General features: G+C 48.1%; 10 protein-coding genes across 16 annotated transcripts; 7 read left to right on the top strand and 3 right to left on the bottom strand.

Moving 5' to 3' along the window:
- The first annotated feature begins 15,150 nt into the window (after nt 1-15,150).
- Nucleotides 15,151-66,729, top strand: ATP2A3 (ATPase sarcoplasmic/endoplasmic reticulum Ca2+ transporting 3). Of its 3 annotated transcripts, XM_014888009.2 has the most exons (22): nt 15,151-15,340; nt 34,925-34,942; nt 35,367-35,449; nt 36,620-36,724; nt 37,454-37,592; nt 40,230-40,310; nt 40,703-40,788; nt 42,129-42,593; nt 49,633-49,721; nt 52,150-52,252; nt 52,464-52,595; nt 53,377-53,502; nt 54,533-54,751; nt 55,177-55,512; nt 55,599-55,819; nt 56,537-56,739; nt 56,849-56,934; nt 57,568-57,701; nt 58,133-58,250; nt 58,885-59,002; nt 60,844-60,916; nt 64,964-65,188. In XM_014888009.2, exons 1-22 carry the CDS (start codon nt 15,223-15,225, stop codon nt 65,037-65,039), a joined length of 3,129 nt encoding a protein of 1,042 aa, XP_014743495.1. In that variant the 5' UTR covers nt 15,151-15,222; the 3' UTR covers nt 65,040-65,188. The 3 variants fall into 3 exon arrangements, with proteins under 3 accessions (XP_014743495.1, XP_088033208.1, XP_014743496.1); XM_088177082.1 differs by lacking the exon at nt 60,844-60,916 and having other exon boundaries at nt 15,152-15,340; nt 58,885-59,011; nt 64,964-65,480; XM_014888010.2 differs by lacking the exon at nt 60,844-60,916 and having other exon boundaries at nt 15,153-15,340; nt 64,964-66,729.
- An 8,250-nt stretch (nt 66,730-74,979) lies between these two features.
- Nucleotides 74,980-86,622, top strand: P2RX1 (purinergic receptor P2X 1). Of its 2 annotated transcripts, none has more exons than XM_014888028.2 (13): nt 74,980-75,215; nt 78,451-78,598; nt 79,000-79,071; nt 79,520-79,589; nt 80,102-80,198; nt 80,441-80,521; nt 81,701-81,842; nt 82,942-83,072; nt 83,686-83,776; nt 84,440-84,505; nt 85,123-85,215; nt 85,734-85,781; nt 86,101-86,622. In XM_014888028.2, exons 1-12 carry the CDS (start codon nt 75,079-75,081, stop codon nt 85,776-85,778), a joined length of 1,173 nt encoding a protein of 390 aa, XP_014743514.1. In that variant the 5' UTR covers nt 74,980-75,078; the 3' UTR covers nt 85,779-85,781; nt 86,101-86,622. The 2 variants fall into 2 exon arrangements, with proteins under 2 accessions (XP_014743514.1, XP_088033209.1); XM_088177083.1 differs by having other exon boundaries at nt 86,098-86,222.
- A 6,534-nt stretch (nt 86,623-93,156) lies between these two features.
- CAMKK1 (calcium/calmodulin dependent protein kinase kinase 1) lies at nt 93,157-187,647 on the top strand. 3 transcript variants are annotated; one of them, XM_088177080.1, is made up of 16 exons: nt 93,157-93,203; nt 132,713-133,231; nt 141,561-141,608; nt 143,183-143,236; nt 150,289-150,340; nt 150,907-151,040; nt 151,627-151,663; nt 153,873-153,894; nt 155,796-155,884; nt 166,949-167,148; nt 167,793-167,846; nt 168,737-168,810; nt 172,995-173,082; nt 174,279-174,407; nt 175,416-175,519; nt 183,024-187,647. In XM_088177080.1, the coding sequence occupies exons 2-16, from the start codon at nt 132,791-132,793 to the stop codon at nt 183,094-183,096; spliced, it is 1,599 nt and encodes a 532-aa protein (XP_088033206.1). In that variant the 5' UTR covers nt 93,157-93,203; nt 132,713-132,790; the 3' UTR covers nt 183,097-187,647. The 3 variants fall into 3 exon arrangements, with proteins under 3 accessions (XP_088033206.1, XP_014743493.2, XP_088033207.1); XM_014888007.2 differs by having other exon boundaries at nt 93,164-93,295; XM_088177081.1 differs by lacking the exon at nt 93,157-93,203 and adding an exon at nt 97,076-97,217.
- A 5,893-nt stretch (nt 187,648-193,540) lies between these two features.
- On the bottom strand, nt 193,541-195,362 carry MIS12 (MIS12 kinetochore complex component). Its single transcript, XM_014888018.2, has one exon. The coding sequence runs from the start codon at nt 195,147-195,149 to the stop codon at nt 194,517-194,519; it is 633 nt and encodes a 210-aa protein (XP_014743504.1). The 5' UTR covers nt 195,150-195,362; the 3' UTR covers nt 193,541-194,516.
- Nucleotides 195,363-195,670: 308 nt separating this feature from the next.
- DERL2 (derlin 2) lies at nt 195,671-199,909 on the top strand. Its single transcript, XM_014888016.2, has 7 exons — nt 195,671-195,796; nt 196,173-196,238; nt 196,496-196,569; nt 196,966-197,059; nt 197,502-197,697; nt 198,207-198,297; nt 199,038-199,909. Exons 1-7 carry the CDS (start codon nt 195,704-195,706, stop codon nt 199,141-199,143), a joined length of 720 nt encoding a protein of 239 aa, XP_014743502.1. The 5' UTR covers nt 195,671-195,703; the 3' UTR covers nt 199,144-199,909.
- Nucleotides 199,910-200,961: 1,052 nt separating this feature from the next.
- DHX33 (DEAH-box helicase 33) lies at nt 200,962-210,801 on the top strand. 2 transcript variants are annotated; one of them, XM_014888014.2, is made up of 12 exons: nt 200,962-201,229; nt 202,445-202,605; nt 204,086-204,313; nt 204,967-205,137; nt 205,643-205,828; nt 206,498-206,609; nt 206,992-207,151; nt 207,524-207,612; nt 207,916-208,043; nt 208,587-208,790; nt 209,537-209,623; nt 210,299-210,801. In XM_014888014.2, exons 1-12 carry the CDS (start codon nt 201,055-201,057, stop codon nt 210,605-210,607), a joined length of 2,010 nt encoding a protein of 669 aa, XP_014743500.2. In that variant the 5' UTR covers nt 200,962-201,054; the 3' UTR covers nt 210,608-210,801. The 2 variants fall into 2 exon arrangements, with proteins under 2 accessions (XP_014743500.2, XP_088033205.1); XM_088177079.1 differs by lacking the exon at nt 210,299-210,801 and adding an exon at nt 210,163-210,189 and having other exon boundaries at nt 200,964-201,229.
- A 1,902-nt stretch (nt 210,802-212,703) lies between these two features.
- C1QBP (complement C1q binding protein) lies at nt 212,704-216,966 on the top strand. The gene is made up of 6 exons (XM_014887996.2): nt 212,704-212,968; nt 213,482-213,632; nt 214,033-214,120; nt 214,720-214,815; nt 215,455-215,577; nt 216,534-216,966. Exons 1-6 carry the CDS (start codon nt 212,734-212,736, stop codon nt 216,681-216,683), a joined length of 843 nt encoding a protein of 280 aa, XP_014743482.1. The 5' UTR covers nt 212,704-212,733; the 3' UTR covers nt 216,684-216,966.
- A 268-nt stretch (nt 216,967-217,234) lies between these two features.
- RPAIN (RPA interacting protein) lies at nt 217,235-220,672 on the bottom strand. Its single transcript, XM_014888017.2, has 7 exons — nt 220,560-220,672; nt 219,949-220,128; nt 219,391-219,454; nt 218,719-218,833; nt 218,405-218,468; nt 218,169-218,303; nt 217,235-217,449 (listed from the first exon to the last, which is right to left on the bottom strand). The coding sequence occupies exons 1-7, from the start codon at nt 220,635-220,637 to the stop codon at nt 217,420-217,422; spliced, it is 666 nt and encodes a 221-aa protein (XP_014743503.2). The 5' UTR covers nt 220,638-220,672; the 3' UTR covers nt 217,235-217,419.
- A 64-nt stretch (nt 220,673-220,736) lies between these two features.
- On the top strand, nt 220,737-230,521 carry NUP88 (nucleoporin 88). Its single transcript, XM_014888025.2, has 17 exons — nt 220,737-220,987; nt 221,463-221,632; nt 222,209-222,334; nt 222,556-222,642; nt 223,314-223,490; nt 224,462-224,645; nt 225,052-225,202; nt 225,816-225,914; nt 226,036-226,126; nt 226,470-226,571; nt 227,465-227,623; nt 228,050-228,175; nt 228,711-228,776; nt 228,990-229,070; nt 229,395-229,521; nt 229,855-229,973; nt 230,298-230,521. The coding sequence occupies exons 1-17, from the start codon at nt 220,754-220,756 to the stop codon at nt 230,359-230,361; spliced, it is 2,163 nt and encodes a 720-aa protein (XP_014743511.2). The 5' UTR covers nt 220,737-220,753; the 3' UTR covers nt 230,362-230,521.
- Nucleotides 230,522-230,716: 195 nt separating this feature from the next.
- RABEP1 (rabaptin, RAB GTPase binding effector protein 1) lies at nt 230,717-277,537 on the bottom strand. Its single transcript, XM_014888005.2, has 18 exons — nt 277,389-277,537; nt 259,541-259,669; nt 257,426-257,629; nt 256,036-256,196; nt 250,610-250,723; nt 249,142-249,277; nt 248,219-248,397; nt 247,117-247,242; nt 244,537-245,004; nt 242,802-242,906; nt 241,989-242,105; nt 240,660-240,758; nt 239,115-239,255; nt 238,288-238,477; nt 237,945-238,000; nt 237,418-237,516; nt 236,495-236,611; nt 230,717-234,555 (listed from the first exon to the last, which is right to left on the bottom strand). Exons 1-18 carry the CDS (start codon nt 277,420-277,422, stop codon nt 234,454-234,456), a joined length of 2,577 nt encoding a protein of 858 aa, XP_014743491.1. The 5' UTR covers nt 277,423-277,537; the 3' UTR covers nt 230,717-234,453.
- Nucleotides 277,538-279,160: the final 1,623 nt, after the last annotated feature.

Below are 279,160 nucleotides of genomic sequence, written 5' to 3'. Positions count from 1 at the left end.
CTCTTTCTTCCAGCTCTTTTCCTTGCAGAGAGCCTGAAGTTTCCAAGCACACTTGTCACTCTGTGTGTGAAAGGAAAGCTGGCAGCTCTCCAGCCTATTGTCACGGCCCCTTATGAAACTCAAGGATTTCAGCTGCATTTCCTCCCTGCTGACCGCCAATGTTTTTGGGTTTCTTCATGCACTTGCAGGGTACAAAACACCAAAAAGGCACCAGGCACCTCAGCCCAAGGTGCCTCCAGCTCTTGTAGGGATGCATTGCCTGTGGGAGGGTATTTTAATGAAGATAAATTACTCCCAGCACAATTTATTTAGTAAATTCCCTGTTGTTCTGTTCATGAGTTGTCAGCCAAAGTTTGCTGAGGGGCTCGAGCTGATGCTTGGTTTCTGAAGGCTTTGCAGCACCTTGGGCTGCATCAATCTATCCTGGGACTCCGAGCATCCCATTCCATTCACAGGGCTGGGATTTATGGCAAGAACGTGTCCACGAGGGGGTTGAGTGATGTAAGAGTCAAGTCAGGTCAGAAATGTTTATTTTCAGTCCGTGCTGGTTGCAGGACACGCTGCCACCCTTGGCTGCTGCCAGCTGGACCCTGCGGGCTGTACCCGGAGCAGGAGGGAGCAGCCCTGCCGTGTTTCTGTGGAACACAAGTGCACCCTTGGCCAGCAGCCACCCAGCAACAGCACGAGGGTGTTGGGCTTCCTCAAGCTGCCTGGCCATGGAGATAAGCAGCAGAGCAGGAAGTGTCTCACTCCACGCTGGGATGGAGCAGCTTTGCCTTGGGCTGGGAGCTCAGGGGCAGCACCTGAGTCCCCCAGCAGTGGTGGGGATATCCCCGGGGGTTTGTTTCGTGCTTTCCTGTGAGGTCTCCTGCTGGGAACGGTCCCAGTGTGGATTAGAGGGTGCAGGAGGCAGCAGGAGGTGGGGCAGCACCTGCCAACATCCCCATCCTGCAGCCACGGAACCACCCTAGCTGTGACCCTGCAGGTGGCACAAGCGTTGTGGCACAAGCACCCCAGGCTCGGGTCCAACTCACCCCAGAAAGGCAAATTGGAGGTGAAAAGGGGGAATGAGTTCACAGTGGAAGAGGAGAGATTTAAATTGGATATTAGGAATAAACTCTTCCCTGTGAGGGTGACGAGGCCCCAGCACAGGCTGGCCAGAGCAGCTGAGGCTGCCCCTGGAAGTGTCCAAGGCCAGGTTGGATGGGACTTGGAGAAACCTGAGATAGTGGAAGGTGTCCCTGCACTTGGAAGGGAGAGTTGGAATGAGATGATGTTTAGGGTGCATTCCAACCCAAACCATTCCATGACTGTATGAAGCCTCCCCCTTTCCCAGGGGAATGCAGCACAGCTCTGACCAGACACAGGAACAAGAACACCTCCATATGCTCCACATCCACAGCATCTCTGTAAGAGCCAATCTGGCTGAGGAAAGGGAGCTTTTTGCATGCTGTGCACAAGAATTCAGGGATCTGCTAAATGTGGGGCATAGAAAACCCCTCTGCCCCAGTGATAATGCCACAGCAGGATGCTGCACCCTGCCCTGAGCCTGTGCTGGGAGCTGCATCCAGCACAGCCACTGAGCTTTGTGGTGGGCTGTGCTTTGCCAACAGCAATTAGCAAACACCCTGCCCATGGTACATAAGGAGGATTCCAATCTGGCTCCAGAAAATCAAATCGACCCAAAGTTATCTTCACAGAGCAAGCCTGGAAATGCAGGAAGAATTCCTGCACCTTCTGCCAGCAGCCTGTGCCCTCCTCCATGCTGGGGATAATTGCTCCATCCACCAGCAGGCTGCTCCTGGCAGTGCCTGCTTGGGACACACTGTTCCAGGGACCGGCTGCTTCCCTGGGGCTGTGAGTGCTGGCACAGCCCCCAGGTCTTTGCTGCCTGCTGTCTCCTGGGGTTTACCTTGGGAGCAGGGCAGGCAGGGAGTGGGGCTGCCCCAGTCTTTGGGGTTGGAGGCTGCTGGAGGGTTTGCAAAAACAGCAGCTCTTGCTCAGAGACCCTGATATTTTATAGAATCCTAGAATCCCAGGCTGGAAGGAACCTTAAGGATCATCTGCTCCAACCTTTCTTGGCAAAAGCACAGTCTAGACGAGATGGCCCAGCACCACATCCAGTCAAATGTTAAGAGTCCAGCGCTGGGGAAACCACCACTTCCCCGGGGAAATTATTCCAATGGCTGATTGTTCTCATTGTGAAAAATTTTCCTCTTGTATCCAACTGGAATCTCCCCAGGAATAACTTGTACCCAGTGCAGGGTGTGATTTTTTCCTAAAGGGTTCTTGCACACAAGCTTTTCCTGGAGGGAGGAAAAAAAATAATCAGAGTAAAAAGAAAATAATTGGAGTAATAAAATGGGGGTGCACATAGGGCTGATCCTCAGCAAACCCAGCATGTCCTCCAACAGCAGCTCTGTATCCTCTATTTTTTTTTTTTTTCAGATGCAGTGAATACAGAAGAGAGCAATGGTTTGGCTCAGCACAGCCAGAGTGATTCCAGTTGTCCCTCGAGGAGAGGGACCTGACCCAACCAGTCACCAGCAGATCGTTTAGGAGCTTTATTTCTTTATTGGTGATTAATAGCAGTGTTTCATTTCTAATGGAAGGAAATAGGGAGGAAATGGTTTCTTGCTTTCATTTGTCAGGGATTTGTTTAAAAGGGCGCTCGCATTCCCTGGAAATAGGTCAGGGCTGTGTATTTCCAGGGATGAGGAGCTGGTCAGGCTGAGGCTGGATGTCAGATGTTTGGATGATGGAGGATCCCAGGCTTTCCTGTGTGGGGCTGTTCCCCTCTCCTGCCCCATCCCTGTCCCTCAGCCCCCTGCCAGGGACACCCTGTGTCCTTCTGCTGGGAAGTTCCCAGCTGAAGCAGCCTCTGCTTGCACAGAAGATCAGCAGTTAACTGGGTGGAAATTAATTCTCCTGGCATGTCATGAGCTCTGTAAGGAGGGTGCATCAGCCCTGGGAGCTGTGCCTCCCTGAGGGGTTTTGAAGTAGATAGTCACAGAATCACAGATTTATGTGGGTTGGAAAAGCCCTCTGGGATCAGAGTCCCACTGTTCCCCCAGCACTGCCCAGGCCACCAGTAACCCATGTCTCCAAGAGCCACATCTACAAGTCTTTTAAGCCCCTCCAGGGCTGATGAGTCCACCACTGCCCTGGGCAGCCTGTACCAGGGCTGGACAACCCTTTGGGTGAAAATATTTTCCCTAATATCCAACTTAAACGTCCCCTGGCACAATTAGAGTTTTCTCTTGTCCTGTCCCTCGTTCCCTGGGAGCAGAGCCTGATCTCCACCTGTCCCCTCCTGCCAGGGAGCTGTGGGCACTGAGAAGGTCCCTCCTGAACCTCCTTTTCTCCCTCAATTGTTCCTCATCAGACTTGTTCTTCAGACTCTTCCCCAGCTCCACTGCCCTTCTTGGGCACACAAATGCATTGGGCACAGAGCTTTCAAAAGAAAAATCTCAGTTTTGACTGGAGTGAATGTATTGCCCACAACTGCCCGTGAAAAACAGGGACTAGGAGGCACCACTGGGCCAGCCCCATGGGCAGAAGATGGCAAAGCCACTGTCCCATGTCCTTGCTGCTGCCAGGGCAGACAAGCTGAGATGGAGCCTCTGCCACTGGAAGATCTGTCTTGTGCCATGACTCGTGTGTCAGCCCCATGGGGGGATGCAGTGGGAAGGTGTAGAAGGGTTTAACAGGGCTTTACCCCTCATTGCTGCCCTGGCATTGTGCTCAGTGTGAGTTTCAGAGGTAAATAAGGACGTCTGGAATTCATAAATGCCAATTTCTGACAGTTTGTGCATTGAGGTTGAGATATTTCCATGAGTGCAGAGCTCAGGGCTGAGCAAACCCAGGGCCCTGGGGCACTTGAGGTGACTCTTGCCACCATCCCAAGCCCCACAGAGGACACACTTTGACATCCTGGAGCCCTACACGAGCCAAACATGCTATTGATAATCCGAGCCATTAAAAAAATTCATCTGTGCACTGAAAGGACTCAGCCTTTGGAAAACTTCCTCACCTTCCTCTTCAGCTGAAATAACACCATTCCTGGTGGAGCCCTGCTGTGGGCTCTCAGCCTGGCCAGGCAGTCAGAGCCCGAAAATCCTAGCAACAATGACATTGTTTGCTATATTTGCATCACTGAAGCCCGAGCAGCAGCGATGACACACCGTGGAGCTGGCATTGATGCCATCTGCAGAGAGCCGCCTCCACACCGGCTCCAAATCAAATCAAATCTTCTGAACTGTTTGCTTTGTGCTTCCCCAGGGCCAATATTCAGGTGCTCGTGGTGGGCACCACAGTGCCAGGAGCCCGGGGTGGCCCCAGACAGGGAGATGCTCTTGGCATCTCTCTGAGTGTGGCTGCAGAGATGTCACAGCTCGTCCCTCTCCTTGGCACACGTTGTGTGGCACTCACAGGCTCCTTCCAGACATCTCACCCTCCCCAGGAGCACTTCCAGCAGCAAATGTTCTTGTGATTTTTTTCTTATTTGATTTGATTTTTTTAAAAAAATCTTTTTATCCCAAGCTGTTTCTGCTGTAGGAGACAAGGGCTCGGCTCTGCTCCCTCTTCAGAGAGATGCAGCTGGGTGCAGCTTGAAAACCCTCCAAGTCTTTATGCACCTCGGGATTCTTGTGTTTTAAATGTCAATTTGGTTCTGTATTTTACTTAAAGTGCACTTGGGGACTCATGAGCTTGTGTGATCAGGTTGGCTGAGGGCAGAGAGCTTCTGGCTTCACAGGGAAGCTGGAAAACAGGCACGTGTCATTTCACAGGGTGGGAGGAAGGAAGCCAAGTCCCACACTTGCATCCCACCAGTACCAGGAGATGCCCTGCGTGGTTCTTCCTCCAGAGCTGTGAATTTAGACCTTAAACAAAAATTCAACCAAACCTTGTTTTTAAAGAAATGCTGGATTCTAAATATATGCATCCTGGGGTTTACATATGGAGAGCACTTGCTGCATGTCTACAGCTTGAAACTTGGAGTGTAAAAATAGCATTAAAGCCAAGACTGGTGTGAGAGACTCCAGGAGAAGAGGCAGGCACAGCACATGCCAGCTCACATTGTCCCCAGCAGGGGACATGGTGCAGCCCTGAAATGCTGTGGGGGCTGCAGGTGCCATGAGGATCCTGCACTGGGGGCTGTGGACAAGGGACAGAAACAACAAAAACCCAGCAGTGAGACAGGAGGGTGGGGTCAGCTCTGTTTAATGGCCGGGGTCGTGCTCGGTCGCTGCAGCACCACTGGCACAGGGTGAGCCTGGAAGCTGCTGACTGCTCCCTGCTGCCCAGGAGGGAACCTGGGCCAGCCAAGGGAGGATTTCCCTACCTCTAGTAGGGCTGCTTGTGCTTAGTGCCTGATGAAGACTTGCAGATACTAAAAATGATCCATATAGAGCAAAACCATGAGTAGGCAGCCCTATAAAAAGCCAGCCCCAAATGAGCCCATTTTCCCTTCATAGTGTCTGTTCTCATTCCCCAGTGCAGGAGCAAGGCTGGTCATACTCACTGGGCTGCTTTTCCTGCCATTCCTCTTCACAACTTTGTCCAGGAATAAGAGAAGTGGCTTTGGGAGATGAATGATCCCAAGGTGCTCATCTTTTCCTGCTTGAGCCGTGGGGTTTATTTTCCTGAACCTGCTGAGCCCAGCACAGCCATGGGTTTATAGGAAACATTTCCCACTGGAATTAGAGGCCATCCCATAGCACCAGCACTCTGGCTTAGTGGCATTCTAAACTCCATGGTGTTTGGCTTTCCCACTCCACCACATCCTGGGCCCAGCCCCAGATCAGCTCAGCATCCTCAGTCCCCCCATATTTGGGGTTGAGCAGAAGCAACAGCACCCAGGGTGATGGAGAAGGTGTTTGTAGCAACCCATCCTGAACTGGACAGGCTGTGAACCACCCCCACAGCTGAGCAGCCCAGGTAACATCCAGAACAGCTATGGTGAGAAGGAGAGGACAGGACAAGGATTATGGGAATGACTGGGCGTGACCATGCAAATAGAGACTACACAACAAGTCTGTGACTGGCTGGAAGCTTTCTAGAACATTCCCTCATAGTCTATATAAGCATGTGCTCAACTCCATCTCAGGGTCTTCTAAAGGAGCTGCACAGACCTGTGAGCATCAGACTTTATTTCTTAGAGGTAGCTGTGAGCAGGTGTTTTGGGTTATGTTTTATGTTTCTTGTGTGCCCTCTTTTATTTCTCTTTATATTAAAGCTTTCCGTTTCCAGCCCTTTATTCGTTCCCATCCCTCCATTACTTTTTTAGGCTCTTCACCAGCACCATCCCGGGGCTGGGGTGGGCTGGGCCAGTTCAGGTGTTGTTGGTGTTTCTGCCACATGGGCTGAGTGTGGGAGAAAGCCCCTGGCTCTGTGTGCATTGGCAGTGGCCACTCAGCCCCGTGAGCCCCAGGCTGTGTCCCCAGTGTTCACCAGGGGACATTTGCTGCCCTCCTGGCGAGGGAGCCGGGAGAAGCCTCCGTGTCCCTGCCAGGGCTGAGTCACCCTGGTCGTGAGGAAAGGAGTGTGTGTGTGTGTGTGTGTGGAGTGGGAATTAAGACAGTCAATCATGCTTTCAGCAAGCCTGAAATCATGTGTGATATTTTTATTTCCAGATTCCCGGCTCTGATTTTTGTGGGAAGGTTGTTCCTGCGGTGACGTGAGTGAATCCTGGCTCCATCCCATCCCATCCCATCCCATCCCATCCCATCCCATCCCATCCCATCCCATCCCACCCCAGAGCTCCCCTCATCCCTGCCCCACATGCTGAGGTCAAATTTCAGCCATGAATTTGTTTTTCAGCCCTTTGATCACCCAGGGGGAGGTGGGCACATCTCCTCCTTGGCTGCCAGCTCTGCCCTTTCACCTGTGCACACCTCAGAGGCCCCTTGGAGCCTCCTGCCATGGCAGGGAATGGTGTGCAAGTGAGAACTCTCTTCTGGGAAAACCTGGGAATAGAAGGAGCCTGCTGGGATGGAGCAGCCATAGGAGCCTCTGCAAAGGACAGCAAAGGAGCTGTGCCTTTATAACAAAACAAATAAAAGCAAGTAATGAATGGTCCTCGTTTTCAGGATGAGATGTGGCATTTCCCCCTGGAGAAGCTATGGCTGCCCCATCCCTGGAAGTGCCCATGGCCAGGTTTGATGGGTTTGGAGCACATTGGTTTAGTGGAAGGTGTCCCTGCCCATGGCAGGGGATTGGAATTAGATGGTCTCCAAGGTCCCTTCTAACTCAAACCATTCCATGATTCTCTCATCTCGGGAATGTGTTTTCTCCCAAAGCCTCAGTCCCTGGAGCAACGTAAAGAGGAGAATTGCAGAAGGTTGGTTTTCCTGGGTTGGTTTCTTTATTTTTTGCTTACTTGGTCCCTGGTTTCTGGCCACAGGCACACCCTGAACCTGCTTGGCCCAAGCCCAGCAAGAACAACTCAAGCAACTTGATTTGGAGGGATGCTCATGAACGATGCTTGGACCCGGGAAACCATCACCAATTCTTCAAGCTGGAAGGAAAAAATGGTGGGAAAAAAGCTTTACATCTCCCATAAAAGCCTTGGTGTGAACAGCAGTCAGGGATTCCAGGCTCAGAATCCAAACCAAAACTGAGCAATCACACCCATTTTTTTTCTTTGTGGAGCCAAAAGCTGTTTCTGTCAGGCTATATACTTTCTCTCTGATTAATATAAGAGATTTATTTTTTTTTTCAGAGAAGAGAAATGGAGAAGCTGACAGCAGCATGTGAAGTATTTGGCAAAGGGTGTCTTTTATGTTGTGTGTAGGTAGCACTCAATATATTTGCAAGCTATAAATAGCCCTATACTTACACACCTCCCTCCACATATTGTTTCCACTTCTTCTGCAGACTACCTGCAAAACACAAACACCCTCTGAAGCTGTAAATACAGGATTACACTGACTGGCAGCCTGTTCTCCAAACTTTTGATACAAAACACCTTTGTGTTTTCTGGGGAATGGAGCAGGGATGTGGCCCATGCATTTTGGGGTATCAGTGCACTGGAAGAATAAGGTGTCCTGGAGCTGTAGCAGCGTGTTGGATAATTCATGGCAAGTTTTTGGATGGTTGAGAAAGTTTCTTGGTGTGGGTGTCAAATTGGGCTGGTGGTGACTTGGCTTCTCCTTTCAAGATGAAAAATTTTGGTAAAAAAGAGCTACAATAAATAAAACATTTTGGTTTGGTCCCTCCAACCCAAACAGTCCTATGATTTTTATCATTTGGGATTCCTCCCCTTCTTATATAGAGCTAAATCTTTAAAGGGAAGAATTCCCTTTTTTTTTTCCTTAAGAAGTGCTGGAACAAGATCCTGGGAGTTATGGAAATAAAAATGCTGCTGCTGTCTTTTATTTTTCCCTGCTTTTTCCAGTTTGATTTCTCAGTCAAACCCGTCCTCTTTACACCCAGCTGCGTTTTTTTGGCTACAAACGCATCCGTACAGTCACTGCCGTGTTTCCCCAATTCTGCTCCTGAACCATCCATCCTAACACTGCACAGGAATGTGCTGGGCTGCCTTTTTTGTCTCTCGAGGGCTTCCCTGCCTCGAAGCTGAGGGTTTGTGGAGGTTTATCTGGTTTCCCTTTGTTCAGCACTCACTAAGGAGAAAGAGGAAGGAAAGGCGCTGCTGCTGCTCCGTTAAAAATAGCAGGGCTGGGGCTCCCAGCCTGCCTGAAGGTCACTTCCCTCAGCCCCACTGCTGCAGACATGTCACCAATGACACTTTTTGGCACATTTCTGATGGTTCAGAGGCAGCAAAGAGCCGGGAGGAGGACAGGATGCTCATTGCCCAGCTCGGCTCCAGGCTGTGCATGGAGTTTATTTTCCATCCTAGTGACACATCCAGGGTTCCCTGGATGTGATGGCCCTGCTGGGATCTCTGCAGCTGGAGAGATGAAGCTGGAACATCCTGACTCCCTTTCTCTCATGCTGGCTAGTGCATGGGACCTGGCCCCCAGTGGCTTTTAATTTTTATTTTTAATATTTAAAATTGTTTTCAAATTACTTTAATTTTTTTATTTTTAAACCCTTGTTATTTTAATGTTTCCTTTAAAATGTTTTAAACTTTTCTTTTTAAATTAAGTATTTTCAAATTTTACTTTATTATTATTTTGCCGTGCAGGTCAGCCACTGGCTGAGATCAGGGCAGCCTCAGGTGACCCTGGTGACTTTCAGGGGAACAGGAGACTTGCAGGGCAGGGGACAAGCTCCATTCCTGTCCTCAGCGTGGCTCGGTGTGGGCAGCCAATCTCCTAGGAAACAGCAGGAAGGATTCATGCAGCCAGAAACCCCCCGTTTCCCCTTTTCCCATTCTTCAATCTTAGAAAGAAATTACCTGGTGAAGCCCCAGCTCATTATCCCATGCAGGGTGTGGGGTCCTGACGCTCCCTTGGATTCCAAAGCTCCTTGCTGGGATGAGCTCCCAGCTGGCAGCCCCAGGGCACCCTCCCTCCATGGGGCAGGGTGAGGAGGATGAGGATGGTTTGCATCCCTGTTTACATCCCCACACCCTGTGGGCATTTTTGGCTTCAAAGCCTCTGTGACGTTTGTCCCCCGACAGGGGACACGGGCAGAGGGGACAGTCCCCGGTGCTGTGATATCCTGCAATTCCTGCTCGCCAGAGGAGGGCAAAGTGCTGAGGATATGAAAGAGAGAGGCAAACCCTGGTGATGCTGGTCCAGGGCCAGGCAAGTCTCCAGCCCTCACCCTGCCCTTGGTGAACATCACATCTCCATGGAGAGCAGGAATCATTCCTTCTGCCTGGTGCAAACCAGACCTTTTTCCATTTCTGGCTTCTGCTTTTGCTGGAAGGAAACATGGAGTGAGTGAAATTTTGCCCACAGGGAGAGGGCTGAATTAACCACATCAAACCAACCCCAGGGTTGTGAGGGACCCTTGGTCCTGCCTGGGAGCCTCCTGTTGTGTTATTTGTTTTCTCTGTTTCCTAAACTCCAGCAAATCCCAGAAATGACACACCACAAAGGCACTTTTTTTTTCCAGGAGGCATTTTGCATCAGGGAAAAACCCACTTGAGCGTCAGAGTGAGTGTTGTGGTGTTCCCCCTTTAATGGATATTAATGTATTTTCCTGTCTTTGAAAGGAATTGGAATACAGTTAAAAAAAAATAATAATGGGCCAATATCGGTCTGGATTCATAAACAGAGGCTCCCAAGTGTGCTGCTGGGGGAAAATGCCAGGCAGTTTGGAAACACCACAGGATCCAAGCTCAAATGTAGTTTGGGGAGCCATTCCAGGCATTGCACCTGGGAAAGCCCCACTTCCAGCTGAATTGTGGACAAGGCCATGGCAGAAAACTTAAAAACATGTGCTTAAGAGCTGCAAAGTGTGACACTTTAGTGAATCCTAATTTTCAGATCCCATTTGCAGTGGGATCAGAGCTGGAAAACAGGGTGGCTGCCCTGTGCAGCCATGGCCTCCCACAGAAAATCCTTGTCCTGACAGGCTGGATGTGACATCCTGCCTGCCTCAGAATCCTGTGCTGGCCAGCTGTTCCCAGATGTCCATCTCTGCCACCCATGGCCTGAGCTGGGCTCAGCAGAGCTGGGACTGCTGCAAATCCACCCCATCCCTGCATCCTGGTGGGATTTACTGCAGGCCTGGTGCTTCTCTGCCACCTTCAGTGGCCACATTGGTGCTCCAAGAAGCCAAATCCCGCTGTAACCACACTCCCACAACTCCCACACCACCTCAGGGTGCACAGAGCAGCACGGGATGCACAGCCAAGGGAATATATTTCCAGGAAGGTTGGGAACACCAGAGCTCCAGCTCTGAGCACCGTGGTGGTGAGGATTGATGTTTGAGCCCTCAGGGAGCAGGACTGACCCCCAGCTGCTGCAAGTCCTGGCCAGGGGATTAGAAATAAACCCCTAAGCCTGGCTCTGAAAGGTCGGCTGGTGTATAACATTTAGAAAAGCCTCAAACTGTTATTTCAAGGAGTATTATTATTTTTTTTCTCCATAGGAAAAGCAAATATCTAAGCAGCTGTGGAAAAAAAAAGCTGTTCCTGACTGTCCCTTGTGGATGGGGATTTGCTGTCTGTGAACTGGGGTATGCAGTGAGAAGAAGCCTGGAGCAGAATGGCAAATGGCAGTGGCACTGCCATCCCTAATTAATTAATAGCCCTGTGTGTGACAGCCCTGGGGCCAGGGGAGGTGTTGGAGCAGGACATGGGGCAGCTGCACATCACCTGGGTTGATTTAGGAAGGTGAGAGCTGTTGACAGAAGAGATTCACACCTCCTGCTGCTCTGATTGGGGCGGCTCCAGCAGCGGCTCCAGCATCCCACTGCCCTCACCCCCAGCCAGGGAGAGGAGCAGGGCAGATCCACAGCTTCTGGGACAATTACTCCTGATTTCCGTATGTAGAAGCAAGATTAAAATCAAAACTGCCTGCAGACTTCCATGCCGTGTACAGCGCTCAGTCTGCCCGGGCTGGGTCCTGCTCTTCCTGCCACACTGCAGCCACGACAAAAAAAAAAAAACAAAACCGAATAAATTCCTCAGTAGTCTGGGAGGTGTTAAATCCATTCCTTTCTTCTTTTTATGGCTCTCTTAAGTGTGTCTACCTCCAAAAGCTTTTACTATGGGGGAAGCCAAGATAAATAAGGAGGTTTGCCCTTTGTTTCAGGGTACAGAAGGGAATCCCCCACACTCAGGGGCTGCCAGGGATGGAGTCCAGCTCCCTCCACAGCCCGGGATGTCTGTGGACCCTTTGATTGCAATACTGAGTGTGTTTTCAGTCCATTTTCCCTCACTGACTAATTTACAGCTTCCAGTCACTAATGGTTTTCATGGATTGCTTAATTATAGTTGGGGTGGATGGTGCTGCCTTGTTACCAGGGCTGCCAGATGTTCCCTTTGTAAGTCTCACCTCAATTGCTCCCAACCTTGTCAAACTTTAACCTTTGCAGCTGGGACAGCATCTTTGTGCTCTTTTCCAGGACAAGGATTGGCATCATCTGATGAAACTGGGAGAAGCAGGAACAGCAGCCTGCACCTGGCTTATGGTAGGGACTCGTGTGAGCTGGGACACTGCTGGTGTGGGAAAACTGAAAAAAGGGTCAGGAGACACTGGGGAGAGCAATGAGGGTCTCCAGGTGGTACATGACAGTCACACAGCTTGAGCTTTCTGTGTCTTGTCTCTATTCTCAACCTGCACAACGAGCATTAAACCAGACCTTCCCCTTCCCGTGTGCAGTTTGTGGTGTAGGGCTTTGAATCAGTCACGCCCAGGAGGACACCAAGAGCCCTCTTTCCAGAGGCCTTGCTCTAAGGGCAGCATGTTTGCCCTGAAATAGGCTAACAGGGCCTGGCAGCTGCCTGGCATGAGCTCCCACCAGGCTCACAAGGCTGGGGGACGAGGGGTCCCATCCCATCCCCACCAGAGCCACTGCTTTCAGAGCAGCCCCCAAGTTTTGGGGATGATCTGTTGAATCAGGCCCTCTGTGCCCCTGGCCAAGAGCACAGTATGTGTTAATGTTTTCACATCACATCAATTCTTCCCAGGCACCGGATGGAAATCTCTGTAATGAGGACAGGCTGAGGGAGCTGGGCCCCTTCAGCCTCGAGAAGAGATGACTGAGAGGGGATCTCATCCATGTCTGTCAGTATCTGAAGGGGGGATGTCAAGAAGATGAACCAGGCTCTTCCAAGAAATAGGACAATAGAGGCAATGAAAAGAAATTGCTGTCCAGGAAGTTCTACCTCAACATGAGGAACATAAGAACTCAACATGAGGAAGAACTTCTTTCATTTACATTGACCAAGCACTGAACTATCTGCCCAGAGAGGGTGTGGAGTCTCCCTCACTGGAGACATTCCAGAACCCTCTGGACACCCTTTGTGCCATGTGCTCTGGGATGACCCTGCTGGAGTAGGAAGGTTGGATCAGGTGAGTTACTGTGGTCTTTTCCAGCCTGATTCCTCCTGGGATTCTGTTTGATTTCTGAACCACTCAGCCCCACGAGCTCTGGGGAAGACTGTGGCCAAGGGCAGCACCACTGCCTGGGGGGCTCAGCAGCAGAAACAGCATTTTTCCTCCCAAAACACTCATGAGAGACAGATGAATACAACGACAGAGCTTGAAGCAAGGGCGGCCCACAGGGCTGGGAGCTGTGCTTCTTGCAGGACGACCTGTGACATGCCAGGTGAGCTCTGGAGCACCCTCTGCCTCCCACACCTCAGCTGTGGTGAACTGAAAAAATGAGTTTATCAAACTTGAAAACTGAACCTTCAGGACCTCCACTCCAGTGGAAGCTGCAAAACATCTTATATAAATGAATTTACATAGAAATAAATAAGCCAGAGCTCCTCCCTGAGATGTCTGCTGTCACTTCCTCACACTGGCCGTGCCTCTGGCTCTGCCTTGGGTACATTTCTGCAGAAGCTGGGTTTGTCACCCTCTCAGCTGGAGAGCAGTGCCAGTCACCACCAACTACAGGCTTCTTCCAGCAACAAGTGGGAAAACTGGAAGTACCTGAAAAGTCAGAAGTTGGTGCTCACATGAGGAGAGTCAGTGGGAGCAGGTTTGAGCTGGGTCATGGAAAAGCTGCTGGGGTGAGGGAGCCGAGTCAGGTGCACTGTGTTGAAAAGTCCCACAGATGAGGTGGTGGTGGTGGTGGTTACCCTTAGCTGGATTGTACAGTGGATTTTGGGGGCAACCCTCCTTTTCCAGACCAGAGTAGCTTGTCATAGTGCTGCTGGTCTCTGCTGCATGGGGGAGCTGCTAAAGCCAGTCATTTTGCTGCTGGAAGAAGTCATTTAATAGCCCATTGCAAAGAGTGATGCAAAGCCCTTGTGTGGTGTAGCTGGAGCTCTGGCCCGTCCAGAGCCAGGCAGGAAGAGGACAGGGAACCTGGCTGAACAGGGGAGTCAGATGGGTCGAGGCCAGTCCTGCTGTCTAAATCCTTGCTAACACATAAGTGCCTCCAGGATAAGCCCATCCCTCAAATATGGATGCTCTGCCTTCTGCATGGGGACGAGGAGCACTGGGGAGTGTGAAGTGGGATGTCCCAGGATGTCTGGGACATACACAATGAGGCTGGTGCTCAGATTTTGTCACATAGGAGGTCCCTTGGATCCTTTCTCTGTCTCCCTGCAGTGACAATTTGCATCTCACATTTCCAAAGACAAAGGCAGCCCAGCACAACTGCCTCTCTCTGCATGCAGTGCATTGATGGGAACAGTGGCAGGCAGGGATTGGTAATTCCAGGGCTCCTGCTGCTATCATACAGTCATAATCCTGATCCCACCAAGGTCAGTGGATATGGAACTGGTGTTCTTCCAGCAGAGTAGGAGTGGGGCTGGGGCATCCTCAGCTTCCAGTGGAAGTGGGGTGCTGGAGGGGACCCAGAGAGCATCACTCTTAGGCAGCCCCCTTCGACCCCACAGCTGAGCTGCACCCATGCAGTATTCCCACCTCCTTCTATTGCTCCTGATATTTTTAATATTATTTTTGTGATGGAAACTTTAGTTCTGCTCTTAACTGCTTAAGACACAGCTATTTCCTCTGGACTGTTTCCACTGCCCACAAACCTGCCCACTTCTCAGTCTGGAAATCTGCCAAAACACCGACAGCCTGAGAGAGCTGGGCTCTTCAGCCTGGGGAAGAGAAGGCTCCAGGAAGAGCTTGGAGCCTCATCCAGTGCCTAAAGCAGCTCCAAGAGAGCTGGAGAGGGACTTTGGACAAGGGCCTGGAGCAACAGAACAAGGGGAATGGCTTTAAGATGAAGGAAGAGAGGTTTAGAACAGATTTGAGGAAGGAATTGTTCCCTGGGAGGGTGGGAAGGGGCTGGCACAGGGTGCCCAGAGCAGCTGTGGCTGCCCCGTCCCTGGCAGTGTCCAAAGCCAGGCTGGACGGGGCTTGGAGCAGCCTGGGATAGTGGAAGGTGTCCCTGCCATGGCAGGGATGGAATGGGATGAGCTTTAAGGTCCCTCCCAACCCTCGCCACGGTCCGCCCGGGGGCAGCGGGGACGGTTCGGCACCTCGGGGGTCCCCGCGGTACCGAGGGGGCGGCGCTGGGCCCCGGGGGAGGCGGGAGCGGAGCGGGGCGGTACCGGGGGCGGTACCGGGGGCGGTGCCGGTACCGGGGGGCGGGCGGAGAGGTGCCGAGGCATCGCCGTGCGAACGGCGCCCCGTGTGCCTCCTGCGCCCCCGGCCAGCAGCCCCGGGCCGGGGCATGGAGGCGGCGCACAGCATCCCCGTGCTCGACGTGCTCCGCCGCTTCGGGGTCAGCGAGAGCTGCGGGCTCAGCCCCGAGCAGGTCCGCCGCAACCGGGACAAGTACGGCCCCAATGGTCAGTGTGCGGGGCGACGGCACCGCCGTGGGATGCGGGGTGGGATAGGATGGGATGGGGCAGCGATAACGGGACACCGAGCATCCCTGCCGGGATCGGGGTGTGCAGCCGGGCTGTCCCCGCCGGCTCCGGGAAGGTCCGGGGTGCTGCCCTGGGTCCCCCCGGAGCATCCTCCCGGCCCCGGCTGTGCGGAGGATCGGTGGGGATGTGCCGCGGGACACCTGTTGATTAAGACAGTATTTATTTGCTTTAATTAAAGGCTAATTACAGCGGGTACGGGCGGCCAGGAACGTTGGCAATTAGCGGGGTGTTAATTGCGCTGGCGGAGTGACAGAAAGCGGGGAGGGACAGCCGTATCTCGTTACCAGGAAGGAAAGAGGGGAAGGGCTCGTTGGCTGTGGGTGACCGAGGGAAGCCCCAAAACAGCCGTGAGAGGTGTCCTGGGGGATCTCACTCGCCCCTATCGAGCTGTGCTGCTGTGGGAGAGGGAGGGGTGGTGGGGACACTGTCCGTGTGCCAGCCCCGCCGGCTGTCCCGGTGTCCCTGTGTCACACTGGCCCGGGGGACCCTCTGCGAGCAGCCGGGCATCTTCACGGGAGCGAGAAGGGGAATTTTTAAACGTGTGTTTTGAAAGTGTTCAGTGTGCCCAGGAGGGGCTGGCGGGGGTGTCTGGACCTACCCAGGTGATTTTAGGGTGGCTTTGTTCAGGCTGTGACCCAGGTCGGAAACAGGAAGGTTTAGGGTGGTTTGCTCCAGTGCTTTGGAATAGTGAGTCCCTTCTCAAACTTCTGCAAGGAGATAAGTGTGTAAACTCTCTCCTGGGTTCGAGCTTGTTGCATCTGCTTTTTGCTTGATCTTCGTGGATGAGGCTAAGGAAAGCCTGAGCAGAAGCTGGCAGGGTTGCTGTGCGCATTTCTGTTTGTTGGGAGGGCTGCGTTAGGTGGGATCAGAGGGCTGTGACTCCTCCAGCCCTGTGAGCAGCTGTCCTGTGCTGAGCTGTGCTCAGGGCCCCCCATCCCAGCAGTGCTCCCTGTCCCAGGCAGCCTCAGCTCCGTTCCCTGAGCCAGGATGGGCACGGCTGCACTTGGGAGCTCTTGCCACAGAGCACCTGCACAGGCTGCAAGCCATGGAGCATCACATCTGCTCCTGTTAGGCCTGATTTTGGAGAAGGGCAGCTGGGGACCCTGGCAGTCTGGTTAACGGGGAGGAACCTCTCTGCTTTGGGGGCTGAAGGCAAAATACATCCTTAATGCAAAATACACCCTTATCGTACAGGTCAGGTGGTTGGTCTGATTTCAGGGTACAGTTGCAGCCAGTTTCTGTGCCATGCCCTGGCCCTGCAGGAGCATGTGGCTGAAGGGTGGTCTGTGCTGGGGTGTCACTGATGGGCATCACCTGTGTGGGGCTCCTGGTGGCTTTGTCCCTCTGTTTGCCCAAGTGAATCACCATCACTGAGTCAGGCGTGTTGGCTGCTCAGTGCTACCGAGCTCTGCCTTGAAAAAGGGAGCACAAAGCTGTGACGTAGGTGCAGAGCAAAGGGTTAGTGGTGGCAATTAGTTTGCCTTTAATTTTTTTTTTCTTTCTGCTTCCTGCTCTTGCAAGCAGTGGCTCTGTACTCTCCTCGCTTGGCAGTTTTGTTTCCCATGCACCCCAGCATTGGGTTTCTCACAGGCTGTTGGTTCACAAGAGCTGCTGGCTTTGGGCTGTCCTGTGCCTTTCACCTTCTGCAGCTCCTGTGCTGCACAGCTCGCAGCAATGTGCCTGAATGCTGAGAGCAGTGATGTGGGCAGGGCAACCCTCAGTGAAACGTGGTTGAAGGTTTTTAAGTATTCTGAATTTCTGCAATTTAGTATTTATATTTTCCTCATGGCGCAGCTGAGACAGAGACAGTTTAGAACAGCTTAAAACCGTGCAGATAGGGACCTGTGTGGTTTCCTCGGTTTAAAACCTTGATTTTAAGCAAAAAGTAGGGTTTTTTCCAGCATGGTGAGAACTTGCAGGTTGTGTTGTGGCAGCAGGCACCAACCTCCTTGGCTGTGCTGGGATACCCTTGGCTGTCCTGTTCGGGAGAGCTGCTTGGGATGAGGATGCCACAAGGGAGCAGCTTGGGACAACGAGCTGGGCTTGGAGATGGGCTGTATCAAATTGCATTTCAGTTTAGGTTTAATTTAAACTCTGGCAGCAGAAGTGTGGGGCAGTTTGGTGACTCGTTTGAGCTCGCACAGAAGGGGAAGAAAAATCTTGTGTGGCTCGAAGTGCAGAGCAGGCCTTAAGCTCCAGCTACTTTCATTTTCGCACCCTCCTGTCTCACATTCATTCATTTCCTTCTAATCTTGAACTCCAAACTGCCAGTGTGGTCGTGAATCACAATCTAAAATACATCATCTTTCTGAAAAACTGCCTCCTGACATGCTTCATGGAGCTGCTGGCTGCTGCTTTTTTATTGCATTTAAAAAAATACAAGCTGCAACGAGCTCTGACGTTAAGTGAGAAGCAGCCGTCATTGGTGTGACTGATATAAAATTATTTTATTTTTTGGGGGCGGTATTCTTTTGGAGCTTAAAATTATTTTTTTCAGATCCAGTGCTCACAAACACATTTGCAGGAGGAAACAGAGAGCAATACTGATTATTTGGTATCTCCAGTTCGTGGCTGGGGAGCCAAGCAGTGTGGTACAGATTACTGGAGTGGAAGAAGATATTTCTCCATTAGGAAGAGCTTGTTCTTGTTTAAGCTCTGTCATCAGTGCTGTCAGCATGGCCTTTCATTTGCCAAGGAAACTGGAGAAGCCGCAGAACATTTAGGTCTCACCATGGCAATTCTGAATCTCCCAAGTCAATTTTAATTAATAAATGCTTTGGATGTCTCACATGTGCCTGGCAGGTGTTTCCCTATACCTCATCCCATCCACCAGCTCCAAGCTCCACAGGTTGCTTTTAGTCCACAAAACTTAAAAAAACAAACAAACAAAAATAACCAAATGCACATCTGTTATTTTATAACAGACTGAGCAGGAGGGTAAGGGCATGCAAAAATTTTCCTTCCTAAATGTAAAACCAGGGACACAATTTCCGTCAAAATGATTTGAGTTTTGCTAAGGAACGGCAGATGTAAACAGGAGTTGCTTCGTGGACAGACAAGTGATTTTTTTTTGTTGTTTTAAATATAGCTCTGATTTCTCTCTTCTAAATGGATTTCTGAGTGTAAATGAGCATACATTTCAGGCAGGATATTGCTGGCATTAATGCGTATGCATAATTTTATTTGCTCCATCGGTAACCTAAATGGGCTGTGAATGTCAGCAGAGTCAAACTCGAGGCTTCAGCATAGGGGTGTTTATCTCATCTCGTGTTTCATCTCCTCTGACTCTGAAGCAGAAGCCCTGCTGTGGTTGGAAACTCAGCTGGGCAGGGCCATCGTGCCCATCCTCCCTCCCTGGGGGCTCACCCATCCTCTTCTTTACCTGCCCTGCTCTGGGGTGACCCCACCACGATGCTCTGCAGATCCCATGCCTTGCTGAAGGTGCAGTGTAGCTGTGCCCAAGTATTACTCAAACCAGCTTCAGCACCGGCTCAGCTCAAAGCCCACCAGCAAATCTTCTTGTTTTGTCCCCACACACCTCCCTGTGTCTCTGTAAGCCTCATCCAGGATCCCCAAATCTTTGTGTTTGTTTTCCCATGTGCGTGCTGAGCCTGCCTGGGCGGGAGGAGGAGACATCCCCAAGCCCAAACCCAGCCTGGGCTGTGCTGCTCCTCTCCTCAAACCCACCAGGGCTCATCCTCAAGGAGCTGGCAGGGGCTCTGAGCCCCTGTTTTTGCTAGGAACAGCACCCATGTACGATTTATTTCCATCCTTTTCCCAGGGTGTGTGTGTACATGCCTCTGTGTCTGTGCGTACTCCGCCTGCAGAGCGGGGCTTGACGCTGAATTAGCTGCTGGTGGTTGCTAACGAGCCAAGGTTATGCTCCAGCTCTCTCCTGACAATAATAAAAACAACCAAAAAAAGAAGAAATAAAATTTCTATTTCACGCTGAAATATTTGAGGTGGCAGTAAGGAGAGGAAAAGCAACATTTTCTGACTCATCAAACTCTGCGCTCTGTTCCTCTGTGCATCGCCCACCTTTTCCACCCCCGAAACACACGCTTAACAGTCTGATTCATAAACATGCTACGGGTTGTGGGGCTTTTTTTTTTTTCTCCTCCTCCAAATCCTTTCCCTGAGGAGACATGCTGAGGCATTCAAACCTTGCGAGTGCCTTCAAATTTGGGGAGAGACTACACGAAGTTTTTGTAATTGGCAAGGAAACTTTGGGGCTTTCATCTCTGCGCCATCCTCTGAGGTTACCTGCATTCACACCTACCTTTAAAAAACACTGTGAATCAAGAGCAGTGTTCAGAAAAACTGACATCTGCTATCTAAATGCTGCAGGAACCAGGAAAGGAAGATTTGCAGGGCAAGAAGACACAGAAACTCAGCTGTGGGGGAAGGGGCTGTGCCTGCAGGTCTTGTGTTTACCCCTGGGGTTGGTCTGCCTTGTGGCACAAGTGTTATTTCATGAATATTTTTATTTCATTGCTGGTTTTAAAGCTGAGGGTGATAGAGCTGGTGCTACAAAACTCTGATTTAAGAGGAGCTGCATGCACTGTGGATGCCCAGATGCTGGCTTGGGATGTGCTGCTTCCACAGTAAGGGGCTGGAACGGGTCCTCCAAAAACACCATTAGCAGCAAAATACCCCCCTTCTCCCAGGGTAATCCTTTTCCCCGGTAATTCAGGTGTCTCGTTTGAAGTCCCTACTCCAGCCAAGCATTTATGGCCGTCCTAGAGTCATGCATGCCATCCCTATGTAGTCACACCTCTGCTCTTTGCCCTTTCAGCACCATTGATCTTTCTGCATGTTTTAAGCCTTTTCTTATCTCCAGATCTGATTTGGATCTGGGTCATCTCCTCCCAGGGTAAATCCCTGAAAAATCTTATTGATATTTATGTTGCAAGTAAGCTTTCCTTTTTAAAGCTTCCCTCAAACCCATTTTTCTTGAGTAAAAAGCATCACTCCATGCCTGGTGTTGCTGTTGCTTTCTTCTTCCCAAGGAGAATTTTAATTTTTGAGAAGCATCCAAGTTGCTGCCTTTTCACTCTGTGTTTGATCCGTTCCTGCAGAAGGGATGGTGTGAGAACAGGAGGCTCCTGCCCGTGGGTTGGGTCTGTCCTGGCACAGCCACAGCCCAGGTGATGCCTCTGGCATGGACCCCATGGCACATCCCTGACGAGGGCCAGGGCTGCAAATGCTGGCACAGAGCAGGGCTGAGCAGACTTGAAGTGACTTAAAGCAGATGGTTGTTGTTTCTGCTGGGACAGCTGGCCTGGGCAGCACTCAGGACCATGGCTGGTCTGCATCAGGGATCTGAACTGGCCATCAAAGGGCATCAGAAACCTCACAGGGCTGCTGGTGGCCTCGAGGTGCTTCTATTTTCATAGTCTTGAAAAATGAGGTGGTTTAATGCTTTTTTGTGTGCTCAGACCTCTGCAGGAGCCAGCTTTGATTCTTCTCCCACACACAGTGCTTACAGTGTTGGGATGCTGATACCCCTCCAAAATATTGTTGGGGGTTTTTTTTAGGGCTATTTTTTTAAGCTATGATCCAGATGTTGAGTGTTCGCGTCCTGTGCCTTTTTCCCAGCTGGTGCTGCCTAATCCTGGGGAAGGGGCTCCTCCCTGTGAGGCATTGCTGAGGCTGGACCAGCCTCAAAACCCTTCTCTTGGTCCATGGAGCTCACCTGGAGGGCCAGTGGATGCTTCATCCCTGTTAATTTTTTCAAGGCTGTTGAAAGAAGGACTGAGAAGTTAAGAGCAGCACCTGGGCTGTATTCCATGGGGGATCAGAGCAGTAAAAGCAGAATAACAAACTTCTTTGGGCAGGGAATGCTGGACTTGCAGCTGCTGACATTGCACAAGGATGCTCTAGAGTTCCTACTTGTTACTTTTGATGGGAGAAGCCCATCAGGGCACTTTGGCAGTGCTCCCTGCCCAGTCCCTTGCTTCTCTCTGCTGATCATGGGCAGTGGAGCTGCAGAGATGAGGCTGTTTGCTCCTGGGCTGGCTCTTCTGTGGGATGTGGGTCAGTGCAGTAATGGGCTGGAAGAGTGTTCCAGAGGGGAGGCACTGGGAGTGGGATGTGGACCAGCAGCTGAGCAGGGTGATGTTTTCTGGCACTGCTGGCACTCGTGGTCTCAGTTACAGGGTGGAAATACTAAGGCAAGTCATGATTATCAGAAGAGTGTTGGGTTTTTCTGCTTGCTTTTTTATCTTTTCTTTGTTTTTTTCCCCTTTTCACCTCCCTTTTTCCCCTTCCCCTGGTTCTCATGTAGCACACGTGGGTGACCTCCCATGGCATCTCAGATGGGGTGAAGGCAATGCAGGCAGCCCCTCAGTGGGAGCACCTTGGGCAGGAGAAACAGTTGATGCTGAGGGCACTGGGATGGGTGGAAGGGATGGATGGATGGAGGAGAAGGGGCCTGTGGCTGCTCTGGGTGAGTGGGTGGCAGCAGGACAGAGCTGGCTGGGGGTTCAGTCCAACCCAGTGCAATATTAATGCACAGAAAGCTCAGAAAGCACCAAACCCTCAGCCCGTTTATTATTCTGCACCTGATAATTTTTTTTTTTGTGCTGTTGTTACTCATGATCTTTTTTTGTATTTCAGTGCTGGTAGCATTGGAAGTAGAATAACCTATATTATTATAACAATAACCTATATTTTAATAAAATCCCTGGCTGCTCAGTGGAGCTGCTCTTGGTACCAGTTACCTCGCTGGAAAACAGGTAGCAGAGATCTGGGCTGGAAGTGTAGAAATGTTGAAAAAACTGGAGCCAAAAAGCAGTAGAGAAAATTGTGGTTACTCCAGTGTTTCCATGACGTGAGCACGCACCGGAGGCTCCTCCGTGGGCGTTAACCCCTGGCAGGCAGGGCTGCAGCAGCTGCTGCTCCCCTGCATCCCTGCACTGCCTGTGAGGACAGAGCTGCTCAGGGGGCTCCCTGTTCCCGTCAGGATTAATGTGATGGCTCCTCTCTCTCCACGCTGTGGCTCTCTGGGTGACTGAGCCAGTCCTCTCCTCAAAGAAGGGTCACATCTCAGTCCAGTGTTGCTCTTTTGAAGAGATGCTGGATTAATCCTTGCCAGCGATTAACCTCGTGTCTATAACAAGCATTTGCTGGTTTGCTCTGGGAGCCTCCCAGTTTTTGAGGTTTGGCTGCTCATTATCACTCTATAAAAACCTTTTCTCTTTCTCACCCGCAGAGGTGGCAAGTCTGTGGTCAGGCTGTGGTTTGGTGGTGATCCCATCTGCCCGTGTGCTGCCTGGTCCAACACATCCCTGGACATTCAGGACATGTGGTGGCATCAGTCTGTGACCTGTGATGGCTGAAATCTGAAATGTTGTACCTCTTGTTAAAGTCTAGGTCTGTAGTAGTCCTAAACCTAAGTGTCACTGCTCTGATCATCAGAATCCTCCTAAAATTTAAATGCTCAGAAATCTGCTGGATGTGCTGATGCAGCTCCTGGCTTTGTACCCTCTGGTCCTACACGACCCCATTTGAGATGATATACACACACTTATATATCCCATTTGAGATTTTATATGTATGTCCCATTTCAGATTATACATAAGTGCTCCATTTGAGAGTAACATGTCCAATCTTGAGATTTATATATATATATACACATTTACATATCTCGTGTTTTTCATTTGAGATTGTGTATGTATGTCCCATTTGGGATTATACATAAGTGCTCCATTTGAGAGTAACATATGTCCAATCTGAGATTTTTATATATATACATACACACACATATATATATCCCATTTGGGATTTTATATACGTATACAATTTCCCATTTGAGATTGTATATATATATATATGTGTGTGTGTCTTATTTGATAACCAACTAATATAACATTAACACACATAACACATATAGATTATATAGATGTAGATGGATATAGATGTAGATATAGATATATAGATATATAAACATTTCCCCCCACGCTAACATGTGCAAGTCAGTGTTGTGGGACAGCTTCGAGCAGAAGAGCCGTTTTTGGAGGGACAGTGGAAAGCTGTTTGTCCTGTGGGGAGTGGCAGGTCCGTGCTGGAGGTGGCGGCTCTCGAGGACGAGTGGCAGGGCGGTCCCTGGTCGGAGGTGCGATGTTTTGGGGAGGAAATCCGCTCCTTGCTCTTGCGTGTCCCCTGTGCCCCTGGGTTCCTGCCCGAGGTATTTTTGCCTCGGGTGTTTCCTGCTATTTAAGCGCTCCGTGTGTTTTGAAGCCAGGCGGGGGGAGGGATGTGAATTCCTCCGGCTGTGCCGGGGATGCTCCCGTGTGTCCCCAAAGCCACCAGCTGGGAAAGCTGTCCCTTGTGCTGGGACCGGTCCCGCAGCTGCTCCTCGGGTGATGAATAGCCAAAACGCACTTTTTTTTCCCCTTGTTTTTTTAATTATTTTTTTTCCCCTTGTCTGTCTGGATAAAGCCCCTGGAGCGCTTGCAGAGCCGTGCTCAGAGCAAATGCACGGCTCCGGCTTTTTTTGTGTTAGATATGTGCTTTATTATACAGGAGAGCTTCTTGGTTTGGTTTTGTTTGTTTGTTTTAGGGTTTTTTTTAAAGTTTTTTTTTTTTTTTTTTTTTTTAAGATATTTCTTCTGGTTTGGAAGCAGCTTTCCTTGCATCGGTTGGTGATAAAAAAATAAAAATCAGTTGTGTTTTCTTTGGGAAGGCTGTGTGGGTGGGGGAGATTCTCTCTTCTGCTTCCTTTGCCACGGGCGAGTGAAAGCTCGAAGATCCTCGAGGGGGAACGAGCCGAGCGCTGGCCCCGGGCTCTCTGTCAGTGGCCACATCCCCAGGGATTTGCCCCATGAAACTCCGGCTCGGCTGGAGTTTGGCAGCAGGACCCGCCTGTTCCCGGGAGAGCAGCCGGGGTCGGGATAACCCTGCCTTTACCTGCCTGTTTGCACTTTCCTTTTTCCATTCTGCAGCCTCCCGAGTCAACAGAAGGGCTAAATTAAGGAATATGTGGGGAGTGAGTGGAAAAGTAAAAATGAGAAAGGCTGGCTCAGCAGCACAGGGCGGGACAGGGGAAGTGATGGAGCTCTGCTCCAGGCACAGAGGGTTCCCCTCGCCTCAGCTTTGGGGTTTCCTTTGGGGTTTTGCAGTTTTCCTGGGCTTTTCCATGCTTTGAGAGCCAGGGATGTTCTCTGCTCCCCTCCAGAGGGGACTCTGCAGTCACCCAGGAGAAGGGGCTGCTCTGCAGTGCTGGCTCAGGCCCCTTCTGGGGTTCCTCTTCTGTTTATAAAGCCTAATTCAAATTATTCTTCCCTTTTTCACACAAATATATTTAGATATCCCTTTGCATAGATATACATATATAAGAGTTTATCCTTATGTGTGTTGGTATCATGTATGCATACATGCATGTATAATATTTCATCTTTATAGTCATGCACACAGATATTACGTATATTTGGAAGGAGATTATGAAAAAACCCTAGAAGGGACTCATATTTCCAGGGATCTCCGAGTTTCTCATTCCAGGAAAGGAACTCCTTCAGCTACACAGAAATGTGTGATCCTCAGAGAGTTCATCCATGAAAAGCTTTAATTGTCCAACTTGCCCCTTTTTCCCATCCAGAAAAACAGATCTTTTCTATCCTACAGAAATTTTTTTCTTCTGATATAATCCAAACTAGACTTCATTTTCCATGAAAACCCATCCAAGAGGATTGCTGAAAATAGACTGTTCTCTGAGAACAGATACCAGAAAAAGCAAAGGGAGGGCTGGGGGCAGGTCATCTGGGGCAAGGAGTTCTGCAAAATAAATTAATGATTGATAATCTCACTTTGAGTTAAAAGCAGCTCATTAGCACCGTGTGGGTTGAGGGATGCATCACTCTGAAGATACACTGGATGTTTTTTATCATCCTGATTTTATTTATCATGGGAGATGGGTTGGGATGGGGTGCCACGTTCAAACTTCGATATTCCCCACAGGTTTGCCATGACAGAAGCATTTCCTCCAGAAAACAAACAAATGGAAAAAATGCTCCAAGCCAACTCCCTCCAGACCACAGCACACTGAGGCTGGAGTTGAATCCATTCAGCCCCGAGCTTGGGGCAGGGAATGTTTCCACCCCAGTGTTCACAGTCTGGGCTTTCATGATCCATAAATTCAGAGTTTGTGCCCTGGGGCTTGGCTGCAGGCAGCAGCAGGATTGACTAAAACACATGGATGAAAACGTATGGATTAAAACACATGGATGAAAACATAGCAATTAAAACAAACAGCTTTTGGAAGGGTCAGGGCGAGCAGGTTCCTCTTCTTGGCAGGGAAGGGGAAAAGATGCAGTTTGGATTTAAAAGCAATATCCTGTAGTTCTTCTTGGCTTTTTTTTCCTTTTTAAAATTAATGCTGCCGGTTCTGGGCTTTGTTTCAGTAACTTTAGTTATATTTGTAATGTAATTTGTTATTTCTGTTTCTTACTTACTTTAATTTTTTTGTTTGTTTATTTTCCAAGACATACAAATGTGATATCCTTAATGGTTGCTTACAGCCTCGTGGAAGTTGCTTTGTCTCAGTGTAAAGGGATTTTGGAGCTGGTTCTTGGGGAGGCAGTTTTGCTGTCCCCCCACTGAGCACAGCAGCTTTTGCTGAGTTCTGAGCAGCATCTCTCCTCCATATCAAATACATCCCTTTGGAAAAATGCATCCTAGTCTCATTTTCTTACCTGGAGTCTTTTCAGCTCAAATGTTTTTAGGAAAAACAGTATTTTTCTTAAATCCTTGGGGATTTTCAGAAAAAAAGTCCCAAGCATGGTCCCACCTTGTTCTTTCCCAATTCTTGCAGAATTCAGGTGAAAGGCTCAGCCCAGTTTTGGTTCCTCCCCGGGGTGTTTGAATCTTCCTGGGGCTGGGCACTCTGTGAGCTGACCTGGGGCATCACTGGGGCTCCTGGCACTGCCATCTCTGCAGCTCCTGACTGTGCTTGGTTTCCTAAACTGCTGCCCAGCACTGCCAGGAAAATGTTATTAAGTTTTCTCACTGGGTGTTGGAGTCACTGCAGTGTGCCTGGAGGGGTAGAGATCCCCCCCTGCACTGTCCCCTGGCCTGGCTGGGGCTTTTTGGTCACTCTGCTGGGTCTGGGGCATCTCAGGGATGTGGGGAGCAGCCAAGGGCAGGAGGCTGCAGCAGAGCCCAAAACAATGAGAAAACATTACTGGCCAAAAATTCCCAATTTACTTAACACTTAGCTGAAAAAATAGGTTTAGGGTGATAAAGGAGGAAATAAAATGATATTTCTAGGGTAGAAGAAGAGAATATATTGAAGTTGCAGCATGTCCCTTGGTTGGGGTTGTGGTAATTTTGGCAGAAGGCTCCCAGATGAGGCAGAGTCACTCCCTTGCCTTTCCCTGCAGTTATGGAAAGGGTCTGCTTGAAGCAGAGGTAGGAAGAAGCCAAAAATACCCAACACGACCCCAAAACTAAAAAAAAATCCACCAAACCTTTAGCTTTATTTTCTTCAAGCTCCTGTAGTGGTTGTGGGGTTTTTGGTTTGTTTTCTTCTTTTTCCAGAACCGTTACTATTTAAATGCAGATTTTGAGCTTTTCCACTCGGGAGCCGGAGCTGGAAATTCTTTCCACTGCGTTGGTGCAGGAGGGAACAAACCGCTGCTTTTAGTTTGCTCAAATAATCCATCCCTGGCTGGAGCCACGGGTTTCCTCCTTCCCTCCCACTCCCAGAGCGATCCCAGGATCTGCTGTGGGTGCTGATGGGAACAGGGCTGAGGGGACATCGCTTGGAGTCCCATTTCCCTGAGGTTTTTCCTTTAAATTTCTCCAAGATTTTATTCTTGCAAACGCCACGTGGGCACTGGAGCAGCAAGCCCAAGTGGCAGCTTCATTTTTGAGAGCAAAATGGGCAAAATCTTCTGTCCTTATTTTTCTGGCATTAAGGAAAGGAGGTGGGATATTGGCAGGGAACCAGTTTGCTTTTCAGTGTGGCATGGGAGGAGGATGCTCAGGGCTGGGCAGAGTTTATGGCCCTGTGCCAAGACCCCCTGAACTGCAGTGAAGGGAAGCTTGTGCTGCCCAACATTTTGAGGATTTCCTAGAATAAAGGGAAGTTTAAAATGAGATGGGTGAGGCTTTCCTTATTTATTTTACACGGCTTCTTGGACCATTGGTGTGATGCCACACTCCCTCCATTCCTGTTTCCCTCTCTCTGGACACTGGGGCATGGTGGTCGTGGCTTTTCCTTCAGGAATGTCACATCTGATTTTCTGGGGAGAAGGAGACAGTGTTGGACTGGGTTTGCTTGGTACTTTGCTGCTGTTGGGGGGCACATCCAGGAAAATTGCATTTCCTGGTCCCCGACCTGCTGAGATCAGCTCAGCTGGCCAAAAAAAGAAACAAATGAGCCTTTCAGCTTTCCTCCTCCCACTGCAACAGTGAGGGTGTTCTCCACCGGGACCCCATCACTGTCCTGGGGGGATCAGTGCTGCTGGGCTGGGTTCAGAACCTGTGAGTTTGGAAGAGCAGTGGGAGGGGAGGGTGAGCAGCTGGCCTGGAGCTCTCTTTGCCCCTGGAAGCCTTTTTTTGTTGCCATTTTTTAAAAGTTTTTTGCCTGCCATTGACAGTGTCCAGGTGCCAGTGAGGAAAACGGTTGGATCATTTTCCCCTAAAGCGTTGCCTGGAAAACAGCAAGGATGTTTCTGGCCCTTAAACCTCTGCTATTCATCCTCATGTGCTACTCACCCACCCCGGGCTGCTGCCATCCCCAGCTGGCCTGGATTTGCTCATTTTTGGGGCGGTGGATCCCCCAGCCAGAAGAGTTCTGGGCTTTTGCAAAGTGCAGGGCACAGCTGGAGCAGGCATGAACGCTGGGGAATTACAGGAACAGCAAACCAGTGGTGTTTGCCGTGGGAGGGGGGGTTGTATCTCGTTTATTTTATCTTTCTGATGCCTTTTGAAGCAGCCCCGAATGAGTGGCTGTTTCTGGTGTAAGTAAACCTCACCTGGCACACAGGAAAAAGCAGCTGTGAGGCGATAGGCAAATAAGGAGCTAGGGCTGGAGGGCCTCCCCACCCACAGCACACCCAGAGCCACCACTGCCTTCTCTCTGGAGGGGAGGGCACAGGAGGAAAGCAGCCTGGCTTTGGGAGCAGTCCTTGGGGTGGTGGAGGGCAGGGGAAGGGCTGAACCCTCTGGGACCAGCTTGTGGCACAAAGCAGAGCTTGGCTGTGGCCACATGGCACAAGGATGGGGATGGATGCCCCATCCCTGGAAGTGTTCAAGCCAGCTTGGGCAGGGCTTGGAGCAAGCTGGGATAGTGGAAAGTATCCCTGCCCAAAGCAGGGGCTTGGAACGGGGTGATCCAACCCAAACCATTCTGTGATTGTGTGCTGCCAGTGCTGTGCCTGCAGCCATGAGCTGGTTTGTAATGCAGGGTTATTGCCTGTGTTCCTGGGCACAGCTGGAAATGCTGGTGCTGCAGGGCTCACACACTCTCCCTGCAGCTGTGCCCACCCTGGGCTGTGATTTCCATGTGTGGGTGGTTGGGGTCAGTGACTCCCCTGCCCAGGGGTGCCCTGGGACAGCCCCAGCCACGCTGGGTCTCAGATGGCTGCTCGGCTGCTGGGGTTTAACGTATGGGGCTTTTCTGGCAAAGGCTCAGTGAGCTTTGGGATGTGTTTGTCCCCATCTTGGTGCAGGAGCGTGTGGTGGCTGTGGGGATGTGAGTCTGGCTCCAGCTCCAGCCCCTTTAACTGCACCCTGAGGTGCCACTGTCCCCAGCAGAGCCACCTCCTGCCCTGGCACATGCAGGGGTGCAGGGCTGGCCCCAGGGATGCAGGGTGCTCCTGGAGCTGTGCAAAAAGGAAAGTCGTGTGGGTGAGTTGAAATCACACACAGCCAGGCACTTGGATCACTGTGCTTTGTCCTCTGGGAGCATCAGGGAGCATTAGCACCATTAGGCTTTGAGTGTTTGTCATCCCAGATAGCCTAAAACACCCGGGCACACAGCTCACTAACGCTGGGTTTCACACTTCTCACCTGGAGGATGAGGAGCAGCCCCACACTCCATCCTCGGGTGGGATTTATGGGCTGAGTGTGTGTCAGAGCACCCTGGCAAAGCCTGTCCTGGTCGTGCAGCCCAGCAGTTTTGGATTTTGGGGGTGGTGTGGTGTGCTGTGCTGGCTGTCAGCAGGGATGAGGCAGAGCAGACATCCCTGCAGGATGGGATCCCAGATATCCCTGCAGGATGGGATCCCAGATATCCCTGCAGGATGGGATCCCAGACATCCCTGCAGGATGGGATCCCAGATATCCCTGCAGGATGGGATCCCAGATATCCCTGCAGGATGGGATCCCAGACATCCCTGCAGGATGGGATCCCAGACATCCCTGCAGGATGGGATCCCAGACATCCCTGCAGGATGGGATCCCAGATACCCCTGCAGGATGGGATCCCAGATACCCCTGCAGGATGGGATCCCAGATATCCCTGCAGGATGGGATCCTTCCCATGCAGCCGGCCCTGGGAAAGGCAGCCAGTTAAAATAACAATTTATCCTGCCTGCTGTCTTGTGGGATGGTGGAAGGATCCCAGAGCAGCCCTGCCTGGGTTCCTGCTTTATGTCACAGGACAGGAGCTGCTCTCCCAGCTGGGGTTGTTTTAAGGTTTTCTCACCCTTTTCACTGCTATTTTACTGCCTGTCAGCAGAGTCCAAAGGAATTGGATGCATTCCTTATTTCGTGCTTCCATTTCCCCTTCCCTGCACATGGGAATAAAGGCAGGGGGGGAAAAAGTGATTACAACATAGAAATATAGCTTGACTTAAGTTATTTGGAGCAGCAAGTTGGGCCTGGGTGTGATGCTCATCATTATTCTCCCAGAGAGCATCATGCTCTTCCCACATCATTTGGGGGCAGAATTGTTTCCCATGAGAGAAATCTGATTTTTATCCAAGGGAAGCTCCTGAAATGGTGAAGGAAAATGGAATTTCAGTGTTCACCCTGCAGGATGTTTGCTGTTGTGGGTTGCACTCTGGACTTGAATGTGCCTTGCCACGTGCAGTCCTGTGAGAATGTCACCTTGTGCCTCCCTTTTCCTAAAGCAGAGTGGGATGCAGTACCTCAGTGCAGGATGGGCAAACACCAGCTGCTGTAGGGATGTGCTGCAGGGATTTTTGCTCCTGCTACAGCAGGAGAAGCTCAAACATTTCCTTGAAGCTCCCCACCAGCAGCCTGTCGCAGTTGGTGTTTGCTTTGGCCAGGGAAGCGGGGCTGGGTGTCCCTGGGGACACGGAGGCTGTCACAGAGCCCCGGGGCAGCCGCCTGTGCTCCTGGGTGGCACCGATGTTTATTTACCTTTTCATCACCTGATTGCCGTGCCCTGCCGTGCTGCAGGCGCCAGCCCGTGGGCTGCCAGCCCTGTTTGAGTTGGCAGGAGCTGGAGATCAACTCCTGCTAAAATAGCCCGACGCCAGCCCCACGTCTGCCCAGGGTGCCAGGGCTCCCTGCAGACCTCAGAGCATCTTGTATGGATATTTTACAACCTGGTGTGGGCCAGTGTCACCACATGATGTGATGGCACACACGGAGAGATGTCGTGATGTGACAAGCTCAGAGCAAACGCTCAGCAGTCCCTGGAGCTGTGGATGTGTCCCTGCAAGGCAAAGCCCTCTGAGGTGGTGGGACTGGGGGTACCCTAATCCAGAGGGGACAGTGCTCTTTTGCTGGTGGGAACGGCCCTGTGACATCCAGGCTCCCATCACCCCTTGGCATATCTCCATTTTCTTGGCTCTGCTCTCCAAAGCTGTGATGCAGAAGAACTGCAGATGTATCCACAAGCTGCAGGTCCTGTGATGGGGCTGCTCAGCTGGGGAAGCTGGATATTTATGGGGCGTGTGGGTGATCCATTTTGGGATTCCCTGAGCCACCATTGCCACTTTCCCCTCTTGATGGTGTCCCTGCAGTTGTGTTCTGGCTGTATCAGGGAGCTCGTGCCTAGAGCTGGATTTCTGTGCTGAGCCACCATCCAAAGCAAGGGGCTGCTCAGGTGTCAGCCAGGAGTTTCCATTTCAGCCTCTGTGCACTCACCTGTCCCAAGGCAGTGACAGATTTGGGATTTTGCTGGTTCCCTGCAGGGTGGGACATGGCAGCACTGCTGGTGCCATGGGGCTGACTCACACAGAACTTGGGGCTTGGTAAAAGTAAACCCTCTTATTTCTAGTGACACTTTGGATGTGACAGGAAGAAGCTCCAGCCCCAAACCTTCCTGTTTTCCAGTGTGTTTTTATATCAGTTCACACCCAAAGATGTGAGCTTATTGTGACTTTCTGCCCTTTTTCTCTGGGTGTTTGGTTGCTGAGCTGCCACACGAAGAGTGGTGGAAGGAGTCAGTGATAGCAGGGAGCTGCCTGGTTGTCACTGTACTCAGAACTGGGGTTTGGGAGGTGCCTGCAGCAGCATTGCTGGGTTTGAGGTTTGGTGACAGTGATGGCAGTGTGTCACTGTGCCACCGCAGGGTTGCAGCTGCCTGCCCCAGGGCACGTGTTTCCTGAGCTCACAGAAACCCTGCTTTAATCAAGATCTCATGCAAAGCCCGGCTCTGTGAACGGCAGTCCTCATGCAAACACAGTGTGGGAGAAGCACTGAGAGCACTGGGGTGTTTCAGGTGGCTGCTCAGGGTGGAAAGTCACCCCAGGGCACCACGGCTGAGCCAAGAGCTGTGGGACCCCCGGCTGCCTCCCCCAGGCACCTGCCTGCCCTTCGCCCTCTTACCTTGCACGACTGCACCCTTAAAAGTGGAGTCTGGATGGAAATAGCAGCAGCAGATCTCTTCTACTTTTAATTTTGGAGGCTCTCTGGGCTGGGGAGAGGAAGCTGGGGGTGGAGAGGAGCTGGCTGTGAGAGGACAGGAGCCACTTTGCTCTGACACGCTCTGTAGAGTCACTTGAAACACTGAAGGTGCTCCAAGATTAATTTTTTTTTTACTATAAAAATAATTATAGGCATGATGTACTGGTCTGTGTCTCACAGTGGCAGGGGATCAGAGTAACCTGACCCAGGGGGGATGTGGGTTTGAAACAACTCACAGTGGGTGTGTGTGTGAGGACTGAGGACCTGGTACAGTTTGAAGCATGAACACATTGTTGTTTTCACTGGTTGGTTTAGTGAAGGTAGGTTTGGTTTGGGTTTTTTTTCATTCCTCTGAATGAAAATAGGTGATGGAAAACAGACAAGCAGGTTTTGCTTCCTGCTCTCACTTAGGGCTCCACAGTGGGGGTGTTTGGAGACAGCCACAGTGGTGGGGCATCAGTGCCTGCCTCAGGCTGATTCCTCCTGGCCTCATCTGGTCCCTTATGCCCTCCCAGAAACACAGGGAACTGCAGGAACATCTTGTTTTATCATGGAATTTTTAAGGGTGGAGAAGACCTCTAAGTTCATTGAGTCTAACCCTGTTAGAGCTGCCACCTGTTCCTTGTCAAGTACACAGAGAGATCTGGGGAGAGGAGAAGGCTCTGGGAGACCTTAGAGCCCTTCCAGTGCCCAAAGGGGATACAAGAGAGCTGGAGAGGGGCTTTGGAAAAGGGATGGAGTGACAGGACAAGGGGAATGGCTTCCCACTGACAGAGAGTATGATTAGATGGGACATTGGGAAGGAATTCTTCCCTGTGAGGATGAGGAGGGCCTGGCACAGGTTACCCTGAAAAACTGTGGCTGCCCCATCTCTGGAAGTGTCCCAAGGCTAGGCTGGATGGGGCTTGGAGCAACCTGGGATAGTGGAAGGTGTCCCAGCCCATGGCAGGGATGGAACAAGATGAGATTTAACTTCCATTCCAACCTAAAGCACTGGGGGATTCTGATGGGTGCAAAGGGAGACAAGCACCCGTGAGCCACCAGCATCAGGGGGTCACTCCTGTGTCACTGGCTGGGTTTTTGGGGTCCCTTTGGGATCCCTGAGACTGCTTCTGCACGTTCCCCAGCCTTGCCCAGATGGAATTTTGGCTCGTGGGGAGCTCTCAGACCAGCAGGATAAAGAAACTGGGATATACAGAAAGGCACAAATCCATGGTTTATTCTATGAAGGCATCCTATCTACCTATACCCATGGCTATTGTTTTACAGGGGTTTTTATATCTTTTGAGGGTTTTACAGTTTGCACCAATTACCAAGGGAATTCTACATTCTAACCAATCCCTGAGGGATTTTACATTCAAAGCTGGCCTATGGATACTGAAAGAAAATGAGCCACTAATATTGAAGGAAGCTGGATTCCTTTTGTATTTGTCATTTCACAGCCATTTCTTATCTCTAAGCTATGGTTTTCCAAGGAGCTTGTTCTGAGGATGCAGGGAGACTTTCTTCTTTATTTTCTGCTCCCTCCACACTCCTGAGCCCTCCCTGGCTGCAGCACCTTACAGCAGGGCCAGCACAGCTCTTGCTGCCCAGGGGCAGGAGGATTCCCTTGGAGGGCACCAGGGTTTGTGCACTGATGCCTTTTCGGGGCTACCTAAAAACAGAGGCCAGACAAAATTAAGGGAATAAAAAGTGGTTCTATTTATTGAAGGGTCTTCAGGTACATTCAGGGCAGACGAAACCCCCCAGGGGCTACACCCAAAATGGATGACAGGTCACAAGTTTTCATGCTTTTATAAATTTGGTCCATTTGCAATTGGGGTTAATCTTCCAATTGCAGCTTCAGGTAATGAAGTCATTTACCCCAAATTTGCTCCTCCACTTCACTTTTGTTTACATCTCTCAGGGCCTGACACAGTGAGGTGTCCTTGATTCCAGGCCTGGAGAGGAATTGTTGTGTCTGACCAAAATGGGAAAGCAGTGACTAACACTCTGTATGGAGTTTAGAGTTATACACTAAAGAATTTCAGGATTACAAATATATGGAAAATATAAAAGCTAAAATTTTAAGGCATCACATTGTGCAGTGGTCATGGGACCCATTGGTGCATGTGAAGGTCATGGTCACCTCCTGGGGATGTGGGAATCTTGGGCAGTCTGGGAATCTGGGAGCAGCGTGGATGGAGGCTCTGCACCCACTGGGTGGGTTCAGGACAGCTTGGAGCAGCTGAGCATCAGCTTTGGATTTGTTTCTTAGAGCATTGCAGGCTGTAAAGTACAACAGATTAATAGGAAATATGGTCTGAAAGTTACAGTCCCCAGTAGGGCTGTATTGGGTTTCTGGCAGGGCATTTTATGGGATGGTTGGACTTCTGTGCCTTGGATTTGGAGAGGGCAGCTCCTGAGGAGTATTTTGTTAGGCAGGCTGAGTGCTGGAGCCACTTGCAGCAGGGAAATGATGTTTCCAGGGCTGCTTACTTGGTGTTGGGCTGAGAAGTTTGAGGACAGGCCACCTTGTTGTGGGAATTTGTGCAGAAAAATTTGCATTTTGGGGTACTGAATGAACTGCTATGCATAAGGGAAAGGATTGCTAGTCCAGGTCCAAATCACTGATTATCTTTTTATTTTTATCGTTTTTTGCTGTATTGTGCTCCTTGGGCTGTTGATGAAAACCCACAGAGCTCCCTGCAGAAGAAGGTAAGTCATGGGCTGGAGGTGGCAGTCCATGCCTTGAGTCTGGGTGGAGTGTGCTGGGGACAAGGAAGAGAGAATCTCTGGGGTCTTTTAATCTTGGTTTTAATCTCAGAGAAAGCTGGACTGACAGTAGAGCTTCCCCTGTGATGGTGAGGCTGCCCCTGTGAATAGAAACACAGAGGATTTGGTTTTGGTAGTTAAAAACAGGAAGTAAAACCAGGGCAGTGCCAGAAATGGAAGCATTTCATTTTAGAGAGAACCCCCCTCTGCAATGCCACATCCTCACCAATGCCCATGGCCAAGGGGCACCAGAGCAGCCCTGAAGGAAGCAGGGATGCAGTTCTCTGGGTGTTGGGGCTCAGTGGGACCTGTCTCCTGGGGATTTTCTGGAGCACTGACTGTGCTTGGCTTCATGTTTTCCCACCAGGAAAGTCCCTCTGGGAGCTGGTGCTGGAGCAGTTTGAAGATCTCCTCGTCCGCATCCTTTTGATGGCAGCTTTTCTGTCCTTTGTAAGTACCCAGAGCTTGGGGTGGCACCTTCTGGGGCACACAGGGCCTCAGGTGACATCCAAAGAGGAAAGGAGAGCAGGTGTGTGTGGGAGATGCAGCAGCAGAGCAGTGGTTTCTAGGGCATAGAGGCAATATCACTGCATCTGCTCAGAGATGGGACTGGAGGATTTTTCAGTAATGCTGATCCATCCAAAAGTGATCTCAGACAACTCCCTGGGCTGCCTTCCCCTTTACACAGGGCTTTTCCAGGCTGGTGATTTGAGCCTGGTTTGCAGTGCCCCAGTACTGAACTGCCAGTTCAGTTTTGCCCACAATCTACCTTGGGAACAGCTCTGCATGAGGAGATGTTTCCCATCAAGGTGCTGGAGAATGATTGATTTTTTGGAGTGTAAGTCAGTGTGTTTGGCAGTAGGATGGCAAAGCTGAGACTCCTGTCCCTTCCTTTCAGATGTAGCTCATGGGTAGATACAGGGCAAGGCTGGTTCCCTGTGGGGTTTAATACATTCCCAAAACAACATGCAGTGAAGTGAATGCAGGTAAAGCAGGTGTGAAGCCCTGTGCCAGAGGTCAGGTCCTTGTGCCAGTGCCTCTGTGACAGAACAGAGAGGTGTTGCTGTGTTGACACAGTGCAGGTCGATGAACAGTTAAATGGAGTGGAAATATTTGTGTGTGTGCTTCATTTGTACTATGGTATAAGGCCTTTGTGGGGTGGAGAGGGAGCTCAGGGTGGTAGAAGCCACAAGGTCAGTCCTTGCTCTGTAGAGCTGCTCTTACTGCACTGATTATTTGTGGACCTTCTGCCCAGGAGGGGCTGCAGTGCTGCCTGGTCTCTCCAGTTATCAGATCATGGCCATGGTCTCCCCATGGGTGCACTAAACACAAAGAGAGAGATTTTTCTGGTGCAAACACTCATTCAGGCATTGCATGGCTATTTGCTCCAGCCCTATTTATTCAGTGCATTGGCTCATCCCAGCAGAGGACTGGAGGCTCCAGCAGTGGGATATGGAAATTCCACTTTTTGACCAAGCCATGTGGGTCTGGCCACCTCCAGGCTGTTTCTTCTCCAGCAAATAACCACCTGTGGTTTGGCTCTTGTTTCCATCATTCATCTTAAAATGTTGCTGCTCTTGTTTGAACCACATCGTGCTCCTTCTTTTCTTTTGCCACCAGATCCTGGCCTGGTTTGAAGAAGGAGAGGAGACCACGACAGCTTTTGTGGAGCCCGTTGTCATTATAATGATCCTGATTGCCAATGCTGTGGTGGGTGTGTGGCAGGTAAGGCACAGCCTGCCCTTGGGGTCTCTGCTCCACAGGGCTGAGATCCTTCATCTAAAGGTCTGCTTGCTTCATGCCCTTGGAAACTCATTTTTCAAAGGTTAATTTTCATGTTGGCTGTGCTTCCCCGTGCCCCTGCACATATGCTCAGTCGCTGGCTGCCTCTTGGCTCGATTTTTCAGGCTTTCTTTGGCAATTCTTGCACGTTGGAGCTTATCTTGCAGTTGTCCAGGCAAAAACTGCTTGTGTCCTGGCCAGGGCCAAATGCATTTTCCAAGGGAAGGTCTTTGCTCTGCCCACCAGAAAGCCACAGTGGCTACTGCCCCTCACCTCACTGTGTCCCTGCTGGGGGGTGAGCAAACACTTCAGCCAGTGATGCTCCTCTTTTGCATCTATTCATTATAAAGCCATTTATTTATCTGCAGCTTCATCTGAGGTGAAGTTGCTGAATGGGGAGAAATACAATTGGTTGGGATCCACTGCTTCCCAAACCAAGAATGAGATGATCAGCCCCAAAGGTCCAGGCAATGTCCAGGATCTGGTGTGGTTTAAACCAGCAGGAATCATTTTGCAGAGGCTGAAGAAGTCGTGGTGCTTGTCCCATCCATGGTGTAAACGGATTCCAAAGCCAGGGCTGGGGTTTGGGTTTTCCTCTCTTTGCAGTGGGTGGGGAAGGAAGCTGCTGGCAGCAGCAGCAGCAGCAGCAGCTCTGCTCCTCTCTGCTTGCAGGAGAGAAATGCTGAGAGTGCCATCGAGGCCCTGAAGGAGTACGAGCCGGAGATGGGGAAGGTGATCCGAGCCGACCGCAGCGGGGTGCAGCGCATCCGCGCCCGCGACATCGTCCCCGGGGACATCGTCGAGGTGGCAGGTAGGGTGTGGGGTGGGGTGGGATGGGATGGGATGGGATGGGATGGGATGGGGACGTGCTGCTGCCCAGGGGGCTCCCCCAGAGCTGAGGCTCTTCAGCCTGCCTGAGCATCAGGCGGTAGAGAACAGCAGAAAAGAGAAAAAAAATTATCAATTTCTGATGCGGGTTTTGTGTTTTGAGAGTTTCCCATTTTTCTGGAAGAACTAGGAGAACTTTCGATTTTCCACCAAGATTCCCTGTTTCTGGAAGTGGCTCTCCCATGCACATGCCCAGGCCAGGCGTGGGTGAAGGGCCAGTGCTGGGTGCTGCTGCAGCAGCCTGGGTGGGAAGGTTTCCTTGGGAGCAGGGCTGGCTGTCCGGGCACGGTGAGAGGCAGGGGGGATGAGCTGCAGGCTGCTTTTGCCTCTGGGTGGGTTGTACCCCCCAGCCCTTCTGTTGGAGCTGTGCATTACCAGAGCGTGCCTGGGGCTGTGCTGCCTGCCCCAGCAGAGCTGAGGAGGATGCATTCCAATTATTCCGTCTTGTTTGTTCCTAAAATGATGTTGTAAAGCCCCAGAGCCACAAAACTAATCCTCTCCTTTCCTCCTCGTGGCCCTGCTGCTGGAAACATGCTGCAATCCCTCCCGTGCCCAGCCAGCTTGCTGTTATTTATGCTCCTAGTTGGACTTCAGCAGGAAGATGAATACAAAAATAATGGAGGGAGGATCAAGCCAGCCGGATCCTCAGCTGGGTGAGCTGGCAGCACTCCCAAACCAGCTCTGACAATGCAGTCCAGCTGCTGACCTGGCCTTTAATTAAATTAATGAATTATTAACAAAATTCTGCCGTCTTTCCCTAAATCAAGTCCATACTGCCTGCCCATCAGCAGCCCAATATTACTTTTTAATGGCACCATCAGCATTGCAACTAGAATGGAAAGAGCTGAGCTCTCTGGAGGGGTTTTGCAAATTATTAGCAAATTGTGGGTTTAGGAGGTTATGGAAAGTGGTGAGGGTGCTGTCAGGTGCCTGGTAGGAAAGCACACCAGGAGGAAAAGCTTTGAACCTGCCGTGCACATCCAGGTGATGCCCTGGATGTGTGACAACACAGGCAGGAGGGACTGGCTGCTGTTTGCATGTGCAAATGCCATAAATTTGGCAGCAGGGAGCAGGAAACCTGTTACACTGAAACAAGGAGGGGGGTGGCTGGAAGTTGGCAGGCTGCTTAAACCCAGCTGGGTTTTGCCCTTTTGTGACAAGGCCATGGAGGTGAGTCCTGGTGCAGGCAGAGCATCTCTCTGGGAGCTCCACTGGGTGCTGTGAGCCCTGTGGTGCTCGGGCAGTGCCAGTGGGCACAGCCAGGCAGTGTCCTCCTGTTTTCAGCTCTTTCTCTTGGGAGATTTGTGGTGCTGGGGGCCACATGGCACCTGTTCAGTACCTGGCTAATGGCCAGGCCAGCTCTGTTCTGTGCCATGGGATATTAAGGCACTGTGCACCCTGGAGCAGGTGCCACCCCTGTGGCACCAGGGCTCTTTGTCCCTGGATGTTGCAAGAGTCCTCCTCTGCAGGATTAGCTCATGTTTGCAAGTCCTCCTGCCTTTCCCGGGGGAAGAGGAGCTCTTTGCTCCCTCTAAGATGCTCCAGCCCCCTTGAACAGATGCAGAGTCTGAGTCTGTGCATGAAGTGGAGGATTTGGGGAGGTCTGTGCTGGCACCCCCCAGCTCAGTGTCCCCCAGCTAGGTGTGACAGGAGGAGCAGGGCAGGTGTGGCTGGGTGGCAGATGTTGCTGCTGCATCCTGGAGCGTTGGGATGTGCAGCTGGAATAAGTGGCTGGGTTGTGGAGCAGTGCCAGCCCCCTCCTGCTGTGCTGGGGGGGTTTACGAGCCCTGGGAGGAAGCACTCGTTAAAGTCTGGGATTGGAGAGCATCGTTAGCAGCCAAGCCCGCAGTGTTGTGTAAGGGATGTGAGGGGCTGGCAGCCAGGGCTCCCTCAGCCTCAGTATTTCCACAGTGCTGGAGTTGTGTCCTGCCGATAAGGGAGCAGGAGGAAGAGCCAGCAGGAAGAAACCCAGAGGGAAAAGCAGCTTTAAATGGTTCTTTTTTGTTTTTTTTAAGGAAGCACTAGTGCCTTGGAGGGTGGTGTTGGGTGGCTGGCAGTGGATGGGGCAGCTTTCACCTGTGCCCACTGTGCCATGCCAGGAGAACCAGGGATGGGTGTTTGTCTTGGACACAGATTTTCCACATTTAACAGCTTCCAGTCAGCCCAGAGAAACCTGAAACAGGGTTAAGACCACATTAGGAAGCTCAGATTGCTTCAACATGGGGATGTCCTGGTTTTTGCAGGATAAAGGAGAGACAGGGACATGGTGGGGAAGGGGATGCAGCACAGCAGGCAGGGCACCACCAGGGTTTGGCTGGGGGCTGACTTGTAAATTATAGACAGACAAAATTAAGCTTTAACAAAGCTTTAAATGCAGAAATGGGGTATCCCAGTGCAGGATCCTTTGCCAGGGGCTGGACCCTTCATTGCTCCAGGCTGGGTGCTGCTGTGCACTTGCACATGGTTGGTGTCAGTTTGGGGTTTGCTGACCCCATTCCCATTGGGGTGTTGGGTGCTGCCAGTGCCTCCTGACAGAGCTGCTCTGCTCCTGTCCTTGCAGTTGGTGACAAGGTGCCAGCAGACATCCGGATCATCGAAATCCGCTCCACCACCCTGCGGGTCGACCAGTCCATCCTCACAGGTGTGTGGGGCTCTCCTGGAGCAGAGGCTGCTCCCTTCTGCTGTCTTCCTGGAGGCAGAGTTTGGAACTGATGCTGGGCTAAGTGCTTTGCTGGGGTGGGAAAGGGTGGGAGAGCAAGATTTAGATGATGCTTGGACCTTCCCAGGTCCTCAAAGTCACAGAGTAGGTGAGATGTGTCTGGTGCTTGGGTGTTCTTCCTGCAGAACACAAAGCCTGGGGTTTTCCTGTGTGACATGTGGGGTTTGACATCCCCGTGGTGGATGTTTGGATAGTTTGGTGGCACAGTGCTGCTCTAGAGCACTGTGGGGTGTGTGATGCAGGCTTGGAGCAGGGATAAGCTGAGGCTGGAGAGGGAACATGGGTGATCCATCTCTCCCCTCTTGTCTTGGCAGGGGAGTCTGTGTCGGTGATCAAACATGCTGACCCCATCCCTGATCCCCGGGCTGTCAACCAGGACAAGAAGAACATGCTTTTCTCTGTAAGTCCCTTACATCTGTCTCCACCTCTCCTGTGGTTTTCCAAAGTGCAGAGACTGGTGGATGTGGGAGATCTCTGAGCAGAGAAAGGGAGTGCATGCATAAGACCTGAATCCATAAAAAGAGCCCCAAATCCATAAAAATAAGAACCTGCTTCATTTGGATTTCATTTAGGTTGTGGCACATAAGGCTTTTAAATACCTTGGGCAATGTCAGAGCACTTTTTTTTCCGTCAAGTAAGATGCATTATGGATGGGGAAGAGGTTTGTAGTTGAGCCTGGAGCTGTTGCAAATTTGGGTCTTCTCCTTTCTCATATTCTTCTCAGGCAGAAGTCAAGTTCTCGAGGGGTTACAACTCTCAGGAAGGGTTCTCCTACTCCTTAGGGTGGGTTTATATAAAAACCCAAAATGTCCCATTTTCCTTTTGACCAAGAGCTCACGTTCTCCTGTCACAATGAGGAACCCATTTCTCTGCTCAAACCAAGAGGTTTCATGTTGCAATAATTATGTCATAATTATGTCAAGACAGACACTGGCATCACCACCAGTCCTTTATTAGCAAACTTCTCATGCCTTTTTATAATGTACTTCTTTCTGATAACTCTGACTCCTTCCCTCATAGGCAGCTTCAAACAGCCCTGACTGGCTAAACCCCAACCTGTCCCTTACCCAGCCACCTGGGCCTGTCTGTCCCTCACACAGCATCTTGTTACCTCATCTGTCCCTTGCACCACCACATGTCCCTTCCTCCTCACAGCACAGCCAGCAGCCTCCATCCCAAACTGCAGCAAACTCTGGTACTGCCACTTGTGGCCAGCTAGCCCACTTTTATAGCAGCCAAACTCATCGGGCGGGCACGGATGTTTCCACTCCTCAGTAATCAGTACAGGAATAATTCATCAGGAGAGATTGCCTTCTGCACTATCCTTTCAACCTGTCTTTCCCCAGTTTCATCCTCATAGCTGTGGTTACTGCGCTGCAAAGAGAGAGAAAGGACAGCAACTCACACGGACTTCTTTAGGGAAAAAAGGTTAATTTTATTGTACAGACAGCCCAGATTTGAAGTGTGTTATGTGCAGCTAGGACAGGACAGTAGTTCATTGGGCAATTGGGAAAAACATCAGGTGTTAATCTTTATGATGAATTCCACTCTGTTTGTCACCATGTTCTCACCCTGGGAGACTCCTCCCTAACTGAAGCTGCAGTCAGCTTGTCAGCCTGGGAATGGAGCTGAGAGTCAGGAGAAATCCAGGCCTGAAAAGAATTTCCAAGCTGTAATTCCCCAGCTCTCTAAATGTGTGTGTCCACACATACCCACTGTGCTCCTCTCCTCCCCTCCCAGGGCACCAACATTGCAGCCGGCAAGGCCGTGGGGATCGTCATTGCGACGGGGGTGTTCACCGAGATCGGGAAGATCCGCAACCAGATGGTGGAGACGGAGCCTGAGAAGACGCCGCTGCAGCAGAAGCTGGACGAGTTCAGCCAGCAGCTGTCCAAAGTCATCTTCCTGGTGTGCATCGCCGTGTGGCTCATCAACATCAGCCACTTCAGCGACCCCGTGCACGGCGGCTCCTGGTTCCGGGGGGCCATTTACTATTTCAAGATCTCGGTGGCGCTGGCGGTGGCCGCCATCCCCGAGGGCTTGCCGGCCGTCATCACCACGTGCCTGGCGCTGGGCACTCGCCGCATGGCCAGGAAGAACGCCATCGTCAGGAGCCTGCCCTCGGTGGAGACGCTGGGCTGCACCTCGGTCATCTGCTCCGACAAGACCGGCACCCTCACCACCAACCAGATGTCCGTGTGCCGGGTGAGAGCTGGGCTGGGCCCGGGATGCCTGCAGTGAAATGAGGGGAGGGGGCTCCGGGCAGCTCTTTAAAATGCTCTTTGTTGTATCCAAATGATACGGCAATCCACGGGTTGTGGGTGGCAAGAGCCCAGCCTGTCAGCCACAGCTTCTCTAGGTCTGGTTGCAATGCATTATAAAGTTTTCATTACAGAGCAGCTTAATACATGACAACCAATCAATACTTTTACTTATTACTATAGCCTGTCATAACTACTAACATTACCATATTCGTTATTAACTATTTTCCAATCACAAAATGTTAGTATGTTACAGTTAAGCTAGAAGTTGTTTTTTAGTTTTCTTGCAGTTGAAAATTCTGAGATCTTTTCTCTACTTGCAATATTGGATTTCTTGTTTGCCTGTGAAAATCTTTTTGCTTGGTAAAAATATCTTTTTTTTTGAGGTGGGTTTATCCTTTGCTCTAAGTCATAAAATCCCCTTCCAACTCACTGTCTCTTTGCCTTCTAGTTACCCAGTAGGACTGGCTTAGCAATTCTTTTTTTCTCTATCAAAACTTGCTATAATTTCTATTCCTTCTTCAGATTCTACATTCAGAGATCTTTCTGTTATACATACATATCTGTGAGACCTTCCTGTCAAATCCTTATCCTTCCCAACACTAGAGAGGCAGGAACAGAGGCTAGACAGAGTTAAGAGGAATAAAGTGATTATTTATTAAGGGGTCTTCAAAGGCCACACCCTGGCAGTGCCACAGTCATGGCCATGCCTGGATGGCTCCAAGATGGAAGCAAAAGAGAATTTGGTCACGAGATCTCACATTTTTATAGGTTTTAGTCCATTTGTATGCAGGAGTCAACTGTCCCATTAATAGCCTCAAATTATGAAGTTTCATCCTCATTGCTTGCTTGCCTGCCCTCCTCACGTTGTTTGTGCTTAGGGCCTGAAGTTTGAAGAGATTGTCCTTGAGTCCCCAGCTGGAATGGGACTGTTCTGTCTTCAGCACCTGTGAAAAGATCCTAGGAACCCTTAATATAAAACTAAAAGCTGCACACCCAAGCAGAACAGAAAAACTTAAGGCATCACAGGTGATGTGCTTGAGAGCACCCCATGCTGTGGTGATGGGATCTGTATCCTCACCAGAGTTGTGCTGGGTTAGGAATGTGGGGGTGAGCAGGGAGGAGGGTTTATAGGAAGCCCGAGGTTCCCCTGGCCAGGGTCAGTAAGGATCAGGGCTTCTCTTGGCTTGGGTACAATTAAAAAACTCACTTTTATCAGCACTCCGTTGGGGAGGTGCTGTGTTGCAATCTCCTTTCAGGGGTCAATTTCCAGGGAATGTTTCTTCCTGCTGGGATGTGACATTGAAACAGCTCCTGGAGATGCCAATGCAATCAGCCTCTCCTCTCCTCTCCTCTCCTCTCCTCTCCTCTCCTCTCCTCTCCTCTCCTCTCCTCTCCTCTCCTCTCCTCTCCTCTCCTCTCCTCTCCTCTCCTCTCCTCTCCTCTCCTCTCCTCTCCTCTCCTCTCCTCTCCTCTCCTCTCCTCTCCTCTCCTCTCCTCTCCTCTCCTCTCCTCTTGTCTTTAACCAGTGAGAAATCCTGGACCATGCAGAATTACAAAGCCTGGACCCGTGAAAAGCATTTCTGATGGGGGGAGCCCTGGGGTGGTTTGGTGAAGAGTTTGAAGGCTCCTCATCTACCAGAGAGTTTTGCTCCCACACGACTGGCCATGTGGAGAGGTGACTTGTTAGGAAAGCCTGGAAAACCATCCGAGTACTTCTCAGTTTTCCCATTAATCCATGAGTGTCAGGAAAGCTTTTTACATGGCTTTGGCATGTTGTTTTTATAGGAGAACCTTGGAAAATGTGTTGCTGTGGGAAAAAAAGGACCTGGCCAACATCCCTCCTCTCTGACACGCAGATAGTGTGGTGGGAAGCTGGGACAGTGCTGCAAACTGGCCATGGGCTTTGGCCACTGGTTAGCTCAGCACAAACTGCAGATGAATGGAAATGTCTGGTATTCCTGCCCTGTGAGTGATACACAACAAGACAGGGCTGGAGCAAAGTAGGGACCAAGCTGGCCGTGTCTCACAGGAGGAGGTTCCCACCAGCCCCGTGTTCAGAGCCAGGGATGCAGTGAAGTAAGGACAGGGAGACTCCAGTGGGGTCTCCTGAGCTCTGCCCACTGCAGGAGGAGAAGGAGGAGTGACTGTGCCTTCCCAAAGCACTTCCTACCAGAGGCTGTGCTCTTTGAGCTTGGAGGGAAGTGCCACCATCCCCTGCAGTGTGGCACAGCCAGGAGAGTCAGGGTGGGAATGCTGAGCAGGGAGAGGGGCAGAGTGGGGCACTGGCATACAAGGGTTTTGACATCGATTGTTATTTGCAGAATGAACTCAGCAACTTTGCACAAAAAAAAAAAAAAAAAAAGGCAGCAGTTAAAAAGTCAAAGTATCCTCCAGCCCATCTCCCCATAAGCCCATTCCAATATTTGTTTATTCACTTGGCTGGATCCTGGCTGCCAGGGCACAATGCTGGCAGGAGGGCTGGCCCCGGGAGGCACAGGCAGGGCTGTTAATGTTTAATGGACAGGGATTCCCCTGCTGACGTGGCCAGGACGGGGCTGCCCTGGGAGGGGCAGGTGGGTAAATATTTGTGTATTTGTGCTGGGCAGCCCTTGGCATGTCCGGGACACTTTGTGTGCCAAACAGAGCTCAGCCATGGGGGTGAACAGCCAGAATACCCTGTCAATAACCTGGGAAAATGTATTAATTGAGTGTGATTTTATTAACTTGCCCATTAATTGGGTGAGTGCAGCTGCAGGGCTTGCTGCTGAGTGGGCCCTGCTCAGTGTCTCACTGCTGGCATCGGGTCTGTCAGCTGTGAAGTGACTCTTGAGAGGCTTCAGGTGTGGTTTCAAACCCTCACTGGGTTTCAAGAGCTGTGCCATGTCTCTGGGTCCCTCCCAGTGCTGGGTGCTGTTTGAGCCAGCTCAGCAGGACACACGTGGGCCCCAGGTGGGCAGCAGGGCTGGATCTGTGCCCCCCAAAATGAGCCCCCCAAAATGAGCCACCCAAAATGAGGTGCTTCGTGCTTTGTCCACCCAGGGTGGCTCAGACTTTGGTGCTTTTGCTCTGACCTCAAGTCCATTCAAGTTTGCAGTTAGAAAGCCACAAACCCACTCAGTAAGTCAGAGTAAACCTGTGGTTTGTGTCACTGTGTGGCCAACTGGGGGTCTCTGAGGTCACCATGTCCCCCAGCCCAGGGCATGGAGGAGCCAGGAACATCCTTCTCCCAGCCATTAAATAACCATGGAGCAGGGGGAACCTGGCAGGCTGAGAAGGGGCATAGGAGCATCACAGCTCTCTCTGCTCTCACATCTTTAAATCATTCTCCTAAAACTTGCAGCACCCTTTTATGCATCCGACTTAATTTTCCAGGAAGGTGGCATTTGAAAATCAGGACCCAAAGTGGAGATGTGAGCTCAGGGGGTTGGGGGGGAAAGATGCTGGCCCCCCATGTCTGGGAGGAGGTGATTTGTGATGTTTGGCTGTCTCTGAGATGGTTGCTGGTGTTTTGGGGAACAAGGGCAGAAAGGGGTTTATTTTCCACAAAGCTTGTAGCAGAGCCTGGATGTGCAAACTCCCATCCCTGGTGCAGCTGCCCAGGAGCTGTGCAGGCACTGTTTGCTTTGCAGTCTCCAGGGCACTGTGCCTTGGCTCAGCACTGCTCTCTGTCCAAACCTGTCAATAATTACGGGGAGACCTGGCTGGGGGTCCCCAGGGACTGTGCCAGTTGCCAGTGGGTGCCTGTTGGCTGGAGCTGCTTCCAGTGCAGGAGGAAAATGATGCTGATCCATGGGTTGATTGATGGAATAGTGACTGATGATTACAGCTCTTAGAGCTCCAGACAGAGCTCCTGCCTTGTCTGCCTCTCAGTGAGTAATTCTTTTAAAGACACTACAGAACATACAGAGTAGTGGAGATCAATCCTTCACACCTGCCTTCTCCACAAGCCCACAGCTGCTGCTCCAGGGATGGTGTGGGGTGTGTGGTGATCCACGAGTGCCCTTTGCTTTCTGCAAACACACAGAGCAGCATCCAGCTGTGTGATACAGCACTGGGGCTGGGCAGGATCCATGGGACAGGAGAGTAAAAGTGATGCTGGAGCACTTTGGGAGAAGGGTGCACTCTTTGTGAGAATGTAGTTACATTTTTCTTCCAGCCTCTCTGTTGCATTAAAACCCCAATTCACTGTCGTGACTTTAAAAGGTTCAGGGCAGGGAGAAGCCCTGGGATGCTGCTGGATGCTGGAGCTGCTGTTCACTGTGCAGTACAAGAGGTTGGGCAGCCCCTCTGTGAGCCTGGCTTGTCAGCAGCTCCCAGCTGAGCTGCAGCATTCCCACTTCCTTCTATTGCTCCTAATATAATTTATATTATTTTTGTGATGGAAACTTTAGTTCTGCTCTTAACTGCTTAAGACACAGCTATTTCCTCTGGACTGTTTCCACTGCCCACAAACCTGCCCACTTCTCAGTCTGGAAATCTGCCAAAACACCGACAGCCTGAGAGAGCTGGGCTCTTCAGCCTGGGGAAGAGAAGGCTCCAGGAAGAGCTTGGAGCCTCATCCAGTGCCTAAAGCAGCTCCAAGAGAGCTGGAGAGGGACTTTGGACAAGGGCCTGGAGCAACAGAACAAGGGGAATGGCTTTAAGATGAAGGAGGGGAGATTTAGATCAGATTTGAGGAAGGAATTGTTCCCTGGGAGGGTGGGCAGGCCCTGGCACAGGGTGCCCAGAGCAGCTGTGGCTGCCCCTGGATCCCCGAAAGTGTCCAAAGCCAGGCTGGACAGGCATTGGAACAACCTGGGACAGTGGAATCTGTCCTTGGCCATGGAAGGGAGTGGGATGAGATGAGCTTTAAGGTCCCTTCCAACCCAAACTGTTCTGTGATATTCTGATCACACCAAAATCCTGCAAACACCTCTGCAGGGCCCTGGCTGCCCCCATGCTCAGCCAGGCACACAAGCTGGGAGCAGCAGGAAATTTGATATAACCTCTGGTTGCTGTGGGTTATGTAGCACCTTTTTTTTAAAAGGCATGGAAAAATAAGAGAGCTTGGAATGCTTTTTTTTTTTTATTTCCCTTTTCCCTTTTTTAATAAGAAAGACGCTATTGTGAAAGTAATCATTGTTTTGTAGCCATGAGCATTTGAAAACAAACAAGCCCATATCAGGCAAACCCATCAGTGGCTGGGGTGGGTGCTTTCAGCTTTTCTAATAAATGAGTCTGGTTGTTGTTTCAGGAGCCCATTTTCTGAAGAGGCCAGGAGATTTTGGCTCTCTGGAAGGCTAATGGCATTGGATGTCTCAAAAAAAGATGATGGGTGCTTAGGCTTCAAAGGTTCCTTTTGATGTTGTCTCAGACTGGGGGCCTCACTGCAGGTTCTGGTTCTGTCATCTCGGGGGGGGGGGGGGTGTTACCAAAGGAAATAGGATGTGGTTTTGCTTTCTTTATTTTATTGAGTTTACACCTACTGCCAGAGGATCCCAGTGCCTCCAGAGGACCTGGGGCACCTCTTCTGCAGCCTTTCAGCTCCTTATTTTCTTCAAAACCTTTCAGGGGCGCTGATGGGCCCTGGGAGAGGAGCTAAGGGCATTAGCCCAATAAACAGGATATCTGCAAATAGCTGGGGAGCCATGGCGAGGTTGTTTTGGGCTCAGAATTACTCACACAGGAGATGAATGCTTTGAACCTGCTCCTTTGATTTGCCTAAACCTGCAAAATAGGGAGGTGAGGAAACCCCCTGGGGTGTCCTGGTGCTGAACATGCTGGGAATGTGCTCCCCTGAACATGCCCTTCATTGCTTGCCTTGGCCCTCAGCTCGTACCTGGGGACACCTCCTGTGTGGGGGAGGCTGCACTGACGAGATGTTCTTATATTATTAGCAATAATTAATAATAATAGCAAATTAACCTCTGTTTGTTGCCAGAGGAAACGTGGAAGGCAGAGAAGTGGGTGGTAACCAGAGCTGTTGCATCTCTGGTGCTGAGTGATGCCTGCTGATTTCTGCAGCATCTGTTGCTTCCCTCTCCTGGGGAGCAACTCAAATAACCAGAAGAAAATAAACAGAGAAAAAAAACAATTATTTTGAGACAGGTTGGAGTGGGACAGTTTTCCCTGCACCTGCTTTCTGGGGGCACTCAGCAAGTTCGTGGAGCTGAGGAGAGCAGCACTTCTCTGCAGCCAAATTAAATCCTGGCTTCTCCCTGCAGCAAGGGAAATGCATTTGCCAAAACAGTTTTATTTATTTATTTACTTACTTTCTTGTTTATTATGTTGCTTTTTGGCTTCAGTGTGGGTCATAAATAACAAGAAGCAGAAATGAGATTTCTGAACTGTGTCCTTGGCTGGGGCCAGGCCCTGCTCTTGTTCCCAGGGATGCTGCCCTCAAAGGTGGGCTGTGCTGAGAGGGATCATGGGGGAAATGGCAGAGCCTGGGAAGAGGGGAATTTTAATTTTATTTCAGACTTTGAGGGATTTGTCTCATTATAGCAGCAAAAGAGAAACGAGAAGTATTTTGAAAGGCAAAAATCACTAAAATAGAATGTGGGGGACTTCTGTGGCTCACTGAGGTTTTATTAGTGAGCTGAGCTGTGATCCCAGTAAGGCACAAGGCTGGTGGCTGGCAAGGGGTGGCCGGGGCAGCTGCTCAGATCCTGCCCTGCAGAGGCTTCCCAGGGCAGGAGTGGAAACCTTGACCCAGCTCCTTCTCTGCTCCAAGAAAAACACAGGCACCTTCTTAGGAGCAGGCTGGGCTTCTCTCCTGTCCCAGGGAAGGAAAGAGCTGGAGGAGGCAAACATGAGAAGGGCAGAGGAGAGCTGGGAGGATTTGGGGACAGCCAGGAGCAGTGGCTGACCAGGGATGGGCCTGAGCCTGGTGCCAGGGCTGTGGCTGGGACAGTACCAGCTGGTGGGTGTCCAGGCTGGGCACGAGGGTTGGACCAAAAATCTGCTGCCTAATGCTGTGTTTCCACCTCTCCTCCTGGCAGATGTTCATCATGGAGAAGGTGGAGGACACTCAGTGCAGCCTGCACGAGTTCAGCATCACTGGCTCCACCTATGCCCCCGAGGGACAGATGTGAGTGAGGGTCCCCTCTGCAGGGACACAGGGTGGCCTGGGCTGGGGAAGATGGGAGGGGGGGGTTCATGGCCATGGGTAGGGGTGCCCATGAGAAAGGAGGGTTTTCTGTGGTGGTTTGCAGTCCTGCCATGGGGATACCTGCTGGGCACTGTCTTTTGGGCACACTGGGCTTGCAGTGGTGGGTGACTGTGCTGTGCTGTGCTGTTCATGGGGACCAGGGCAGTTGTCTCAGTCCCTCACATCCACCTCCTGCCCCAGGATTTGGGTGGTTCTCAGCCTGGCTCTGCCTCCCCACTGCTCAGCAAAAAGGGCTTCCACACACTTGGCTCTCCCTTTGTCAGCAATCCCAATAAAACAAGCTCACCTGTGAACCAGAGAAGATGACAAATGTAGGAAAGGTGATGAGCAGGGCTTTTTGCAGTAGGTGATGACTCTCCATATTCCTGGAGCCTGCAGTTTGGGTATTGACTGGTGACTGCTGCCCCTGCCCCGAGCAGAATGCAGAGTGGGCAGCTTGTCTAGGAGCCACCAGCAATGGCCAAGGGACCTGGCAAACAGCTGAAACCCCACAAGGAAAGTGCTCCCCGAGCCCTGTGTCCACAGCAGGGATGGCTCCCGTGGCTGCTGTGCCCAGGGCACGATCCTGCTCATGGCAAAGTGTGTCTCAGGGCAGACGTGGGCTTTGCAGAGCTGCAGCCCAGCACAGGGAGTGGAAGCTGGGGGCTTTTTCCTGGGGTTTTCTGCTGCTGTATTTATTTATTCCTGTTCCTTTGGAAGAAGGTGGTGGCCCTGAGTGTGGCAAAGTCTGGGAAGAAGGCAGATGAGGGGCTCAGCTGGTGGTGGAAGCACTCTCTGCTCCCCTTTGCTTTGCTCAGTGATCCCAGACACATTTGTCACCAAGGTCCCTTCTGCTCATCCATGGAGCAGCTGTAATTCATCTCACCCACAGACTTAATTTCATGAATATTTATGGAGCCAATTTGATCCTTGGCTAGGAATCTCCATTAAAAACTGAGCCAAGTCATAAGCTGGTATCAATCAGTGCATTTCAGTTAAAATTGAGGAGGACAGGGGGGCTGAACTTGTGCCTGCCAACCTCTGAAGCTCAGAGTCCCCTATCCTCTGGGGACTGCTTTTAGGGCCACTGTGTTGGTCTGCCACAATTTGTGTTGAGTTTTGCTTGAGCCCTGTGCCTGTACTGGATATTGAGAGGGGTGTGTGGGTTTGCTGAGGTGTCACAGAGAGAACTCCCCTTACCCCAGGGCTGGTGGGACTGAAATGCTTGTTTGCTTTAACCTGGCCATGGCAGGGGGATATTTCATGCTGGACCCTGGGTTTGTTCATGTTTCTCCCAGCACATGGCTCTCACCTGGTCCATGCAGGGACTGCTGAGATGGGGCTGTAACCTGCCATCCCTTCCCACCAATATCCGGGGGATCACATGCTGCAAAAGCCATGCTTGGTGTGTCCACAGCTCCCTCCTCCCTTCCTGTGAGCCCAGGGCCAGCATGTCTGGGCAGGAGCAGTGGATCTCCCTTCCCACTCACAGCCCAGTGTGGCTTCATCTCCCTCAGCAAACAGATTTTTCAGATTTTCTTGGCTGCTCCGTGTTTTCCGCTCCCGAGCTGTAACAAGGGCTCCAAAATGTTCTTTCCATTGGGAACCAACAGTGGAATAAGCTGATCCTAGTAAATGCCTGACAAATTATTTTTCCAGCCAGCAGATGACCGGCTGGGTTTATACAGCTCTAACCTGCAGTTACCTCTGCTGGAACCAGGATAATTTTTTATTTCCTTCAAAACCACTGCTACCATTCCTGCCACCAGGCGAGGAGAAGCATCTGGCTTGCCTGGAGTGCTCAGGGCTTCTCCTTTCCACTGCTATTTAGGAAGCAAAGATCACAGTTCACCACTTGCTTGGAAGCAGTCACAGCAGTGCAGCTGTTAAAGCTCTCTGCTGCTCCTAAATGCTCCCTTGGGTTCCCTATGGAGTGTGAAACAGCATCACAGGGAGGAGAAGGGACTTGCTGTTGGTTCCACATCTCCTGTGGATTCCAAGCAAATGGAAACCCCTGAGGAGGTGGATGTTAACATGAATTTCTTTGCCCCTTTTCTGGTCCATCACCTTCATCATCAGCAGCCTGGAAGCAGCCCTTGCTTGCTCTTTTGAACTTCTCTGCAGCCCCCCTTATTCTGGGCCACTTCCAGAATTTATTTGCCTCCTGTGATATTTTATTTGCAATTTAGTCCTGCCCCATTTAATAAAGTACAATTGCCAGCACTGGTGCTTTAACTGGGCTTTTGCTTTTGCTTCCACTTTTACAAGAGTGCTACATAGGCTATACATGCCCCTAGAAGGGATCTTTAGGCTGAGCTAGCTGTATTGGAGGTGTGAGCTGGTGTTGGGGTTGTTTTTTGTGCCGCAGCCTGAAGGACGAGCAGCCGGTGCAGTGCGGGCAGTACGACGGGCTGGTGGAGCTGGCCACCATCTGTGCCCTCTGCAATGACTCCTCGCTGGACTACAATGAGGTGTGGGGGCACCAGGGCCAGGGTGGGATGGGGAGGATGCTCTTGCTGTGCTTCAGAGCAAAGCCAGTAGAGTTTGTCCCTTGGGATCCCCTTCCCTGGCTTCAGCTCATCCCAAGGGGATGCTCTGGTGTGGTGGGTGACAGCATCCTGGGTGGCTGCAGCACATCCAGGATGTGATCTAAAGCTTAAGCTCTTTTGTTCTGCCCTCTAGTCCAAAAAAGTCTATGAGAAGGTGGGGGAAGCCACTGAAACAGCCCTGACGTGCCTGGTGGAGAAGATGAACGTTTTCAACACAGATCTCAGCAAACTCTCCAAGGTGGAGAGAGCCAATGCCTGCAATTCAGTGAGTGGGGAGAAGCCCCTGTGGGCTGCAGCACTGGGGGATGGGAGGGAGAGGAGGGGTTTAGGATGTCTGATATTTGGGCAATAAACACTTGCAGTGATCTAAGGGACTCATTTGGCACAAGGATGTGATTTCCAGGCTCTCATGGTGAGCTCTTTTTGGAGCAATGGTCCTTGAGGACCAACCTACATGGGGCTTTGGAGCAGGTGATTCCTGAGGCTCCAACTCAGTCCAGTCCCTGCTCAGTCAGGAGAGACCCTCTGAGTGATAGCCCAAGCTCTGGCTGCAGATGAGGAAGTTTGGAGTTATCTTTAGGTGCCCAGTTTGCACTGAGCAGCCCCCCTCCAGCATGAACCAAACCCTATTCCCCAGAGCTCTGCCTGCCCCAGTGACACTTACTCCTTGGAAACATCTATTTTTGACATGAAAATATCTTATGCTGGCTATTCCCCTACTCCAGCGTCTCCCTGTCCTCCTGGGTGAAAATACACTTTATTTTGGGTCTGTATTTCCTCCACTTTAGATCTTAAAATGTCTTTACTTGCTCAAAGGGCTCTCTGTTCCAGCATTTGTTCCCTGGATAGGTCTGTGCAGGTTGTAATTAATCTCCTGACTCCTTTTGCATATGGAAAGCTTGTAAGCTTTTAGCCCTGTCCCGTGCTCCCTGGCTCCTGTGGCTGCCTTTCTCCTCCCATCCCAGGACTCAGCAGGGTTGCCAGGCAAGGCAGAGAGCACGAGTGTCCCTGGCATGTCCTGGCTCAGCCCAGTGCTGTTCCTGCAGGTGATCAAGCAGCTGATGAGGAAGGAATGCACCCTCGAGTTCTCCCGGGACCGCAAGTCCATGTCTGTGTACTGCACTCCCACCGGGGCTGGCAACAACTCTGCTGGCAGCAAGATGTTTGTCAAGGTAGGGACAGAGCACCTGCAGGCTCCACACCCCCTGCACACCCAGCAGCGTTTGGCTGTGCTGCACAGGGCAGTGATGATGCTCTGCAGTTCCTCTCTCACTCTACCTGCCTGGGGATCCAGGTAGGCTGGTGGGGTCAGGGAGGAAGTGAGGCTTTGTCATGTTGATTAGGGAAAAAAGGGAGGGAGATGATTTAGAGGGAGGAAAAGGTGCCGAGTGTGCTGATGCTGGGGCAGGGGAGAGCTGCCCTCGTGCAAAATTTGGGCACTTGCCTCTATTAAAGGCTTGGACCCTCCAGATGCCAGTAATGCCCAAAGGATGATGTCCAGTTTTCCACTGTAACCATAAATAAAATAGTGTTTCATAGGGCATTTTCTTCCCAAGAGAAGAGATGCGGTGGAATTTCTCCCCGCTGACTCTGAGAAGATTTGGATATTGTTGTTCCCACTGGGACATTATCTGGGTAGGTGAACTCTGCCCTCCAGGTCAGGCTGGGACCCTCTGAAGCCTCTGGATCTGTGGCCCTGGGTGAGCTTTTTAAGAGGTGCAATAGAAGGATTGCAAGCTTTATATAAAAGAGTAATGTCAGGGTTCTTTGTAAGGTCAGAAGGGCTGGGGTGAGAGGCTGGGATGCTAAGGGACATGTTTTCCTGAATTGCAAAGGCATCACAAGCATCCACTGAGTATCCCACATTTTTTTTCTGCACAGATTTACAGCCCTCATTCCCTGCAGGTCGGAGCAGGGCTGTGTGGGGCAGGAGTATCTCGGTGTAGGTTTTGCAGGAGTCAGCTGGCTCTGCAGCAGATGCTGCTCTTGCTGACCTGGTGCGGGTTGGTGCTCCGGGCTGTGCTCGGTCAGAGGCTGCCATCTAGTGCCCCGAGCCACAGGGCCGGCATGTGTGCTGGAATTTGGAGGAGATTTCCTCTGCCTTTGCCCAAGCTTGGCACCTTCCCGCCCTCTGGCGCTGTGTGTGGTGCAGGAGCATCCTCCGGCTGCGCTGCAGCCCCTGAGCTCTGCTCTCCTCCGCAGGGTGCCCCGGAAAGCGTCATCGAGCGCTGCACCCACGTCCGTGTGGGCACTGCCAAGGTGCCACTGACAGCCCCGGTGAGGGACAAGATCCTGGGCAGGATCCGGGACTGGGGCATGGGCATTGACACCCTGCGCTGCCTGGCGCTGGCCACCCACGACTCGCCTGCCCGCAGGGACACCATGCAGCTGCACGACTCGGCCGCCTTCGTCCACTACGAGGTACGGACTGCAGCTTGGACAGGAGCTTTCCTCCTTATTCCCGAAGTGTTCCCGTATCCTCCCAGCTGGCCCAGCATGTTTTCCCTGTGGTTTCTCTGTGGGCAGTGTAATGGCTGAAGGATAACAAGTCCCTTCTCACTGAGCGTGTTTTCCTGTGGAGTGACTGCTGAGAGGGCCTTGGAGACCATTGTGAGGGATGGGGAGGAGGGGAGCAAAGAGAAAACGTGTGAGGAAGAGCAGAGGGGATGGGAGTGTCCCGTTGGATTGGGGCTGTAGAGTGCATCCATGGGGGGGTTGGTGGAAACCTCTTGAAAGCTTCTTCCCATGGGAAATCCCTGTGAAGGCCAGGCTGGTTTCACAGCAGGAGGGAAGTGGATGCATCCCAAGGGGTTAATGTGGGTCTGGGATATGTTCCTCCCACCCAGAACAACCTGACCTTTGTGGGCTGTGTGGGGATGCTGGACCCTCCCCGCAAAGAGGTCACGTCCTCCATCGAGATGTGCCGCAAGGCCGGCATCCGCGTCATCATGATCACGGGTGACAACAAGGGCACGGCCGTGGCCATCTGCCGCCGCATCGGCATCTTCTCAGAGAGCGAGGACGTGTCTGGCAAGGCCTACACGGGCCGGGAGTTCGATGAGCTGTCCCCCGAGGAGCAGCGCCAGGCGTGCCGGGACGCTCGCTGCTTCGCCCGCGTCGAGCCGGCGCACAAGTCCCGCATCGTCGAGTACCTGCAGTCCTTCAATGAGATCACGGCCATGGTGAGCCCTGGGGACATCTGTCACCCCGCTGTGCCCTCCTCCCCGCCCTGCTCCATCCCTTCACACTGAAGCACGGCTTTGTGCAGACAGGTGACGGTGTCAATGACGCTCCGGCGCTGAAGAAGGCAGAGATCGGCATCGCCATGGGGTCGGGCACGGCTGTTGCCAAGTCAGCTGCTGAGATGGTGCTCTCTGATGACAACTTCTCCACCATCGTGTCGGCCGTGGAGGAGGGCAGAGCCATCTACAACAACATGAAGCAGTTCATCCGCTATCTCATCTCCTCCAACGTCGGGGAGGTCGTTTGGTGAGAGCCTCCCACACCAAACCATGCTGCAGGAGCAGCAGTGGGGGGACACATCCCCTGGGACAGGTGACCTGCAGTCAGCAGCATGTAGTGCCCGTACTGGTAATCCCAGGCACCATGTCTCAGTCCTCAAGGGCAGGGAGAATTTTTTTGTTGTTGTTGTTTTTTGTTTTTTGTTTTTTGTTTTTGTTTTTGTTTTTTTTTGTTTTGCAATCCTGCCACCCTGCAGGACCTGGTACAAACTGTTGACTGTTTTGTCAAAGTGTTGCCTATTTAAACCCATACAAGTGCCTGATCTGGTTGCAGATATTTGTGCACAGGCTGTTGTCACCCAGTCACAGCTATCCCTGCCCCTGCCCATCCTTCTCAGTCCTCAGCAACATCAGCACAACTTTGGGATCTTTTGGGCTACCTTTACCCTTGTATTTCAGCATGAGTGTTTATGCTGGGAATGGGAACTTTTGTGGCCATGGGGACATCAACAGTTGGGTTACAACTGAAAAACAAATTTTAATAGCAACAGAAACAAATTTCAGCTGCAAAATTCAGTGCTGGGGTTCAGGTTCCTTATTAGGGGCTGTGGGTTCATCTGCAGGACTTTGGCTGAATATTCAGTTTGGGGCTTTGGATCCAGATGCTCTCTCCCTCTTCCATGACACAGAACCTTGGCTCACAGAGTTTGTTTAATTTTGTATCTCCTGGTTTTTTTCCCTGCAGTATCTTCCTGACAGCCATCCTGGGCTTGCCCGAGGCTCTCATCCCTGTGCAGCTGCTGTGGGTGAACCTGGTGACCGATGGGCTGCCGGCCACCGCGCTGGGCTTCAACCCCCCCGACCTGGACATCATGGACAAGCAGCCCCGCAACCCCAAGGAGCCCCTCATCAGTGGCTGGCTCTTATTCCGCTACCTGGCTGTTGGAGGTGGGTGCTGCTGGGGCAGTGGGCTCTGCTGGGATGTGCCCGGGGTGTCCTGGGGCAGGACCCTCTCTGGCTGCTGGGGTAAGGGTTTTTCTCTCTCTTTCTCTCACAGTGTACGTGGGCCTGGCCACCGTGGGCGCAGCGACCTGGTGGTTCCTGTACGACGCCGAGGGACCGCAGGTCTCCTTCCATCAGCTGGTGAGTCAGGAGCAGGCTGGCAGCTGGAGCAGATGGGTGAGGGTGCATTCATGTGTTGGGGGGTCTTTCATCTACCTTTCCTCTGTGTTAGTTGTAGCATTCCCAAATTCCAAGTGGAGAAGACAGTAATTTAAAACAGAAGCGAATTCTCTCTCTCAGGCTGTTTCCAGCCTTGCTTCTGCCAGCCACCTACATGTTAGTGAAAGTTTCAGATTCAGAAAGATTCAGAGAAGCTGAAAGCAGCTTCTGTGCCTCATCCCATATTGGAAGGGATCTGTTCTCAGGTTACAGTAGTGTAGCTAATGTGAAAACTGCAGGGTAGGGGGAAAGCAGTTACTATCACATCCCAATGGCATGTGCAATGCACGATGGATTTCTGATGGAGATGTGTGTGCTCAAACTCCTTCCTAACTGCACCTGAGAGCCTCAAAGCCACTGTCCAGCCATGTCCCTAAGGCCCAACCCCAAGAGAAGCTGGATCCTTGTGGGCAGTTTATTGGTTGCTCTAAACTGTGGAATATTTAACAGCAACCCAGTTCATCACATGCCCCCCAACCAGTCGACTCTTCCTCCTCTCTCCTGCCTTTCCTGCTGCTCTGCCATGTATTTACCAGCAGTTTCCTGTGCTGACAGAGGAACTTCATGAGGTGTACTGAGGACAACCCCATCTTCGAAGGAATTGACTGTGAGATCTTCGAGTCGCGATACCCCACGACGATGGCTCTGTCTGTGCTGGTGACAATCGAAATGTGCAATGCTCTCAACAGGTGTGGTGGCCACAGGGCTGCTCTCTTTGCTCTGTGCATGGCTGATTTTGTGCAGGGTCTCTTTGAGTGTCTGTGGGTGGGCTGAGGGCTTTGCTTTGGCTCAGCAGAGCCGTTCAGAGCATCCTCACAGGGGATCACTGGGTTTTCCATGGATAAACTCCTCCAAGGCAGTGTGCTGTGGCTGAGAGCAGTGAAGGAGGGACTGGATCTGCATTCATTAATGATTTGGTCATTAAGGATCAGCCCTAATCCATGTATTGCTGGTTGTATTGGGCATCCACATCCAGTTTGCAGTAAAGCCTGAAATGAGCAGCCTGGAAAAGAAAAGATATAGTATATGGTGGCCTTGCATGTTGGAGGGAAATTAAATTCCCAGCATGGACAGATGCAGGGAGGTTTCTGGGGCTAACGTTGTCCCCTCGCTTTCACAGTGTCTCTGAGAACCAGTCCCTGCTGCGGATGCCACCGTGGCTCAACATCTGGCTGCTGGGGGCCATCATCATGTCCATGGCTCTGCACTTCCTCATCCTCTATGTCAAGCCCATGCCTGTGAGTGCCCTCTGTCACCTCTCTGTGCCTTCTGTGGACAAGGACATCCCTGGAGCAATCTTTGGGTCAGGAAACCTCTGGGATGGTTGTTCCCAGCAGCTGTCCTCAGGACCAGGTCCCATGACTCAACCAAGCATGGAGGATAGGAGTCATTCTGCCCCATGAGCCAGGAGACAGAAGCTCTCCCTATGGGCAATGCAAAGGCTCTAGATATCTTCAGAAGGTGCTTTGGCCCTTTAGGAGTTGTCTCCTTCCTTTGCAAGGTTGGGAATGCCTTGGTTGATGCCCACAGGTGCTTAAGATGAAGTGTGTTTCTGTACCCAGGAGGTTACATTGTCCCTTGTCACCTGCTAAATACCTGTGAGCACATAAACACACAGTCCTACCTTGTGCCTCACTTTCCCCATTTGCAGGAGAGGTGAAGAACAGATTTTTTTACTCATCTTGGCCAAGAGCCACCTTGGATCATGACAGACCTTGAAGGAATCCTCCTGTTTGGGCTGTCTGGATCCTCCCTCTTTATACCTGGAATGAGCCTCTCTCCGCCTTTGCCATACAGCAATGTGATCCTTAAAACATCAAAATATCCCACCTGCTTTCCCTACTAACATGTGCAATCCTTTCCACCCTGCAGCTCATCTTCCAGGTGACCCCCCTGAGCTGGCCACAGTGGGTGGTTGTGATGAAGATCTCCCTGCCCGTGATCCTGCTGGATGAAGGACTCAAGTACCTTTCCCGCAACCACCTGGATGGTGAGCATGGTCTGTACCACCCTGGCTTAGGGTGGCTCCATTTTTGGAGCACTTTGCTTGGGGTTCTGGTGGCTTTGTGGACCCCCTCACTCGCCTCCTCTGCTCCTGTGATGTCTGCACCTGCATGTTCACCCACCTTTGCTCTGCAAAGGAGCTTTTTCTCCTACCCCCTTCCTTCCTGGTGCCACGCCTGGCAGGGCAGTTGGTAATTCCATCTGCTTGAAATGCTTCCTTTGGAGTTGGAGCATTAGATAAATCTGCCACAGGTTATTAATTCAACTCCTCTCGAACCTCCAGGAAGAATCCCTTTGCTTATGAAGCTAAACAAATCAAACACTGATTTGGAACAGGCTATGCTAAGATCAATTGAGAGCTGAACACCTTATAAAGTGGTTTTAATGGGTTGCCCTTGGCCAGCACCTCTCAGGATGCAGCCCTTGGCACGACCAGAGAAGAAGCAGCTCCTGTGACACTGGAGCAGCAGTTCCCCTGTGCTCCTGGGCTCCATGCTGTAAATCACAGCATGTCTTTGGGCAGCCCTCCAAAGAGATGATATCATCTTTTCTTTCATGTCTTGCAAAAGAAGTTGCTGTGGGGGATATCTCAGAATTAATCCCATGGGTTTTCCCAGCAGTGGCTGCAGGCCCAGGGCTGCTGAGCAGGGCTGTGCCTGCCACAGGGGTGGCCCCTGTCCAGAAAACAGGATTTATTCATTTTTTGGGGTGAGCTTGCCCTGACAGTGGTAGCAGGGAGAAGAAGGGCAGGAAAGGCTCTGTCCTTGCTCAGGGAAGCTCTGGGGGCAGATGGACAATCTGAATGTGAGGACTGGATGTCCTTCCACACCATCACCTTGCTCAAACCATCTTTTCACCCCTTAGGCAACCTGTGTCATAGCAAACCCTTCTTTTTTCCTTCACCCTGTAATAACAGCCCGAAAAATCGGTGCAAAGCCACTGTTGCTTTTCTGGGCTGAAGGCAGGTCTGGTCAGCCCTGTCAAGGAGGGCTTTAGGGCATTGTAACAGCTGTGTTTGGTTTCTCATGGAGCAGAGCTTTGCAAGTACCTGGAAATTTGGGATGGGAAAGTATTGCAGGCAGGAAATGATCACAGTCAGGTCTCCTCCCCATCAATGTGTCCTGGTGTGCAGGTGATGCTCATGTCAGCAATTGCTCAGAGAAACAGGTGCAGGGCCCCTGTTTTTACAAACCAGCTAGAAATTGTTTCTATCTTGTTTTTACTGAATTGTTTCATCTCTCATCAGACACCCAGGTCTGTTTTATCCCACGATTACGAGCCTGTAGCAACAATTCTACAGCACAGCACTGGGCTGGGGTGTAGGAGAGCTGCTTAATGTTGCATCCCATGCATGCCCTCGTCTTCACTTCACCACCTGTGGTCTGGGGCTGAGTCTGTCTTTCTCCCACACTTTGTATTTCCCTATAAAATCTCAGCACTGTTGGAGGAAGGGCTTTTCTTTGGCTCTGCCTGCATAGCTCCAAGCACAGCGAGGTCTCTGGTAGGCACACAGTCCTGTCAAGTGCCATCACAGCAGATCATTTTCTCCTCCCATGGCACTCCCAATGTTTCAGATCCTCTGAGCTTCCCTCACCTGCACAGTCACGATGCTGCTGATGCTCATGGGTTGCTCTGTCTTGTGGATCCAGGGTTTCCCATGCAGCTCTTCTATCATGGCTGTGAGGCAAAATCACCACGCTTAAATCATCAGACTTGAAAGAAGTAATTGAAACTTTCATCTCCCTGATTCCTTTGGCCTTTCAAAAGCAAAGGAAAAAAACCTCCAAAAGCCACTTTTATATGTGGTCTTGTGATTTTTTTTACCAGGCATTCTCAGGACAGTAAGACCCAAGTGGAGTGGAGAGCACGAGTTGAATACCTGCAAGACTCCAGAGCAAGGGTTGGCTTCCTTACATGTCTCATCCCTGAGTGCTGTATCCCTGTACAGAGTCTTGCTCATGTGGGGGATCTGCTTGGAATGTGTCTGGGTGAACATGGCTTAGATAGAGAACAGAGATACAATAATAGAGCCAAGGGGCTCTACCCAGACAGGATCTCCTTTCCCACAGTGTTTTGCTTCAAAATAAGGCCTAACAAGGCTGTGAAGTAGCTGTTTGATGGCAGTTTTGGCCAGGGGCCAGGCTAGCACTTGGTCTTTGCAAGGCAGTGCTTGGGGATGGTCTCCAGCATGGGACCTTCCAAGGGATGGCCAAGGGTGTTCAGCTGAGGAGTGCAAATGTATAGCTGTGAGTTCTGCTGATACAGGTTTTGCATGGAAAAGTTTCTCCTTTAATGAGATTTAGGTAAGTTGTATTTCCATTACACTGGATTTTCCTTGTCCTTGAAGTGGCAGAAAGCTGAGACTCTTCAGTTCTCACTGTGGTCTCAGTGCTTTACATTCCTCTCCCCATCACTCTGCTTACATCCAGCCTTTCATCTCACATGCTTTGCATATCTGGCTGCCTTCATTCCTCTCTGGCTCCTCTGAGGTTTCTTCTGTCTCAGTTTTGGGCAGTGATGTGAATGTGAGAGAATGTGCATGGCTGAGGTTGGCTTTGTGTGAGCTGCAGATGTTCTGGTCAGGAACATGGAGATGTTCTCAGGGGTCTGTCACACACTGGCAGGCTCACAAGGGCTTACCACCCCCAGCAGGGATCTCTTGCTGTAGTATCTTTAATTTTCTCCATGCTCTATGCATTTCAAGTGTTTGTTTTCTCTGAATCCTGTGGCATGCAGGGGGAAGGTTTCCAGGCATCTGTGCCAAGGCCTCTTTGTCTCTTTTCTGGGTGGTTCTCGAGAAGCACCAAATCTAGGGAGGACACTGAGATAATCCCAGTGCTCATGTTCCTCTGTGCACCACCAGCCCACTGCTGAGGCCACCCTGCTGCACTGTCCCTGGACCTGCTCATGTTCACCATCTCAGAGCAAACCCCTCACAGGTGTTGGAGTTGCTGCTGTGGTTGTTCTCAGCACGTTCAGCATCACGTCCTGTCTGGGTGCTGAACATCACCATTTCTCACTGTGCTGTGGAAAAAGCAGGGTTAAAATCGCAAAGCAGGTGTTTTCTACATGCCTGTCCTGACAGCAGCAGGGCTGCTGAAAATGAGGAGTTTGGATGCACAGGAATTGACTTGGTGTCTTTTGAGGCAGATTAGCATTTAAGCAGCTGTTTGTCCTTGTGCCCAGTGAGGACAGCAGCCCCCGGGGTCATTTTGCAGGAGGCACAAGGTGGTGGCCACCCCACCCTGTTCCTGTCCCCACTGGGTCCCTGTTTCCTGTCCCACGGGCAGCACAGTGCCCTGCAGTTTCCTACCACTGCAGCTGATGTGCAGGTGAGGTTGGGTGAGCATCACAAAAAAGGGAGCTTTGGCCACTTCTCTGCAAAGGTGGCATCAGCTTTAGGCTTCAGCATCCTCCCAGAGGAGAGTGCCTGGCAGAGGTGGCAGTGCAGTGACAGGTGCATCACACTCCCTGCCAGGTGCACGTGGAACTCTGCACCTGAGACAGCCCAAAATTTACAGGGACCGAAATCTCCATGTCCCATCATAAAAAAACTCTGCACATACAGCAAAAAGGGGCTGTTCACCCTCCATTTCCCCCATGCACCTGGCTATGAAGGAACCCCCCAGACTCCCCCAGGAGCACAGGAGCTGCTGCAGCTGCCCGTGTTCCTGCAGAGGAGGCAGGCATCCCTCCCTGGCAGGGCAGAGCTGGGAGCGAGTGCCTGCGGCCCTGGCCTGCCCTTGTAGGGAAATCTGTGCGTGGAGCTACCTTGGCTGGGTGCTGGCAGAGGAATGTGTCCCCATGGGCCAAGTATTCCCTTGAGCTGTGGGATGCTCTGCAGGAGAGCAGTGCTGCACCTTCCAGTGCTGGAATCTCCACACGGGATTTTACAGCTCTGCTGCCTTGCTCTTTGTTGTTCTTTTCCCCCTCTCTCCCTTTTTTTTCATACGTGTCCATGTGTCATGATTTAGAAATGGAAGAGCAGAGAGAAGCTGCCCTGGTATTGCAAAGGGATGGGGGGACAATTTCCCTTTTGGTTTTCTCCTGGAGTCCAGAGTCTGGGTTGAAGTTCAGGGTGCCCTGGTGTGATGGGGTAATGTTCATTTTTCTGAGCTACAAGGGCTGCAGCATTTCCCTTGGTGAAGGAAGTGATCTGGGCTGGCAGTGGGAGCTGCATCCCTCCAGCAGCACCTTTTACAGGAACCTGTTGAGGAAAGTCAAAAGCAGTAAGGAAAACCCTCCCCAAAAGCTTCAGGTGTCCTTGGAGGAGCTAAGCTGACATTGTTCAGTTGCTGGTTTGGAAGTGCTGAAGGGCTGTGACACCCCTGGTGTGAGGCAGCATCCAGAGGGAATTGACCATCCCATCATCCCTGCAAACATGTCCTGCATCCCCCCTGCTCACCAGTGTGAGGGAAGGACAGATGGACACTGGCATGCAGGGACCTGCATATGTGGGAGCTGGACCTTTGGCTGGTTGCAGGGCTCATGGGAACACCTGACTCACTCCATGCCAGGATTGTGTTACTGTAGGGACCTGAGAGCAACTTTTTGAAGAGCATCCACTGTGATTAAACAGTGCAGCCATGTCCCCTTCCTGTCCCTGCCTGCCACATGCCATGGCATCCTCCTGTCTGTTCACACAACCATGGGGTGATGTGCTTAGGGGAAGTGCCATGGCTGGCAAATTACCACTGGTGTGTCACCCAGTGGGGAGTGTTCAGCTGCTGGAGGAGAGGGAAGAGATGCTGCTGCAGTGGGGAGGAGATTAATTTTGATTATTGCAGTGATATTTAATACAGTGCAGTTGCCAGCATCCTTGCATTACACGAGAGCTCGCAGTGTCATCCAGAGGGATGCTGCCATCACAGCAAACCATTCTATCCCAGGACACAGGGCTGGGCTCTGCAGCCAGCACTGGAAAAAAAAATTGGCAGAAGTTGCAAAAAAGCCTTTTCCCTCTCTCTTGCCTGTTATTTATTAATTCCCCTGAAAGCTTGTCGGCACCAGGGCTGGCAGCAGGCACAGAGCCTCGCTGGTAACCCCGGGCAGGACCCTTATTTATCAAGAGCACAGGAACAGCAGTCCCCAGTGAGATGTATTTCGTGATGTGTACAGTGATGAAAGATAGAGAAATACAGTCAAAAGATTCATGATAAGGGATTTTTCTAACTCTCCTTAGCAAGTGCTGCTTCTCAGTGGGTTTTTTTTAAGGAAAAAAATCTGTTCTGGGCAGACCAAGCTACCCCAGGCTGGAGGGCAGATGCTGCCTCAGGGGTCAGGGACACTTCTATCAACTCCTTGAAAATGGGGGATCTAGTTGCTGTAAGTCAAGTTCTGGCAGGGATTTTGAGGCTGCTCACATGGAGTTTAAGCTGGATACCATCACTTTCCTAGAGGCCATGTGTTGCCTGTTACCTTCCATGTCCACCCCCATCCATCTGGAGGGAGGGAGAAGGCAGGAGGGCAGCCCTGGACAGTGGCTGTGATGAGTAGGTTGGTCCTTGCTCACTGTTTTGGAGGTGTTTATGGGTGTAGGTACATGGGTAGTGTGTGAAGTGGTGTCAGCCCAGGGAGCAGTATCCCTGTCTGGCTGCAGCAGGGCTGGGGCTCTGGGGTGGGTGGGAGATGCAGTGAGCCTCCTCCTCTCTGAGCCACTGCTTTTCCCTCATATTTCCTCATCAGGAGCAGTCAGGATGGATCCTGCCTATTCACCTTCCCACATGGCTCCATCTCACCCCTTTTCCTAACTCTTGCAGAGACCTTCCTCACCCAAGGTCCAGCATCCTCCTCCTCACGCAGCCTGAGCTGCCACAGCTGCAGTCGGGCCAGCTCAGTACAGACAGGATCAGCCCAGCAGCAGCCACTTGGTAACAAAAACACGGAGCTGGTTTGCTTTTGAGCCCTCACCAATACTTTTCCTTCTCATTCCTGCCTTTCCTTTCAGGAGAAGAGGACAAGAAATGAACGACACGAGGGCGACACTCCGAGCTAGAGGATCCCTAACTTGTAACTCGGACTGAAGTCTTGCATGCTGAGCACCGCCAAAGCCAGCAGGACATGCATGTGTCCGACTACCAGACAAATGCGGGTGAATCGTCGACAAGAAAAAAAATACTGATTTTGTTCTGTTCTGTAGCTTTCTTTTTCCTGTACATATGAGTGCAATTACTGGACAGCTGGCGCAGAGTTTGGGGATGGAGCTGTGTGGATCTGAATCATTGTACCGTGGTTCCTTGGGATTTGTTCTTGCCAAATTTGAGACTCTCTTTCCGATTTTTACCCTGGCTGAGTGAGCACAAGCAAGGTGGCCTTCATGAGAGATTAAGGCAGGAAGTTGGGATTTGAGGCCACGTCCTGCAGTGGGATGGGATGCACAAGGCAGGAAGGGCTAGGAAGGGCTTGGCAGTGAGTGAGGGCAGGGAGAGAGGAGAGGGGGCTGTGTGTTTGGGTTGTTGAGCCTTGATGATGTCCACAGTGTTGCTGCTGCTGTGCTCTGCTCCAGTGGCTGCAGCAGCTGGGCATAGCTTTAAAGTGTGCCCAACATTGGTGTGAATCTTATGGATGTGTGTTTATACATCAAGGTCAGGTGCATGTGGTAGAAGGTGAAGTTCTCCCTATTTATCACTGTTTGATCCCTGCATTATGGAAAGCCCAGCACCTTCTCAGGCTCATCCAGCACCAAAGCACAATGAAGTCTTGTCTGTTCTCCAGCTGGCATCTTGCTAGATCCCATCTGCACTATATAAGGCAGTCCTCCTTGTAGGGGCAGCCATGTAAAGGAAAGCGAGGGGATGCCCACCTTGCATCCCTCATGTCCACCACTCCTTCCAGGTCACACTTTGTTTCCTCAGTGAACTTTTAACTCTTTCCCTAGCAGGTGTAGAGCTGAAGTGTTCAGGAGCACATCCATGACTTCATGTGCTCTGCTCTGGAGAACATCACTGACTTGCACAGGGCATCCTTGCCAAGGGATCAAGATGGGAATGAATGTATGCTTGTACATAACGTGGTCTTTCTCCATGAGTGGTGTTTGTTGTGGCATCCCTTTTTGTAAGGCACCAGCTTTATCTTGCCCTCTGGGGATTTTTACCCAGAAGGAGTGAGACAGTCTTCAGTGAGGGTTTGTAGATCAGGAGTGGATTTTGGGATCCATTAAATTTATCTCTTTCCATTGAGCTGTGTCAGCTGAGAAGCTGATAGTGGTTGGTTTCTTCTCCAGCTCTCCAAATCCTCCCTCCTGTTTTCCTCACAGTCCTCTAGGATCCATCCTGATGATATTTAGTTAGCCAGAGCCTGTATCTTTCCTTTCTCTTACATTCCAGCAACAGCACTAGAGCCAGGGTCTGGGATAGCATTTGCTCCTTTGCTGTTGGGTTTTCTCTTCTACTTTTTGCCTCTTAAAAGCTTCCAGTGTTTTTCTGTATCATCTGGGCAAGAGTATCTCTCCTTCCATACAATAGGTGCCAAATATCATGCTTCCTTTCTTTTCTCCATCACCAGCATTGAAGATGAGCAGAGCCCCCAGACCAATGGGAATGTACAGAATTGTTATACTACTGAGCTGATTTATTGTACAGAAAACCTTGCATGAAATGTTGTTACTGTATTTAATATATAATGTATTCAAGGAATTTTAATATGGAGCTCTTTAAAAAGATCTTTATAGATACTCTGTGGTTAGAAGATTGTTGCTGATTTTTTTAAATCTTATTATACTTGGTCTTGAAGAAGTTTTATTTTTCAAATGTGTTCTGTCTAAATGATTTAATCAGTTGATCCCACGGGATAACTAATTCCTCTTCAAAGATTTTCACCATGGATGAGGCCCACCCTGGTGTAGAGGACCAGGACATGACCCAGGTACTGTATAAGCCTTTCAAAATAAGGCTTCAGTAAGACCAACGCTGTAGACATGTGATTTGCCCTTCCTCAAAAGGGTGGATTTCACCTTATTTTAGTACAGGTCACAGAACTAAAGAATTGTTGAAGTTGGGAAAGACATCCAAGATGATTGAGTCCATCTCCATTGCTCTGTGCAGAAAACAACCAGTGGGAATTTAGTCCAGTTCCAGCTCAGTGTAATCGGAGGAAGCAGCTTCTTTGTTTCTGTGAGGCTTAAAACCAGTCTGGGAGAAGCTGGGCTGGGTTCAGAGTATCCCAGCCCTGCATGGAGGGTCCAGCAGGGCCTTCAGCTGCCCAATGGCATCTCCCTGGCACCTGGTGGCCTTAGTCCCTTGTGCCTACAGGAACCTGCTTGGTCCATCCACCACCTGAGTTACACTGTTTTCCCCTGGACTCAATGTCTGGTGGAGGATTATTAATTTAACCCAAATATGTGTGGTGTGGAGAAGTTTCTTGTGTAAAAGCCCAGGCAGTGTCAGTCTGTCCATGCAATCATTGGGTCACAATTGTGAGTTACCAAACCCTGATCCATCCTAGGCAAGAAACCAGAGCTGTGTCCCAGCTTGTTCTTTCCAGCAGCAGCAAATTGCATTTTATTTCTATTGTGAGCCTTCAGATCTATCTAGAAAATAGCCCAGGTAATCTGCACTAGAGCTGCCTGGAGCAGGTGGCCCCCTTGCTAGGAGGGACCATTTTGACACGTTCCCATTTCTCCTTTTGCATGCTTGACCACATATCTTGTCTCTCCTGCCATCCTTTAATTACTTGGAGTACAGGTTTCACTCCATCCTTTTGATTACGGGGGCTTATACTTCAAACATCTTAATGAGGTAGAAAAATATCCATAGATGTAAGTATTTTTACCTTTATTCTTCAGTGAAAGGTCAGGATAAATAACAGAGTAGTTATTTATTGCACGTGTGCCAGCAGCAGCATGCTGGGAGCTTTTACAGGCTGGAACATGTTCTTATGTAAACTTGGAGATCCCAGAGCCAAGACCATCACTTTGGGATAGGCTCTTGTGTCTTACCAAGACATGTGACTGTGCAATACAAGGGAGATGGACACTGGGTGGATGTTTTGTCCTAAAGCTTTTTTTTAAAAAGCAGCTTAGGGGCAAACCTCTGGGATCCTTGCTTTTCTTGGCAACAGAGGTTAGGAATTATTTCCTTTTTAGTTTTATTTTGATGGTGCTGCCTGGCATATTCTAAGTCTATAAATAAAACTCAGGTCTTTCCAGCAAGACCTTAGCATTGGTGGGCTGCTGTGACAGATCCTCCACAAGATGCAGGGCGTAGGACGTGCTGGATGGCAGCATGGGATTATCCATGAGCACTTTATACTCCTTCCTCAGGGGCCAAACACCATGCTGGGGTACAGCCAAGGTGGGAGGGGAAGCTCCTGTGTTCCTGGGGTAAACACCAGTGGGATCAGCTGTGGAAAGTCCTTGTACTGTTTTGGGATATTGTGTCATTGTGACCAGTTGCTGGCTGAGCTCTTCCCCCTGTGGTGTGTGATCCCATGGGGAGGCAGGTTGGAAAAAGAAAAAGAGCAGAGTGCTGCATCCTGCGTTTTATTTGTGTTGTGTGGCACAGGTCTGGATGAGGTTTGTGTTTGTGTGTTTGGGGTTTTGGCACTGTGAACATTCTGTGTGTGTGTGTTTCTGGTGATGCTCTGCTCAGCCAAGGCTGGATGGCTCCACCAGGCACTGGAGAAGGCAGGAGGGCAGGAGGAGGGACAGGCTCTATGGAGGGGCTGGGGGACTTCACTCTGTAGGAGCATCAAATCTGGAGTTGAGTGGGAGTTTCTGCTCACGGTGTGGAAGGCAGAAGGAGGAACAGGAGGAAAAGTCAGCATTAATTTTTGGACCTTCTTTTGTACATCAGGTTGATAATACTGCTTTCCAGTCAGGGTTCTGCTCCAGCAAAACTCATTGAATAATGGTTTGAGCTGTGCAGGGGTCCTAGCTGGGAGATGTTCACGAGGCTCAGTGACCTTGGCATTTCATCACTCCTGAAACTCAAACACACCAGAGTCCCCACTACCAACTCCTAAAACTTACTGTGATTTTTGGACCATACCTGGCATGGCCATCACTTTGTATAAATGATGCCAGAGATTCAGTCCCATCTGGGCTCTTTCTCCTCCCACTTCTGCAGTGGCATTTTCTGTCAGGGGAGACAGCCTGACACTCAGGTTTTTGGTACCAACCAAGGAGAGGGCTTTGCCCCATGCAGATCTTGTGTGGCACAGCTGGGGTTAGGATTTGCAGGGCTGCAGTGAAGAGGAGACACAGGGTAAACTCTGCTCCCTGGACCTGTTCTTGTGGTGCCATTCAGCTTTTGGTGTGAGTGGGGCATTAAATGAGCCAAAATCTGTGTGTGCCTGGAGTGATGGGCATTTGGGACCAAGAGGAGGGCGACCACTGAACTGCCAGTGGTACCCTCAGTGGCTTCAGCCTGGGAATATGCTGATTTTTTTTATATGAGATGCCTGAACAGCAAAATATAGAAATCTCTGAGATTGTGCTTCATAGCAAATGGTAAATTGTTATATCTTGGGGGGTGGGATGGTTGTTATCTGAGGGGTAGAACTGAAAGAAATGAGGTTTCCTATTTTATTATATGAGAGATATTTTTCCACTAAATTACCACTTCCTAAACCGTGTCCTTTGTCTGACTGTAAATAGCCAGGTGTGCCGGGAAGACGTGGGAAGGCTCCTTGTGGTCACATCCATACAATCCACTCTGTTCACACAATATTGGGCTGATTTGTTTTATACTTAGAAAATTACAGAAATAAAAGCAATTTTACTGGATGACTCTGGAAGGTTTTCTGTCTATTTTGTTGTTATTGTTTTACCTTTGTTTTGGGTTTTTTTTTTTTGTCTTTCTTGTCCCATTTGTGGCTGATTTGGGGGACATTTGGGAGCCCATGGAGCCATATGGGAGTGCCTGAGGACATTCTTCAGCCGTAAAAGGAGTTGTGCTCACCAGATCAGGATTTCTTGTGGGTTTTCAGAGGAGCCAAACTAGAAATGGAGCTGAGCTTGTGCCTGGCATGGGATGACAAAGGCAAAATGAGTGGAGTGGCATAATACGACTGTTGGGAATTTTTAAATTCACTCTTGGGGCACGAGAATACAAATAACAGTGCTAATTTTGACTGTATCCAGAATAGTCATCACCTTATCTCCCCCAGCTGGGAGAGGAGGTTTAAATAAGTCCTGCAATAACCTCCACAAGAAATAATTGTGAAATAAATAATAATTAAATAACTTGGCCTCCTCTTGGGGGATGGCATAGGGCTTGGGGCCATGCGTTTCCATCTCTGCATCACCCGGAGCTCTGCCCATGGTCATATTTGAAGCAGAAAATCCTGATCCAGCTGCAGGTCCTGTTTTGGAGCAAATCTGTGTTCATGGCAACATCTACCCTTGGTGCTTTTTTGCTGGGATATGGCCCTGTATATTCCTTCCCAATGCTGTGAGCAGGACAAAGGTGGTGCACAAGGTAAACCAAAAGCTTTGTAACCCATGGGGGGTTACAGAGAGGGACATGGGGTAGCCTGGCACATGCTGGTTTTGGGAAAGGGCCATTGCTTGGCCTCCTCTTTGCTGGTGCAGACTAATGTCAGAGCAGGAGGAGCACCAATGTCATGGCTGGAGTGGAGGTGACCCTCAAGCCAGCCCAGCATACCAAAAATGCTGTCTCACGACACAGTGATGAAGGCAGAACCACCCCAAATTCCCCACCTGATGTTGTGTCAGTCCCTGGACACCTGGTACCATCACCTGGGGCTGTGCTTGTCTTTTGAAGGCATGATTCAGGAAACAGGTGTTACCCTACCAAAAAGGGTCCCCGTATCCCATGGCACAGGTCCAGCCCCCACATTGGATGTGCATCCACATTTCTGGAGGCCACAATGGCCACAGGGCCACTGACACCTTTTGGTACCCCCAGCACCTCAGGTTCATGTGTGCTTTGGCATCAGCTAGAAAGTATTTCCAGGGAGATGTGTTGTCACAGCAACTGGGGACGGAAATGCCACTTCTGAGGGGTGAGTACCACCAAAAACATCATGTGCCAGGGCGTTGCAGCACGGGACAAGTACAGAGCCAAGCCAGCCCTGCTGGGAAGGAGCGAAGAGAGGTCAAGGACAAGTTAAAATTGGAAAGAAAACTGAACATGCTGTTTTGTAGGGCCTTGTTTGCTCCCATCTGCCAATTTTTTTTTCCACCCTCCCCATTGCCAGTGGTGCAGTGTAAGCACCTCCTGCAACTGGTGAGGGCAAGGGGGCTGTGGCAGCCAAAATTACTGGGAAAAGCCAGCAGCTCTCAGGGGCTCTTCTTGGCAACCTTGACCACAGAGGTCCCCTCTGCACCCACCATCATATTTTAAATCTTGCCTCTGTGTTACTCCTCCCCGTCCATAGATCTGCAGCGTGCCGCGCATTTTTGTGCTGAAATTCAGAGCTCGGTGCTGGACGCTGCCAAGCATGAGTCTGGGTTGTGTAATGAGCTTCATCTATTATTTTTATATTTTCTTTTCCCCCCATCAGTGTCTGAGAGCCTGGAAATACCTGGTAGCTTTTGTGCCTTCCATAGGGGTGCTTCCTTGGGTGTGGGTGGGCTTGAGCCCCATGCAGAGGTTTTCAGAACCCTCTTTGTGCTCCAGCAGTTCCTGCCCCAGCTCAAAGCAAGGATGAACTTGCATTTCCAAATGTTTTCCTTAAAAATACAGATTTTTCATTTTTCACTTAGCCCCAAGCACAAGCTGATAATGTTCAATGGGCAGGGGGAAGGAGTTCCTTTCACAGCCATGGATGGACTCCTGTGCTAACCCTGCATAACACTGCCAGGGATACCCTTGGAGGGTCACCAGCCCTCAATGCCCTTGGCATCTGGCCCAGCTGGAGCTGGAGATGCTGGATAAGGCCAAAGCCTGGCACTGGGGACCAGTCAATGGCAGCTGACCCAGGAGAGTGTTTGGGAAATCTGGCCCTAGGTCTTTGCAATCTCAGACACAAACACAGGAGCTTTAGAGCCTCATTTGCTGTTTTGCTTCCATTTTCCCCTCGTGTGGGCAGTAGAGCTAGATGGGCTCATTTTCCTTATTTCTCCCTGGTTTTAGAGTCTTAGAATCACAGAATGGTTTGGGTTGGAAGAGGCCTTACAGATCATCTCATTCAAGCCCCCTCCCATGGTCAGGGACACCTTCCACTAGACCAGGTTGCCCAAGGTCTCATCCAACCTGGCCTCAAACACTTCCAGCTCTACTCTCTGTGTCTCTGTGTTGTCCCATTTGGTCCTTTCTTTCCATGCTGCTCAAGTCAAGTCCATTTCAGCAGTTTCTGTGTCCTTGGCAAGCCCATCCTCAGTGCCCAGGACTTCTGCAGATGAACTCAAGCTGCCACTGCCCATCCAGCAGCACCCACAGCTCATCACTCCGGGCAGAGCACTCCCAGTGCCTCCTGCCTCCTCTGCTTGGAAGTGGCCAAGAGATACAAAAGTTTTTCAGAGGAGATGTCTGTGAGTGTATTGACAGCACCATACCAGCTGGTGCCTGTGAGAACCCAAGATAAAACCATCCCTAAAGTCCCAGCTACATGTGGGTATTGGTGCACAGGGTCGTGGGACACCCCTCAGGTAGGCTGATAAAAACCTCTTCTTCTTAAATCTATTTTTATTTTTCAATTGGGTGTCACAGTAATGCAGTTATTATCACAGCAAACAGACATCCCAACCTGGCCTCAGGACAGCCCAGTTCCTGCACCACAGCTGGAAGCATCACAGCCCCTTGATCTCAGCATCTCTGGCCAGTGACTGTCCTGTGTGGGCAGGTGAGCAGCCCAAGCTGGGCACTGTCCCTCGATAACCACCTGGCAGGGGCAGGGAGGGGTGTTGGCAGCCACCCAGCGCCACCATGGCACCACTGCAGGGCCACACAGGTGAGCAGTGCCTGTGCAAACTGACTACAGTGCAAACTGACTACATTCCCTGTGATAAAGTAATTTAAGGAGTGGCAATCCCAGGGATGGCCTGGGTGTGGTAGAGGTGTGAGCCTACAAGTGTTTAGGCTCTGTTTTTTTCAAACATTTGGATGCTGTGGCCATGCTGGGTGCTGGTATCAGCCCAGGAAAAGATTCAGGTTCTGTTGGTGCTCCAGGCTGGGGTCTTCTGCTCTCCACATCACTTCAGACAGGCTCCAGCCCCACTCACCAGCTGCAACATGGCTACAAGAGATTACAAAATGGCAGATGCATATTATCCCCCAATGGAAAGTATTTTAGCTAAATCCATGCTATAACCACTTTATTAACTCCAAGTACCAGAGGGGAGGTTAGAAGTGACTCTTTTACAAGTCATTTTGCTGTTAAATTTAGCTGTCCTATTTTCATTATCCCCATGGCCTTGGCAAGGTTGAGCAGCCTTCCCTAAAAGGCCTCGTTTCATACAGTAAGTTATTTGCTTCTCTCCTGACAGATATCTAAGCTTATAAGGTTTGTCTGCTCCACTCAATAGCAGTATCAGCCTTCAATCTGTATGATTAACATCAGCATTTTGTATTTGCTTTTGGCTCTTTGTCTGACAGCTTTCCATGTTGCTGAGGACTGGGGCATTGGGATTGCATCACGTCACTTGCAACGTGGGTTCATCTAATTTTGATTCCCAGGCTTCATGGCACACCCAAAAGATTCAGATACAAGATTCAGTTGCTTTTTCCCCAGTTTTCCTTATTGCCCAGCAAAGATAATTTATTTGTTCCACTTATTTCACAGTTGTCATGTCTTTAATATATTGAGTCGAAAGGTTAATGTGACAGTGAGCAATCGGCAAGTGAACTTGAGAGGCGCTGATGCTAAAAGAAATATTCCTGAAAGGAAAGATTTATCCCAGCAGGTGAAGATATTCCATGCTTCCAAAACTATTTCATCCTGCAGAGAGGGCCTTTATCCCAGCCTTGGTGGCTCAAAGTGTCTCCTTTGAAGCCAAGGGAGGCAGCAGATAAAACTGGGGCTCATGGAGCCTGTCCCTGCCTGGAGTGCTGAAGCAGCTGGGAGCTGGGATTTCCAGGGAAAACATCCTGTCTTTCCCCCAGAAACACAACCCCAGTGCTCCCTGCCCAGGGTCAGTGCTCCCCAGCACAGATTCACCCCTGCAGGACTGTGCCCTGGAGCTGCCCAGTGGGATGCACTAAGGGCACAGGGTCCCCCCTTCACAGCCTCTGTGTTTTCCCCAGCAATGAGCCTTCAAAGCTCCCCATTGCTGCTCTTGGCCCCCAAATTTCAGCCTGGCACTTTCAAATCCAGTTGCTTTCCCAGTGATATTTGTTTAAAGTGGTGTCTGCACCACCCTGCTGAGCATCACTCGCCGTGACCCCGGCTCGCCTGGCCCTGCTCACTGCCGGGTCATTCAGGAAATGCTGGAAATGCTTCCAAATGCACCCAGCCCAGCCCAGTGCAAGTGCTGGGAAGGAGCCAAGCCCCAGCTGTCTGGGCTCACCACGGGAAGGGGCCAAGCTGGGCGCCCTTCTGCTCCGTGGGTCAGCTCTGAATTGCTGAGCTGGGCTTTCTGCTGCTCCCCCTTCTCTTTCCCGACCCTTTTTCTGAGACATCAGAGTAGGACATGGGCTCAGGACACACAGCCTGAGGTGGCTGCTGTGCTAGGAAAGATGATACCCCAATCCTAATTCCTAGAATCCCTCACAATCTCTTCCATCCCACTGCTGCCCCCAGGAATGCCTCGTGGTCTCTGCTCATTCCGAGCACCTGCAGCCTCTCTGTCCCCAGGGAAGGCTCCAGCCGGCCGAGGGACCATCGCTCACGGGCAGATGGCTTCGTGCTGGTGGCATGAGGGCTTGGCAGCAGGGTGGCCCTGCACCCTCCCACACCCTGTCCCACCCCCAGACCATGTAGGGCACCCGCTGCTCCCAGCCCAGAGCTTATAGGAAGAGGAAGCCTCATCCCTGCGCAGAGGAGGAAACCCGACAGCCCAGATGTGCACAGAGCCACGCCGATAGCACTCTTATTTTCTTTTTTTCTTTTTTTTTTTTTTTTTTTCTCTGCAAACAGAGGAGCTGCCGGAGCGGCGGCGGGCACGGCCCGAGCCAGGCGCAGTGAAGAGCCGGGAAGCTGCGGCACAGCCCTGGCGCAGCCATGGGGCAGAAGTGCATGGACAAGGTGTCCGCCTTCCTCTTCGAGTATGACACCCCTCGGATGGTGCTGGTGAGGAACAAGAAGGTGGGACTGACCTTCCGGCTGATCCAGCTCATCGTCCTGGCGTACATCATCGGGTAAGGCTCCTCAGCACCTGCCTTCCCTAAAATTAATGCTTTGCCACTGAGTTAAAAAGCAATGGAGAGAGAGGGGCTTCTATATCCCCTGTATCCCAGTGCAGGGGGGTTATTGCTAATGGCTTCACATCCTTCTGGTTGTGGCTGCTCCTGTGCAGCCCAGTGTCCCACCATGGCTCTTTTAGATGGCTCCTTAGTCCCCATATCCTCCCCAGAAGTTCTGTATGTGTGGGCTCGAGGCTCATCCCTGCCCAGCCCTGCTCCGCACACCGGGGCCCCGTCTTCTCACTGAAGAGAATCCAAATCCTGCTCCAGCTGCTGGACGGTGGCCTGAGAATATGTTGTTATTTTTATTTTCATTTATATTAAATAAGAGGCATCTGAGGCCAGTGCAGTGATTTGTGAGACCCAAGCGGCTCAAGACAGGGCCATAAATCTCCCTGTTCACCGCTCTGACGCTGCGGCCGAGACGCAGTTTGGCTCCAAAATTCCTGGTTTTATTTGCTTCTGGGAGGCAGCTCCAAAAACCAAGCAGTGCAAGGGCAACTGCTTAAAAAAGGCAGTGAGTGGAGCAGGCGGGATCAGAGCAGGGTGAGGATGTGTGTCCTCACGTGCCCTGGGGCTGCTGCTCCTGCACAGTTACTCAGTCCCGGTCCCCTCCGTGTGGGATGATGCTATGGGATGTGATGGTTAATAAGCCTCTGCTGTGGGCTCAGCCCTAGAGGGAGACCAGCACCTTTTCATCAGGAAGGGCCCCAGGACAGGATGTTTGAAAGGAAAGGGGGTGTCTGGCCATGAATTGGAAAACCTGGGAATTTTTGGTGTGCATTGTCTCATGCAAAGGAAAGGCAGCGCCTCCCAGGTCTCAGTGCAAGCAAGTTGCTGTGGGAAGCAGAGGTGCCCATCTCTCCTTTTAGCACAGACTCCCGGGAAAGGGTAAAAACCTTCCCAGGGGCTCAGTGTGGGACGTCAATGTTGGTCCCGTCCTGCTCATCAGCACTTTGGCTCCCAGGGGTAATCCTCATGCAAAACTGGTCTCAAGGATGCTTTGTTGCAGAGTTTTGCACCGGTGTTACTGGGAGCAGCTTTGTTTTTCCTAAGGACCGGGCCTGTGAAGTCCCAGGGCTCCAGTCCTAAATGTGACTAGGGGCAGTTGCTTCTGTGGATGGGGAACTGGCACAGATGGTTGTGCAGAGCAGCTAAGGAAACGTGGCTTAAGCAACTTGGCTAAACTAAGACAGGCAACCAGGACGGAGCAGGAAGAGAACCAGCCAGGGGGTGACAGCCAGTGGCAGAGAGGAGGAATTTGGCATGAAGCTGCTGTAATTCCCAAGTTTTTTCTGGTTTGTTGGGATCAGGCTCCTCTAGCAAGGGGTTGCCTATGATTGCAGCTGCCCACAGCCCCACCAGCCCCTGGCATTCCCTCACTGCTGACAGCACTGCCCCCAGTTCCCTTCCCACAGCACTGCCCCCAGTTTGCTGCCCTCACCAAGCCACAATGCCTGAGATTTTCTGTCCTTTGAAAGCAAATTTGGCAGCCAAATGCGTGTTTATTTATTATTCTTCCAGCTCATGGAAATGTGTGCCAATGCATGACTCTGCTAGAAGGACATGGGTAGTGCCATCAGTGCACACGAGTGGTCTCACCCCCTGTGAGAGCCCGTGTCACCCCTGGGGAGCAGTTCTTTCCTGTGATAGCTGTGATAAGGTGGTGTCGCTGTTGGCCAGGCACTCTCTGGGTTTCACTTTCTGAAATCTTGCATGCAAGGAGCTGCGGGCTGAGCCACAGGATGAGGCCAGCAAGGGAAGAGGGCTCTGCCACATCAGGGAGTGACACCAGTGGACTTTTACAACCTGGGCAGGACTTGCTGCAGCATTTACAGCCTCATGGGAAATGGTTTTCTTTGTCATGACCTTGGCTTTGTGGCAGGGGAGGTGGGGTTGCCCCACCCTGTGTGCCCATAGTCAGCTCTTCCAGAGGGGGACAAAATCAGCAGCAGAATCTGTGCTGGAGGCTGATCTAGGGAAACTTTCTGCCCCTGGTGCTGCCCAGTTCATAACCTCCTGCCGCCCTGAGGGCATCAGGGAAGATGCCCACTGTGACCACTGTAACCCAGTATGGTCTTCTGCCTTAGAGGAGGATTTTGGAGCTGAATGTCCCAGCTGGGGTGGCAGCAGTGCTGAATTTTTGCTCCCATGCCCAGGCACTGGAGCAGATGCCATCCCTGAGGTTCTCTTACCCTTAGTCCCAGGATGATGATGTGACTGTAAGCCAAAACGCTCTCTCTCTGAGAAGTCCCCACAAGGTCCAGCACCAAATAGAAAACCTCCAGACAGCACCTGGGGTTCCCCATTTTCCTCTCTGCCCATCAGCCAGGTGTCAGAGGTGAGGTTGACACACCAGGCTGGTGTTATGGGCTGTCCCATGGGTAGCTTGCTGTCTCTATCTCAGCCAGCAGGACCAATGCCTGTGGCAGTGGGGACAAAATCCAGATCGCTCCTTTTTTAGTGCCGAGAATGCGCCGCGCCGCCGGGAGCACTACCCGAAATGGTTGCTTGCCCATGTTTATCATCTCCCTGAGTCAGAGTTAATCCAGCGGCAGCTTGTTTATGCTGTAGGTTAAATAGTGTCAGGAGCCTTCCCTAATGACTGTGTGATGGGCTGGGAAAGGCAGGCAGAGCCCTGTTCTGGCCACAGCAGGGTCCCTAACCCTGCTCCTGCAGCGCTCTTGCATGCAGGGCCATGGCTCCACATTCCCTTTGCTGGATGGGGAGCAGTGGCTCTGGATGTGAGTCGTGTCCAGATTCATCTCTGTGTTGGCTTTGGGGGCACTGAGTTTTGGGGAGTTCCTCTGCAGTGGATTGGGAGATCAGGAGTGTCCGGGTAGGTCATTGAGAACAGCAAGCTGCTAACCTGCTATAGGCTTTAACCCCAAATGTCTAATGGCTATTGTGCTCCACCTGCCTTCACACACCCTCAGCCACAAAACGTGTCCCAGTCCCCAAAACACACCATCCTGACATGAAAGTCGGGTCCTGCAGCTACCACATGCCTCAGGCAAAGGGTAGGAAAATTCAGCAATATGTCCCTTATCTAGAGAGAAGAAACTTGGCAAATGATTCCCTAGGTGAGACTTGGTAGAAAAAGCCCCAGTCCACAGGTCTGTGCTGAGAATTGGGCCCCAATGGAGGAGTGCTGGTGGCCATGCTCACCCTGCCACCTTTCCCTGTCCAGGTGGGTGTTCCTCTACGAGAAGGGCTACCAGTCCCAGGACAGCATCGTCAGCTCGGTCTCAGTGAAGTTGAAAGGGCTGACACTGACCAATGAGAGTGTCCTGGGTCCTCACATCTGGGATGTGGTGGACTATGTTTTTCCACCCCAGGTAAGGAGTTGGGTGGGTGGGTTAGGGATTTGCTTTTGTCCCCGTGGCTGCTTTTCCTCATGTGCTGGGGGGCAGATGGGTCCTCAGCATAGGCTTTCCATGGGGCTAACCATGACAGGGTGTCCCTATGGTGGAAAGGGGGTTGCTCCTGTCACAAGCCTCTGCCCAGGCTCTCCCTGGGGAGCTTTTGGTACTTGGGATCCACTGTGGCTGAGGAGGCACATTTGAGGCTGCCTCCAAAAGGATCAAGGTTCCTCCAGTGCCTCTGGAGCATCTCAGGCAGCAAGTGGGGTTCTCCACTGTCCCTGGGGCTGGTGGCACTGCAGGCCCACACCCAGGGAAAGGCTCCTCATAGAGCAGACCCTGTGCTGGCTGTGAGCTCGTTGGCTGTGTCTTCACAGGGGGACAACTCGTTTGTGGTGATGACCAACTTCATTGTCACTCCTGGACAGAAGCAAGGAACCTGCCCAGAGGTAAATGCATCAGCTTCATTCAGTGGGCTCAGCTTCTATAATTCAGGGAGATTGTGGTAGTATCACTGGGGAAAGACTTTTTCTGACTTTGGGAGGTTTAGTAAAAGACAGAGCTTGACCCATTATTATTCCTGACTCCTGTGTGCTATGTGAAGACTTTTATTCTGCAGTAAAACAGGCAGCATCCATTTAAGTTTCCTTCCCTTTGAGACGATCAAGCAGAGCAGACTTGAGGCTTAAATGAAAGCATCTGCCTGGAGTGAATAAATCGCTCCCTTTTTCCTGCTTTATCTGGACAGCCTTGGTTGGGAAGCAGTGTATGGACAAGGCTCTGACTGCAGTAGAGCAGTGTATCCCTCAAGAAAAATGCTATCTGGTGAGGCAGGGGGGACAGAGGGATTGAAGCTGCAGGGTGGAATGCTAAGAGGTGGCTGCTTTCTCCAAACAGCTGCCAGATGCCGGGCTGTGCACACGGGACAGCGACTGCAGCAAAGGCAAATACAGCCGTCAGGGACAAGGTATGGCACACGGCCCCAGGGCAGCAGCCCTGCTGTTCTGGTGAGACACCGAGAAAAGCTGCCTGGCTGGGCTGTCACCTGGCTGGGGGACCTGCTTTGGACAGGCTTTAGGAAAAGCCTCTAACATGCTGGTTGAAGTTCCCATCTGAGCTGGTCCAGTTCTGCTCTTTTGAAAGATACCTGAGCTGCAAACAGCTTAGCCAACAAAAGGTTAATCAGGACTAAGCCATTTCCCCCCAGCTGTTGTCCTCTTATCAGCTCAGAATTTTCCTTGGTGTGTTTTAACAAGAAAAATCCCCAGCTGCTCCCCTGTACAGCATTGTGAGAGAAGCCACTGCCCTGAGCTGAGAGGCCACAATTAATTTCCTGTTGTAGAAAGGTGCCAAAGCCCTGAGCATTTTGTGTCTTGAATGCCCTTGCCAGAGCTGAAGCCCCAACCAGATCCCATCCATCTCAGCGTGAGGCTGAGATTTCCCAGGATCCAGGGGTGTGAGCAGCTGTCTCCCCCACAGGGCTCATGACTGGCAAGTGTGTACACTTCAACAGCACTGTGAAGACCTGTGAGATCTTTGGCTGGTGCCCTGTTGAGGTTGATTACCACGTTCCCAGGTAAGCAATGATGTTGTTGCCTTCTTTCCCACCCCAGCTGTACTTGGTGTGGGGCAGACCAAGTTGGGGCTCTATGGTTTGTGGCCAGGACAGCCTGCTTTATGAAAGACCAGAAAGGGAAGGGATGAGACCACCAGTTTTCTGGGTCTGCTTGTCTCAGTTTGGATGAATTTCCACCAAATGGGGCTTTCTCTAGAGCCTGGAGAGCCAAGTGATGGACACGTGTCTACTTGTGTTTTCAGCCCTGCCCTGCTGTCAGAAGCGGAGAAGTTCACCTTGTTCATCAAGAACAGTATCACCTTCCCCAAGTTCAAGGTGTCCAGGTAAGGAGAGGTTTGGGGGATGGCTCCTGGTTGGTTCCTTCAGCTGTGTCCCTCAGAGTAAACCATGGGTTTAGCTGGATGGATGTAACTGGGTGCTTGGTATAGAGGATTGCATACTTCATCAGCCATCCCAGGGCTACTCTAACTGCTGCACTGAGACATTTCCCTCCCAAATATGTCCCACCTCAGCTGGTAGCTGTAGTTACTGGAAAGATTTCTGGAATTAACCTCTCCTGAGTTACCCTCACAAGCATATGAAAATATAGTTTCTCTGATTCTTTATTTTTCTTCTCTGAAGACAAAATTAAAATACCACATGGCCAGGATAAGCTTGGTGCCCCAGAGTCCCCCTTAACATCACAGATCCCACCTGTTTCAGCTAAGCATGGGTTGGCCCCTTCCTGGCAGCACTGGAGGAAATGCTGCTGGCTGAAGGCACACTCGTAAGAGGATTTGTGATGGCACTGACCATATATCTGATTTGGAACAAATTAACAGAAGCTATTCGTGCTGAGGACAGCAGATTCTTCTGTCTAAGCTGATCTTATCCCCATGCTGCAGCCAAGGTGAAATGTCCTGGCAGCCAGCATACTTGGCAAAGTCCTGGGCTGACCTCACAGTGCACCCCAAGAGGTGGCTGGGAGAGGGGATCCCCCCCAGCTGCAAGGAGAGGTGCCCTAAGCGAAGGCAGGCTGAAAAGGACACACAGAGGGAGCAGGTTCTGGCAGTGAGGGTGGCCAGGCTGTGGCAAGGGCTGTGCCAAACCCAGCTGGGCTCTGGGGAAACTTCCTGCCTTTAATCACTGCTGACAATTAACTGCAGAGCGTCAGCGATGGGATCAGGTTGAGCAAGATACAAGTCTTAAAAACCATAGGCTTCACAGACAGGATGTTTTCAGGCAAAAGAGCAGAGTGGGATGGAAGGCAAGATTTCCTTTTAACCCTTGCTGTAGGAGATGGCAAACTCCAGCTAAATGTAAAAGGTGTGGCATACACTCACTATCCATGAGGTGTCCCAGATAAGAATTGTTGGTGCTCGAGCATTGCCTAGCAGAGCCCATGGACAAGCTGGCATGTGAATGGGAGAATGACATGGACTGGGGAAGGGACTTGCAGAGGTTCTTTCCCCCCCAAATTATTGTGTTACTGAGAATCTTTCTCACTCTCTTTTCATTCACAGGCGCAACTTGGTTGAGAGTGTTACCAAGCAGTACCTGAGGAAATGCACCTACCACAAAGTCACTGATTCCTTATGTCCCGTGTTTGAACTGGGATACATAGTGAAGGAATCGGGTCAGAATTTTACCTTCCTGGCTGTTAAGGTACTTCAGTTTCAAACAATGTTCCTTGCTGTTGATGGGAGAGGGACACTGGCAGTGCAATCATCCCCAGCTCTCGAGATGATTTTCTGTTTTCTCAAGAATTCTTGAGAAAACAAAAGTGTCAGAATTATCTCATAAAGATTATGAATCTCCTTGGACATGGCCTAATATTTACGTTTTTCTTGGAAACTCTTGAGAAGATTTGACCCACTGGCAGTAAATCCCAGGGTTCAGCTTGTTTTAATTTGAGCAGTGAATAACTAGATCTGTGTGGCCAAATCCCATCTGACTGAGCTAGGAAATCCCAGCTGGATGGTCAAATATTGGTCATTACACAGTGCTAACTGCAGTCTTTCCCCAGGCTCCAAAATGCAGCTTTGCCTAACAGTCCTCAGGCTGGTGTGTGGGAGTATCTGCTATCTCTGCTCTGCAAAACCTTGTGATAACCTTGCCAGACATTGAATAAAATCAGAGGCTCGCATATATGAACATATATTGCATGGATTGGGTCAGGTAGCCCAGAGAAGCTATGGCTCCCCCATTCCTGGAGAAAACTGGTCTAGTGGAAGGTGTCCCTGCCCGTGGCAGGGTTTGGAACAAGATGGTCTTTATGGTCCCTTCCAACCCAAACCATTCTAAGATTCTATATATTAAAGGTGCAAAAATGCAAGCTTCTGGGGCACAGCTATTTACAACCTGGAGTGAGCTCAGGAAGGAGGAGGGACTGCTGCATTTCCTCAGCAATCTCTTGGGTGTAATCAGTCAAGGGAAGGCTGTCCCGTGAGGACCACAAAGGATCTGTGGTGAGCACTGTTGCTCAGGACCATGCCTTGGGCACAGGAGTCTCATCAAGAACAACGAGGCATGAATTTATTTGTGTATCCAGCATTCAGGGCAGAAAGAGCCTCTGCAAGGGGTTATGTACAGGCCACAAAGCCAAGGCTGCTCAGAAAGGCTGAGGCAGCAGTGAGGTCCATGCATCTGGAGAGCCAGGGCACCTCATGGCATCCAGACAGGACATGTATGAGGAGGGAAAGCATTTCTCTGTGTGGGCCAGGTCCAAGGAGGGGCAACCTCATGACTCCTCTCTTGGCTGCAGGGTGGAGTGGTGGGCATCACCATCGACTGGAACTGTGACCTGGACTGGCCCCTGAGGCACTGCAAACCCATTTACCAGTTCCATGGCCTCTACAATGATGACAGTAACGTTTCACCAGGGTTCAACTTCAGGTAAGGAAATACCTGTTAATTCTCCAAGCCTAATTCAGAGATGACAGTACTCAGGTTCCCACTCAAGGGATGGTAAAAGGCCAGAGACTGTCCTTCAAAATACTCACTACCTTTGCAGGGCCAGACAGCAGTACCAGTGCTCTTTTAAATGGCATGAGAAAAGTGGTAATACACCCCTTGGATTCAAAATGGCCCCATTTCCTTTCCATCTCCTCCCGTTTGCAGGCTCTCCTGCTTGGCTGAACTTTTGGGAAGCCCCTTGAAAGACTGGAGATGGTGTGGGATCATCTCACATGTTCTCATAGTCTTTATCCTCTGCTCTGTGTGACACTGTCACTAGTGCTTCACCAATATCTGCTGCACACAGAACTTGGGGACATCAGATCAAACAGCATGAGCAGGAGCTGGAACTCCAACCTGCAGGCAGGAAAACTGAGGCACAGAGAGGAGAGGTGCCAACAGCACAGCTCTTTCAGAGGGTTTAAGGAGAAGGTCAGGAGCAGGTCTGTGATAGCACATTCCCAGATCTTTGTCCAAGATGCTGATGCTATAGGGTTGTAGGGGCTGTTAGGCACCCTGGAAGGCCATTAATAGTCACCATCCAATTGCACAGATATGCCAAATACTACAGAGAAGATGGGATGGAAAAGAGGACACTCTACAAGGTGTTTGGGATCCGGCTCGACATTTTGGTGAATGGCAAGGTAAGGGTGGATCCTCTGGATCCATGGGACACAGTGCCATATCCTTGAGGAGGTAACAGCTCTGTAACACAGAACCAGGGTCCTGTGGGATCACGAAAACTAGAGTGAATGCTTTCCTTGGGTGCTGGCCCACTCACAGGTACCCTTGGGAAATACTGGGGAAGGGAAGAGAGGAGGAAAACGTTTTATAGGTCACGTCTTTCAGCTGCGGCTTGATCAGTGGTTTTGTCTAAAAAAACTTTGTGATGGGAGTGGGAGAGACCTGTGGAAGCTCAAAACCTTTTACTGATATTTCCATAAGCTGAGCATTTGCATTTTTCTATTTTCTCTTTTTCTTCCCACTGGGAGAGAAGTCTTTCCTTATTGTGTTCCCATGGAGAATATTCAAACTGTACACTTTTGTTTGGTTGCTTGGTTTTGGTTGAGCTTTTTATATTAAAAATACAGGAAGAAAAGTGAGTTCAATTTATTTCAGCCTAGAATTAACCTACAATATTTTTCTATTTGACCAGCTCTTTCCCAGCTCCTGTTTCCCTGTGTGCTGTGGCTGTGGTTTGGGTTGCTGTGAGACACTTTTGCCGAGCCCCACCTACAGCTAGAGCACCCTTTTTTTTCCCCTGGGCTGACTGTAACTTAGCACCTATTTTCTCTGACTTTATCCAGGCAGGCAAATTTGACATCATCCCGACCATGACCACAATTGGCTCTGGAATTGGTATTTTTGGAGTGGTAAGTTCAGATATTTCCAGCCTCTATATGGAGACTCTCAAATTATTCTTCTTGCCTGTGACATCCGTGGGAAGTGTCCTTGAGCTGTGGTGAAATACTGGCTACTGCTCAGGGAATCAGAGGATGGGCAAAAAGGAGAAAGGAGGTGCTTTCCTGCCTAGATAGCTCAGGAAAATAGATTCCTGCTGGTCTCTGGCTGATGTGAATACTACTTTGCTGATGAAGGGAGGGCTGGGTCTCTTGGTATCCTGATAGTTTCAAATTAGGCATTGAGGGAGGGTGTGCAGGTGATTGACAGTATTTTATGCAGGACAGAAACCCAGCATCCAACTTGGTTATGGTCGTTAAAGACTTGGGCACAGCTCAAAGGATGTTGTGCTCTGCACTTACCTAAAGTGGAGACACTTCATTTCTGTTGACTTAAATCACCCACTATTGAACACAGCACACTTCACTTCTGTCCTAAAAGGACATTTGGAGACTTCAGCAACTGCTATGTTGTGAGATGAAGCAGAAGTGACCCAAAATTGTGGGACAAACTGAGAAAAACTGGAAGTACACAGTGCTCCAGGTGAGCTTGGAGGGCAACTCCAAACCTAACTGCACTTTGATTTAAGGCCTCTGTCCTCTGCGACCTGCTCCTGCTGCACTTTCTCCACGGACGAGACTATTACAAGCAGAAGAAATTCAAATATGCCGAACCGGAGCCTGTAAGTAACAGCGAGTGCCTGCCCTGCAGAGGCTCTTGCGGGGGTGTGTGTGGATGTGTGCATGAGTAATGACCCTGTAACACAAACATCCACGCTGAGGGGCAACCAGGCGCCTTCCTGAGCCCTTGGGACTCTTGGAGACTGGGATCCATGAATCTTCTCTCCAAAATTACTGAGATGTTGTGTATGACTCATTGTTAATAACTAATTTTATTCTCTCCCTTTAACCCCAGATATTCCAATATCTGGTAACACTTGTGTTGCTTTAAGGGAAGCAGGGGCAGATCTGTGCTTTAGCAAGCTAGAAAATGTCTCTTTTTTCTGCTCTTTGAGAACATCTCCATGACCATGGAATGTTTCATGGCCTTTAAAAGGACACAAAAACCAGTTTCCCTCAAATTTATCAAAATATGTGTATACACTGGGGGTTAGGAGTTGCTGCCCAGTCACATTTTCCCTGGCACTAGAAAGGAGCAGGTCTGTAAAAGAATCCTTGTTTTCTCTCATTTAACTCCCAGTCGAAGTCACATAAGAAGGAAAAGGAGCCAGACAACACACAGTAAAAGGTGAGTGGTGTTTCCCCAGCCCTGCTAGCATACATCTGGCAGGGAGGAGGTCTGTAGGTCTTGGGGCTATCCCAAGGCCTGTGGGAAGGTGGGAGAGTTTCAGAGAAGGCAGCAGGGCTCCAGGGGGGCTTGGAGGAGATCTGAGCTGTGGGCTGTAGTGTCTAACGTGGGGTCAGCATTTCCCAGCATAAGCAATTGCATGGGGCAGCAGCAGATGCAGGGTGTGGGACTGACATCACATCTTCGATGGCAGCATCTCTTGAAGAAGGGCACTGGGGGGCAAGACACCAGAAATCACTGTGCACCTCTCTCTCAGCAGAGTCCACACTGACTGACAAACCTGCACCCCTCTTCCTCCTCCTCTTCTCTTAAAACTCGGCCTCCATCCCATCACGTCCCTGGGCCAGCCCCAGGACCAGCAGAAGCAGCGTCCAGCACCAGCCCATGGGAGGGTGGTGCCCTGCAGCCAGGGCAGGGCCTGGCTGGCCCAGCACACGGCCTCTGGTGGGACACACCATGATGCTGTGGATGGATAAAACTGAACTTGGGGCCCTCTGCCAGCCCTGCTGCAGGGCACTGGCTCTGCTGCCTTTGCAGGCCCTTCAGAAGGGCTCGCACTGGCCCCTGCCTGGTGTGCCAGGGCTGTGCCAGATCCCTTGCACAGAGAGCACAGCTGCCTCTTCTGCCCCAGAAGCACCGTTGGACAGTTCCAAATTGAGAAGGGGAGGGAAGGAGAGCTGGCAGGAACCATGCCCAGCCCCTCTGCCTGGGAGAAAAATGGTTATTTTGTAAGGATGTATTTTATTAAAAAAAAAAATAAACCTTTAGTTTTTTTACTACATTCCCTTGTGGTTCCCATGCTTGCCGTAGAGCACGGTGTTTGCAGTGGTTTCTGGAGGGTTTATGATGATTCCTTCAGAAACTGCCCTCCCATGCAGGGCCCCTGGGCCTCCTGCCATGAGCAGGGGCTGTTATCAGAGTTGTCACTTGGGTTTCCTCCTCAGACAGGCTGGCTGGCAGGGAGCACTGGCACACTGCCGGCCATGGGGATCCACTGTCCTGTGCCAGCTCTGCCTCCACTGCCCACACTGGTCAGTGTTAGCTGGTCAGAAAGACTTTCTCAGCAGCAGCCTCACAAACACCTCTTTGCACCTAGGAACTGACCTTCCCCTCTGTGTAGAAGATTTGCATACTCATCACGTGCAGCTGCACATCACGGGCTGTGCTCAAACCTCACATCCCTGCGAGCAGCCCCTGCCTTGTGCTGCTGGCCGTGTTCCACTCTCCAGGACACATCAGCACTGACTTTCTGCATAGTCCCTCTCTGAATGTCTTTTTTTACCTCCCCGGGGAAAATTTTGCTTTGGTTACTTTGAAAGTGGATCCTACCAGCCATGGAAAAGTCGGTGGAGAAACTCTAGGGCTGTAATACTGCCAGAGCCTGCAGGAGCACTGCTCTGGGCTCTCAGGGACACAACAATGTGTGCCATAAACACATGCAGGTGATATTTGGTCATAAGCTCAACAGACATTTCGAGCCATACCTTCAAGCCGTATGTTCCCCACGGGGAGATTATTTGCCCTCAGCTTTCACAGGCAGGGTGGGTTTTGTAAGGTTATCTTTACAAAAGGTTTCACCCTTTCCTGCTGTGTCAGAGGTGCCAGGTGCTTACCCTTAGGATGCAGAGAGGGGAAGGGAAAGCTTGCTGGTCTCTGGAGGACTCGGTGCCTGTTCACTGGGGGCTGGGGGATCCAGCCCCGGGCGCTCTCCTGCAGCATCCATGGAGTCCCAAGCAGATCCCATGTGGTGTCACGGTGCAGGTCCCCAGCAAGCTGCCACCAGCAGAGGGGACTGCGAGACCATTTCACGGAGACCGGGGAAAATCCAGTTTCCAGAGACAGTGAAGCCAGTGTTCAGGTAACCTTTCGCAGCCACTTACAGCGGGTCAATCTCCGGTCAAAACTTAAAATAACAAACGCAAGGCTGCAGGTAGAGCTGCGGGATGTTTCTGCCTGCTTAATCTTTCAAGCTGCTTGTAATGCAAAGTCTCTATTCTTTCCTAGGAAGAATTAAAAGGCAGAATATGAAATCAGGAAAAATGCAACTTTTAAATGATCTCCTCTAGTTGTTATTCTAAACTTCTGAGCTTGGATCCCTAAAAGTCCCAAGGCTGCTTTAAAGGTCATGAAAGGATTTATTTTCATCTCTTTAACTTGTTTTCTTTAAATGCACAATCTTTGGGGATCCTTTTCTTTGCTTTTCATTCATAACTTCTGCAACCAGTAGAATGAGATATTGCAATTTTAATTCTTTCCCCTAAACAAGCTCCTCCTCAAAACCAGGGGAAGGGGACCACACATCACTCCCAGGTGGGCGCCAAAAAAGGATGATGGCTGTCTGGAGGAAACTGAGCAAGTGTCAGATTTTAACATAGACTGATCCCTTCTGCTGTGTGAAAAGGCAGGGAAAGCCCATGGCACTTGTTTCAGGCCTTCTTTTCCACAAAGGCTGGAGCTGGTGCTCAGGGATTGGAGACCAAGCAGGAAGGGCTGCTCTGTTCAGCCCCATAAGGAGCCTTCCTTGACACACATCAATGCTCTGCTTCAGTACTGCAGCCCCCAGCCCCCTTCCAGTGCCTTCCAGTTTGTCAAAACTCACACAAAGCTACTGAATGCAGGATAGGACACAACAGTTAAAAGCTCGAGCCTCACAAATGGAAATGCTGGCAGGTTAAGACACCTGGTGTTGCAAGTCCCAGTGGGGAAGTGTGGGTGACCAGCAGGATCATATTCCTGTCCTCTTGATTTGACCTGATCTTGTTCTAAGGATCAGGGGAGAATTTACTGTTGTTAGAAGAATTTCTTTGCATTGTGGCCAGAAAACAGCTGCATTTGAAGCAATTATGATGTGGTCAGTGTGTCCTGATGCTCTCTGACCTCTGAGCAGCAAGATGAAGTGTTAGAGAATCCCAGAGGGATTTGGTCATCGTGCCAAGACCCCTTCAGTGAAGTGTGCTGTGTTGCTTTCCATTCATGCTGTGGCCAGTTGAGGGTTAGGTTCTTTGTGGGGTTTTTTTAACTCCTTGTTTGATTGCATTTTGGTTTTTACACAGTGATTAACTAGTAGAAAAATACTAATGGAAAAGGAACTTTCAGCAATTCAAACATTGTCCCAGAAAACACACGAGAAAGGATGTATATTATCCATCTAATCCCTAACCTTTACAATCAGCAGTAACAAGCCCTTGTATGTGATGGTGTCAGTGCTCCAATCGTCTAACAGAGGACTCTTGCCTTGATCGTGGGTGTTAGATAACAAAAGCAAGCAGTGAGTGCACTGTGACTATTCTCATTTTAGAGAAATGGAAACCAATATACAAGCAAATAATTTTTGAGCATGGATTTAAATGTAGTGAGAATTTTCTGCTTCTGACCAGCTTTTGTTGTCTGTAAAGGCTACTAGGTTGGACCTTGTACAGATACATCTTTTCAGTCACTCAGGCAGGGTTATTTTGAAAAAAAAAAAGTAGCACAGATATTCCAGAAGAGCAATTACAGGAAAACTTATTTGGCAATAATTATGCTGGTTAGTGATTCTGCAGAGATGAGGAATTATATTTCGATCTCTGCAGAGCTGGCAACATTTAATCATTATGTTTGTGCTCAATTCCCAGCACAATGAGGCCCTGATTTCCACCTGGTGCTTCCAGACACTGTAACAAGGCAAATTAAAATGAGTAACACTCAAGAAGTAGATAACTCCTTTCCTGTGCAACCTCTCCTATCTTTAAGCCCACTCATTCTTTCTCTGGCACAGAAGACTCCCTGCTATTTTTAACCCAGTCTTCCTCCTAGGACATTCTTGGATTTTTCCCTAAAATAGCACCTGCCTTTCTGATCACCCTCTTTCCCTTTCTCTTTTGTTGTGGGAGCATGTTTTCATTTGGATAAATCCTCTGGCTGACACACAGTGAAGGACTGGCAGGAGCATACATATCCTCCCAGCTCTGAAGGATGCTTTTATTCCCTTCTGTCTCACAGCTGGGCATTCTCAGGCCAGACTGTGCTGGGTGGCAAAAGGAGCTTCTTGGCCATCTGAGCATTTGACATCTGCAGCTCAGCCTGTGGCCACTCTCCTGGGGACAGTGCAGTTGTTACAGCCCATTTTCACTGCTGCCAGCCCTGGATTAATTATGCCACACTATAATCTTTGGCTGTCTTTGGCGAAGTGCTCTCTCCTTCTGTTATTTGTTTCTAATTGCTTTATTGCCTTCTTTTTGAAAGCGTAAAATTCAAAAGTGTCCAAATGGGTTCTGAATATAGCAACAGCCTGGTCACCTGATGGGCTCTTCAGCAGGGGTGAATCAGGATTGCTCCAGTTAACAGTGCTCTGCCTACCAGTACCAAGCACAGGCTCTGCTCAGCTTTATGGCACCACTGAGAGATTTCCTAAAAAAAATAAAATAATGGCTTTAAATCTTTTTTTAATCTAAATGTACTAGTGACATGCCTGGGGAAATGTAAGCTCTCCCCCTCATGACTGTAACTCAAGGACAGGTTAAATAAACACATTCCCAGTCCTTGCACCCAAAAAAAGTGCAAATCAGTTACTAACCAACCACACTCAATCATTATTGAACAGAAATATCAAAGTCTTATTTTAACATTGTTATAGCCATTGTGGTCTAAGCATCACAGAGACATTTTCTGTGACTCTCTTTCCACTGGCCACAACTGCTCTGCAGTGTAATCACCTGTGTATGTTTAAAAGGGAAGCTGAGGCACATTATTTGTTTTGGGTTTTTTGTTTTCTGGAAGAAACAGCATGTTCTGACTGAGCTGAGCCAACCAGGTTATTTCATTAAGTCAAGTGCTTGCAGTCTTTGCCAGAGTTGATAGTTTCAAATATTGATACTGGTGCTAAACTGTGCTTCAGCCATCATTGGTGATTTAAACTTCCTGATGCTAAAGGAGGCAGATCTTTGGAGAACAAATACAGCACTTTCTAAATAGCCAGCATCTCATAAACATCTCAAAGCCAAATGAATCAGTCCAAATGACTGCTGAAACTCTTGCAAAACCTCCTCAGCACTAATTAATGCAATAGGAGCAGGAGGCTGAAAGGTTCACTCATTGCCCAGGAGAAGCTGAGTTGGTGCTGCATGAGCAAGGCCCTGCTTGACTGAATTGAAAGCCTCTCTGAAACAGGTCAGCGCTTTGGTTTACATGTTATGGTTTTTCAGAGCATCTCTCATGCCCTGGAGCCACAGGAGCACAATCCCTCACAGGCACAGGCACATTCCTGGGTCGTGGGCACATACTCCCAGGCAGCCAAGAAGGAGTTTGCTGAGGCTTTCTCTCAGGGCTGGGGAAGGTTTTGCTTTTGCTCACAGGCTTGTCTTATTTTTCCTGAGAGTCCACCATGGCAAGCACACAGCCCAGGAGCTCAGGCTGCTGCCTTGAGGTGATGTCTAATCAGTGTCATTAGCTAATATCCAGAGCTGCTGGAAGACAACAGCAGCTTTGGAAGCACACATTCGAGGAGATTGAGCTCTCTGCTTTGCTGTTAAAATCATAGAATCATTTTGGGTTGGAAAAGACTTCTGAGATCATAATCTCAAACCAAACCTAACACTGCCACTAAACCATGTCCCTAAATGCCACATCTATATGTCTTTGGCTCTGCCATCCTCTCACTGGTTATCATGCTGCTGTTCACCTGCCCCAAGAGCCCTTCACTGCCCCAGGGCTTCCTGTTCATGGAAGATCTCTGCTGGGTTTTCTCTGTGATGAGCTGAAAACACAACTCCTTGTAGCTTTCTAACAGGGATTGTTTCACTGAATGTAGCAACTCTTTAATAGTCAAGATATGAACCACATAACATTTCAATTCCAAGTGGTTTTGACTGAAAATTGCCGAAGAGAATGCACAAATATTTTAGATGGAAGTGAAAGGGTATTAGCCCTGGATGAACCCGTTCATCTGTAGAGAGTTGCTCAGCTGCCTGTGACCAGCCAGGGTGACAAAGCACATTTCTGCAGGAAAAGTAAGACTTGGATGCACATAGCAAAAAGCAGCAGGCTATGGCTGACTATAATAAACATACCCACAGAATGAGTAAATGAAAAAAATCATGGTCTTTGCTAGGCTTATGACTTTGCTGTTTTAATGAATAGTGGCTCTTAATTACATTTTGATACTTCTCTCAACACAGTGACAACAGAGGAAGCTTTGTTGAGATGAAAAAGTTGGTAGTAAACCACAAGACGCATTATTAACATGTTATTTCGCGTTATAAAACCCATGGTAAGGAATTAATTTGTTTCCAAAGCAGAAGATTATTTGAGACTCACTGGAAGCCGGCACAGGCATTTCTATCTGCTTGTTGTCACAGCAGGAAGGAGCAGCAGTCTGCAGTGGGTTGAGTCAGGATGTGGATTTAATCCATTTAGCTCTCTGGCTAAATCCAAGATTCCTGGCGGGGACCCTGACTGTGAGTGGAGTCACAGCAGAGCCCAGTGAGTTCTGCCACGAGTCACTTGTCACAAAATCAACATCTTCATGAATCTCACTGCAAACGCTTCACTGCTGGGTGCAGTGGGAACCCCTCGACCCAGGGCTACAGTCCACTACGAGTAAAGAAGGTGAAAAAGAGTGGGAGGGAAAAATAAAGCCAAAATATAGTCAAACCAAAGAGGGCATGCTTGTAGGAATTACTTGAAGAACAGCAGTGGGATTAGTTGGTGTGCAGCATTTCGAATCATTGCTGCAAGACTTGAAGAGTGTATATGGTGAGGGTTGGGTGTTATTGCTCTAGAGACAGCCAGGCTGAGGGGACACCCCTGTGACAGGACCCGGGGCTCCTCATGCTGTGTCCTCAGTTCGGGCCGGCGGGGCCTCCACTCCCGCCGTGCCACTGCCACCTTCCCTGATCATATATATTAGGGGGTATTTAGGGAGAAATTCTTCGCAGAAAGGATGATTAGGCATTGGAACCAGCTGCCCAGGGAGATGGGAGAGTCATTTTTCCCTGGACGCTGCTCTCAGCGTTCTATTCTGTCACAGGCCGGACTCGACGACCTCAGAGGTCTTTCCCAACTTACCTGATTCTGCAATCAGCAAAAAGCCCCATGTTTTCACCCCAAAGCCCGCACCTCAGATGCGCTTCTGGCTGGACACCACACGCCACAGAAAAAAATATATTTTTTTTAATTTTTAAAAATTTTGTTTTGGCCTCCTCGCCCCCTGCCACCCCTCGACGTCCCCTCACGGCCACACGCGCGCGCGCCCCGGGAGGCGCGGCCGCCTCCAGCCAATGGGCGGCGCGGGCGCGCGCGGGCGGGGCGGGGCCGGGCGGGGCGAACGGAGGCGCCGCGGGGCGGGGGGGACCCGGCGGGAGCCGGCGGCAGCGCCGAGCGCAGGTGAGCGGCAGCCGGAGCCACGGCCACCCCCGAGAATGGATCCCCCCACACGGCGTCCGCTGCGCTGAGAGCCCCTCGGCAGACGGCGACAGGTGGGGGGACAGGCTGTGGGGACAGACTGTGGGGACAGTCCGCCGGCAGCGTCCCGGCGGCGGAGGGGACGCGGGTGGGATCCGGGATCCGGGTGGTCGGTGCGGGTTGGACGCGGGCAGTGCCGCATCCCCCGAGCGGCGGGAGCCGCCGCCGCGCCGCGGCCGGGGATGCGCCCGGCAGCTGCAGCTCTGGAGGTGATGATTTGACCGAGCTCAAAAATAAATGGGGGAAAAAAAATTCCTTCTGCAAGCTGGGATTTTGAACAGCTTGACCATCGTGCCGGGCATCTCTCGCATTTTTCTCGAGGGGTCAGAGAAGAAGGTAAGAAGTGCGGTGAGCTCCGTGCAGGTTTGTCACGGTTTCCTGACGCTCCTTGCTGCCCTTGGGAACAGCCTGGGCTCCTCAAAGTTTGGGTTTTCCCGTGGTTCGGTGCCGTGGCCGGAGCTGTCCTGCCCTGGCCGTGTGTCGGAGCGCGCCCCTGGCAGCCAGGCTGGCATGAGAGGGGCTGAGCTTCCTCTGTGCTTACCTTGGCTCTGAGGGACAATAACCTGCAGCTCCCAATGGCCTGTGTGCTGTGAACAAGGAAAACTGCTGATCCTGCAAAGACAGCACTTTCTTCAGGTGCTCTCGTGAAGGTAGAATTACCATTATGTTGTAGCTGAAACTTAATGGAAAAGGTTTTGTTTAATAGGAAACTGTTGCTTTTCTGTTTACAGTAATCTGCAATTCCACATTAAGCTTCCCATCATGTCTTAACTTCCTCTCTGTAAGGCATCCCTGGCAGATGTTCAGTTTGTTCTGGAGTTTGACATGGGATGGCTTTGAAGTGTTGCTTTTGAAACTGGAAAAGGCAAGCAGACAACTGCTATCTCAGCTGCTTGAAGAGAAAAACCAAATCCAGTGTGCTGGGGCCGTGCTCCATCACATCCTGTGCATGGTTTGCTATGTGAGCCCTGTGCTTGGGCTGGGATGCCTGGTAAATGGGATTTTACTCCAGGCAGAGCAATAAATTTGCTTTCCTGGGCTTGCTCCCTTGGCTTTTGCCTGCAGAAGGTCAGATCTTAGCAATCAGGAGCGTAAGCACCAGGCTCTTATCATTCCAGCAAGGAGTTCAGGCATGTCATGGTTTGATATGGTCTGAAGGCTGGGCTTTAAGTCACAGTAGGTGCCAGGCCACCGGGTCCCAGCAGATTTCTTTCCTTGAGGGAAGCTGTGTTGGCTGGCATGAAGTGCCTTCTGTCTGGAGCTGTCTCCAGCTGTTTCTCCTTGAGTTTGGCATGGCTCTTGTGAGTTGGAGTAGGGTTTGTGTGAGTGCTCCCAGGACAGCTCCTGGCTCAGAGAAGGTGGGCAGAGCTGCCCGTCCAGGGGCTTCTCCTTCCAGGGGATCTCCCCTGTCCTGGTGTTGTCTCAGGGAGCAGTGAGCTTCCCCATCACTCCACACAGCCAGAACGTGCTGAACTTGTGCCATGGCTTTCCAAGCCTGTGCTGCTGCTTTGTGCTCTCTGATTAATGTGTTCATTAAGCCCTAAATGTCTTTGCCTGATACAATTAATTGTCCTTGCACTAGCTAGGCTTTCAAGACCCAGCTTTCCTTTTGCTGGGAAGGGGTTCTGGGATTTCCCTTCCCCTATTGGGCTCTCGTGGGGTGGCTGCAGTAGCAATGTCCTCAGCCTGCAGCAGAGGGGATGTCTGGAAGGATGGTGTCACACTGTTCTCTTTGCTGGAGCAAGAAGCACTCTTTAGGCAGTGGTCACAACAAAAACTTGTGTGGTTTAGACCTTGGCTGGGTGTGAAGAGGTGGCACTGTGCTGTGTCACTGTCCTTTGGCCAAGGCTCTGCATTTCTTTTTGCTGATATTTGTTCCCTGAAGTTACTGAAGGATGTATTAACCCTGTATTTGTGCTACTTTCTGATGAACTTTGGAAAGAACAGTTCTGTCTGAAAGCCAAATCTTCTCTTCAATGTCAATGCTGACCTTAGAAGAGCCTTTATAGGGTCACTGCTACCTAGGGACAGGGGAAGGAGAAACTTCTTTTGTAAGAGGCTTTAGGAAAAGGCTGAGGTTGCTGGATGGCTTCTAGCAGGTTGGCTTTGGTCTCCAGAGGAGGTTTCTGCCTGGCCAAGGGGCAGAGAGGATAAATCCAGGCACACCAAGCTAGTGGAGAAGGGATGTGTGTTGGTGAAGAGCTCGGTGTGAGGATTTTGTCAGTGCTGGAGCTGTGGAAGGCAGTTTGGTAGGATCTGAAATCAGTATGTGCAATTAGTCTGCCTTGGGAAGATGCCTGGAGAGAGGATGCCCTTCATGCCCCAAAGCACAGGTGGATGGTGGGCAGGGGCACTGTGGTTGGGTCTGTTCAGCTGCTCAAAGCCCTGACAAATGCTGGGTGTAGGGGAGGCAGGTTCTGCCGACATGGGAGATCTCCCCTGGTTCAGGGCTCTGTGGGGTTGGGAGTTAACAACACAAGCAGGTGAAAGGTGGGAGGGAAATGGTTTGTGTGAAGCCAGCAGCAGAGCCCAGCTTTGGGCAGCATCAGGCTATAGAAGGAGCTGTCCTGAGTGAGGAGGAGGAGGATGGGGAAGCAGGATTTTTGAGTGAGTTTTTACCTCTAACTTGGGGTGGGGAGAGACTTCTGCACAACTTCTTGCAGATGCTTTCTGCTGCTCAGCCCTGCCACTGCTGCAGCTTGGCAGGTGGAGAGGGAGGCTCAGGAAGCTGAGCCATCCCTTTGCTGACAAAGAGCAAGAAAACAAGTTACCCCTTCATCTTTGGGATGAAAGCAAGGCCTGAGCTGTCAGCGTAAAAGCCAAGAGCAGGGTTGGTATGAGGTAAAATGTTATTGATGTCATAGGCTTGTGTCTTAAACTGTGGCAAAACAGACTCCTCTGAGGACAGCCAGGTATTCAGTAATCCTTGTGAAAATTCTTATGACTTTGTCTTCATGGTTGCTTCTCTGATTTTCAGGGGTTTTATCCTTTTTTTTTTTTTTGGGGGGGGGGGAATGTAGCACAGGATATCACTTGCTTTAAGAAGTGCATGGAGGAAGGTGACCCAGTCACCAAAAATACGTGGTTGAAAAAGGAACCTGTGTGGCTGGCTGTGGGAATGATTGAACTGTGCAAAGCAGTTGTTGACATGGTGCAATAATCGAGGCAGGTCTGAAGACTGGTTAGGGATATTTGTGATGGGTAAGGTATCAGGTACAGCTGCTAAATGAATGATACCAAAAAATGCCATTTGGTCGAGCATGTTGTTTTCATTAAGATGTTGGTTAAGCTTAGCATGGTTGGAGAAAAGTGTCTGAAACCTTCTGAAGAGAACAGATCCTAATAACTGATAAATTGGAGAAGGATACTAATCTGAAAGATGGTATGGTGGGAAGGAGCTACAGCGATTTTCATCCATATGTGGGAGGGTGGCTGTTGATTTGTGCTGGTGGGTGAGGTGTGAGTACATGTGTTCCAGCCCTTCAGAGACAGGGATGTTTCTCAGGCTTGTGTATTTGGGCACAGGTGGTGACTTTATAGATTGAGTCCTTCATCACAGAAAAAGATTTTATAGAGTGCGTCATTGATGCTGAGGTGCAGTCAAGGACTGCAGAACTTGCAGTTCTAACTTGCTTAGGAATTTGCAGCCTGGATTTGTTGGTCACTTTTTCTACTGGTTTAAGTTTTTAGAAAGATTTTCATGTTTCATTGCACTCTTCAGTTTTATTATATATTATATATATTCATACATATTTTATATATTAGATATTCACAAAGCTGCTGGTTTAGGGAGTAAACCTGGCCAAGTATGAGCCCTTGTATTTTATTTCTTGGTGGCACCCGGTGCATGAGCTGAGTCATGCTTTGTGCATAAGGTGTGGTTTGCTGAGGACTTGTTTCTTTTGGGTTGCTGCCCTGGGAAGGCATTATTTTTGGGTAAGTACTGCTGAAATAGTTATAGTTCTTTTTGCTAGAATCCGTGTGGGATTAATTTAGGCTGCTTGTGTGTGGGGTGATTTCAGTGTTTCTGCAGAGTGAGGCTGTGAAATGTTGTGATTAATTCTTCAGTATTGTTCAGAGAATTGATAGTGGAGTTGTTATCTAGTTAACAGTGACTGCTCTAATTATTCTGGTGTGAGTGTAAACAGCAAGGCTGTGATGTGCTGGAGCAGCACTTGAATATGTGTCTTTTTGAGATACAGACACGCTTCTCCTTTTTCCCGTTCTGTGCTGTAGTATGCACAGCAGCCATGTGTGTGCCATGGAAGTCCAGTGGCAACTGCTTCCCTGGGGGCAGTGGAGCCAAATTCATGGCCTCACTTTTTTTGCTGCCTTCTGCAATTCCCTGTCTCCAGTGGTTTCCACTCCCTCACAGCAGTATGAGTGAGGACTGTGTCCCGTTCTTTTTAGAGCTGGGATGTTGGTGGGAGTCATTGCTGCAGAGCAGAGATGGGGCAGAGGGGCCTGCATTGAGCACAGAGCTCTGTGCCAAGGTGGAAGAGAGCAGATCCCTGAAGCCTGCAGTTCCTGTGCAATATCCCATTAATATTTTTGGGGTGTGCTGATTGTTTTTGTCAGCCAAGTGACACTGTGATTTTGTGACCTTGTGAGGACAGAGCATTAAAGTGCTGGGGAAACCCAGGCTAAATAACACTTTCTGAGGATGTGTAAGTGTTGTATTTGTGACTGATTGGGAATTGAGGTGAGAGTGTGAATCAGTGGTACCAAGGGATGTGAGATCACCCTGCCCTGGTGACCTGGACTGTAGTGCCTGTGTGTGACAGCTCAGTGCTGTGCTGGAGCAGAGCTCCCAGTCAGGTGCTGCTGTTCTCCTCCTCCTTAGCTGTGCCTCTGCTGCAGAGATGGGGCACAGTCTTGTCTTGCAGTCTTGTGAGTGCAGCAGAGCTTGGACCTCCCACTCTGGAGTTTGTCTTGATTTTGCTTTGCTTTTGTAGAGTGCATTTATTAACTCAAAGACTGTTTTGCTGTCGTGAGACTTTATCGTAGGTGCCTGTCTCTTCCCCTCTCCTGCTCCCAGCAGTAGTTCAGATTTCCATCTGAACAGAAGTGAGTCTTAAACCCCCAAAAGAGCTGAGGGTGGATTTGCTGTACACAAATAACATGGGCACAGCCCTCTGAAGCCCACGTTGGAGGCTGTCACATCTACAGTAGACAAAGCTGAAGGAATTGGGCAGCAGCAGCAAAAAAAGAGCCAGCACGTCTTTGCAGAGCAGTGTGTGCATGTGTGTACCTACCTGAGGCTGGCTCTAATTATCACAGCTCCCCTGCTGTCCTGCTGCTGTGTCCAGCTCTGTCCGAGTTACTCCCAACTCCCTCCTGCCTTTGTGCTTGCTCACCGTGGTACTGCAACACGCAGGCATTGCCAGAGCTTTTCTCCTGCCCCTGCACCTCCTCCTGCGCTGGATGCTGCTGGTGGCCTTGGTCTGCTCTGCTGCTCTAACACGGCCTCTCAGAGAGAATTTGGGGTGATCAAAGAGACCCCTGCCTAGAAGAGGGTCTGTGGCTGTTGCTTCATGCTAGGTGTCTGCTACCAGACCCTCCCTCTCCTCGTTCCAGCCCAGCCCGTGGAGTCTTGACTGTTTGTGGACAAGAAGCTGAAAGATGTGTGAGCTGCCTCCTCATTAGGAGCCTGGCAAGGATGTGATCTGAGGATGAACCACGGCTCCACTGGGGAAGGAGGCTTCCTGCAGAGTGTGAGAAGTGATTGATGGCAGCATGAAAGGAAAAGGATGAATTTGCCTCTCAATGAGTTGAGTGCTGCCCTGTATTCTGTTGCTTCAGAGCTTCCTCCCCTGTCTTTTGTCAGTGCAGAAAAACTGGGAGGGAAGGAGAGAGGATACTGGTGATGTATAGAAGGTGGTAACTCTATGACAAAGAAATCAAGGTACTTGAAAGGCAGGAGGACCTGGTGCAGTGTTCCTATAACAAATTATTACAGTATACCTGTGGAAGCCTTCCACTTAAATGAGTCAAGTCTTAATTTTGACACTTCCTAACACCTGGTTTTGGAAATGCTCTCTGGGTGGTGCTGTTCTGGGATATTACTTTTGCTGGAACCAAGGGTTGGGTCTGCTTGCTAATGGTATGCCTGCTGCAAGTGGCAGTGTGGGGACAGGAAATGCATCTGCTGACCTCTCACTGATGAGGTGCTTTGATGCTGAGGTCTGGATTGACCTCACTGTAGCTGTCAGGCAGCTTGACTGACAAAGGTTAATGATATCTGAGGTTGGCAGGCAGAGTGTAAAACAGATCTGAGGTGAGTCTTAGCCCTTCTGTGTCAGCACCTCATCCCCAGGCTGAAAGATGGGGCTGGAAAAGTGAAAGATGTCCAAGTGCAGATTGTTGGGCCAATCCTTGCTGAGTGCAGGGGCAACAGAAACATTTCCTCTCAGGGCTGGGGTGTGAGGTTACTGCACGAGCAGGGTATGATTTGTTTTAACAGTGGGAACAAGGTCATCTGGCTCAGCTTGTCCTGTGGTAGTACTGAGCATGAATTTCAGTGTTCTCAGCTGTGTCATTAATGTGCACTTCCAGGTTAGAGAGATCAGGCATCTCTTCCAGGGTGCTTCCATGCTGATCAGGCTTCTGCTTTGTCCTTTCTCATGCAGCTTGATGTGAGCAGTGCTTGTAATTTGCCTCGAAGAATGGTGAAAAGGTATGCTTTATTCATAGCAATTGCTGGGAGTCCATTCCTTAATGCCAGATAGATTGATTTAAGTCTGAATGCAGAATGGAACTGGTATTTTTGGTTAATTTTCAGAGTTTGCTGTTTCCAAGGAGCTGAAAAGTGTCTGTGCTCCACCTGAATGCCACTGGATCTATCTTCCATGCAGAATGATTATTACAGATGCAAGAGGACAATATGAGATTGTCCCACCTGTGGGAACTAATTCTTCTGTGGCTCATCTGCTCAGCCATCAAAGAAATGAAAGAGCAAAACCAATACAGCTTTCCTTGTGCTCATCCAACCCTCTGCCTGCTTGCCTTATTGTTTATTGTGTTAAGAGCACAAACTTCACAGCAGGCACCAGCATTTTCTCTGTGCAGCATCAGGCCCAGGTGATAACAGTGTCTGAAGTGCCACAGTAAAGGAAAATAAACCTCCAGGTCTGAGTCAAAAAAAGGCAGATACTCCGGGGATGCACAGAGCGTTCTGTCATCTAAAGAGATGTCTTCTATTTGAGTCCAAAAGCAGCATGTTCCCCAGTATCCCGGGGAAGCCCCCTCCCCTCATTCCCAGGGAGCTTTCCCTGCTTGCTCCAGGCAGTGGGTGCACCAAACTCCTGCTAATGCCTTGGCTGCAATGCCAAGGTATTTCTGAGGTTTTGCTGTGAGCTGGATAAAACCACCTGGATTCATTGAGGATGTGTTGTGGTTACTGCAAAGTGCTGAGAGTCTCATTCCACTAAGGCCTTGTGGAGGAAATGAAACCCAGAGTCTTTAATATTCCATGCTCTTTAGGTATGAATAAATTTTTCCTTGCCCTGAAACCTTCTCCTGCTGTGAAATCCATTTCAATCTCTTTGTCTAAGACAATCAATCTCCTTCCTTTCCTCTCTCCTCCCATGCCCCAGCTTTTATTAACCTAGAAATGTGCTGACATTTCACCATCAGACTGGTTAGGGAAGTCTGCAGAGTATTTTTGCAAGTTGTCAGTGTAGCTGCCTACAAAAGAAGGGGAAGATGGCTCAGAGTTGCTCATCTCCTGAGGAATTTGGTTTTCCTAGCTGATGGCTTTCTGCAAAAGTGTCTGACAGCCCTGTCCATGTCCTTGTCTATCTGTTCCCCTCAAAAGGAAGGGCTTGGTCTTGGGGAATCAATGGAGGAAGAACATCATTGTGTTATAATACATTCATTTTGGCACTGCTCCTTCCTGTAGCAAATCCCTGTCCCACCGTGCATGTGAACTGACTTGAGCTTCTCTGGAGCTGTCCCTTCCTCTGCTATGTCCTGTGGATCACTCAGTGCTTCTGCAATAGTTCTGTTTTCTTGGCAAGAAGCCTGTGCCTCTCACTGACCCCCTCCTGCTCCACTTCCCAGGAGGCTGAGCTATCCAACACAGGAGTTGTTTAGTTTGGATGTGGAATTTCTGCAGTAACCTGGATTGGTGGCAGGTGTGAGCCTGAGTGAAGCCTCTGGAGCAGGTACAGGTGAGGAGGGCTCTCCTGGGGCAGGTACAGGTCACTGCACTGTTTGGGATGGACTGAGCTGAAGCTTGTTTGGACCTGACAGTCAATGCCTTGAAGCAAAGTCATCCCAGCCACTCCTTGTTTGCTGACATTGAGAAACACCATTTCCAGCAGCAACCTGGCTATTCCAAATTCCTTGACCTCCTCTGAACCTCTCTGCAGCCCTGGCATCTCCCAAGCTGAGCAGTGCTGGTAGTTGGAAAGTTTGAGCCAAATAACATCACCTCTCCTGATGTCTTCCAACCTAACAGTGCCTGGTTCTTCCTGCCCTGCACAGCCCCATCCCCTGGCTAGACAGTCCTGTGGAGATTCACCAGAGACAAAGGATTTGGGGGATCTGCTGAGCAGCTCCTGGAGGCAGGCAGGAAGCCAAGAGCTGGAGCACAGGCTGCTGAAATGGAGGGAGGTGGGAAAGCCTGTCCAGGAGGGACTCTGAAGGTTCTCAGTGTTAAGTCTGAACAGCCACAGCATCACTCAGTTGGGAACCTGACCTGCAAAACCTGGAGCCTTAAAGGATGTGACAGGGAGAGGAACAAAACACCCCTCTGTTGTGTCTCTATGGCCTTGGGAATCCACATCCTCCATTCCTTGCTCCTGTGCACAGCTGGGAATGCTGTTGGATGTCACTGGGACCAGCTGGAGCTAGTCAAGGGCTCAGTGTGACCCAGCAAACCAGTTCCTTTACTTTGGAAGCTGCAATGGGAACACCTCCTAGGCACTGGGGAGGGTGCTGCTGATGCTGATGAAAGCAGATTCCTTAATTAATAACTAGCAGATGGAATAATGCAGCTGCTCCTTCATGTGAGAAGCTGGAAGCCTTTGGGTTCCCCACACCTATCCCAGGTGCTGGGAAGCAGCTGTTCCTTCCATGGTGCCAGGCAGGTCCTACATCCAGTTCTGCAGTGTGTTAAACCAAACATGCTCTGGTGATTGGGCTGGGCAGAGTCTCCTGTCAAATTATTTGTTCTGGCTACAATTTTGTCTGCTTTGGAAACTTCTCATTTTTTAGCCTTTCGAGACCACCTCCCAGAGAACATGGGAATTGTAAGTATTTAGATATATAATAATGATGTAATTAAAATCTTTAATTTTATTTTTCTTGTTTGAGTGTAATTCCTTTGATTTAAAGGGTGGTAGTAGCTAATTGGATTCTGGGCCATACTTGCACAGGCAGCCGGGGGGAGGGACTGGGACTGCAAATGAGTCTAGCCAGGAAATTGCACATTTAAATATAGTTCTTGGTAGGGTCAGCAAAACACCCAAGGGACAAATTAAGAGTGAAATTTCTGCTGTAATGTGTTCATTTAGCTGCAGACATAATCTTAAGGAAAACAAGGAAGCTTGGGAGAAAGGGGAGCAAAAAGGGTAGATGTCCCTTCTGTTGTGCATTTGTGTGCTGCTGCAGGTCTCTCCTAGGCAAATGCATCCCTCTCCTGGCTCTGGGCTGTGTGGTACATTGGCTGATCCCAAGAAGAAACCACTGAAGGCATTTTTGGGTTTGTGGGTGTAGTGGTTTCACTGGAGGATGGAAATCTGTAGTTCACATAATGCTGTGGGGCTGCTCCTGCTGTTCCCAGCTTGGGCACAGATCACCTGGATCACACAGTTCATTGGGGGGAAGGGAGATGGGACCAGCCACTCAGGAATGTCACTGGAGTCTGTGGCAGGAGATGGATTCAGCCTGGAAAAAAAATAATTCAGGGAGTTGATGCACTGGGATTGTCCCTTTGGAAATCTGCAGCCTTGTGTTGTTCCTGTTGGGACCTGTGAGCCTTTCACAGATGGACAAGGTCATTGTCCCTGCTGGGGACATGTGTGAGGAGTAAGCAGCCAAAGTCCAGGATGCAGAACATGGAGCACATCTGGAGTAACCCCTGGCTGGGAGCCAGCACTGCTCTCAAGTCTGACTAACATTAATTTTCCAGCCCTGCTTATTTCTTGATTTGGGCATAGCTCAGGCCATGTGCAGCAGGGCTCAGCTACTCCTTGGTGGCACTTAGGGAACAGTCAGAGTTGGTCCTTGGCAATTGTCATTTCCCTTGAAGGCTGAGTTAAAGAAACGTTGCTGGTGATGGGAGATGCAGAAGAGCAGCTTGTTTTGTGTTTCCCAGGACCTCAGACCCAGCTCTTGGTGCTCCCTCTTTCATTTTAACTGTGTCCCCAGGGGAAGGCCACATGTTCAGGGAGGGAGGCAGAGCTTGTCAGGAACGAAGCCTGATCCCACATCCTTCCCCTGTCTGGAGGGCTGCAGAGCTGTTCACTCCAGCTGAATAAGACTCCCCAAAAGCTGGGGATCATCCCACCTCACCTGCAGTGTATCAGCTGGAGGGAGAGCTGCCTGACAGGTCTGCAGGTGTGACCAACTGCATTGTGCATCACTTGTTTTGTGATCACTTGTATTCTAATTAAATTGTTATTAATTATTTTCTCTTCTTTTTATATCCTATTGAACTGTTTTTATCTCAACTCTCAAATTTTACATTTTGTTTCCCTTTGGTTCCCTCTCCCATTCCTGGAGAGGGATCTGTGAGCAAGCAGGTGTATGGTGTTCACCTGTCTGCCAAGTTAAACTACAACATTTAAGCTCTATTTTTGAAGTCTGCTTTGATACTAAGCCCTTTGAGCCAAAGCTTGCCTTTCTTAAAGCATTAAGCACAGTGGGGCAGTGAGCTCTCTATTAATTGATGTTGTTGCCAGGCTATTGAAAAGTTGTAATGATGTGGCCAAATTTTCAAGTGTGGTCTAGGCTTTCTGCCTGGATGTCAAAAAGGGAAAGCTAATTACAGTGTGAACCAAGGAGAACAGGCTGGCTGGAAGGAAATGTCATTAAGGTTCTCCTCAGGTGCCAGGTCAGCCCATGTCAAATCACAGCTGTCTCAACTTCTAAATTTCTTCCTCCTTCCGTTAAATTACTACCAAGTGATTTCTTGCAAGTGTAACCACCTTTTATAACAAAAGAGTGAAAACTGGCTGTTTTATTTAAATACAAGCAATGGAGGCTGGGCTGGGATTGCAGAAGCAAGGAGAAGAGGTCATTTTCTTCCCTGGCTCTGCAGTGCTGTCCAGAGTGCCTGTGCTGGCTCCCTGCTGCCCCTGGCTTGCAGTCATGGGCCAGTGGGGTCGTGTGTGGTTTATCCTCTCTGACACCACGTGGAATTGGTGTTGGGATGCCTAAACTCCCCTGTGTGTGTGGCAGGTGTGGAAGCACAAACAGTGAAGCACAAACAGTGCTTCCTGCACAGTGCTTGTCATGCTCAATTCCCTGCAGTGTTGTGGAGACTGAAAAAAATAGCTCCAGGTTGGTTGTAGACAAATTCAGAGATCTGTCAGGGCTCCCTGAGTGACTGCTTGAGGCCAGGAGGTGCTGTCAGGAGGCCAAACTCTAAACTTTTCCTCATTATCATAACTATTTTTAAGCTCTCCTCCCAAAATCCACTGCTGGCCACTGTTAGAGACAGAAATCAGGGCAGGGTGGATACATGGCTTGACTCAGTATGGCTTTTCCTATAAATGATCTGCTGGCTTGTCTTCTAGAAGCTCTTGACCTCCATCTCAAACCTGGTGCTGGTTCAGGTAGGAACAGTTCCATAATGCACATGTGAGGAAAGTTTCATCTCTTGCAGCTCCCTCTCAACATGGGAGCTCTTGGTGTCAGCTCGGGCCAGGTAGGACTAGAACCGTATAAATCAGAGCTTTCTGTAAAAAAATAAATTTATTTAATGTGTTTTCCTTCTGAAATGAGACTCTGTGAAAGACAAGCTGGATACCTGCTGTGTGTCTGTTGGTCCTGTCTCTCACTCTGCAATCCATCAGCTTCTGGAGCTTTTGTCCTCCTGGACTCAAGTGTCTTGCAGTGGTTAGGGCTGCAAGGATTTGTTACAAATTTTCAAGGAAATGGATGTCCAGGAAGAGGGGGAAGATGCTATGGTGAGGGAAAAGTGAGTGGCTGCAGTCATTACTTCTGCTCACACCAGGACAAGGCAGCTTATGCTGCTTCTCTCACCTTCAGTGTCTTTCCTGCCACCATTCTGGTGCCACTCTTTCCTTTTTCCTGCCCTTAATGCTTGGTCCTGGAGAATCCTTGTCCTGTGACCACTTCTGAGGGTCAGCAGGGACTGCTCTGATTCAGGGCTGGGCTGCTGGGAGAGCACTGCTGGCCAAAATTTGGGTTATTTGGAGAAGCAATGGACAGTGATGGTGGGGTGTGTAGCCTCAGAGCTACTGCATGTTCTGTGTGGTGGAGCAGAGAACTTGGGGACACTTTGGAGGTCCAGGATGCAGGTAGGTTACTGACCACAAATTCTACAGAAACCTGAACCCTAAGAGAGCTTAGAACCCTTCACTTCACTGCCAGCAATGCTCACTTGGCTCACTCACACAATGCCATGTGGCCAAGCCATCACTACACTGATAGAGGTGGTGTCTCTTCTCATCCTCTAGGATGGTCCTCCTTGGGCTGCAATCCAAGCCTTTCTCAGACTCTTTTTCCCTTTAAAAGTTCATGTGGGAGGTCCCACAGGAGACAGAATTTGTAGTTCTCTCTTTAATACTTCATCATCCTCCTGCAGTGTTGAGGGTGTTCCTCCTTCCCCAGAGGGAGGAAGATGCTGTTTTCAGGTCAGGGTGAGCTGAAAAGTGTCAGATCAAGGCACAGATTTATCTCCATGTCTTAGATCACAGACCATTGAAGGAGTTGGTGGGATGTTTGCATATGGGTAAGGAGTGGGCAAATGCAGTCCAGCTTGAGTGCTGGCTAATAAAGAGCCTAGTACAAAAAATAAGATTCTCAGAGGAGATTTAATAACTGGGGAGAATAATTGTAAAGTACTTCAGAATATTAACCAAAGGCTGAATGCATCCAATTAGCTTAATGAAGCTGGGTGGTTGGGTTCTTTTTTAATCAAACAGATGGGCAAAACATTATGCACAAAAAATGAGATCTGAATACAATGAACACATTTAATTAACAAATAAAAGAGAAAGTTTGTTTTTCAACTTGAGAAGTGAAAGCTTCTACTGCCCCAAAGACTCAAAAAAGAGCCTTAAATGTCATTTGTGTCTTGAAAGTCTCAGATACTTACTGTTATTATTTGCTTGTTTGAGGTTGAGGGGGTCAGTCTGGGGCTGGCTGCACCTGCAGGCAGGTGAGTGGGTGCTGGGGACAGCAATGCATCACCAACCCCACTGTGCTGCAGAGCCACAGAGCAATCCCTGCCTGCTGGGGTGGGCTGTCCCCAAGGGCAGGCTCAGAACCAGTAACTCAACCTCTGCTCAACACTCTGTTCCAAAATGTTTTCCCTGCATGTCAGTGATCACCTCTGTTGTGCAGAAGGAGAAATCCAGGACTCCTGGGTTAATCAGGGTGTGAGGTCAGTGTCCTTGGCGTTCAGACCTGTGGAGTGTTTCCCTGATGGGCCGTGCTTGTGCCATCGTGTGTGGAGTTGCTGCAGCCACCCAGCTGTGATGCTGTGGCCCCAGTCAGGGAGATCAATTCCCAGCTGGCCCAGTGCAGACACAGCTCCTCTGCTGTGTGTCTGACCAGTTTTACTGGGCCATGGAAACCTGGTGCAAATCAATGCCTTCCCTCTCCAGACAGGAGCCTGCTCTCCATACAGACCGTGAGTGCTTATGTAAGTGTGAAATACAGAGCTGTAATATCAGTCTTGCCAAGGCTGGGAGTGTTTGCTCTAGCCTAATAAGCTGAACAAGCCATTTTGATATTAAGCCTATAATAATAACACCTTGTAGCTAAAGATTGTGTTTTTCCCCATTGGTGGATTACTCAGCCCTTTTCTTTTGAGGCAGTGTTTAACAAAAGCAGAGACTTTCCCAGACTATGTTTAATTAAACACAGCTCGGAGATCTCTTCATTTCAGTGCTGTGATGATGTTGCTCTGCAGTCTCATCTCCAGGGCAGTTGGAAATGGAATTTGTGATCTGGGCTGGGCAGATCACTGTCTCCTGCCCAGAGGTACCTGTCCAGATGTGCCCAGTGGTGTAGAAGTCCCAGAGGGGCTCACATTTGTGGAGGCCCACAGGCTCCAGCTGCTTTTGAAGCTGAGCAGGGGCTTGGTCTGAGCTGTGTAGCCCATGCAAGTGGCAGCTCAGCCAACATGCTCTACACTACAACCAAGATTTGGGGTCCTAATTTCTACCTGCTTCCATTTTTGGTTGCTGATGTAGCTATGGGAGCATTCTGAGTGCAGTGGCCTGGTTATCAACAATTACATACAAAGTGAAGGCTGTAATTCGAAGGCTCCTCATTTCTGCCTTAGGAGTTACCCATGAGCAGATGGTGATATGCTCTGGTTTTGCTTATTCTTGCAGATTATTTGCCAGATAATTTTTCTGACTAATCCTTTGGCCTATAGACTGTTTATAAACCTGGAGTCAGGTTTCGGGTAAAAACACTTGTGTTTGCAAATTTTAAAATCTGTTCCTGTGCTGGCTTGCTGATGTCACTGTGAGCAGGAGACTGTTCTGTCAGTGGCAGATGCCCCCTGCACCATGGGAGAGAGGCAGCTCCTAAAGAGGAACCTCCTTCCCAGTGACAGGATGGGAAGAATGATGTTCATGCCTTGTTTGTGGCTTATTTTATTTTAAAGCATGATATGGCTGAAGTCTTAACCCCAGCATCAGTGCTGTCAGACATACTGACCTCCCCTGAGGTCACATTGCTGTTTCAGGTGGCATGGTAAGGAGGCACTTCTGCTGCCACAGAGTTTGTGTCCTGTGCAGGTGCTGCTGTGGAACCTGTGCACAGCAGAAATTGGGAGATTTGTCTGTCTATGGCTGGGCAGGACACTGCTGTCAGTAGTGGTGGGAACACTGCAGCCACTGGCACAGCTCTCCCTGAAAACTGCTGAAAGGCTGTGGTGATACTATTATTATTGTTATTGTTATTATTATTGTTATTATTATTGTTGTTGTTGTTGCTGTTATTATTACCCCCTCATCTCTTACCACCTCTACCTTTTCAAAAGTCAGTCCTTTGGATGTCTCTGGAGAGCTGGCACTGGTAACTGCCTGACTGATTTATTCTGGTGTTTTAACATTTACTGGATTTACATAACAGCCAAACAATCTGTTTCAGGAGTTTAATATAAACCCAGCTCTAGTGAGTCACATCCATGATAGCAATAATGCAAAGAGAGGCAGCTGGGGGAGTGAGGGGGTGACTTTTTCTGGGTTTCTGCATGAGAATATATTTCAGGAATGGCTGCCTGAAATATCTCTGACACCTCCTAGCTGAGTGATGCTGCCAGTTCTCATCTGCCATCAGGGATTTGTTCTTAAACTTGGAAAGAGCAGGGGTGCATCACATCACATCAGTGCTCCCAGCTGGGTCTGGTGGCTTTTCCAGAGCTCCCCAGGCACTGCTGTGTGTCCCTGGAACTCCACAGCCCCTCTTTGTGTAAAATACCTCTACATGTATGTGCGTGCTTGAAGGAGGGAGTGTAGCTATGGGAGCAGCAAGATGAGGCCTGTAGAGATTTCCTGTTTGCTTTTTGAATTCAAAGCCATGCAGCATTCGTTTGTGCCAGACTTTGTGGGCCTGGTCCCCAAGATGTGCAGATGAGCACAGCTGCAAGTGGGGTACAGATGTGTGCCAGCATTTCCACCCGGGCTGTGGGGATCCATGTGCACGTTCTGGGGACAGAGTTTGAGCTCAGCTGGGTGAGAGGTGGCCCTGTGCCCCTGGGCAGTCACAGCAAAATGTTGGAGCTGTTGGGGACTCCCTGCAAAGAGTCCTTCCCAGTCCCTTCAGGGCTCTGGGCCTCTTCCTTGGGGACAGCAGGAGTGAGAGCCATCAGGACAATTAACAGCAGGGTTTTCCCAAAGCATGGTGTGTAACCTGTTGCCTCAGGTCCTTTCCAGGCAGTGTAACTTTGGGATTCCCTCCGTTGTGTCCTACAGCTGTATGGGCACAGCAAATCTCTGGAGCAGATGTGCCATGGGCAGCCTGTCCCCTCTGCTCCAGAGGCTTTGTCACCTCTCTACTGATGGGGTTGGAATGTGGTCAGGGAAAGTGGGTCTCCAGCTTGAGTTCTCACTTTTGGAAGCCCCCAGCAAGATGCAGCTGGGTTGGAACAGCCTGGTTTGTGCTGCTGCCTGCATTCGAGGTCGGCTGTTCAGCTAAGAGAGAGCTTCTCCTCCTGCAGCTTATTTGAATTCTTGTCTTCAGAATGGAAAATAAATGCTGGCTGATGAGATCTATTACAGCACTAATTTTAGAGCATGCCAAACAGTAGGAAATTGTTTTCAATCTTCACTCTCATTTCTCCTTTATTTCACCCCTCCATTTGTGAAAATTGCCGTTGTCATTCTTCTAAGTGCCCGGTGATGTCCTGCTCACTGATATCTTCAGGCATTCTCCTTCCAGCCCTGTTTTCTGATACTTCTTTGTTCACCCACTTGACATTGCTGTTAGAAGCTCTCTCCAGCGTTCAGGCAGCATTGTTGGCACGATGCAGGCACTGAGTGCTCAGCCAGCTGGTGTGAGATGCCAGCAGAGCCCCCTTCGAGGCAGCACCACAGTGGAATTTCTTATCCTTGTGCACCCAGGGCTTTGTAAGTCTTTCCAGCCCCACCCCAGCCTGCTTTCTCGATGAGCAAGAGGGAAAATATGAGTTTTCCTCAGTTGTGGTGAAGAGTTTAAAAGAAGCAGCCCCAAAGCTTTAGTGTGTGTCCTTGGCACTAATGAATACCTGAGCCATTGCTCAAGAGGTTGGAGCAAGCTGCAAGTTAAGAATCAAAATGCTTGATCAATGCTGCAGGCAACAGTGATGTGCAGTCTGGATTTTTAGGACATGATTCCTCTCCATAGATAGAAGGTCTCACTGGTTTGAGAAGAGCTTGGATGCCAAACTGGTAGTCTGCTCTGAAACCTTCTGGGTGACTGCAGGCACCAGTCCCTCCCTGAGCCCTGCTCCTGGTTTGCAGTGTTTAGCAGAGCCTCACTGAGCTCCAGATTAAAGCTGGTGCCACAAGTCCGATTGTTTCACCTTGTGGACTTTTCTGAGTCTCTCTGGGTACATTTCATGGTTTTGGCAGCCATGTGCCCCTGACAGCAGCTGCTGTGACCATCAGCACAGCTTTGGTGCCTGCCCTGGAGGGCTTTGAAAATCTTTTTTCTCCTGGTCCCACCTCCCTCACCCCTCCTGCTCCTTCACCCTCCTGTCATCCCTTGGCTGGCAGCCGACAGTGGCTTTATCCCTCAAAGAGAGCTGTCTCTTGCCCTGGCTTCTTGCACTGGAGAGGGGTAAAAACCTCCCTATTCCTACCAATTCCCATTCCATTCCTTTCCTGGGTGCTCTCCAAGCCCTGCGGCTGCTCAAGGTGTCAGTGCCCAGGAATTCAGCTGGGGAATGTCTTCATAGTCTGCCTTTGTGAACATGGCTGAGATAAACCCTTTACTGAACTAAATGTGGTAACAGCTAATCCCTTGGAGACAGTCACCTGGGCCCTGCACCGTGAAAAGAGGCTTTGCTGCTCTGATTAACTGCACTGGCAAGAACATTGACTCGTGGTTCTTTTTGGAAATGAAAAGCACCTCTCCAGGACAGTTGAAGGGATTAGGTACCAGATGGAATATGAAGGTAGGTTTTGTGCACCTCCCTGATAAATTTGTAGCTTAAAAGTCTGGTGAGCCCTGGTGGGATGGGTGATTATGGCTGAGTGTCCCTGGGCTGTGGTGGAGAGGAGTGTGGGATGCAGGAGTTTCCCTGGGAGGATGATGGTGGTGAGTGAGCAGCTCTCGGTCCTGGCTGCCCATGCTGGGGTGTCCTCAGGGCTCTGGGGCTCACTGTCATAAATTAAGCCCTGTCACACACACCAACGCTCCTCAAAGGGCTGAAGCTCATTTAAACTTTGCTAAGGTTTAAATGACACTGACCTTTTCCAGCCACTTAAGGCAAATGCCAAAGGCTGTGGAGAGCATTCCAGCTGTTTTCACAACCCTGGTTTCCATTTTTGGGGGGAGATCTGCATTAATTTCTTGATTATTGCTTTTTAACACAACACTTTGTTTCAAAAGCCTGAACTAGAAATTCCTTCTACATGAAAAGCAAAGATCCTGTACTTCAGTGAAGGTTTCTTGGGCTGTGTTTTTGAGGTCAGGATTTTATCTCGGTGCTGATTTCTGAGAGGGTGAATGGGCCAGCTGTGCCCTGGCAGGAGTGCAGCCTGACCAGTGAGCATCACATGTGACACTTGCTGAAGAGAGCTGTAGACCAACATCCCAATTGACTGAATGGATTAAAACAAGTGTATAAACTTTGTCCATAAAACAAGGTAAGACTGAGAAAAGTTTAAATACTTGTATTAAGTATTCTTTGTTCAAAGCAAATTTGAATGCTCAAACTACTTCCAAAATTCTGTTGCATTTCAACCTGTCTTCTACAGAATTTTCTATTTTAAGTAAACAGCGCAGAGTTAGCTCAGAATGGAAAAGATACAAGTGTCACTGTTCAAAGTGTGCTTTATTGGTTAGATATTTATGGGAGACATTCAGGAAATGAATGAGTAAACACTTGAAAGTATATGTATTATTTATTATTGTAGCTGATTAATTACCACTTGAAACCTTTTGGTTGGTGTTCTGTCTCTCTGTAGTCTTCACCAAGCAGTGCTTCAGCAGAGTCTAATGTGGCATTTGTCCCAGTTAAATGTTTCAGGAGATGCAAGTGCTGCAGTTGATTTGTGGACAGTGGGAGTTTGAGCAGTGGAAGGTGACTTCAGCAGGGGAGGTGAGTGAGATGTGGGTCTGGGAGGTGATGGCTCAGTCCTCCCAGCCCCAGCATGCTCTCTTGCTGGCCCCAGTTCATGGAGCAGCAGCAAGGTGGGGTTAACGTGTCTGACTCTGTCTGTGGAGTGATGACAGTCAGGAGCTTAAACTCGGCTCCCGAGCATTGTGCTGCCAGCAGGGATTCCTACAGTGCTTCTACTGCTCCTCCACACTGGAATAGAGAAGTGCATGGAAAAACAAAGTGGCTCTTACCTGCCCCAGCCATGCAGTGGCTCTGAATCCATGGGCACACTCCAGCAGCCTGCTGGCTCCACATGCTCCCTGGGCCCACTGTTAGATGTTACTGTGTGAGACCAACATCTTTATTCCTGCCCAGCTTCCTGAGCTGGGCCTGGAAAACCTCTTGGATTCATGTGAAGCCTGGTTGAGAGCAAAGCACAGGCCCTATCCAGCACTGCTTCCTGAAGCAGTACATGCCCTTAGGCATTTGCTTAGCTTTAACAAGACTTAAGCATATGAAGCATGTGTTGAGATACTTACTTGGTTCTAATCTGCACATCTTGAAAAACAGTGTGATAAAATCACAGTGGAAGGGGTGGCAGGACTCCCTCTGCCTTCAGCAAAGGAGATGTCATGCTCAGTTGCAATGGGACAATCCCCTCTCCCTTGCTGTCACTGTTGTAACCAGAGACCCTTTCCTCTGGCACTGGCCATCCCTGCAGGAATATGCTCATTTAACCCTTCTACAAAAAAAGTTTGCAGAATGCTGCAATCAGAAAAGTTCCTTCATCAAATGACTCCTCTGTGGGAGAGGAGTGAGTGGGCCTGGAGAGGAATGGAAGAGTCATAAGAGAGATGTATGAAAATGCTTTTTATGGAATGAATAATTTTTGTTCCGGAGGCGGCAGCGTCGTATTTAATTCTAATTTGGGGATTTTTGGGGAGCGTGTGACTGACGCCCAACGAGGGGTGCAGGCTGGTGTTTCTCAGCAGGCTGTCATTCATTCCCCTGCTCCATTTACCTGTCAGCTCTCCTGTGGAAACTTCTCACTCTGGAAGCCATGAACCCATTTCCCACAGCACATCCCTGCAGCCTCTCCCACGGGGAGCCGGTGGCCCACGAGGGGCCACTCCAGTCCCTGCAGCTCTAGGAACCACTCTGCACTTGTGCTGGGGCTTGTTTCTCTTTGCTGCCCTGGTGAGCAGGAGCCTTCCTGCCCCAAATCCATCTGGGCTGTGCCTGGCCTTCCCAGCCCTGAGCTGGATGTGCTCCATCCTCTCCAGGCTCGCTCCAGCCAACACAATGTGATTTTCCTGACTGTGCACATGCTCATCCCTGGCTCCCCTCTGTCCCTGTCATGGTTTCATCTCCCTGGGAAAGGTCTGGCTCTTGCTGTACCTGGGTTGGGTCCCTGCCCTGCATAGCATCGTGCCCAGACTCCCCTGGATCAGGAAAGGTGCTGCTGGCACCGGGGCTCTGTTTTCTTCCATACTGCTAGTCCTACCCATATAAAAAGGGCCATTAAGAGTTTTGTTTTGCTGCAGTGTAAACTTCAGCCAACTCCTTCCTCTTGTCCTGTCCCCTTAATTAGGAGTGTGTATGTTAAATGCTGTGAGCCTGAGCAGAGTCTCATTGCAAAGTAAACAGGAGTGTGGGACTTAGGCAGGTCTTTTGTTACTGCTGTACAGGGCTTATGCTAATAACAGCTGCAGAGATTGAACCCAATCCCTCATGAGCTTTCCAAGAGCCTGATTAATCTGTTTAACAATGGATCTGGGTTTTTGTTTTGATCTTTTCCATAGGAGTTAAATTTTTGTTCCTTTCAGAGTAGCTGTGGATCGTGTAAGCACAGCAGTATTTTTTTCCTAATTGGCTTCAGGTTTATCTCTAGCTATTATGTTTAAGGGCTTACAAGGTGCACCCATCACCATAGCATCAAAATTCTTCTTATGCCAAAAACACTTGATAAAAACATACATACATGTGCACACATCTTTTTTGGTCTGTTGGAAAGTGCAAAGACATTCTGATGGAGGATCAAGTTTTTGCATGATTGTATTCTTCAGACAGTCGTCTTTGCAAATCATGCTTTTCTGCTCATGCTGGCTCTGGTCCATGTGCCATTGGAGGAAGAAATCTTTCCCATGAGCTTTGGGCCAGCCTCTGTACAAGCAGAATTTTGCATTGATATTGTTGATGGCTCATACTGGGTGATGGCACTGGTGCTGTACACAGACAGGCTTGGTGACAGACCTTGACTCAAACTTATTGTCTAAAAGTCAAGATATAGCAAAGGGAGGAGAGATGGGTGGGGAAGCAGGGGAAAGAGCACAAATTTTTAGCTAGACAAGTCTCCCCTGGGCAGACCACAAATGCTCTGGCCTGCTTTGACTTACTGAAAAATACAGCAGCAGGATGGAGAAGCAGAACATTTAAAGTGAACATGCAGATGTTGAAGGTAACAGGATTTAAAGATTGCATGGCACAAAATACAAAAAATGTATTTATAGCAGAAGCTTCCTCCTCTCTTGATTCTACCTCTTCTTGAATGCACTCAGTGATTGCTTTTCACGTGTGAATGCTTGTAAAAATGGAGCTCCCCAAACAGATGTGAAATGTTTATATGAGTTAATGACTTCTGAGAGCTCTGGTTGTTTAAAAGAGAGTGGCAATGAAGTTGCCTTGGCTGCAGTCAGTGCCCCTCCATGGAGCAGATCCAGTGCAGCAGTGGGACAGGATGGAGGTGGCTGCACACACATCCATCCTTGGGGAGCTCTCTCATTATTGACTCCATTAATGTGTTTATGGTGGGGTGGGAAGGAGCCTTCCCAGGGACTGAGAGATCTGTGTAACCTCTCTGGGACTTGTGCAGAGTGAAACCCTTAGCTTGAAATGAAGGGCTTGTAATTGATGTCAAATGATGACATTTATAAAGTGTTTTTCCCTGGGTATTTTCCTGCTGCTTCTTTGCTTCCCTCTGAACTGAGTGGTCAGGAATGAGCTGTGGCATTGTGTTGCTGGTTACCTTGGGGTCAGTCCTGCCTTGTCTATGGGCTGGATGCAACAGCTCAGGGGAAGGGTTTGCAGAGGTGACACCATCCTTAGGCCTCTGTAGAGAACTCAAGAGAAAGGGATTAAGGAAAACAGTAAGCTCCTTTCTACCTGCTTCTCTCTTCCCCCAAGGTACAGCTATATGCTCAAAGGGTCTCTCTGTCCTCGAATTCCCTTGTCACCAGTTCCAGAGGATTAAATTCAAAGTGCCATGGCACCATGCTGGTCTGCAATCCTCCAGCAGCCAGGGAGTGATGGCCAGGGGAGCTGGAGGAGGTCAGTGAAGTCTTGCTGCCCTGTCAAGTGCTTGGGAGAGTGGCTGGACAGAGGCAGACACATGGAGTGGTAATCCCAGCAGGGAGCAGACAGAAGTCATGAGGCTACAAGCACAGCAGAAGAGGTGGTAATTCTATTTTGAAGAATGCCTTTAGCATGAGAGAGAGGGGATGTGTTTGCCTCAGTGTGAAGTGGGTTTGTGTTGCTGTGCACTCCTCTTGCAGGCTGTTGGGTTTTCCTCCCTCCTGGAGACTGTTGGTGCATCCAATTCAGTCACCATGGAGAGCAATGGGTGATGGTGTGCTGGTGGGATTGCAGCTCTTCCCTTTATCCTGTGTGCACAGATGTTTGGGAGGGTGTTTGTGAGTGCATGTGCCATCCTGGGAGCAGCTGGGCTGTGTCACAGCTGAGCTGTCAGTCCCAGGACCTCCATCCAAACCCTCTGGGGGTGAGTGTCAGCCCACTGCAGCTTCAGAGGTGTTTGCTGTAATGGTGCTGAAAACCAACTTATCCTGTGTTAATCTTGTACCTGCACCTGCAGGCAGCTGTAAGGAGCCTTTGTGGAGATTTTCAGCCTTTTCATCCTCCTTCATCAGTGCTGGCAGCTGCTGCTTTGTGGTAACATCAAACTTTTTCTGGGCTGTTGCTTTGTGTATAAGCATCTTCATCCTCAGACCAGCCTGTTGTGTTTTCTTCCATTCAGCTTCCAGAGGTGGGTTGTCTTCCCTTTTAGTAGATTATTTTGTGGTGAACTTGAAGTTCTTGGAAGGAAGTGGGATGTAGAAAGGTGGTCAGGAGCCATGGGCAGACATGGTCTAATGTTTTTGGGCAAGATCACTGGCCACACCAGCACAGCAGCTGTGAAGCCAAGGCTGACTGTGTTTATGGAATTAAATCCTGTTATTTGACTTCAGTTTGTGAGAGGTTGAGTTGTGGTCACTGGATTTAGAGCAAAGGGATGAAAAGTTTTCCTCAATGCCAAAGGGAATAATGAAGGCAGAGCCTTGGCTCCACAGAGGAAGCAGGTGGGTGGTGGCAACTGTTAATATATAGTCCAGCAGAGGTGAATTGCAAATTCATCCCCTGGTGGGAAATCTGTGTTCTTTCACCCTTGTTTATGTAAAGGCAGATGCTCACAGGGTTGGCCATTGAGGTGAAAACCTGGCTGTGTTCTCCTGTGAGTCTGTGTAAAGATTCAGAAAACCTAAAGCTGTGGGAATGCAGTATCAAGACACTGGTCATAGTGTGATGCCAGTGGAATGGTGCAGAACAACCTAAATTAGTGCTTTGAAGTTATTCCACTTACAAGTGTACTTTTTGTGCTGTGCTGGTGGAACACAGAGAAATGAGCAGTCCTGAAGGAAGGCTGTGCAGTGAGCTGTAAAACAGACTCATCATTTCAGGGAGTGCCCGGGCTGTTTGCTGGCTGCATCACTGCTGCTGTGCCCGGGGCTGAGGTGTCAGGGGCCTTCCAGGGACACACCAGACCTGCTCACTGAGGATTTTAGGAAGAGGGCAGGAGAACATCAGCCACAGAACATCAGATCTCCTGTTGGATCTTCAGCTAGCATTACAAAGGCATCAAGGTAACTTGGGGTCTGTTAAGATGAATTCTTGGGAATGTTCTCCCTGGCACAGTTCCCTGCCTGTGAACATATCCCACAGGATGTTTGTGAAGATGAGCAATTTTGCTTTGTGAGGTGTTCATATTCCTCCAAAATGGAGAGATCTTTAAGCCTTATTAATGGTTTGACTTAATGCTTTTGTAGCTTCTTATGAGAGCTTTTGGGAGGGTAATTGGAGGCTGTTGAAAGCGTTTGGCTGCAGTCCTGGCACTGCCTGCACAGAGCCCTGCTGGCATCCTGCTGCCAGGAGCAGGGCTTGTGTTTGCCTTTGTACAAGTGGCAGGTGCCAGTACAGCTTAACTCAAGTGTTGGCTGAGGCTGGAGGCATCTCCAAAGCTGACCTTCAGAGCTCTGTATAATGCAGGCTTGCCATGAGGTTTTGCTCTGCTGTTTCAGCACAGGGTTTCCTGGCAGTGCTCTGTCTATAACATAGCAGGATAAGATAAACTGCAATTAGCCTGGTGTTGGAAACAAGAGCTTCTTCCTGGCCTTGGAGTGCTACTGCATTAATGTATGAAATGGATAAATGATTTAGGTAATGAAATGACTTGGATATGGTCGTGGATTGAACAAGATTTCCAGAGCCAATGTGCTTACTCATCAGATGAGTCATGTCTTAGTCACTTTTAGAATAAGTGATTCTCTTTTGGGTGCTTCCAGAATGGGATGGGTGGAGATGAGCTGAAAATTTCCACCCCTGCCTTTGATAATTAATAGTATCTAGAACATGATAGACTGTTTCATCAGACAGGAAAGGAATGAGCTTTGTCTGTGAGTACGGTGTATCCCAGGAGATTTGCCTGAATTCCACTGCAATGTGAGACCTATATTTTGCTGTTTGCTTCCTGGTCAGGCAGAGTGATCTCAGGCTTTAGATTAGACTTCTCAAGCTTTGTTCTCAGCCTACTCTAGTGAGTCCCTTTTGTGGGTAGGTGCAAGTCTGAGTCTATTCTCAATCTCGTGTGCCACCAGCAGTGAGTAAAAGCACCCTCAGATGGAAGCTGCCCCCTGAAACAGTCAACATTGCTATGCAAATAAGACCTTGTTCTCAACTTTTATTTATATGTAATTATATTCTTTCTATTACCAAAAATTGAGTTATGATTGTTTAGGAGCGTGTACATGTGTAAGCAAGTGAATAGCATATCTGAGAGCCTAGGGAAATTCCTTTGTAATCCACTGCAAGCTTTATATAGCAAGTAAACCTATTGGATTTTTCTTCTTTCTGATCTTTCATCTCTCTGATCTTACAGTCATCCTGCAACAAACATAATATAGGCAATTCCTGATCTAATTCCTGATTAATGCAGGCTCCTGGTGGATCAGCTGAGCTCAGTGGCACAGTGTGATCTCTGCATCTTTCTTGACCCATGTGGCTGGGCTGCAGCCAAAGTGACAGAGTCACTCAGGGAGTGATGTGGGGCTTTGGTGCTGGCTTAGGCAGAGGCTTTGCTAAGCTGGATGTGGCTAAACTCTTATCACTTAAAATCCTGAAAATGGGGATGCACTGACTGTCAGAAACAGATGTGAAAGCATGAGCCCAGTTTTGCTTTCTGTCAGGAATGATGGTGTAGAGTTGTTATAGATCTACTCTTACTAAGGTATATTCGTTATAGGAAGGGTACAAAGGTGCATGAATAGGCAGAGTTTGGGAATCAGAAATTTGGGATTCTCTCACTGACCATTGAGGTGGTGTCTGGGTGACCCTGAGCAGGAGTGTCTCTCCCTAACTCCTCTGTGTAAATGTGGTTTTGGCCCTTGGTGAGTAGGCACTGTCTGTAAAACACAGGTAGGTCATGGCAGGTGACTATGGAAATGTGTTCGACAAGATTTTCAAAAACAGCTGAAGAATTGGATTTTATTGTTAAACAGAACTGGTGAAAGGAAAGCTAAAAATAGTTTTCCCATGGGTGTCTTTTGTCAGACAATTCACAGGCTGGTAGGTTTTTAGTTTTCTATAGTTGTCTGTGCTACATCTCCTGGGTCACAGGTGTGGAGGATTTTATCAACAGTTCCTCTCAGAAAATTCAAGGCAAGAGGAATTTATCACTTCCTCAAGAAATTTTCTAGTTTGCTTTGTCTCTTAATTGCAGAAGAAGAGTTTTCTCGTGTTCTGTTTTAAAATGTTTTTAAAATTTACATAACGAATTTACCTATTGTTGCTTTTGCTCAAAGGCAGAAGAATGGTACTAACACATTACAATATTATGATAATAATAGTAGTAGTAGTAGTAATAATGTTAGTGTTTTGCTGTTGTTACTGAACAGAAAGCCCTTCCAGGTGAGGATAATTCAAAAGCTGCCTCCAAGGGAGTCCTGTCTCCTCAGTGGCCACTCAGAGCTTTCTGTGCTGCAGCGTGCACTGGTGAAAGGAAGATGGATGGAGGTAGACCCCTCCTAAGAGGATAAATGCAATGAGAGTTGTTTCTGATACTGCCTCGACAAGAGCCCTGCTAGCCTAAGAAAATGTAAATGTGGAAGAAAATGTTGTTGGTCTCAGCTCCTGGGAAAGGAGCCCTGGGATGGCTCCCACAGGAACTGGGCAGCTCTCTTTTAGACACATGTGAAACACATTTACCCAGACACTCCTATGAGCATTTCCACGTTTTTTAGGCTGAGATTTTCCGTGTTGTTCACACTTTTGCACATGGGTGATCATCCCTTCTGATGTCCTGAGAGCACAGTTCAAGTTCAAGAATGTGTTTAAGTGTTTTGCTGGAGTGGAGCCAACATCTCCATCACAGAGGTGAGCAGTGTGTTGGGAAACTCAGTGACTGCATACAGACTTACAGTTCTGGGGTGCAGCCTGGAAGGTGCTGAGCACGCTGGCTGCCAGCCAGCAAGGCTTTTAAACACATGCTTTGCTTAGTTTTTCCACATTGTTACCAGTCTTGTTCTTTGATTTCTTTTCCCATAGCATCTGGAGAAGGATATCTGAGTAGCCAGAGCAGTGCAATTCATTTACCAGCAGCACCCCTACCTGCACCATGGGGATGTCTTCCAGGACATGGGATACAGCTGTTGGGATCAGGTATTGCTCCCAGTGCCCAAGTCAATTGGCTTCAGAGTTTTCCTTCTTTTCTCTCTTCCTGGGCAGGGAGCAGGCCAGGCTGTGTGAGCCATGCTCAAAGTACATTTGCAAACCACATCCCATCTTTCCACACGTCTTTCCTTGCTATTAAATTGCACATATGATCATATTTCCTTACCACCCTTCCCTCTTGGACCGTGTTTGCCTATCCCCTGCCTTGAAAATTTTAGCAGCACACAGCCAAATTCAGGTTTTATTTGGAAGTGGTATCAGCTGCAGTGGAGCCCAGGGCAGGAAAGAGAGGAGCCCAAAATTCCTGTGGAGGTTGATGGCTTCTAAGTCTCTTGTTTTCAAGGTTTTGGCTTTGCCTGCTGTAAGCAGGAGGAAGGTGCTGCAGCCCAGGCTGGAGGCTGGAAGGAGCTGTGGTTGTGCAGGGAGATGGCCCCACGTGTGCCATTGACACTGGCTGTGCCTGCTCTGTCCTGCACCTGCAGCTCCCTGTGTCTCATTGGGGCATGCAAGGCAGCACTGAACCCTGGCTTGTCCAAAACTGTCTGGACACCTCCTTGTCAGCAGATTTCCTTCTTGTTCTGCTCCTGCACCTGCTGACTTGGTGTCCAGAAACTTGCCTTTTTCCACTGCTCCTGTGGTTTTACAGAAATTACGTGGCTTTGCATCATTTCTAACACTTGAGAAAGAGCCCAGCTGATTGAATACAATGCACAGCACTTGTTCTGAGCCACAAGAACAGAGGCACTGCTTTGGTGTCCCAGGACAGCCTGGAACCCCAGCCTGGGCAGCCTGGGTTCAGCCTGTTCACTGGGGTGAAATTAGGGTGCCCTGGGGTGGTATTTTCATATTCGTGTTTTAACTAAAGCTGCACCTGGGAACTACTGTTGGCCCTTTGGTGCTGTAAAGCCTTTTTCACTCTGACAAATGCTGAGTTGTCATCAGCCTAAATTTCAGAGATAGCATTGCAATGACTCAAAGAACAGCTTTCTCCCTAGCAGCCTTTGCCTGGATAATCTCCAGTCATTGACCTGGGGGCTTTGAAAGTGCATTTAGGCTTAAAGAGCTAAAGTATAAGGCTTCAAAGGAAGTGGGAAGCCTGCTACCCTTTACATTTCCAAGTGTGGGCTGTGTGTCCATGACAAGGGTAATTGTTGTGGTGTACCTGGTTCTGACTCCTGTGGGATCTGTTGTTCATCCCCCAGAGCCTCTGTGTTCCCTCTGTCCAGAGCCTCTCTGCTGCTGCTGCCTTTGATATTGTGCAGGTTATCTGAGGACATGTTTTCAAGTCCTGGGGTTTCTAAAGACGTGAGGATTATCAGAAGATGGAAGTTATCCATGTGGAAATAGAACAGATACTTCGAGCTCTGAATTTGAAGTCCATTTGTCTTGTTGTACAGAGTTCACTGGTTTTGCCTTGCCTTTGTGTGCAGTTCTGTGCTTTGCCCTTTGCCTGGGGCTATGCAGATTGGCAGAGTTGATGAAGACCTTCAGCCTATGGAAATTTAGAGATGGGTGCTGGGATAATTTCCCTGGTTAAAACTCTTTGCAGAGATCACCTTGAATAGAAATCTCTACCCGTGTTTGAACTGCTGGGAAGAAGAAAGCCTGCAGTGTTCTGTGCTTACACTTTTATTGTAGATTTGTAATCCTGGAACAGGTGGAAATTAATGTTTTTAAAATGCTGAAAGGACTTTTCACTTCAGCTAGTTTACAGAACTAAGCAACTTGATATATCTCCTGAAATACCTCCAGATCTCTCAAAGGCAGTGAAAGCTTTCCCCTTTTCTGGGGGGGAGATAAACCTCTAAGGCCTGACATGTATAAATGTGAACTTGTTCAGCCTGGTGGCTTGTTCAGCTTGTTGTGGATGCTTTTCAAACAATTGTTTAAACAGTGCTGGTCTGTGCTGTGAGATCTGAGCCTGGCAAAGGTGTTTGATGCTGAATTCTTTTGCTGCACTGATGATCCATATGTGTCCTTTCCCACATCCCACTGTGCTGCTCTTAAACTGTATAACCAGCATTGTTCTGCAGTGATTTGCTTTCTGTCGTTGGATTCTTATGTATTGAGCAGCACCAGGAATTCTGTGAGCAGCTGGAAAGCAGAGTTAGGCATGGCAGTCAGTACAGAAGGTGCTAGTGGGTGCAGGGGAGGCAGGCAGAGCTGAGAAATATGCTGGTGAAATGAATAAACTGGGGAGGAGGGCAGAGATGTCCTGTGCAGCTTGGGCTGAGACTCTGCTAAAGCAGCAGCCTGTCTGCACAACTCCAGGTGGCTTCTTCCCTCCTCCTTAATTCATTTAATTACTGGTGTATCTCCTGGCTCTGCTGTGGAAGCAGGATGCAGTCCCACAAGATCAGCTGTTGTGTGCACTTGGTTTCTGTTCCTCAGGGTGATAGATTGGGGTGTGTGTGTGTGTGTGAGAGCTGGCTTGCCTGGCTGGCAGGCTCCCTGCTGCTCCACAGCCTTTGCTGCAGGCTGGGCTTACCAGGCTTAAAAACCAGACCTTACACTAAAACCAGAGGGCACGTGCCTTGTGCTGTGGCTGTTCACACAAATCTGTGCATGAGCTCGTTGCTGTGAGCTGTGCTTTCAGTTCTGTTTCTCTTCTATTCCCTTTTCTCTCTCTGTGCCACTGAGGTGCTGTCCATAGGTGCTGGCTGTGCCCTGGTCCTGCTGTCCAGCAAAGCCACCCAAAGGCACTGGGACTGCACTGGCCTAGAGACAGGTTTGATTTGAAAGCCCAGTTCTGCTCCCAAGAGATCAGTGGGGATTTGGCCACTGTGGAATATTAGACTTAGCCCTTGCAGACTGAGAGGCTGTTCAGGTCCTGTTGATTTCTTCATTTTCAGTTTATCACAACAGACAGTGATACATGAGTCTGTATCATCTTCTGTGGCAATTTTGATGTTCATTAAGGATTGCAGCAGAAGATGGCTCACCTGAGACCAACCCCTTCCCTTAGAACATCTGAAAACCTTTTTTGTTAACCTGATGTACAGATGTTTGGAAAGCCATTATTGCAATGAACACTCTAAATGTTAAAGCCTCCCTGCTTCTGAGGCAGGTATTTTTCTCATTAATCAATAGAGCCTGGCTACTGCCTTACTTGTTAGTATTTTAAAAATAATCTAAGCCTTGAAACTTTAATATAATCTGGCATTCTCAGTTATTTTTTGAAGCACGCCCTCACTGACTGTTTAAATCCACCTCCAGCAAGCTGTGCTCCCTGCCATGGCTGCCTCCTCTCCTGGGAATCACGCTGCCTCTCAGCCCAGCAAACCGTGGCACTTCTTCCTCCTCTTCCTCCTCCTCTCCCCTGCTCATGTTCAGCCCCAGGAGCCTGCTCCCTGCGTGGCACAGGTCCTGCACTGACCCAGATGGGCTCCTCCCGTGTGAGCTGATGTTGTCTGTGCCCACCTCAAGCTGTAGCACCAAGTGCTCTCACAGGTGCTGGCTGGGAGGCTGCTTTTCCATTGGATTTCTGGGATCAGCTCTCCCTGTGCAGCATGCAGGTTGCATTTGGGGTATTTCCTGCACTCTTGGTGGTGACTGGGAGAGGGGGTTGGAGTGGGCAGGCTCTGGGGTCTGAGTTGGTGTTGGCTGAGAGCAGCTTTAGAAATGGGTTTTTGTTCTCCTCTGAGTAGGAGTCTCCATGTTGTCCAGGCTGTGTGTGCATATTAACTTGCCAAAATCCTTCACACTGCTTTCCCTAGGGTCACTTGGATTTGAGGCAAAGCACCCAGTAAGGCTGGTGGTCACACGGCAGGACTGGACCTGGGCTTTGTGCCCACACCAACCTCCCCCATCCTCCCATCCCTCAGTGCCACGGTGTCAGGAGCTGGCATCAGGCTGGCACAGTGGCCAGGGTCCTTCCACCACAGGGCTTTTGTGTCCCTTGTCGCAAGGGCAAAAGGGATTTGTTATAATCTGACCTCAGGCAGTCACCAGAGTCAGTGTGGAGTTGTGTGCTGGGCTGTGCAGGTTTGTGGTCACTTGGGGCTCTTGCAGAGATGGTGAGTCACAGCACCTGACATCACTGAAAGCAAAAACTGTGGGGTATGTGGGCTGAGTGCCTCTCATTGCCTGTTCCTCGTGCTTTCCCAGCCCTAATTTGCAAAATAAAAGCAGCTCTGATGCTCATACACTGATAAACAGCATTAAAAGATTAAAGCTGAAGTGAATATAGTCCAGCATCAGGAGCTGATGCCCACAAGTCTTGCTGAACCTCTACTGTGAAACACAATAAAACACAGCAGCCAAACCTGTCTTACCAAAGTCATTTGTAGTCAATTCTTGAGTACAAAGGAGCACAACTCCTCTTCAGGTCTTTGGTGTTGTCCCCACTAAAGACATGGTTAAAATGTGCCAGCAGAGCTGCACTCAGATAATGCCCTGCCAGGGCTCCTGTTTCACCTGCATTATCTGGAATGTTTAATGGTAATATCACTCCTGCTTAGATAGACTTGGCATTCCTCAATGTTTTCTTGTTAAAGAAATTTCCTTAAGTAGAAACTTTTTTCTTCAGAGTAATTTTTGGTTGATTATTGCTTATATATGCAATTAGTGTAATTGCATCTGATTATGCAAATGTATTTAACCATATAATTAGAACATGAAGGGATGAAATATAATGCAGTTGGGAAATCTTTTGTAAAACTTCCCAGGCTCGAGACTGTGTACAAGGTGGTTGTTATCTCTTGAATTGTAGGTTGGGAAGACTGAAGATCTTGGTTCAGCATCCTGACTAGTTTCAAAACATGTTTTAAATATGGTATTAATTGCTCTTAAAAGTGGTTACATGGCCTTTGTGGTGTGTAGCTTCTGGTTTTTACATTATAGTATCAGGAGATCACTGCTGAGCTCAGCCTGTGTCTCATATGTGCCTGTGAACTTTACATCCAGGGTCATGAAAGGATCAGTCCTTCATCAGATCCAAACCCAGATTCTGCCTTCAATGATGGGGCCTCTCAGGGAGAGGAGAGGAGAGCAGGACAAGCACAGAGTTGTGCACCTTGGGGTGCTTGTTGTCTGTAGCTCAGGGGCAGAACTGGCCCCAAAACCCTTTTAGTGGTAGCACATATTAGTGGCTGGCTTCTTTTTTCTTCTGCTTTCACTTAGAGTCAGGATTGAAGCACAAGAGACTGATTTTTGTGTTTGGACACAGTTGTTTATTAATTTTTATCTGTAGTACAGTGATTTCTACAGCACTTCTAGCTAACAAGCTAAAAGCAAGAAAATGGAGCTGTGTCTTGCTCGTTACAAGGTCTTTTAAGGCTTAACTATCTAATTAAAAGTTAACATTATTATTTATACTTTTGACCCAATGACCTGTGACTCCACTGCAGGATTTTCTATCCAACCAAAAACGATTACTTAAAACTAAGAAGAAGAAGGAACAAGAAGGAAGATGAGCCAACGCCCAAGAAGCTCCATCTTGTCCCATACCTGTTACTGTATTCTAAAACTCCAAATTCCAAACCCTTCACCATGTGAAATTACACACTTCCACTCAAACTATACACCAGTGATTCTAACTCCATCACTCAATTTTGGAAGCCTTCTCCAAGGCAAATCAAAAGCAGTGTTCTTTTGAGGGTCAGTGCCAGAAAGGACAGGAAATTTAAAACTCCCAGGCTTCAGGGTTCCAACATCATCCCTTTGGAGGGAACCTTTCTTGAAAAGCACTGAGGAGGTAGAATGCTGCATTTTCCAGACCGTGGTCTGGAGATGTTTGTTGTCATTTAAGAAGTCTGGCAGGAGCAGGGGTCTGAACTTGCTTTTCAGATTTTCTACACAGTGCTCGAATTGCAAAGGCTGCTGTTCTTTCTCCTTCCCTGGTTCCTGTTAAAGCTGTGCAAGGAGCTTCACACAAGTCATCAGAGCACCTCGCTTCAGATCTCATTTTCAGCTGTGCCACAACAGCCAGGCTCACTGCCAAGAGCTGTGGAGAGAAGAGGGACTGGATGACAGCAGGATTGAGTGATTTCTCAGCAAGATGTGCTCATCTGTGCCCTGAAACAAGAGCCCTGTGAGCCTTAGGACAAAGCAAATACATGGGGTGTGTGCAAAGAGCACCAACAGTATGTTCTTATTTATCATTTAGGTTGTGTTAATGTCTTCTGCTTCTAGTCAGAAATTAGTACCCAAGTGATTACTGCCCCAAATGAGCAGCCTGGTGTACCCCTGCCTTCATTATCTCTGCAAAGACTGCAGGGATTTGCTGCTTTTCAGCTTCACAGAGCTGCAACTTTTTATTGTCCTTTGCCTCTTGCTTTGGGCTGCCTTTTGGCCAGCAATGTCTGGAGCTGGTTTTGACAGATGCCAAGAAGCTCATTTGCTTTTCCAAGGCCTGAATCCTGGCAGCAGCAATGTGAGTGGAAATGGGCAGGAGGCAATCTCAGCATCAGTGCCCTGCTTGGTGTGCCAGGGGTGGCAGAGCTGAAATGTAGGCCAACATGCTCTGAATTTAATTACTGCAGGGAAGATGAACCCTCTAGCTGCTCTCTTACCACAGCAGGGAGACCCATGGATGGCTGGTGTGTTCTATCTGAAGTTCCATGTGTTGCAAGCTGCTTGTGGGGTTTGTGGCAAGCTCAGATGTTGCTCCAGTGCATGGCTGTGGGACCCAAGTTCCCCTCAAATTTCTCCAGATCAAAGATATTGGAGTGAGCTGCCTGGGCTTGGGGCAAGTGCCTCCCCCATGTATAAAGAGTTGATGGGGTCAGGATGGGGGGGGTGGAATTATCTCCTTCATATCTGGGCAGGAGTGCTTGGGAAAGCCCTGCAGAACTGGGAGCACACTCCAGGATGGAAATGCTCCTACTCTGTGTCGCTTGGTGTGAGGAGACAGCTTTGACTCTGGAAGGGACTTGCTGACCTGATAATTCTAAAATGTCATTTGAGGAGCTGTCCGGGACTTGGCAGCCCAGCCCAGGACATGCTGCTTCTCTCCTTAAAGGGAGTTTCTGCTGCTGTTGACAGCAGTCGGGGCAGATTCTTCTTCAGATAGTGTCTGACAGGGCTGGGTGTGCTGCCAGATGTGCCCCAGGCAGGAGGGAGTTCCTGGGGAGGGTCTCACCTGAGCTGATGGATGATGGTGATGATGATGATGGTGGTGACATCCCCTGAGCTGATGGATGCTGGTGATGGTGATGATGATGATGGTGACATCCCCTGAGCTGATGGATGCTGGTGATGGTGATGATGATGATGATGATGATGGTGGTGACATCCCCTGAGCTGATGGATGCTGGTGATGGTGATGATGATGATGATGATGATGGTGGTGACATCCCCTGAGCTGATGGATGCTGGTGATGGTGATGATGATGATGATGATGATGGTGGTGACATCCCCTGAGCTGATGGATGCTGGTGATGGTGATGATGATGATGGTGACATCCCCTGAGCTGATGGATGCTGGTGATGGTGATGATGATGATGGTGACATCCCCTGAGCTGATGGATGCTGGTGATGGTGATGATGATGATGATGATGATGGTGGTGACATCCCCTGAGCTGATGGATGCTGGTGATGGTGATGATGATGATGATGATGATGGTGGTGACATCCCCTGAGCTGATGGATGCTGGTGATGGTGATGATGATGATGATGGTGGTGACATCCCCTGAGCTAATGGATGCTGGTGATGGTGATGATGATGGTGGTGACATCCCCTGAGCTGATGGATGCTGGTGATGATGATGATGATGGTGGTGACATCCCCTGAGCTAATGGATGCTGGTGATGGTGATGATGATGATGATGGTGGTGACATCCCCTGAGCTAATGGATGCTGGTGATGGTGATGATGATGGTGGTGACATCCCCTGAGCTAATGGATGCTGGTGATGGTGATGATGATGATGATGGTGGTGACATCCCCTGAGCTAATGGATGCTGGTGATGGTGATGATGATGATGATGGTGGTGACATCCCCTGAGCTAATGGATGCTGGTGATGGTGCTGACATCCCCTCTGCAGGCAGCTGGCCCATGGACCATTGCTCTGATTGGAACACGTGGCCTGATTGCTGGCCTTGCTGCTGGGTAGTAAAGCACTGAGTAAGGCTGCTGTGACCTTTGGGAGCTCTCTGTGACAGTGCCTGTGGGTTTTGAGTGGCCCAAGGTACCTAAAGGAGGTGCCTGCAGGGAGGCTCTCGGTGTGACATCCCTGCTGCTCCCTGTGGGGATACCAGCTCTGAGCATCTGAAGTCTCTGATTCAGAATCTCTGCCTGAACCCTTTCTGTGCAAATGCTCATTACAGTTGTTATCCACTGGGATTCTTTCACTGCAATGGCCCTTGGGGCCTCAGCACGTGGCAGGTGTGTTCTCAGAGACACAAAGGAGAAGCAGCATCATTCCTCTTAACCTGGAACTGCAACAAAGCCATCAAGTCACTTTTCTACAGCCTGCAGCAAATTTGGGAAATGAAGCTGCGTTTGCTGTGGCTCAGGGAACATTTCTAGTTAGCCAAGAGGATGGACCAGGCAGTAAACTAGATTTACAGTTTTTATTTTTCAAATAATGCTTTGGAACACTTTATTGAGCAGCAAAACGAATTGCATCTGCTCATCTCCCACTCCCACATAAAATACAGAGAGGTTTTCTCCAGGATCATATTCCTTTCAAAAGGGTTTTTTGTACCATTCTCTGCTCAGTGCCAGTCTGGGAAACATGTGCAGCCATTTGATAAATATATTGTGAAAATCATGGTTGAAGTGGCAGTCTGCCTGCAGCAGAGGAATGGCTACAGGGGAAAAAATGGTAAATAAGATATCTGTAAGTAAATTAATTTTGCTCATATAAGCTTGTTTGCAGTTTCAGTTCGTGTCTGCAGCATTATCCTCTGTTCTACAGCAGGTGTTCAGTGTTGTGGGGGATCAGCAGGGACAGCAGAGCTGTGCAGGAGCTGGGAGCTGGTGATGGTAGAATTTCTGTTTTGCTGGGATTTCTCATCACAGCAAGGTGTGGTTGTGCCACAGCCTGAAAAACTGCAAATCCACCATTGATTTAGCCTTGCAGAAATTAATAGTTGCCTTTTGTACTGAGTTTATGCACAATGAGACTGTGCTGCACATAACTGATTTGCTTATTCTGAAATCTTTGCTTTCCAATACAGTTTTGGAGGATTTATCAGTGAAAAGGAATTCTTCAAACAGCAGAACTTGAAACAAAGCCCAGCTCTACAGATGAACAATTATATTCTTTAAAGTCTTGCTGGATTTTTTAGCCTGCTTTTAGCAGCACTGTTTTATTTGTTTCAACAATATATGGGTCTGTTTTGATGGGATGGACTGATTTATGGGGTTTATCTTCAGTTTATCTAGTTCAGTTGTCAGTTAGCTGAAGATTTCTTTTGCAGCCTGTGCTGTGGGTTAGTACTGAGCAAGTTTGCTTCAGCTTTTGAGGAGGAGACACCCAGGGTGCCTGGTCTGGGTGGTGAGGAGCTGCTCAGGTCACTGACACAGGCATCACTGTTTGCTCTTCCCAGAGCTCCTGGCCTTTTCTTCCTGCTGGCTGAGCAGTGTGAGACTCACAAATATTCAGTCCAGGTGGGAGGTTTGTGGGCTTTCACACCCAGGCACACAGCAACATGGGCAGGTTCTTCCTTCCCCTTGCTCCTATGTATGGGGAAAACCTTGAGAGGAATTATGGATTTGTCTTTACACACAAGCTGTGGGTCTGCTGGTAGATAAAACCAGCACTGAGAGATAAAAGAAACAATGGGAAGGATTCCACTGATTGATGAATGGAAAAAAAGGTATTTGCCTTTACAAACAAACTGTAGGTTTGCTGATAAATGAAATTGGATATTGAAAGATGAAAGAAGCAATGGGGAAAAACCATGAATTCTATATAAAAAATTAAAAGGGAGGGTTGTACATTAAAGGGGAATCTTAGGTATCAGGTGCTCTGGGAAGTCTGTGCCTCTCAAGTACCTCAGCAATGGGGAAAGAAAGAGGGGAATGTGGCCGGGAAATTGGGATAAAAAGGAGGCTTTATCCTCCAAAAATTTGAGACACTCCAAGGGGAATGCCCCATGGCCTCTCCTTTTATTCGAATAAAGTTACAGGATTCCTCTGTCTCCTTTTTGGACATAAACCTCTGGTGTTTGTGGATTAATTTTCCTGACAGCCTTGTGGTGGGAGGAGGGAAGGTGTAGGAGCTGCAGGCTTTGGGTGCAGAGTCCTTTTCCTCCTGGTGCTGCCCAGGAGCGAGGTGAGCTGTGACTGTCCAGGGGCCAAAGCTGCATCATGGAAGGGCCTCGGTTTTATTTCTCTGTAGGCAGAAGAAACAGCTTTGAGTGCAGGGTGGCCTTGGGTGCTTCCTCCTATCCCTTGGGCAAGCTGGGTTAAATGATGGAAGCATTTTTGCTCCTTCCTTCCCTTCATTTAGAATGATTTCTGTGGTGTCCCAGGCTGCCAGGAGAGCTGCAGCCCAGCCCTGGCAGAGGCTGCTGGCAGCAGGGATGTGGCTGGTGCTCTCCTGGCCATGCAGAGCAGCCCTGGGAAGCCCTGATCCACAGGCAGGGCTGGACTGATTGTGATGAGCTTCCCCTACAGCCCAGCATGCAGGCATCCCAGGTGTGTCACTGGGGAATCCCAGGTGTGTCACTGGGGAATCCCAGGTGTGCCACTGGGGAATCCCAGGTGTGTCACTGGGGAATGGGCTGCTCCCCAGGCTCTGGAGGAACTGGGGTGGCTGCAGGCTTGCAGTTGCCCTGACCCTGATGCTCCTTGCTTAGCTCAGAAGCTTTCCAGACTTCACAAAAGCATTTTGCAGACAGCAAATGCCTGGTGGGCTTCTCACAAATGGGTTTTGAAGGGTCAGTGCTGGCTGGCTGGTTTGCAGCCTGGGTTTGGGGGTTTGGAGAGCAGGGAGGTCTGGCAGAGGGTTTGTGGGACCACGTGCAGTGTGTGCTGGACTGAACCCCAAACCCCTTCCCTCACTGCTGAGAGCCCCCCCAGTGCCTGCACCCTGGCTCCAAAGGGGATTTGTGCTTTGGGATTGACATGTTTAAATATAGTTCTAATAGAAGCTTTTAAAGCTGATCTCACCATTTCATTAGTGTTTTGAGTGAGTGACACTTCTGTCAATTTGTTTTAAGCAAGCCTGCAGAAAAGACAGGAGAGGGGAAAGGAGGTGAACAGTGGGATGTGGAGGGGAATATCTTAGATTTGGGTATTCCCTTTCAGTGACAGCGTGTATCCCTGTGCTTGGCACATGACCTGGGGTGAAGCCTCCAGTCAAGATCTTAATCTGGTTTTCTCATTGATGTCAAAGGTTGTTTGAGCTTGGCTGCCATGGGGGACTCAGGAGGCCATCCCTGTGCAGCAGAGTTCACTGTAGTGTGTTTAACTGAGCACTGGAGCCCAGCTCAGCTCCTTGACAAGGGCTGTGTGTATTCCCAGGCTGATGCTGGACGGGGCTCTTTGGACTCGCTCACCCCCACCCTGTCCTCATGTAAATGAAATGTAGATGCAAGTGTCACCTGGCTCGCAGGGGTTTTATGCACAACCTGCTTTGAATACAGAGAACCACTGGCTGCAATACTTCAGGGTTAAGCCTACTCTGGAATTCACTGGATGCAGGCTGGGATGCTGTGAGTGAAGTCAAGTACTCCCCCACTATCCCCAGAAGCTGGGCAGAGGGATGAAATGATGCAGTGCTGCATCTTCAGAGGTGATTAAGTGTTGACAGCCATGTGCTGCAGAGGATCATTTCCTGCTCTGCACTGTGCTGGGAAGACTGAAATCTGTTTTAAATTGAGACTGAAATTAGCATCCAGGAAACAGCGATTTTATGCAGCAGTTTTAGCCTTGTATTGCACTTTTGTGTCCTGTAGGTCTTTTCCCAAGACAAAACTGATTCCCACCACACTTTAATCATTAAGCATTGTTGATTTGCAACTCACTGTAGTTTTTATACACGGTGGACAGCAAGATGAACTTGTGTTTGCACACAGACTGCAGCTGTGTAGGGCCAGGGGCAGCCCTGGAACCAGATTTGCTTCACTCTCTAGGGCCCTTCAGGGCAGCAGAGACACTACTGGGGAGCCCTACATGGCTGTGGAGTTGTTGTTATGCTTGTTGGATTTGAGTACATGCCAGAAGCTCTTGTATCCCATAAATACGAATTCAAGAGGTTGAAAGTTCAACCCTTGACCCTCAGTTGTTGGGATGCTTCTCCCAGTTTTGTAGGCTCTGGTTGGCTGTAGGTCTGGCTACAGAAGGAGAAGTTCTCTTTAGCTGTGTCACTTGTTACACATCAGATAAAATCTCATTTTTATCTCTTTCCTGTCTAGCTCAATGCCTGGGTTTGCCTTTTAATCTGAGTGTTTGTACCTTGTGCCTGCCAGTGTTTTGCCTTCACTTTCTTGCATGCTGGAAGAAGCCAGAAATGACTGGTTATGTTTGTGTCGAGTGCACATTATTATTCAGTTTACCTCTGTTTGTGATTCTTTTCAGATATTTCATGGAGCCTTTGAGCCCTAACATCACTGCTCTCTGCGTGGCCATTTGAGACCAAACGAGCTGGACACAGCCATGGGAGACTCTCCAGGAAATGTCACAGATGGAGGCATGGACACACAGACTGAACTGGTAGAGAGGGTGGCAGCCATAGATGTGTCTGGTGTCCCAGACAGAAGTGACCAAAATGGTGAAGACAACCCTGAAGAAAATGACACGGTCTTTTCTGATAACGTAAAGGACATCCAAAGAAATGGGGTCAGCAGTGACGTGGGAATCAATGAATTTCTGCCTTCCCAGCAGTCAGAAGATGCTCACTTGAGGCATGTTCCCAAGAGACCTCTAACTAGACCTGGTCTATCAAGTAGGAAGTTGTCCCTTCAGGAAAGATCATCAGGAGGTTATTTGGCTTCTAGCAACCCTCCAGGCTGTGGTCCTTATGCCACAGGGCCATCACCACGTATAATCAGGAGACCAACGATCGAGTCCCATCGTGTCTCCATATCAGACTCTGAGGTAGGCATGTTCTCCCCTACAGCTGAGGTGTTGAGCTAAGGTAAGTCTTTCTCTGGTGGTAATGGGAGCCCTCAGTCTTCTGGAGTAGTAGACCTGAAAGTACTGTTATTTCTAAGGGGCTGGAAAAATCCTTGGAACCAGGGATCATACTAGCTTGGAATGGGAGAGCTCTGCTGGGTGTAGCCCTGGCCCTGACATTTGGCTCCTTTAGCCCTCACCTGCCTGGCCTAGTCCTGTTAGGGGACCATGACCCCTGTGTCATGGTGGCACACAGGAATTCTTTCAGGTTGTTCAGAGAAAGGGCAGTGGCCAGAAGACTTTGCTCTGCTGTAGGGAATTCACCAGTCACAGCAGCTTTGCTGATGGTATTTTATGGATTTAAACTTCTGGAGATTATATATCTACTGTTGTGTTTTGCCATAATTGAGGGCACGATTTAATTTTATAAAGAGCTTAAATGCCTGGCTCCTGTCAGGGTTTTCTTTTCTCTTTAAAGCATTTGTGACAGCAGTGGTAAGGGGAGGCTGTGACCGTGCTGTCCTTCAGAGGGGTGTCTGGGTGGCTGTGGTTGTTCTGCAGCTGCTTTCCTGGTCCCAGACCTGCCCTGGAGGAGCTGTGACAGCTGTCAGTGGTCCAGTGTCTTGATGGGAGTGGGTGCTGGTTGCAATTCCCAGTGCTGGATGTGCTGTAGTGGGGAGGGCAGGGGGGCTGTTCAGACCACACTGCTCAGTGTCATGACCAGAGCAATGCAGGGACCCACATCACTGGGGTTCAGACTTCTGCCAGTGTGGGCCCAAGGGACCTGGAGCTTAACATCAGTGTGGCTTGGCATTTCCCTTTTGAGAAGTGGGTGTTTTTTGGTGCACACCAAATCAGCTGGGGAGTTGTGCAAGTCACATCAGCTGTGGGATGGGTGGTGCAGCCCCTGCTGATAAGAGGATACATGCAGGAGGTGCACTGCAGAGACTGCAGCTTCTTTGACAGCAGCCATATGCTTTAATAAGGGAGGCAGGGAGGGAAAGGAGCCAGTTCTTGGAAGCAGGACGTGACTTGAGTGCCAGCTCTCCCATCCTGCAGTGCTGTGACTGTGCCAGGAGTGAGGCTTTTCTGAAGTCTTTCAACATAACTGCAGTCAAGTGTGACTGGCACATTCCCATCTGCAAGCAAATTCAAAGTACTCCATCCCCTTCCACAGCATCTGCATCCTGCGGAGCAAGGGTTGCTGCCTGGGGGTGGGAAGTGCTTGGTTTGAAATGCAGATGTGGAGCCCTTGTGTCCCTGCTCCTGCAGCAGCTCTTTACACAGTGCTGCCTTTTTCATGGCCACTGTGATATCACTGGGAGAGCAGTGCTGAGGTGCTGTGAGCAGAGCTGTGCTCTCTGGAAACCATCATCCATATTAATGGGGAATGGCTGTGTAAGAGTGGGAAGGGAGCCTGGGTGAGCTGGGAACATTCTGAGGTGGGTGCTTGCCCTCACAGAGCACAATGCTGCTCCTTCCCACCTTATAGGGATGGCATCTGTACCCTATAAGGAACAGAAGGATTAGGAAAATGCATGCTTGGATACAGGGCAAAATTTGAGCGGTGTGTGACAGCAAGGTGAGTGTGCAGCCTGCACACAGCTCAGCTCCAGTGTCACCACGGCTTCTGCCAAGTGGCTGTTGAAGGGTTGTGTTGGTGGCTGTGAGAGGCACTGCCAGTCCTGTGCAGCTGAGAGAGACTGCAGGGAACTCTGAAAGAAACAGAGAGCAGGTCTTTAGTTCTCTGTCAGGCATTCTAAAAGTTACCAGGGCCTCCACGTTGAGGCTTTTGGTCCTATTGGAGATGAAATCAGCCCATGATGAGAAATCCATTTCCCACTGGCAGCAGCTGCTGCTGGGTGTCTCTTGGTGGCTCTGATATGCAGACCCTCAGTGGGGCTGCTGGGTCACTGCCAAGATCCAGCTCAGCAGGCCCAGCATTGCCCTGACCTGCCTGCAAATGGCTCTGTTGCACACCTTGTTCTAGGCAAGCTGCACATTTGTGTTCCAGTCAGTGCCTCTCAACTGCTTAAAGCCATTTTGGAGTTGGTTCTTTCTCCTTGCTTTGGGTTTCTGGCATCCTCAGTCAGTGCCTTTCAGTAGCAGAACATCCATTGCTCCAGCTCCTGCCTGGGTCAGTCACAGTCTGTGCAGAGCTGGAGATGAAGTTCAGGAGCATTCAGGCTTTATCAGTCCCCATGTGCAGGCACTGTCTGTCAGGAGCAGGGATGGATGGCACAGCTGCATGTCACAATTTCCTGTGGTGCTGATAACCATCTCAGACCGAGTCTGCTTCCTTCTCCTGCAGGATGGCAGCTCAGTGCCTGGCTGTCACTGATGCTGCATCCTGGACTGATCTGCAGAAAAAATGGAGAGATGTGCTGTGCAGGGACAGAGCATGGGGATACAGCAGAGCCGAGTGCTCTGCCTTCACTGATGAATTATGGAAGAACGTTGTGTTCTCTTAGAGACATACTGCTGAGCTTTTTAATGCTGGTTTCATACTTGTTCACAGGCTGGGAGGAAAACTTCTGTTCAGGGATCAAGAGGTACAAGAGCTGAAGCTGAGCCTGTGAGACTGAGGAAAGATTTATCAAGATTTATCACAGCAGCAGGCAGTGAATTGGGGCTGTCCTGTCACTGGGACCTATTCCACAGACACCTGCCTTCTGAGCACAGCTTTTGGATTTGTTGTTTAGGCAGGTGGGAGCTCCTGGGCTGGCAGGGCTGCAGCAGGGCCGGGGCTTGTTGTGTTGCACAAAGACTATTCCCAGGGACACCAATTAGCCAACTGCCCTTGGACAGAGAGCTGGCAGCTGCTGGTGTCTTGCAGCCACTGCTGACAAGTCTGGGTCTGCAGTTTTAACTCTGCCAGAGAAGTGTTCTGCTCTCCCTACAGTGTTACTGTGCTCTTAATTAACCTGATCTGTCATTTCTCTATCAAAAAATGATCTGTAATTTTAAAAGTTCCCTGTTTGTTCCCCTCCTTTCTGAGATTATTCACGGCCTATGGCCTGGAAGGTTCTCTCAGTGCTTCAGGAGTGCCTGATGGGATTTCTGCTGCCTTTCTGCCTATCAGAACTTTGCTCTGACAAGGGAATGGCTTTGCCTTTAGCTGTGGCACAGCAGTGATTAAGCTGAAGCTATTAAGGGTACATAAAGCTGCAGAGCTGAGGCACAGGCCCCAGAGTTCAGGCACACTTTGCCTCTGTTGATGTGACATTCCCAGCTCCTGCTCAGTGCTGGCAGCAAGGCAAGAGGAGAGGATTTTCCAGAGGCTGCTAAAAGCAGCTTCTGCTTTGCTGCCCAGATGATGCCCTGGTGTTTGTCTGTACTGGGGAAGGACTCTCTGAAGATATTTGTACATGGGCAACTTGTCCCTGTGTGTCTGACAGAGCTTCTATAACAGCAGGTCTTGGATCTGTGAGAGAGGTGCTGCATGTTGGAATGAGGCATTTGGAAGTGCAATGCTGGTGGGTTTAGGTTTTTTGTGTGTTTGTTTTTTTAAAGTTCTGCTGTTTTAAAGTAACCTTTTTAGTTAGCCAAGTTACTTGAAGAGTGGCTAGGAGAAGAATCAAAGATGTCTTTTTTTCAGGCTTTCTCCCCAGACCTGCCAGCACAGTTAATTGCTTTACACAGTCTCTTCTCCAATCTCTTCCAGCTTAATTTCCTTTCCATTTCACTTGTTCCCTTCCTCTCCCTGAATCCCAGTTCTCCCTGTCCTGGTCTCCACGTTGTGTGTCCACCTCTGGGATGAGCTGGACACTGTTCCAGGTGTCCCTGCAGTTGTGGGAATCAGCTGCAGCTATGTGTGCTTCAGCAGGAGTGGAGAGGATGAGTCAGGCCAGTGCCTTCTCCCTCCCTGGAGATGCAGGGAGGAGAACGAGCTGACAAAGGGAATTTTCCTGTGCTGAATGTCCATGGCTTACTGCAGAGGCATGGAAAATAAATCACTTCTTTGTCCTTTCTTTCCTTGGTTTTCCCCATCTTTATCATAGCTTCCTGCTTGTTTGGCCAACTGGTTTGAAGCAACTGGTGTCAAGAGCTGGGAGGCAGTGCCTTGGTGCTTGGCTGATGCAGGTCTCACATTCCTCCATGGCCTGGGAGCTGCCTGGTTTTCTTCATAAAGTGATTTCCTTGCTGAGCACAAAGGTAAACTCAGGTGGGACCAGAGCATGGGCTGAGAGCTTCTCCATGCAGCCCCATAAGTCCCCCAGATTTATTTCTTCTAGAGGCCTTACTATGGTTCAAACTGGAGCTCTTGAAAAGGATTAAAGATACTTGGAAAACATTTCTTCAAAGAAGACTCCCCAGCATTGCTTATTTTTTCTCCCTGGATTAATCAACCTTTATTTAAAGTTACATTTCCAACTTGTCCAAGGATAATGTTTGAGAGAAGGAGGAAGCCCAAAGCTGCAGCTGGAGAGGGGCTGGGAAGGGTCAGCCTTGGTCCCACGAGTCCCAGGCTCCTGCATCAGCTCTGGGGTGTGAGGTGGGTGAGCCCCAGTGCTGAGCTCTCTGCCCAGCCATGGCCACTGCAGTGCAGCAGGGCTGGGCTTGCTTTTTGCACTTCTTTTTGGATGTTGTTTCAAAATCTGTTTATTTTCTTACTACTACAAGGTCTGGGATTTCTGTCTGTCCTTCTCTGTCCCTGAACAGCTTTCTAATTTGAATCCATTGCTCCCCTTAATACCCATTTTCTGGCTTTTGTTTTCATTTTGCCTGTTTTCAGAACTGCCTTCACTTCCCCTTCTAGGCAGGATAAGTTTAAAGCACTGTTTCCTCATTTTCCTTCCATGCCTCTCTTTAAGGTGTATCTCTGAATTGCTGAAAATTCTTTTCAGATTGGGGAGTTTGGCTTTGTTTAGGGTACAAAATTCTCCATTATATATGTATTCTCCATTATAGGCAGTCTGTGTTCAGAAATGTCTCATTTTGGAAATCTGCTCTGGTTCTGCCTTCCCATCCATGCATCTCCCTGGGACAGCAAAGGCTCAATTCTCAGTTTCTCAGGGCTTCTGTCACCCAATGATGGCCACAGTGGATTTCTGGAACTGGGCCTGGACTGCACTGTGCTTTATGATTTTTGACCAATTTTTGTTTTCTGTGGCATTGATTTCCCCTCCCACCTCTTCCTCTCTTGACTAATACCTTGGACATGTTAACACAGGGGGCATCTTGTTTTTTAAGGTGAAACAATTATTGCACACTTGGACTGGCTGAGTCTAATTTGGTGACAGCTTTTCATTAAAGGATCTCATTAAGGTTCTTGCTCAGTTTGTATTTATCAGCAGTTGCAAATACATTGGCGTGATGAAATCAAGAGAACTGTACAATGTTATCTTACAGAAACACTTGGCCCAGAGATAGGTGTTTTTCTCTGATAAAGGAATAGGACAATTATCCCACTTCCTGCAAGAGAACCAAATAACAGAATAACAACCCTTCCAGTCTGCAGCAACACGTGGCAGGAGTCACTTCAGTGGTGAATTATGGTCTTTTCAGCAAGGGGAAAAATGTAGAAAGCACTTATAATCTGGTTTGATTTTTGCTGTGTTCAGCTGAAGTGCTGGAAGCACAGCAGAAGCTGAAGTGGTTGTGCTTCCCATCAGGAATTATCTGAGTGGAGAGCAATGGGAGTGTGGGCCAGGAAGGGATGTGGTGACAGGAGTGTCACTCTGGGAGGCTGTGCTGCACATCTTGTCATTGCCTTTCCCTTGGGCCCTAGCTGGGTGTTCCCTCCCAGTGGTTATCCACCCCTTTCAAAAAATTATCCCTAAAGATGGGGGTTCAGGTGTCACAAGTTCCATGTGGCAGCAGTGAAACACAAGGGAGATGCTTCAGGTGATCAGTCTGGTGGGGGATAAGAATGGTAATTTCTGGTCAGAGGGATGATGAGAAGGTCAGAGTCAAAGGAATTGGTGGCTTGGACACAGGGATAAGGCACAGTCCCTTCTGCTTGTGAGGAGGAGGGAGGGATGGATGGATGGATGGATGGATGGATGGATGGATGGATGGATGGATGGATGGATGGATGGATGGATGGATGGATGGATGGATGGATGGATGCACTGCATCCCTCACAAAGGGCTCTGCTCCTTCTGGAGGGAGAGAAAAGATGCCACCATGGCTTCCTTGGCAGTCTGAGCAAGAAGAAGCAGCACTTGGTGCTTTAGAGATTAAAACAAGGTACTGGGTGCAGAGCAGAGTCGATGGCTGTGTGTGAAATGCTGTGTCTGCTCCTGCTCAGGGAGGAGGCCTCATAGCAAGACTTGGTCATTTCAAGCTTGCTGGTTTGAAGAGCAGGAGGTGTGAGATTGTTGGAGGCTTTCTTGGAGGAATGATCACTTTTCCAGTGGGTGTTTCACCCTCTGCAGCACTGCAGTTTCACAGGACTAGGCAAGGGGTACAGAGTTGAGCACAGAGAAGCCAGGACAAGAGACATCATCAGAAAAGTGTTCTTGTTGAATCTGTGAAAATCACCAGGATGCAAAGCACAGCCTCAACACTGTCCATACCCCGGGTTCCTGCATGCTGCCCCCTCCTTTGGGTAGGGGCATCCTTTCAGGCCCCTCGTGCCTTACATCTTGGCTTTTGCTGGGTCATGCTTTCTCCTCTCTTGGTGCTCCTAGTTCTGATGGATTGGTTTTTACCTTTGCAAAGATAAGTGCTTTGCTAACAGCAGAGTTAATACACTGCTGTGGCCCCATTACTCACAGCTAGCTGCTCTTCCCTGTCAAGGAGGTGGAAAAAACTTCCTTCCCTGGCAATAAAATCAAGATTTAAACCATTCCTTGTGTTCCTGACAAGCCATGATTTGTAGGCTTTAAGAGTCAACAGTCCCCCATTTCTTTACTTTTTATTGTGATGATCTCTTGAGTTAGGAGCATTAGGAATGTTTTCTAGTTGGTGATGGAGAAGAGTCAAAATCATCATCTCCCACACCTCTGCTGGGTCCTGAGAGGCAGAGGAGTGTTGCTGTTGGTGGCAATGCTGCCCGGGGCAGGGACTCTTACACCCCTGTCCTTACAAATGGACTGAAGGCATCTGGCACTGCTTTTATGTTGTGGTGCTCCTTCTGTAGATGGCAGGGCTATTCTGAGGTTTATGGGAAGGCTAATCTACCTGTCTGCATGTTTTATATCAGCTTTGTTCCCAAAGAAGTGCAGAGGCTGGCTGTGAATTTCCAGCCTGCTTTAGTGCTTGGCAGTCTTGGGGAGAAACGTTCCAAAATGCAGGCTTGGGAAGTGCCTCCCATCTAAGGCTTAGCCCACACCATGTCCTGGGCTTGGAAACTCCTCCTTTTCCTCACTCCACCAAGCTGGGGGCTCTTCCTCCCCCTGCAATGCAGTTCAGTGCTGTGTTCAGTGAGGAGCAAACTGCACTGCAGCCCACGGTGCCAGCACTGCACAGATCCCAGCAGAGCTCAGCTCTGCAGCAAGGGGTGTGTGCTGTGCTGTGCTGTGCTGTGCTGTGCTGTGCTGTGCTGTGCCCCATGGGCCCTCTCACCGTGCTGCTTTTCCTTTAGGCTGTACAGTTCCAAAAGAAGGGTGGGTTTAACACCAGGTGGCTGCGTGGATCTTGAGTTCTACCTTGTTTTCCCCCTTTGCTGCTCCTGCTGTGTGCAGGAGCTCAGCATCCATCATCACATCCCCACCCTGTGGGGTTTCAGGGCTGGAATCTTTGCCAGCAGAGATCAGACCTGCTCTGGGCTGATTTATTTTGGCCAATACCATACCAGCTGAAGGGAATCCATTGTTTGTGTTGCATGGCAGAGGAACTTGGCTGTGTGAGCTCACCTGGAAGGACAGCCCATGCCCCAGGTGAGGGCTCCTCTGGGTGCAGCCACAGCCAGAGTGGCCCTGTCTTTGCCAGGCTGGTGGTGGGAAGGGCACAGGTCCATGCTGTCACCCTGGGCTGGATGCTGGGATGCTGCCAGGCTGAGAAAGCCTGGGGAAGCTGGGACAGGGATTTCCTGCCTGGTACTGAGCACAGCCCAGTACAGAGGGTTCATGTGAACAGGCCAGGGGCTGCTGTCACTCCCCCTGGGCTGAGCTTAGGGCAGTGCTGGGGAATTGAGGTGGTTTCACACCAGCACAGAATGAGAATTCAGCCCATAATTGTTTTGTCTTGGGTTGTCAAAAAAAAAAGAGCGAAAAAAAACCAGCAGTGTTTATAGTGTAACATACACCAGTTTAAGTAAGATTAAGTCTTTAATTATTTAGCACTCTGCTGCTACTTGAACCTGATTCAAACTCAGTCATTTCCTTTACCAATACTCTAATTATGTTCTCCTTTTGATCTGCAGGACTGTGTGCAATTAAACCAGTACAAGCTGCAGAGTGAAATAGGCAAGGTACGTACTGGGGCTCATATTGGTCACACCAGCCTGTGTCACACATGTGATAGGGGTGGAAAGGCTGTGCCAGATCAAGGGACCTCACTGGCCAAGACTCCTTGCAAGTTGTGTTTGGTTTGGGGTGGGTTTTTTTAATTGTTTTTAGGGTTTTTTTTCCCTTATTAATTTGAGCAAGTTTTGTTCAAGGTCACAGTGGAGTTACTTCCTTTGAGATCTAAATTTATTTTTCCTCCCTCAGAAGGTGGTTAAGCTGGCTCCCTTTCAGGGTGTTTGCTTGCCAAATGTAACACTAAGAGCCTTTGATACATTAATACAACACAACAAGGAAGAAAAAAATAACCCAAAAAGATGATCAGGGCAGATGTTTGGTCCCCATCAGGACTAGTTAAAGTTTTTACATCGTGTGCAGTGCTCATTTAATTCCAGTGCATGTTTAAAAGCTACAGAATGATTCCAAAGAGATTCCTCTGAAGTTATTTAGAGGTCTGGGCTGGGGAGCAGCTCACACACCTGCACATTTGGCCTTGTGCCACCATTGCAGATGGGTCCACAAGCAGTGGTGCTGTCTGGAAGCTGTGCCTGCCTCTGCAGTGGAACACTGCAGTCAGAGGAGGCTTCACCCTGAGCTGCAGACACCTTCAGCAGGAGTTTAATTAGCCCAAATGTCCCCAGAACAAAAGGCACCAGGCTGGGATGGCAGCCCCACCATCTGTGCCATGGGCTGTGCATTTGGCTGCTGGCAGGCAGGGAGTGAGGCTGCAGGTTCCACTGCTGGCACAGGAGACCCCAAACTCACACACAGCTTCAGACCCACCTAGGAGGACTTGTGTATGGTTTAACGGGAGTGTGGAACCTTCTCTCAGGTGGATTTGTCCCTGCCTCCTTCCCTGTGGGTCACAGCAAGCAGATGGGCACTGTGAGGTTGGTAGAGGCTTCAGGGTCACCCAGATGGCTTGTTAGTCTCCTCTGGGACCAGAACTTGATTTCAACTCTCAGTGAAGTCAAGAGAAGTATTTTGAAGGCTCTGGTGTTCATCCCACTCGTTTATTCAACAGGCATCTGTCAGGGATAATACCTGGTCATGTCTCACTTGCACAAAATGAGAGTTTACTTGGAAGTTTGCAAAACCAGCAGTTTGGATGGAGCTTGGCTTCAGGCTGTCCCTGGAGCTGTGGATACAGCAGCAGTCCAGGTCTGCATCTGCCTGGACAGCATCTGGTTGAGGGAAGAGGAAAAGTGTTCAGGCAGAATTTCCAAATTTGCACCAAAAAAAAAAACTGCTTGAAAATTTTTCTCTCTGCTCCCCACCCGTGTCTGAGTTCAGACAGACGTGGTGGCTTTGGCTCAGGGCAGGAGGTGATGGGCCAGCTCCTCCAGACACTGATAATCCTGCAGTGGCTCGACAGAGCTGCCAAAACACACAACCTTGCTGCAGGGTCTCATCACCTGCAGACTGCTCAGGGCTCAGCATGGTCTGGGGCTTTGGGAGTTGTTTTTTTTCCTAGCCTCGAGCAGCAAGAAGAAGAGGTGAAGCTGCTGAGCTGACTTGTGCAATTCCTGTTTATTTTTAGGGTTCCTACGGCGTTGTGAAACTGGCCTACAACGAGAACGATGACAAGTATTATGTAAGTGTGTCTCTCCTCTGCTCCTCTTTGCTGCTGCACTTCCCCCCCTGAGAGCTGGGTGCTCCCCTCTCTACCTGGCCTCTTTCAGGATGTGCACTCGTGATTTGGGTGGCTTGCAAGGAGCTGAAGCTCTGCTGGGCAGGAGGGGACGGGTGGGTGCCTTATGTAACAGGCAGGCTGCAGAAGCATGGTGCTGATTTGCCTTGGCATTTTCTAGCTATGAAGCAGGTCACCTGAAATTAGAGACATGTGGGTGGTGGTATTCAGCACCTGCTGTGCATTGGAAGCCTGGCCTGGAACGTGTTTTGTAAGGAAATGGGGGCGTTTCCCAGGAAAATGCTGAGCAGTGTGGTGTGGCTGGGCAGTGCCAGGCTCCCTCCATCCTGCCCCCTTGGGAGATGCCTGGGGGACAGTGGAGGAGGCTCACTGTCAGGGCATGAGGTGTAGGTACAAGACAGAAGGCAGATCTTGGGCTTTAACCAAGCCAGAGTTGGAGAGTTCCATATTCCTAAAGGCTGCTTATGCTGAAGGCTCCTGCTCTGTGCCTCCCTTTTCAGAGGCAGCTGAATCCCAACCATCCCAGCTGAAATTCCTGCAAAATCTGTCTGCAGATATGCTCATGTCCCTGGGCTTGCCCTGTGGTTTGTTTTGTTCAGGCTGAGAGCAGGAGCTGGAAGGAAGGAAGGAAAACTTCCTTGCTGTGTGTGGCTGTGCCTGGAGGCTTCTGGAAAGAGCTTCCAGCAGTTTGTGCTGGATCCCAGGGCAGGAATCTGCTCAGGGATCTGCTGCCCAACACAGCCCTGCCAGAGCTGCTGCTCCACGCTGCATTTGGTGAGGGTGTCCTGCTGTTGCTCCTGCATGTGGATGAAAATGGGCCCAGCAGAGCACCCAGGCAGCTCCTGTGCTGCTGCTTGTCCCTGCTGGCCTTGGGACAAAGGGGAATAGGAATGTGCTCTGGAACATAGAACATGTTCATTCCCTACTGCTCCCCAGATAGTTTTTCCTCCCTGTCTCTTTATTACTAGTGACACACCAGGTTGAAAGGGTCAGGTGGGGATTGTGTGCCTGTGGGTATTCCTTAGCCTTTCTGTGCTTCCAGCAGGCACGAAACTGCAGCAGGAATGTCTTGAAATGAAGCACGGAAGAGATGAGACAAAAATCTGGACAAGGTGCCCTGGAGCTGGCCAAAGAAAGGAGTCACAATTCTTTCCATCTGCTGTCCTTTCCAAGCTGATTCACAGCTGCACCAGAGCTTTTTCCAATGGCTCCTTTTCTCTGCTGCCCTCCAAATCCTCCCTGCCATGCCCTGCAGCAGGAGGGTTTGTTCTGCAGAGTGATGGATGCCAGCCCTGGCTTCCCTGATCCATCTGTCCCACCAGCACAGGCATGCCAGCAGAGTGGGAACACATCACATCCATAAATCATGTTATTGTCCAGCTGAAAATACTTTTCCTTTGAAAATTGTAATCCTTACATTTTGGCACTGCCCTTTAGTTCAGGAAATCCCATTGAGCTGCCCAGTGGAGGGCAGGGCATCTGTTACAGCTGGGCAGGGGAGGGCTGGGTTAGGATAGCATTGCCTGCTGCATTCCTGTTCCTGTTTTGGACACAGATTAACCCCATGGATGTAGATTTAGCTGGTCAAATCAAAACCAAAAGTGAAAGCCTGTGTGCAGGTTAGCCTGGTGTGTGTTAGTTAATCCCACTTAATCTTGGTTTCTAATCTAAGCAAACCCTTTAAAGGTGCTGCAGCCTGGGAGGGGCAGTGTTTGAGCCTCACCTGAAGGCAGGCAGGGCACAAAGCCCCCCGTGGTGCCAGCACTGCAGGGATGTGCTCTTTGCTTCACCCCATCCTCCCTCTGGGCTTGGGCTGGATCCCAGCTGGGATGCTGGGGGCCCAGGGCAGTGCCCTGGTGTGTGTGCCAGGGCTGTGTGTGCCTCTGCTGGGTGTCAGTGCAGGAGAGCAGGGGGCAGGCAGCTGTGAAAGGCAGTGATCTCCAAACTCTGTGCCCCACTCTGGGTCCCTGTTCCCCTCTTGGCTGGGGCAGGGGGAGCTGTGCCCTTGCCCAGCTGCAGTCCCAGGCCTGGCACCCTCATCCTCCCAGCTCCCCGTGCTTGTGTTTTCTGGGAGGGCAAGCCGTGATGGAGACACCTCTGCTTTTCCAAGGCATTAAGCTCAGGAGCTGGCAGACTTTCCAAGGATTCAGAGAAACAGTGCCAATTGCATAACTGGCTCATGGCTGCTGAGCTCTCCACCTGCCTGGTGTGCCTGAGCCTTGAGCTGTCCCAGAGCTCAGACTTCATCCTGCCCTGCTTATCCTTCCCGTCCTGCCTGTTCCTCAGCAGTGCACCCCAACCTCCTAATGACTCTTACCAGCAGTTAATAGAAGCAATTGTGATTCTAATAGTTGGGAAGGGCGTTTTCTGTGTGTTTGTGTGTTTGTTTTCCCCCAGATTTAGCTCTGGATGCTTTGTTATCTCAGTGATGAAAAGCAGTAAGAAGTACTTGGAGGAGATCAGCCCTTGGTTGGCCTTTAGTGAGCAAGGCCAGGGTGGACAGGGCTTGGAGCACTCTAGTCTAATGGAAGGGGTCCTTGTCCATGGCCAGGAGCTGGAACTGATGATCTTTAAGGTCCCTTCCAACCCAAACCATTCTGTGATATTCTCTTTCTATAACTGATTTTCATTTGCAGTGGTTCAGCATGAGACCAGGGTGTTGCTGCCTTCTTTATTGTCTTTAAGTTAGTGTGCTGCAATAACAAGGACCAAAAATTGTAAAGAAATAAGAAAAAAAAAATGATTTGGGGGCATAATTCAGAGTATGTCTCCTGATTCTTGCTGAGGTGTGGGACCCTTTGCTAGCTCCCTTCAAAAAGGCAGAGTTTGTAGGGAGCAAGGACTGAATACAGCTCCTGTCAAAGCCAAATGAAAGATTGCTGCTGCTTTAATGAGCTTCAGATCTGGCCTAGAATTAGGAAAAACTCTCAAGAAAAAAATTCGATCACCACATTTGGGAAAAAATGTAGATGGCTTGTGTTTACTTTGTGGGTTTTTTACCTTCCATTAGAGATGAGGGAGTGCTTCTAAGAGCTTTGCCCTTGGTTGCTGGGAGGGCTGTAAAGTGTCCTGGCTCACATCAGTACATGCAGGGAATGTGTTAGACCATGGAAACTGGAATTTCTGCACCAGATATGTGACCCAGTGCTCCCTCCAAGGAGGACACCCCACTGGAAAGCAGAGCTGGCTGCCAGAGCAGAGGACCCTGCTGCTCCTGGGGCACATGAAGCTGTTACAGCAGCTTCTGTGGGGCCCTGCCAAGGAATCCTTTACACTGGAAAGGTTTCAGTGTCTCAGTTTGAAGGAGATGCTTTGTCGATGACTAGGGGAAAAATCAAAGGCCAAGTTCTGTGAAAAAGCAGCAAATAAAAAGCAAAGGCAAATGTGTCCAAGCAGAGATCTAGATTGGAATCATTGTGCTGATGGAATTTGATTCTTTGATGCCTCAGGTCATATCTTCCCCCTATTTTCAATCTCTAAATCAGCTTGCAAAGAAAAGTGGTTATGATGGGCATTTGTTATGCTACTGCTGGAATAAGGCAATAGCATTTAGGTTGTCAGTGGATTTTTCTTTTTTTCATCCTTCTTTTTTAATCTTGTTTCCTAAGAAACAAGATTTATGTGATTGTGCTCTCTACCTCTGTTTGTACCTAACAATCTTTGCATGGAGGGCTGTTTCCTACCAAGTCTCAGTGATGGGGAGAAATTCCTTCCAAGTTTATGAAAGGAGTGGCTGAACAAAGTGCTGCTGCTGAGAAAGTGGCCAGCAGCTAGCCTTGAACTTTCCAGCCCCTCGAGAATCCACTTTGGTTGCCATCCAGGCGGGAAGGGAAGGCACAGCTCCTGTGTTTCTCATCCTCTTGCTCACATAACAGCTGCTGAACCACTGCCAGCTGCACTCCAGAGTGGCTGGGAGCAGGGAAATGGTCTCTGGCTTCTTCAAACACCTCGTGCTGTTCAGCTGAGGGCTGGTGAGGGGCTGGGTCACCCGGGGTAGCAGCTGGAGACAGGTGAGCTCCAGTTCAGCATCCCTGCTGTGGTGGCACAGCATGGATGGGCACAGCCTGATGGTGGGATTCTGCAGATGGGACAAAAGGTGACAAACACAGCAGCAGGATTTTAAGGCCATGGCAGCTAAGCCTGTCTGGTTTAAGATTTTTGTTTTTTTAAGGTTCATAACACTCCTTCCCAGCAGAGCTTCCCTCTCAGCTGCTTTGTCTGAGGGATGTTGTTAGGCAGGGCTGGAAACCCTCTCTGGTCTGTTCAGCATTCCCACAGTGTGCCCTCATGCACTAGCAGAGGATTTCAGTGGTGAGTAGGGACCAGTGAGCAGCTTCCCACTCCCCTGGGAGCTGTAGGCAGGGACTGTGCACAGGCTTCTGCCCTTGCAGTACGAGTCTCTCCCACAGCAAATAAAATGACATTGTAAGCACTGTGAGAGCATCACCAAGGACAGGTGATAAGGTCACTTAGTTCAGTCATTTTGTCACCCTTCCCTCCCAGAACGAATGGCCATTTTGCCATTGTCATTACCCACAGCTTGTGGTCTCACTGTTGTGAAAGCTGCTGTGTCACAGGCGTTCCTCCTCTCCCTAAGCCAGGGATCTCCTTTCCCTTAGGCAGCTTCCCCGTGGTTTCCAGCTGTAGGGTTGATAGGAAGAGAGCAGTAAACTTAGCTAATAAACATACATCAGAGAAAAGCACACGGTTCCTGCTGTTTCTCAAAGGGAAATGCCAAGACCCGTGTCCACATGTGAATAGTTGGGAGGAGGATGTGTGGAGGAAATCTCCAGGCTGCCTCCTATCCTGAGAAGACTGAAGCAAAACTTGCCTGTGCAAAGGGAAAATCCCTGAGCTTGGCTCTGAGCTGGTTCTTTATCAGAAAGGCATTATCTGGGTAATTAGCTCTGCCTGTGAGTACAAATGTCTTTGGCTCTGTCATGCATGTGAGCCCGGAGAGCTTTGCTGAAGCATCCCTGAGATGCTCCCATTGCAGCAGCCACAGTTCAGGAGGAAGCCTGGTCCTGCCAGCTCACTGTAATTAAAGTGAGCCTTCACAGCCACGTGCCCTCCTCTCTGCTCTTGTGATAATTAAGTGGTTCTGGCCTGTTGCATGATGAACTTTGCTTTTTGTCCCTGTTTGAGTTTGTCAGTGCAGTGGGACAGGTCCTCTCTTCTGACCCAGCCCTGCTTGTGCAGTAGCAGATATTGGTGCTTCAAAGCTGGTACAAGAAATCCTGGTGCTTCTTTCCCAGCAGTAGTGGTGGTTTGCAGTCAGCTCACCCATGGTGCAGTAACCCCCCCACTGCCCCTGGGGCATCCTTCCAGGACTTTGGGTGACAGCAGTAGCTCCTGTTCCCTTCATTTCTGTCCCCAAGAGCAAGTCTTGTCTCAGCTATTGCTCCTCTCTGTACCTTCCTGCTCCCTCCAGCTTCTCCTGGGAAGGACTGTCCCGATGTGGGCATGGCTGGTGCTGATGGTTCAGTTCCTCAGGCTGAGGCCCCCAAGCTCCCAAACTTGGGAGCTTTCAGCAGCAAATTGCATCTTCTATTTTGTCCTTTTTCTAAATCTCCTTGCCAGAAGGCAGCAAGGACTCAAGATGGGATTGGAGCAGGAGGAGTGTTCTCCTCCTGGGTTGGCAGTGGTTGAAAGAGAAATGGATGTACCAACTCCTTTGATTTTTCTCATAAATTTTCATTATGGAGAGATAAAAGTGGGGAGCGTGGGAAGTCCTTGGGGCTTGGTCCTGGCCGTATTTGGAGGTGGTTGTGCACATCTTGGATCCTCTTTCAGCAGACCATGAGTCATTTGGCTGCCTGTATTGGACACAGAGCTGTGCTAAGTCAAAGATAAGCACTTCTGAGTCTGTCTCTCAACACCACCATTTCTAACAGTTGGTTTGGAGCTGTCAGGCAGGATTGAAACACTGCACAGTGACTCTTCTCAATTACACGGGTGCAAATCCAGAGGATTTCACTGGATCAGTACCAAAGATAACAATCCTTGCAGCAAGCCATGAACCTGGCTGCAGTGGGAGCACTGATGGGAGGTGGGGATCCTTGGGCATGTGGTGCCATAGTTGCCAGGAACAACACCTGGGATGGAGCTCACTGGAATGGGTTTGGTGACCTGTTCTTGATATATGTGTTAAAAACAGGTAGTGGGGCAGAGACCCTGCCTCTGTGGTACTAATTTAAAATTTCTGGGCATTTGGCTGTGTCCTGCAGGACTCCTTGGTTAGTTAGATTTTGTAGGGATCACTCCAGTGTGAATTACATATTGGATGCTTTATTAATAGGAGCAACTGCTTAGGCTAGGGGAAGGAGTGAGTAATCCCAGCTCCTGGAAGCACAGACTGTTTTCCTAAGCAAACTGTACCATGAGCTGGTTTCTTATTAAATATTCATCTGCTGGGCCACTTGGGGGGTTTGAGTGGCCCTCCAAAAGGTTATTAATGCACAGAGCAGATGGAGGCACAAAGACTGTTTATTAAATTCAGATTGCCTTTTGCCACTATGCTAATGCCAGCTGGATGGCAGGAAGAATTACCCTGACCCCTTCCCATGCCTCAGCTGCCTGGGTTCAGTTTCCTTCTTCTACCCCCTGACAAGACAAAACATAAGATGAAGCAGCCTTGAAATGGCTCTGAGCTGGAGCATCACTGTAACATTATCCAAAGCAGTGGGTCAGCCAGAGGAACCCACCTCTTCCCTCAAGCTTCTGCCCCAAATGCAGAAATTTGGCTCCTTTTTCTTTGTCCATTTGAAAAGAAATCAAAAATTTTCATGGGAAGAAATGAATGGAAGAAATGGTTAGCAGTGCTTTCAGGAAAGCCTGGGTCAGTGTCTGTCTGTTGTGGCCACCACTAACCAGGAGCCTTCCTTAGGTTGAGGAGCAGCCCTGACAGCCCCTGATGCCCAGAATACCCCCAGGTCACAGCAATCAGCTCTTTGGCTCTTGTTCAGTTTTAACACTGCTTTTTCTTTTTTCTCCAGGCTATGAAAGTCCTCTCCAAAAAGAAACTCTTGAAGCAGTATGGATTTCCACGTGGGTATCTCACATTTAGAGGTCTGCCTGTTGTCCTCAGCCAGGTCTCTCTGTAGAGACATTGTCTGCAAGGACTGCAGAACGTGGCCTCCTGTCAAAGCTGCCCGTGTAGCTGGGAGCTGGTTAAAATGCAGGGGGTGGTGAGGGGACAGATTCAGCCACAGGGAAATTCAGCACACTCAGTAATGAGATTCCTGGCTCTGATTTTTGGGAGTCTCTTTGAAGTGGTGACTCTTCCGTGTTCACCATTTATGAAGCCTAATTAAGCAAGTTAGGCAGGGTATTCCCCCTCCTTTCAGAGTCTCTTCTCCCCTGGGACAGCACCTGGGTGCAGGCTGGGCCATGGGATGCCCCAGACTCGTCTGGGAACCTGGGAGCAGCTGGTCTAGGACTTGGAGATCTCAGTTCCAGGTGGGAGGGAGACTGCAGAGCTTTGGGATGAGAACATGGGCATGAGATCTTCCAGAATAGCTGCAGGTAGAGGCAGAGGGGCCAGTGGCTGCTCGTGCTGTGTGCAGGTGCTGCTGCCAAATGAGGAATTCTTCACTGTGCTGTCACACTTGCAGGTCGGCCTCCTCCCAGAGGGTCAAAAGCATCTTCTGGGGAGCAGCCCAAGCCCATGGCACCTCTGGACAGAGTCTATCAGGAAATAGCCATCCTAAAGAAGCTGGACCACATCAATATCGTTAAGCTGATAGAGGTGAGCTGCTTCTCCACCCTAAGTTATGCTGAAACAAGTCTGGTTTGTATTGCAACAAGAGGATTTTTCTTCAGCTGCTCCTACTTCAGCCAGAATTGGTTTAAAATAGATGTTCAGAAATTTAGGCTGGTGATTCCAAGCAAAGTGTTACTGACTGTGGAGGACAAACTGCACACTCACCCTGTGCTCTGGGCTGGTGCCCAGGAGAAGGCAGCTCACTGTGCTGGTAGAAATGGCAGTGAGCTTTGATCACTGAAACTTGTGTGCAGACAAGCCTGGGAAGGTGCACAAGTGCAAGGCTTCAGTGCCATTTTCATTATTGACTGAGGTCAGTTTAGGACAAGCAGTGCCTTTATTGGTAGGCTAATCCAAATACAGGCAGAAGCCCAGACTTTTCTGGAGACAGGAAAATCTATCCTCCAAAACCCCACTTTCTGCAGGACTCTCTAAATATTAGCCTAAATTGTTCTCAGTGTTCTGCAGCTCAGCACAGTGTACTGGGAATGTTACTTGCTTAAAAATATTTTTTTCCTGCCGTTTTTCACTTTTTTCCTCTTTCCCCTTATTTCTCTGTGATCTCTCTCAGGTCCTTGATGATCCTGCAGAGGACAACTTGTACATGGGTATGTGAGTCTCATAAGCTAACAGAACCATCTGGGCTTAGGCCTAGTGATGCAAGTGACACCTACCAGGACTCGGGGTCAATACGGGAGGAAACTTGTGCCAACTTCAGCAGACTTATTTTTTTCTGCAAAGTTAAAACGCCTGTAAATGCAGCTGGGATGGAAAGGCCCCGTGCAGTAGGGTAAGGCAACCTTGTGTCAGTACAGCTGTGCACATCTCTTTGCCATGGGGACACTCAAAAGACCTGACAGCTGCTCTGCCCTCCCCTCTGTAGGGCTGAGCCCAGTCCCAGAGCCAGGAGGGAAGAGGTGGGTGCAGGATGGTTTCCCTGTCCCCCTGCTGTGAGGCTGCTGTAGGCTGTGGATAGGGGTAGTGACTCCAGAGCCACTCCAGTCTTGTCTGGGGGTGTTTCCTGTGACCCCCAGGACCTCCTCAGGGAGCAGCACTCCCATCTTTGGTGGGGAAGCCATGCCTGACTGGGTGATTATGCAGAGGGCAAGGGAATTCCACCCGTTTTGTCTTCTTCTCCTCCAGACTCTGAAAGTGCCAGCCACAGCCTAACCCTCATTTGGGTAGAACACTGGGGGACAGGCCTGGGAGGCCCTGAGGTGCCCTCTGAGACAGGCTGGAGGAGGGGATGACTGACCCTTTCACATCTCTGCTTCCCCAAACTGTTTCCTGATGAAGCAGGTTCAAAGACTGCTCCTCATGAAATAATTATGGGACACTTTTGAAGCTGCAGTGAAGCCGGACTCTGCCTAGCAAATGAAGCAATTTTCCTTTGAAGGGCCACTCTTCCCTTTGGGCTGAAGCCCCAATGGCATCTGGCAGCATCTCAAAGTGATGGCACCCGTGGTGGGGAGGATGGTTGAGGCTGTTGGTTGAAGGCCAGAACCCCTGGGGATGGAGGAAAGGGGAGAGATGAGGTGGAAAGCTGCAGAGGGGAAAAAAAACCCAAACCCTGAACCAAGCTCTACCTGTAGAGCAAGAGAAGCATCCCAGAAATAGCAGCAACAGCAGCAGGACAGGAGGGGACTGTCCTGGTCCTGTTGGAGGTTGTGCTGGTCCCTGAGTGATGAGCAGTGGCCATGTCCCTGTTGTCCATGTTCCCTTTTCTCTCATGGGATCCTGTGAAGTTCAGGCACATCAAGCTCCTGCCTCTGCAGTTCCCTTGGCAGAAGGAGTAGCCCTGTTCAGGGCTGAACCTCCTGCAAGTGGGTTTGCTCCTTCCTGCAGCTGCCCCAGCTGATGAGAACTGCACCTTTCTCCTTCCAAAAATGCCCCCCACTGCAGAGCAGACCTAGAGGAAGTGCTCCTTGCTCCTTGCCTGTGGCTGCTGGGATCAGGCACTGCTGTGAGCACTTGGCCGTGTGTCAGGGGGATGGGATGGCAGCAGGCACTGAGCAACCTGCAAAGGTAGAGAGAGGGTGGTTGAATAATGAAATGTTCCCACAAGCTGCAGTTTCTCCAGCCTGGAGGACAAGAGGAGCCGATTCAGGCTGCCCTGTTGTGTGTGTACCCTCAGAGGATCCCACAGCCCAGTGCTTTGGGGAGGGGATCTGCTCAGATGTTTTGAGATGTGCAAGAAATCCCCGTATAATTCATGGGGAAAAGAGCTCTCCTGCTCTAGATAAAAGCAGATCCTTCTCCTGTTTGCAGGACAAGGCAGAGCAGGATCAGAAAAACGCTTTTCCCCAACCTCCTAATCAGACACACAAACTCCTGTGCTCTGCAAACCTCAACTCACACCAGCAAATCCTCTTCAGTGCCAGGGAGTGCTTGGCTCTGACAAAGCTGTAGCTGTGCTGCTGATTGACACAGCAGAAATGGAGCAGCATGTTCTTACAGCATCTCCTTTGCTATCAGCAATTTAGTGGAGATATCATAGCAAACACTCTCCCTTGGAGGTACAACAGGGCTCAAACCAACGAGGGCTGACACCCAGAACAGCAGCACCGTGGTTGATAAATTAGCACCTGCTGCCTCCCTGTACAGAGTGACAGGAGGGAGGATATTTGTCTGTGCTGAAGAGATGAATATTTTAATTTTGCATCCTCTGGTGTCTTTGTCATGGATGAGGAAAGAGAAATGAGTGGAGATAAATTTATTTTGCAGGTATGGGAATGGATGTCTTTTTGTAGGTGATAAATAACAAATAAGCCCGGCTGCTCTTCTCATTTATTCATGGTTTATTTCCTTTTCTTGCAGTGTTTGACCTCATGAGGAAAGGGTAAGTAGCCTTTCTGGGATCCCTTCTGTTGAAAATTTTGGTGTTCATCATCAGGTTCCCATGTGAAATGGAGGTTTAATATGTCCCGTGGGGCAAGCCCTGTCTGCAGAGGAGGCAAAACCCAGCTGCAGTTGCTTTTGCACTGCTACAGCCTGGAATGATGTGCTGAATAGAAATGGGCTGGGAGGACATGTCCTGGTGCCAGACTCTGATCTGGAAAATAAATTCTGTGACAATTCCTCATCAGGTGCCTGGAAGAAAAGGTTTGAATAGGAATACTGTGCTGGATTCCAGCCACATTGTGGCTTCCTCTGACACAAGGGGTGTGTGATTGCATCAAGATTTACTTGCCACCTGCTGCCTTATTTTGCCCTCAGCACTAACCTCTCATGAGAGTCTGTTCTGCTGGCACATTTCTTTTGCATAGTAGATAGAAGAGATTAGGTGGTAAGAGGTTCCTCACTGCTCTTGCTACATCTGCACTGATTCTGCAGCTCTGCAGTCGCAGTGAGGTCATGATTTCTGTGTCCAGGATGGAGGAGATTCCCAGAGGGGTTATTTTTCTCTCTGGCCACATGAACAAGCTGCCAGCTCCAGTGGGTTGCTGGCAAGAGGCTCCCCAGTCTCCCTGGTGATCAGGCTGATGCCTGTCCTGTAGGAGAGGGAGCTCCTGTCAACAGCTGAGGCTGGGGAACCTGTGGCTCATCCAAGTGCAGCCTGGCTGCCTCTGGCAGGAGGCAATTAGACTCCATTAGTCGCTCTGCCAGCCCTGCTCTCTGGTTTCAGCAGCAGAAAAATGTGCATAAAAGAGGGAGGGAAGGCAGTGACAGGAAAATGCAAATGAGAGATGAAGGTCATCAGTCAAATGGGCAGCAAGGGAGAAGAGGGAAATGCTACAGGAAGGATTTGCTGCTGGGAAGAACCACAGAGCCTGGTTTTGGCAATGGGATGTTCTCTGCCAGGGTTTGGCTTGCTAGGATGGTGTCCCAGGAGCACTCACTCAAATCCAGCTCCAGTCAGTGGGCATGTGTCCAAATGCAAAGCCAAGCTGCTGAGCACAGGCAGGATTAGCCCCCAGTGCACTGAGGTCCTCAGCTCCAGCCATTCATCCACAGGGGAGCAGGAGATTCTGACTAGCTCTTACAGCCTCTTTGCCCTCAGCTTTCAGCAGGCACAGGCAGAAGAGGGGCTTTTAGAGAAGACAATGCATCCCTCAGCAATGGCAGCATTCAGAGGAAAGGAGAGGAGAAGCTGACCAGGTAACCTTGGCTGTTCAGGGCTGAATGGCTGAGCTTTGGTGGTGGCTGAACCCTGAGCAGCTAAATAGGTTTTTAAAGCAGTTTAGCACAATACACTGGAAATATTCCCATTTAACCTTTGAGCCAGTGGTTCGTGTTTGGATTCTGCCTCAGTGTAGACCAGCTGCACAATGATATTGTGTCAGGACTGAGCCCCAGCAGGCAGGACATGCAGTGCACAGCAACAGGCACTGTCCCCACTGCTGACTGGGATCTCATGGGAATGCTGGTGCTCACAGCCATGAGCACCTTTAGCAGGGAGCCAAAGGCCAGGTCCAGCTTTGTTCTCCCGTTAGTCAGTGAGTAGTGTTTGTCTTATTTTGTGCAGACATTGCAGTTAATCCTGATGATGATGATGAGGGCTCTGTGGCTCATGCTGGCTCAGGGACTATGCAAAGCCACCCATCACTAGCCAAGCTCAGTAACCAAAGCATCACCACATCCAGAAAGAATGGACACACCTCCATCCTGTGTCACAGCACCCAGAGCCTTTTGGGAGCCTGGCCCTCAGTGCTGGGACATGGTGATGGGAACAAACTCCTCCAGCAAGGGGTGTTACTGCCCTTCTGCAGAGCACTGATTTGCTGTCCCTCCTGCCAACAGGCCTGTCATGGAGGTGCCAAGTGAGCAGCCCTTCAGCGAGGAGCAGGCTCGGCTCTACTTCCGAGACATCGTCCTGGGCATCGAGTACTGTGAGTACCCCAGCCCTGGCAGTGCTTTGCACAGGGTGTGCCTCAGCCCCCTGCTCTGGGGAGGGACATCTTGGCCCTGGGGGGCTGCTGGATGAGCCAGAGAGGTCCCCTGGGATTGGATTGCTGTTGGAGGTGGCCCCACTCAGCTTGGGTTTACCCAGGAAGTGTCACAGAACTCTTAGGAAAGACATTAGGCAAATAGTGCCTCTCTGTTTTCTTCCAGTTATTTCTTTTTGGAGACTGTCTTTCAAGGCAATAGCAGAGCCAGAAAATGGGTGTTTGCAGTGTCATGGATTCAGTCAGTCAGCTTAAACTGGAACAAATCCCTGTCTCTAGCTTAGCAAGGCAAGCACTGTCCCTGCAGGGCTGGTGAGCAGCACAGGGAGGGTGTCTGTGCTTGTCCACCCCCTCTGCAGATTCCATCTGAGTGACTCCCATCTGCTGTGCCCTCCCAGGGAAGGAGAGGATCAAGTGTGTTCCCAGGCTGTGCCCAGACTCCAGAGCAGGGTTCCTCTTTGTAGCCTGTTTGATTATTGTCACCCTTTTTGGTGATGTCTTGTGCCCCTGTGGCTGAGGGCAGATTCACTGCTGAGTGCCTGTCCTGCAGAGTTCAGGGAGGCCATGATAGGTCTGTGAACAGCAGCAGGGATTTTCCTGGCCCCATTGCCATTGACATGTCCCTGCTGCCATGAACCTGGCAGGGGTGAGCAAAGAGGGGTCCCTGAATTAAATAAAGACACAAGGTGGAATGGTCTGTGTGCTGGCATCCTGAAAGCCCTTACTGCTTCTGTAGCTCAGCTGCTGGTGAGCTGAGCTTGGCTCTGTGCCTGTTTGATCCTGGTGTGCTCCTTGCAAACAGCCCCTGGGAGTTCAGTGCTCTCCCCACTGCCTGCATCCTCTGCACACTGACACGCTGAAGGATTGCCCCTGCTGGATTTGGGGGGGAAGAGGCACAGCAGCGTTTTCAGAGGACATTCCCACCTTGCAGGTCTGATTGTTTTCCAGAGGAGACAGCAAATATGGAGATAAGGTGATCCTGTCATTACCTTGTGTTTCAATTGCCAAACAGCTTTTGATTAGATCCATTTACAGTAGCTCATAAAGCAGCTCCTAAATCTCTTAGGTTGGATGGGCTCTTGTGGATTAATAACTAGACAATCAGGAAAGTTGGGATACAACTTTCACAACTGAGAAAAGTTAACCAGTACAGTTAAATAGGAATCCATAATGTGGGCTGGGTTGTTCAGTAGATTCCTAAATGATCAGAAAAAGGGTAGAGGACAATAAGAGAGATTTATGATGGCACTGAGTTATTCAGGATGGTTGTTAGAACTGACTGGGAAGACTGGCAGGAAAATGCCATGGTAGCAAGTGATGGCATGATAAAATGACAGATAAAAATTCATGTTGCTGTCTGCAAGGAAATGCATTAGGGGGAGAAACAAGACTGAAAATTCATACAATGTGATGGGCTCTAAATTATCTCTTCTCACTCAGGCTTTATTCTGGATAGTTCTCTTGAAAATGCCAGCCCATTACTTAGTGACATTCAACAAGGCTAACAAGATTTGGGGAATTATTTGGAATGAAAGAAAGAAGAAACTAGAAAATGTTATTATGCAGTTACTTGGATTTCTAAGAATTCTTAGGTACAGACAAGGAGTATCCTGAATATTATGTCAGGTGCAACTTGGCTCAGCCTGTCTTAGAAACAGCTCCCTAGAACTGAGGCCAAGAAGGAGGATCAGGATGGTCCTGGAATATCTTATGTACAGAGATATGACCAAAGCTCTTAAGACTGGAAAATTATATTGAAAGGGGTGCTGTGGCAGAGGCTTATGAAATCCTGAGAACGAGGGAAGTGCTGGACAGGAAATAAATACTTTCTGTCTCTAAAAAAAAAACAGTAACTAATGGATAGCAAAGAAAATAATCAGGTAGCCAGTTTAAACCAGAAGGAATTACTCACTTGGCCTCAACCACTGAGAGAGAACAAATCTCTGAGCATGATGGGCCTTGCTGGGGCAGAGGAGCCTGGTGTGCAGGGTCTCAGTCCCTCTCCACAGTGAAGTGAAGCACCACCTCATTTTTTGTCTAAAACCAGCAGTGAATAAAATCAATGTTTGCAAGTCTGACAGTCCAGAAGCTTCTAGGTGCTGCCAGAATTAGTCAGGTGACCCCAGAAAGTTGGTAGAAGTTAATATATGAATGGGAATCTCAAGACTATCTTTGAGTAGAGCCTGAAGGATGAAGATGCAGCTTTTTATATTCCCATTAGCATTCAGATTGCAGCAGAGCCTGTGTGCCTCAGCTGGGAGATCCAGGCTGTGCTGTGCTGGATGCTGCTGCAGGAACAGTTCCTGTTCAGAGGAAACTTTGAGTTTAGTGGCTATGAAAAAAACCCCAGCAAAATGTGGGTAATCTTAAGCAGAGGATGTGAAATTCAACAATAAATTATAGGATGCCCAAGCACTGCCAGTAACAGGAACAATAGGATGCTTTCTTTTGGATCATTGAGTAAACACTTATTTTATTAGCAAATGAAAGTTAAAAATGGTGTTCTCTCTGAACTGCTGGGTAAATGCATGGCAATTATTACATAATTAAGAGGGAAAGTGCATCGTTTGTGCATGCTGAAGGAAAAGTGTTGCCAGGCAATCCAGGGATTGCAAGGTAATTTTAATGTAAGCATCCATAATTGTTGTTTAATTTGGGAGGCTCAATAACCATGCAGCTGCTTGAAGCTCACAGTCATCACTGCAGCAAATGCATCATTGTTGGTTGGATTTTATTAGATTAGAAGTTGCAAACTGGATTCCTGTTGGAGCCTAATGGTGAGCAGGAAGGGGCTGCAGGAGCCAAGGTGGTGGGAGATGTGGGCTGAACTTTTAAATCACTGGTGGTGGCATGTGGTCTGTGACCACTGTGTCTCTGTGGGGACTGGAGTCACTGTTTTCTCATGGAGTTTGCTGGTGTGGAGGCCTCCTGCAAGAGAGGGGGAAGTTTGGAGGGAGGCAGTGGTCCAGGTAATGAGAGCTGGCTGCAAAGCCAGGCTTAGGGACAGAGCCCTGGAGAGAGCCAGGAGCTCCCTGATGCAGGCAATGGCTCAGTGCTGTCACCTGCTTTAGGCTGGGTTTAGTGTGTCCAATACCAGGAGTGCACTTTGATACAGGCACAGTCCCAGCCTTGTTCACTAAGAAACCAGTTCAGGGTCTGGGAGTCTGGGAGATCTACCCATGGTTGAGTCTCCCTTCCTCTGGCCCCTGCAATGCTGGGAATGTATTTTGAGTTTAGGCATGGTGATATTAGTGATTCATGTGCTCTGTTTTAGTGGCCCTGTCTTAGTCCTGTGGTGTGGGCTGTGTCTGGAGTTGTTTAAGCACATGCAAACTGTAATTGGGTTCCTGGTGAAATGGGTCCTTCAAAGGAAAGTGATTTTGGTCTCACTTTCAAGACTTCCCAGTACTGCTGGCCCTGCACACCCCCTCAGGGCCAGGGGAGGCAGTTTGGTACCCTGTAAGTACCACCAGAGTGGTAATTCCAGAGTGTGCTCAAATGCTCTGGATGGGAAAGTTTGCTGGATCATTTGTGTCATTGACTAATGAATGTGCTAAAGCATCTCTGGGAATTAGGGATATGTGCAATTGCCACCTTTCCACTCCTCTCTAGTAGTGCTTGGCTGGGGTTATTGAAACTTCAGTCTCCCTTCTAGTAAGGCAAACTTTGCTTTTGTAGAGATACTCAGCAGAAACGTGTGTGCTGGATAGGAAATAGTCATCATACTTCATCAAAAGACATGAGGGATCTGCCAGGTAGGCATCCCAGTTTGATTTTAGGACTGGGACATGAGAACCTTCATTTAGCAAGAGCTTGAGTAAGAGTAAGAATAAGCAGACAGAAGAGCTGTCTGAGCAGGAGCCTGGCTGTGACACTGGCCAGGAGCAGACAGTGCAGAGCACACACAGGCATGACCCAGGGGAAAACCCTGCTGACCTGCACAGTGACTGTCCCTGCTGCCCTGCTGCAAGCTCAGTATTCGAGTCACGAGAAGCTAAAACAGTTTCAGTCAGCCTGGCTGAAGAAGGAAAAACCTTATTTCCTGAATTCTCTGTGGAAGTCTGCAGTTCTCCTCCTGTGGCAGTTTTGGTCTCCCCTCTGCAGAGGAAGGTTTGTCTCCCCTGAGCTCTGGGGTTGAAGGGAGGGTAATGACATGCAGCTAAAGCCATTGGGAAATTACCTTTGCAGCAGCAGCTCTCTGCTCTGAGAGCTGCAGTGACCCAGGGCCCTGCATGCTGAGCCTGCAGCCTGGCTTTTCAAAGCTGGCTTTTCTGAGATAACACTTAATCTACTTGGTTATCAATATATAATTTCCATTATCTTAAAAGGAAATTTAAGCAAATGAGCCAACACAGGCTGAAGAATATCTAGTGCAGGGTAAGTCCAGGGTGGGTGCACTAAAGCATCAGTGGTGTGGATGGTTTGGCTCTTGGCAGAGGTGACTTCCTCAGCTTGGTGTGGGTCAGCAGAGCTGGGATATGAGTCTGTGGTGGTTGGAGCTCCTCAAACAGAGCATGTTGAGGTGAGAGCTACAGCTGCAGGGTTCTGGGTGTTGTAAATGACACCACCAGGAGAAGAGAGGCTGGTTTGTGTTTTATCACGTGCAGACGAGTTCTCTTTAGCTGATAAAAACCAAACAAAAAACCCTTTCATGAGCTGCAAGTGTTGCTGATACTAATCAATACGGACTCTGTACAAGAGTGAGAGTAATTAGCTGATGGAGGAGATCAGAGACATGTGCTGGAGCCTGTTAAGATCAGGCAGTTTGATTTTTGTTGTTTGATGCAGTTCTGTGTCTGCTCAGGGTCAGAAGCAGCCCCTGGCCCAGGCTGTGCAGGTTGTTTTGTCAGTCCCTGCTGCCCTGGTTCCCTGTGCTCCTTGGACCACAGGGAGTGTGTGTGGCCATGGCAGAGCTGTGCTGGTGACCAGGCTGTGCTCATGTGGGACAGCTTTGACAGGCTCACCTGTCTCTCTTCCCTGTTGCTTCCTGCTGGCAGTACCCACACCACAGCTTCTGCCAGGAGCACATCTGAAGATGGAGCACAGAGGGAAGCTGAGCTGTTCCAAAGGGCTGGATAGTGCTCAGGGTGCAAAACCTGGGCTTAAGCGACTTATCCAAGTGGCAGAGGCTTCGTGGATGCAGCAAGAGAGCAGCAAAACAGTGGAGAGAGCAACAAAACATTGGAGAGAGCTGACAGCAGCAGAGCTGGGATCCTGCCCCTGCCCCTGCAGTGAACTGGGCATGGCTTGGGGTGTTCCCCTGGGACACACACACACCCCCTGTCCCCCAGCCCTTCCTCAGCAGAGCACTGTGCATGAGTGGCCATCTGTTCTGAGCTCTGGGTGCTGCTGCAGCAGTTTCCTTGCTAGGGTGTTAAATCATTTCTTTGCTACAGGGGCAGTGTGAGAGTAATACTAAGCAGACTCTGCAGTAGCAGCATATGGATTGCTTTTGCCCTTCAATGGGAATGGGATTCTGGTTTTAATCAAGCAGAATTCAGCACTGGCCTCAGTAAATAGCAGGTTGTGTCAGTGCATTGCAAAGTTTTATATGTATAATTTTAAATGAGCTTTTAGCAAGTTTGTGTTAACCTGCTGGATCTCCAGGATTTCCAGAGGGGAATGCAGTGAAAAGCACCTTTTTCTAAAAGGACTAAGGAACAAGATCTCTTTCTACCACTTCTATCTGTGCTCCCTCTGGGTCTTCACTCCCTGTTAGTGGATTTGTTGGCAGATAGTTCCATTTGCCTCTGAGTGAAAGGGAAAGCCTGCTTAGTCCTGGAATAGGGATCTGGAATGAGGAGTGTTTGTGAAATGGCTGCTTTGTCCCACCAAGAGCAGCTGGGGGACTGGGCAGGAAGGAATGATGTGCTCAGCAGGGCTTTGCTAAGGAGCAGGGAGGCAATGGCAGAACTGTGGAGACCCAGGTAGGAGTGGACAGGTAGGAACCAGCTGGCCCAGCAGCAGAGAACTTCCCCAAAATCCACCTTTTCTCCAGCCCCAACTACTGGACCACAGATGGCTGCTATTACCAACTCATTGTAAACTTATTGCAGTGAAGAAACAAACAAAAAAAGCCCTAAAAAGCCAGATTTTCAGGAAGACCTTTTATTTGAGGCAGTTTTTTGGTATGGGCTTGGCTTTGAACAGCCAGGTGCAGGTTTTGGCAGCTGCAGTAGGTGCAGCATGCCTGCTGGAGCTGTGTCTGAAATCAAGAGGGCCAGAGGAAGGATGGTCCTTCCCCAAGGATTGCTCCCACCCTGAGAGCTCTGAATCCTCCTGTGAGGTTGTATCTCCACAGCACCAGCCTTCAGCAGGCTGCTCTTAGGCAACAGTGCTCCGTGCCCAAGTTCAGGAGGCAGACCAGACTTTTAGGCATCATTTCCTTGTTTCTGAGCACCCTGGAGCTTTAGGTCTTGACTAAGTCCAACTTCAGATATCCCTGGTCAGGCTTTCTAGCACAAGTTGTGATAAAATGTAGTACACAGGCACTCACCTGCCCTGCCTGCTTTGTTCATGGGGTGGCTGTGAAGATTAACAAATAACTATTTCAAACACATTTGAGATCTTTTCCTGGATGATGCTCTAGGAATCCATGGGATTGTTATCCAGATGCAAATAGGCCTGAAATAGTATTACCTTTCCACTGAAATGATGAATGAGTCTAATAAAACCAAATTTAACAGAGCACTGCATAATCAGACTTTGTCCTAAGGGCTCTGTGATATCTTAGGTGGTTTCATTTTCATTATGAAGAAATACCAATCTATGCCCTGCATCAGGTCTGTCAGCACAGACAGTGCAGGGTGTTTTGGAGCCCAGGGAAGTCGTTCTGGTGAGCTGCTGACCCCTGTTTAAAAGCAAAACCCTTTCCAGATAAAAGCAACCTGTGGAACCATTTTGTCAGTTTGCCAAAGCAGCTTCAGCAAAGTGCTCTGCTTGGGCAGCTCAGCATCGATTTTAACCTGGGGAGGGGTGCAGGTGAGTGCATTTGCATGGGAATGAGTGTTGAGAGTTTTCCAGCTGTTGGTGTGGCCTTGTGCATGACCTGCAGTGCAGCACCAATGGGATGGTCCTTCTCAAGGCTTCCTGCATCCAGCACACGTCCCTGTGGCTGGGCTGGGTCTGAGGGCAGTCTCTGCCTGCTCTGTGGCTCTTTCTGTACTGTAGCAAGCAAAAAACCCAGAGCCTTTCTCTCTGGAGTAGCTGGAAGTTCTCTCAAAGGCATGGATTCAGCTTAGGGGTCCCAGTTGCCCAAGAAGGAACTAAGGGGAGGTCCTGAGTTGGTCTAAAAGAAGAATAATCCCCAGACCCTCATGGAGCATGTTTAAGTGCAGCAATACAGATCATTATTTTGATGGTGTTTGTTTAAAGCACATTTGGGGTTTTATTTACATTTTGAAAGTGCTTTTCCTTCTCTGCTGAGCCTGATGCAGCCCTGCTCCTCTTTGTGTCCCAATGTGTCCTTAATTCCAAGGACAGGACAAGTGTTTTGTTTCTGAGACCTCTGGTCCTGGCTTCTAGTGAACTAATCCTAGTGACAGTGCCTTTCCTACCTGCTTCTCTTGAATCTACAGAGGATGAAGCTTGCTCCCAAATGTTTCAGGATGGTGAAATGAGAGGGTTAATTTATGCTGGTGATTGTGTTAGACTGTGGCTGTCCCCTGCTCCCCTTGGGGGAGGGGGTTCTCTGCTCCTTGTCCCTTCTGCACAGTCATTAACAGTCTGGAAGGTGTCAGTAGTGCCAGGTTTTTGTTTCCAGGGTGCTTAGCTCTCCCTCTGGAGTTCTGCAGGGATAACACCATCGTTTCCTCTGTGTGCTGGGCAGGAAATGCAGATCACGCTGGTTTAATCAGCACCTTTTCCCCAAGACAGCTCTGTCCCTGGGCTCCTTTGGCAGCACGTGGCAGTGATGTGTGTCACTGCAGGCAGCCTTTGGCCAGTCCTGCTGAATTAATTGATTGAATTAATCCCTGCCTTTCTCCCTGCAATGTGTATCTGCAAGAGATCTGGACTGGCAGCAGAAGTTGGTGGGTTGGGAAGTTTTTCCAAGCTTAGTTCTGTTGGTGTCCTGCAGGGGAGCAGTCCTGCAGCTCCCAAACAATCCAGCTTTTGTCTATTGCCTACAAGCAGACCTGGGAACGATTTTGGGGGAATATTTTCCTCTGCACTGTGCTGAACTGTACCAGTGGCAAGGCACAGCACAGGAGAGGATAAGCCTGTGCATTTTGAAGCCCAAAGGCAGTTTTGGAAAGCTGTGCAGGGGAGGGTGCCCACAGCAGCTGGCAGGCTGGGACTTTGAGTTATGTTCCTTCAGAGCAGAGCAGGGATTTCAGCTTTCCTTCATCAGGTTAGCAGCTCCACACCAAATCTTTTCTTGACAGATGGGAGCACTTGCTCTTTCAGTTTTTATGGCTGTGATGTTCATTTGCACCAGCTGGTGCTCAGTCCCCTGTCCCCTGTCCTTGTCCCTTCGTGGCTATTGCCTCTGCATAAGGCTGGATAGGGAAGGGGATTTGCAGGGAGCAGAAATCCTTTCAGGCAGCTGGCAGGAGGCTTTGATTGTGCCACAGCAGCTCAGTGTGTGGGTGGGACACTGCTCCCACTGCTCCAGACCTGCCCAGTCACCTCCCCTCTGCATCTGTCCCCTTCCCATCCCAGTCTGGGATCATTTTAAATGGATGCCAGGTTCAGAAGCACCTGGGATGTGGCATTCCAGAAGCCAGGCTCACTCTTGGACTCCTCAGCCCTGCAGACCTCTGAGCACCCGAGGTCAGACTGTCACTGTCCCCGGGGCACATGAGTGTTCTCACCTGGAAACTCAAATATTCATTAGCCGAATGAGCCATTCTTTGATGGCTTTGGTTTTTGCAAAGGATGTGTTTCTCATTTCTTTGTTCTTTGTTTCTGTGCCCAGCTATGTCCAGACGTGCTGGGGACCAGCAGAGATGGGCACAGAGGAAACACATGGCAGATGAAAAACTGCCCACAGTGTTCCTCAACTTTCATTAGATGGTGCAGAGGCAGGGAATGTATTTTACAAAATACACAATTAAATTATAGAGAAAATGATTTGTGGTTTTATTTTGTTTGTGGTTTTTTTACTTTCCTATAAGGAAGAAACAATAAAAAGTACTGGAATTGCCTTAATTTTCACAGGCCAGGCTCCAGGGATGTATTTACATGCTCCATATTTGTTTTGGGTGTTTTTTTAGAGGCTTTGGGAATCTTAGCTCTGTGACACCTGCCTGAAAGGCAGCTCATCATCTCTTGAAGGAAAACTTCACTCCCCCCTCACTCTTATTTGCTCTCCCTGTATTATCATAATGAAATGTCAGCTTGCCACCAGCTCTGCTGCTGAGCAGATGTCTCCTCCTAATTACTGTTGTTGCAGGGTTTTGGTGTTTATCCTGGCTGTCTAGGCAGGCTGTTACAGCATTAACTGTCTCCCATCACAGCCTGGCCATGCAGTTGGTGCACATCTGGAAGAAGATGTAAGTCCTGGTGCTCCCCAGCAAGTTTTTGTCTGCTGGATCCCCAGAGCAGCTCTTTAATGTGCCAAGGACAGCATCCTCCAACATTCAAACTGAGGAGAGGGCCTAGCAGAAAAAATATCTGCAAGTGTGACTTCCCCTCCCCAAGTGTGTCCTGCTGGAAAGTAGGCTTGAAAAGAGCAGGAAGTTAAATGAAGTTTGTTCTTGGTCCTAAAGCACAAACTGGGATGCTCCATAGGGCAGGCTGCCTTTGTGGCAGTGTGTTGGAAAGGTTTGTAAAGCAGGAAAGGGTTAGAGCAGCATTTTCCTCCACCCAATGTGTATTTCCTAGGAGATATGAAAAGTGTTCATGGGGAGGTATAAAAACAAACATGCTCTGTTTGCCAGAAGGAAATGTGAAAACAGTGGTTGGAGCCAGGGGAGAACAGAGGCCAGGGGGTCCTGGTCCTCTGGGGAGGGCAGGATTAGAGGATTTCTTCCTCCTCCTTCAGTGAAGTCTCCTGGGTTTTCTACAGTTCTGCTTTTGGGGTCAGTTCATGTTCTGAAAGGTGGTGGTTTTTTATTTTTCAAGTTCTTTGAGTTCCTGAGAAATCAGCCACTTTCCTACAACTCTCTGCTTCCCTCAGTGGCCTGGAAATGTCTTTCAACTGCAATATTGCACAAGAGAGGTGTTTTTTTGTTGTTGTTTTCAGTGCATCTCAGCCTCCAAGCTCTTTGCAAGGGTTTGTTTCATGTTTGATGTACCAGCACTTCAGCTGGAGCCCACAGAGCTGGAGCCTTTGCTGGAGCCTCGTGGAATGAAGGGCCAGGTTTGGCCACAGCTCTGGGTGCAGGAGTGGTGGGGATGGCTGGGAGCTTGGTGCCAGGGTGGGGATTTGGGGTGATGAGGTTGTTTTCTCTATTTATGGGCTCCATGGAGAAGCTTGGCTGAATAAAGAGTGCCTCTTTGGGGGTACTGGTGCTTGCTCCAAGCTTGGAGCTCCATTATTCCATCTTTGGAGCTGGAAATGCCCACTGATTTCTGAGCTGTTGGCTGAATGTGGCACTCAGCTGCTTGTCACCTGTTTCACTCTACCTGTGGTTCTGCCCCTTTTGATGAGCTTCACAGCACTGCAGTTTCAAAACAAATAAACTAAAAGTGAACATCTTTATTTGGGTCCCACAAACCTTTAATACAGCAGGTGGCACAACCCATCAGCTGCTCTGATGAGGCCAAGCAAATCTGCAGGATTTGAGTGTTTTCCTTCTCCAGCAGCACTGCTTGTTCCCACTGGTTGAGCTTTCCCTGAGTTCTTTTCTTTGCATAATTCCTGGATGCATTTTGAGAATTGTGTCCCAGCAAGGTACCAAAAAGGAATGGCTGTAGGAAATGGCATTTCTTCTCCATTATACTCCATCTCCAGCAGCAGCTGGGCCTGAGCTTGCACCTTTATTTTCACCCTCCTGGGAAGGTTTCCCCTGGGTGTGTTGGCTGCCATGGCTGACCATGCTCCCTTTTTTGGGTGTTTTTCAGTGCACTACCAGAAGATCATCCACAGGGACATCAAACCTTCCAACTTGCTCTTGGGAGACGATGGCCACGTCAAAATCGCTGATTTTGGTGTCAGCAATCAGTTTGAAGGGAATGATGCCCAACTTTCCAGCACAGCAGGGACACCAGCCTTCATGGCACCAGAGGCCATCTCACAGACTGGCAAAAGTTTCAGTGGGAAGGTAGGTGTTTGCTCACAGTGGGAAGGTAGGTGTTTGTTCACAGCTGGTGTCCCTGGGACCCCCAGGCATGGCACAAAGGGCAGTGCCACACCTGCATCCTCGCTGTGGTACAAATCAGGGCTGTCATTCAGTAAAAATGTAGCTCCAATTCTCTCCAGTCCAGGCAGAACTCACATGAGTTGCTCTGTGCAGTGGGCAGACACTGCTGTGGATCCCTGCCTAGACAGAAGCCATGAAAGGAGGAAAACTTTTATTTCCTTCCAAAATAATGAAGAGACACAAGGAGCTGCTGAGCACCAAGGTCATATCTTGATTCCCTGGAAGTGAGAGACACTGGTGATGCAGACATAGGGATAGGGTCTAATGGGGATTTTTTTGTCTGGAAAACTTTTGAGGTTCAGCCCTGAATGGTGTAATTTCCTGTAAGAAGGGGCTGCTTACTGGTCACAGTGGAGCAAGGGAGCAGTGCCCAGCACAGCCCTCATTCCTCAGGTGTGCAAGAGCTGCCCTTAGGAGCCCAACTCCAAAGTGGCATAGAAAATGTTAAATCCATATAAATAGTGTTTTCTGAACTGGTGGGAAAATCCAGCTTACTCAGGTCATCTGTCTTGCCTCTCCTTTACTCTCTGTTCATGCTCTTTCAGGCACTGGATGTGTGGGCCATGGGAATCACCCTGTACTGCTTTGTTTATGGGAAGGTAAGCTGCCTTTCAGCTGCTGGAGCCCTGCACTGCACTGTCTGCCTGCCTTTTGACTCATTCCTTCCCAAATAAAGGCAAATAGTAGAGACAAAGAGCTACCTTCTGTAAGCTTAAAAATCCCCCTGCAGTTCAGAAGGAGCTGAAGCTGTGATCTGTGGAAAGGATCGTTTCCAGCATTGGGCCCTGAGTGCAGAGCCATTGTTTGTGCTGCAAACCCAGAGCAGCAGCACCAGCAGCAGTTTGTGGGGGGGTTTATCCACATTGCCTGCATTTAGAAATGAGCCAGAGCATGGATAAAGGCATGGGATTGATCCTAAACTGCTGCAGCACTTTTGGAACCAGATTACAGAAAGCTCTGTCTGCCAAGGCTGAGTTAGGACTGATGGGAGATGCAGTTTAGCAGAGGCAGCTCTTCAGTGCTGCCTTCTGCACACTCCACGTCCTGTCATGGCCAGAACCCTCGTGTCCCAGCCTGTCCCAGGATGAGCAGTGCACAGGTGTGTGCAGTCTCTGTGGGCAGGAATGTGACCTGAACCTCTGTCCAAGCACAGACCACTGCAGTCCCACCCCCCAGGCACCAGGCATCCAGCTCTGGGCGAGAAGTGGCCAGGGAAGGTGACAGAGGCAGTTCATGGTCACCTTGCAGCCTGGATGAAGGAGGGTATCCTAGTCCAGTTATGTATTCCCTAGATGCCTCTGCTGTTCTTATGAATTTATTTTTTAATAAGGAATGAATGGATTTATTGTGTGTGTGGAGATTTAATTTATTTCCATCTCTGTTTAAAATCTTGGGAGTGCAGAGGTTGTACTTGGTGTTACATGAATGACAAATGCCTGAGTGATGCCAGGGTCTTGGACAACTGGAAAATCTCTTATTTATTTTACAGTGCCCTTTTATAGACGAATATATTCTGGGTCTTCATAACAGGATCAAGACCAAGCCTGTGGAGTTCCCAGAAGAGTGAGTAAACTTTACTCTGCTGCTGTAAAATAAAGTTCAGTTTCCAGCACTGTTCTCTGTGTGGCACAGGGGGTCACCAGGGAGGGATGGACATGAGTGGGTGAGGTGCTCTGTGTTCTTCTGGGTCCTTCACATGGGTTTTGTGTTGATGATGTTCCTGAGGTGTTAAAAGTGCTTCTGCTCTTCCTCTGTCCCTGTTGTGCAGACAGGGACTAAAGGAATGGCTCTTTGGAAGTGAAGGGATTCCAGGATCTAGGAAGTTCTGCCCCACCTACTTGACTCTGGGAATGCTGCATGGTTTGGTTGGGGTTTTCTTTCTCCCAAGCAGCAGCCACCAGAATGAGCTCATGTATTCATTTTCAAAAGCAATGTGGTGATTAACCTTGGTCTTGGTCCAAGTAAACACATCCCTCTCCTGTGGACTTCCCGTGGAGCCAGAGGAACTGTCTGATGACAGGATGCTTGTCCTGAGATGTGTGACCACAGCTCAGCAAATCCCACTCCTCCAGCACATCCCAGGGAAATATGGGTTTGTTTTTTGCACTGGCAGAGAGGGGCAAGTTATAAAAAAGCAGGAATGAATTTACCTCTGTGCTGTTGAGGGTCTGGTCCCATCCTGCTTGGGTCAGTGCAGGAAAGGCCCGTGGGGCACAGTGGCAATGCTGGGATGGTCAGGTGGGAATGTCAGACGGGTCAGCTGTGGTCACAGCATGGCTCAGTAGGGCAGGGGACAAGCCAAGGCCACACACGTGGCATTTGAGCAGTGGAAGTTCGGTGCTGAGGTGCTGAGTGTTTGTGGTGGTGTCAGAGTCTGGCAGGAGGTGATGACACTCCCTGTGTGCTCCATGGTCACCATCCCTGCAGCTTCAAGTGTTGGCCACTGCTCAGCATTTCCTCCAGCTTCAGGCCTTTGGTGACCTTCTGTTGGTGAAGAGTTTGTTTCACCTGGTTCCTGACAGATGAAGTAGCCAGAGCTGGACTCTTTCTTTTCCTTCCCAAATCCACACAGTTGTCAGGCAAAGAATTCTTGACCTAGTTGCTCATTCTAATAAAATTTATAGATAAAATGACTTGATTCGGGGCAAGCACAAATTAAAACTCTAATGAGAGGCACATGTGGTATTAGAGGGGAAGGGAGGGATGTTGTCAGGCAGCCTGTGCTATGTGCATGTATCCAACATCTATGGCAAGGCAAGACTTTTTTGTGAGATGCTCAGTGAATTTTCACATTACAGTAAAGTGCTAGGCCCCTACCTTGGCAGTCCCAGACTTCCTTCTGATTCCACAGAAAGTGATGGGTACTCAGGGTGCCCTCTTTTAGACACCTGGGCTGACTGAGCCCTGGTTAATCACCTGCACTGCATTAATTCCCCCTGCACTGATGAGGGGACACGGCCACTGCAGACAGCCAGGCCACCTCTGCCCGGCTGGAGCCACACAGGACTCTGGAGCTGCAAGGACCTGGGGGTCACAAACCCCACTGTGGGTAAGGACCAGTTCTGGCAGGACCAGGTGACTGGGCTTGAGGCTTTAGGAGCACAAAGGCTGGTCATGCTCTGCTGCTGTGTCCCCACCTGCAGTTGGAACAGGACTTTGTTTTGACAGCACTGCAGCCAAAAAAAAACCCCAAACCTGTTTGTGTTCCCCTGGCAGGTTTCTCCCTTGCTCAGGGCTGGCAAAACTCCCACCCCTCCCTCAGCCACCATGTATTTGGGTTAGCAGTCAGCTCACAAGTGCTGTTCCCATCTGCCTCTGCAGTAAGTTATTAACATTTAATGGGCTAACTGGGTTGTGCTGAGATCCCTTCCTTCATTCAGGCATTTCCTTCAGCGATAATTGGGCTGCATGATTTATGTGGATTCCTCAGTGACCTGTTCTCCCAGTCTAAAAAAAGCTGCACCCCTGATTATGTTGTTGGAGGAGCTGAGGGTTACTAGGTGTTGACAGCTGTCCAAGCCACATCTATTTGTTAGAGGCAGCAACAGAGACATGGAATTCACTGGAGTGGATCCACCCTGACCTCCCACAGAATTAGCACCTCTCTATAGTGAGGAGTATTTTGGTTTCAATTTATTTCACCATGGCTACAAAAGACACATTCTTGTTTGCAGACAGCCCATGGAAACTCATTGCCTGTTTCCTGTCAACCTTTAGGACAGATGGATCTGACTGTACCGGTGTCACCATCCTGTCCCTTCCCTTAGAGACACCAGGATAAATATTTATGGCACTGGAGTTCTCATTCATGTCACTGAGTCCTTGGCATGACACGAGGCAAATGGGCTTAGCTCACACTCTGAGCATCCTGGCATGACTAAAAAGCAAGCTGAAGTTTCTCTTCAAACATTTGTCAGTAGAGCCAGAAGCTCTGCCTAGTCCCTGCTGGTGGAGCCCAGGACAATGTTCCCTGACCCGGGGGCACCCTGTAAAGTGATCTGTGTGCTGGCAACCCTCCCAAATGGATGCTGAGCTCTGGGCTTGGCATTTTCCTGACAGCTCCTACTGGACTATGGCTGTGAGAAATCCCAGACAGCTCAGGCTTTTCAAATGAAAAGTGCCATCAGGCACAGCGTTCACACTGTGCTGCAGACAGGAGAGAAGGGAAGCCAGAGACAGGGTGATGTGATGTTACCTGGCCATAACCCACCTGACACTTGGTGATCCTGTTTATGGGGCTTTTCCCTAAGACTTTAACCCTGTGTTGCATAGAAATCAGTCTGGGGCCCAGAAATATGATTTTATATTCTATTTGTCGTATTTTAAGTAAAGCTGTTGACACTTTGGCACAGAACTGATTTAAAGTATTTTTGAAATGCCATCTCACCTGCATCAGTGTGGTGTCTGGAGGAATCTGTTTGTTCTGACCTGCTAAATGCACTGTCACTGCCCATGGCTGTTCCTCTGGAGCAGCATCTCGAGAGCAGCACTGTTCTTTCCATTCCAATTGAAATTGTCACCTGGGTCTCTGGGGACTCATCCTGCTCTCCCCCTTGTCTGGGCTCTATTGCCTGTGTACAGCAGACCCTGGATGCAACTTTTAATTGTTTAGACTTCAAACTGAGCCCTCTTTTTGCCTCTGAACGAGCAGCAATTCCTTGTGCTTGTTTGTAAAGATCTCGTAGCCAAAGTCCAAATAAAATATTCATGAATTATTAAACAGCAGCTCTGTTTTCATCAGACTGAAATATCCCTTGCTGTGATATGGTTTTCATTTTGGTTTGTGATAGTTTATTCCCTTCTCTGCTTGAGGAAGAGAGTGCAGAGGAGGTTGGCACAGCACCTGGTGCTCACTATTGTTTTCAGTCTCAAATCCAACCTTCCTGGGGAGTGACATTTTATGCTAAGTTCCATCTCCATGAAGAAACACAGTTCTTCAGGAGTCATTTGTGACACAGACTTTTAACTGCCTAATACAATTCAGTCACATGCTGGCATTTTACTGCAGTAGCACTTGGATCATTCAGATCTAGTGCATTTTAAAGGCATCTCCTGCATCATGAACCACAGGAGTCATTGCAGCCTTTGGACTGCAGGACCGAGGGCTCCATGTCAATAGAGTGGCTTCTGGATTCAGGTGCTCTCACATTTTGATCTTGGAAGTGGTGTTAATAATTTAGATATATTTCTCTTATTTGCATTTGTTCATTCCCTCCTTTTGTTGCCCCAAGGCTGAGCTTTGCAGGTAGGGAATACTGAGTTACAGGCTGCTGCAATCAGTGTTCTGGAAGCAATTTAAATAACACAACCTGGAAGCTTTGCTGGGAACTTAAATGTCAGATGTTTTATCCAGCATACAGTTGCTCATGATGCAGGTTCAGCAAATCAAGCTGTGCCCCTCTTGATTCACAGAGTTCAACTCCAATTCTGCTCTCAGGAACACTTTGTTGTTCCAAATCTCCCCTCAGAAATTCCCCTGTGTGGTGCTGTCTTCAAGAATGTCCTTAGACCCATTCACCTGATCCCTCATGCTGCATTTTGAGTGTGCACTGTGGTATTAGGGGGCAGATCAGGATAACCAAGCCCTGTAGCAGTGACTGTGGTGCCTTCCTTTTTCAAGCCAGCTTTGCAGAGAAAATACCTCTTGAGCAGGGCAGATTCTCTGCCAGGTAACTGCAGTGAGAGCTGTGCATTGGTGCACTGTAACATTGCCTTGTTAACTGTGTGCTGCTGTTTTCTTCCCTCAGAGCACAGATAAGTGACGAGCTCAAGGAGCTGATACTGCGTATGCTTGATAAAAACCCAGAAACGAGGATAACAGTTCCTGAAATAAAGGTAAGTTGGATCTTGATATGAGAGCTTTTAGTCCCAGCTGATTTTATGTCCTTTGGTGCCTTCTAATGAGGCAGAGCTGTTGCCAGTGTTTGTTTTGGGAGCTGTCTCTAGCACCCTCCCTTGGAAAGGGGGAGCACTCATTTTGCAGCCACAGCTCCATCACTGCTTCTTGCTTGGGGAATATTGACAAAAGCTTTCTTGTTTACTTATTTAAATGAAAATTACTCAAAAGCTGGCTGATCTCAGTGAATCCCTGGGAGAATCAGCATTGTCAGGGGAGCTGCAAGCTTCAGAGCCTGGGCTGGCAGTGTTGGATGTGCATTCCAGGGACTGGGTGTGTGTTCCTCCTCTGGTCCTTGTGAGGCCAGTGGCCTCAAGGCAGCACATTTTTTTCTATTTGGGAGATGTTTAATAATAGAAATAATGAACAGGCCTGGCAGAGCACAATGTTTCACAGGTTGTGGTTTCATTCTGGGTTTGCATGGGCTTGCTGTCCTCCTGTCACCCCTCACCAAGGCTTTAGACCTTCTAGAGGATCTCAAAATTTCCATAGAGATCCATCAACATGCTCTGCAGGGCAAGCTCTGCTTTGCTTTGTCCCAGGCCAACACCAGTATTGCCATCAAAGCTGACAGTAGAAAGGCTGAGCTTCAGGAAAATATCCTGACATCCCTTCCTTCCATGCCCAGGAGACCAAAGCCAGGTTTGGAGATGTATTTATGGGACTTGACAGCTCTTGCAGGCACGCTGTAAGGCCCTGTGGGTAGAGGAGCAGAGCTGAGTGCTGGCCCTTGTCCCTGGTTGTGCACAGAAGACAGGGACTTGCCTTGGATGCTGACAGAGGATGTGTCAGGCTGGGCTCTGTGCTCAGCCCATGCCCTCAGACAGAGCTCTCTTCCTATTCAGAGACAAAAAACATCCCATGAGAGGCAGCAAGAAAATGGGGCTTTGCTCTGCTGTGCATGCAAGACAAAAAAATGAAAACACTCCAGATAACTCAGGTTTTCAAAGCGTTTCAAACTTGATTCAGACGGTGCCACGGTGCTGGTTGGTGGCAGCAGGTGTGACAGCACTGAGCCAGACCGCAGCCATTTCCAAGGAAGCTGGTTGAAAACCATCCGTGGCAGTGGGAGATGGAGCTCAGTGAGCCCTGTGGCCCCTCTGTGCCCCAGCCCAGAGCTGTGTGTGTCCTGCAGGTGCACCCCTGGCTGAGCAGGGGCGGCGCGGAGCCGCTGCCGCTGGAGGAGGAGCACTGCTCCGTGGTGGAGGTCACCGAGGAGGAGGTCAAGAACTCTGTGAAGACCATCCCCAGCCTGCCAGCTGTGGTATGTGTGGAATACAGCAATCCTCTGAGCAGGGGGCTGTGCTGAAGCCTTCAGGTGCAGGAGGAGGTTTGGAGAGGGGACACGTGTGCTCCTGGCATGGAATCTTGGTCTTTTGAGCCAGTGTGGAGTTGTTGTGTGTGGGGTTAGGTCTCCAGGTGCTCATGGGCACCCAACCTGTTGGGTTGTTTTCTTCAATGAGCCAAGCAGCTAATAGTTGCTATAAAGATGTTTATTGCAGAAGCACATCAGTCTCGAAGGCAATGGCAAAAAGCAAATGGCATAAAAGCACATGGCATAAAAAACAAATGCCAAAAGCAATGGCAAAATGCACCAGCTCTGCCTAATGCCTGTTCTTATATAGAAACTTCCCAACAAGCTGAGACACAAACTCGGATCACCACTTCATAACCTATTAGAATTTTAGCTTTTTAGCATGCCAGGCTATGCATAAACTATGTATATGGTATATTTTGTTCTATCTGAAAAATGTAAGCAATATTCTTACTAGAGCTTTATTATGTCTAAAACTATGTTCTTGGAGCCTCCATGGATACACCAGTATCTAGGACTGTGTTTCAACCTTCACTAGAACATGTACTGCTACTCTGGCATCCAAGACCTTTACTCACTAAAAGCACTTAAAACTCATTTTACTTACTTACTCTTTTCATTTACTTACTTGCTTGCTTGCTCATTTATGCTGAAACCTGAACTTTCACCTCTGCCTCATGTGTGAGTGGCTTAACACACTTCAATCCATCCAAAGGCTTTAATTCAATCCCTGCACTCTGATTTCTTCAGAGAGAATCCTGACTTGCTGACTCCAACATTGTGTCTGAGCAGCCTGGCTCTGTCACACAGCTGTTCTGTGGGTTCTTTTGCTTCGTGCTCTTTGCTGTAGAGCTGTAAAATGTCAGCTGAATTATTAAAGAAGCTGTTGTTACTCCTTTGAAGTAGATTCCAGGAGTCAGTCGTGCTGTTCTCACTGGTCTCTTCTCTTCCCCAAAGATCCTGGTGAAGGCCATGCTGAGGAAACGCTCCTTTGGGAATCCCTTCGAGGTCCAGACGAGGAGGGAGGAGAGATCCATGTCTGCTCCGGGGAACCTGCTGATGTAGGTACCTACAGCCATGCCTGCCTCTGCATGGGCAGGGCCAAGGTGTGGGGGAAGCAGTTTGCAAATCTGCAGAAGATTTAAAGCATGTAAAGGTTAAAAGTTATAAGGTTTAAATTTAAAAGCATTAAAAGATTTAAAGCATTTAAAGACAAAGCTCCCTTCTGCATCAAACACTGGAGATAAAATCTACCTCAAGTCCTCTCAGATTGAAATACAGTTTACTACTGCAGCCTAAGAACTCTCTGAGAGATGCAGTTCTCTCTGTGAGTTTGGCCTAAACACATGTAAGGTGCTAAACTTGAGTCTGTTTTTTCACTTCTTAGTTTATAATGCTGTGATCAAAGATCCATTAGAGACTGGTAAAGTAAAATAAGTCTAATTAGGGTCTAGTTTGGATATATATTGGAGGGTTTAATTATTCTCTCCTTTCTATGGACAACAGAAATGGTACCAAATGAGCAGTTTATGTAGGTTTTTTTAACTCAAAATGATGGGATTTGACCTGTGGTCTGGAGGCCAAGTCTGGGCAGAGACATCATGGTCAGACAAAAGAGAGCACTTTGAAATTGCTTTTTCACATGAGAACACATACAGTATTTTTTCACATGGTTTTTTGCCAGTGAATGAAATAGTGGAACACATTGCAAGGGGATACTTTGGAGGTTGAGTATAAATGACTATATTGGGATTAAAAAGGGAATAGAGATCTTGATGACTAATAGATTCACCAACAGTTATTAACCCTGATGGTGTGTACAGGGATGGAAAGAGAAGTCTTCTATCCTTTACTTGGTTCTTACTTTTCCTCCCTCATTTTTGTCAATGATTCCTTTTGGAGCCAGGATTCTGGGCCATCAGTCCAGTAAATAACAGCTGGACCAGTAGCCTGATCTGGGACAATTATTTTTATATAAATAAAGTTCTCATCCCACAGAATCTATAAGGCTGTGGCTGACAGCAAGCTGTGTTGTCCCAAAATGATTCTTTTCCACCCAGAATCCCAGTGCCATTCCTAGCAGACTCCCATGAGGGTGTGCTGGGTCTCACTGCACCATTGACAACACAATTAGAGGAGTCTCTCTCTGTCTCTCTCAGGTGTGTGGGGATTTAAGGGCTCAGCTCAATTAAGGATGACAATGTTCTAGGTCCCCAGCTGTGTATTGGAGACTTTAGTGAAGGCTTTGTCTTGGTGTCCATGGCCAGACACCAGTTTGGCATTTAAACACCCTGTTCATGAGTGCTGCTGTGGGACACACCTGGAGCATGGCAGTCACAGCTCCTTTGCCATCTTAGCACAAAGGGATTTGCCCTGATTTATTTCTCTTCACTCAATGCCTTCCAAATTAGTTATTGATAATTGGACACATACCTTCATATGTATACCCATATCTTCACTATCATTCCTGGTCACTGCATTGCATTGCTCTGAAATGGGGAAACATTTACTAAATTTGAAGGAAAATGTATTTTATTCTTCCCACTGTCCCAGACAGGTAACTTGGAGCAAGGCAGAATTTCTTTTCCACCCCTTATTTCAGAGTGGTCACCCTGAGCCTTTGTCCAAAAGGGCCCTGTTCCCTTCTACCTTCATTTGAGATGCTTGAAAATTCACCCAGGTGATGGGAAAACTCCTTGACCCTTGATGCTGGTTCCTGCCTGGAACTGGGTGCTTTAGTATCTACTCAAAAAAACACCAAAGTTCATTTGATCCCAGGTGGAACTTCTGATCAGCCACATTATCAATGTCTTGTCCTTTATAAAATATTCTTAGGCCTTCAAGATGAGCTATATGCCTCCAGTTTTGTCTCCTTTTTAAAGTTGCTGGTCAGATTTTTCTCAGTTCATTGAAACCCAGCATCTTTCCCTGTCTCAGCTCATTCTGCTCCTGTGTGTTTTCAGGCTCCTTGTGCAGGCTGAAAGGTTTATTTTTTAAAGCAGTGTGTAATTTCCACTTTTGTGCTGCTGTGTCTGGTGCCCTTGGTTTACAAAACCATGCCAGCCCAGGGATGGAGCTGCAGCCATGCTGGGCTGGCCTCTGCCCAGATGTGAGCACTTAGAAATACCCAAAATCAATGTGAATGTGGCAGTTCTCCACTACACTAATTCCTGTGTATAATTTCTCAGTTTCATGCCATCAGTGCCAATTTTTGGCAGTAACAATTGACTTAATCCTAAATTATTTCATGCACAACTGGAGCTTTGAGTACCCATCTTGTAACTGTTGTTTAAAGAAAGATTCTTGCAAAGTCTCTCCAACAAATGGTGTTGTACATTAAACACTACAGCAGGGATGCTTCTTTGAAGGCATATGGAATATTATTATTTCAAACTTTGGAAAACACTTTGCTGACTGAATCTAATGAAAATAACATCAAATTTGAATAGATGTGTTGGATCTAATGGCATTAATTTCAAGTGAGCCATGGCTAAATGGGAAATACTCAATGTTCAGTGAGTTATCTCTTGATCACAGTGTTATTTCCTCAGGGGCAGAGTAGACACCAAGCTCATCCACTTCTTAATTCATTTTGGTTGTTCCCTAGAAAAGCCTTGCTACACATATGAAGTGACAATGTTATGAATAGAGCTGTGTTAAAATAAGTGTCAAGTGAGTCTGGATTTCTGTAATGTTTTAGGATCTTTCAGGAGCAGATAATATTGCTGCAGTAAGGCTCTGCAGAGCTTCTGCATGTCCATCATGCTGGACAAGGGACCCCAAAATTGGGACATGCCAGGACAGCAGTGCCTGCAGCCATCACTGTGCTCTGGACATGTGGCTGCCCAGGAGGAGCTGAGAGAAAAATGAGCCACACATTCCCCAGGTCTCCTCCAGAGAGCTCCTTCTCTCCAGTGGCAATGTCTTTAGAGGGACATAAGTCAGCTTTTGTAGCATTGCATCTCCTTCTAATTATAGGTAGGAAATAACTTGTGTTTCTATGGAAGAAAAAAGGAAAGCAATTAATGTACTCCAGTTTCACATTCAATTTATTTAATTAGGCTGTATGTGAAATTTCCAGAGCCCCACTCACTGCTGCTTCAAGCATCTTTCATCTGTGCCATTTCTGAGGCTGTACTCTGTAGGAAATCCTCTGGCAGCTGAGCTGAGCTCTGGTACCAGAGCTTTCTGCTATCTGATGCCTAATTGATGACTCTTAAAATGGAGCTGTCCTTCAAGCTCACTCTTTGGGATTTGGAGAGGAGGAAACTAAATCACGTGGGTGAATCTTCTTTTAATTTCTCCCTGCATTACCTACACAGCATGCTGGGCTCTGTTCCTGGAAATGCTCTGTGCACATGTCTGTGGTAGCAGCAGGGCTTTGCTGTTGTAACCTTGATGCCTTTAGAGGACAGACACCATTAAGACACCACTGATATGAAACAGTTCTTAATACTGGGAGAAGAGAAAGTTTTTTGGGTTTTTTTAGCACTCTTTAGACCTGGAAGAAGCACATCCTCTCCTGGCTGTTATTTATTGCTCTGTTTATCAGCACTGAGCAGTTTAAAAGGCAGATGTTCAGTGCAGACACACTCAGCAGGTGGAGGGGAGCTAAAATGAAAATGCCCCATTTAGCAGTCCTTGTTTTGCACACCTAGAGTGGTGTGAGTGCTGCCAGCTGTCACCTCACCCTGTCAGCTGCCAGATGTCACTGGGTCCTGCCTTTCATGCAGGATCTGCAAGGACAGGCAGTGATTCATGGAGTCTCACAGACCCTGCAGACCGTGGCCACGTTCAAGCCCATCATTAGTGATGGCTGCAGAAGCAATTGATCTTTTCTAATTTTGCAGCTCCAGATTTTAAGCCCAGTTCAGCATTCACAGCTAAGTTTTGGATTTCTGGTAGCAGTGTTTGCTGCGTTTCTTCTGTCTGCTCCACATTTCTCCTAATGGAGTCAGCACTGGCTTCACCACATTTTATTGCTCTCATTTATTGCAACTACTACCTATCAAATTAATTGCTGTGTTTTGACAGACCAAATTTACTTTCCCATTATGGCTGCTAATACTATTGATGAAATGTGGTTGTCAGCTCCTCTATGGGGGATCAGTTGGTATTTTAAAAGCCTACTCTGTTTCCAGCCTTCCCAAAAAGAGACCAAAAGGTTTGTCACTGCCCTTAGGGCCATATTATCCATGTGGGTTAGGCACGAGGAAGCCAAGGGGAAAAGGAGGTAAAAAAAGTGGCTCCAAGCAGAAACAGCTTCTCCCAAAGAGAGAACTGCATGTTTTGTGGGGAGAGCCGTGCCCCACATGCAGGTAGGTATCCTCACAGCTGTGGCACAGGATTTCCCTCTGCAAGGACCCACCCTGAGCATGAGCACCCTGCAGTGAGGGGCTCAGTGCTCCTGGGGCTCTGCCCCATTGCACAAGGTGCTGATAGGACACAAGAGCCCAGAGGTGCCAAGTGCCATGGCCCAGGGCAGCACAGCTGGACAGCAGCAGAGAGCTGGAAGCCATCTGGAGCTTTCAGCAGTGACAAGGGCTGGAGTGGGTTTGTGGGAGTGCTACCAGTGCCTGTCTCATCTGTCCTTCAGGTAAATGTGGTGATGTTCCATCCACATTCCACTCTGCACTCTAGGCTGGATAGGCACAGAAATACAAGCTCCTTCATCTGCTGCCATTGTCTTCGTGATCACTTTCTTCCTTTGTCTCATTGTTTTGCTCTCAGGGACAGATTCCTCTTAAACACTTCTGTATATTTGCATCCATCTTTAAGGTAATTCCATGTCTGTGTTTCCCCTGAGTGCTGTAGAAACCTGTGTCCCGTCCTCAGCCTGTGTGATTTGTGTGGTAGTGAGAGCACTTGGCTCCATCCTTCCTTCCTGTAGGAGCAGCTTTACTGCAGTCATTCTGTGTGTGTGACACTAATGTTTATGTATGCTTTTTATTATTATTTCCATTTGTGATTCTCTGGCATTTGAGCTGCTTTCAGGGAGGGAGGGGTGAAAAAAACCAGTTGGGTTTTAGCAGGAACTGGTGCTCAGCCCCACGTTTGCAGAGGGAATAGCTATAGAATTTGGGAAAGGCTGAGCTTTGTAATTTGAGTTTAATATTCAGTGGTTATGCAGAAGAAAGGGCTGGAGCTATCCCTGCTCCAGATGCTCCATCACTCCCTTGTGCTTCTGCCCCTGGTGCAATAATGGGAGGGCTCTGGGCTGACCAAAATTGGTTGCTCCAAGTGACCCCCCACCCCAGCCAGGACTTCATCAAAACGTGGTCACTTGTCCAACCACTTGTACAAACCCTTCTAGCAAGTGTTGGTCCAGTTAAATCTGTTAAATAACAAAATAACATTAATGCAAACCATGATGAGCTGTTTGCAGACACCTCAGTGGGAAGTCCTAGGATCCAATGGTGGCAGGACACAGCCTCCAGCCAGGCTGGGAACATCTGGGCTGGGAACTGGGAAACAACCACACATCTCTAAATACCTTTGGGAGCAGCTCCAGCACTTTGGAGACTCTGCCTGGCCTGGTTTATTGCTCTGAGACAAATGGATGAGCCAGAGCTAGGATGTTGTCTTCTCTGAGCGAGGAAGGAGTTGCAGAGATTCTCAAAAAAAATAGCCAGGAGAAGGCAGGCAGGGGTGGATTGGGGCTGACAGCTGGTGCCACTGCCTCCTGCTGCATGGGGACAGATGATTGCCTTGAATGGGGACTCAGTGGAGGAATTAGGCACTTTCCAGGGATGTGTGTTTGTGCTGTGTGGGTTGTCCCACACCATGCCTGTGTTTGGGAGGGCAGTGTGGGGAGGCTCATTCCTTGCTGGACACTTTTGTGGGAATCCCACAGCTGCTGTGGGTGACAGCCATGTACTCTCCTGGGTAATTACACAACCCAGGCTTTGCTCCCCTGTGGCTTAAAAAATGTAGGAGAAATAGAGTTTTATTCCTTACCAAGAGTTATTTACTGGAGATTCCCATCCAGCCTCAGGCCTCACGAGCCTGGCTCCTGTGCAGACATGGAGCTCTGGTACTGGGTCTCTGCTGCTTCACAGGCAGCCCCAGATTTTTGGCTGGGTTTGCCACCATGAGGGTCCTCTCACCCTCACATTGAGGTGTTTGGAGAGGCAGAGGCTGCTCAGAGTGCTGGGACAGCACTGAAGACACCCCTGACAGGAGCAGGATCAGCAGGATGTGCCAGACTGGGAGCTGGGCTGTGCTAAGCTGCCACAGAGCAGAGCTGCTGCTGCTGCTGCTAAATGAGGTGATCAATCGCTTGAAGAGGGGGATGACAAGCACTGAAGACAGGGCTGTTCCTCAGCCTTCCCTGCAGGGAAATGGTCCATAGGTTCAAGGTTAGGTTTATTGCAGGGCTTTACTGAAGTGGAGGGAGAAGGGAACATGATTTTTGATCATTTCTTCAAAAATTGGGTTAGCCCTGTATGTACTTTGTGTTGTTCCTAGCCAGGAAATACCCCCAGAACCCCCACCCCACTCCCCCCAAACCCTGTGTGCTCCAGGCACATGCCAACAGCACTGGCACTCCACTGCCAAGCTGCTTGTCCATGCAGGTTCTACAGAATGCCCTGGCACAGGGTGCCCAGAGCAGCTGTGGCTGCCCCATCCCTGGGACTGTCTAAGACCAGGTTGGGCAAGGCTTGGAGCAACCTGGGGTCGTGGGAGGTGTCCCTGCTCATGGCAGGGGGTGGAACAAGATGATCTTCAAGGTCTCCTTCCAACCCAAAGCATTCCGTGGATATCTTTGTGATGGGGAAATGGCTGTTTGAGGTGAAGTCATCTGCCTGGGATGGGTTCTGCTGTGGGTGGCACCTGGAGGTGTCCCCTCGTGTCCATGCAGTCACAGTGACAGTCACACTCTGGCTGGGCTGGGTGGAGGTGCTGCTCCTCGAGGATGCCCTGGAGTGCAGTGCAAACCTTCTACATGAGAAAACATCAAAAGTTAGGAGTAGGAGGAAAAGGCTGAAGTTATTGTGGTCTATGTGCAATGCAAGTAAGTGACCTTGGCTGAGATTCTAGGGCTGCTGCTCTCAGGTTTTGGGGACTGCTGTTCTGGGGACCAGGCAAACACAGAAACCAAAATCACACAGTTTTTTTGTAGGACAACTGGGTTCTGGTAGAAACATTTAATTTTACTGTCATTTACAGCAGCACTTTGGAGAAGTAGTTGTGGAATCAACTGATCCTGCTGCTCTGATCTTTATAAAAAATCAAATTAAAAGAGAGCAAGCCAGAACTCTGCAAATGCAAACTAGATAATTTGGAAACCTGGTTTGCAAGACTTTCCCCTAGAACCAGATACCTGCTCATGGAGAAGGGCATTCAGGGAAGTGGAGAGCTCAGTTTTTGGGAGCAGGTGTCCAGGCACAAGCTGCCCATGACTGCAGGGCATCATGCTGGGCTATTGCTGAGGTGTTTATGTGGTACCAGCACTACAGGCGGGTTCATTGCTGTTCCCTGTTGATACTGCTCGCCTGGGTTGGACAAAACACCCCCTGCCTTGCTCTGTGCCTCCAGTGACTTTGTTTTCTTGTCCCCGTGTAGAACACAGGGCAGCAGAGAAGCAGCCAGGGACCCAGAGCTGCCCGACGTGTGTGAAGACGAGACCACGTCCTGAGACTGCAGCTGCCACGGGCTGGCCAAGCACATCACCCCCATCCCCAGCCACAGAACCAGACCCAGCCCAGCAGACTGGACCAAGCCAAGGCAGGAGGATCAGAGCAGCACCGAGGAGCAGAGTGAGCCGTGGGCGAGGTGCCCGTGGCTCCTCCGTGTGTGCCTTGCTCTCCACTTGTGCTTCACCCCGGGGGTTCAATGGGGGTTTCTTTGTCTCAAGGGTCATTTTCCCCCAGAGACTTCTTCCTTGTGTTTTTGCATTCTCTAGTTCAAGCATCAGAAAAAAAAAATGGCATTAGAGACAGATATTGTACCAGAGGGCAACTGTTTTATTTAATGCACTTGTGTATACCAGGAGTCCTGCTCCTGGTGTGGAGGTGATGGCAAAATGGTTTTGGGTATCAGTTAAATGAGGATGGGACCTTGCTGTTGGAGTGAACACTGTCCCTCCCTACACCTTTCATTCTCTTTCTTCCCTTTTCCTCTCATCCCTGGGTTTTGCACAGTGTCAGTCCTGCCCCAGCCCTGGCTTTAGTCAGGGCAGTGCTGTAAATCCAAGGAGATTCCCTGCACGTGCAGTGAGCCTTGGGATGTCCCAGAGCTCTGGAACATGGGGATATGCTGCTACAGAACAGCTCAGTGCTCCAGGGCCATCTGCCAGGGCTGCTCCTCCCAAAAAGCTGGGAATGCACCCCTCAGCCCTGCACCCATGGACCGTGTTCTCCAGATGAAAAGAGTGGCAGGCTTGGGCTTTGTTTTATTTCATTTCCTTCTCTCCACTCATCTCTTGAGTACCTGATGCTTTTAAACTTTAGTTTCCTGAAAATGTCCCAAACTGGGACAGGTTCCTAGGATGGAAAATGTTGGTGGAGAGTTTTTAGAAAGCTACAGAGCACAAGTTCACAACTTGATCTTTTGACTTTTTTTTAAAGGCTTTAATTTTAAATTTTGTTTTAAGACTCTGATTTTTATGCATGTGCTGATGCTGCTATTTTATCCATAGATTGCTTCTAAACTTGGGGTTAGAAGCTTCATCTCAACAGTTTGACAGCTGGTAAGATTGCACTTAAAGAGGCAAATACAAAAGGGCAAATAGAGCCATTTCTGTGGCTGTTGACTGTACAGACTGTGTGGATAATCAGAAATTTCACTCTTCCATTCAGACAGTAAAAACCAGTGACATCCATCTGTCAAAATATATGTCATTATTTTCCCTTGAGCCTTAGGGGGTCTGAACATGCCCCTGGGAAACCAGTGGGATTGCAATCTTATTTTATAGTACTTAAAGAAAGGAAAGATTAAATTTGGTTCCTACATAATCATCTTAGTGTCTGTTTTTAGGTTAATCCTGAGGACTTGGGACTTTGCTCCCTTGTTTTTTGTGCAAAGGGACACAAGTACAAGGGTTGTTGGTAGTGACTGGTGTATCCTGGTGCTCCTGTTCTGTTTGCTGCAATCTGATTTGATGGTTCCCAACATTTTATAGCTGGGCTTTGCTGTTGGTGCTTTTTGTCTGTCCCCAGCCTGTCACCTCCCCTCACTCATCCTCAGCCACCTCAGTGGGATGCCCAGCAGTCACCAGCCTGGGCTCTTCCTTGCATCTCACCTGTAAATATTGGCAAAATGGGGAAGAACATTGCTGCTTCTCTGTTTAATGGAGACCTTTAATGCTGAAAGCTGGCAATGCTCTTGGATCCTGTAAAGGTTTCTGCTGTGGGCCTGAGCTCTGCACTGCTGCTTCCAGGTGCTAAATCCTGCCTGTCTGTGTCTGCACCAGCTGTGAGCTCAGCATCCTCTGAGGAGCCTGGTCCTGCAGCAGGAGGATGCCCTGATCCTTCCCCCAGCCTGGGACACATTTCTGCTTGGATCCTGCAGCCTTGTAATGAAGATTCAAGTACCCTGAGGTAGGGGGTGAAAATCCTGAGAGCACAGGGGATTCTGCCAATGGGAAAGATTGTCCAGGTGCCTGTGGAAGGGACAGTCTCTGGACACAAACAGATCTGTGCTGTGCTGCCACCAGCTCCTGCTGCACACCAGGGCCAAGCTGGGCAAACTGTCCTCCAGTTTGTGGAAAAAATTGATGTCCCCAGGACAGGGCCAGGGAGTGACCCTGGAACAAGGACACATCTCAGGAACATGCCCTACCCCAGGCAGAAAACGGAGTTCTGGTAATCTTCATCCCTGTGGGACTTGTGAAGTTTAAGCAATACCTGGGTTGTTCTTAAAGAGCTCTCAGAATGCAAACATGGGGTTAGTTATTGTATTTTTAATCTGTGGCAAGAAAAATCTGCTAACCCAGGCAGTTGGTGTTATTTTAGTGATGCCCAAGGGGTGGGAGCTGGTGGGGCAAGGCTGCAGGAAGGCTGTTCTCAGCCTCAGTTAATGCAACCAAACAAATGGTAAGTCACAAATGAGCTCCATGTCCTGTTCCTTTAGTGGTACCTAAATCATCACTTCAGTTTTGGAGAGGAATGGATGTTTTTTATGACTGTCTCAAAATCTACTTTGAAATATTTGCCCTTTCAGCTAAAATAAATCCTTCCCACAGGTCCAAGAACCAACCCCTCGAGTTGTACAGCTGAGCTCTGAGCTGGTGTCACACCTTGTTTCTTCAGCAAACCTGCCAACAGGCTTTCCTTTATAGCCCAGAAATCACCCCTATCGTGTCACAAAGAGCAGCCTGAAAACTTGCATGAAATGAGGTGAAAAATGTGCCCTGGCAGCAGGAGAAAAACTCAGATAGGCAAAAACAGGCTCTGCTCACTCAGCTGCAATGAAATCCTTGCTTGTTTATGTGCGTGTTAGAGCAGCTCAGAGCAGCACTGGTTCTGCTCTGGAGAAAGGAAGGGACTGAGGAGAGGGGATTTATTTGAGAATAAACATCCCTGGCAAGGCAGTGCTATTAGCTCTTGAGTGAAATCATTCTCTTTAGCTGGGTGGGTAAATATTTGTGATGGAGGGGATGGGGTTCAGCGTGGGCTGTGCAGAGCAGGTGTGGCACACTCGTGCTTTGGTGTGTGCTCTGTGTTTTTCCCCTCCAAATCCTCACCTCTGCTGTTCCTGGAGCACTGGGATGCTCTGGCTGTGTTAGCTGGGCTCAGAGTCACCAGGAGGGCTCCTCTCCCCCAGCACCATTGCATCTGGTCAAGGTTTCCAGACTCCCACAGGCTGAGGATGATTTTCTTGAAAGAAATGTCTCATTTGAGGGAACAGCACTTCTCTTTGATCTCCAGGAGGTGAGATCTTTGTCTTGCTCAATGGCTCTAAGCCTTTGGGTTTGGGGGGTAGTGCTAAGTAAAAATGCTGGTGAAGTCTCTTCTGTCCTGCACTGAGGAATGCACAGTCCATGTGTTTTCCCCTGTGGGCAGGAATGTGCTGCTGTCAGTGTCACACCTGCAAACAGAGGAGGTTTTCAGCATCAGGGCTTCTGGTGGGAAAACTGACTTTGTGCAGGGCTACAACCAGAGGGGGCCTGAACAGGGACAGTGTAGCTGTCCATGCAAAACAAAGAGTGGCTCAATAAAACTTCCAGGGTGTGATTTCATTCCTTATTTACTGCCAGACTTGCAAGGAGGAGCTGCTGGGAGAAATTTCGTGTTCCTTCAGCACAACTCTGTCCTGAAGCCCTCGGCAGCGCTGCCATGGGGGAATTTCTCTGTTTGTGGTGGTGGCTGAGGTCTTGTTTGCTCTCCCCAGCTCAGTGCTTTCCCTCCCATCTTGCCCAAAATCCCCATGAGCTTTGTCCCACCAGCCCAGGGGCTTTGTCCCAGCCCCTGAGGGACCCAGGCTCCCCCAGGAACAGGGATCTCAGTAAATATCCCAAGGCAGGAGGGCTGTGCTGGGGGATGCCACTGAGAGCCTGAGCACCTCTGGTGTGCAGCAGGGAGACTGGAAAACAGAGAGTGGAGGGGTTGTGTGGAAATGGAGCTTGGATGAGGTGCCAAACTTCTCTGCTTTAGCAGGGCACATTTGTAGTGGAGTTTGCTGAGCAAAGCAGTGCAAGGCATTCCCTTCTGGTCCAGATCCTCCTGCTTGGCTCGAGTCCCTCCCAGGCTGGATTAACCTGGATGATGCCATGACCCTGTTACTCTGAATGCAGCCTTCCATGGGATGAGGGAAGGAAAGCAGCTCATCAGTCCCTGCCTTGCTCCTTCCCTTCCTGAAGAAAAGCCATGTATGCTCAGAGCCCAGACCCTCCGTCAGTATCCACAAGCCATCAATCAAAGTGCTCCCAAAAAATGGTGTAAATTCAAGAAAACGTGAATTGCAATTCCTGAGGGTACAATGCAGATCCTCTGTGCTGTAATTTTGCTGCTCTTTCTGATTTCTAGGCCTGTTCTGTTGGTATTTCAGTCTCTTGTTGCACTTGAAGTTGACCCTCTGCCCCTGTATGTGCTCTGCTATGATTCCAGCATGATGTAAATGCACTCAGTACTGTGACAGCACGTGGCTGTTGCACTGTAAATATGTACCATGAAGAGAGAGGCTATTTTTTGCATGCTTTTGTACTGTAGAACTGATGAGAAAATGACAATAAATTCCACAGAGATGACCCTGGGTGTAAGTGCAGTTCCTCAGGCAGCACTGGCTGCTGGTTCTTGGGTGTTTTCTGCTCCTCCACTCCTCTCTGTCCTTGTAGCTGTGGCAGAGGGGCTTGGAGACATTCCTTTCCTTGCCTTTTCCATGCTGGGTTTTTCCTGGATGAAGAAGCTCAGGGGTCTGTCATGCTCAGGTGACACATCCCCAGCTATTGCTGCTGAAATTGTCTTGCCTTCATTCCATTTGCTTCCAAAGAAAAGTGCAATCTCCTTTGCAGAGGGGCTGGCCTGGGTTGGAGCTCGCTCAGCACAGTTGTGGAAACCCCAGCAAATCCTGGGCTCAGCTGGTGCCCTGGGGCAGGACTGGCTGAGCCTGCCCTGCTCCAGGCATCTTCCTCCAGGAGGGCAAGCCAGAGGCACCAAGCTCCTCTCATTTTTATATTGCATAAAAAAAAAAAAAATTAAAAAGATGAAGGCATCTGCCTCAGCCCTGACAATGCATGGCTGAGAGAGTTGGGGGTGTTCAGCCTAGAGAAGAGAATATTCCTTGAGAGGATGCCAGGGATCTCCTGCAGGGAACATCTGCCCCGTGGTGCTGGGCGTGCACTCGGTCCCAAAACCTCCCCCTGATGCTGATCTCGATCTCACTCCACACTGGGACACACCTACAGTCCTGGATTTAACCTCGTGCAGCCCCAGACCCAATCTCAAGGCCAGGCCTAAGGCAAATGGCACATTCAGCCTTAAACCTAATTTCAGCTCTAATCTGAAAGTCAGCCCTAACTCCAAGCCCAGCCCAAGTTCCAGGCCCTTCCCAATGCTCAGCCCTAAACCAAATGTCACGTTCAGCCCTAAGCCCAAAGCCCCAATTACAGCTCTAATCCCAAGCCCAAGGACAGCTTGGAGCCTCGGGGAGAGCTGCCAGAGTGCAGAGGGAGGCAGCCCTTTGGACAGGGGGCAGAGATGTGGGGATGAAATGAACTCACTGATCCCTGAGGATACAGATGGCCGGGAAATGCCCAGAAGTAAAAAGAGGAGCCCAGCCCTCTGTTAGAAGATGTTCCAGAGGCAAGTGTCCCAGCAGCAAGTGTCCTGGAGCTGCCAGCTCCCAGTCCAGGGCTCCCAGGATGCTGTGGCCAAAGGTAAGGATAAATGCAGACCCCCTCCATCCCTCCCACAAAAGGGGAGGAGGGTGGAGACCCCTGAGCCACCTGAAAGGGGAGAGTGGATGAAAATTCCCTGGTGCCCCATAGAGCAGATAGGGACAGAGACCACCCAGACCCCCAAAGGAAAGAGGAGGATGGAGACCCCCCCAATCCCCTTCAGAAGGGAGAAGCACAGAGACCTTATTTTTTTCCTTTAAACTTTTTTTGTCTTTTAAAAAATTTTCTTTTATTGGTTTTATATTTCTGTAGCAGTAAAGCAGGATGTTGATGGAGGTCTCTGGCTCTGTTCCCAAGAGGGCAACCCATGAACATGGCATTGGAGTCTGTGTGTCACCAAAACTGAGGTAAAAGCAGAAATTCTCCAACCATTTCAGTGTCAGATCTTTTCAGTGTCAGAAAAGCAGGCATCCCTTTATTCTGACCAGGACATGCCATAGAATTCTTTCATCCACATGTACCTGGCATGTGCAGTGAAAATCACTCTGACCCCCCATGATTCTCTACCAGACTTTTCTCATATTTCTCCATAAAACCCCCAAAGAAATTCTCCCTCATTGCTTCTGTTTTATACAATGTTTAGAATCTTATCTCTTCCCTGTGAGGGTGGGGAGGCCCTGGCACTGGTGCAGTTGTGGTTGCCCCATCCCTGGAAGTGTCCATGGCCAGGTTGGACAGGGCTTGGAGCATCCTGGGATTATGGAAGTTGTCCCTGTCCATGGCAGGGGTGGGACTGGATGAGTTTAAAATCCCTCCCAACCCAAACCTTTCTGGGACTCTTGTGTTCTGCTCAAATACACAACAGGCCCCAATAGCTGCCAATGCCAACCCTACCTGTTAATTGATGGGTAAATAAATTCCTGGCAACCACCACCACCACAAAAGGAAGGAAAACAGCTCCATAAGAGGGACCTGCAGAGGCTGAGGTTGGAGATGGAGACATCCAGGATTTATTACTGCACAAGCACTCTTCCTGCATTAATGCTGTTGCCCACTCCAGATGGATTCATACCCCAGCATTTAGCCAGGGAATAAATAGAGTATTGAGAGCAGATAATTGCTGGTTCCCTGGGAATGCAGTGTCCTGGTGAGGTCACGTTGCTGCCACCATGGCACATCCAGCCCCAACATGGTCAGTGACATGTCCCAGGCCAGTCAATGCCCCTGGAGCTCATGGTCATTCAGGATGTTACTGGGGACTCAATTCAGGGTTGGGTCCAGCCAGGTAAATGGCTTGCAAGCTGCTACCCCTAATTTTCATGTAAGTGGGCTATGTATCAAAATAGATTTCTAGAGCAGTAAATTATAATTTAGTGCCTATTATAATATTCATTAAGAGCTGCTGTCTGATGTAGTGTTACACCAAATACTAATTATTAGAAATTAAGGTGACAGGAGGGAATAATATTCTGAATTGTGTAAGTGGGAGTGAGCAGACAAAGCAGCAGGAGAATTTCCTTTCTACAGGGAAATCAGTGGTAATGAAATCCCCAGCAGCACAGCACAGGGAGGCATGGCTGCCCAGGAAGGGGATGTGAGCAGGGGACAAAATTAATCAGAGCTACAAAGATACCAAACAGAGGGGTCATAGTTGTGGGGCCATTGGGTTCAAAGTGTTCAGTTTTGGGGCATCACCACCTGGCAGGATCCATCCAGTGCATTGACCTCCAATCTTGCCTCAATGTTATTTTTCTAGCTTGTTTGCCTGGTTTATTTATTTGTTTGTTTATTTATTCCTCTTCAAGCTCAAATTAAATTCCTCCAATTATTTTTTCACAACCTAGTCTAGTGAAAGTTGTCTCTGCTCATGGCAGGGAATAGACAAATGATCTTTAAGGTCTCTTCCAACCCAAACCCAACTGCAGCAGGGGTGAGATGGATGCAGGGCAGGATGAACAGCCAGGGAAGCAGCCAAAGCCAGGCAGAGCTGTGTGAGGGACACAGTTTCTCCAGTCCCCAGCAAAGGAGAATCTAAACTTCACCCTTTATTGTTGTCTGTGCTGCTCCACACCAAGCACAGCTTGTATCCAAGGCCTCCCTCCAGCAGGACCTTTCTAATCCAATTCCCTCTCTCCTATGGTTTAATTAGGGGGGAAAGAATAATCTCATATGTGAAAGTAATTCCTTTGTTGCCAGACATTTCCAGGTTTTCCATTTTCTCCTCCTTGAGTAGGAAAAAAATCATTTACCATGTTCTTTTCTAAAGCAATTTCCAGGGATGTCCAGCAAGCACGGCCAGGAGCCATCAGCAGCCAAACCCTGACCGAGTTTTCTTTGCTTGAGTAAATCAATGTTTTACCACTAATGGGAGCCCATTTTCCGTGCCCCATTTATTTTATTGCCAGGGCTGGGGTGCAGGGGAGGCAGCACCGGGGCAGCTCTCTGGAAATCCCAGCAGGGACTCGGAATGTTCACTCCCATCCCATTTTATGGTGTGTGATGTGCAAACACATTAGGGAAGAGCTGCTGCACTCAGCAGCTGGAATAACTCACAGTTCCTGGCTCTCTCTCTCTGTCCATCTCTATTATTTTTTATTTGGAGTTTCCACAGGGTTGTTTTAAGGATGGGGGATGTTCTTGCCCAGTTTGTGCCAGCAAAAATCCCTGTGGAAGAAAATTTTTTGCCACAACAGGGTTTTTTTTCCATTATTAGAATTAAAAGGTATCTTTTTCCCTGCCCTGTGGGTCCCTTCTGCCTTGCTGTGGGATGTGGGCAGGGATGGGAGCCCTGAGCCACCATGGGATGGCAAAGGCAGGAGCTGACCCACCACCACTTTGAGGTGAAGCAATTAAAGCCTGTGGCTGCCACGAGCATTTCCTGCCTGTAATTAATGCTTTTAATGAGGAGGCATATGGTAACCCCCTCCTGCCCCCGGGCATTTTGCCAGGTGTGGGTTTATTAACGGCTGCTAATTACACCATTATTCAGTGTCTAAGTCAAGGAGGGCTGCACTGTGTGCTCTGACTGCCTGTGAATGCTGCCAAAAATTTCTCAGTTTACATTTTCTGCTTTCTCCTTATACAGGGAACTGAACTCCTGGGGGTTTGCAGGGCAAACCAGCATCCCTGGGGCACAGAGCCAGTGCCTTCCCTTTGCTTTACGTGACCCCTCTCCATGCACAGGGCCTGCAAATCCAGCTGCACATCCTCCTCCTCACAGCCAGAACATGCTTGTATTCCCAGGGAAGAGTTTTACTGGAAGTCCCAGGGACTGTAGAGGGGCTTGGAGCCATTCTCAGTCTGATGGAGTATCCAGCTGCCAGCACATCCTCAGCCCCATGGATCCTCAGGGCTCCTGTGTGTCCCAGACCAGAAGAGCATCATCCTGGTAGGAAAACCAGTGGCTTTGTTCCCCTCAGACCTCAGCTCTGCTGCTGGGGTGTTCATTGCACCAAGTCCTTGACATCAAGGCTCTTTCTGCTGAAAAAGGCTCTTGGAAATGTTTTACCAACAGCTGGTTACAGTTTTTACATTGGGTATTATGAAGTCCCTCATTCCCAGCCTGGGGCTATGAATATTCCAGCTCCATGCAAGTATTGGGAGAAAATGAGCATTAAAATCATCCATGTGGAAGTTCTCCCCCTCCTTTTCAAGCCATTCCCAGGTCCTGCTCCTGCAGGTGCCACCCTGTCCGTGGCTGCCCTGTCACCAAGGGGAGCTGTGCCATGGCTATGGACACTCTGGATCTGCCTCTGGGAGCCATGGGAGCCTGGGGCGAGTGGGACAAGGATGGATGGAGAGGCCACTTGGGATGGAGTCAGCGTTTGTCCAGCTGGGCAGCAGGGTCTGAATCTCCAAAGAACCCACAAACACAGGGAGATGATTTGGAGCTGGGAATGCCTCGCCAATACCGTTGGATCCAGCTGCTGTGGATGTGGCACTCGAGGACAGGGTGAGTGCTGGCCATGGCAGCTCGGGGGCAACTGCTGGGCTTGGGGCTCAGAGGGCTCTTCCAGCCCAAAGAATTCCATGGTTCTGTGAGCTGCCACAGCTCCCTGCCCGAGGGCACTGCTCCTGCACAGCTCTCTGGAGCATCAGGACATAATTGATTGTAAAGTATTTAATTATGGTGATTGCAGTGCTGGGAGTGTGTGTGGGAGGATGGCATTCCTGGGAGCAGGGTGGAAAGGGTGATCACAGGAGGGCCCAAGGCTGGCATGGGTTAAATCCACACCAGGAGGGTGGGATGGTCCATCTCAGATTTGGTTGTGGACACATTTCCCTGGCTGGGGGCACAGCAGGATATCAAAATGCCAGGGGTCGGGGAGTGGGTCAGGCACAGCCCAGTACAACCATTATGCCCCAGCATCCCCCTCACCCACCACTCCAGCTGGGACAGATGTGCTGGGGAGAGGCCTGGCCGTGAAATTGTCTCCTTCTGGCTGAGAGAGGAGAAACGCGTGAAAACGGGAATAATTCCTTGTGGAAGGAAAACACAGTGTTGGGGTGTACAAACTCAGTGGGGTCCAGCTTTCTGCCAATCTGTGTGTGGTCACTCCGGGCACAGAAAACCCAGGAAAAGTGTCTCCAATTTACTGAGGATAAAACAACTGATTCATCTGAGCAAACACGGTAATCCTTGGTGTAATTATCTTGGTGATAATTCAGGAAAGTTATACTGAGTTGGAAAAACAGATCAACCTCCCGGGGAGCTGAACTCTGGGCCGGGCTGCTGGTGCCCTCTGCTGCCAAGTGACAATTTTCACATCTTCTAAATTCAGGGAAGAAATAATTCCAACCTGTATTTTATGTTTGCAATACACTTTTTTTATTGCAGTCACTTCTAAATGATTCACAGGGTTAATGCCTTTTAAACCCTCCTTGCTAGTAAAAATTAATATTGATATTTAATGATAGGACTAAACAGGAGATTAAAAAACTGCCATGGAAAGACGCAGACTGTCAAGGATCTTGAATTAAGTACAGAGAAAATAAGTTTAATTATGACACAAGAGCTTATCAGTACTGATAACATTTTCACAGGAAAATCTGATAAACATTAATAAAAGGATCTTTAATATTTAGTGGAAAAGGGAGACTAGGCAACAAAAAACCCCTTAACAAATATATATATAAAGCAACACAAAGTGACGTAGGACAAAGTGATGGAATTACTCATTTCCTCCAGTGGCTTCCGTGGAGCAGCAGCTCCGTGCTGAGACAAACACAAGCACAGGTGGAGTGGTGAGGAACCCTGAGATTCCAAAAACTGGGCTGAAATTTGGTTTGATGCCTACAGATCTCATCAGAACCTTGTCAACAGCATCAGTGTCATCCTTCTCCCTGCACTTTCTCCTTGTTGGCTTTCCAAACACAGTGAAAGGCACCATGGCCAGGCAGCTCCTTGGGAACTGGCAAAGTCCCCATGGGCTCAGGGACCCCTGCTCGGGCCTCAGCCTGGAAACCACCTGCACATTCCTACAAGTCTTAAATAGACTTTGTTTTTATAACCCTCAAAACGGGCAAGTGCTACACTATGTCCAAAGGTTAACATTCAGTGTTTTCAAACACTGGCTATGCAACCAAAACTTAGGAAGTTAACAATCTGAGTTACATTTTACAGGTTTTTCTCCCCTTCCTGCCTTAGGGAGGTGCAAACTGGCATAGTTCAACAGCTTTTAGACCAAATCCTGGCAGGATGAGCAGAGTAATGGAAAGATAAACCCCTTTAATTCTAAACAAGTTCTCTGTATGACATCTCTTGCCTTTCAGAATTACCATTACATTAACTGATCATGCTGCTTCATTTTTTTGCTCTTCTTCTCAACATCCTTCAGCACGTCCTGCAGTTTCTTAGAGCTCTGTGTCAGGAGGGCAAAGCTTTCCTTGAAGTTGCCAGCCCCGTGCTCCCTGCAGATGTTCTCCAGCCCATCAAAGCACTGCAAAATCTTCTCCAGCTCGGCCTTGACAGCCTTCTGCTCCTCCAGCTCTGCTCGCAGCGCCTGCCCCATGGCCGCCTCTGCCCTGCACTGCTGCTGCAGCTGCTGCAGCTCGTCCTGCAGTGCCTGGAACTCCTCCTTGCTGTAGGGATACTGCTCCTGCACCCTGTCCTCGGGCAGCAGCACGTTCTTAGGGATGTTCAGCACCAGCTGCAGCAGCACTTCTTCCATCTTAGCGAAGAGTTTATCAAAGTGCTCCTTCATGAAGACCAGGAATTTCTCGGTGCATTTCCGGATCTGGGAAGAGCTGATTTTGCAGCCGGGAATGCTGCCCAGCTTCTTCAGCATCACGCCCTCCACCACCAGCATCACTTCGAAGAGGTAATCCTGGAAGGCGATGTAGACGCGCAACACGCACGTCTGGGGCGTGAACCCGAAGAACTGCGCCTCGTAGGCCATGGGATCCACCGACATGGCTGCGAGGGGCCGGACCGTGAGGGGAACGCGGCTCTCACAGGGCTCCCGGCGTTACCGGGACAGCGGGGCCGCTCCTCCCGCTCGCGTTCGCGGCTCTCACAGGGCTCCCCGGCGTTACCGAGGCAGCGGGGCCGCTCCTCCCGTTCGCGGCCGAGCGCGCTGCCCGAGGACGGTTCCGAGATCCGGCGCCGCCGCCGCCGCTTTCCCGCCTTGCTCGAGCACCGCCTCAAGGCAGCCCCGCTCTCTGCCAATCAGCGCCAGCCAGGGAAAGCTCTGTGCCCAATCACCGAGCGCTCCGTCCCTCGGTGGGCGGGCCAAGTGCGGGGAGAGCGCGGCCACGCGCTGGCCTCTCGGCCAATGACAGAGAGGGGTAGTAGGCGGGCACTGCAGTACGACCAATGGGAGAGCGGAGCGGCGGCAGCGAGCAGGGAAGTCGACCAATGAGAGCCCAGAGCGGAGGGAGGGCGCTGCGACTCAGCCAATGGGAGCGCGGAGCGTTGGGAGGGCGCGGAGGCGGGCGGGCCGGAGCGGGGCGGGCCGGGGCCGCCAAGATGGCGTACCAGACGTTCCGGCAGGAGTACCTGCAGGTGCCGCCCGTGACCCGGGCCTACACCACCGCCTGCGTCCTCACCACCGCCGCCGTGGTCAGTGCGCGGCCGCGGGAGGGAGGTCATGAGGGGAATTGGGAGCGAGGTGGGCGCGGGGTGGCCGTGGAAGGGGAGCCCTCAGGCACCGCCCTCGCTCAGAGGCGGGTCTGGAGCCCCGAGGGTCCCTGGGCGAGAGGATTCCCGAAACAGGCCCCGAGGAGGTGCAAAGCACGAATAAATAACAACAGCGCCAGAGGGTTGTTGTTTTGAGGCTCCCGCTTGCCAGAAAACTAACAGTGCTGATTGAGGACTTGCTGGGCTCTTTTTGGCTCACTGGAATGGGTTGCTGGTTTGGGTGTGTATTTTTTTCTTTTGTTTTTTATTTATTTGGTTTCATATATTGATCCTTTCAAAATGTTCTCTTCTTTTTCAGCAATTAGAACTTATCACGCCCTTCCAGCTGTATTTCAACCCTGAGTTAATATTTAAGCACTTTCAAGTAAGTGTGTTCTGAAGCACGGGAGGTTTTAAACTGTGCTGTAGAGTTTTTTAAGTGTTTGTCTTCTCAAAACTTTTTATATTAGAATTACGCTTTTTAAAAGCTACTGTAGCCAGAGTGCAGACCACTGTACCTTAAAATAGTCTTAGTTTCATTTTCTGTAAAGGAGATTTCGGTTTCATTGTTATTTGCTTATCTATTTAGACAATAAAATTAAGCTGTCATGTTTAAAGTCCTTGTATTTGTCTTATTTCCAGATATGGAGGTTAATCACAAACTACTTGTTCTTTGGACCAGTTGGCTTTAATTTTTTATTTAATATGATCTTTTTGTATCCTTCACCGAGTTGTGTTGGTTCCCTTGGCAAGCAGAGCTCCAGAGTGCAGAAATCTTGCTGTACCTGCACACAGGAAAGATTGAGGTCCTGGGAATTCAGCAATGCCAACTTCGCTGCTGTCATAAATGGGCTGCAAGGGAGTCTCCTTAAGCGGTCAAGAATTTTGTGTTAAAAATTTGTACAACCATCAGGTTGGTGCTGACCTGGTGCAGGAGAAAATTCCAGGTGACGTTTTTGTCTCCTGGGTCACCTTCTCTGCTGAAGTATCCAGGAAGAGCCAAGTGATGCAGTAAATTGATAAAACACTTTTAAGCTGATGTAGAATTGTTTTCTGCTTGGATCTGTCTCTAAACTCACTTGCAATGGAATTTTCCTGACCTGTGGCCTCAGATACCGGTACTGCCGCATGCTCGAGGAAGGCTCTTTCCGGGGTCGGACGGCAGATTTTGTATTTATGTTCCTTTTTGGAGGACTTTTAATGACTGTATCCTTTCTGTTTTAATTCCAAGCTCCTTTAGTAAAGCTGAAGATGTGTAATGAGAGCTGAAACCATGTTGTTACTGTGACCTTAAGGTAGTTTGTTGCACAAGGAGTACCTATATTTGTTAGGGTGGTTTTGAATACTTCGGGATTGTTGCTAGTTTTTCAGATTTTTTTTGCTTGATCATGGAAATGAGGTTTTCAGGGGACTGTTCAGTTGTGGGATCATGCTCAGGTTGTCTGTGAAGAATTAAATTATGCTTTAATGAGATTATTCATGCTGCAGGTACCCTGAATCCTGCTGCATCTGTTGGATTTGATGGACAGTAGTTTGATGTACTTGCACCTGGGAGAGTGGAATTACCAGCTGCGTGGAAAACACGGGATTACAAATTAAGCTGTGAAATTCCTGACCTCACAAGTGTTTCCTTAATGACCCGTGGCAGCTTTTTGGGCTGTTTGTGAACTTGGTGTTCCTGGGCCAGGCTTTCACCATCATGCTGGTGTACGTCTGGAGCCGCAGGAATCCCTACGTCCGCATGAACTTCTTCGGCCTCCTCATCTTCCAAGCCCCATTTCTACCCTGGGTGCTGATGGGCTTTTCACTGCTTTTGGGGAACTCCATCATTGTGGATCTCCTGGGTGAGCAATGGCAACAATCACGAGGATCTGTTCCTCCTCCTGAAACAGAAAATGGGGACAAATCCAAGGGCTAAATGCTTGGTGTTAGTTCTTCTGATACGTTTAGACCAGGCTGTTCTGATTTCTAACTGTTGTAGAATGTTTTGTGCTGTGATAAGGATGGAAAAAGCTTCTGATGTTTTGGCTTTTTATTGCTTGAAATCAGCCCTGATGCATCATCTGATCACAGCATCAGTCTACTGAAATAAAATAGTTTATGTTACTATTTTATCAATTCTAATAGAGTCAAAACATCAGTATTTTTAATAATGATAGGATGTAGTGTAAGTTAAGATTTTTATCTGCTGTTAGCTTTCTTCCTTAGGTTTTCTATTTCTGTATCATATTTTCTGTGAAAGAACCAATGTCTGTATGTGTGTTGTTTTTTTGAAAACTTTAGTGTAAAGCATTTGAGAGTTGTAAAGGAGAACTATTGAAAAATCACCTTTTGGCTTTTGTTTCTATACCAGGCATTGCTGTTGGGCATATATATTTTTTCTTAGAGGATGTCTTTCCTAATCAGCCTGGTGGTGGGAGGCTCCTGAGAACACCGTCTGTCCTGTGAGTATTGGTGTCTGCTTTGGAAGAGACATGGAAAAATTGCTTGTTTGGAAAACTGTTTGCAATTCAGTCACATCAGCTTGAATTGGACAGAGACAGAATTGGGAGGTGTCTGTTCTTGCTGTTTATTGAACTTGTGTTGCCAAACAAGGAGCTGGCATTTCTTTAAGTGGCAACCAACTTAACTGGGAGAAGAGCTAAAGGATTTTACCTTTGGTTTCTCTGATAACACTTGTCAGGCTTTGCTGACAGCTTTCTTTGGTGGCACCAAAGCTGTGTCCCCTGCTGAATGTGAACAGTGGCTGAGGTATTACAAATAAGATATCTAATGTTTTTTTCCTTCTTTAAGTCATCCTCATGTCACAGTTTTGGGAAAAAAGATCCTCAGTGTTTATTGTATGGAGTAGTGGTGCTCCCACGCAGTTCCCCCTTGTGTGGATGCTCTAATCTCCTGTGGTGCTCTCCCAGAACACCTCTGATGGTTGTTTTTCACAGAATTCATAGACTATCCTGAAGAGGTCTGGCCTACAATATGTATATCATAAATAGCAAAAGATGAACCTCATCAGTCTTGATTTGGGATTTCCTTCCTGGTGGCTCCAAATTAGAGAGCATAAATCCCACTACCTGGGCAAGCTGTTCTTGAGGGAGGACACTGTTCCATGTGCAGCATGTGAGCTGTCTGGGTCTTCCTGTGAAAAGCTGTGTTTTAAAGGCTAACCCTGCTTTGTGTTTTCCAGGAAAGCAATGTTTGACACACCGGAGGATGACCCGAATTACAACCCCTTGCCCGAGGAGCGGCCGGGGGGCTTTGCCTGGGGAGAGGGGCAGCGCCTCGGGGGATAAATCAGGCACTGTGCCAAAACCCAGCCACCCCTGGGAGAGACTGGCCTGGCTCCAGTCCCACGTGGGGACTCCTTCCCCGGCACAGAGAGGGCTCTGTGACAGCTCTATGGTTTGGAATACAAGCACTTTATGAAATGGCAGCCTCACCCAAGGCACTCCCAGCGCCTTTCCCAATCAGGGGAGTTCATTGTGCTGGACATAATCTAAATCCAGTGGAGCCAAAAATTTAAAACTGGAAACAGTTTCCTGTTAACTTCTGTTAACAAGGCCATGCAAGTACTTGTTTAACGTGATTTCTAAAGCATTTTTTTCAAGTTATTTGATACATGAAACTCTATGGGAAACTTTACAGGGGAAAAACCCAACTTTTTGGGTTTTAGCTTATTTTTTTTATTCTTGGATAAAACAACTGCAAGATGATTGAAAGGCTAAGTCACTATTTTAATGGCAAAAGGTTTTTTAATCTGAGGTGCTGCTATCTCCAGTCATCTTTGAATTGCAGGAACACAGCATACATCATAATGCAGCTTTTGACTCTGCCAGTTGGGTTTTTGGAATGTTCTGCAGGCCAAGGCTACATTTTGGTGTTTTTTTTCCCCGAGGACTGTGTGTTCAGGTGCCCGGTTTTCAGACTGGTGTGCCTGCAAAATCCACTCCCCATGTGCCCTCTGCTGTTACTGAATTACCTGCAGCACTAGAGAAGGAAACTTGTCTGGAGTCGGGACTCAAATGATGATGAGTTGAATAAAATGTCTTGTGGATCCTTTTTTGTTAATCCTCTATAATTCTCTAGTCATGAGGCAGCAGTTGGAAAAGCAGGGGCTGGAAAAAGCAAGTCCTTGAAGAGAGAGATAACTGAAGCTTTTTCCACAATTTTATCAGAACTGCAGGACAGCATTGTCTGCTCAGGATATGAAATCCGTGGTCTGTGGATGAAGTTTCTTGTGGGAGGGTTGTCCAACACAGGCCAGTGAGACTGAGTGGGCTTTAGCTTAAAACTGCATTGATTATAAATATCTCTGAGGAGTCATAGGAATTTGGAGCTCAATTCAGCTCATCACGGTCAATTGTTCTTAAATTGCCATAGAAAGTACTGGGTAGGGTTTTATTGATTATATCATAGTAGATAAAAGGAGTTCAAGCTGCATCTTCATTCAGCATTTTAGAGGATGGGTTTACCCATTACTTGTGATTATCTCAATTAGTCTCAGGTTTTGTTTTTAAAAACTGGCTACAGGTTGTAGTTTTTGAAATTTATAGTCCAAGAGAGAAATGCGTGGGGGTCTCAGGGGAAATGTTTTGTCCACAATCAGTGTTAAGATTGTGATAAAATGCATGAAGTAATCTGTATCTGCGTTTTTATCTGTTAAAGGTTATAAAAACTTAATGGGAGCTTTGGGGGGGTTTACAGGTTTTTTAGTCTGTTTTTTTGGGGGGCAGTTTTGATTGTTTCTAGAACAGACTTCTGGTGCTCCTAGAGAGCAAAAATGAAAGTGTTTTGGACCATGTTGATTCAGCATAGGTTCTGAGGCAGGAATTAGATCAAAACCTTATTTTTGTGGGGTTTTTTTAGTTCAGTATTTGAGAACCCCTCTGTAGCTTGCTACTGGGACAAGTTCTGAATGGGGACATGTCCCTGTGCTGCCTGCAGCCGGCTCTGCCCTCCTTGGTGCATTTGGCTGCGCTTTGGGGTCCGCGATTTCTCGGAGCGGCGCCCGGAGCCGCGAGCGCTGCAAATGGCTGCGGCGTCGGGACTACAACTCCCAGGATGCTCCGCGCAGCGTCGCGCGGTGGCGTCATCGCTGCGCCAAAGAGCCGGTGGAGAGCGCGGTCCAGGCGTGCCGGGAGCGGCCGGAGCCCCGGGACAGCCTCGGCGGGACGGGCCGGGCCGGGCCGGGACGGAACGGGACGATGGCTCAGGACAGCGAGGGGCCTCCAGCCAAGCGGTTCAAGGCGGCGCCCCCCGGCACGCAGCCCCAGAGCGCTGCGTTGCCCGCACACGTGCAGCGCCGCTCCCTGCCCATCTGCGGGGCCCGCGGGCCGCTGCTGGCCCGGCTCCGCCGCCTCGACACCGCCGTCCTCATCGGTGAGTGCCGGGCCGGGCCGTGTCACACGGAGTGGGCTGGGCTGGGAAAGCTGCCGAGACACGGTTTGGGTGGAAATCTGAAGTGTGGTGAACGAGGAGTGCAGCCGGGAACTTCGTTTTTATGGAGAAGGCAAAAATATTTCCCTCTCCTTTCGCTGTCTGCCTGGAGTTCGGTCAAAGCCAGATGGCAAAACTCTACTCTTCTGAAGACTCCTCACTTACATTTTCAGGGGTTTTTCACTGATTTTATTATGCTTTCTGTGAGTGCAAACTAAAAAGCTTTTTGTCAGACTTTCAGGAGCTGAAGATACACAACTTCCCACCTGGTAGTCTAAAGACTCAGCATTTATTGTAATTAAATGCAAAACGCTTTGTATGTCACTCCCGTTAGTGTCACACCACAGACACTTCATCTCCAGAGAAGCTGGGGCTTCTAAACCGGAGCGTGGCTCTGGGTTGGAGGGAGAGGAGTGGCCCAGCAGCAAGAGGAGGGCTTTGGGTGACATCTCTGACCTGCCACCACTTTGTGGTGGGGCATTCTCTCCCTGTCTTCAACTTCCCCATCCTCAAATGGGACTAAAAGTTAATGTAAAAAACTGTGTTTGGGTATAAAAGCGAGGGGGGGAAACCCTGTTCCCTTGATATTTTTTATAAGTACATTATATTCCTGGCTTTTCACAAGTATTAAAATGAATGCTATATGTATAATGTTGGAAAACTTTGCTGTATGAATATAGTTTCTTTTAGTTCTGCTATTAACAAAACTTAGAAATAGTAGTGTGATATATATATTTTTCTTGGACTGTAACATGGTGATGTAAAAAGCTTTTGTTCATGTAACTCAGAGAATGATAAAAAAGATAATCAGGAAATTCTTCACATTCTTGGATTATTGGACACCAGAACCCCAGGAAGGAATTTATTGATCTTCCATTATCAGGGAATGCCACAGAATGGAGCCACAAGGAGAAATTAAAAAAAAAAAATATTTACAGGTTGAGGGGGGATGATTTTGAATAATGCATGAAGGTGTATGAATATGCAACATGTTGATGCATTTAAAGAAGAGTTTTCTGAGGTAATGTGTGCTCTTGGCTCAATGTCAAGCACCCAGCCACATAACCTTCTGCTTTATTATTTCTCTCTTACTGTCTTTTATTAAACCTTTGAAAATTTACCAGGAAAGTGAACCTCGTTTTTGACAATATTCCTTAGGAGAAACGGGCTCAGGGAAGACCACTCAGCTGCCTCAGTACCTGTTTGAAGCAGGGATTGGCCACCCTGGCGTCATTGCTGTGACCCAGCCCCGCAGGGTGGCAGCTGTCACCCTGGCTGCCAGAGTCGCCGAGGAGAAGAGGACAGAGCTGGGGAAGCTGGTAGGTTGATCTGCAGATTAACTTTGGTTTAGTGCTGCAGTGGGTAGGATAATCGGCCACAGTCTTAATTTCATGACTAGTTTTGGGTACTGTAATACAACAAGGATGTAAAAACTGTAAGAGAGGATGGTGAAGGGTCAGGAGGAACCCCATGATAGGAATGGCTGAGATCACTTGGTTTGTTCAGCTGGAGAAGTGGAGAATTTCATCAAACCTCACCAAGGTCTGCAGCTTCCGCCTGCAGCTCCAATTTCTGCTCTCTATGACCAGGGACAGGACTTGAGGGAATAGCTGGAGCTGTGTTAGGGGAGGTTTAGGCTGGATATCAAGAGAAGGTTCTTCCCCCAGAGGGTGCTGGGCACTGCCCAGGCTCCCCAGGGAATGGGCACAGCCCCGAGGCTGCCAGAGCTCCAGGAGTGTTTGGACACTGCTCCAGGGATGCACAGGGTGGGATTGTTGGGGGCTCTGTGCAGGGCCAGGGGCTGGACTGGATGATCCCTGTGGGTTCCTTCCAACTCAGGATATTCTAGGATTCTGTAATTAAATGAATGGAGAAAAATGGCTCTTTATCTGCCCCATGACAGGGTGGACATGGTCTGTCTCTGTGATATTGTACTTCTTGATTATTATCTGGGTTGTTCTATTGGAAAAAATACTGATTCATGAATAAAACAAAAAATATTGTGCTCTCTTCCGTTGCTCCCTATATCAGAAGCCACTGTCAAGGAGAGCAGAGTGCTGAATTTGTGCAGGTCTGGGGGAAAAAAGCAGAGCAGAAAGACTTTACCTGCATAAAATCCTTAGAGAGCATGGAATCATTTCTAGGAGGGAGAGGGAGGGAGGGAGGGAGCGAGGGAAACAAACTTGGGGGGCATTTGATGAACTTCTAGTTAGGAAGAAGCCAGCTAGAGAAGTTGGGAATATCACTTGGGTGACTTGCTAGATTTGGAAGATGAACTGCTCAGACAGCAGATAAACTGCTCTGCTTTCCAGAGCTTCCATGCACTTCTGGTGGGCTCTGTCCAGTGCAGGGACCAGGGGCTTTGCAGTCCTTCCTTGTGGCACGATGTCGCTGTAGGGGCGGGTGTGACACACAAATAGACGCACTACATTTCAGAAGGCTAATATCCCATTTATTGCAACCATCGACTGTCTTATATACACTCTAAAAAGTTTACACTTCATTGCTTACAATTAGTCAACATAATGTTCATTGGTGTGAAACCCATCTGCACCTGTGTTTCTCACAAGACTTTTCTAAAAATACTTCTCCCCACGCGGGTTTCTTCTTGCTTATCTTCTTCTCTTCTTGGTCTCCAGGCCAACAGCCTTGGTCAGAGAATACTTCTCAAAACAAACCTCATTTATTAACCCTCTCTAACCCACAGACAAGCTGTGGGTCCTACTATGGCACGATGGCAGTGAGGAATGGCAGTCTCTGTGCCCGTGCTCCGTGTGAGCCCCGTGTGATCCTTCCCAGGTCGGCTACACCGTGCGCTTTGATGATTGCTCGTGTGCCGAGACCAGGATCCGGTTCCTGACGGACGGGATGCTGCTGCGAGAGGCCATCGGGGACCCTCTGCTGCACAAGTACAGCGTGGTCATCCTGGACGAGGCCCACGAGAGGACCATCCACACGGATGTGCTCTTTGGAGTGGTCAAAGCCGCACAAAAGAAGCGAAAGGAGCAGGGCCAGCGGCCACTGAAAGTGTGTTCATCCGGGATGGCAGCGAAGGGCGGGGTGGGGCCGGGCTCTGAGTGCTCTGAGCATCTCCTGGGGCCTTCCAAAGTGTTCGGAATTTCAGCCTTAACCATTTTTCTGTTCCTAAACGTCATTTTAAATCTGAATAATTAAGTTTCTTAATATGACACCTCTGAACAAGGTGTCTGGTCACCACCATAATACTTTTTTTCCCACAAAAGCCCCTTGGGTGTGAGCTCTAAACTAGACAGTGCTGGGGATGTTTTGGCACTGCTGCTGAGATCACTCCAGGGGCAGAGCTCTGGCTGATGGGACAGCTGTGGGATATGCTCATTCCCAGGTAGGGCACTGCACATGGGATAGGTGAACATGTCAGGAATTTGTGTGAAAGCACGTTGGCTTTGCTGGAGGGGCCTGGCAGGGGCCTTGCATAGTCTCATTCCACACACCAGCTCATTCTATCACACCAACGTTTTCTGCTTGTGTTAAAAAGCTGATGGCTTTAATGAGGGGAAATCACTCTCTTCTGTCCCAAAGCCTGTGAGCTGTTCTGAGCATGGTTCTCAGGATCCAGAAGCTGACTTTTGGCTGGTCCTGACTCGTTGGTGTCTAGCTGGATGGAAGCTGCAGTGCTGACCCATGCTGTGCTCCCCCTGAAGGTGATCATCATGTCAGCCACGATGGATGTTGACCTGTTCTCCCAGTATTTCAGTGGAGCTCCTGTCCTCTATCTGGAAGGCCGGCAGCATCCCATTGACATCTTCTACACCACGGAGAGGCAGAGTGACTACCTGCAGGCAGCACTGGTGTCCATCTTCCAAATCCACCAGGTGTGAGGGTCTCTCTGGGTTTGTGTCCCTCTGGGGCCAAGGGTTGGCGTTTTGTTGGGATATTTGACTGCCAAACACCTGGATTGTTGTGTTGTTGTGCCGTTTCATTAAACTGCTGCTGTTGGGATTTGGGGCCTGTATGTCCAGGCTGGAGCTGAAGGGAGACTGCTAAGCAAAGCTCTATAATGTGAACTCATGCCTAAAACCTGAATATTCCACTCACCTGAGTTCTCTGTACCTGGGTGCTTGCTGCCTGACCTGGGCAGTTATTTGAGGACACAGCAATTCCTCCATCCTTTTAACACTTGATCCCTCAAAATGTGATTTACTCTTTGCCTCTGGCAAATCCATTGGGAATTCTGGCTGTAGCATACCTTGCACCACATGTGTGTCTTTTCTTTCTTCTTAGCCTGCTTCAGTGACTTGCTGCCAGAGCCACATCTCATTACCATCTCATTTCTTTTCTATCCAGACCCTGCTAACTTGTTTTTTCCTCTGGCTCCAGGAAGCCCCTGCATGCCAGGACATCCTGGTGTTCCTGACTGGTCAGGAAGAAATTGAAGCAATGACCAAAACGTGTCGAGACGTTGCCCAGCATCTCCCTGAGGGCTGCCCACGGATGACAGTGCTGCCCCTTTATGCTTCTCTGCCCCACTCCCAGCAACTCCGTGCCTTTAAACCTAGCCCAGAGGTGAGGGAATGGGATGGGTGAACAATACCTGTTACTTGTTTGCTTCCATGAGTCTTTGGAAGAAGCAGGTGGACTTTAAGGAGCTAAAGCAGTCTGTGCTGATAGTAAGCAGTAAGTCTCCATTGGCTTTAGGCTGAGTGGTTCCAGTGTGATATAAGACACTGCAACTGTCATGGTTTTAACAGATGCATCCAGTAAGTCACCTGGGATCATAGAGGAAGGAAGGATTAGAGAGGGTGAAAACCTCACAGGAATTTAAATTTCTCCCATTTCATAGGAATTTTTTGTCCATATTACAAAAAAGCTACAGTAGCTAATGGGGGAAATACTGAGAAAGCTGAAAACCTGAGAATGTTTGTCAGGGCCATAGAAAAGGAATTTGTGCTGCTTCAGGCTCTTTTGTACCTACTCAGCAGATAAATAAGAACACAAATGTTGTGCCAGAAATGAAACCAAAATTGGTGAAAGATGTGTTGAGAGCAGCTGTTCTAGTGCTGTATTGTTGCAAATGCAGACACTTGTTTTAGAAGCTGATTAGAAACTGGAAATTACCTTATTTTCTGAGAGCTGGGGAGGGCTTGGCCCACACTGGCCAAAAGCAGCAGAATTTCTGTGTTGCAGCTGCTCTAAGGTGGCCTTGACCTGGGTTTGTTTTGTCCTTCCTCCCAGGGCTGTCGCAAAGTGATCCTCTCCACCAACATTGCAGAAACCTCCATCACCATTGCAGGGATAAAATTCGTTGTGGACACAGGCATGGTCAAAGCCAAGAAGTACAGCCCTGGTGAGGAATTCTGAGGAGGAACAGGGCCAAAGTTGGGTTTGGGTTTGTAAAAGTTACTGGAGGCCATAAGCCCCACTGAAAGAGGATTTCAAGCACCCTCCATGCTGTTTAAATTAATGTCCCAGGTTTGGGGTGTGGCGTTTGGTGGTGTTTTTGTGGATTCTTTTGAGTATCGGCCATGAGGGGGTAAAAATCTGTCAAATGTGAGTCTTCTCTTCATGGACACAGCATGGGGTAGTTCACTGTGCTTCACGGTGCTGAACCAAGTGAGCTCTGAGTATTTGAATGGCAGACCCTGGGAATTCTTACTGTTAATCCTCCGTGTTTTCCAAAGCTGTGCCTTACACAGGCACTGACTGAGGTGATGCTTTTCCATGCCCAGAAACTGGCCTGGAGGTGCTGGCAGTGCAGCAGGTGTCCAAGGCCCAGGCTTGGCAGCGCACAGGGAGAGCAGGGAGGCAGCAGAGTGGGATCTGCTACCGGCTCTACACAGAGGAGGACTTCGAGAAGTTCGATGAAATGACAACACCTGAGATACAGAGGTGAGGACACAGCCATCACACTCCTTGCCACACCTCTTTCACAGCTGGAGCTGTGGGAAGAACTGAGCAGCAAAACTTCATCTAGGGGCTGATGGGGTGGCTTGGGAAAAATGGAAGTGTGGGGACTAAACAGAAAAACTGGGAAATGTTTGGTCAGGGTGGACAGTTGGTCACTGAGTCTCCAAACACGTAAGGCAATAGTTCTGACTGTCCTCCAGATCATGGACTTACCTATTCCTGGTTTAGGAAGTAAGGCTTCACCAACAGCATCAGACTAGTGTCTGTCAAGCTGCAGCACAGGCCTGAGACTCCATCTCAGCTTCTGTGAAAAAAATAAAAGAACTATCTCAGTTGTTTTTTCTGCCTATGCAGGTGTAACCTGGCCAGTGTGGTGCTTCAGCTCCTGGCCCTGAAAATTCCCAATGTGCTCACCTTTGACTTCATGTCCAAACCATCTCCTGGTAAGTGGCCACAAAGGCAGCCTTGGGGAAAAAGAGCAGGGAGCAGTCCTGAGTCATAAGGTGTCATAACAACACAGCTTGAAGGTGTGCTCTGACTGCCAAGGGAAGCCAGAGTGAATGAGGAAAGGTGCTTGTTCTCCTGGACAGAGGAGGATAAACCACATTTTGGGACCCTGATTTATCTGAATGGAAAGTATTTGTCCCTCTGGCCAGGGGAGGGAGGCAGTGATGGAACCAGCTGCTCCTTCACATCCCTCAGTGGGAGGCAGGAGGCCTCACAGCCCGATGCCCTTGTTTTGGCAGATGCTATTCAAGCAGCAGTTGATCAGCTGGACCTGCTGGGAGCTGTGACCCAAAAGGAAGGTCAGCTTGTCCTGACCCCCCTGGGAAAGAAAATGGCAGCCTTTCCACTGGATCCAAAGTTCTCCAAGGTAAAAACTGCAGAAAAAATTAATTTTAATCTCATGTACTCCTCTCTGTACCATTGATGTTTCTCTTTCAGACTCCTTAAACAAGGTGAAATTTGGGGTGTCTGCAGCTGTACTGGTATAATTGCTGTACATTAATGTACATAATTTATAGCCCTTTTGCTAGATTGCTTATCATTTGTTGTTAAATTCAGGGGAGTTTTTTAAAAGTGAATTTTGTTCCTCTGGCACCTCTGAAGGTGAACAAGGCAAATTTTCTTGCAATTTTTAGTATTGTTTAGCAGGTCCATGAATTGTCTGTTGCTGTAATTGGTTTCAGTCAGTGTGTTTGTTGGTTGTGCACTGGTCAGTCTCAGGAAGGAGCCTGGCAGTTAAAGGTGCTTGCTGAGCCCATCAGAGGATTTACAGCTGTTCCTAGGCCCAGATGTTTATGAGATTGTCCTAAGCAATGTTTGGTCGAGTTCCTGGGCTACCAGGGAGCAGAAAGATCTGCACAGCTGAAGTGGATTTGCTCGACCAAAGATGAATTTTGTTGTGTCTATGCAGGCCATCCTCCTGTCCCCCAAGTACCACTGTGCAGAGGAGATCCTGACCATCGTGTCACTGTTATCAGTGGACAGTGTCCTCCACAACCCCCCTGCCCAGCGGGATGAGGTGCAGGCTGTCAGGAAGAAATTCATCTCCAGTGAGGGGGATCACCTGACCCTGCTCAACGTGTACAGGGCCTACAAGAATGTCAACGGGCACAAGGTGGGATGATCTGAGGCTGCCAGTGCTGTGGGAGCTCATGGGGTGAGGAGTTTTTAGCAGAGAGCAGAGTGACACCTGCATCTTCCATGGCTGCTGCCACAGGCATCCTCCAAAGCAGAGAGAAAAGAGGGCTCATCCTTTACAACTGGGGAATTGGAGGAAGTTCTGTAACAAAAGTTCCTACAGAAAGCTCTGGCAAAGCTTTGTGGGGCCAGTTCTGTAATCACAGCCAGGGCTCTTCCTCCCCTGGTTCCAGCTGGAAACAGAAGGGAGTGGGAGAGTGGTGGGGCTTGATGATAAATACCTGGACATGCTCAGTGACAGGATTCATTGGAAAAACACTGAGTATATTTAAGAGCAGATTTGGATTTATCCTACCCTATTAACCCCTCATATTGATTTATGGATCTGTGGACTCATGCACCCCATTCCTTGCAGCACCTGTCATTCTTACCTGATTTGTTTTTACCACCTATGGGATAGCAAGTGCTGTTCTGCAGCTCTTGGTGGCCTTGCAGGGCAGCTCTGAGTGGGAAAAGAACCACCACAGGCTGTTTCTGAGCACTGTGAGAGGGAGTCTAGACATAGGGGAGTAAAGAGGGGTAGAAATATGACCAGGAAAGGGGTCAGCACCTTTTCTCCGAGGCAGATTGTAGGGAGGATTCTGCTTCTCATGGTATCCGAAGGCTGTCATGCTCCTGGGGTGAAGAAATATCCAATTCTAACTCCTGGTGTCTCTGCTGCAGGGATGGTGCAGAGAGAACTTCATCAACGGCAGGAACATGAAGCTGATGGCAGAAGTCAGAGCTCAGCTCAGGGACATTTGTGTAAAGGTAACTTGCTTCCATATTCTATTTCTCTGTTTCACCTGTTGGTATTTTCCTGTTTGCCCCAAACTGATGTTACTGTGCACCAAGTCTCAGGAATAAGAAAACGTGGGGTTGTTTTCAGTGTCCTCTAAGTATTGGGCTAGAACTCCTGACTGTGCAGTTGCATCCCAAAATCTTAAAGCTGCAGGGCTTAGTGGGTCAAGGAGAAATGGGAACCTCTGAGAAGACTTCTCACAGATAGGACAGGTTGTCCTAAGGGTTTTTCCTGCTCTGACGCAGGTGGGACTGTGCTGTGTGTTCCAGGGAGTGCTGTCAGCCTTGGCAGCCTGTGCTGGCTGGCTCTTCACTGAGTCAGACATTCCGTGTGGCAGCAGCTTCCCCTCAGCACTGGTCCTGCTGGGCACAGCCTGGGAGCTGCCACTGAACCCCTGGCAGTCTGTAATGACATGGGAGCCACCCTCTGGGCTATCATTTGTGAATGCTGGATGGCTTTAAACTCATTTCCAGAAGTGAGTCCATGAATCCGTTTTGTTGGCTCTTAGTCTGGCTTAGCCTAGCTGAATTCTCAGCGTTCTGACACAGGAAGGTCCCCCAGGATTTCTGAAGAGAGCCCAGAGAAACGGGGCAGTGTCCCCACGAGGGGTGCAGGTTGCCGTTGCTCACTGCCGTGTCTCCCAGCTGTCGCTGCCTCTCGAGTCGTGCCGCGGGGACACGGCGAGCGTGCGGCGCTGCCTGGCCCACAGCCTGTTCATGAACGCGGCCGAGCTGCGGCCCGACGGCTCCTACGGCACCGTGGACTCGCACCAGGCCGTGGCCATCCACCCGTCGTCGGTGCTGTTCCAGGGCAGGCCGGCCTGCGTGGTGTACAACGCTCTGCTGCGCACCAACAGGTGCTACATGCGCGACCTGTGCGTGGTGGATGCGGAGTGGCTGCACGAGGCCGCGCCCGATTATTTCCGCAGGAAACTCCGCACGGCCAAGAGCTGAGCCTGGGTGTGGCACCAGCTGGAGCAGCTTCGCCTTGGAAGACTTATTTTTTTTAATGGATATATATGTATTACCGTGTTTTTTTTTATAGGCAGGATAATTTAAGCGTGCTTAAGGAAGGGGAGAGGGGTATTTATTTAGATTGGATTTATATGTTTTTTTCCAGAATAAAGAAGTGATGGTGAAAATCCAAATGCTGTGTGTTGTTTTGTGAGGCGCAGAAAAAAAATCATGGGACAGTCCAGGACCAGTCCTGGTGTCAGAAAAATTAATCCACAAACACCAGAGGTTTATGTCCAAAAAGGAGATAGAGGAGTTCTATAACTTCATTCGAATAAAGGGAGAGGCCATGGGGGCATTCCCCTGGGATCCCTCTGATTTTTGGAGGACGCAGCCTCCTTTTTATCCTCATTTCCCAGCTGCATTTCCCTCTCTCTTTCCCCATTGGCTGAGGTACTTGAGAGGCACAGACTTCCCAGAACACCTGACACCTAAGATTCCCCTCTAATGTACAACCCTCCCTTTTAATTTTCAATTCTTATAGAATTCATGTTTTTTTCTTATTGTTTCTTTCATCTTTCAATATCCGATTTCATTTATCAGCAAACCTACAGTTTGTTTGTAAAGGCAAATATTTTTTTCCATTCATCAATCAGTGGAATCCTTCCCATTGTTTCTTTCATTTCTCAGTGCTAGCCTTATCTATCCAGGCCCACAGCTTGTTGGTAAAGACAAATTCCTCGTTCCTCTCAGTGATGTTCTCATGGGAGTGTGTTCATAGTCAGCAGTCTGGGCTTAAAGATGTGAAGGTAGCCCAGTGACTCTGTGCTTCTTGTGCAGAATGGACTCTGCCGTTTACATGTGCAGTGCTCAGGCGCCTGCAGGGAGTTGGGAGTTAAAATTCTGGCCTTTTGATGGGGTGGTATCCATTTGATGGGGTGGTACCGATGCTGTCCTGCTCCTGCCTTGCAGTGAGCAGCAAATGTGTCTTCTGTGCTTCTCCTCAATAGCGGCCACCAGTACCAGCTTTGGGACAAATGGAAGGCCTGGTGCCAGGAGACGCTGCTTTACTCAGTCTTTCTTCTAAAATACACTCAAAGACCAAAAAAACCCCTCAACCATTCATTTTTTCTTTTTCCAAGGAGGCCACCACGTGCAGTCCTGAACACTGGCAGTCCTAATTAGGAGTGACATGACATCTGGGATAAAACCTGTGCATGTCTCTCACATTCCTAAAGCTCTCTTTGTGCCTTCACTCGAGAAGGGACCTGTACGGGGGCTGTGTCCGTGCCACCCCTGCCCATTCCATAATCAGGGATTTAATCAGGGATCCCAGGAGCCGGGCACCGTGTTTGCACACTCCGTCCTGCCGGGACCGGGACTCGAACCCGCGGTGTCAGCGGTGTGATAGTTGATAAAAGATTCGTGTTAATCACAAAAGTATCGGGGTTTGTATAAACCAGAATATTAAGCTCTGAAGAGAAGCATGGACACTAGATAAAGGAAATTATATGATAAAATCATTCTGTTTAAAATCACCTTATTATATTATTTATGTTATGTTTTCCAAATAAGTTGCATCTAGTACCTTGCAAAATCAGACTTCCCAATAGCCCTTCCTGCCCTTGTCTGATCAATGCTGCCTATCTCAAGGACCAGACTTCCAGAACTTTGCTGGTGGTTATCTACAAAGACCAGATGGTTATCTGTGACACTGACTATCACCGGAGATTTTGTGAATTGGGATAAGGATGTTTATTCGACAACCACTGCTTACCTGGCAAAATTGGGACAGCAAAAAACCAAAAATTATTGATTACAACGAGAAACCACAGTGTAAGAAGAGGCTGCAAACCAAGGTTCTGTGGAGCGTGGAGTGGGCAGTGACCCCTCACGTTCCCCAGCGCTGCTTGCTCTGTCCATATCAAATAAAGCAATCTAAATTTTGCTGAATATCGAGACTTTTATTTCTCATTTATAACACCAGGAACGAGACTGCAACCCTCGATCCTACCGGGGCCGGGACTCGAACCCGCGGTCGCGGGAGCCGCGCGGGGCCCGCCGGGGCCGGAAGCGGAGCGCGGTTCCGGGGCGGGCAGTGCCGTCCCGCCGCTCGCCGCCGCACCATGCTGCTCGCCCGCTCCCTGCGCGCCGCCGCCGCCGCCGCGCTGCGCCCTTTGCCGCGCCGCCCGCTCAGCTCCGCGTCCCCCCGGGCCCTGCTGCCGCCGCCCGCCGCCGCCCCGGGCCTGGCGCGCTCGCTGTGGCAGCTGGGCGGCGGCGCGGGGCGGACGGCGCTGCTGCGGCCGCGGCGGGGCTCGGCCGGCCGCGTGTCCTGCGGCTGCGGCGGTCTGCACACCGAGGGTGAGCGGGGCCCGGCCGGGGCCGCCCTTGGGAGGGCGCGGGGCGAACACGTGCGGGGCAATCCCCCCCGTCCTGGGGAGTACGTGGGGCTTTCCCCACTTACCTCCTCTTTCCCGAAGGCGACCCCACTTTTCCCATATCCCCTGTTTCCCTAAATTCCGACCTCGCATAAGCCCCCTTTTCCTCTACGCCCTCTTCTCTACCTCTTCTTGCCCTACTCGCCTTTCCCTAACCTCCTTTTTCACAATTCCCTTTCCTCCAATCCTCCTTTCCCTAACCTCATTTTTTTTTTCAAACCCCCGTTTTCCCAAATCCCCTTTTCCTACCCATCCTTCCCTTAACCATACCCCCTTTTTCCTTACCCCTCCCTTTTCTTATCCCCCTTTTCCTTACCCCCCTTTCCCTAACCCCTCATTTCCCAACACCATTTCCCTCCCCTTCCCTTTCCCTGAAATCCCCCCCTCTCTCCTTATCTCCCCCTGTCTCCATAACCCCCCTTTTTCCTAACCCCAGGAGACAAAGCCTTTGCACAGTTCCTGACGGATGAGATCCAGGAGGAGAAGAAGATCCAGAAGCACAAATCCCTGCCCAAGGTGTCCGGGGGGTGGGAGCTGGAGGTCCATGGCACAGAGGCCAAGCTGGTGCGGAAGATTGCAGGGGAAAAGTAAGTGGGGTGTGGGAAGGGTCCCCAACAGCTGAGGGTGGGTGGGTCACGGTGACCAGGCTTCTCCATGTGCTCATGCCCCAGACTGCAGGGTGCAAAGGTTCTTTATTTGACCACTTTGGGCCAAAGGCACGTTTTTCACACCAGTTTGTTACCGTGTTTTGGGTTACAAAGACTTTTGTTCAAAGTTTCACATTGTTTTCCTATTTTAAAAATAACAGTTCAGTAAAACTTTAAAAAGTGAGAGCACTTGGAGGGAGCAGCTTCTCTCAGGTGTCTTTTAACTGCAGGTACCTGGTTTTGTTCACACTGTGTGAATTCTGAACGAGAGCTTAAAAGACACATTCTGATGGGCATTTTTTGGGTGTGTTTAAAAGAATTGTTTCTGTTTCTTTTGCAGGATAACTGTTACATTCAACATCAATAACAGCATTCCACCCTCAGCTGAAGAAGACACGCAGGAACAGCAGAAACCTGATGAGCAAGAGGTGACTTAGCCTTGATATGCATTTAATGTTGAGGACACAGATGGAAGTTGGAATCTTGCCTTAGGGAAGTTCGAGCCTTGCCTTCAAGTGTTGAGGCTTTTTCTCCCCCTTACTTGATATTTGGGAGCATTAAGTCACAAAATGCAGGTTTTCTAGGGCTGCCTGTCCCCTGGCTGTGACTTTCCTCTCTGCTGCAGACAGGCAGAGCAGGGTGGGAGGGCTCTATGAGGAGAAATTAGAGGAATTCTGAGATTTTCTAGCACCTTCCAGTACCAAAAGGGTTTACAGGAGAGTGGGAAAGAGAAACTTTGTACAAGGGAGTGAAGTGACAGGTTAAGGAGGAATGGCTTTTAACTGACTGGGAGTGGGGCTAAATTGGTATTGGGAGAGATTGTTCCCTGTGAGGGTGGGGAGGCCCTGGCACAGGGAAGCTGTGGCTGCCCCATCCTTGGAAGTGTCCAAGATTAGGTTGGATGGGGCTTGGAGCAACCTCGGGTAGTGGAAGGTGTCAGGGAATACCCAGTGCTGGCTGAGCTGTGCTCTGATTGCTTTGGCTCCTGTTCAGATTCCAGTGCTGATGTAACTGTTCTCTTATTTAGCCTGAACTTACATCAACTCCAAACTTTGTTGTGGAAGTAATAAAAGATGATACAAAACAGACCCTTGTGCTTGACTGCCATTTCCCTGAAGATGAGGTGAGTATCACTGTGCCCCTGTTGGATTTAAGTGCTCTTTGTGATACCTTGCTTTTCTGAATCTGCATAATATCCAGTCTCCTCTCATTTCTTTATTTTTCTTAATCACAAAAAAATAAAAAAGAGGCTTTATGTTTGCAAGAACCGTGGGAGGAAATGTTTATGGCATTCCTCACATCCTGCCCTGGTGTTTCTGAACAGCTACTTATTAGGATGTTGAATTACAGTAGAGAAGTAGGGATTTTAAAAAGGAGGGGAGAAAATAAAATTGAGAGCTTTTGCTCACACTGGTACTCGTGGTTTATTTTGTAAATGTTAGAAGATGTTTAACAGCCAGTCCTGGCTAACAAAAGTGAGACAGACATGGCAAGACATATTTAGAACCACACAGAAGAGGTTTTCATGTATTTGTAAAATTCAGACTGCTAATTCACATCAGGTCCCTTCTGGCCAGCCCAGGCTTAGAGGATTTCCTGTGTTCTGTGCATGTCTGTGCTGGTCCTCACAGGCACACGTTGAGGCACAGCTTGTCTGGTCTTTGAGCTATTCCTGAGGTATTCCCAGCCTGAGGGTGAGCTGGCTGAGCGTGCCCATTAATTAGAGCTAATTGCACGTCTTGCATTTGTTTTCCTGTCTCAGATTGGACATGAAGGAGAGGAAGAAAGTGATATTTTCACAATTCGGGAGGTCAGCTTCCAGCCCACTGGAGAGGCTGACTGGAAGGACACCAACTACACCCTCAACACGGATTCCCTTGACTGGGTAGGTGCTGCTAAAGGCCTCAGAGGACACTCAGCTCACCTGGCTGTCCCTCTGCTCCTGGGATGGGAATTAAACCTGCCTGGATGTCTGAGACAGGGACTGCCCCTGCTCTGCCCCTGAACTGGTGGTATTTACCAGGAATCAGGACAGACAGGTGGAACTTCTTCCTTTCCAGGTTGTAGGTGGATTTCCCAGCAGGGAATAGCGCTCTGGAAATGCTTTGACACTTGTTAAACATCTTTTGAGCTGTGTGTTTAACAATGTGGCTTATCAGACACCAAGTGTAGATAAAGGCATCTGATAAAATACATTGTGTCCTGCTTTTCCAGGTTTGTTGTTACAGTTGTAACACTTAAAATATGCACAAGAATCTGTGTCTGTTTTCAATGCCACGAGTTCAAAAGCCATAATTTTTAGTTTGAAGCTGTCATATGTTTAAAACTGAAAGTAGAAGTAAGTCCTAGACTGTATCCCCTTGAGAAGCATTCATGTTAAAATTGCTCAGTGTGCTGTAGACCATCCCACAATTATTATTCTTTTTCTCCCCTGTCTTAAGACATTAATTAAAAATGTGTATGAAAAGGAAAAAGCAAAGTTCACAACATTTAACATTTAAGCCTTTCAAACAAACTTGTACATCAGATACCTTCCCAAAGTGTTGGTTCACCCCTGGGTAGAGGGGACAGGCAGAGCTTGGCCTGTGTCACCTCCCACAATCTGGGGCTCATCTCCAGGATGCAGCTCATTTGTGGTGTTGGGTTTGGGTTTTTATTACTTATTTTATTACTTATTCCATGGGCCCTTCTGTCCAAATGTTCCATCCAAGGTCAGGCCTGCCCTCCTGTGGGAGCTGGGTCTGTTTTTTCTGGTAGGAAGTGCCAGTTGCCAGGGGACATTTTAATGCATCCCCAAGCCAGGTGTGTTCCACTAAGGAAGTTTTCTGTTCCTTGCTCCAGGCTCTGTATGATCACTTGATGGATTTCCTGGCTGACCGAGGAGTGGACAACACCTTTGCTGATGAGTTAATAGAGCTCAGCACTGCCCTGGAGCACCAGGAGTACATTAAATTCCTTGAAGACCTTAAAAGCTTTGTCAAATGTCAGTAGGCCAGGCTAGGAAACTTATCCTTAAGTGTGGGTATTCCACAGTGCTGCTTCACCCAGCAATACCCAAATATATCTTCACAGTGGACACAGAGAGTAAGTAACTTGGAAGGTGGAGAATGGGAGAAAAGGATTCTCACTTGGATTTGGGGATTTGCAGTGATGGTGCAGTCCCAGTCAAGTTCTCCCACGTTATGGGCCAGAATTGCCTTGCCCTGCATGGGGTTTTTTTGTACATTTAAGAGTGAATGTGAAGAATAAAAACTGTTCAACATATCACTGAAAAGGGTGGTTTGTCTTGTTCCTGCTGTACCAGAGCTGCCATGAAAGTGATGGCAGAGTTTGTGCTACACCTGCTTACAGAGGAGTTGTGGCAGTGATGGTTGAGCACTTCTATTTAAACTGCTGCCTCCAATTGTTGTTTGAAGGTTTTAAGTTTATTTAAGCTAGTTAGTTTATTTATTTAAGGTTCATTTAAACTCAAAGAGAAAGTTGAAGTCCAAATGAGCTGTAAGATCACTGATGTAATATTAAAGACAACACCAAGGCCAAAATAAACTAAATATATTTATTTCAAAACATGTCCTGTGTGATTAAAAGTGCAGGTCAAGGCAATACTACTGCCTTCTCAAGTGTCTTTTTGACACAGCAGTTAGAAGTATGTACACAAGAGTCCTAGCAGCTCTGGGTGAAGTTTAGTATTGAAGTTTTCCAGAAGTAAATCAGCAGCTGAATCACCTTAAAGGAGAATCATCCAGGAGTCACAGACCTTCAGAAAAAAGTTGAACAGAGAAGCTGTGTTAAAGTTCAAAACTATTTGAACAGGAAAACTAGTGATTGGGGAAAAATTTCACAGAAGAGTTGTTGAGCACTGGCAGGGGCTGCCCAGGGCGCCAGTCACCATCCCTGGAGAGATTTAAAAGACGTGTAGATGTGGCACTTGGGGACATGGGTTTGTGGTGGCCTTGGCCGTGCTGGGGAATGGTTGGACTTGATCTTGGGGGTCTTTTCCAAATTAAACGATTCCATGGCTCTATTTGAAATGCTCTGCCCCTAACTGTCCTCACACCAGTTTTACATTGCAAAGCAAGCACCAGCTCTAGCTTGATCCAAAGGGCTGCTGTGTGTTCTCTGAGATCTGGATGAAGTTTTTGAGGAGGCTTAAACAAGTAATTTTAAAAATTTTCTTCATGAACCACTAATCTGAACACATGGTGCACACAAGACTTAGAAATTGTTGGCTAAAGTTAGGGCACTAAAAATTTGACAGGTCCTTGAAAGATTCCCTAATCCAGCAGTTAAAGGTGTATACTTTGGAACTTCTCTTTTATGGTTACTGGTGGTCAAAGGTAAAGCCATCTCCAAGGAATTTTGTGAAAAAACAGCCACACAAACCCTGAGGATCAACAGACTTGTGGTTTCTGCCCATGTAATTGAGACATGGATCCAAGCAGGGATCCTTTCCAGGAACCTGACATTTGCACTCACCGGGCAGCTCATGAGCAGACTGGCTTCCTCCTCCATGCCACTGGTGACTGTGAACTCAGGGCTGTGCAAGCACCTCTGACTGTGCTCTGTCAGGGTGCTTTCCAGAAGTGACCGAAGCTTCCCTTCTGTCATATCCTGAGAAGAATTGATTAAAAGTCACTTAAAGTTCCTGTCTGTAGCTCAAAGCTGCCTCTACAGCAGCAGAGATGCCATGTACATGTCACAGTGAAGCTTACCTGTGTGCTGATGTACAGTCCACACTGGCAACAAACCAAGTGAGCCTTCACAGTCAGGTTATTCCTGGGAAGGGGAAACAATGAGCATCACAACACCCAGAACACGGGAAGATTTTAGCAAAAAAAAAAAAAAAAACCACCAAAAAGACCAAAAGAAACAAAAACACAACGATCCTCCCCCCAGTAGATTTAGATCATTGCTCAGGCGTTTTTATTTTGTTGAAATGAACAGCAGCCTCTCTCTGCACATTTCTAAGCCCAGACTGCTGTAGGAGAGTGGGGAATCTGATTCCAATGCCAAGGGCTTTTCTTACTTCCTACATACTGGGCAGATGACCCTGTCAGTGGCATCCAGGCCGTCGAGCATGGCGTTGAGACATTCCTCGTCGAAGCGCAGGCTCCGCTCATACTCCTCGATAACCAACTGCTCTGCAACAACACAGCACAGCAAAACACCCTCAGGGCTGGGCCTGGGCCAGCAAAACACCCTCAGGGCTGGGCCTGGGCCAGCAAAACACCCTCAGGGCTGGCCTGGGCAGCACAGGCAAAGCTGCTGGGCAGATGCAGGCTGGGCTGGATACAAGTTTCTAAGAACTTGTATTCGTTTGAGTCTGATTTCTACACTTGGTGAAATCATTCCTGCTAATCCAGTCTTTCCTATGGCTCAGCTGGTCTCATATGGGTCTTTTTATCAGCACTTTAGAAACATTCTGAATTGATTTATAAATGTTCCTAGAGCTAACAGACATGTCAGTCCTGTTTCTCTGGCCTCTCTCACAGGCTTTAAAATTCCACTTAAACTCCTAAAACTGTGAGAAGAGGTCACAATACCTCAAAGCCTCAACACCAAGATTTCTAAGGAGGCTGTTCCCCTCTATCACGTGGTTTGCAAGAACCAAGGGGTGCAGCCTCAGGTGTTCTGCATTAATAGGAAGTCAGGGATGTTACACATCAAATAGAAGTCAGAAGATGTGTAAAGATCTTACCTTGCAAAATCAATTCTTGTTGGATCTCTTCCAGCACTGCCAGCTCATCAGGGTCCTCCAGCATCTGAAAGGTGAATCAGTCAGTGATCCTCCCATTCCAGCCACTTTCTCACTTCCAGTACCTGACTGAGCAACATAAATTCATTCTTATTCTCCGGTCTTGTAAATCTCTGTTTGCAAACCCATGCACTGTGGGAAGCAACCTGTCCTGTAAACACGTGTGCATAGCCAGACAGAATGGATCCAAGTACATTCTGTCCAAGAACTAGCTTTTTAAGACATTCAGGTTTCATTCTCAGAAGAGGGAAGTAACAAAGCAGCTATAAAAAGCACAGATGAGGAAACGAACCCTGTGACCCACAGGCTGTTTGTGAAGGAAGTAAAGCATTTCCCCACTCACGCCCAAAGGCACTTTCACAGCTCAATACCCTGCCTGAGCTGTAGAACTGGGAAGCTTTTGAGTTTTGTCAGCTGCAGTAAGAAGCTGACCCGCAGGGAGTTCTATTTGATACTCCTGTATCACACAGCTGGTGTTGATCCTGGGGATCCAGCACTGACCTGCTCCATGGGCTCATCTCCGCCGAGGCCGGGCAGCCTGTCCCGCAGCTCCTGCCATTCCTGCTCCATCACCTCCTGTACCAGCAGCGCTCCTGGGGCCGCCGCACACGCCCTGTCCCCGGCCTGGCGGTACCGGTCCAGCAGCTGGGCCCTGCTGCTCCTCAGCCGCTCCATGCAGCGCTGGGGACAGGGGAGAGAGCCCGGGGCCGTCAGCGCCAGCTCGGGCGGGACATGGGAGATGCCGGGGGAACCAAGGGGTGAGACACAGCGGAGGGGCTGCGTCCCAGAGGGCCGAGACACCGGGAGTCCCGGAGGGGGGACCCGGGAGAGGGTGGGGGTCTGGAGGGCAGGATGGGGGGAGGCACCGGGGGTAAGACAAGGGAGACGGCAGGGTGGAGCAGGGCCAGCCATGTCCTGGAGGGACGGCAGGATAGTGATGACAGTTCCTAGCGGGAATGCCGGGTGCTTGCAGAGGAAGTTTGGGACGGGATTAGGAGACAGTTTCGGACGGGGCGCCGCTCACCCACCCCAGCGGGACCAGGTGGGGCCGACCTGGGTCCAAAAGAGGAGAGAATCCATGTCCCCCCGCTCTCAGCCCCATCCCCGCTCACCCTGCGGTACGTCTCCCTCCATGGCGGCCCGCTCGGGCTCTTGTACCGCGCTCGGTGCCGCTGCACCGGCGCCGCCATCGCGCCGAGCCCACAGCGCGCCGGGGGCGCGGGGCACGCCGGGAAATGTAGTCCGCGGGGGGGCGGCGCCGATTGGCCGCGCGGGCCGTGACGTCAGGGCGGCGGCGCGCGGGGCGATGGCGGCCGACTGCGGCCCGGCGGAGCAGTGGCGCGCGGCGCTGCCGCAGCACGCGCTGTTCGGCCGCCTCCGCGAGCGCGCGCCCGCCGCCCCCCGCCCGCCGCGGCTCCGCGACCTCCTGTGCGGGCTGGGCGCCGACCTGCTGCTCTGGGACGGGCCCGCCGCAGCCCTGCTCGCCATCGGCCTGCGCCGCCTCGGCGGCAACGACCCTGCCGCGCTCGGCCGCTACCAGGTGAGGCCCGCGCCGAGGGAGCGGCGTGTGGGAGGGGGTGAGGGGATCCTGTGGGGGGAGCGGTTGTGTGAGGGAATGGGCTGTGAGGGGATAAGGAGGAGGGGGCCAGGGGTATGAAGGGATGAGGGGTCGTGTAGGGAGGGTCTGGGTGTGAGGGGCCACGAGGAGAGGAGGGGCGTGAGGGGCTGGGCGCACTCTGAGGGAAGAGGGTGTGATGCGGGCTTGAGGGGATGTGAGGTGTGAGGGAAGGAGGGCCGTGGTGGGCACGGGGCTGAGGGGATCTGTTCCTTGAAGGCCCCCGAGCCGTTCATCATCCCTCAGCCTGCCCTGGGGTGTCTCTCCCCAAGGAGCCCACTGCTTTGTGCCGTGGAGCCGGGTTGTGCCTCATTCCGTGCCGTGTGAATCACCATCCAAAATAAAGATGAGCTGTACTGCCTTGAGTTCTTTGAACGGCTTGTACCATTTCTGTTTTCAGACCCTTCTGTGCATAAACCCACCCCTTTTCGAAGTGCACCAGACTCTGCTGAGCCCTGCTCAGCACCATGTGGCGCTCATTGGTACCAAGGGGCTCATGGTGCTGGAGCTGCCCAAACGCTGGGGCAAGAATTCCGAGTTTGAAGGTGGGAAATCCACGGTGAACTGCAGGTGGGTGAGACCCAGATGGTTCATGACGTCCTTGTCCTGCCATTCTTCCTCCAAAGCCTCCCTTTCGTAGGCTTAGGCAGACACAGAAGACACTGGTGGAAGGTACATGTTGTATTGGGGTTGTGAGGCAGTCATGATTGAAATTATTTTGGCTCAAATACTTGCTGCTTGACAAGTGACCCAAATAAATTACCTTCTAAACTTGTTGCAGTTGCTGAAGAGCAAGAGGCTCCTCTAGTATTCCTTGGCCTATCACAGAATCATGGAATGGTTTAAAGGCCAACAAGTTCTAATTCCTGCCATGAACAGGAACTCTGAGCCCTGCCCAACCTGATCTTGGACACTTCCAGAGATGGGGCAGTTTCTCCGGGGTCTTTCAGCTGTGGCAGCTAAAAGCAGATGTTTGGTGGGAAATAACAGAGGGCTTCAAGTTAAAGCTGCCTCTCCAACTTTCAGAGTACAGATAAAGGCTTCGAGCCCTTCTCATTGTGTCTCTAGCTCTTCTAGCCCCCACTTCCCTTTAGAAGTAGCCTGTGTGTTTCTGGTCACAGTGCAAGTTTGTGCTTTGCATTCCAGCACCATTCCTATTGCGGAACGGTTCTTCACCAGCTCAACATCCCTGACTTTAAAGCATGCAGCCTGGTACCCCTGTGACACCTTGGAGCCCCACATTGTGCTCTTGACATCAGATAACACCATAAGGTAAACCCCATTTGTGGCTGATTATCTGAAGTGCCTTTTTTTGTCATGTCCAGTCTTAATTTGTCACTTGGTTTTTTTATCCTGCTATTTTTACCAGAGTTAGCAATAAAAAAAACTGGATGGGAGGAATTTCAGACTGAGAGCAGCTGCTGTTCCTGTGTCAGCAGGGAATGTGCAGCAGTGCCAGCAGAATGAACGTGGCTGCTGTTTCTTTCCCACAGGTTTTACAGTCTGAAGGTGCCTCAGACACCCATCAAAGTGATTGTGCTTTCAGACACTGAGGAGGAGACCCTTACAATCAAAACAGGGTTGGTGTGGCTTCTTGTATTTTGAAATGCTTCTGCAGAATAAGCTCAGTATTCTCAGCTGTGTTTTTAATGAATAAGTGATAAACGTGTCTGAAAATCTATATGAATTCTATAGTGCTAGCACTTCTTCACAGCAGAGTACCTACACTTTGCCTTCTCGTTCAATTTCTTTTTCTTCCTTTCTCTCTCTTATTTTTCTCCTTTTCACTGTTTCTCTTTTTCTTTCTCCTTTCCTCTCCCTGTCCTCTCCCCCATCCTTCTAAAACAAAGTGGTGACAAACTGTGCAATCCTGTGTTTATCAGAGTAGCAGTTTGAAAAACACACATTGACTTTAAGACAGGATTAAGGATGGGTTTTTGAGTGAGGAATGTAGAAAATAGATTATCTTTTTATTTCCCTCTTGGCCTGGTTGGAAATGGAAATCTTGCACCACTGATGTGCCTCACAGGAGATACCAGAACACCTCTTGTATCCTCTGAAGCCGTGGGGGCACTGCAGAACCGAAGTGCCATGAGGAAGTGTCACTCACACCCTTGTGTTGCTGGCAGTGGCACGTGGCAGGGCACTGCTGGATGGGGTTTGGCAGGAATTTGGCAGCCCATCCCTCAGGACCACGTTAAGCGTTGTGCTCTCAGTCCTTGCTGACCCCGGCTCGCTCTGCCCCGTCCAGGAGAGCCTACACAGCGTCCCTGGGGGAGACGGCCGTGGCCTTCGACTTCGGGCCGCAGGTGCCGGTGCCGAAGCACATCCTGGGCCAGCGCGGCCGCGAGGAGGTGCTGGGCTACCCCCTGTACATCCTGTACGAGAATGGAGAGACCTTCCTCACCTACATCAGCCTGCTCCAGAGGTACGGTCTGACCTGCAGGGATCACGGGCTGCTTGTACAGTGCTGGGGTGAGAGAGTCTCCTGTCGGCTTGGCTGGGACTCTGTGAGCGATGCTGGGCTCATTGCAACCTGTTCTGTCTCTGTGGCAGTGCTGATAGACTGGAATCCAAAAACTGTGTGTTGTCCTTTCTCATCCAGACATCATGGGTGCAGCTTCCACTGCTCAGATTGCACTGTGCATTATTTACCATCAGCAATCTGATCCGAAGACGCTGGGTTGTAAAAAGCATCAGTGGGTCTAAGGCTGCTCAGTGTATTTTGTGGCCTTCAGTTCACAGCACAGACATCCTTAGCTGTGGATGAGGCTCATTGAGCCAGGGACATCCTAGGAAAAGAAATTTGAAGAGCACAGGGGGTTCACAGGCATGTTCTGCAATGGAAAGTCAGGATGATTAATCAAAAATACAGACGTTATACAAGAAGGAATTACTTTAGAAAACTGAGAAGATGGTGCAAGACCTACAAGTTAGATCTTGTGTAGCTGAATATTAAAGAGTGTAGTGCTTGGGTTAGAAAGAGCACTGTGCTTCTGCACTGAGCAGATCTGTCTGCAGGCAGTGAGATGGCCTTAGTCTATCTAAAGTTCTGCCCAAAGCAACGCCACAACACAAAATGCTGCTTGTGAAGTGCAAGAAACCAGTTGAGTAATCACTAACTTGAGCTTTCCATGAGTACTTTGTGTTCTCGTATGAAAATGTTTCCTCGTTAATTTTTGCAGTGTAGCTTTGGTTGCTTTCAAAGCATGAAATGTAATGAAATATAAAATGAGCTCCGATTTCCCCTCTGAGATCTCCACCGAGGAGCTGCAGGTCAGACTTGCGATCTGCAGAAGTCTGATGGGATTTAGAACTCCAGGCCTTTGTTTGGCAGCCTCCTTGCAGGGCAGTGCCCTTGCAGAGCTGGTGTTGAGAACAAACCCCTGTCCCTTGCAGCGCTGGCAGCCTCGGGAAGCTGCTGGGCCCCCTGCCCATGCACCCGGCAGCTGAGGACAACTACGGCTACGACGCCTGCGCCGTGCTGTGCCTGCCCTGCATTCCAAACATCCTGGTCATTGCCACCGAGTCGGGGATGCTCTACCACTGCGTGGTGCTGGATGGAGAAGAGGATGATGAGCAGGTACCTTGTCTTGGTTTGGGTTTTTTCTGTAGGCATGTTTGTTTCCATAATCCAAGTTCCTGGCTGCAAGGTGGCAGGATGCCTGGAAGTGTGTGCCAAGTGCCAAAGCTGCATTCTTTGGGAATGAGGTAGTGAGTCTTTCTCCTGTTTCTGCCAGTCCCTGTGGCTCTCTGGCACTTATTTTAAACCTCAGTCCTGTGTACCCTGATAGTAGATCCTTTTTTGATCAAATTTACTATGATCTAATTTAAGGAGGATTTTCTAAGAAACCCTGGGTTTGAGTTAATTTTTTAAAGTAAACTTGGACTACATTCCTCAATAATTAAAACTTATAACTCTTGATGCTATTTATGTTGTCATTCCTATTTAAATCATGTCTCAGATAAGAATTCAATGCTCTTTACAGTCAGAAAAGTCCTGGGACCCAAGATCTGATCTTATTCCTTCCCTGTACGTGTTCGAATGTGTTGAGCTGGAACTTGCACTGAAACTGGCGACAGGAGATGAAGAAGATCCTTTGGAGTCTGACTTCTCTTGCCCAATTAAGCTGCATCGAGGTAGGGCTGTTGTTCAGCTTGTGGCTTTCTATTCCATGCATTTAGGATCCAGATATTTGCATGTTCTCCTCGGTGTCAGACAAACGAGGAGATTAGAGTAAGGATTTACCTGATGTCCTCAATAAAGCTGTGGAAGGAGCAAGCCTGGGAGGGTCTCCAGTGTTGATCCAAGGGCAGATTACACATGGTCAGTACTAAATCCTGTCATCTGAGGGTTATAAAGTAGAAGTTTCTGCATCTGTGCTGACCTGTGACCTGTGTGAGGGAGTGCTGTGAGGAGGGTGATCCTGAGGGAAGGACCTGTTTATCCCATGGAATTGGGGGCAGGACCAAGTGTTTGGGTCTTTGGGAGCAAGCAGCTTGTTCAGAATGCTGGTGCTGGTTTTAATAATCTGCCATTGAAAACCTACCTGATTGTTGCAGATGTGGTTTGACAGGAAGGGTTCAAAACAACTCATCAGTATTTTAGACTCTAACACATGTAGCTCTGTTTCTGGTACTTGCACTAAGATGTTAAAGTTGACTGGACACTAAGGTGATACACAGGATCAGCAGTGCAAGTGTGAAGGGTGAGTTTTTCTCAGTTCAGTGCCATTTTCTGCTTCAATTTCAGATCCCAAATGTCCCTCTAGATACCACTGCACACACGAAGCTGGTGTCCACAGTGTGGGCTTGACATGGATCAATAAACTGCACAAATTCCTTGGTTCAGGTGAGTGAGGGAAATGAGGAACAGATGAACATCTGCCAGTAATAGGCTGGTGGGTGCAGCTACTACTGAGTCCCTCACCCTGCAGAGTGGATCTGATGCATCCTGACATATCTCCTTGTAGATGAGGAAGACAAAGACAGTTTGCAAGAGCTGGGAGCAGAACAGAAGTGCTTTGTTGAACACATTCTTTGTACAAAACCACTTCCATGCAGGTAAAAAACCAAACGTTTTCTCAAATGCTTTTAAATCGGGGACTTGCTATGGAAAATATTTATGTTTTGTCATCTTTTGCTGCATCTTTGCAATTAAAGTAATAAAGTAAGCTCAAAAGATTTCAAACAATACAACTGAGCAATTTGTGTATCAGGATTCTTACTGCACAGTTAGGGTAGTATCTTAAATTCTTGTGTTACTATCTGAAAATCACCTGTCAGACCAGCAGAAATTTTCATTTCCATTTACCTGACCTTGGAGCATTCCCAAAAGAGTGAATGTGCACAACTTCAGGAACAAAGAACTTTCCTGACTGGGTAATTTTTGTGTTCTTCCCTTCAGGCAGCCTGCTCCAATTAGAGGATTTTGGATCGTTTCTGATGTCCTGGGGCCCACAATGATTTGCATCACCAACACCTATGAGTGCATTACAAGGCCTCTCTTGTACGTGGTTCTCAGTTGAAGTTCATCACTGCATGAAAAGGACCAAAAAAGGATATTCCTATTTTTCAATTACTCTTTGATTGTTTCACCCCAAATTTCTGCACCTCTTAGGGCACACAGTGAAGTTTTGTTTTCTGAACACTCCCTGACTGAGGGATGTCATGTGTTATTGTAGTAGTTACCTACTGCTGATAAGGTATTTGTAGGGGATATAATTAATCAGATCACTTTTAGTGAGTATTAGGACAAAAAAAAATGTTCTTGTTGAGGTTTACAGTGGCGTGGATATTCTTAATGGGCTACTGAGGTTATGTGCATGAAAGAGGAAAAAAGAAGTAGGATTTTAGTTTGTGCTTCCAGTTTCTTTTTTGGAGGTCGTGGCATAGATACAGAGTGGTGTAAATGTGCATTTACACAATGAAATGAAACACCTTGAGGGGATGACACTATGTTCAGCTTATTTTTTGCAGGACACTGTTTAAGATAGGACAGGTACCATGAGCAGAACCAGTGTTAACATCAGGCTCTCCTACAGCCCTTCTATTTATTTCACTGTTTCCACACAGGTGGGCAGTGACTGGGCAGGGTGCTTTGTGAAGGTCATGCTGCTGTTCCAGTGCCTGCCTGCCTTGTTCTGGAACTTTATTCTTAAGCCAAAGGATATTTATAATTCCTAGTTTGAGCCATGACCAAACAGGAGTGGGGATGTGAGCTTTACCTGCCCTGCTGGGGCTGCATTTACCACAAAACTGAAACGGCTCCTTTTAGAACCCCCTGCAGTAACACAGGAACTGCACAGAGGAGGAGTTCCTCACTTGCACTACCAGTTAAGCTCTGAGCTGGTTTTTTTGAGTGGTCTGACTGTTTTTCTCCCCTGTGCTGCTGTGTGGTAGAAGCACTGTCCACCCTGCCTCCCCTCCCCTGCTGTGCACCAGAGAGGACAAGGACCTGACCGTGTCCCCGCTGCGCATCGTGGCCGAGTCAGAGCATTCCTTTGAGAAGCACATCCAGGGCATCCTGCAGCGCAGCTCTGCCAACCCCCTGCATCTCAAGTAAGTAAAATGTGCTTTCCTGGGGCTCCTGAAGTGGGAACACTTGGGAGCAGTTGGGTGTTGGCCAGCTTCTGATTGAGCAGCACATTGCCTTGGGCACGTGTCCCCGTGCTCCGGTGTCCTGTGGGGGTGGCATCCAGTGCAGTGATGGTGCAGGCTGGGAGGGGAACACCTGGCTCCAGTCTCCTGCTCAAAGCAGGGCTGCCTTCAGCTGATGAGGTTCTCATTGCTTGCCCATTGGGTTTGGAGTATCTTAAGCTACCTTGGGATTTCCTCATGTAAGAAAAATTATTTCTAGCAAAGGGATTTCATTGTAATCTCTCACTTTCATAACAGACCCCCCCCGAGCCTTTACCATAAACACTGAAAGTGGTTTAGCCTTTCAAAGGAACACGTTAGTAAGACTGCAAAAATCTCAATCTTAAGATCTGCAGATAAAGATGCTGCTCCTCCCCCTGAAGAATGCCTTCAGCTCCTCAGCAGAGCCACCCAGGTGTTCAGAGAGGAATATATACTGAAACAGGACCTGGCAAAAGAGGAAATTCAGCAAAGGTAATACAAAACTCTCATAAAAATGTGCTGGTCAATGTCTGTGTGACACAGCAGCACTAAATACTGAGCACTCGCCCTCCTCTGTGGGTCTCATTCTGGTGAATGAGCAAATGTACTAAATGTAAAACTAATAATGAATACCAGAACTTAAAACTGAATTATCAGGAAAAGCAGGGGTGAGTTTAATAGTTGATCTGTGTAGTGACTCATAGGGGAAGAAACAAGTGGTAAACACACACACATGTAAAATACTTTTCTCATGGTGTTGCCTGCCTGCCTGGGCCTGTGGGTGGCAGGAAATCTGACCTCAGCACTAGTCCTGACAAAGGAAAACTGCCTTAAGTCTCTGCTGCTTTAAATCATAATCACTTATTTACACTGTACAGTTAGGACAAAATGGGAGTTTTTCTTCTCACCACTGCCCCTTTTTCAGTGTCTTTAGTTCTTCCCACTCCAAGCATTTTCTGTATGGTGTAAATGCTGATTCACCTGGTTGCAAGTGTTTTGATTTTTGTTTGATATGTGTTTACTTCAGAGTGAAGCTGCTGTGGGGGCAGAAAAAGAAACAACTGGAGGATCTGAATTACTGTCGAGAGGAGAGGTGAGTAGAACCTGTCTCCTTTATCAAGTCAGACCTGAGGAATGACACACCAGTGGTGGTTTGGACAAGGCCCTGTATGAAACAGGTGACAAGTGAAGTCTGTAGGTTTGCTCCCTCCTCCAGCCTGGCTTCTTCAGCTTCCTTGGCCTATTCCCACACCCTGGCTTGTCCTGTGTGTGAATCTCAAGTAAGGAACTGTTCCCTTGCCTTAAGGAAAAGTCTGCGGGAAATGGCCGAGCGCTTGGCTGACAAGTATGAGGAAGCCAAAGAGAAGCAAGAAGACATCATGAACAGGTGAGTGCACACAGGGCTCTATTTCACCTCACACCGCTGCTGTTTAACAAGGTTTGCAAGTGTGGTACAACAGAGTGGCAGGAGCTGCTGCGCTGGTTTGTTACAAGGCTGGGCTTCTGAAATTCCCTGTGCTGGGGCTTGGTGTGATTTGTCTGCAGGCCCAGCCTGAGCCAGCCCCATGCTCAGAAATGCCATCTGAGACCAATAGAAGGGAAAGGTGAAACCCCTGAGACTTGGGAACGTGGCCAAAGCACCAGGCTGCAGGTGTTTGAGCAGAGCTGGGTACCAGGGAAGTTAACTCAGAGACATTTCTTGCTCTCAAAGGATGAAGAAAGTCCTTCGGAGTTTCCACTCTCAGCTTCCTGTTCTGTCTGACACTGAAAAAGATATGAAGAAGGAACTGCAGACAATCCATGACCAGCTGCAGCACCTGAGCAATGCTATCAGACAGGTGAGAGGAGGAATGGCCAGGCTGGGAGGTCACTGACAGCTCCTCCCTCAGTGATGCTGCACTTGTGTTCATTGGCACCGCTGTACTAAAGGGGCTTTGGGCCCCTGTTGGTAATACAGGCAGAACCTTTGCACTCACTGTAAGCCCTCAGAGCGTTTCCCCTTCCTCAGCCTGGCAGGGACATTTCTTCTCTTTGTGGGAAGTGCAAAAGCAGGCAGATTTGAACCCAGAAAGAACCAATTAACTGCAGTACAACACCGCAATCTGTTGTGCTTTCAGTGGCAGGCAGGATCAGCACTGACTGGGGCCTTCTCTTTTCTTCTCATCTCCCAGGTGAAAATGAAGAAGGAATACCAACAGAAACAGATGGAGAAGGGCCGAAGCCCCCGCAAACCCAGCATCAGCCTCAGTGCCTACCAGAGCAAGTGCATCCAGGCTGTCCTGAGAGAGGAGTAAGTGCAAGCTGGGCTCCTGAAGAACCTGAGCCCTCCCGTTCAGTGCAGGTGTCTCAGGTGTCATTTGGGCCGTGCTGCAGGCAGGCTGGGGCTGGGGGAGAGGGGCTGAAGCACAGGCTGTGCAGCTCCTGAGAGCAGCACTCTATACTGTGTGTATGGAAGTGCTTTTTCCCCAGGATCCCAGGGCAGTCTGTAATCCAGGCTGGGATGACAGGCACTGCTCCCATTCTCTGCTTCTACCATCTGAAGTGTTTCCCTTCCTGCTTAGTTCTGTGCAGGTGCCACCTGCAGCCTTTTGACTTGGGGTATTTTTTCTTGAAGGGGAGAACACATCCGGGAGATGGTGAAACAGATCAACGACATCAGGAGCCACGTGAACTTCTGACGTGTCCCTGGAGAGGACCCTGCACCCCGAGGCTGGATGGGCTTTACCTGCCTCTGCTCTTCCCCCTTGTATATTTACCATTTGTATGTTGAACAATACACCTTTTACTTATTATTTTGTAAAGAATTGTGAAATAAAATACTTTTGATATGATTCCTCACATGCTGTGTTTTTTGTTTTTCTCATGGGAAGGGGATGTGCTGCAGGTGTTTTATGTTCAGGGTGTTAGAGGGCAATACTTGCTGCTCCCTGGGGTTATCCTGGGATAGGCTCCCACCCTTGATCCATCAGGGGTTCCCTGCGGGGAGTCTGGCAGGAGGCAGAGGAGAAAGACCAGAGCCGTGCACACACACACTTCAGCAGCTTTTTTTAATTTGGAACACTTTCTCCATAAAGGACACACCTTCAGTACAGTTAACAAATGGTTACACTGGAATCCTGGAGACAGCAGAATTCTACACCCACGATTGCACAGGACACCAATGGCTTGGCTCACTGGAATGCAGTATTGACTTCCAAACACTGTTTGCCTCTTGCAAAAGATGGCTCTGGAGTCCTTCTTGCCATTACAAGGCCGATCCAGTCTCTGCTGTAGACAGACTCTAGTGGACAGTGAGGAATTGTTGTCCCTCCCCCCTGCCCCTGGAAAAGGCGCCACGGTGAAGCTCAGGGGGAACAGGAGTGACTGCACTGCTAGGACAGGGGGGCACTGCTGGGAGGGACCGGGTACCAGACATGCTGCAAGAACACTTTGTACAGGTTAAGACTATACAGGTACAGGAATGCAGACAGAACTCCATCTGGGCCCTGTTACCAACAGCTCAGCCCGTGTCACAGCTGGCAGGTGACACTGCCTGAGACAGGAGAAGCCACCCTGGCCCCAGCCAGGCTCCACAACACCCAGAACTGGAAGGAAAACCATTTGTTTTCTCATGTTCACGAGCAGTAACACCACAATCCATCATCCAGTGAGTACACCAAGAGCTTTTCCTACATTTACAATCTTTTAAATTTGCTCTGCAAATTTGGCACACACAGTCTTGTTTTGCTTTTAAAGGCCCCTTTGAGCTCAGCAGAAGCTCGGCTGCTGCTGCTGAAGCTTTGCTGTCCTTCCCCAGGAGGGACAGCAGTTTGCAGGGAGCACATCTCCCACCAGTGAACAGCCAGGGTTCCAATTTCAAACTGAGTTGTTTAAAAGTCTGACATTACAGCAGTTGGTGAAAAAAGGTGACTCGTGTTCCAACACTAAAATGGTCACAGCTGGTACTGAGACAGGAGCACAAGTGTCCAGGTGAGTGATGGAACAGGGTGGTGAAGAGGAAAACAACCATGCAAGAACTGCCTGCCCGTCCTCTGCACACCAAAGGAAGTTCCTCCAGGGACTTGTGCAGTGCCTGGTTCACAAACAAGGCAAAGCACACAGTGCACACCCCCCGGCCTGCAGATCTGTGCTTGGGAACAGCTCCACTGGCCCTGGGGCTACCAAGGAGCACAAAGCACTTGCCCCACTCGCCTCCTTCCTTCGAGGCTGCAGCCATGACCTCACCCTGACACCACCACACCTGGGGAAAGCTGTGCCCGTGAGCCATAAAAACACATCAAAGAAAAGCCACCCAGCCCTGGAGCACCTGAAAACACTGAGCCAGCACAGCCAGGGGTGTTCAGAGCAGAGAGGGCTGCTGAGAACAGGCCAGACACAGGGACCAGTAAGAGATGCTGGAAGCCAGGAACAGCCCCTTCCCCTTCCCCTGCTTTCTCACGCTGGGACCACCCAGAAACACAACCAAAAATATTTTACTGTGAAAGACTTCGAGTCTCAGTTCCTCAAGCACTCAGCTTGCTGAAGAGGGTACAGGATGTGGGGTAGTTTTGCCATGCAAGAGGCTTCCTTGCACCTCCTGCACAGGTGGAGCAGTCACCAGTTACAGTAACTAAGCCCATAACCAGTTACATGTTATTTCTTGGCAAGGAAGGGTGGGAACGGAGAAAAAAGCTTTCCTTTCTGTGTTGCAGCTCCTACTAAAGGACTTTGTCTCCAAAGTCTACCCAGCCACTGGAAAACTGAATGAAAACATCTGGTCCTGGATTTATGCATCAGGACCTGGCTGCTGGCACCCACAGTTCAGCAAATAGTGAGAAGGGGTAAAAAATCCCTACCCTGGTAATAGCCAAATAAGACTCAAGCCACCCTTCAACATCACCTTTATGTGAAAGTTAAGTGTCATCTGCAGACATGACAGCTCTGCCATCTGTTAGTCATTACTAAGGTGGGAAAAATTGCTTCTGGGTGTCAGGATTATGAAGGGAATTAATTGCTTGGGTGAATAAAATGCTTTAATTCTTGTAATGAGTGGCAAGGCATTGAGCTTGTATGATGTTTTTTTGGCTGTTTTTAAGGCATTCCTCTTCAAAACCACTGGTTCTGACTTTATGTCAGTAGCAGGATATACACTACTAAAAATAGGATCTAAGCACTTAAAATATATAATGTGCATTGCAGTTTGGAGCATTTTCTGTCACTTTCGAAGGTGATGAAGAAAAGCAGATCTCTGGCCAAGTATGTGAAGAAAAAAACAGCAAGGAATGGAGGAAAAGCCTAAGAGGTTTTTGGACAGCGGGATCTGCTCCTTCAGCCTCCTTTTAACTGAGCTGTAAAGTTCAAGAATTGGGTTTGTACCACCAGGATCATCAACACCTGCAAGAGTTCAGGAATCCTTCCAGCAGTGCAGGAGGAACTCCAGCAGTGCAGGAGGAGGAGGAGGAGGAGGAGGAGGAGGAGGAGGAGGAATGCTCATGTTACCTCTGGACATTTACAGAACAAGAAACCCAAACCTGCCAACTGAGCGATCACAAGAATTTCCTGCCTCTGCAGCCACATTCCTCAGTGTAATTTAACTGTCTGGGAGCAGCACCAGGGGACAGCAAAGGAGCCACCAGGACACCAAAGAGCTGCACTGGCCCCTCCAAGCTGCAGCAGCACAAAAAAATCCTGCAGCTCCTGCACGAGGCTGACCCAGCAGAGGGGTCAGGAACAGCTTCGTTCGTTCAGCACCTGCCCTCCACACCTTCCCCAGAGAGCTCCTGCCTTCACCCCTTGTGCCACCCCCAGAGCAGAGCACACCTGCACCACCTCAGGCCAAAGCTCAGACATGCACATGACTTTTACCAGCTTTTTTCTGTTTGGGTTTTTTGTTTGTTTGCTTGGTTTTTGGTTTGTTGTTTGTTTGTTTTTTTTTTTTCCACAGAGAAGGGATTCCAGGCACTGCTCAGCTTTAGGAGATGAGAAACAACCGGTTGTAGCTCCATATTCTAAGTTACATTTTTGAAAAGAGATTACAAAACAGTGCATTTCTTGTGCTTTTCTTTCAGTATCTGAATTCAACAGAAAAATGGCAAGGAGTTAAATTCTCAGTACAGTATTCTTTTTCTTTTGGATTAGCATTTATCTGTTCAGGAGATACACAACTCACTCATATCCACATTTCAGCAGCATTCAGATTCTTCACAGAGCCAATGGTTTTAAAAAAAAGTACTGAGTTATGAAATAAGATCAATATCCAGTGTCCTGCTAATAAAGTCATATTTTAATATAAAATATTCATACAGCATACTCTACACCTCATTCTCTCTGCTAGCTGAATACTGTTACTGACTATTCAAACAGAAAAACTTCAACCACTTTGCTCTTCAACGTTTTGGAGGGACAATACAGTTTCCAGCAGCTACTTTGATCACAGTAGTGGGGGAAAGGACAGAGGGAAAGACAGGGGTATATGTTCCAAAACTCTATATTAGGTTACAAAGTCGGCTGAAAGAGGGAAGTTTTTCAGAATGTAAGGACTGATCCCACTCAGTGGAACACGAAACACTGCACTCATTAGTGTTTCCATTAGAAATTCTCCTTCCTACACTACAAGTCACCCTTGTGCTCTCCTCCTGCCCAGTACGAAACCTTTTTCCCCTCTAGAAACAAAACTTAAGTCATTGCTCCCCTCTGTTGTCCTCTGCTCTCTCGGTTAGAGTTAAATAATAATTAATGTTGCTATAAAGATGAGTTAAAAACCCAGAGCAGCCTCGGAGCCCAGCAGGGTGTCATGTTTCAGGGAGCTGATTAATGTCCGTCAGTTTTGTGTCGTTCAGGATTGCACGGATCCTCTCCAGGGAATCTGCCTGCCGGATCCTCTCCAGCTGCACCTGCAGGGAACCAAACAGGCACCACCATCAGCAACGGGCAACAGCCCCGAGCCAGGCTCTGACCTGGCCCAAAGGGAGCCCCGAGGGACCCAAATCACCAGGGGCTGAAGAAATGCAAGGGGTGAAGGAGCACAAGCTAAATTTGTGCCCAAGAATGGGAGGAAGGCAGACATGATGCAGTTGTGATTTTAACCCCATTTCCGGGGGGCTCCAGCCATCACCAGCACTCTGTTTTGTCTCGTGTCCAGTCACTGACACTGTGCTGGCAAACTGGAGATGTGCAAAGTAAATTCCCCAGAAGAATGTAAAGGAGCAGCCCTACACGTGCCTTGGAGCTTCTCAAGATCACAGCCAAAAGCTCTTGGAGCAAACATCCCATTCCCAGGCTCACTCCTTTGCTTTGCTGGTGTCCAGTTTAAGCTATTTCTTATCTGCTGAAAAAGGGGTCAGCAGAACTGTAGTGAAATCAATGCAAAGAGAGCACAACTGATTTCTTTCTCACGCTCAAGCTTTCACATTCTTTGCAATAGGATCTGGGCTTTCAGTCATAAATCCCCAAGCAGCATTTAATTGCTTTTTAGCCCTTCCTCTGAATTGCTGATAACTAATCAGGCCAGTGGATCCCTCACACAAGGGAGACCTGCCCAGGCTCTCACTGACAAGGCCAGGGAAGGGAATAACCCTGCCAAGAAACCACAATCCTCCTCTGATGGTCACCTCACACTGTGTACAGTGCACATGGCACAACCACTGCCTAAACTGGAGCACAAACTGACATGCAAAAACTGCTCAGGGCAGAAGGAAAACACAAAACACAGAGGAACAGTTCTTCCTAAGCTCACACTGAAGGTCACTAAACTACCTGCAAGTTGTGGAAGAGTCCACCAGACATCTTCAAAGTGGTGGCTGTTTGATCTAAGAACTGCAGAAACCAGTGCCTGCAGGACTTTAAACACAAAAAGTGAGGATGGGGAAAAACAAGAAGCAACTTCCCTAGGCAGGACAACTCAATGGTCTCCTTTGTCCTACCAACTCCTCCAGACACAGAACCAGAGAGGACAGACCTCTATTGTCCATCCAGCTAAACTGTGTCTAGTAAACAAATCTCCCACAGTCTGGTGTTAATTTTCCAATTAAACATGAATGCCTGACTCAGAAAATATGTAGTTTGAATTTTGCTGGATGTCACTGAGGGCCTGGCCAAGGACTCCAAGGAGATGGGGCTGAAATTCAGCACCTCCTCTGTGAGCAAAGGGGGTGCAAACTCTGGAAACACAGACCCTGCAGGTGAGCCCAGTCCAGCCTGGCTTCCCCAGGACACTGACAGTCCCTGTGCACACACAGACTGCAGCAGAGAACATCCTGGCAAACCAGGATCAGCCTCGGGGACATCTCTGACAAAACTCCTCCCCTCAGCCACCTCTTGGCATCTCACATCAACCAGGTTCCACTTGGTGGAGGAAATACAAGGATAACAGAGACAATAGCAAGGACAAGACTTTTAGAATGTATAAACAGAAAACAGTCACTGTAACACAAAGAACCATTTCATATCTTCAGATTAAGCAGTACCAGTTCCTTACTTTGTCCTCAAATATTTGTATGTGAATTTTTGCTATGAAAGTATCACATTAGAAGCATCAGGAGATGGAGAAGGGAAAACAAAGGTCTGGAAGAGCCATCATCTTTGGTTCTGTACAGTTTCTTTTAGTACAATAACTGAAAATCGGCTGGAATCAAATAGTCAGAATAGAATCCCAACAGCTTTAATAATGATGTCATAGTAGGAATACCTGATCAGTTTATTGCACTAATAAATTCTAAAATAGATCATAAATACCAACATAAGAAAATTTACAACTGCTATTTCTTATTTTACACAGCTCTGGAGAAACAATGAAACTGAAGTAGCCCTTGCACATGGATGGGTCTCTCTTACCTGAAGTGTCTGAGAAAGCTTTACAAAGTCTCTCTGCACTTGCTCACTGACATCTAATTCAGTCTGCAACCGCTGGGCTTTGTTCTTCTCTTCAAACACCAGCTGCTCAAGGTTGGCCTGAGGAGGAAAAGGTTCTTTATGCTTGAACTGAATAAAAATCAGCAGCTTCTATAAACTGATTAAAGCAAGATATCAGAGGAAAGCAGCACAGTGTTCACAGGGCCTTTGCAACAAACTGAACCAGTCTTTCCACACCTCAGTTTTCCAAAGTGCCAAATCAGGGGCTAATACCCATTAGCAGGTGCCAATAGACTGGTCAAAGCATGAAAAACCCAAAGTCCTTTAACAGCACCATGAGCAGGGATCTCACAATACAAAGGCAGAGTTCTGAGTTTTAGTGAAGTGAGCTCATGGGGAGGGCAGTAATTTGCTGCTGGCAGTACAACTGCCTTGCTGTCCTGAGCTTCAGTCACACAAGTGCTGGGGGAAAGGGCATAGAAAACCAAAACCACAACAAGAGAGGGCAGAGAGTGAGTGATCAAATCACCATTGATTCAGCTGAGTGCTGCAGTAAAGCCCCTTCCTACAGCAACCAAAATAACCATTTATTCAAAAGGCTCAAAGCATTGAACCCAGGGTTTGGTTATCAGGACACTGCACAGGAATGTTCCTGAGCCTTCACTTGGCAGGGCAACCCAAAGGATGTTCAGGTCAGCAGCAATTCAGCCCCACCACTTGACAAATCCCAGTGAAAACAGGGCTGAGGATTTAAACCACATCCACAGGATATTATTGCCCTGCCACTTCCTTACCAACATTCAAAAGCTTCTGTTTTATTCACTCTTAGGTAGTGCCCCGTTGTCTGCCACAGCTGCTCATCACAAAAGATGCAGATACATTTCACATCCACACATCACAGCTACCTTTGCTGCAGTCTCCTTCTTCAGCTGTTCTTCTAGAGTGTTCTTTGCCTCCTGCAGACTCTCCAGCTGCTGCAGGTTTTCCTGTGAAGAACTTTCCAACTGTATAATAATAAAAATAATAAAAATTAACTAAACTTCCCAACATTTCCATCTCCCACAGTCCCTCCATAAGGAAGTCTAAGTATCTTTCTGAGACTCAGAAATATGCTTAAATAATCTCTTCTAGGGGCAGAGAAAACCCCTGAATAACATCACTTTCTCTCCATTTATTTACTTTTGGAGCTGGAGAGAAATGCCCAAACCTGACATTTAGGTCAGTGTTAGGTAGTCTAGTATTAGTTAGGAATTGGTTAATTCAATATTTTGCTTACAGATTACAAAAAACAGATCAAACACCTTTTAAGGAACAGAACTATGAATGTGTCCTACTCCTACACTGGCATCAAAATGGGAAAGAGAAAAAAATCCTTTATTAAAAAACCCCATACCACCAAACCCAAAAATCCCACAGTGAAAGGACTTCTTACCTGTTCCTTTTCCACTTTTATTCTTTCCAGTTCAGCTTTTAAACTGGAAATGGAAGCTGAAAAACAAGAATATTACAACTTAAATGCAAGAAACACAAGAAATTGTTCATACCCTGTTTACTTCTGTTAATATTTAAAGGAGAATTAAGCTCGTGTTACATCAAAGGGACTTCAAAAGCAATCAAATAATTGTACTTTTGTTTTCAGCTGCATAGTTTTGGTGTCTCTGCTTTCAAAAGTGGACAGTATTTAGAATTCAGGTAAGTCTACCACAAAATCAAGTCTTTGTGCAACTTATTAATTTCTTCTATTCCTATTCTGAGACTGTTTCACCCCTGCTCACCTATTTCCTCTTTGCAATTCTCTATTTCCAGCTGTAGAGTTTCCTCTATATTTTCTTTCAGATATTGTTCAGCTTGGATCTGTTCTTTCAGGAAGAGGATCTCAGCCTTCAGCTTCTCCTCGAGGTGATCTGCTGCTGTCCTCACACAGATGATGTCCTCCCGGTACTTGAGGATCAGCTCCCGGAGCTCCTGCATCAAGGATCAGCAGAAATGTGCATTTTGCATTTTGCTGTCCCACACCCCAGCTCTGTCCTGACATCCCAGACCCTGCTTCCAGCAAGGAACTCCACTCACAGTCTGCTTGGCCACAGGAAATGAAAACAAGGCATGATTCACATCCCCATGGGTTTAGGATGCTCCTCCTGCCCTTCAGCCCCACCAAATCTTTTAGGATTAACTGAGGGAGTGGCCATGGAAGGGATGATAAGGCTTATCATTACTCAAGGCTTTGGATTATTGCTGGCCTTAACTGGGCAGAAGTGACTGACTTCACTTGAATTACTGAATCAATACAGTGGGGCCCTGCTGACTGAACACCTGTGTGCTCAGCTGCAAAAATGCAGCTTGGACTGGGCCAAACCCACCCTGCACTGAGCACAGAGCAGCTGGCAGCCCACAGGTAACTGGTTTTACAATCCATCCATGCCCTGAAGCAGCCATGGCACAGGGGCATCACAACTCTGGTTTTGCCCATCACAGACTCACAGGGTTAAAATCCCAATTACTGTTCTTTGTGTTATCTGAAACAGCTTTTTGATAAAGAATAATATTCCACTGAGATCAAGTCACAAGCACTGTTGGTGTTAATGATTTAAATATGTTTTACCTCTGCTGCTTCTGGTAGAATGAAATCTTCAGCCTGCTGTAAGGACACATGCAAGCTGTGTTTTCCTTGAAGGCTTTCATTATCTTTCTGCAGTCTCACCAACTCTTCTGAAACCTGCTCCCTTGACTGTGTCAGGACAGCCTACAATGCAAAGAAAAGCATAAATTCACACTCAGGGTCATGCTCAGATCTCTTCTGCCCCATTTACTACCACTACTTTCAAAAGTCTGGTGAATTGATATTCTTTGTAAAGAAAGGGAACAAAATGTTGCTGTGGATCAACACAACCAGTTCCCTCTTGCCTGGCCTATGCACCAGAAATAAAGGTAAGGTCAAGTTTAAGTGTCCAGGCAGAGAGGAGGAGTGATAAACACAGCTTTGCTCAGCCTCTCACTTTCCCCCTGTGTTTATCCATTAGCTGCTGTGCTCATGGAGGGGAAGGAGAGTGGGGAATCACAGGGGCTTTCAGGAGCTGGCTGGGCTGTTTATTAACACCACCTCAGCACTCAGCTGTAAGAGCAGGTTATCCAAAAACCTGAAACATTCACCCTGAAACTTTCCATGGTGGGTGTCTGCCTCCCACTGTCCTCCCAGGAGAGCATCAGAACAGCTGATCCCATGGCAAGAAAAAGGATGAAGAGGACATGGTTTTGCTTGCATTACAAAAGAAATAAAATCCAGTGCAGTTTTCCAAGAGGAATGGAAATGGGGAACCAGGGACTTGAGCAATGGCAGGAGCTGTGTTACAGGGGGGGCAAGAGGAGAAGCAGACTCAGATCAACACATTTTCTGAATCTCCTGCACATCCACCAGATGTGTTCTCATGCAGAGCATCTCTGCCAGCAATGTCCTGATGTGCTACACACAATCCCAGGCCCCAAAAATGCAATACTGGGGTTCATGAGGATGAATCTTGGTTCTCCACAAATGCTGTGCCAGGGAGGAAAAAAGAAGAAACTTGATTCTGCTATAGAAAGGAACTAATTGCCCAAAGGAAGTCAAACATAGTTCTAGAACATGAGGTCCTCTTCCTATTCTCTGGCTTAATTCCAACAAGATGCTCAAAAACAGTTTTAAAAAATTAAGTTCCCATACATATCTCTCCCTGGGTTTTAGGGCTGCTATTTAAAATACAGTCTAACCTGCAGCAATACTGATCATTCATCTTTAAAACTCGAGAAAATATTCACTAATGATGGCACTTGTGATGAATCCTAAAAAAGAGTCTTGAGAAAATGTACTGTGTTCAGATTTGAGGTGAAGTTTAGATACCAAAGAAACATGGCATTAGATGATGAATAAGGAGAAAAGAAGCTGTGATCTCCATGCTCCTGGATGTGCATGAACACACACAGCAGCACAGAATGAAACAAACAGCTCCAGCTCCTGCCATCAGAGCTCACTGGACCAGGCCCTTTGCAAGTGAAGATGCTCAGCCCCCTCCAGCCAGCCCTGGCTGGGCAGACAAAGCCTTTTAGAGACACTGAGCTCCCAGGGTCACACAAACAGGGCTGGCCATGGATCTCTGCAGTTAACCTGGCTTACCATTTGCTCCTGGACACTTCTCTTGGCTTGCAGAAAGGCCTGCTGCAGCTCACTGAGGAAATTCTCTGACTTCTGACACTTGGCCATGAGCAAGGAGATCTTAAAGGAAGAAAACACAGACACACTTGTAAGAAATAAAGCATGGAACAGATTCTGAACAAGAAATAAGTTCTCTTGCCTGTTCTCTTTAGTAATAGGTACTTGGAAATTTCAAACTAAACCACTGAAGTTTATGTTAATTCTTCACTCAGTAAAGCAGGAAAGCAGCTCCAGGCAGTAAGGACAGATCCTGTGTTTCTACATCAACAATATTTTTATATTCTATTTACCAAACTCTGAATCAACAGTCGATTCTAATAAAATTTACATGTAAGCCACTTCAGAGACACTGCAGGGAAACTGAAGAGCTTCTATCTAAGTTTTCAGCATTTTTTGAATTTTCATACCCTTCTCTGAAACCACTCACCTTCAAAAACTTTACAAATCATTCCACAACAACACATGTAAGATTAATCATTACTTAATTAACAGCACCCTGGTACAGCCAGAAGAACATATAAACATACTCCTGTTGTCTAAGCTGGACTTTATCTAATGACTGTTTTTTTAGTAAGAAAAAATACTGGATGGGATGGAAGAGAGAAAATCCCAGCCCAAGTGAAGTAAATTCAGTCTTTTACACAGCTTGTACCTACTTTTGTAAGCTTTAATAGGCCAAAGATGATTACTTTTTTCCTTCTTTTTATTTTTAACTCTGACTACCATCTATTATATTTGGATTCACTGTTCCAGAAGAGTTAGGTACACATCTCAGACTCAAGAAACTTTCCAGTGGGCTGTTATTCTACAGGAGTTCAGGACCTGTTTTAACCCTGCTAATGCCTGCTCAGCTCCTCATTACTGCATTCTTCACCACAATTCCATTAACTGGGTGTCAAGTACTGGTAATAGCAGGTGGTGGAACAGAACCACCCTTCTAGCACCAAGGCTGAGCCCAGAGCACAAGGCTCCCTCTGCATGTTTGGGTCATTTCAGACACAGGTCACTCCAAAACTCAAACATTACTCAAATTCCTACTGCCACTCTGTAATGGATTTCATGATTAGAGATTATATTTTAAGGCCAAAATTGGATAACACAACATTAGAGACACAACAGATATATCTAGAAACTGTGGCAGACTCAGCTGGAGCATAACTAACTCTACAAATTCTCATTTGTGTTGCTTCTACCAGTAGCTCATCCAGATCTAACAAAACACAAGTTCTTGTTACATATTTTTGAATAATATTTTATCACTCCTGGATCTCGATTACCAAATCCTTGTACCTGATTAGAGGAGTCTTCAGCACTTTGTTTCATGTAATCCTCCAATTCCTGTTTATCTTTCATTGTCTTTTCCAGCTGGTCATTTGCTTGTCTCAGCATCACCTGCAGCTTTTTCACCTGTGTTGTCACAACAAAATTAATTCATTTTCCATTCTCTTGGAAACCCCTGAACCCCTTCACTCCTCAAACCACAACATAAAATCCCTCAAAATCCTATGCAACCCAGAAGTTCCTTTGCTGTTTAAATACCCTCCAGCAGAGATTATCCCTCCAAGGAAACATGGGACATCAAACTGCTCTGGAGCATGGCCATGTAATGACTTCAATCACTTATTTCAAAGCAGAATGTGACTCATGCCTTCCACACCCATCTGAAAATTGTTCTTTGGTATATGGCAGGAAACAAATATCCTCCAAGACTTGAAAGTCATTTTATGCTGCTAGGATGAGGTCCTTTTCTGTTAACAGTTCTTACACTATCAAAGATAATAGAATTTAATGCATGACAAGCATTTTAAAATATAAATTATTAAAGATACTGACTTCAGCATGGGCATAATACTTTAATGCATGGTCTTACAGCATCAAATAAAGGGGTTCTTCAAGGTGAATCCCTAAGAAACAAGCACATGTTGGTGCTCACGACCACACATGAATAACAAATCAAGTTATGTCAATAACACGTCCAGTTATGCAGTATGTTGATATTGCTCAATTAAAACCAGTGAATAAAACAGCAGATGGTTGTTTGCTGCACCCTCAGTTGTTCAAAAAGCTGCAAAAGCCTGGCTAAAGCAATGAGAGAAATCCCACCTGGTCTCTGGTCTCAGCCTCCTGGATCTGGATACCTTGCAACTGCTTCTCATAATTGGAGCACATGTCACAGCGCCTGCCCAGCTTGTTCCCTGCATTCTGCACCTGCACAACACAGAGTCAGCACCTGCATGAGCCCAGGGAAGTCTCCAGGGAATGCAGGAATGCTACACACACCCAAGTGTGCTGTGTGGCCACAAAACATTGCAGACAAAAGACAGGGGCAGAATCGTGTAATGGCAGGGTGGAGCTGTTGTAAAAGTGAAGAACTCAAATCAGCTGTGGGATATCAGCTTTTCCTGCCACGGCTCCCACCATCAGCACAAAAAGCCATGACACAAAGAGTTCATCAAGTCACTATTGTGTCCTTTTGACAAGCAGGAACCAAACAGGAGAGAAGAAATAACAGTGGTGGGGTGGGCAGCAGGGAAACCAAGAGTAAACCTGCTGTCATTCTGGAATTGCAATGGTTTTGGCCAAGGGGACAAATGGAAGTTTTCTCAAAGTTCCAGCTGCAGGTCAAGTTGGAGCTGAATCTGTATTTGTATTTGCTGCTCCACGTCCAACCCACAGCAAAAGGCATTCACACCCCAGTGTGTGCTCCTGCCTCCAGAACATGTAGGAAGCTGCATTTCTGTTCTGGATTCTGAGACTGGGCTGAAGAAAAGTGTCATCAAAATGTCAACAGGGCAAAGAACCCCTCAAGAGTAGGGATTTAAATCAGCTCTGAGCTTAGGACGCTGTAATTTCTCCAGATACAGCAAATCAGTAGGAAAACAACAACAGCAACAAAGCAACTTTACAACAGGTTTGGAGAGACCTCCTAAGCAATGATCTGCACTAAGTTATATTTCAACAAATTGAGAAAAGATAAATCAGTAGTTCTGCATTTAACTTGTCCTTCATCTGGTCTTTTCTCTTTCACTACATTCTTATGTTTTTTTTCTACTCCTATCTTGCCTCCCTTTTTAACCAGTATGGATTATTATCTTCCCCCTAAAGTGTTGCTCCTTGGCCTCTCTTCCTCTGAAAGAGAAACCACAGGAAACCCCAAATACTCCCCTTTTCAGCAAGAAACGAAACACAAGCTTTGAACTGGCATCATATAAAGCTGCTGAAAAACCGACAGGCAGAACACTCAGAAGTAACAATTTCTTTGGTCATCCACAGTGCAATGGCCCAGGGCTTGGTCTAATCAGCTGCCTGTGGCTCTCAGAAATGGGCTTCTGATGATGCAAGTCCCCAACAATTTCCTGGAGCCTCTCTGTGGTGCTTTGTGTGTTGGGCACAGTTCTCATTTCCAAAGTGCCCCCGAGCACAGCCCTCAGCAAAGGCCCTGGCACACAGAGCAGCACTCCCAGCTCTGCAGCTTCTGCTCCTCTCTGCCCTCTCCTACTCATCTCCCCAGCTCCACTGTAATGCCCTTTCCTCAACTTCCCATTTTCTCCTACTCTTCAAGTTCTCCCAGCTTTTCCCCCCTCTCAGACAATACTGAGTTCAACAGCCCCTCTGCCACACCCTCCTCAAAATCCCAAACATCTCGTGTTCAGTAAAGCTGCCTGTCCCACGAGCAGGGCCAGCACCTTACACTGCATGTGCTCTACCTCCAGGAGCATTCCACGAGGGGACAGTGAACGGCTGCTGCCCTGGATGTGACCTCCTCGTTTCACTCTGGCTCTGGGCAGAGCAAAGCAGGCAGAGCTTTGCCCATGGCAGGGGCACAGGACTCACTCACCTCCTTCTGCAGCAGGTTCCACTCGGTCTCGCTGACCAGGCGGTACCCACTGGGGGACACATAAGCACTTTCCACGCCCTGGGTGACACTGGAGAGCAGGGAAGCAGTCTCTTCTTGCTCTGGTGTCATTGCTTTGATTGCTTTTTCCTGATCTTTGGTCAACATGAACCCGCTCGGCATTTGCAGGGATCCAAGGGAAGCCGTATCAAAGTTCTCAGACACTGAATCTGCTCCCACCAGTGGTCCAAAATCCGACTCATCCAGGTTCCCAGCAGATTTTGCTTTGTTGTTGTATCCTAAAGCTTTGGACTGTAAGGATCCAGACGTGCCCAGACTGTCTGTTGACTGTGCTCTCCGAAGTCCATCTTTAAACATATCAGAGTCTGGTTTATTGAAGGATTCGCCAGAGGAAAGAAGCAAGTCTGCATCCAGGGAATGGACTGAGCCATGGGTGCTGTTCACGTGCACCTGGAATTGAAAATCAAGGAATAAAACAATTATTTACTCCATTTCAATTATCAGACATGGCAAAGGCAAGTTTAAATTTCTTTGGCAAGAACATCTGTTATTTAAGTTTAAGGTTACAGAGAAAGGGACAGAGAACAGAATCGAACCAGTGAGAATTCAGAAACAAAATAAGTAAAGAAAGTCTTCTGTTAACTCAGTGCTTCTGTAAGACTTTCCATCTTCCAATGTTTGAGGCAAGGTGCCTCCCCTGAAGAGATGTCCTTGCAACATCCCCTCTACAATCATAGCCTACACAACAGAAGGCAAATACTTCCAAAAGGAAATTCAGAAGTCTTTCATAAACCAAAACACTTTGCATTAACAAAAAATAAACAGAGAAAAATATACTTAAAATCTACTCTGTACTGACAGGTGTATGTTGTTCCTCTATTTTTCTTTTCTGCTTTGAGCGTCTGACAAAATACCAGAATATTTTCCCCATGAGATTATTTGTACACAAAATAAAAAGAAAAGGGGAAAAGGCTGGGCTTAGACACAAAGGTATCCTGGGGAATGCCAGCACCAAAAGCCACACAAATTGTCCTGTGATGTGTATCACACATATGGAGCCTCTCGATCTATTTTTGTTTTTTGTAGCACTGAAAGGAGAGCAGTAATGCTTTATTTAAAAAGCACATGACTGCTTTCAAAATACCTTCCAAAATATTATACACTTCTGCTTTGCCATTGGACACATAAGGAAGTAAAACTGGAACCAGCCTCTTGAGAAAAATTATCATTTCTGAAATAGGTTCAGAGACCAGCAGGCTGCTGGCACTTCATATAAGTGCTTGTAACCTATAATAGATATATATATTATGTACTACTGTTTCATGACTGCTGTAAATGCCTTGTTTTAATCATTTTAAGGTGTAATATTTATATATGGATGTATATATACAAGTTCATAATAAAAAAAGTCAAGAGAATACAGACTTACATAAATCTGCATTTTCAGGCTACAGCTGTTTTGTGATAACCAAAACAACATTAACAAATCATCTGTTTGTACTGCAAACTGCCCAAGAGAGAAGATCTTGGAAGTTATAAAAAAATATAACAAGCTGTAAGAACTGATGAATAATATGACTGATTACAACATATAAAACACATTCTGAACAGCTAAAAAGGTCATAAATAACAAAATTGAACACATACAAATCCCTCTGAAAACTATGCTCCTTCCCAAAATATAAATTTTTCATTATGTATAAATCTTGGAACAAAATAAATGTTGTGAATTATGGACTAAAGAATGTGTTATGAACTGAGATTAAAGAAAACATCAGAAGATAAATTTTTGTTCCTCATCAACGTGCCTCATTTTCATATCTGGACATGGAAGATACAAACAGCATTTGAAACAGAAAGTGACTGTAGGCTAAAGGGTAGAACTAGATCTCAGCTACATTCAGATCTCATGATTCTGTATATCCTTCTGCATTCTGAACTGCTATAAATCCTTGATAAAAGTAAAGCAATTACTTCAGCATAGATATATTAAAGCATATGCATATATTAAAGTATGTGCATCTTTTTCCCTTCAAAAATGATAAAAAACTAGGCAAAACACGGGCTCACTCTGAAAATTCTCAAGTCTCTTGAAGGTTAAGTAAGCTCCTATAGCACAAAAACTTGGTGGGTTTTTATTAATTTTTCCTTCATTTGACTCACAAAACCAAAATGGACCCCAAGAAATGATAAGTAGAGAATTCATTAATTTGGTTAGCAAAGTAGCTACAACACTCTTGCTGAATGTTCAGATATAATTGGCTTAATCCTGAACATTTAGGAGTGTCAGAACGTGCTTAGAAATCCCAGGAGAATCTACCAGCAGTTAACCTGCAGAATGCAAAATGGAAATTACCATTTTTAATGGCACCTCTCAGGATGGTGCAGTATTGTCTTCCAATCTTAATTAGGATTTATAGATTCAACTGCAACTCCAAGGATATTTTATTGCCTAATAAGATTAGAAGCTACAGAGAATAGAGGGCTGTAACTTTGCATTTGTATTTGCACTGAAGACCCTGAGGAATGCCCAAGTGCAAGTGAAAGATTCAATTGTTTCACCTCTTCATTAGAGAGCTGGGTAAGGGTTTCTTCAGGGGCCAGAGAACACGAAGCCTTTGTTTCATCATCTGAATCTTTTTGCTTCTCTTCCTTTCTCTTGCTAAGCCTTTGCTGATCATCTTCTTCCTAAAAATCAGTGGTCAACAGAGCATACACAGAAAATGGGATTCAATTTTGCCATAGCAGTCATACTTCAGCTTTTTATCATGAAACCTGAAGAATTATCAGTTTTCATGATAAACTAAGCTGCCAAGAAGACACTGAAAAGGATTATTTTGGTTAAAACCCAGTGGTTAGCATATAAATATCCTTTCAGTTAATAGATATAGTGTTCATTTCACAAGGCACCCAAACTGACATAAGTGAGAACTTACTTTGCAAGTTTAGTGGTCAATTCATGTTCTAGAATGATTTTATTAAAAAGAATATTACCAGTTTAAACTTGTAATTATAAAGATTAGTAACAAAACCAGCTGGTACATGGGCTATTGTATAAAATATAAATATATAACATATCTATACCCCTAAAGGACCCATTAACAGCCATTACATAAGCAGCATTACACAAGCATATGTTTAAATGAACATTTTAAAAAGTGAAACAGGAAGTGCCTTGATCACTCAATGATGGAATATAAGGAAAAAAGAAAAAAACCATAACAGATCACTAAGTCATAAGTATGTAGATGCATAAGATGATTTGAAATGAGTCTTAATTTATTCCTAGGATATGTACTGGAAGACTGAAAAAAAACTAGAAAGAAGTGAAACTTGCTGACATCCTTAACTCAGACATTTTGCATCACAGATTTCTTCCTCCAAGATTAATTTCTGGACATTCTTAGCTTTTCATTTAACTATTGACAACATTAGAGTTCCTATACACACCAATATTAAAATCCTTGTCCAAATGAGGTCTGTTATAACTGCCAGCTGTCATTCAAAGTGCAGATTTCAGTTAAAACTGTCAGTTCTCATTTTTGGAACTATTACCACACTTGCCTCCAACATGTGATTTCCACACCTGTTACATCACAATAAACTTCCAGCATTACAAAAAAAAATAAAAGCAAAAAAAAAAAAGAAGAAAGCAGCAGGTAACCTGATCCTTTTTTTTCAGCTCTTCCACCTGCCGGAGCTGCTCCGAGGTGAGCACGATTTCCATCCTCTGCATGTCCCTCATCAGCAGGCGCTGGGACTCCAGGAATTGGTCATTGGCTTTCTGCCACGTGTGCTTCAGCTGGTTGTGCTGCTGCCTCTCTTGCTCTAGGAGATGGCAAACTATGCAAACAGAGAAAAAAATTCTTCTGAATCACAAGTGTTGAAATATCTTTTCCAATGAGAAGCATTTTTGGGAATAAAAGTAATTCTTGGTCTAATCAAGAACAGCCAGGCTTTGTTCAACAACTATTTAGGTTAATAATGTCTTATTTCAAATACCATTTTCTTAATTTCCAAACTTGGCTCGTGATTAGGGATGTATTATTGACAGTTCAAGATTTCTCAGTGAGAAGACTCAACTTCATCTATGAATTCTAACAGTTTTGGGGTTTTCTTAGTGCTGGGTTCAGAAGATTGTCTTTTACATCTCAATTTACTTCAGCAGGCTCTGGTTTTCACTCCCCTGCAGTGCCCTACAGAGATATTTCCACACTCACTCCAGCACTCAGCACTGCCACACCTCAGGGAGCCAGGTCTATACATTATGGAAATAATGCTCATAATTATGTACAAATACAATACACACCTAAAATCACCTCAGCAAGAATGAAGCTTTAAGAATTCAGCAGATATTCAATAATAAACCTTGAGGGAATGAACGGCTCTGTTGTTTTTTTGTCCTAAGGAAACTCCACATTCAATTCTGCAAACATTTTATGGCCTTTCACATTTAAAAGTGCTGCTTTTCCTCCTCTCAATTTCTTTTAATCAAGTTCAAGTAAGAAGTGATAAAAGAATTCACAGCTCCACTGGGTTTTGCATCCTCAGTGGAAGAGAGTCAAAGGACTGTTGTTAGGTCAGTACCTTCATGCAGCTCCTTCCTCAACTTCTCTGCATCTTCTTGCAGGACTGATTTTTGTGTGTTGAGAACAGCCACATACATCTCCAAGTCTGTCCTACACGACTTCTCAGCCTCTAAATAATGGTTCAGCTCTTTAACCTGAATAAAAAAAGAGGGGAATAACCAGCTCAGTGGGGGAACACTCTCAGACACTTCCTTCTTGTTAGAAGTCAGTGCTGCCTGTTCAGGTAATGTACAGGTGCTGAAGGACCAGTTTATTTGCAGAAGTCACAAATATTCAACTACCAGTGTGAAAGCAATGCTTGTATTTTGTGAATGAGTTGCTCATTAAAATTTTGCAAAGTCAAACCTATCAGTGTATGACAGTTGCAGCAACTGGATCATAGCACTGAGCAGAGATGGTCAAAAGGGAAATATCTCAGCAAAGCAGACAGTGATCACATCACTGTGATGTAATCAGTGCTGATAGGTAAGATCTAAAGAGCTGATAAGTATTGATAAGCCAAGAACTCCTTATTTCAAAATAGAGTAATCGTAGTAAAAATAAAATTACTATGAGGCAAGCTTAAAGTAAGCCTAAGAAAAGAGAAAACTTGGGGACAGACAAGAAAAGAAACTTTCCAACTTGTGAAAGACTGTTACAAAAAGGAAGGAAAATCTATCAACAAAAAACAATTATTTCAAGAAATAATGAAGAAATATATTTGGATTTTTTTCATTTTTTTATAGCAAAGCTAGCAAAGAACTGGAATGAGTGTCCTGCAGAACCTCCAGTGAGAACCTTTTAAGACAGGGTTACATAGAAATCTGTCAGACGTGCTGCTTGGAGAAACGGATTCCATCCTGGAACAAGGAATAAATGGAAAGATTTCTTTATGGCACTATTCAGTTTTATGGTTTGCTGAGTCAGAAATCACAGGAGGTTTTATCTCAGAGAAAACCAAAGCCTTCAGGCAATTCCTAACTGGCTGCACAGGGCTGCTGCTCATCTTGCATGGCACAGCATAGGACACACTGACGCCAGGCCAGGGCTCAGGACAGCCTTGGGCTGGGACTGCCCCTGATGGTGGGGACAGCTTTCCTGCCCCAGGACACCAAACCTTCCATCTGCTACCCTTGAAACCTTTCAAATGGGGAAGTCTGACTTTGTGGCTCCAAGTGTGACAATAATCCAGAGGCCAGGTGGTTGCAAGAGGTGCAAAGCAGATATTCTTCTAGAGCTTCTTCTATTACTAGGAGACCTGGAGCTGTGCAATTTATCCTAAATCCTGATCCCACACACACACTGCAACTCTCAAAACAGAAAGATGCAAAAACGTATTTAGGCCAAACATGACATTCGAGCTACAGGAGACAAGGGCATGAAGAGTTTGCTAATGCACCTTTTCTCTGTTATAAAATTTGACTTGTCTGCATCAAACTAGCATGCTGCAAGACATAAATCAGGATCCAGTTAGAGCTTCACCTCACCTCTGATGCTGCTTTTATTTTTTCTTCAGCCTCTGCCAGTTTCTCCTTTAGGGCTGCAATTTCTTTCTCCATGGGCATCACAACCGAGCGCAGCTTCTCAGCATCTTCCTGAGCCTGAAGTTAAGACAATAAATTGTAATTCATCATCACCAATGCACAACAGTTCCCATTGCTGGAGGCATTTGGAGAAAATCTCTACATCAACAAAAGAAGCTGACTAAACTTCCATTTTCAATGCTCATCTTACTGCTATTTATTTAGTTCAGCAGCCATCTCTGTGACAGTGGGCTGATATTACTCCATTTAAAGAAGGCAACTAAATTTGAAATCTATGTATGGGTTAAGCCACAAATATCTGTTTTAAAAGAGAATGTTAGCAAATCTATCACTCTCGATGCCTGGGAGAAAATACATGGATCAAGCATTTTAAAAAATGTGCACTTTTCTGTTATTAAAGGCCTAACTGTCCCACAACCTGCTGCCACATAGCACATAGGAAAAAACCCTAAAGAAGTGCATGATGAGGTACTGACCATTCAATTACTTACTCAAAAAGTTAAAAGCAAATGCAGCTGCACAGTAATGCCTAGTGTAGCTCAGTTCTCTTTTAGAAGATCATTTTTCAACTTTACTACTGATGCAGGTTTTGGTGTTACTGTACTGAATATTGCAAACTATATACAGACAATTAACCCCATGATTTCTCTCAAAAAGTAGCTCTGAGAAGATGAAAGAGCAACAGAATTAGAGGACTGTTTCAAAGAAAGGAAAAAAAGGAAAGACATGTAAAAAATAGCAAGAATGAAAATGAGAACTAGCAGTCAGGGTTCAAAGCCAGACCTGCACGTTAACGTGTGGCTCTGCCATCCCCATTCCTTGATGCTCTGCCTTTCCTTCAGGGATGCACCACAGACCCTGAGTGACAGGAGCAGCTCCCACAGACTGCCCAGGAGCCAGCAGAACACTCCAATATTTGCTGCAGTAAAACTCTTCAAGGCACAGAGAATTCCAGCATTCTAATTTGGGCTGGCTTTGTGCTCAGAAAGCTGAGCTGTTCTCTGCCTTCTACTACAGGAACTCAGCAGGGGAGGGAGGGCAGGAACTGTGCCCCAAAGCTGGAGTTTCAAAAGATGACCAAAGACAGGCAGTAAATGATAACACTCATGGCTGGCTTTAAAACTAGACTAGAATGCAGCTTTTAGAGGTTGCTCGTTTGACTTTCAGTTTCTGGTGAGCTTATTGACAACTGTATTCTCAGCAAGACTTTAGGAAGAAAAATAGAAAATAGTTTCACCCATTGAAGTTTTCTAACTTAAAATTAATAGACAAAAATAAAATACTATTGCAGTACCTGTCAATTATATAAACACTACCATTTTAAAGCTTTACAGAAAATTTTGAACACAACACAAAATTAAATTTCTTTACATTTCATTTAATTCTGCTACATTTTGTCACTGCTGAAGTACCAATAAAAGCCCTGAGGAAAGCAAGGGAAGTCACTTGCAGTGAATTCAATACCAGGGACATGTGACTGTCACACACACCCAGACCCTGGTGCTTGCAGTCAGCAACTCAACAGTCACATTTTTCAAACAGATGGGAGCAGGAGTTCCACTTCAGGCACTGCTTTATATTTCATTTATCATATCAGTTCTATTCATTTAATGCTAACTATAGCTGGTTTATATGGACTAAATATAGCACAACATTTTCTGGACTGTAGAAGATATTATTTTCCAATTATTCAGGGTAACTGCTGTAATATTTCACTGCCAGCCTGGTTTCACATGGCACACCACAGAACACAGAGCAACAAATGTGTCTGTGTCAGAGCTAAGCAGTTCAGAGAAACAGTCACAAAGTTCTCTGAAAGCAAAACCAGACTGTGAACAACTGGAAAGACAAAACTGTATCACATTCCACATACAGCAAAATTACTGCAGCTTTTACTGCTTGGTAAACAGAACTGAAGTTTGACACTGGTTACAACATATTCTAAGGATCCCTATTAAAGGTCAGTGTGATCTTGAGCTAAACACTCACAACAGCCTCTCTCTGCTAACAAAAGGAGTGCTGGGCCCTGGGTCTGCTCTTGGACAAAAAGCAGAATTACTGAGACTCCAAAATCGAGGTTAAAGTTCCACTCAACCTTTTAATAAAATGAAAATATCTGTTGTGTTGAAAAATGCTACTTAAAGATACTGTCACATGTGGCAAGAGGTGCCACAGCACCAAATTCCCTGTGCTAAGAGGTGTTATTCAGACTCTTCCAGAGGTGTGATCCTTAAAACCTTTATTTCCTTCTAACCTTTTATTAAACTTGGCTGTCAACAGCCACAGCTTTGCACATGATCAGCTCATCTTTACTCGTTCTTTAACCAAAAACCAAGCACGCAAACCACTTCTGCCCCAGCCAAACCTGCTTTCCCCAGCACAGGGGCTGCACACTGAAGAACCTGCAGACCACAGCAGGAAAATGACTCCATGGAGAAATTATGAGTCCCAGTCATTTTCAGAGGAACAAACACCTGACTGGAGAAATCCCAAGTAACATTATAGCTGAGCTTGTTCCTTAAAAATGAGACAAGTGGAAAACACACAAAGATTTCTCTTTAAAGTAGGACTAAACCATTTAAAAATTCTCTATATTTATCCCACTGTTCTTCACCATTACCAACAAAAATAGCTTAATGTATATCAGATTTTATGGCCAACTCTGTCACAGAAATCTGATTACTCCCCCCTTCCAACTTCCCCTCTCCTGACTAATAAGCACAATTCCTAACAGGAGCCTTGTACTTTCCTGCTCTCTCTGTACACAAAATACCTGCTCTGCAGACTTCTGCTACTCAGAATTTGACACAACTGTGCTAAGAAGAGTATTTATATTCATCTCAGCTCCAACAGCAAAACAGATCCTTTCCTGAACAGAAAATTAGGTCTGAGTTGAAAAAAAAAATAAAAAATAGCCAAGTCAAATTCTGCCAGTGGCCAAAGCTTGGGCACAACTCATCCCCATGCAGTCATTGCCCAGAGTCAGCCCAGCCATTCCCCAGAATGTGCAGGGAAGTAGCTGCTGCTGTGGTAGATTGCTTTTAACTGCTGTGGAAACAAAAAAGCCCAGACCCATCTGGGACCCAACAGGAAAACAGATTTTTATAAATCATTGGCAATTTTCTGAAAAATTAATCACGAGGTGAGCATGTTAATCATTAAGGGGAGGTGTCCACATTTTTTGAGTTAGGAAGGCAGGTTAAGAACACAAAGTTGCAAAGTTTTCTTAAAAAATTATTTCTTAGAAAGAATTGCTTTATGATACAAAATCACAGAACAGACAAATTCTCTACAGAAATTAGCAATTTGCAACCTCAAATATATTTACATGGAAAAGCAAAACAGCTGCTTCCAGACAAGAGCATGAGTTCCACCAGACATACTCTTTCTGACAAAAGAATATAAAGTTGGAGTACAAGCACTGCTGGCTGCAAATGCCATTTTACATGAGGAATTGATCACAAGTCTTCAAGTAACACATCTCAAGTGATCAAGAAAGTTCTTCTTTCACACTTCTGACACATGAATATTCATTATTTTGCTGGCCAAGCAAACCTTTTTATGGGCTTGGGATTTGCTTGTTTGTTTTTAGGTAAAATTGAATGTCCTTTTCCTAATTTTGATCTAATTTTTAGTCTCCTTGAAGAAAAACCTCACAGGTTTAATAATAACAAAGAAGATTAAAACCTCATGCAAAGCAGTTTAAGCAATTATTTCAAGCTGCACTCTGGAAACCAGATTTCCCCTTCCCCCTCCTATTACATAAGGTACATGTTCCTCTGCTTTACAGGCCTAGAAAGCTTTTCAAACTCCTGTTAGCAGAGATGAATAAATTGATCACCTCTTCCTTCAGGATCACCAGGGATATTCAATTCCCTTTTAAAGGGCTACAGGTGAAAATGTTATTTATCTGCTATGCTACACTTCTCTACTAAAGCCACTGAGTTTAGGTGAGCTGTGCTGCCATGTCAGCAGCTTGCAATTTCAACTTATACAATCAGTAAATTCAGATTAAAAATCTGAATCAGTTGATAGAGATTGTTCTCTGGAAATGTTTATTGGCAGTTGGGAGTGCAATGTCAGAACTTTTACACTATGAACTCTGCATCTTCTGGGTTGTTTCTACAAGACTCACCCCACTGATGCAGTTTTGAATCTCCATTCAGCTTCAACCAAAGTCTTTTTGTCCTTAATAAGACTAAAACCTTTTCTTAAAAGCAGTGTATGTCTTGCAATTGCAGTGGGATTAGAACAGGCTTTACCCTGACTCCTGCCTTTGAAAGCAGGGCTCCATGAAGAGCAGTGCCACAGCAATAATGCAACTACAGCTAGCAACAGTCAGCAACCTCTTCCTAAGTCTCAGAAAAAGAATTCCATTTTGCAACACTAACACTGATTGCTTGCCACAACACAGTAAAAATAGCTAAAATATTTCTCATGTGGAAATTCTGCATTTCTTCTGCTGACAGCAAGCAGGAACAGGGACGTGCAGTGATGGGGCAGATGAGCAGATGTTTGCCTACTTCTTTACTGAATATAGGTTCAGTCACTACTTTAAAATTGTATTAGAACACCTTGAAGACTAAGGTAAGCTTGCTGAGATGAAAAACTAATGAAAATGCAAGTTATTATAATAAGATAAACAAAGATTTTTCTAAAGCACTGATCTATTATGACAGATTCAATTTCCTTCCTGTCTGAAAGGAAACATCAAATCTTCAACCTGAAAAAAAAAAAAAAGAAAATCCAAACTCAAGACAAGGCACCTCAATCTACTTCTGTGAACTTTCCTTAGTCACAGATCTTTGAACAAGTACAATAATATCTGTCCATACTCCAGAGCAATTATTTTTCATCATCTACAGCCCGTTGCTTTGTGACAGCAAGGTTCTGTACCTCCTAGGGAGGCAGCAGTACTGTGATGCACAAACATGGCTTACTTTGGAGAAAAAGACATCTTAGATATTTTGAGGTTTTTAATGGACACTAAGTTTTTAAGACCTGGAAAAAGAAGCAAAAGTACAAAAGTGTAAAGGAAACTTTATAAAACTGCAGTAAATCCAGAAAAATCTAAAAGCTTTACTTGAGCTCATTTGACATCATGACAAGTGACTTTACAAGGCTGTCTGTTTTCACAAGCTGAAGGCAAAACTTTACCATCTTCTCAGGTGCAATTCCCTCACTGAATGCACAGAATGAGGAACAAAGCCTTTAAGGCTCCAGATGGATGAGGTCATGATGACTTCCATGAACAAAGGCTGGCAGCTGGCAGGACCAGGCTGTGTGAATTGCTGAGGAATTACAGCAGGCATAGGAATGAGCCCGGGCCTACCCTCAAACAGAAGCTGAGGAACTCCATTCCAATGTACCTTTTTCATTTCATTTTCTAGGTTTTCTTCCTCCTGGCCTTCAGACAGTCTCCTCCTTAACTCTGCAATTTCCCTCTCCATGTTTTCTCGGTACTGGCTCCACTGAGCTCGCTCTTGCTCCATCCTGTGGTGATACTGCAGCTCATAGTCACGAACAGTCTCTAGAAAACAGCATTTTCAAAACTTATTTTCAATGTAAGTTAAAGAACAGAGCTTTAGGAACTTCATCTCCAACCACTCAATGATTTACTCTAATTAATCTAAACTAGGACAACAGTGAACTCTCCCTTCCCTTGGACTCCTGCCCCAAAACCCAAATACATAAGTAAAATATCCAAAGGAATTGAATTTCAATTAGTACCACCAAGAGAACCGAGAGAAACAATCCCCAAAAACTGTGCAACTCCTAATTTCAAGGTAATATACATGACTAATATCCTATTTAGCAGCACATTTTGTATCTCCAAGTACATAATCCATACAAATGACCAAAACCTTTAAAAGGTACTCCAAAATGCAAAGAAATTAAAACTTCTCATATAGCTTCCATTTGCCCAGGACTCACACTTCCCCTCTCAGGCCAGGAGCTGTCTGTTTACACAGGGACAGCAGCTGGCACAGCTGAGCCTTAATCTAGGTTCATGTATCTGTGTAGATCATAAATAAACAGACATTTGTGTACACAATATACATGGAGGTTTGTCTGCTCTGGGTGAAAAGCACAATGATGTGATGGAAAAACTGCCCACAGCCAACAGGCTCTAGGCTCAGGATAGTGTGACCCTATCTGTGAACCCTTAAGAAAACAGACATTTGTAGCAATAGTCTGTTCCCAGCCCATATCCTTTTGTTCATTCACTCAGAATGAACAGAAATGTCAACAGCTGTGCAACGTGCAAATATAACAAGGAATAGATCAGAACTATCAAGAAAAAAAACCACCCAGGACTGAGAGAGCAGCATGTGCAGTCACTACCCTGGGGGAAGGCCCATGTGAGCACTGGAGGGACACCTGGCTGTGTGAGAGCAAAACTGTGTTCACACAGAAGGAAAAAAGAGAATCATGCTGGCAGCTTAAAGCTGTTTTCAGACTTGTCAAATTACAGGCATCATACTTATCTTCGTGGAAGTATGAAGTATCACATTCATAGTCCCTCAAAAATGCTTTGCATATACATGAGGTCCCCATGGCTGTGAATTCTAATTTCTCTCCTCAAGCTGACAATAAAAAATCCATCAAGCTCCTTTTCATAGCCTTGGGAATTACACTTCATCCAGCCCTTCTGCAGCTTTCCCAAGCCATAACAATTATCCATATTCTGAGGAAGAGCAGGCACAAATCCCTAAAGACACCAGGGTGGCTGATCTCAGCAGCTTGCCTGGTTGTTACCTTTCATGATGGCCTGGAGGGAAGCCACTTCTTCTTGCCACTGCCTCTTGACCTCATCGATGGCCTCCTGCTTGGTGGTCTCTGACACCGTGGCTATGGCCTTGATGTTCTCCATTTCGGCGTGGGCTTCCATCAGCTGGGTCCTCAGCTGGCCCAGGTCATCCTGGGCTGCCTGCAGCACTGCATTCTGCCTTTTCAGGTCCTCTGAAAGGAGGATTGTACACATTTAGCTTGATTAATGAGCTCAAGCTGAAGTGTAGCCCCAGTTGCTATGGCAAAGAACAGAAGGGAGTGAAGGAAGCACTGGTATTAAAGCATCTACCTGAAACGACTGAACAAATGTTGGCAGGTATCTTCAGGGATTGCTATTTCTTGACTTTGCTTGCCCTTGCCTTTTATTAAAGGAGTATCTTATGGATGCAGACACACAGCAGACACTAGATATAACCAGGATCAATATACCCGACGAAAGTGAACAGTGCTTTTCATCAGTTCTTATTATTTAACTCATTCTGGTAATGACTCTGGAAAAAGCACAAACAGACTGGAAAACAGTTTTTCCCTCATTTCTGAGAAGAACTTGGTTCTCAATTTGGATGGAACACTTCATATTTCTTAAACAGAAACACTCTGTGACTACTTTGAAGGGCCCACATAAGAAAAATCTGCAGCCTAATTCTCTCTTTACCAAAGACTTTGGTAAAACTGAGCTTCTACTACAAAAAGGGATACATTCAATGGAACACCCACTACTTCTCTAATTGTTGCAACTATAAACAGAAATTGAGCTAATTTCACATTATCCTACTGAGCTCTCAGCTAATCTGAAGCAAACAGCTCTGGAAGACATATATTATATAATTAATTCCAAAAGCTCTAACACAAAATGTGTTTTATGCCCACATAGCCTGCTTCAATGGCAATCACTTTTAGCAGAACCATCTGGCCACTACACAACCAACACCAAGCTATGTCCATGTATTTCCCTCAGGGCCAAAAAGCCAAATCAATCCTGGTGCTGATAGAGAATATAGAGCCCAGAGCTAATCAAGTACTTAAAAGGACATTAATCCTTGTGTAAAAAAAACCAAGACTCTGTAGCATTAATATTCATAGTTTTCAAATGACAGTATTAAAGATGGGTCCCAACAGCCCCAATGTACATTTAGGAAAAGGTCTTGGAGACAGGAAGGGGGAAAAACTTCTGGGGGAGTAAAAAAAAGAAAAGTAATGACTTGTATATTCTCCTTTGGTGTCCTTTCACTTCAGTACCTGTGAAAGTTGGGGTGTTTCTTCTTTCCCTATCACAATTATATTTTATTATAATAAATAATTATAATAAATATATTTTTTGACTGTACCAAAATGGGAGAAATACTGCTGATCTCATCAGTAGTGTCTTGTATCTTAAGTTTCCTTTCATCCAGCCTTAGAAACACAAGTAAATAGGCTTTCTTTATGATCCAATCTTCATTATGCCTGTTGTATTTCTGCTCTCATAAGCTTATACAGCAGCTGCAATCTTAATGCATTATGTTTTGGCTCTGCTTTCATATGTTAAAGACAGGAAAAAATCATCAGAATTAGATAAATCAATCTGGCTCTCAGAACAACTCTCTACTCTCCAACCCTTCATCAGATATTCGAGCTCATATGACTTAAATTTTCCTATAAATGGTGTTATTGAAATAGATGCCCTTGGCTAGTATTAAAACTTTAATAATGTTTGCCTGCTTACAGCCTACCTCAGATGGAAATTTAAGACTAATAAATGCTATATAAAAAAAAGGCCAGAGAGTACAAACAGCACAGCATCCAGGCTATGTCTTTCCATTTACCTGATCAGCTCCTGCTCAAAGAGCACACCCTGAATTCAGGAAATGAGTATTACACTCACTGCTGGTGTTTCTGCATGGACATCAAGTTGCTCTGGCTCCTATCCATGAGGTAAATCTTTAAATTTAATTCTAAAGTTCATTCTAGGATGCTCAATAGTCACCTATTCAATCTCATACATTCTTAATATAACTGTTGAAAAGATTATGCTTCATACCGGGATTATTTGAAGATGAAGTTCAATAAACTTTGGAATAATTCAGAGAACTAAGGACTTACCTTCCTTAGCCAGGTATAACTCCTTAAATTTTGCTCTCTTTTGATTAAATTCTTGCTCAAGTTGCTGCTTTGTGCGCAGAAATTCTGCATTGACCTTTTCCAATTCTGCTACCCGTTGTAGAAGAGCATCTAAAAATAAAGCAGAAGATAAGGTACGTCACTAACAGTTACCCAGACATCCCATTCTGCAAGGCTGAGTGAGGTTTGGGGCTTACTCTATTTTAAATATCTTTACTCATTAGCTCTGCTGTTTCCTCATGGTAATGAGGAAAACTAGCCAGCCCTTTAAGGAACAAAGGAAGGTAGGTTTTCTTAAGACTGTAACACCAAATTCTAATTAACATCTCTGGGGAACTAGAGGGAATGTGGCAGGGAGTTCTGCAGAAAACAATCTTCCAAGGAAAACCACAGTTTGGCATATATAGCAAAAGAAGAAACAGAAATAAATCTGGTGATGTTTTTTCCCCCTGGGAAGTGTGAAGGCTGAGCAATAAAGCACCAAGTGCTCAAAGGCTGAGGTCAAAGCAAACAAACTGTGACAGCAGCTCAGCCAACAGCTATGAAAGGGCAAAGCACAGGAAGGAAACCCTGAAAGCTAAAAATCAGGTGCCATTATCAATCCAGTCTTCAGTTCTGCATGTTAACCAAAAGATGAACCAGATTACATCTGGAGAAGTTTGCCAGAGGATGACCACAATCTACAGAGAATTAACTGACTGCAAGATCAAACTCTCCTCATTTCCAGCAGGTAAAAATCCTCAAGGGTGCACATAGATCACTTTGTTTTTCAGAATTTACCATATCAGCCTTCTATCTGGTGGTACAACAAAAGAAGGAAGAGTAGGAAGTCTACAAAGATTTTTATAATGTGATTATTGAAAAAAAAATAAAAAGATACCATTGTATGATGCTATAAAGACCCCATACTACCACCAACCCATCTATATGAGCACTACCAGCTTCTTTGCACCTCAAGTTCTGCTGTGGGTGGCAGTTTCAACTTCCACACCTCAGAAGTCAAATATGAAATAGAAAGAAAAGACTGATGAGCCAGAACAAAACATATCTCCCTGCTGCAATGCACTGGGGAAAAAAATGTTCCTCTACATGAGTCTCTGTGTGTTCTGCAAAATCCTTTTGTGGGCATGTTCTGTGCAAAGAGAATCACTTCAGTTATAGCCTCTCTATAGCACAGACTAGAAACACAAAATATTGATCCATCAAAGGTGCTCGTGTATCCCATCCAACACTTCCCACCACAATGAAGAAATAAAAACACAATCCAAAGGCTACACAACTTCAGCATCAAACATTTGGACTCACAGGCAGCTGGAATCAGCCCTACAGCTCACAGTGCTAAAACTCTGGAAGGGCAACACCAATGAGATGGGACCAGGTATTTCTGGTACCAGATGAAGTAGAGTAAGAGCAGACAAACAAAAGGACCTTCTAAGAGCACAGGTATGTTTTACTGATTGTTGATTATAACAGATTATGGTGTTCCAAAATACAGCACCTAATCTCTTCAGCTCTGTACTGAATAAAAGATAAACGCAGATACAGGACTGACAAAATTTTAATATCGCTTTTTTACAAAAATCCCAATTTTGTTTTTTTCATCACCTTAACTACAAACACATAGATTTTTCTGACCGGCAACTCCTATGTGGATAGTTCAAAGCCAACTGCACAGAAGTGTTCTCCAGAAAATGAAAGAAAACTTGCAGCAAAGGCACACTGAGAGCAAAGCTTCAAGTGAGTTCAGAGAGTGTGTGAATCAAAACCAGGGATGAAACAGCACACGTGGAACCAGCTCTGGGTAGGAAAGACACTTCCCAAGGTTAAAGGGTTGCCTTTGATCTCTTGCTGAAGTCTTGCAAAGGAAAAGGGTTTGCTTGTGTTTCCACTGCTCCCAGTCCTGTGCAGCCACCGTGGCACCTCCTGCTCCACGGCCACTGAACAGCTGTGCTGGTCTAAGGAGCTGCGTTTGAGCTCAGCTTCAGCTCCTGGAGGCCCTAGAGCCCAAGGGAGCTGTGTGCCAGGGCCAGCCAGGCTGCTCTGCATCCACAGGTACTGCCCTGGAGCCTGGAGCACACATCCCGACTGAACAAGAGGAACCTGGACACCTTCCCCTGGCACACACGCTTCTGTAGACCGTACAAAGAAACCGTTGCATTCTACAGTTAGTAATCCCCAAAGTTAAATCAACTGTAAACTCAAGTCTCCCACCCTCAAAGATGACTCGAACACTCCTTGTTTACTTAATTCCCTTTCCATCTTCCTTCAGCAGAGAGACAGCAGCAGCTGTGCTGCTGCTCCTATCACAAAGTGCAAAGCAACCGAGCTGTATTTCTTCTGAAGGTGTGAGCTGCTTCTGCTGAGGATAGAAGGGCAAGAGGACACCCCAGGAGCGGAATGTTCAAGTGTTTTAAGCTGGGGAAACAACAGACTCATCCTTTTTAAATCCTCCCGCCCAAACAGAAAGAGGGAGGGCAGAGTCACCAAGAAGGAAATGAAATTTAAATATTTACATTTTTACAGTATTCCCCCCCTCTCTGCAACTCGGCAGTTATGTCTAAAAAATAATAAATAAATAACCAAATAATCAACCCCCTCCACAACTGAGCTCTGGCAGCTGTCAGGGCCAGCTGCAGGCATTCAAAAAACAAGCAGTTTAAAATTTCACCTGCAGGTCATCCATCACTGCAACTGTGCATTAACATTGTTCTTTTGATTCTATGCTAAGTTTAAAGTGGTTTTACCACCTGTGCTACATATACAGCTCAGGACAGATGTCAGCACATCCCCACTGCAGTGAGGCAAGGCACAAACTGGAGGACAATAGGCTGTATAGGTCAACATCAACCCCCTCAAATGCACCTGCATAAGAAGTAAAAGTGAAAGGAAGTTGGTATTCTGAGACACCCTAACAACTACCACCTTTCTGCTAAGTGATTAAGTTTACAAAGAAATTATTTTCTTCTTCAGAGGTACAATTTGCACAAAAGCCATACAGACACTTCCCAAAATGCAAGTGTGGTCCCAAGCCCAGACTGCCAGGCACAGCTACCCTCGGGCTACGTGGCACCGATTATTATAAAGTCCACCTGGAAATGCATTGGAGTCAGTGGCAGGAAATGGACTCATTCATAGATTTCCAATCAGACCTTTGTCATTTATCACTTAATTTTCACTCTGAATTTAGGTCCAACTCATCCCAGGCCTGTAACAGAGCTGAAAAAGAAAACTTAGTTGCCATCACAGGCTATCCACTTAAAGGCAGCCCCTAAAGCAGAGGTCCATTTTGCAGAGTCAGTATTCCCTGATGCCAGGCACTGTTCCCATGCTGCCACTGGCAGCTATCAATGTTTAACTTGGATGAGGGCTGAGTAAACACAGCCGGGAGAGGGGCAGAGCTGTGCCCGGCTGAAACGGGATCCGGTGTCACACACGGCACAGAACGATCTGTGTTTCCTCACAGCACTTGTGTCAACACCTAATTCCCTATTTAGGGCCCTAAAGCACCAAAGAAAAACCCTAAACATCCAATTTCTTAAATTTAAAAATAGAACTGAGAAAATTTTTAATTGAAATTGATATGCCAAACTAAAAAAATCCAAACAAGAAATCCTTCTGGCCGACAATTTAAAACAGCATTTTTTCCCAGATTATGAGGCCAAATAGATGACAGAGTTATAGATGCCAATGAAATCATTAGCTTTATTTCTAGCTATGGTTCATAGCAACACAGATTTTGCAGAGACAGTCCAGGTCAGACACAGGGATCCCCATCTCCTGTGGAGCACTGACATTACAGCAAAGCACAGTGAATGTCATCATGTGCCTTAACCAGGGAGAACTCAAAAGAAGGGCAGCAAAATCCATTTCAGAGCAGACTCAGCGATTTACAGGAGAACCATGAAACTGCTGCAATAGATGAAGAGAAATTCTAGTGAAAAAAGATACAGCTTCTCTTAACCCCATTGCACAGCAAAATTCCAATTTTAGGAAAACACAGGAAAAACATGCATTTCTTATTGACTAGTTATTTATATGCTGATCAGCTCCAAAAAGGATTAAATTTTCTGTATGACAGTTTCCAGTTACACAAACAAGTAGTGATCATTCCAGAACTAAGACAGACAAAGCTGATTATCAATAAGACTATTTTTGAGTACCAGGTCTATTTATAAAATTAATGCCATAGAGCTTTCTGCTTGATATTTAAAGAGTCAAACATGACATCAAGAGTTCAGTCCAACATAGCTGAAATATGAAAACAGAGCAGGAAAAAAACCCACATGTACAATCAACTTTTTGGAGACAAAAAATATATAGTTTCTGTCATTTTCTACCTTTCTTTTGCTATCATGATTGCTTGAGACAGAAGTATGGGAAAATACTTATTTCTATGAGTTTCTACTATGACTACTATGACAATTTTCTACAAGCACTAATTTTCCTCTATCATGATTTCATACTGGAGCCACAATTATGCTACTACATAAACTTTTCATCTAAGTCTGCCACCAGACCGTTCATATAGACTGCAAAAAGCTTTTCTTTATTTTACTCAAATAGGATTTGATGAAAAAAGAACAACCGACCTCCCCACTCTTACAACACACTCCAATCCAGCTGTTTGCATGAGACACTCAGAAGCAAAGGAACAGATTATGGCTCTCTGAGCAAGCATGTTAAACAGAAGCAATTCCTGATTTATGAAATGGGGTTGCTTTATTTTTTCACACACAAATATCCAGCAGCAGCAGATCAAACTAGAGGGGAAAAAAAAGAACAAAACCACCCAGGAAGAAAAGAATTACTTGCTTTTCTCAAACTTGCATTTGCAAGCATCAAGCATTTGATTTACTGGGCCAAATGGCTCAAGCTCACTGGTCACACACTTTCCTTGTTTTATTTGAGGACAGAGAAGGACCCCTGACCTCTCACCTGCCACCTTGTTTTTCAGAGTGGCACCAAACGCCTCCGACTGTTCCAGCTCCCCTTTCAGAGCGTTTCACTGTGTGTGGTGAGCAGAACTCGACCCCAGAGAGGGGCAAACCAGGGGGCTGTGCCCCACAGCTGTGCCCTGGCACGGGTCCTGCTCTGCAGAAGGAGCTCCAGCAGTTCCCATTTCAGACACTGCTGCATTCACCCAGCCATTTCTGGCCGATTGTACAGCTGAAGGTTATTTGACATCCACAATTTGTTCTCTATTGACTAAACATTTGCAGGCAAACAATTCAGTATCAATTTAAGGCCAAACCCATAAAAAACTTGGTGTTGTTGACAAATGCAGATATCACCATGCAGATCTGAGCCTTGCTGCATCATATCTGTTACAGAAGCTTTATGTTTATTACAGTAAATCAGCAAGTGCAGGATCAAAAATATTCAGCCAAGCATTGTATGTTACCAACATCTAACCACATAATAAATACTCTATTAACATCAAGTGGAAGTTTGCAATATATTATTAAAGTTTCAAAGTAATGTTATTTTTAATTGAAGCTGAATGGCAAACGTCTTTCCACTATAGCCTGTAATCTCAGTAGTGCCTATTCCTACTCTTTATTTTTCTTTTTTATGCTAAACACTGCATGACATCCTACATTAAGGATCTTAGAGAGAAAATGAAAAGCCATCACTAAATTAAACTAATTGAAATCTGAAGAAATTTAGATGTTTGAATAAATGGGAAGACTCTCTTCTATAATACAATCAAGAATCACAGAATAAGATCATCTCATTACAATCCCCTGGTTTGTGCAGGGACACTTTCCATCAGATGAGGTTGCTCCAAGCCCTGTCCAACCCGGCCTTGAACACTCCCAGGGATGAGGCAGCCACAAGAGAGAGAACAAGCAAAAAAGGAGGAGAAAACAAAGGTCCTTTAAAAGGCTTAATAAAACCTGCAGAGATAAACAGCTATATGCAGTAACAACTAAGGAACCTTCCCCAACAGCACAGCAAACATCTTCATGCACAATTACAAGGAAAAGAAGACCAACACACAGTTTCTCCTTCCCCATTTTTTTTCCACTTCCACTTTCCACTTTTTCTCCCTTTTCACAGCACTCACAATGTGTTAACTATTTCCTTGCTTTGTTATTGCCTCTTTCATCCTATTTCCTGGACACAAAAGCAAGCAGTTGCTTCCTGGGGTCCAGATCTCCATTTCATGACACTGCATTTCACTCAGTAAAGGAGAATCACGCCTGATTTCCAGTTTGGTAAGGCCACTTCATGTGACAAGAAATGCTCCTCATACACTTAGTCATTCTGACCCCAGGTTAACTTAAGTCTAGTTTTAAATTTATGCTTAGTTAACCATTGTTTATATTGGACTGCAATGGAACAGTGCTCACTCACATCAAGTATCATGGGAATGCACTTAAACATGGATGTCCATGTTGGAAAAAGGGAGCTTGAATTCCTTTTTCCAACAGTTTCTTTTCATCTGCCAAAAACATCATTTCTTCTCAAGGACGGTCCCCTACCTCCATCATTATAGCCTGGCTTTCTGGACATCCCTGCTCACCATAGTAGCTGGTTCTCTCCTTTTAACTCAGCTGCCATCAGAACTCTCAGTTCTGTGCACACAGTCTTCTCTACAGAAGTCCCAACTTAATGCACAAGAAGTTTTACTATCATTAGTTTACACTCTATTTCATCTCTGCCACTGATTCACTGATTTCACCTCTGCCATTGTTTTAGTGAGGAGAACAATTCATCAAGAAATTTCAGGAAAACACTATTTGTTAGCATTTTTTTCCAAGAAAATCAATCACACTCTGTGCTTTTTCAGTTCTTTAAATAATTTAAATAGGGCAGCAGTGGATGAATCACAGAGTTGGAAAAGCCAACCAGACAACACCATTAATGGAATCCTATGGAAAGGATTTTGGCTGTATCCTGCTGCTACCACCAGTGAATCTCCTCAGAAACACAGCGTTGCTAAGCTTGAATGCACATCAGAGTATTTCAAAAGTCAACAGCAAGCTACAGTCTGGTGAACTTTGAATTCATCTACAGTGACTCAAAATGGAGAGAACAGAGTTACCAATCTCATCACAATCACCAGCATTTTCCTTGCTCCCTAAATGCATGCATCTTGTTCCCCTTGCTTAAACACTTTTCTTTTGTACATCTGCTTTTTTTCTGGAGGATCAATTTGAAAACAATACAAAAAAAAACCCCAAAAAACCACCAAACCGAAACCACTGAGTGTCTCCTTGGATTTATGAAGGGAGTTATTTACTCTACAGGCTGTAGGCATTTACTCAGACCAGTCACTGCTTGAGCAAACAAGAGCAGCACAGAACTGGGGAAGGTGAATTCACAAGAACTGGGCACATTTCTCCAAGAGCGTTCACAGCTGGATTCACAGCTGGATTCACAGCTGGATTACAGCTCTAGCCTAGGTAGATCTCCACCCCCTGCAGGCACAGCCTGACCCGATCCCCTGGGCAAAGTTTCCTGAGCATTTCACACAGCTCCACCAATGCAGCTGTCACACCCAGCACACACATCCCTGTCCCTTTCATGCCACCGGCCTGTCCCACCCCATCCCCTGCACCATAAACACCAACACCAGGTGTTTACAGCAGGCACACAGGGAACCAGACCTCCAGCACAGCCACCTATTCCCTTCTGCAGCATTTGAAAACAAGTCCCCAAAAATGTCAAGTCACATAAATCTTCCTGAACAGAGCAAGACTGAAAATATGAATGAGCCTTCGAATTTACACAGGAATATTTCTGCCAAGTTTTTCCACGCTACCACGTCTCATCATTTGTATGATATAACCAGAAAATCCAGAATTGGATTACACGTGGCAATGCCACTTGACACTGAGGTTTTCAGTGTGTCTTCCCAGTAAAAAAAAAATTAATTTGAGGATATTGTCTGATTTAGTAAACCACCAGGAATCTGCAGTTCTGATCAAATAAAAGTATTTCAGATTGAGAGTCATTTAGGGAGAGATTCTGATATGCATTTCATTTTACAGGAGACCTCCTCACACAATTTGCACTCTGAGCACCGCTAATGTAACTGCTCTCTTAAAATGTAAACATTAGCTAAACCCAGACAACAGACTGATTTTCTTTCAAGATAATTTAATTGCTGACTCATTTGCAGTGGGAGGGAAAAAAAAAAAATCCCTGTGACACCTTATTATATGTTTATCACTTTGCCTACAGATTTATTAAAGGCTGTCCTCTTCAGACAGAAAAAAATGGGAATAAAGTATGACTCAACTCTCAGGAAAAAACAACCAACAAAACAACACAAAACAATCCTACTGCATTGTTCTCTTCGATGAAATAAGTTAATATATAAAAGAAAACCATTACATTAATTCCGAAATTCCCCCAGACACCACTAGTCTGAGATCTCGTGCTGTCTTGCTGTTTGTCATGGGGCCAAGAACTGAGGTGTAGCTTTGAGAGCATTCAGGCTGCAGAACACCCCAGGTACTCTGCTTCCCAATTTCTGAGCAGACAGAAGAAATTAATGATAACCTAACACACAAAACACACCTAAAAATTCAAAGGAAGGTAACAAAAGTGAAATACAGCTCAACCAAGAAAGTGATGTGGAAGAAACCAGAAAGAAGCCAATGTTTGTGAAATTTATATAAGCAATGGCTTCTGTAATTTACCATTGCTACAAGTATGAGGACACTGCTATTTAAAGCAAATTAGTATCACAGTAGACATTTTCAAAAGCTGAAATAACCACAAGAGCACGGACACTCACTTCCACATGCACAGCTACAAAACAGCACATTTACTACAGTAATTTCACAGGTAGCAAAAAACCTTCATAATTAGCAGCAACTCATACACAACTCCAGAGCTATGGGTGTGAACAAGCAGCACAAAAGGGAATTAACACCTGATTTTTTCCCACTGTGGTTCCCTAACCCTTGTTACATAGTCTAGCCACTCAAATTGGTATACAGAGAATAAACTGGGAAAGAGTACAGGTAAGAACTTACTTTCAAGGATTAGTAATTTTAAAATTTTAGTTGTCAGAACAGCAGGTTGTAGGCATGAAAAAAGGGCACTGTAGACTAGCCACTTAAAGGATATAAATCTTAATAAATGGTCTGGAAAATACTGTTGCCAGATATATTTATGGAGACATTGTGATGATAAATACAGTATAACAAATAAGAAAAGACAATTAACATCTTTATCTGATAAGGAACAGGCTACATATCCTATTATTTGCAGTAAGGTTTCTACAGCAATTTAATAGGTTCCCTGAGAACAACAGACTAGTACTCCACCAAGCCTCTAGAATATATTTCTTGACAGAAAATACTGCTGTGATTCTATATATTCATATTTTTTGCTACCACTTGTCAACTACAGTTAAAAAGGAAGAAAATCCTCCTCCAGCATGAAATTTTCGAAATATTTAAAATATTCCAGGGGTCTAAGCAATACAGAATGGGAAGGCTTGACTAAGCCTACAGTTACAATCATTTTAAATCAATTTCTGTACTGGTGGTCATCTGACAGGGTAACTCAGCACTCCCACCTCACTGTGACCACATGTGCCTTTTACTCCCACCACAGAATGAGAGCTTTTGACAGCAGTGACAGCATGAGAAGTGATACAGGAAAAAGTTGTAGGGTGGGAGGGGAGTGAGTCTCAAAGCAGGTCCAAAGCAGATGACACCTAGCACTTGGCTGAGCACCCAGCAGACCTGACACACACGTGGCACTGAACATGCACATGGGAGTAAACTGTGAAAAAAAAAACCAGAACTATACCCTTGGACTCTCATATTACTGCTGTGTGGTCTACGCCCTTCCTTTATGCCAGCTGTAGTGCTTATCAGGTCTTCCACTAAATTAATTAGACTAATTAATTCAGCAGTGAGCAGTTCTCAGCCGGGTGACTGAGCTGGACTGGCTCAGTGATGGGTCCAACGTGCAGGAAATGAGGGAAACACGACTGTGGGAGCAGGAAGAAGAGAGCAGGAACACTTCTTTCAGCAGCAGCAACCTTCTAGACTGCTTAGCTGCAACATGAAACCACAGCCTTTGGGTACAGTCTGATTATCAGTTTAACCTAAGTGCCTGCTGCCTGCCAAACGAAATAGTCTGGCCTTTATTCTGTCCCCCACTCTCCCTTGTGGCAACTGAGATTGGTGTAGTCATGCAGCAGAACTTACTTTTTTAAGACTTGATGACTGACATTTGTAAGTGATAAATGACCTTTTTCAAATCCTGATTTCCATTCAGACTCTCCAGGGCAAGCTGATAAACTTAATTGGTATTAGAAAGCAAATTCCAAAGCTCAGGTTTCCCACTAGTGTTTGTACACACTCAGGTTTTGAACAAATGCAACTGAAAGAGTTGCACTGCAGTTTCCAGTATAGAAGTGCTCAGACTGATACAAAACCTAGATAAAAATATATTAGAAAACATTCCTATCCCACAATAAGGTTAGGCTCACATTTACTCTTACTTGAAAGCAAATACGAAGTTAGATTAGACATTTTAACAGGCCATTACAACCCCTCCTGATGGATCATCAGCTAAATGCAATCATCAGTGCCTCCAACAAATTTAACTCTGTAACATCAGGAGTTAATGCACCACTTTGAGATTTAACATCTTTATCTCCAGTCTCATCTAAGACTCCAACAGAAGCTGTGAAGACCAGGCAGACAGCTCTAATATCTTCACAGTTAGAAGCGTCACTCAAGCACGGAATCCAGAGTTTGCCTAATTGCTTTCCCATTAATTTCACATGGGAGAAGATATAAACAGACATTGCAAGCTGGCAATTAAGAAAACCTTACTTGAAATCAATCGCTAAAAGAAAATTTAAAAGATGCAGTATATGACATAAAGATGCCAGCCTGTCAGATTATTTGAATTAACAGAACCAAACTTATGCTTCATACTTCACCAAAACAAACCAAGGAACACCACAGATAAAATGTATCAGAGGGATTTTGGCACAGGTTACTGTTAATGTAAGATGAATGCCTCAATTCTTGTGTCTGAAGTCAATGGGAGTCTAATATGAATTCCAGTAAGCCTTAGGAAAGACAATTTTCTTAAAGGATACTGGAGATGAAAATTTATTGTAGATGGTTAAAACACTTACTGCTTGAGCAATAACTTCTAGCACTCTCCTGTGTTTCTTCCTGTGTAGATTAAAGCAACGACACTGAACACACAGATGTAAGGACTGTATTATACTCTGTGGTTTTATCTGTTAATGTTTGCAAGTTACTGCTTTGCTCATTTTTAAAGCAACCAACCATAGTGCTGCCTCCTCATTTTGCACAGCACTGATACAACATAGATAATAAATCTATGAAAATAAATATAGAAAATAAATCATTCTGTTGGGGAGCATTTTAATGGTGACCAGCCATGCAAATACAAAGTTACCCTACCAAGACACGGGTGTGGGGGATAAACAGTTACACACGGAAACACTGACAAAAACAGTGAAAGAGCTGTTTCTCTTTTTGTTGTGCATATTCCTCTCTTTTGTTGCCATTCAAACAGCATTGCAAATCTTGTTACAATTATCTGTAAGCTAAAAACATGTATTGGCAGAAGATGCAATACAAACCACATAGTCTATTCAGGTCACTGGCTTAAAGGCATGGGAACACCATTATAATCGACAATGCTGGTTTGGTTTTATCCCCAGGTAATCCTTCCCTATCACCTCCAGGCTACTCCCTCTGGAATACACACAGTTAATGCTACCATTGCCTTCCAGTTATTGATTCCAATTCACTTTGCCGTGTATAACTTCTGTTATTGCATTTCTGCTCCACAGTTTTACCAAAAAACACTTTCAAAAACCACAAAACATAACAAGATAAATATTAATAAAATCCCACCCAAATTTAAATTTCTTCTCAGTGTGACTCACCACAGTAAGGTTTATTAAGTGCTTCTGGCTTATTAAGTAACTAAAAATCAGACTTTTTTCTTTTTTTACTCCAGGATTACTTTTCAGTCCCTAACAAGCCAGACACAAGACCCTTAACTGCACACAGAACCAAATGAGCAGATCACAGCTCTGCTGCTGTTTCCTGCCCTGCTCTCAACTGATACCAGCTTTCAGAACAGCTCTGACAGCCAAAAGATGGAAGGCTTCTATCTTCTACTTTTATTTCCAAGACACATAAGTTAACTTCCAGCAATGAATTTTCTGCCATCTGTGAGGCACTTACCTACTTCAGTTTATAAAGATACCAAGGTATTAAAGAATTAGATGTCAGCCAACCTCATGATTAGGTTACTGAAGTTCACTGCTTCAAAATTCTATAATCTGTTCTGAAAAAACACTCAGAACCTGAACATGTATAAGGCAGGGCTGGAAAGCAGATGAGCAGTTCTCTATACCAAGAGTAAAGCACAATGAGATCTTCCTTCTCGAGTAACAGAACCTGGAGAGCTCTCAAATAACGAAAAATATATTTTAAAAAGAGCAAATAAGCTAAGATTCAGCATAGCTAGGGAGCAATATTGCTTGGAAAAGACGTTTTTCACTGAGGAAATTTGTGCAGTCATGCAATTTCTCTAGAAGAGGAAGAATGGAGGGACGGGTGTGATCCCACAGAGCAGAGCAAGGCTTGGGGCAGCCAAAACAAGGGCAAGGTCCAGGGGACACCCCCAGACCAGAGGCTGCAAAAGGCAAGGGGAGCAATATTAAAGAAGCTGAGGTGGTGGCTGGGAAGGAGGGCTGAGGAAAGCAGAGGACTTGCTGAAGAGCAGAAGTTGCCCAAAACACAGTCAAATGACAGGGAGAGAGAAAAAACCTGAGAGCAAAGAGCAAGCAAGGCCACGTTTCTGCTGCAGGAACTGCCAGAGGAGATGGAAACAGACAGAAAAGGTGATTCAAAAGCTTTATTTTTCCCCTTTCATTGTACTGAAGGAGCCAGGCCTGGGAAGAGAAGTGTAGGATAGAGACAGGAACGAGGGAAGCACCATCACAAGTCAGCTGAACACCAAGGGGAATTGTGGCTGACAGAAGGAGACATGAATGGGGAAAAAAAATGCACATAATTCCTCATTATATCAGAGGTCATGCTGTAGTTCTGCATTCTTAGGGTAGTACAGGCACTGCTTATAGAGCAAGAGGACAACTCAGAAGTTTTCTCAAGCACCAGGTACTTTCCAGGTAAAAAAAACTCCTCTTCCTTCTGAAAGGCACAGAAATATTAATCAAGGGTACACTGCTCACTTGTTCTTCCTATGCCAATTTACACAAAAATATCAAATGATTTAAAGTTTTCCAGAGATAATTCATCATCATGCTTAACTGACTATGCTATGACTAAAATGACACAATGCCTACCCTATTTATAGAGTAACTTGTGGACGGTATCACCATTAACTCAGCCACCACTAAATCAGACACTAAAACCAACTCTGCAAGTAAAGGCTGAACCACTGAGAAGTACCAGATGTTTGGTGTGAAAGATGTCCCTCTGATGTACACACACACAATGGCTTTCATAGCAGCCTGGTTAGCAAGTGCTGCTTATCAATGTCACCAGTTTTTACCTTGAAAGACTTCAGAGTAAAGCCATAATCTCAACCTCAGGCTTTTACATTTTTTTTTAAAAAACCTACATATTTGGTATTTCTAAGAAGAAAAGACTGTAGTTAAAATACCTAAATTTAGGATAGAAAACTTCATATCTGAAGCACTTTTTAATAAAATGCCTGGAGTGAAAGCCCAGCAAGTCTGCCTGTCAACCATCACCCATAATGAAGCCTATGGGATTTGGTCCACTCCCACACTGACAGAAATTGTTTGGTTTAGCTTCTTGAAAGTTTTAAAACAAAATTCCTTCTTCAATCACTTTCAAGGGAGCACATACAAACTAGTTTCACAATGGGAATCCACTCCACCCACCAAGGGCTATGGGAAAGCAGTTAAGCATCCCAAGGCACCAGGCCAGGAAGGGAAGAAAACACATTACTAAGTCCATCTTCTCAGTGCCAATGCTGAAGTGGCCAAGAAGCAATAAAAACGGGCAAAGAATTTATATCTTCTAGTGTTCCAAAATGCAAGAGAGAATCAGTCCACAGGTTAAAGCACATTCATTGTGTTTTCTGGCAGATCAACAGGTAATGATAAAGAACATGGTTAGGGTATTTTGCAGAATTAGGAGATTTGCAATTTGACTTTGACAGGAAAACAGACACCCCAAATGTGGATATTCCCATTTCAAAGTCAGAGCAAACTGACCTGCTGAGAGGATCAGAACTTCCTTAGAAACTCTAAGAGGTTAAAATACATACATTCAAGGTGTCTGTTTTGTTTTTGAAACCAAATTCCAGATTTGTCCACTGAAATGACAGAAAAGTACACAACCTAAAAAAAAGTCAATGTTTGTATTTTAATTAAAATGCATTTTTAGTATATTAGTAACATTAGTAATAATATACTAAAATATAATAATATTAGAAAATATTGAATAATAATAAAGCAAGGACTGAGCAAAATGAAAGCGAGGGAAGAAATTTTTTGCCTCTTGGAAAGTACCAACAATTTTGAAGTTACTCCCCAAGAGGTAAGACTTTGACATTTGACAGCTGCATCAACAACACAGAGCTGAACATCAGCACTCATGGCCAGTCCCCTATGAACCACACCTACCTTGGAGATGAGTAATAGCATTTTTAGATACTTTGTTTAAAAGTGATATACTTACAAGGAAAATAACGAAAAATATAAAAGCACCCCAGGTTTTGTTAGTTAATTTTCTATGTGACATCTCTGACCTCTGTACCAGTATCACTTGGCTCCTGGGATGTGTGACAGTGACAGCAAGTCCCAGCTCTTGTTGGGAATCCTGGATTATTGACACAGGGACACAATGCTGGTGTGGCACCAAAATCAATACGGCAACATCCTGCAATCCTCCATCTACAGCTGAGCAGTTCTCTCCACTGAGAGCTGGCACAGCCTCCCACCACTGACAGACAGACAGACAGACACTTCTCACTGGCCTAAGTTACTCCAGGACTGGATCAATTCTTTCTATATCTGATAGACTGTGCCATATTGTTCAGTTTATCACTGAACAATATCAATGATAATCAGCATATCAGTCTGACTGTATTAATGGTTCAAATTTAGAGCAGTAAGAAGAGTTTAATAATTGGCCTACCATTCTAATTAACTTTAGTATTGAAGAAATAATGTTTTATGTTATTGCAGTTCCTTCATTGAAGTGTTGTACACTAAATCCTGAGCATTCTGATAGGGAAAAGCTATGCCAATACATTTTGTTTGGCAACCTTACATTCAGAGATGGCAAGCACTCAGATCCAAACCAAACCCAGGGAGTCTGAATTTTGAATATTATATCCAAAGTGAAAATAAAAAAAGACATTACAGCTATGGTAATGATATCTAGACAACACACATAAATTAAAATCTCCCCCAAAAAAGCCCCTGGACCAGGATGAGCAGGCAGCACCCAGCTACTTGCAGCACAGGTGAAGATCATGAGCTGACAGTTCCCAGCACAGAGCACAAAGCTCTGGCAGCAGCCAAGGGCTGCCCTCGGCCTCCCTGCAATTCTTATCGTACAGAAACTCTGTTACCCCACACCGGATTAGAGGTTATTAAGGTCTCCACTAATCCAAAGTACAAACCAGGCTAGGACACAACGCCCATTCTTTTCCTATTTCTCTGCACTATTCCTCCCCCTATTCTTGGGCCCATTTCATTTCTCTTCATTTAGAAGAGAAGACAATTTCTACATTAATTCCTCTCGTGTTGTTCCATATGTTATTTCTGCCACAGCAGAAAAAGTAGTTCTTTTATACTTGCTTTCCACAAAACAAATCATAGCTGATGTGTCTTGCATGAGTAAAGAAGGCATAAGTTATTTACAATCAATACAAGTAATTATAAAAAGCCATTATTTTTCCTTAGGGGAACATACTAATCCAGTTCTATTTTGTCACATGTAATCTTAAATCAGAGGTTATGCTACTCCTTTAAGCAATAAATTCAGTGCAGACAACTAAAAATATTAAATAATTCATTTATTGAATTTTCTCCACATTAAAATAGAACAATTTCAAGGCACACTTTTGGTAAGTTATTTACAAACAAAACCAACACAGATGAGAACAACAGTAGAGTAATCAAAGTGGATAAAAAGCCCAAACTAGGCCTGTGGCTGCCAAAGGAGAGGAGCCATTTTAGAAGCTCCAATTCTTTAGTGTAGGACACAGCAACCACTTTGAGAATCCATCCAACTTTCCAGCCAGTCCCCTTTTCTACAGCATCCTCATGTCCCCACAGTGAGGGAGCAGGAAGAAGACACAAATCCATACCTCCTGTAAGACAGACTTCACCAACCCATCAAACCACTAAATTTACCTGCACCTTTTTGCCTTCCTTTTAAATAACAACAACACAAATACATCCAGTGTGGATCTTCTAACACACTACAAACCTACAACTACCTTTGCTGGTCAAGAGGCAGCAAACATTTGTACACTGCACAGTTCCCTCGCACACCTGCAGTCAGACAGTCAGCAAGAGCCAAGAAGAAAATTTGTTGGAAGTTGTTCTGCAGCCCTCAGAAGAACAATTAACAATGGTTATTCACCACAAAGTCCAGGAGAACAACCCCTACCTACGCTGACCTTACAAGCATGACAGCAGGGAAACTCTCCTTCCCCTCAGTGGTCTCAAAGGACAAGGCAGCAACGACTGAGTTTAATGTAGGGAAAACCCCACAATCTAAGCACCTTCATCACTAAAACTCTCAAAAGGCAGGCTGAAATCCCAGAGGATAAGCACTTTCTCGTATAACTCCACAAAAAGAAAAAAAAAAAAAAAGGCCCACGCAATTCCCTAGACATGCATAATTAAGAATACATCATTGCCCTTTTCTAACAGAGTGCTTTCCCAAGGAAACTCAAATGCTCTCTAGAACAGGAGAGCCCTGGCCTAGTCCAATGGCTGGGTAAACACCAACTCTGCAGGACTCTGCACATCTCTACAGTTCTCCTATATCTACATTATGACCAGCGTCAACTTAAATTCCTGGCTTTCTCATCCCTTCCCATACATCCCCTACAGTAAACACTGTCCCTTCAACCTCACCTTCCAAGCTAAGCATTACCTACAGCTTTTTGATATGCACACAGTTCTGTAAGCTCTTCCAAGGTAAAAAACGTTCACAAATCCTCTCAAACCATTCCAGAAATAACCTTTCCCCAGCAAGAACCTTCAGGGAAAGCTTAGCTTCCTTCTGCACAGGTACATACCACCTTGAGAGAAGATGTGTTATTTTCTTTGTCTTTTCCAGCCAAGGAACGGACTGCTCACACTGCACATCCCGACCTGAACCTTCCGAGGTGCCTTTTCGAACACAGCCAAACATCCCTCGCCGTGGCCGAGTCAATGACGGCGTCCCACCCGGAGGATCAATGTCTACCTGGACACACGGCCACCCTTCCCCTCCTGCCCTCCCAGGGCCGGGAGGCCTCGTCCCGTCCCGGCTGGGCTCCCCTTCCCCAGCAGCAGCGCGTCCCCCAGCGTTATCCCCGCTCCGTGCGCGCCGGGAGCCGCCCTTGCTCCACATTTACAGCCTAAAAATCCACTTGCGCTGCCTCCCGCCCCCTCCCAAGGCCTTCCCAGCCGAGCTCCCCGAGCCTCTCCCCGCTCCCTCCCGGCGGGTCCCCGCTCCGTGCGGGCCCCCCGGACCCTGCCCGGCCGATCGCGCCCAGGCCGCCGCCCTCGCCCCGCGGCCGGCGCGGGCTCCCAGGCGAGCCCGGGGCTGCGCAGGCCGCGCCGCCGCCCCCGCGGTACCTTCGGTCTGGGCGCTGGGGCCCGGCTGGGCCATGGCTCGGCGGGCGGCGCCGCCGCGGCCTCCTCCGGGCGGGGACCGCTACGCCACGGGCACAGAGACGGGAGCGGCCGGGCCGGGCCGCCGCCTCCTCCGCCTCATCCTGACAGCGGCCGGCGGCGGCGGGAGGGGAGGACGGGCAGGAGGAGGAGAAGCAGCAGCAGGAGGAGGAGCCCCGCGCAGGCGCCCACGGTGAGACACGGGAGCGGCTGCGGCCGCCGGGCGGGGAGGGAGCGGGGAGCCGGAGCGCGGACAGGGACAGGGACAGGGACAGGGACAGGGACCGGGACCGGGCACAGGGAGTGGGACCGGGACCGGGGACGAGTATTTATAAGGTTTCCCTAATTCATCCTTCCCAACAGACGAGGATCGAGACTGGGATCAGGGACCGCGACTAGGAACGGGGACCGGGACCAGGGACCGAGACTGGGAGTGGGGATAGGGACTGGGAGTGGGGACTGGGATTTTGGGTAGGGATAGGGAACAGGAACCGGAACCAGGGACTGGGACAAAGACCGGGAACCAGAGAGAGGATCCAGGAATGGGGAACAGGGGCCACATATAGAGACCAGGGACAGGGTCTGGGGACAAGGTGAGGGTGGCAGTGGCTTCTCCCGCGTTTGGCCCCTCAGCGCCGGGGCAAGGGAGAAATCCCCGGTCCTACAGCCCGAAGGCATAATTAATGATTATTATTGAGAAAGTCGCTTTGAGCAACACCAACAAATTCTGCCCTTTAATCACTGAGGTTGGAAAATACCTCCGAGGTCATCGGGTCCAACCTGAGGCTGATCCCCACCTTGTCACCCCGGCCATGGCACGGAGTGCCACATCCAGTCCTTCTCTGATGTGATGTCTCACCCTGAAGGGGATGGAAGCACCCAGGATTCATAAATCCTCGTGGACAAAAGGACCCTCAAAAATCAAGTCTGCAAACAACCAGAAAGCTTTATTAGTAAATGACGCACTAGGCATGGAAATTGGTGTATTGGCCTGTTTTCAGCTGTCACACTTATTGTCACACTAATAATACAGCTGTGACCTGGGTGGGCAGTGGAAGGAGCCCATCCTGCCAAGGGGTCCCTTCCCCAGCACCCATGGCTGGGCTGTGTTGTTGGAGGTTTAGTCCTTTGGTGGGTTTTAGTCCTCCCACCTAACTGGGAGAATGTCTGAACTCCAGGTTGTAGCAATAAAATAGTATATCTACATCATTTGAGCACATATAAAATCACAGAAGACACAGAGTTGGAGTAGAAATTACACCAGGTCCTTCCAAAGGCAGGGTCTGTTACAAGTCACTTTTGTTATGGCTTCTATACCCTAAAATGAGTCACTTTTAAACTGAATCTCACTTGTTGCCCCAGTCTTTCAAGCCTGCTGCCAAAATACATGGCACGGGATTCTACATTTCCCATTAAAATTTTGCTCATTTAAACGAAATGCAAACCTGAAATAGGAGTCTTTGAAAATTATTCCATTTTGCCTTTTTTGATCAGTTAGGGTAAATCTTTTCAGTCTTTGCCACTGTATAAAGTAGGTTTAAAATAAAGACTTAACTTTTCTGTGTTCCCAAAATGAGACATCTAGGATTTTCTTCATGGAAATTTGGAGAACCCAGAAGTGTCAGCTGCTCACAGAATTGCTGACTTAGTGGTAGGTGATCAAAGGATGAAGTATCTATCATTTGAGGTACATTTACAAACTTCTTAGCTCCTTCTTAGGCTTTTTTATAAGCAGC

This window comes from Sturnus vulgaris, chromosome 21, assembly GCF_052056855.1.
Source record: "Sturnus vulgaris isolate bStuVul1 chromosome 21, bStuVul1.hap1, whole genome shotgun sequence".
Taxonomy (NCBI): domain Eukaryota; kingdom Metazoa; phylum Chordata; class Aves; order Passeriformes; family Sturnidae; genus Sturnus; species Sturnus vulgaris.
This window is presented reverse-complemented; position numbering and strand designations above follow the sequence as displayed.

What these genes read in the sequence shown, in the direction of transcription:
- DHX33 (XM_014888014.2), top strand. Translation starts at nt 201,055, where the DNA reads ATGGCTCAGGACAGCGAGGGGCCTCCAGCCAAGCGGTTCAAGGCGGCG. An exon ending in AGGGCCAGCGGCCACTGAAA is followed by an intron (nt 204,314 to 204,966) that starts GTGTGTTCATCC and finishes CTCCCCCTGAAG; the next exon opens with GTGATCATCATGTCAGCCAC. An exon ending in AGAATGTCAACGGGCACAAG is followed by an intron (nt 208,791 to 209,536) that starts GTGGGATGATCT and finishes TCTCTGCTGCAG; the next exon opens with GGATGGTGCAGAGAGAACTT.
- ATP2A3 (XM_014888009.2), top strand. Translation starts at nt 15,223, where the DNA reads ATGGAGGCGGCGCACAGCATCCCCGTGCTCGACGTGCTCCGCCGCTTC. An exon ending in AGAAGAACATGCTTTTCTCT is followed by an intron (nt 40,789 to 42,128) that starts GTAAGTCCCTTA and finishes CTCCCCTCCCAG; the next exon opens with GGCACCAACATTGCAGCCGG. An exon ending in AACGTCGGGGAGGTCGTTTG is followed by an intron (nt 55,820 to 56,536) that starts GTGAGAGCCTCC and finishes TTTTCCCTGCAG; the next exon opens with TATCTTCCTGACAGCCATCC.
- P2RX1 (XM_014888028.2), top strand. Translation starts at nt 75,079, where the DNA reads ATGGGGCAGAAGTGCATGGACAAGGTGTCCGCCTTCCTCTTCGAGTAT. An exon ending in ACTATGTTTTTCCACCCCAG is followed by an intron (nt 78,599 to 78,999) that starts GTAAGGAGTTGG and finishes GTGTCTTCACAG; the next exon opens with GGGGACAACTCGTTTGTGGT. An exon ending in TCACCAGGGTTCAACTTCAG is followed by an intron (nt 83,073 to 83,685) that starts GTAAGGAAATAC and finishes CCAATTGCACAG; the next exon opens with ATATGCCAAATACTACAGAG.
- NUP88 (XM_014888025.2), top strand. Translation starts at nt 220,754, where the DNA reads ATGGCGGCCGACTGCGGCCCGGCGGAGCAGTGGCGCGCGGCGCTGCCG. An exon ending in GCACAAATTCCTTGGTTCAG is followed by an intron (nt 225,915 to 226,035) that starts GTGAGTGAGGGA and finishes ATCTCCTTGTAG; the next exon opens with ATGAGGAAGACAAAGACAGT. An exon ending in TGAGCAATGCTATCAGACAG is followed by an intron (nt 229,522 to 229,854) that starts GTGAGAGGAGGA and finishes CTCATCTCCCAG; the next exon opens with GTGAAAATGAAGAAGGAATA.
- C1QBP (XM_014887996.2), top strand. Translation starts at nt 212,734, where the DNA reads ATGCTGCTCGCCCGCTCCCTGCGCGCCGCCGCCGCCGCCGCGCTGCGC. An exon ending in GCCATTTCCCTGAAGATGAG is followed by an intron (nt 214,816 to 215,454) that starts GTGAGTATCACT and finishes TTCCTGTCTCAG; the next exon opens with ATTGGACATGAAGGAGAGGA. An exon ending in ACACGGATTCCCTTGACTGG is followed by an intron (nt 215,578 to 216,533) that starts GTAGGTGCTGCT and finishes TCCTTGCTCCAG; the next exon opens with GCTCTGTATGATCACTTGAT.
- RPAIN (XM_014888017.2), bottom strand. Translation starts at nt 220,637, where the DNA reads ATGGCGGCGCCGGTGCAGCGGCACCGAGCGCGGTACAAGAGCCCGAGC. An exon ending in GGAGGGAGACGTACCGCAGG is followed by an intron (nt 220,129 to 220,559) that starts GTGAGCGGGGAT and finishes CCCTGTCCCCAG; the next exon opens with CGCTGCATGGAGCGGCTGAG. An exon ending in ATCTGCCCAGTATGTAGGAA is followed by an intron (nt 218,469 to 218,718) that starts GTAAGAAAAGCC and finishes TCCCCTTCCCAG; the next exon opens with GAATAACCTGACTGTGAAGG.
- MIS12 (XM_014888018.2), bottom strand. Translation starts at nt 195,149, where the DNA reads ATGTCGGTGGATCCCATGGCCTACGAGGCGCAGTTCTTCGGGTTCACG.
- CAMKK1 (XM_088177080.1), top strand. Translation starts at nt 132,791, where the DNA reads ATGGGAGACTCTCCAGGAAATGTCACAGATGGAGGCATGGACACACAG. An exon ending in AGAACGATGACAAGTATTAT is followed by an intron (nt 143,237 to 150,288) that starts GTAAGTGTGTCT and finishes TTTTTTCTCCAG; the next exon opens with GCTATGAAAGTCCTCTCCAA. An exon ending in TCCCCAGCCTGCCAGCTGTG is followed by an intron (nt 174,408 to 175,415) that starts GTATGTGTGGAA and finishes TCTTCCCCAAAG; the next exon opens with ATCCTGGTGAAGGCCATGCT.
- RABEP1 (XM_014888005.2), bottom strand. Translation starts at nt 277,422, where the DNA reads ATGGCCCAGCCGGGCCCCAGCGCCCAGACCGAAG. An exon ending in GTTATACCTGGCTAAGGAAG is followed by an intron (nt 257,630 to 259,540) that starts GTAAGTCCTTAG and finishes TCCTCCTTTCAG; the next exon opens with AGGACCTGAAAAGGCAGAAT. An exon ending in AGCTGAAAAAAAAGGATCAG is followed by an intron (nt 247,243 to 248,218) that starts GTTACCTGCTGC and finishes ACTGATTTTTAG; the next exon opens with GAAGAAGATGATCAGCAAAG.
- DERL2 (XM_014888016.2), top strand. Translation starts at nt 195,704, where the DNA reads ATGGCGTACCAGACGTTCCGGCAGGAGTACCTGCAGGTGCCGCCCGTG. An exon ending in TCCTCACCACCGCCGCCGTG is followed by an intron (nt 195,797 to 196,172) that starts GTCAGTGCGCGG and finishes CTTCTTTTTCAG; the next exon opens with CAATTAGAACTTATCACGCC. An exon ending in TTGGAGGACTTTTAATGACT is followed by an intron (nt 197,060 to 197,501) that starts GTATCCTTTCTG and finishes GACCCGTGGCAG; the next exon opens with CTTTTTGGGCTGTTTGTGAA.